Source organism: Pleurodeles waltl, chromosome 5 (assembly GCF_031143425.1).
Source record: "Pleurodeles waltl isolate 20211129_DDA chromosome 5, aPleWal1.hap1.20221129, whole genome shotgun sequence".
Lineage (NCBI taxonomy): Eukaryota > Metazoa > Chordata > Amphibia > Caudata > Salamandridae > Pleurodeles > Pleurodeles waltl.
Window position 1 is genome coordinate 241203970 of NC_090444.1, and position 288358 is coordinate 241492327.

Here is a 288358-nt window from a genome sequence, read left to right on the forward strand (position 1 = left end):
AAAATGAATAAACAATTAATATAGGAATACAGAACATAATAACTAGGTAAAAGGGCACAGGCCACAAGCCTGAGCTAAGCTATAACTGTGCCTAAGTGACTAACTAAAATGGACCCATGACATAACTATTTTAGACGTCTGCTGATATTGCTTATATTTTAGAACTCTAGTTATATTGTTTAATCATCCTACTCAACCTCTCAGCCACTTTCTACATCATCGCTCACCCCGTCCCCATCCAACATGTCTGCAAGACCGGAATCAGCAGCCCAGCACTCCAATGGATCAGCTCCTTCACCTCAACATGTACCTAAACAGTCTGCTTAGCCCCATGCTCGTCCTCTGCCTCCAACCTGATCTGCAGTATCCCCCAAGGGTCCTCGTTCAGTCCTACACAATTTAATATCTACATGACCCCTCTCAACAACATCATCCACGCTCATGGGCTCAGTATCATTTGTTGAAGCAACAACACCTAGTCCATCCTCTTCCCTTCTAAAGACACCTCAAACAACTAGGAAAATTTCATCAGCTGCATGTCTAAAGTTGTGAACTAGGTGAAAACCAACTACCTAAAACTTAACTCCAACAAGATGGAAGTGGTCCTATTCAGAAAAGATACCTCTCTCTGGTCCTTGGCCTGGTGGACTTCGGAGGGAGGATATATGCCAATCCCACCCAACTCAGCCAGGAACCTATCAAATCTCGATGTCAAACCAGATCAACACAGTTGCCTCCACCTGCTTCCACACCCTCAATCCCCTCAGAAAGGTCTAAAGATGGCTCCCGTTGGACACCTAAAGTTCTGTCACACAAGCCTTGATCACCAGCAGACTGGACTACGGTATTGACCTTTACTTTTGCTTCACCTCTCAACTCACCAAGAGACTACATGTCATAAAGAATGCAGAAGCCAGACTTTTACGCTCAAACTAACACTTCACTCACACATATCCAAACACACCAAGGACCTCCACTGGCTCACAACTGACAAATGTGCCATCTTCAAGTTCTTCACACAGACCTACAAGGCACTATATGAGAGCAATGCGCAGCATACCTCAACCTCCACATCTAGTTCCACACCACAAGCAGGTAGCTCCACTTGGCTAAACTTCTCCTCACCCACATCCCCCTCATCGGCTGAGCCAGGGCCGGGGAGGCTGTGCCTTTTCCTACCTGGCCATCAAATCCTGGATCGATCTCCTCTTCCTCATCAGAGCTGCCAGTTTCACTACAAATTTCCACAAGAGCATAAACATTTTTTATGCTATTGTGGTGCTTTGCTACACTAGCATCAAAAAGCACAGGGAGGCCCTTTGAACCTAATAGGTGCATAATTTTAACACCTGCTCTGAGCAGTGTAGGAGGCTGGACTGGCTTGTAGTGAGTACCAAGGGGTACTTGCACCTTGCACCAGGCCCAGTTATCCCTTATTAGTGTATAGGGTGTCTAGCAGCATAGGCTGATAGATAATGGTAGCTTAGCAGAGCAGCTTAGGCTGAACTAGGAGACGAGTACCTACAGTACCACTTAGTGTCATATGCACAATATTATAAGAAAACACAATACACAGGTATACTAAAAATAAAGGTACTTTATTTTTATGACAATATGCCAAAGTATCTCAGAGTGTACCCTCAGTGAGAGGATAGGAAATATACACAAGATATATATACACAATACCAAAATATGCAGTAATAGTCTTAGAAAACAGTGCAAACAATGTATAGTTACAATAGGATGCAATGGGGACACATAGGGATAGGGGCAACACAAACCATATACTCCAAAAGTGGAATGCGAACCACGAATGGACCCCAAACATATGTGACCTTGTAGAGGGTCGCTGGGACTATTAGAAAATAGTGAGGGTTAGAAAAATAGCCCACCCCAAGACCCTGAAAAGTGAGTGCAAAGTGCACTAAAGTTCCCCAAAGGACAAAGAAGTCGTGATAGGGGAATAAGGCAGGAAAGACACAAACCAACAATGCAACAACGATGGATTTCCAGTCGAGGGTACCTGTGGAACAAGGGGACCAAGTCCAAAAGTCATAAGCAAGTTGGAGATGGGCAGATGCCCAGGAAATGCCAGCTGCGGGTGCAAAGAAGCTTCTACTGGACAGAAGAAGCTGAGGTTTCTGCAGGAACGAAAAAGGCTAGAGACTTCCCCTTTGGTGGATGGTTTCCTCTCGCCGTGGAGAGTTGTGCAGAAGTGTTTTCCCGCCGAAAGACCACCAACAAGCCTTGCTAGCTGCAAATCATGCGGTAAGCGTTTTTGGATGCTGCTGTGGCCCAGGAAGGACCAGGATGTCGCAAATTGCGTCAGGAAAGAGAGGGGACATCAGGCAAGACAAAGAGCCCTCTCAGCAGCAGGTAGCACCCGGAGAAGTGCCAGAAACAGGCACTATGAGGATGCGTGAAACAGTGCTCACCCGAAGTCGCACAAAGAAGTCCCACGTCGCCGGAGAAAAACTTAGGAGGTCGTGCAATGCAGGTTAGAGTGCTGTGGACCCAGGCTGGACTGTGCACAAAGGATTTCCGCCGGAAGTGCACGGAGGCCGGAGTAGCTGCAAAAGTCGCGGTTCCCAGCAATGCAGTCTGGCGTGGGGAGGCAAGGACTTACCTCCACCAAACTTGGACTGAAGAGTCACTGGACTGTGGGAGTCACTTGGACAGAGTTGCTGGATTCGAGGGACCTCGCTCGTCGTGCTGAGAGGAGACCCAAGGGACCTGTAATGCAGCTTTTTGGTGCCTGCGGTTGCAGGGGGAAGATTCCGTCGACCCACAGGAGATTTCTTCGGAGCTTCTAGTGCAGTGAGGAGGCAGACTACCCCCACAGCATGCACCACCAGGAAAACAGTCGAGAAGGCGGCAGGATCAGCGTTACAGAGTTGCAGTAGTCGTCTTTGCTACTATGTTGCAGTTTTGCAGGCTTCCAGCGCGGTCATCAGTCGATTCCTTGGCAGAAGGTGAAGAGAGAGATGCAGAGGAACTCGGATGAGCTCTTGCATTCGTTATCTAAAGTTTCCCCAGAGACAGAGACCCTAAATAGCCAGAAAAGAGGGTTTGGCTACCTAGGAGAGAGGATTGGCCAGCAACACCTGAAGGAGCCTATCAGAAGGAGTCTCTGACGTCACCTGGTGGCACTGGCCACTCAGAGCAGTCCAGTGTGCCAGCAGCACCTCTGTTTCCAAGATGGCAGAGGTCTGGAGCACACTGGAGGAGCTCTGGACACCTCCCAGGGGAGGTGCAGGTCAGGGGAGTGGTCACTCCCCTTTCCTTTGTCCAGTTTCGCGCCAGAGCAGGGCTAAGGGGTCCCCTGAACCGGTGTAGACTGGCTTATGCAGAATTGGGCACATCTGTGCCCAAGAAAGCATTTCCAGAGGCTGGGGGAGGCTACTCCTCCCATGCCTTCACACCATTTTCCAAAGGGAGAGGGTGTAACACCCTCTCTCAGAGGAAGTTCTTTGTTCTGCCATCCTGGGCCAGGCCTGGCTGGACCCCAGGAGGGCAGATGCCTGTCTGAGGGGTTGGCAGCAGCAGCAGCTGCAGTGAAACCCCGGGAAAGGCAGTTTGGCAGTACCAGGGTCTGTGCTACAGGCCACTGGGATCATGGGATTGTGCCAACTATGCCAGGATGGTATAGAGGGGGCAATTCCATGATCATAGACATATTACATGGCCATATTCGGAGTTACCATTGTGAAGCTACATATAGGTAGTGACCTATATGTAGTGCACGCATGTAATGGTGTCCCCGCACTCACAAAGTCCGGGGAATTGGCCCTGAACAATGTGGGGGCACCTTGGCTAGTGCCAGGGTGCCCACACACTAAGTAACTTAGCACCCAACCTTTACCAGGTAAAGGTTAGACATATAGGTGACTTATAAGTTACTTAAGTGCAGTGTAAAATGGCTGTGAAATAACATGGACGTTATTTCACTCAGGCTGCAGTGGCAGGCCTGTGTAAGAATTGTCAGAGCTCCCTATGGGTGGCAAAAGAAATGCTGCAGCCCATAGGGATCTCCTGGAACCCCAATACCCTGGGTACCTCAGTACCATATACTAGGGAATTATAAGGGTGTTCCAGTAAGCCAATGTAAATTGGTAAAATTGGTCACTAGCCTGTTAGTGACAATTTGAAAGAAATGAGAGAGCATAACCACTGAGGTTCTGATTAGCAGAGCCTCAGTGAGACAGTTAGTCACTACACAGGTAACACATTCAGGCACACTTATGAGCACTGGGACCCTGGGTGACAGGGTCCCAGTGACACATACAACTAAAACAACATATATACAGTGAAAAATGGGGGTAACATGCCAGGCAAGATGGTACTTTCCTACAAGCAGGAGTTAAAAATGGCACAAAAAATGGTGCAGTGAAATCTTGTAAATTTCACTGTACCATTTGTTTAGGTCTCCCAGTGCCAGAACACCCCCTTGCATACATTATGCCCTGCGCAGGCATAATGTGGCACAAGGGGTTACAAAGTGGCGCATTGTGTCACTTTGTAAATATGGCATGTCTGAAATGCCTACCTAATGCCACATTAGCGTAAAAAAAATACACTAATGTGGTGCAAGGAGGCACAAGGGGCTGGAAATATGCTCCTAGTTCTTTTAGTTGGCTCCCTTAGGGCTGCTCTAGCCTCCTCAGAGGCGGGTGATATGTGTGCCATATAAATAAAACATAATATTAATGATGCACATTGAATCTACCATAATTTTCAGCTGTTGTTTGTTATTAGCACCTGCTGGGTCTTGTGAGGAGTAGCAACTTGGAGCTATAGCAACCATCTTCATGAACGAGACACCACAGCCAGACCACGATCATGATGTCTTTCTGTTAAACTGGTCTGGACAGTAGAGGCTCCCTGTTGTGAGGAACTCACCTGAACTCCAGGTGGTTCCGATAGGGCGAAGATAATCCCCAAATCCCAATGAGACCTGACAGGGCAGCAATGAAGAACACACTGCAACCCCTGAAGTTTACAAAGGAAAGGGGTTTAGGATGAGAGAGAAAGAGAGAAATACCAGGAGTTCTCCGTACTCTGATTTCTCTACTCCGGGCACTGCTGGGCTCAAGGATATCTGGATCCTGGTTCTGGATTCAGGACAATGGCAATCAGGATTAATCAGATACAGGGGTCTGGACTCTGATTTCCCTGTAGTGAAACCATACTTCAAAACAGGAAAAACTAAACAGATCTTTGGCATTAACTTATGTCAAATCAACATACCAAAAATTCAAACTAGAAATACTCCCCAGTGTGATTCAAGAATTATCCAGGAATTGTCATGAACTGGAATTCTCATGTACAAGGATTTCACTGAGAGAAAATAACTGGGTTAATCACAACAAAACTACTTCAAATTCTTCAGTAGTTCAAGAGTCTGCAGAGAAGATTGGAAATACTAGGTCGGAATATCAGGAAGCATGTCACTGCAAGGAGAAACCTGTCGCTGTGAAGGTATGGATGGCAGTGAGAAGAGAGGAATGCTACTGCAAAAGGAAGGTGGCCGAAGACAGGAGACAGGTAAGCGTCACTTTAATGTTAAACAAGGCTAAGCAGGGTTTAGTCTGAAAGGCCGCCTTTTGTAGCCGGCCTGAACCAGGTGCAAGGAAACACATGAGAAAAATAGAGGCACTCGTTTGTCATTATTGCAATTGCACATGTTTCTCAACTGCCTTTTTTCCATCATGAGGATCAATAATAATCTTGTTAGCCATTATCGTAATTGCACATATTTCTCAACTGTCATTTTTCCATTAGAAAGATCAATTAAAGAACCAGCAGTTGTAGACAGTTGACATATTCTTCCAGAATTACCTGGGTGGGTCCCAGGTGTTCAGAAGTTATCTTGGTAGCAAGCATTGGTCTAGAACTTCTTTAAACATTGCCATTATGTTAATAACTGAGTTTGCAACTTGCACAAGGTTTCAAAAGCACAACATGATTCAAACTGGTACTGTGTTTGAAAAGAAAATAACATCTCTGATATCACTTATAAGTGAGGAATAAGGCATGACTAAGGCATGACTAACCCTGCTCACAGCCAGGACCATGACACTCCCTATGTACTATGTTTTAAACAGTGTGGCATATGAGCCATTCTCCCAGATTGAGGAGGACTGAATGACAACTAGACCTCAGTAGCAAACTCTACTGGGACTACAATAGAGTCCCAAGTAAAGCAGCAACTCCTGCTTCCCCCTTCTGCCAACATCCTAGGGAAGTAGGAAATAGGGTCAGGAAAGATCCTAAACAGACAATTTCATGATCACATTGGATACACTGACATACTGTGCATGATTTATCTGGAAATAAGGCACTGACACCCAGCGTAGCCTACAGAGCATGTATTATGGAAATGCATAGTTGAAAGAGGGCAAGGATGCCCACAATAGTACATGTAGTGCTATTGACTTTGTCCTGTAATGAGGATTGTACCAGATATAAAAGAAAACAGTGAAGTAATGTGAAAAAAAGAATGTCTGCAATAGGCCAAGAATGGGGGCCATTGCGCTATGACCACCACTATCATGTGGATGTGCTAATACCGTCAATTAACTGCACAGGTTTACAGGGATGTCCAGAATCATACCAAGGGTAGTCTCTGTCATTGCTAATTGGTTATTTGGAAACTTCCTCTTGACATGGCTGTGCAGTGAAATGCCTGGTAGCAGAGGATCACAAAACATAGCACTGCGAACGGTGCACTCCAGTTAACAGCAGAAGCAGCCCAGCTAGGGTGGGTGCGGCTTGCGGGGTCTGTTGAGCCTCACATGCAAGGCATCATCATAAGCGACATCCCCACCTTCTCTCGGCGCAGCAGCAGCCCCAGTGGTAGCCAGGAGACTGCCATTGGAGCAACTGGAGAATTACAGCAAAGCTGGAAAGAGGAGACTTAAAGCTCTGGACAGCCACTGACAGCATCACCTCTCATTGAGATTGAGTCAGAGGTGGATCAGGAAGCAGATAGACCTAGAGTCAGACACAAACTTGTACAAGCAAAAAAAAAACACTGTACTACAGACTGTCAACCAAAAATCTACATCAAGTTCTCCTTTCTAAAAAATGACAGATCCACCTTCTTCTCAAGCAGCAGCAACATACAAGGCTACAGCCACCGTTGCAACCCTCAACCATCACAAAAACAATGGAAGGCAGCCCATCTCGAGATGGTCCCCACCACAATGGGGAACATTCCAAGTTCAACTCCAGCCAGTTTGCCAACATTAGCACAACCCCACCACCATTGGGGCAGCCTGTCCAATCTATCAGGGCGGAGGTCCACGCGGAACCCCAGCAGGCCCTTGAAAAACAATGGTGGGCCACCCCCCAACAGAGCGCAACTTTCCAAAATGACTCAGTGCTTTGTAGAATGGAAGTGGCAAAGTTTGCGCTCCCCAAAGAGCAGGGCCAGCCATCTACTGACAGCCAGGTCATGACTCTAGCCTCCGACCTATCCCCTCAAGGAAGCTTAGCCTGCCAACCCCCCCAGCAAGCTCGCAAACAGAGGGTGTCAGACTCGCAGCGGATGAAGAAACTCTATCCTATCTAAACATGCAAGAATGGGAGGACATGCTGATTGCATATTCTCAAGTCTCTCCCCCAGGACCCAGAAGTACCCCTGATCCTGCTCTCAGTCAACTGTCACACAAGGGTGGCGAAAGGACCAAAGCGAGTATGGACACGGGTGCAGCAACATCAACTGACCCGGATCCCAGCAGGAACTCTCGCAATCTACACATGAATGGCACATGGGCCTCTCTCCTTAAAACCATGCAGCTCTTAGTCGAAGCTCTTCCCTACCAGTCAGACAAAATGGATGTTCAACTAACCCTACTCAACACATTGGCAGTGTTTGTAGCAGGAATAGACGGGAAACTAAGTGACCTGAAATCCCTCCTCAGACAACCTCAAGCAAATTCCGTGAGCGCTCTGACCAACTGTCCATGTGGGCCGATAATAGATAAACTTGGCAATGTGAGTGCGTCTCTAAAATCAGGTCCTCTCAGCAACCCCATATCCCTCCTTCCAAATCCCCCCTTAGCTTACGATTCACAAAAAATCCACCTGAGTTCAGCCGAGAGCAGAGCCCATGGGCTAGGAATAAGGAGCCAGGCATTGACAAAGGGGCCCAACCAGATGCCACCCGCAACAGTAGCTCTAACCACTACAGCCCTAACAACACCTACTACCCAACCACCAGGGAACAAGCAACCATCTGGTAGTCCTGTGGACGGTAACCTCATCAAGAAACCCAATGCTAAGCATAGGCGGGCCCAAAAGGCGAAAAGGTCACAAGAAGAACTTTACAGGGAATGATAAGGCCAGCGTCTTGGCATTTAAACTAGCAACTGACCCCCAAACCGGGAACACCCGCATTTGGTCTCCTAATGATGTCATATCTCCCTGGTCCCCTGGGTCGAAGCTAACCTTAGAGCACCCACGCTCAGATACAGTCATCCATCAGGGGAGTTCGACCACAACCGCTCCCTCCAACCATCGGCACAACCACCAAATCGTTTGCACCTATCCACCGTCCTTTAAGTCAGAGAAAGGAGAGGTCATCAACCCAGAATCCGACTCTCTGCAGTATGTGGAAATTGAAGCAATTTCAACGCATGGAAACCACAACCACCCAAAACGATCGACCTTACTGTATCATACCATCGTACCATCAAAGGACCTTCCACTACAGGACCACTGGAAATGTCAGAGTGTAACTTGAATACCAACCAGACCCACACAAGACGCTCAAGCTTATGAACACTAACACATTGATTTTTCATCCTCACTACAAATCCAAGGGCATGGGTGACATCCTGAACAGGGGAAACATACTCCGGCTCTTATCGCACATTCCATCTACCAGCGGTCTGAGTACAACGGACCTCCTGATAGTAGAATTCGTCCTCCCCAACACATCATCAGCCCTCGATGCAACCAAGTATACATGGAAGACATGCCAAATTTCCCAATCAATCTTCGCTGAAAGAGCAACCTTTGAACGCTGGGGCATCAGTATCACCACGTGCTGTGAGGTGGGTTACCCGACCCCTCTATTAACGACGGGTCCAGCGAAAAAAAACAGAAACTCGCTCCATACTTAAGAGCCTCCAGGGCTTTTCATTAACATCCTCAAGTTCCTTCATTACCACTATGGGTGAGTACTGGAGCCACTCACTGCACACTCCAACAGACTCTTTGCAACCTAACAACGATTTAAGGTGGATCTCAAGAACGATTAATAACTGGAACGGGTCCCGGTGACATACGTTAGACACAAGGAGGGCAGTCACACCAACAAAGGAAGTTCTATGCCTTTGCTCTTGGAATGTGAATGGACTACTCACCAAAACCCTAGATCATGGCTTCATCCAATATATCAGCACCTTTGACATTATGCTAATGCAGGACACATGGCTGGGAAAACCATTCAACCTAAAGGGCCATATGTGTTTCCTTTGAATACCAACCAGACCCACACAAGACGCGCAAGCTTATGAACACTAACACATTGATTTTTCATCCTCACTACAAATCCAAGGGCATGGGTGACATCCTGAACAGGGGAAACATACTCCGGCTCTTATCGCACATTCCATCTACCAGCGGTCTGAGTACAACGGACCTCCTGATAGTAGAATTCGTCCTCCCCAACACATCATCAGCCCTCGATGCAACCAAGTATACATGGAAGACATGCCAAATTTCCCAATCAATCTTCGCTGAAAGAGCAACCTTTGAACGCTGGGGCATCAGTATCACCACGTGCTGTGAGGTGGGTTACCCGACCCCTCTATTAACGACGGGTCCAGCGAAAAAAAACAGAAACTCGCTCCATACTTAAGAGCCTCCAGGGCTTTTCATTAACATCCTCAAGTTCCTTCATTACCACTATGGGTGAGTACTGGAGCCACTCACTGCACACTCCAACAGACTCTTTGCAACCTAACAACGATTTAAGGTGGATCTCAAGAACGATTAATAACTGGAACGGGTCCCGGTGACATACGTTAGACACAAGGAGGGCAGTCACACCAACAAAGGAAGTTCTATGCCTTTGCTCTTGGAATGTGAATGGACTACTCACCAAAACCCTAGATCATGGCTTCATCCAATATATCAGCACCTTTGACATTATGCTAATGCAGGACACATGGCTTGGAAAACCATTCAACCTAAAGGGCCATATGTGTTTCCTTATGCCAGCAATCAGGAAAGCTATATATGGTCACCTGCTGGGTGACCTAACCACCTACATCTCTCTTGCACTGTCAGTCAGAGCCACTCCTCTGGTCTCCACCCTTTCATTTACCAAAACCATGATAATTACCACCACTATGGTCGTGCCTACAGCCAAGATAGAATTAATAAATACTTATCTTCACCTCAAGCTCAAATCTAATGAAGCTACTAGGCTGGTGGAACAACTTGAGAGCTATATAAATGGTGGAGAAATAGCTGAAACAGCTGACATCATTGTCTCAGGTGACTTCAACTTGCACTTACTTGGTGCTTGTACAGATGAGGTCGCAATGGCTCTTTCCAGTGCCTGGGATCTTCCAACATAGGGGGCCAATAACCACAGGCGAACCACGAGGACAAGCAGGACACTACTCAAAGACCTAGAACAACTACAGTTAAGAGCCCTGAATGGTAAATTCCTGGAGGACTCACCACCTGCACAACATACTTCTCAACAAAAGCCTCTACAACAATCGACTATACCTTTGTCACTTTGCCACTGTTTGACCAAGTAGTCACTTACCAACTAGGAGACAGGAGCAAGAGAAATCACTGTCCACAAGAACTAGCCATTAACATGATGATTCCTAAAATGGATAAAGCAAGCATCCCGCGCATTACCTCCTACGCTACAAATTACAAACGGGTTAAAAGTGCACAATCAAACATAGAGCTTGTATCAAACACAGCAATAGACCTGGCAGTTGAACTGCAAGCGAACAACAGCAGTGAGGTACTAATGAGGGAAGTACTAATCACCAAACTAAGCAATACATTTGCGGAGCCGTCCATTATCTGGTGACTCACAGCCCTTCAGCAACAATACACTTGCCCCAGGTCCACAGAGTCGCACTGCGAGATGCAAAATGGAAAATGAATTCCATCATAAGGCACCGTTGCAGCAGGCCAGGGAATCCAGACCTGCTTGAAGCGCTAAAACATAAAAAACAGTCACTAAAAAAGCTGAAGGACTCGCAGCGAAGACCTATGGACCAAGCTATACTCTGTCACCAAGAGTAACAACAGCGCGTGCTTCTGGCATACAATATGCAGTCTTACAGCTCCCTTAAACAGTGGTATTACTATCTGGGCGCAACATCTCAGAGTCCACTTCAACCGCCAGTACTCTATCCAGGCACCACCCAGCATGCCTGCACTAAGCCCACTAAGTGTAGTAAATCCTCTTCCACATCAGCCTCCATAGGAGGCTCCATTTTCAATATTTACTGAATCTGTCATGGTAAAGGACCTGAGAGCCAATGGCAGGAAAGAAGGTGCTCCGGGCCCCAATGGACTTCCCCCGCGGTCTTCAAGTACAATAGGTCCTCCTGGGGTATGATATTAGAACCTCTCTACCAGGACATAGGCCACACAGGCATCATCCCACAGTCCTGGAAAGGGTCCATAATTTCACCCATCTTTAGAAAGGGGGACAGATCGCTCCCAAACAACTATCGCTTAACCCCTTAGCTGCTGGGCCGTTTCCCCCCCAAGTGCTGAGCTATTTTTTGGCTATTTGGGGTAGTTCGCGCTTAGGCCTTCATACCTTTTTGTCCACGTAAGCTATCCACGCCAAATTTGCGTCCTTTTTTTCCAACATCCTAGGGATTCTAATGGTACCCAGAGTTTCTGGGTTCTCCTGGAGAAGACCAAGAAATTAGCCAAAATACAGTGAAACTTTTGTTTTTTCCCCAAAAAATGGGAGAAAAGGGCTGCCGAAGAAGGCTTGTGGTTTTTTCCCTGAAAATGGCATCAACAAAGGGTTTCTGGTGGTAAAATCACCCTCTTCCCACCTTTCAGGAATGGGCAGACGTGAATCTGAAAACCACATTTTTCAACACAAATTTGGTGCTTTCAGCCTCCTTCCAGTTAGTGACAGGAATGGGCGTGAAACCAATGCTGGATCCCGGAAAGCTAATCATTTCTGAATTCAGCAAGGGGTCATTTGTGTAGATCCTACAAGGTTTTCCTACAGAAAATAACAGCTGAAATAAAAAAATATTGACATTGAGCTGAAAACAACAGCCATTTTTCTTTATGTTTTACTATGTAACGTTTTCCGGCGATGTCAGATTTTTTAAAGCAATATACCGTTATGTCTGCTGGACTCTTCTGGTTGCAGGGATATAAAGGGCTTGTAGGTTCATCAAGAACCCTAGGTACCCAGAGCCAATAAATGAGCTGCACCCTGCAGTTGGTTTTCATTCTATACTGGGTATACGGCAATTCATTTGCTGAAATATGAAGAGTGAAAAAGAGGTATCAAGAAAACCTTTACATTTCCAAAATGGGCTCAAGATAAGGTTTTGAGGAGCAGTGGTTATTTGCACATCTCTGAATTCCGGGGTGCCCATACTAGCATGTGAATTGCAGGGCATTTCTCAAATAGACGTCTTTTTTACACACTCTCTTATATTTGGAAGGAAAAAATGTAGAGAAAGATAAGGGGCAATAACACTTGTTTTGCTATTCTATGTTCCCCCAAGTCTCCCGATATAAATGATACCTCACTTGTGTGGGTAGGCCTAGCGCCCGCAACAGGAAGTGCCCCAAAACACAACATGGACACGTCCCATTTTTTGACAGAAAACAGAGCTGTTTTTTGCAAAGTGCCTACCTGTAGATTTTGGCCTCTAGCTCAGCCGGCACCTAGGGAAACCTACCAAACCTGTGCATTTTTGAAAACTAGAAACCCAGGGGAATCCAAGATGGGGTGACTTTTGGGGCTCTGACCAGGTTCTGTTACCCAGAATCCTTTGCAAACATCAAAATTTAGCCAAAAAAACACTTTTCCCTCTCATTTCGGTGACAGAAAGTTCTGGAATCTGAGAGGAGCCACAAATTTCCTTCCACCCAGCATTCCCCCAAGTCTCCCGATAAAAATGGTACCTCACTTGTGTGGGTAGGCCTGGTGCCCGCGACAGGAATAGATCACACAACGGTCAATGTTGGTCCTTACATGAGACAGCTGTTGACCCTGGGGTGATCCATTCCTGACGCAGGCACTAGGTGTAGGCTCTCAAGTGGGGTAGTGTTTTTATCAGGACATGTGAGGAATCACTGGGTGGTAGGAATTTTGTGGATCCCAGCATATTCCTGTAGTTTGTGTGACAGAAATGCGAGAAAAATTGAGTTTTTATTCAACATTTCAGCTTTGCAGGGTATTCTGGGTAAGAAAACTTTGGGGAATCTACACAAGTCACACCTCTGTGGACTCCCCTGAATGTCTAGTTTCCAGAAATGTTTGGGTTTAGTGTGTTTCTCTATATGGCCACCGAACCCAGGACCAAAAACACAGGTGCCTGCCTTACAAAACCAGTTTGTTTTGTGATAGATCATTTTGATGTCTCCACAATACGATATGGGCGGTGGAATTTGGGGCTGAACTAAATTGGGGAGCTCCCAAGAGAGCACTCTCTCTCTCACTCTGCTTGCCGCCACATTCACCTGCTCTCTGGGTTGGGCTAACCCACTATTACCCAGTTGCACAGACTGCTTGCGAAGGGACAGCAGGACTGTCCTCATCACCTCCCTCATAATGTACTGGAAGAGGAGTTATCGAATGGGACTCCTCGACTGAAAAATCACTCCCAGAGTCTGCGCCATTGTCCTATCCCTCAGATGCTGTCCCAGTATCTGATGTCTCAGTCTCTGATCCTCTGTCAGAGCTGTCCTCTATAACCTGAGTGACAGCAGCAGTCATCCATCAAGATGCCATCTCTGCTATTGGCTAAACTGTTGCTCTAAAACACTAGCCTACGTAGACAGTCACAAAATCGATGGTGTGTGTGAGATACGTGCAACAGTAGAGGCCACCTTACCTGTGCTTCTTCCCTCAATCAGCACGTTCTTTCAAGACACTCAAAAAACACCTTGTCACATACCATTCGTCACAGTCTTTTAGCACCTCCTGCGCCCAGTCCAACAATCATTATTGGTGCTCCCACTCCCTCCTCCTCGGATTCCCTCATTACCACCCAGCAAAAGTGCCCTTCATCTCTCCATAGCCGCCCTCCACCCCGCACATACATTTCATTTGTATTATAGCGTAGAGGTAATGGCTGACTTTACTAATGTACTCAGCTATTTACATAAAATACAGATTAGCTCTTTGCAGTAGGCATATAAACCTTCTGTGCTTCTTCATGGCACTAAAACTGCCACTAGACAAGTCTAACCCTTTTGTAGCAGAAACATAATCACAATACTTACTTGACTTTTTTTTATTGCTGCCTAAAAGCTACAGTTAAAAACCGTCAGTTGAAGTATGTGCATTGCTTTGAAGACGCAAGCTGCAACTGCAAGACAACTTGTGGCAAATATATATATATATATATATATATATATATATATATATATATATATATATATATCACTTTTATATGTGGGTCTGGTTTTCCTGGGGGCCGATCGCAGCCCCCAGGGAAACCACACACGTATTGACAAAAGTGATATATATATATATATATATATATATATATAGATCTATCTCTATATATATATCTATCTACATACTGTAGATATATCTATAGATAAATCTATATATATATACTGTATATATATATATATACATATATCTATAGATCTATGTATAGATATATCTATATAGATCTATATAGATATATCTATATAGATCTATATATATATATATATATATAATTTTTTTTTTTAGTTGTTGTATGGTTTCACTGAGGGCCAAAATGGTCCCCAGGGAAACCCTACAACAACTAAAAAAAAAAATTGCCCCCACAGGGGGTCGCCCCTGGAGGGGGGGGCGGCCCGTTTTCCGAGGGGACCGATCCCCCCCAAGTGAAATCCCTGGCATCTAGTGGTGTTTCCTGGCCCTCTATCACAGCTGTGCTGCGATCGGGGGCCAGGAAACACTTTCAGAGCCTCGTAAGAAAGGAGAGACTCTCCCCTTTCTTACGAGGCCTTCCTGAAACTGTTTCCTGGCCCCCGATAGGAAACACTTTCAGAAGGCCTCGTAAGAAAGCACAGCTGCAATCGGGGGCCAGGAAACACTTTCAGGAAGGCGTCGTAAGAAAGGGGAGACTCTCCCCTTTCTTACGAGGCCTTCCCGAACGTGGGGAATGCCGTTTGTGGCCGATTTCCCCATCGGAGCAGGAAGCGGCCGCAAGGCGGCTTCCTGCTCAGATGGGGAAATAAACATTGTAACGTCAGCGCACCTCGCGGCGCGCTGACGTCACAAAGGGGCGGGTTGGGGCGGGGGGAGACACGGAAGAGCTTCCGTGTCTCCCAGGGAAAAAAAAAAAATTTTTAAATCCTCGGGTGCGGATTTATTAACCCCCTCCCTGGTGTCGGCCACTGGTCGTAACCCGCACCAGGGTGGTAGTGTGGGCGTCGGCCAGTGACCGACGCCCGCACTAAAGCAGTTAATAGCCCTAATAGACAATGAAGCAAAGTACTTTGCAGGCCTGTTCTTGGAGTATCTGTCCACCTGGATTCATGAAAAGGGAATAATCCCCAAGTTCTAAACAGGGTTCTCTAAACTAACTTGTACTTTAAAGAATATTATGGCCATCGGACTCCTCATCGACAAAGTAAAAAAAACACAGAAACGGCATTCCACCTATGCTTTGACGACTTTAAAGCACTTTTTTTTAACACGTAGATAGGAATCTGCTGTGGAAGAAGCTCTCAAGCTGGGGACTCCCCCATCTGCTTCTTCACCTGATTATAGCCCTCCATACGGACACATGGGTCCAGATAAAACTGGGAACGGGTTGTCACCTCTCGAGGAGGATACAAACTACCAAAGGTCTTAAACAGGGCTGCGTTCTGGCCCCCACACTTTTTAACCTATTCTTAGCAGACCTGGCGGGTTCGCTTGCTCTTACAAACCCGCACGCCCCAAAACTTGGAGACATGGAATTACCATGTCTAATGTATGCGGATGGTCTTGTGTTGACTAACCACACAAAAATAGGGCTCAAGAGATTAATAAATGCCACGCAACAATACTCGGCTGCCAACTCCCTGATCGTGAACTTTGAAAAAACACTCACACTGTCAATCAGAGCCAAGACCTCCTCTAGCAAGTGGTTTTGGGGAAAGACACAGCTTTTGCAAACAGAAGAGTACAAATACCTTGGCATCACCATTGACAAATCAGGGAGTTTTGGGCATCAAAGAGGGTGCATTATGGGAAAAGGCTTAGCCATAGCACTATCCTTAAAAAAACTAAAAGCAGACTTGAATGGTCCCTCATTCACCCCACCCCCTACAGGTACTAAAAGCCAAACTATTCCCCACAATAACTTATGGAAGTGAGGTACAAAGAGGCAGAGACTCAGAAACCCTAAATCATACAGTGAGCAAAGCCTATCGGATCATCTTCAACCTTCCTAAATTTACTTCCCCAGCTCAACAGAGATTGGAGTTCGGCCTACTGGATCAGTCCCTGACCAGAGGAGGTGCATATATAAACTTCTGGAGCATAGTCCAAGGTGCTACCTCAGACTCTCTTAACTACCACCTATGGCAGGAGCTTGAACGTAAAAACGCCTCCCCATCCAGAGCTTACCTAGTGGACTCACTTAGGATGACTGAGCTTACTGATCTCTAGAGGGCCTCAATCTCGCACAGCGCTTTCAAAAAAGCTGTATGGAAATCAATGAGACTTCAATCCCTGCTGGAGGACAAAGCAGCCTTCTCAGAGATCTCATGCATGGATGACTCTGAATACTTACACAACTCTGGTCCCACAAGCATATCTTGGCTACGGCTTTTTGAGGCAAACTAAAGAGCAATTTGTAAGGTATGGACTAGGGCTTCTACCATGTGCTCTAAAGTGGCCCTTTGGCTGAAAAACGCGATAAGCACTACCTGTTGTTTATGCAGAGAAGGCACAGAAGATCTTTCACACATCCTCAGATAAAGTAAATATCTTGCATCAAAAAGAAAAGAATTACTAAAGAACAAGTTAAATGATAATGGCCTACGAACAAGGAGGCAAGCCGTGCTGGCATGTTTTGCACCTGGGGATCTGCAACTGAACTGCGCCCTAGTAAAATTTCTATCCCACGTAACACAGATACAGCGCCTAACACAGCAAGCCATCGACTCTACCCATCAACTTTCTCCAATCCTTAACACGGACTGTAAGGCACAAGAACTCTGTTATAATGACAAACTGGGCTCATAGCCACCTCATGCGCCCAAGCAACCAACCAGTGAAAAATCTATGACCCAATGACTGCTTAAAGTTTAAGATTTTAAACAATAAGTGTGTACATTTATGCTAATTGTTTTACGTAACAGCTGTGCTAGCGTTTTATGCAATGGTTTTAGTTAACTATGCAAATAAAGTAGCTAAGTAAGTAAGGTCCCGAAACAATGATACAAATAAATCTGTCTATGCAAGTCCACACTGGAGGATTAAATGTCTTTGGGAGGTAATCTAAAATATGCACCTATGCGGCTCCTATGAAGCACTAGAGATCTCTACGTGGCTGGCAAAGGTCTTAAATATAGTGGGAGTTAATGACCTCTGCCACCCTTAAGGGCAATGGGCTACCATCAAACTCTAAATTAGGAACATAGGGGGTGATTCTAAGTATGGAGGGCGGCGGAGGCCGCCCGCCAGACTTCCCCCTCCAAAATACCGCTCCGCGGTCGGAAGACCGCTGAGGGTATTCTGGGTTTTGCACTGGGCTGGCGGGCGACCGCCAAAAGGCCGCCCGCCAGCCCAGTGCAAAACTACCTTCCCACGAGGATGCCGGCTCTGAATGGAGCCGGCGGAGTGGGAAGGTGCGACGGGTGCAGTGGCACCCGTCGCGAATTTCACTGTCTGCAATGTAGACAGTGAAATTCTTTGTGGGGCCCTCTTACGGGGGCCCCTGCAGTGCCCATGCCATTGGCATGGGCACTGCAGGGGCCCCCAGGGGCCCCACGACAACCCATACCGCCATCCTGTTCCTGGCGGGCGAACCGCCAGGAACAGGATGGCGGTATGGGCTGTCAGAATCCCCATGGCGGCGCAGCGAGCTGCGCCGCCATGGAGGATTCAAATGGGCAGCGGAAAACCGGCGGGAGACCGCCGGTTTTCCACTTCTGACCGCGGTCAAACCGCTGCGGTCAGAATGCCCAGCGGGGCACCGCCAGCCTGTTGGCGGTGCCCGAGCGCCAGGGTTAGAATGACCCCCATAGTTTGCATGTAAGAGTGTGGCTTCCTTCTTGTTTCATCAGGGTGGCTTTGTCTGGTTTGGATTATGAGACTCTCCCTATCCAATATGGTGGAAGCGCAGTACTTCTGGCTGAAGCGTGACCGAGACAGTATATAACCGCCTCATACTAATACGCCATTGATTGGCAAATGTGTGTCTTTTTGAGTTCCTTCAGTGCTGTACCAGTTCATAACTGACTTCCCTTTGTGTGCATGTTTGTTGTTTTTGTCTACTCTCTTCAGTTCCCCTGGTACTTACTTCCTAACAGACCCACCATTGTTGCATTACAAGCTACTTTCCAAATTAAATATACTATGCTTTACAATAGGTGGTGGACCTACTACATAGGGAATATTGCAGTCTTCCCAAATCAGAGTTCTGCTCCTATGTTTCTCCCTTCCATATCCTTTCTTCCATGTTTCCCCAGAGTCTTATACTTAGTACTAGTTCCTTTGCTAAATGCTTGTATTTAGGCACCTGGGGAGGCATATGGTCATCATCCATTCAAAGAAAACCTGATAGTTTGAGTATTGGCTACACACTATACAACTTAATACATTCTCCCCATTCTTGTAAGGCATGCCAAACCTCCAGGTCTATAAACGATCCAGGCTCTCATTCAGGGAAAATGTACTTAAAAATTCCCAATTATTGTTGCATCAGATGAATCTCCTGCAAAGCAAACACACACACACACACATACTGTTCAACTGTGCAAGCCCTCTTCCTCCCTCCCATCAATGGAAGTGACCCCTCAAAGTCACCCTCCCCTGTGCTGCAAGGCTGAGTACTGGGCAATGCAAATATGATCAAATTACTGAAGCACTCAGATAGCTCCAGTTGCTTCCTCGCAAAGGCTGCATCAACTTTAAATCCATATGCATCATTTACAAAACATGACAAGCCACAAAATCCAACTATCTAGTTGAAAAACTCACTTAAATAAGGCAAGCTTGTACCACAGGTAGCAAGAACCTACTTCCTAAAATTCTACGAACAAAGACTGACAAGGTAGGCTGCCTTGCCCTTTTCATCTTCACTGTGTAATGATTGTCCCTCTTCTTTTGTTTAGGAGAGACCAAAATATCCTCTACTTCTCCATTCACCTTATTCTGTATTAATATTGTCCTCGACCTTCTACACTAAATGCTATACCTGGCTGATGAGCCCTTATCAGGTCAAAACCAGTCCTAAGTTGCTTGCGTTCTGGTTAGGTGAAGGCCTGGTCTGGCAATGTTCTCATAAGGAGCAGAGTTAAGGCTGATTTGCAAGTGTTTGGGTCCAAACTGAGGTGGCATGGGGAGCAGAAGAGCAATGGGTTGGGATGCTACCCTGAGCAATTGTCAGTGGTTAGACAAATTGCAAGCATTCTTCCCATCAACTTTTGTGTGTTCGATATACTGCACATAGTCCCAAGAATACGTCCACAGCTATTTGTGGCTAATGAGCCCTTATCAGGACGAAACCAGATCTGGGTTACTTGTGTTGTGGGTTCCCTTTAAGTTACTTGTGTTGTGGGTTCCCTTTAAGTGCCCAGATTGGGCACCCATATTTTAGCGTTTAGGCCCATAGCCTGTGCCCATTTACTTATATAAACATTTTATTCATTTTTTTATACTTTAGCGCAGCTTGCTTTTCAGCAGGGTTGTTTTTATTTTCTAAACAGCTACCTTTCTGTAAAAGTATTGTTGTCGGTTCCTTTGCACCATATTTCATTCTGTGCCCTGCTCAAGGCTGTACACAATATTTTACCTCAATCCAAGAGTTGCCTAGTCACCCTTCTAACCATAGACACATTATCACTCCAGGCCTATTCTCAGAACACAGGACATTTTATTATATAAACACCACACAGGCCGAATAAGGGCAGAGGGGACATGACAGCCATCCATCTTACACTATGCACCAATTCGTCAACAGCTTTGCTGATCCTGTCCTTACCATTTCAGCTGACTGGGAGAATCGCCAGCAGACCAACAGGCAGATCCTCTCTTTTGACTCAGGTATGTGTTTGGGGTTCCTTGCATAAACCTGGGTTGGGCAGAAGGGCTAATGTTGGTATGCTCTAATGTTAGATGCTAGAAGCGTAGGTAAGAATTCTTAGACTCATGATTATGTCAAGATTTGGTCACTTTTTATATATTTTACTCTAATGGTCACAATCATCATTGCATTATGTTTCATCCTCCTAATAGTTGCAGCTCAAGCCTTTTATCACAGAATGCAGTTTCTTCAATAAAAGCATTGATATTTATCCTGCATTTCTTTGTTTGCCTTCACATGTGTGAGACTTGTGCAACTGAGAGAAAGGGGTAAGATCTGTTCCACCACGACTTCCCTAAGGAGTCAAAATGTCATGTTTTTAGAATGCCACAAATTACATTTACTTTCTAGATTTGGGTGTGGTGCTACTAGCTAGCCGACAAGGTCAGGCTGACAGCTTCCAGTCGGTGCGTGACTGAATCAGTCATCCCACAAGCAATAATGCTGCCACCCTAAACTCAGCAGTCTTACTCCCCTGGTAAGAAAACTATGACACTTGTGTTCTAATTCAGGGAGGACCTTGTCTGGCATGAGGAACAGGGTCAAGGCTGACTTGCATATGGCTGGCTCCAAACTGAGGTGACATGGGGACCAAAAGAACAATGGTTTGAAATGCTACCCCAAGTGGTTGCCAGTGCTTAAACAAATTACAAGCATTCCTCCCATCATCTTTTGTGTGTTTGGTGTCCCACATTAAGCCACACCTGCAATTTACCATTGTCTTTGCCCCTATAAACTTCTCTATTCTAAAGTCAGTGTTCCACATATTCTATTTGTATGATGTATGTAGAAACATATATTCCTCCATTCCATGTTTCTTTTATATGTTATTTTAAATTATTTTCCTTCAAATACCTTCCCAATGATCGTTAAGACCTTAAGGGATTAATCATGGCTTTGGTCTCTGATCTAGGCATGCCCTATACCACCACCCAGATAAAAAAAACTAAATAAACATTTATAAACCAATCCTTATCAATTCATATGAGTTGTGTTTCAAGCCATGTAAATGTATCTGAACTGAAATGATGTCTTTTTCCAAACCAAATCAAATTATTGGTTGTTTCTTTAAGTGCCAATATGCAAAACAGATGAGTATTTTGACACCATTGTCTCTCCTCATGCCGGTCTTTAAAAAAAAAAAAAATTATGCTTGTAAAATAAACAAGGCAACAAACAACAAATGGATGAAGGAATTCTCTAATTCGTTTCAGCTAATGGCAAAGGTCAAATTACAGTTCATCACTGTGCCAAATAGGATTTGCGGAGGGAGACCTTCAGCCTTTCAGGCCCAAGCCTCCACCACAATACAGCTTTCCCAGGCTGCCAAGCCGACTGCTGACACCTGGCCAGCCCTGCCTAACAGCCTGCTGCATAACTTTAATAGATGTCTTTCAATCTTCACGCATTCCATCAGTGTAGGCTATTGATTCAATTGCTGAACAACAAAAACATCAAATCAAAATTATCGTACGAATGAATGAATAGTTGTATATAGCGCACGGCTACTCAGAGAGTGTCCCAGCACTAAGGCAAATGATCGAGCAGGGTGCTAGTCTTGTAAGCTAAACAGGCACGTTTTTAGGTATTTTCAGAAAGTGGCCTCATCTGGAAGAGATCTCAGTTGAAAAGGACTCTTGTTCCAAATCTTGGCAACTAGCACAGTGAAGGAGGCCCCCCCTTTTTCTTCTAAAGCGGGGACTGTTATCATCTGTGCATTCTTCAAGCGCAGGACCCTGGCAAGGCAGTATTCAAGAATCCTATCATTAAGATACTTGGGACCTGTTTTGTGGAAGGCTCCTGTGCGATAGTTAAGCCCTTAAATGTCACTCTGTTGTTGACTGGTAGCCGGTGCAATTGTTTTTGGAAATGGGACATGGAGGATCATAATGTCTGTTTAAACAAAAGGCAGATTTCAGAGTTCTATACCACCTGGAGTTGGTGAATAAAGTATTCTGGAATCCCAAAATAGAGGACATTACAGTAGTCGAATCTGGATAAAATAAATGTCCAGAACATTGAAATCCACTTTTCCTATGGAAACAAATCCAGGAATTGTTTTGCATTCTTAATATCTAGAAACAGGAATATCACAAGTACAGCTATCTGGGCTTTGAATGAAAGCTGAGCATCAAAAAGCACTCCCAGGTTCCTTGCCACCTCCGTAGGAGGGGGGCAGCATACCACTGATCGGCCACGCATCAGTCTAACCTGGTAGTAGGTGAAGGCCAAAAAAGCAAAATTTATGTCTTGCCTGGGTTACACTGTAGGCAATTAATTCTAAGCCAATCCATCACTGCTTCTACACGCATGATGTAAAAGTTTGCTTGGTGCAGGCAGAATCACCCTCAAAAGACAGCAACAACTGCATTGCATCCACATTTTAATGTTTTCATACCTGAATAAAGGGCTTCATCCACAAAGCTTGTTTGCTGTGATCTAGAAAAGAGCTGAGCCAGCTCAGTGCTTCTCCTCCCACCAGTAGTTTCCAGCCATTGGAGCAGGATCTCATGTGAAACAGTGTGAAAAGCCGCTGATTGATCAAACACAATCAACGCAACATTATTACCAGGATCTAAACTCATCTTGATGGGCTCTGTGATTTTCCACCAAGGCTATTTCTATACTATGCAGTGCCCGGAAACTCGACTGGGATGGCTGCAGAAGGTTAAAGGTGACTAAAAACTCTGAGATTTGAGAATTCACAATCTTTTCGAGAATTCTTGAGATGGCTGGTAGCAAAGAGGTCAATTTAAAATCAGGAAGGATTTAAGGTCAGCACTTGTTGTTTTTTAAGAGGGGAATCACATTAGCCCTTTTACTGGATTCCAGCACTGTCTCCAACTGCAGCAAAGCTGTGAATAACTCCAAAGACGTGGGGCCTATAGGCTCGGCTATTTGTATAAAAATGTGAGGAGGGTACGGATCTAAAGGAGAACAGGACCTACACCTCCTAAGGTGGTCCTTCAGCTCTTCTTCATTGGGTGGCAAGAATTCTACCAGCTTCCTATTAGCAGTGGGCAGAGCTGGACTATCTGCTAATTTTATAGGCTCTGTGGAATTGAGCCTCAATAAATTTGTCTGCAACCTTGTGATTTTATCATAAACAAAATCACTCAACTTCATACATATGTCCATGTTGACATCACAAGGTGGGCCCATCATCTTAGGGTCTGTGAATTTTGATACAATCTTAAAGGACTGCTTACAGCTATTGTTCACATCCTCAATGCTTTGGGGATAAAATGTACAGAGAGCAAGCTTTATGTTCTTATGATAAGTATTAAGGGCTTGTTGTCTTCCTCTCTGTAATGTTGTTGCCAGGATATTTCTAGTTTTATACAAGCTTTCCTTTCTAAGGCAAGATCATGTGAAAACAAGCGAGTTGAATTTGATAGTACACTCTGTCAGGTAATCAATTCTGGTGCCACCACTTTGTCTGCATCCATGAGCCATTTGCTTACTGAGATGTTGTCAGCAGCGACCTTCCTTGTGAGCCGTTCTAGAAGGGATTAGAGCCTCCTGGAGGTCCGAAATTACTACTTTTTTCCCAAGGCCAGGCTGTGGAGACCTGAATGTCTAGTTTACTCTCCTTAGGTGAAAGTAGGGGGCAAGAGAAGGGAATTAAGAAATGGTCAGACCAGACTATTTGCCCGGGGCATACCATCAGACCAAAACATTGGACAGTACCCCATCAATGGCGTGACTAGCCCTGTGCATCAGGCCCATAGGTATCACAGAGAGCTTGAAAGCTGCTAATTTTTCTATAAAGCACTTAACCAAGTGGTCCTCCATATTGTCCATCTGAATATTAAAGACACCTAACAACATGAAATTGGCATAGTTAATAATCAATAAATATTGTTAATGATCAATCAATATTATGTTGAAAATATTGTCTCTACAAAAATATCTAGGGAATAAATATAGAAGGTAAGACTATCTTTTTTTTTTAGATGTAATATTGTTTTTAAAATTATTGTTATATATAATATTCTTTACTTTAACATAGTTCTATTAAATAATTGTTTATAATTAATTTAATACATATTATCCCCTTTGCGGCCAGGCCTTTTCCCCTCAGGTGCCAGGCCTTTTTTTGGCTATTTGGAGCAGTTTGTGCTTAGGCCCTCATAACCTTTTGTCCACGTAAGCTACCCACAACACCTTTGTGTCCTTTTTTACCAACATCCTAGGAATTCTAGAGGTACCCAGACTTTGTGGGTTCCCCTGAAGGAGACCACAAAATTAGCCAAAATACAGTGAGAATTTCATTTTTTTAAACAAAATGAGAAAAAAGGGCTGCAGAAGAAGGCTTGTTGTTTTTTCCCTGAAAATGGCATCAACAACGGGTTTGTGGTGCTAACATCACCAGCTCCTTAGCTCTCAGGAACAGGTGGACGTGTATCAGAAAACCCAATTTTTCAATAAAAATTTGGCATTTTACTGAGGCATACCCCATTTTTTCCATTTTTTGTGCTTTCAGCCTCCTTCCAGTTAGTGACAGAAATGGGTGTGAAACCAATGCTGGATCCCAGAAAGCTAAGCATTTCTGAAAAGGAGACAAAAGTCTGAATTTAGCAGGGGGTAATTTGTGTAGATCCTACAAGGGTTTCCTACAGAAAATAACAGCTGAAATGAAAAAATATTGAAATTTAGGTGAAGGGGGCAGATATGGCCAACAGTAATGTGCCCCACATGGAGAGTGACCCTTGCCCAAGGGGCTGCCCCCAAACAAAACACACACAAACACACACACCAATCCCTGGTGCCTAAGTGGTTCCTGCCCCCCCCCCGGGGCAGATCGGCCTAATAGAAATAGGACAATCTGCCCCCAAGGGGAGCAGAAATGGTCTAAAATAAATTTTCCCCCCATGGGAGCGACCCTTGTCTAAGGAGTTGCTCCCCTTGTGTGAAATTGGTGCAAAAAAAAAAATCCCTGGTGCCTAGTGGTTTCTGCCCTCTTGAGGGCAGACTTGCCTAACAAAAATAGGCCGATCTGCCCCCAAGGGGGTAGTAATGGCATAAAGACAATTTGCTCCCCCAGGGGTACGACCCTTGCCTAAGGGGTTGCCCCCCCCCCCCACATGGAATTGACGCAAAAAAAAATAAAATCCTGGTGTCTAGGGGTTTCTGCCCCCCTTGGTGGCAGACTGGCCTAACAAAAATAGGCCAATCAGCCCCAAGGTGGGCAGTAATGGCCTAAAGACAATTTGTCCCCTCCAGGGGAGCGACCCTTGCCTAAGGGGTCACTCCCCATATATAAAAAAAAAAGTAAACTTAAAAAAATATGTATCCCTGGTGTCTAGGGGTTTCTGCCCCCGAGGGCAGATCGGCCTAATTATAATAGGCCAATTTGCCCCCTGGGGGGGGCAGAAAAGGCCTAAAAAATTTTTGCCTCCCTGGGGAGCGACCCTTGCTCAAGGGGGCTGCTCCCCTTATGTATAAACATAAATAAAAAACAAAACTCCCTGGTGTCTAGTGGTTTCTGCCCCCCTTGGGGGTAGATCGGCCTAATAGAAATAGACCTATCTGCCCCCAAGGGGAGCAGAAATGGCCTAAAATAAATTCCCCCTCCCAGGGGAGCAACCCTTGCATAAGGGGTCGCTCCCCTTGCGTGAAATTGGCACAAAAAAAATCCCTGGTGCCTAATGGTTTCTGCCCCCCTTGGGGGCATATCGGCCTAATAAAAATAGGTCGATAAAATGGCCTTAAATAAATTTGCCCCCAGGAGAGTGACCCTTGCCTAAGGGGTCGCCCCCCCTCCTTGCGTGTAATTGACGCAAAAAAATAAAAATCCCTGGTGCCTAGGGGTTTCTGCACCCCCTGGGGGCAGATCGGCCTTATTATAATAGGCTGATCTGCCCCCAAGGGGGGGCTGAAAAGACCTAAAAATATGTTGCCCCCCTGGGGAGTGGCCCTTGCCCAAGGGGCCGCTCCCCATATGCACAAGTATAAAAAAAAAAAATCCTTGGGGGCAGATTGGCATAATAAAAACAGGCCAATCTGCTGTAGGAGGGGGGCAGAAATGGCCTAAAGGTAAAATTGCCCCCAAGGGAGCGACCCTTGCCTAAGGGGTCGCTCCCCATATACATAAAACAAAAAACAAAAATGATTCCTCTGTCTAGCGGTTTCTTCTCCCCCTAGGGGCAGATCATCCTAATTATAATAGGCCGATATGCCCCGGTTGGGGGGGGGGCAGAAATGGCCTAAAAATAAATTGCCCCCCCGGGGAGTGGCCCTTGCCCAACGGGCCTCTCCCCTTAAGCGCAAGTATAAAAAAAAATGCCTGGTGTCTAGTGGTTTCTGCCCCCCTTGGGGGCAGACTGGCCTAATAAAAATAGACTGATCTGCCCACAAGGGGGGCAGAAATAACCTAAAAGTAAAATTGTCCCCAAGGGAGCGACCCTTGCCTAAGGGGTTGCTCCCCACATACATAAAACAAAAAAAAACAAAAAAAAATGATCACTGGTGTCTAGCTGTTTCTGCCCCCCTGGAGGCCTTTCCTCTCCTTTCATGCCTCTCTTGCCCCCTCCATGTGAGGTTAGTGGGGCTGGGGATGGAAGGGGAAGCGATTCCCCTTCCACCCATGCCCAGTTGAGTGGGGTGCCAGCCCAATGGGGGGAGCGCTAGCGCTTCCCCCGTGGGCCTCTGTCTGGACGTAACGGTTACGTCATGAGCACCGGAGCTGTGCTGCCCAGGACGTAACCATTACGTCCACGCCACCCGAGGGATTAGGTATTATGGTAATTTTGGGTATAAATATTACTACTATCAATACTGTATTGTTTTACATTTATTTAGGTATAGTAATTTAATTTTTATGTGCAATTCATTTTTTTACATTTAATTATTTATTTACAATTTTCTACCATGTTTTTGAATTTGTAGGGGGATATGGTGGGACTTTATTTAGATTATAAAAAAATGTTTTTTTTAATTGTCAATTTTTATTAATCGATTAATTGGTATTTTATTTAGTTAAGTGTATTTTGTGATTCGTAATGTATCTTTTATACTTGTATAGTTAAATTAATAATTTATGTTTCAGTTGTGGGTCATTGGGCCTGTAAGGGAATAGGGTGGGATGTTATTGAAATTATTTTTTCTTTCAAAATATTTTTATGTTAATTTATTATTTAATAGGTAAATAATTATATTACCTACTTTGTCATGTAGATTTGTTCTTGCATATAAATTAATTGTTAATTGATTGATATGCGTATTACATAATAATATTTGTAAAATGTACTTCATATTTATTATTGGTTTTAATGTTGTTTTATTTAAATCTTTTCTAATGCTATGGTATTATTTAAATGAATTGTAATTATTTGAGTATTGTGCTTTCTTTAGTAGGGAGAGTAGTACATTCATTTTAATGTATTTATTTTGTATTTGTTAAATTCTTTTTATACTGATTTGTGTACATTAAAGTTCATTTATTTATATAGCATACCTTTTTATTTGAATTTTTAGATTTGAAATGGAATAGGTAACCCTTCCTAAATCCAATACTTTCTATGTTTTCGTTTTCTTGGCGTGGGAATAGTAATTGTGATCCTTCCAAAGCCCAACAGTTTCTCTAGTGTTGCTTAGTTTAGAGTAGAAATAGTATATTTAACCCCTTCAAAGGGTAACCCTTTCCTTACTGTTATTTAGATTGGAGTGTAATATAAGCCCTCCAAAGTCCAAAGTGTAATTTTAATGTATTATTGACATTCTATTTTTCATTAATCTTCAATATTTATATTAATTTTAATACATTTTTTATATTAATTTTATTTTGCAATCAACTGTGATATGTTATTGCTAATATATATTTGTTAATTGTAATGTTTATGTTAGTGTTAATATTATTAATATAATTTACATATATATGTGCGTGTTTCAAAGTATTAACTAGTTACATTAATTTTAATATTTAAATTCAGCTACCTATATGTTGTGGTTATGTATAACTTAGTTAATGTTTACTTTAAAAAAAGTGCTTATTGTGTTTCTATTTGTGATAAAAAAAATTATACATGTATATCCTTTATTTGCATTACTTTTTGAAACTATTTATTTTTTTATTATATCAGTACTTTCTAGTTTAATATTTGTAATACATTACCATATATATGAATACTTTCAATATACCTAACCTTTCTTTTTGATGAAATTCTGTTCCATATATTCATGACACAATCAAATAAAAAAAAAACATTTATAAAGCGCGCTACTCACCCGTGAGGGTCACAAGGCGCTAGGGGGAGGGGGTTACTTCTGCTCGAAGAGCCAGGTCTTGAGCTGCCTCCGGAATGCAAGGTGGTCCTGGGTGGTCCTGAGGTTGGTGGGGAGGGAATTCCATGTCTTGGCCGCCAGGTAGGAGAAGGATTTCCCACCTGCCGTGGTGCGGCGGATCCGAGGGACGGCGGCGAGTGTGAGGTTGGCGGAGCGAAGTTGACGGGTGGGCGTGTAGAAACTGAGGTGACGGTTGAGGTATTCAGGTCCCTTGTTGTGGAGGGCTTTGTGTGCGTGGGTGAGGAGCCGGAAGGTGATCCTTTTGTTGACGGGAAGCCAGTGCAGGTGTCTCAGGTGGGCGGAGATGTGGCTGTTGCGGGGTATGTCGAGGACGAGGCGGGCGGAGGCATTTTGTATTCGCTGCAGACGTTTCTGGAGTTTAGCGGTGGTTCCTGCGTATAGGGTGTTTCCGTAGTTTCCGTAGTCCAGGCGGCTCGTGACGAGGGCGTGGGTCACAGTTGTTCTGCTGGGGATCCAGCGGAAGATCTTTCGGAGCATGCGGAGGGTGAGGAAGCAGGAAGATGATACGGTGTTGACTTGTTTGGTCATGGTGAGAAGCGGGTCCAGGATGAATCTGAGGTTGCGTGCGTGGTCTGAGGGGGTTGGTGCGGGGCCTAGGGCCGTGGGCCACCAAGAGTCGTCCCAGGCGGACGGGGTGTTTCCGAGGATGAGGACTTCCGTTTTTTCTGAGTTCAGTTTCAGATGGCTGAGTTTCATCCATTCTACAACATCTTTCATTCCATCTTGTAGGTTGGTCCAGCGACCCTTTACCCTAGGGTAGGTCGCTCCCCCTGCCGCTGTAGCTCCACCAGCCCAGGCTCCTGACACCTCCCAGCAAGACCTGCTAAAACCGTAAGTACTCCCCTCGCCCAGCCCCGCACTACTCACCTCTCTTTCCCTGAACTTCTGTCTTCTACCTTCCGCTCTCTCCTCCAACCTTTCTCCACACCTCTGCTATCCATTTCCCTTTGCTTTCTGCTCCTTCTTCTGGTAGCCATCTTCCTCCGCTCTCTGCTTCTCTTCTCCAGCCCACTTGCTGCGTGTTCTGCTCTTCCTCTGTGCCCCGCTCCTCTTCCTCACCTCGTTCTCTTCCTGCTTTGCTCTTCATCTGTGTTCTTCTTTTCTCCTCTGCAGCCCGCCCTGCGTGTTCTTTCTTCATCTGTGTTCTTCTTTTCTCCTCTGCACCCCGTCCTGCGTGTTCTTTCTTCATCTGTGTTCTTCTTCTTTTCTCCTCTTCCTCACCGCGTTCTCTTCCTGCTTTGCTCTTCATCTGTGTTCTTCTTTTCTCCTCTGCACCCCGTCCTGCGTGTTCTTTCTTCATCTGTGTTCTACTTTTCTCCTCTGCACCCCGTCCTGCGTGTTCTTTCTTCATCTGTGTTCTTCTTCTTTTCTCCTCTTCCTCACCGCGTTCTCTTCCTGCTTTGCTCTTCATCTGTGTTCTTCTTTTCTCCTCTGCACCCCGTCCTGCGTGTTCTTTCTTCATCTGTGTTCTTCTTTTCTCCTCTGCACCCCGTCCTGCGTGTTCTTTCTTCATCTGTGTTCTTCTTCTTTTCTCCTCTTCCTCACCGCGTTCTCTTCCTGCTTTGCTCTTCATCTGTGTTCTTCTTTTCTCCTCTGCACCCCGTCCTGCGTGTTCTTTCTTCATCTGTGTTCTTCTTTTCTCCTCTGCACCCCGTCCTGCGTGTTCTTTCTTCATCTGTGTTCTTCTTCTTTTCTCCTCTTCCTCACCGCGTTCTCTTCCTGCTTAACTCTTCATCTGTGTTCTTCTTCTTTTCTCCTCTTCCTCACCGCGTTCTCTTCCTGCTTTGCTCTTCATCTGTGTTCTTCTTTTCTCCTCTGCGCCCATCCTGCGTGTTCTCTTCTTCTTCTGTACTCTTCTCTGCGTGTTCCTTTTCTTCCTCTGTGGCCTTCTCCTCATCCTCTGGACGCTTCCCACCTCTGATTCTCTGGTCTCTCCTCTTCTGCTTGACTCTTCTCTCCTCTTATTCTTGACTCTTCTTCTTGACTCTTCTCTCCTCTTCTTCTTGACTCTTCTTCTTGACTCTTCTCTCTTCTCTCTTGACTCTTCTCTCTTCTCTCTTGACTCTTCTCTCTCCTCCTCTTCTGTTCTTCCTGACTCATCTCCTCCTCTGTAATCCCCCCTTCCCTATCTATTCTCCCTTCCCCTCTACCTGAACCCCCCAGCCTCCGCTTTCCCGCCTCCACCTCCTGCTCGCCCGCCCCCCCTGCTCCCATTCGTCGCCCCCCTCCCACCTCCCGCCCCCAGCTGACCCATCCTCCCCCCTCCTCCCTCTTATGGCGGCCGCTGCACGGCAGAGTCAGCGACCCTTGACCCTAGGGTAGGTCGCTCCCCCTGCCGCTGCAGCTCCACCAGCCCAGGCTCCTGACACCTCCCAGCAAGACCTGCTAAAACCGTAAGTACTCCCCCCGCCCAGCCCCTCGCCCAGCCCCGCGCTACTCACCTCTCTTTCCCTGAACTTCTGTCTTCTGCCTTCCGCTCTCTCCTCCAACCTTTCTCCGCACCTCTGCTGTCCATTTCCCTTCGCTTTCTGCTCCTTCTTCTGGTAGCCATCTTCCTCCGCTCTCTGCTTCTCTTCTGCAGCCCACTTGCTGCGTGTTCTGCTCTTCCTCTGTGCCCCGCTCCTCTTCCTCACCGCGTTCTCTTCCTGCTTTGCTCTTCATCTGTGTTCTTCTTTTCTCCTCTGCACCCCATCCTGCGTGTTCTTTCTTCATCTGTGTTCTTTTCTCCTCTGCACCCCGTCTTGCGTGTTCTTTCTTCATCTGTGTTCTTCTTCTTTTCTCCTCTTCCTCACCGCGTTCTCTTCCTGCTTTGCTCTTCATCTGTGTTCTTCTTTTCTCCTCTGCACCCCGTCCTGCGTGTTCTTTCTTCATCTGTGTTCTTCTTTTCTCATCTGCACCCCGTCCTGCATGTTCTTTCTTCATCTGTGTTCTTCTTCTTTTCTCCTCTTCCTCACCGCGTTCTCTTCCTGCTTAAGTCTTCATCTGTGTTCTTCTTCTTTTCTCCTCTTCCTCACCGCGTTCTCTTCCTCCTTTGCTCTTCATCTGTGTTCTTCTTTTCTCCTCTGCGCCCCGTCCTGCGTGTTCTCTTCTTCTTCTGTACTCTTCTCTGCGTGTTCCTTTTCTTCCTCTGTGGCCTTCTCCTCATCTTCTGGACGCTTCCCTCCTCTGCTTCTCTGGTCTCTCCTCTTCTGCTTGACTCTTCTCTCCTTTTCTTCTTGACTCTTCTTCTTGACTCTTCTCTCCTCTTCTTCTTGACTCTTCTCTCTTGACTCTTCTCTCTTCTCTCTTGACTCTTCTCTCTCCTCCTCTTCTGTTCTTCCTGACTCCTCTCCTCCTCTGTTATCCCCCCTTCCCTATCTTTTCGCCCTTCCCCTCTACCTGACCCCCCCACCCTCCGCTTTCCCGCCGCCACCTCCTGCTCGGCCCCGCCCCCCTGCTCCCATTGGGCTTCCCACCTCCCGCCCCCAGCTCACCTCTCCTCCCCCCTCCTCCCTCTTATGGCGGCCGCTGCGCGGCAGAGTCAGCGACCCTTGTCCCTAGGGTAGGTCGCTCCCCCTGCTGCTGCAGCTCCACCAGCCCAGGCTCCTGACACCTCCCAGCAAGACCTGCTAAAACCGTAAGTACTCCCCCCGTCCAGCCCCTCGCCCAGCCCCGCGCTACTCACCTCTCTTTCCCTGAACTTCTGTCTTCTGCCTTCCGCTCTCTCCTCCAACCTTTCTCCGCACCTCTGCTGTCCATTTCCCTTCGCTTTCTGCTCCTTCTTCTGGTAGCCATCTTCCTTCACTCTCTGCTCCTCTTCTGCAGCCCACTTGCTGCGTGTTCTGCTCTTCCTCTGTGCCCCGCTCCTCCTTCTCACCGCGTTCTCTTCCTGCTTTGCTCTTCCTCTGTGTTCTTCTTTTCTCCTCTGCACCCCGTCCTGCGTGTTCTTTCTTCATCTGTGTTCTTCTTTTCTCCTCTGCACCCCGTCCTGCGTGGTCTTTCTTCATCTGTGTTCTTCTTCTTTTCTCCTCTTCCTCACCGCGTTCTCTTCCTGCTTTGCTCTTCATCTGTGTTCTTCTTTTCTCCTCTGCACCCCGTCCTGCGTGTTCTTTCTTCATCTGTGTTCTTCTTTTCTCCTCTGCGCCCCGTCCTGCGTGTTCTTTCTTCATCTGTGTTCTTCTTCTTTTCTCCTCTTCCTCACCGCGTTCTCTTCCTGCTTTGCTCTTCATCTGTGTTCTTCTTTTCTCCTCTGCACCCCGTCCTGCGTGTTCTTTCTTCATCTGTGTTCTTCTTTTCTGCTCTGCACCCCGTCCTGCATGTTCTTTCTTCATCTGTGTTCTTCTTCTTTTCTCCTCTTCCTCACCGCGTTCTCTTCCTTCCTTGCTCTTCATCAGTGTTCTTCTTTTCTCCTCTGCGCCCCGTCCTGCGTGTTCTCTTCTTCCTCTGTACTCTTCTCTGCGTGTTCCTTTTCTTCCTCTGTGGCCTTCTCCTCATCTTCTGGACGCTTCCCTCCTCTGCTTCTCTGGTCTCTCCTCTTCTGCTTGACTCTTCTCTCCTCTTCTTCTCTCCTCTTCTTCTTGACTCTTCTCTTCTCTTCTTCTTGACTCTTCTTCTTGACTCTTCTCTCTTCTCTCTTCTCTCTTGACTCTTCTGTTCTTCCTGACTCCTCTTCTCCTCTGTAATCCCCCCTTCCCTATCTTTTCTCCCTTCCCCTCTACCTGATGCCCCCACCGTCCGCTTTCCCGCCGCCACCTCCTGCTCGGCCCGCCCCCCCCCCTGCTCCCATTCGTCGCCCGCCTTTGCCTCCCGCCCCCAGCTGACCCCTCCTCCCTCTTATGGCGGGCGCTGTGCGGCCGCGCCGCTGACGCGCTGAAGGTGCGATAAAGGCAAGCCCGTCTGCGCCCGGACCGCGCCCAGCGCCACGACCCCTGGCCCCCAGCACTCCCAAACCCCACAGCACTGCTACGACCCCAACTCCCTCCACGCTCTCAACCCAGGGCGCTCCAGAACCTGCTTCCAAGCCAACCCTAAATGCACCCATGGACCCTTCGCATGCCTCACCTGCAAACTCACCTTCCACCGCAACTCCACCCCGCCCGCCAGCCCACGCGCCAACAACCACCTCAAATGCATCCTGATCAACGCACTCTCCGTCCACAAGCATGCCATTGAACTCTGAGACCTCCTGGACTCCACCGCACCGGACGTCGCCTTAATCACTGAGACCTGGATGAACGACTCCTCGTCCCCCGACATCGCCATTGCCATCCCCGACAGCTACAAGATCACCAGGAGAGGCCGCACCAACCAAGTCGGTGGAGGAATCGCCATCATCTTCAAGGACTCCATCAACGTCACCACCTCCACCGAAGACACCCCCCTCGCCGCCGAACACTTGCAAATCCAGATCCACACCGACCCGAGGACCACCCTCAGAAGAACTCTCATCTACAGACCCCCTGGACCACGCGCCCTCTTCAGCGAATCTATCGCTGACTTCATCTCCCCGCACGCCCTTGCCTCGCCGGACTACATCCTCCTCGGTGACCTCAACTTCCACCTGGAACAGAACAACGACCCCAACACCACCGCCCTGTTCGCCAACCTCGCCAACCTCGGTCTCAAGCAACTGGTGAACACCCCCACCCACATCGCCAGACACACGCTCGACCCCATCTTCTCCGCCAGCAACCACGTATCCTTCAGCCACTCCTCCGTAATACACTGGACCGACCACAGATGTGTCCATTCACCTTCAGACGCGAGACTCTCCACCTCCGCACACAACCCATCCCACGCAAACATTGGAACAAAATCCCCACGGAACAGCTTCTCTCCACTCTCAGCGACAACCAACCCACCTTCTCCACCGACCCCGACGACACTGCCCTCAGCCTCACGCATTGGATCACCAACTGCGCGGACAACCTCGCACCCCTCAGACGCCTCCCAAGACAGACCAGCACCAGGAAACCTCAATGGTTCACAGACACCCTCAAGGAATCCAAAAAAACCTGCCGTACCCTTGAGAAAGCCTGGCGCAAGGACCACACCGCAGAAAACATGTCTGCCCTCAAAAACGCCACTCGCGAACACCACCAACTGATCTGCACCACCAAAAGAACTTCCTTCACAGACAGACTGGACAAGAACACTCACAACAGCAAAGAACTCTTCAACATTGTCAAAGAGCTCTCCAATCCTAACGCCAACTCCAACGCCATCACGCCCTCACAAGACCTCTGCAACTCCCTCGCCACCTTCTTCCATCGTAAGATCACCGACCTACACGACAGCTTCGGACACCAGACCCAGCCAACCCCCACAGAACCTACAACCCCAGCCATCACCCTCAATGCCTGGACTCACATCAGCACGGAGGAGACCAAAGCTACAATGAACTCCATCCACTCCGGTGCCCCCTCGGACCCCTGCCCACACTTCATCTTCAACAAAGCCGACGACATCATCGCCCCACATCTCCAGACCATCATCAACTGCTCGTTTGCTTCTGCCACCTTCCCCGAGAGCTGGAAACACGCAGAAGTCAACGCCCTACTGAAGAAACCTACGGCGGACCCCAGCGACCTGAAGAACTTCCGCCCCATCTCGCTCTTCCCCTTCCCTGCCAAAGTCATAGAGAAGACCGTCAACAAGCAACTTACCAACTTCCTTGAAGACAACAACCTACTCGACCCCTCTCAGTCCGGATTCCGAGCCAATCACAGCACAGAAACCGCCCTCATCTCACAGACGACATCAGAACTCTGATGGACAATGGAGAAACAGTCGCCCTCATCCTCCTCGACCTATCGGCTGCCTACGACACCGTCTGCCACCGAACCCTAACATCCCGCCTGCTCCACCGGTATCCAAGGACTGGCCCTGGACTGGATCTCCTCTTACCTCTCTAACCGCTCCCAAAGAGTCTACCTCCCTCTGTTCCGCTCAGACCCCACTTTGATCATCTGCGGCGTCCCACAAAGCTCCTCGCTCAGCCCGACTCTCTTCAATGTCTACATGAGCCCCCTCGTCGACATCGTACGCAAACACAACATCAACATCACCTCCTACGCCGACGACACTCAGCTGATACTTTCCCTCACCAAGGACCCCATTGGCGCCAAGACCAACCTACAAGATACAATACGTTTGTAGTTTAATTACAAGTATGTAAACTCAAAATTATTTAAATTATGTTTTATACAAATCCTCACATCACAATATTCTATCATGCAACCAGTGAACCATGCTCTGTGTGTTTTCCAGGCCCTACTCACTCCATCATGACCAGGCCTCTTGTGAATCTTGCAGCAAGTATCTTCCATACCACAATCAAAAGGTCATACAGGACATTATGGGGGTCATTATGACCCTGGCGGAAGGCGGAAGGCGGAGAAGCGGCGGCAAAACCGCCAACAGGCTGGCGGTCTTTTTTTTTGTATTATGACCATGGCGGTTACCGCCATGGTCATCCGCCGCTTCTCCGTTCCGCCCCGCCAGGGCGGAGACGACCGCTGGGCTGGAGACCAGGGTCTCCAGCCCAGCGGCCGTCACTATACCGCCGGCGGTATTTGGACCCGGATGACCGCCATGGATTTGATACAGTTTGAAACCGCCATGAAATCCATGGCGGTAAGCACTATCAGTGCCAGGGAATTCCTTCCCTGGCACTGATAGGGGTCTCCTCCACTCCCCACCCCCACCCTGACTCCCTCCCCTACCCCCCCACCACCCCTGCCACCCCCCAAAGGTGGCAGGACCCCCCTCCCCACCCCGACCCCCAACATAACATCACTCATACACACACGACAGGCACGCAGGCACCATCAACACACATACACGCACACACACCGACATACATGCCAAAATCCACACACACAGTCAGACACGCACACCCACATTCAAACATACACGCACACATCCATACAGACATACTTACAGACATACACGCACTCATTCCCAAACACACAACACCCCCGCAAGCATACACACACTCACACACCCCCTCTACATACACACACGCACACCCCCATGCACGCACACAACACACAACACCCTCCCGCCCCCCTCCCCTCACGGACGATCGACTTACCTGGTCCGACGATCCTCCGGGAGGGGACGGGAGCCATGGGGGCTGCTCCGCCGACACCACACCGTCAACAGAACACCGCCACACCGAATCACAGGACGTGATTCGCTGGGCGGTGTTCTGTTGGCGTGGCGGTGGAGGTGGAGCAACCTCCACTTCCTTGCCGCCCGCCAGTATGGCTGTTGGCGGCTCTCCGTCCGTAAAAGGACGGAGAGCTGCCAACGGTCATAATAGGCCGAGCGGCAAACCGCCACCACTGGCGGTCTTCCGCACGGCGGTCCCTCGCGGTCTTGGAAAAAGACCGCAGAGGTCAAAATGACCCCCTATGTGAAGCTGAAATTACTCGTCAACATATTCTAGCATACCACAGAAGTCAGTGTTTTATCCTACTTGACAGTGCATCTTCGCTGTCCTCTACTTCTACATGCACTCCAATGAGGTCTGTGCTCCAATGTACGTCACAGCTCGCCAGATGCTGCACTTCACATACTCTCACAGCCCAGCAATATCTATGTTCCAACGCACACAACAGTTAAACTGCTGCTTTAAAGTACCTACAAACCCAGTGTGCTCATTTCTCTAGGACAAACAACAGAGCATCTGCTGTTCTTCTTACCAAAATACATATATGCATCCACTGCCCAGGATTGACAAGAACAATTCTGAGATGCTCAGTCACAGGAGTATTCCTCAAGCACATAAAAAAGGAGAAAAGCATAAAGCAAATTGGATTTTGCCAACACAACAAGGCCATGCTTAACACCCTACATGCTACACCCCTCATCATTCATGCAACAGCCCTAACACGGTATTTGTGCACAACTCAAAACTTATTGGAATAATGTGCCTCATCATCTGCGCACATAGTCATAATACTACCCAGAGTTTGTCAATGACATTGAGTCCAGACAAAAAGGATATAAACCAGTCAAGATATATAAAAAAGAACAAAGCCACAGAAATGATTGCCACTCATATTGGTGCCTGACATCAGACATCAACCTCAAACATCCTTTCCTGTTCCATTGGACTACCTCTGAACTAAAGTTTCATATTTACTCTTCCCTGTCGAATTGCTTGCCCCATACACCAAAGCAGGACAATCAACATGTGCACATTTCTGTTCAATTACAATACTCACCACAGCATTACCTAACATTACTCATAAATGATCACAACAGGTCATGTATTTATACCTTACTTTTCTACCATAATAACCTTTTATACCGCACTTCATAATGTATGTTACATTAAAACACCTTTCTAAGATAGTGCACTTTATAAAGATGGTAGGGATTCCACCTAAAGCATCCAAAATGGAAATACTCAGGAAATATTTATATACAGTTAGCACAGACAGTAAAGGTTGTGCCCTCTTTTCACTTTTACAAATAAGGAGTTGGACATTTTGGGGCCAATTCACACAAAAGCATTTATGATTGGGTGGAGTAGTACTCCTATTCACAAAAGCATTTATGAGTATGTGACATAGTGCTATTGATGTACTAATTAAAATATTCATAAATGGTTCTGTAAATTATCCATGTTGAGTCAGTCAGTCAGTAAAGTGTGAACTCATAGCAATCGTATTACAGTGGAGAATTCATAGGCCTGTTTTACAGTTTCCGTGTACCTGAAACAGACACACACATACAAACCACATTTGCAAGTCTGTCAAAGATTGGAAACCTAGAAATACCTTTTTCAAGAGTGTGGTAAAATCAATTTACACAATAATACAGAATATCTGTCTATGATGTTATTATTGAAATAATTAGTTGTTCGGAAATGGCGTCAGGTATAAATTGAGAAAATTAGATCTACCAGAAAACAAGAATAACTAAAGAATAAATCTGAATTGGTTTTGCCTTGAGGGGTTCACACAACGAAAACAGCATTTATTTTAGCTTGCTTGTTTTCACCTAACTAGAAATGAATGAATACATAAATGAATGGATGATCTTTATTGTTCAGTTAATTAAAGCTCACAATTATAAAATCACAATTTTAAAACATCATAAGATAAAATCCAGCACTTTACATGTGCTGCCAGCCATCATAACATAACAAGCTTTTATTAGGCTTAGGCACCAGTGTGTGAGTATGATTTTCTTTTTGTCTTCCAAATACTCTATATCAATTTTATCAGCAGGAAAAGACTGATTTACAGGTGGACCATAAGAAGGCACAAACCATAACAACTCTGAGGGAGTAAAGACTCTGGGGAAAGTGCTTAGTGCCTTGTCATTAAAGTGCATACTGCTTGCTCTTAGATTGATTGGTGCCCAACAAATTAGGTGGTGAACAACAAGGACCTCTCAATCCTGGCACAATACTTACTAAATTGAAATCTCATACAATTTGCAGGAAACCAGATCATAATCTAGAAAAAGTTCCTTTATAATTCTGCCTTTGCTAGTTTTGAGTCTACAATGCCACACATTGCATCATCTTTTTGAAGATGAGCTATAAGCGCCTGCCGTATACCGTTACTAATAAAGAACTGTCTCAGCAGACCGTTCAGTTCTGTCACTAAAGCTGGACAAGTACAGACAATGTGGCAAATGTCTTCTTTTGAGTAGTTGCAAAATAGACAAGTAGCTTCAATGGAGGATCACTTCCAGAAGGGAGAGTTACAGAGTTACAGAGTTCACCTAGCCGGAGATTCAGCAGTTTGAGCTTGGCCTTTAACCCAAACAGTTCCCCTAGGTATGAATGGGGTTTTAAAAGGTCATACAAGCCTATCATTATCGAAGCATGGGATCTCTTAGACAGTACAGCTTTATCATTGATGAATGAGATCTTTTGTCAATTTAATGTATGCCAATTTAATGTATGACTGTGTTAAAGGCTGATTGCAAGACGGTTTAGGCCCAGAGTTCCTCTGTTTTAAAAGTAGTTAGAGCTAGGACCTGGGGGATTCTTGGCTCCAATCCATATGTGACAGATGGAACATGCTGAGCAGCCATAACTTGAAGGAGCGACTGGAGGAACATTCTTTTTAAGGAGTTTCGTAAACCACACAAGGCGGGTGTCAAAGTGTTTGTATTGCACAGCACTGTTAGGTGAAGGCACCTCTTGAGTCAAAGATTACACAACATTTTAACATTAGAAAGCAGTGTACTTCATTTCTGTTAACAATGCTAGATGGATATTTTAAAATCTTTGTAAACTTTTGAAAAACAGATAGCAAATATTTTTAAGTCTGTGAGTGTCACTAACCTTTACCAAAAATACATCCTTTAACTACTGTTCCCAGCAGGCTAGAAAAGGCATTTGAGACAAACAGATGCAAACATGGAACAGAATCATAAAAAAAGTAATTAACCTTTTCCCTTGATCTGCTAAGATATTGAAACATACTTCAACAGGTCTCATTATGGCAAGGATGTCTGGAGATGCCGAAGCATCTGACTCACCCCTAGTTTCAACACCACCACTGAACTCTGTCCTAAAACACGCACAACATATACCTCATGGAACACTAAAAAATGTAATTTTGCAACTTTATCGCCAGTCTGACAAAGTTAAAGTGTCACCCACAGTTCTAACCGAGTCTGTGTGAGAGCCAATAACATGCCTACTTTGGCAGAGCTATGGCATACGAATTTTGTAGCAAGACAGGAAGTGGGGGAACAACACATGTTTAAGGTGGTGTCTGGTCTATTGTGCTTACGGCAATAAATTCTTATATCCAATATGAGGCACTCTAGAGATAGGAATTGCTCTTCAGCGTGTACATGACATGTTTCCTCAAATTCTTAATTGCAGACATCAGGCATGAGCAAGGTGGTGGAGTAAATACTTGGGCATCCAGTTGTAGGTCACTATGATTTCTGAGTCTTATGAAATTGGCACGCTCTCACAGAACTCAGAAATCTCAGTGGCTATTCTGAGTTCACTCTCCTGGGTTCTCGATGCTTCCCATTGAGAACCCTCAAGGAGGTGCCAGTGATGTGGAGTCTTGCGGCTTTATTCTTCAGTCCATTTCAGTTTGGATTTGTGCATTGTGGTCATCAGCAGAGTACATTTGCAAAGTTAACCTCACTCAATAACATTGTTACAAGAAGACAAATGTTGTCAGTATACTCTTTTTTTTGTGAGGTGCAGCAGACCACACAATTGGACTTACAGCAAGTCACTATCCTAAAAGTCAATTGATATACATGCACACCAGGACATAGGACTTGAATCATATTAAAAATCTGTGTTCAAGCTTTAAATTTGAGATGAAGTGTACCTCTCAATCCTTGATGAGCAGACTAAAACCCAATACTATTTGCCATACCCTCGGATAAACCACAAACCGCATTCTGCCTTGAAAAAGCCTTAGGCTTAGCTGTCCCAAGGTGAAAACATGTGTTGGCTGATTTACAATGCAACAAAATACTGTAACCCTAGTAATCTGAGAAGGAGTAGAAACACCGTAAGCTACGCAACCTGTGAAAGAAAAGATGTCTTCGTAACACTGACAAAGAAGACTAAAAAACAACTTTTTCAAAAGGATTTAAACTGCCAGTAATTAACTCTATAAATACTGGCATTCCACGCTCTCCTTCTCTAAATGTTTATAATCCGGTAGACTTCAATTTAGTGCTACATGTACCACCGACTATCCTTTTCATTGTAGAACAAGCTAATTCTTGTCAGGGTCTGGATACTTGGGGCCCTACTCTCCATATAGTTGAGTTTGGACGTTTGTTTAAGTTTTTGTTCTCAGTACAAACCTAAAGACTAATGTTTAGTCATCCGCACATCTAGCAGTCTGCTGTCAAGACCCTCAGCATATATATATGAACAAAAACTCAGACCTGTTGGTAATCAGGTGAGAACAGAGTTACTGGGGGTTTAGGATTTGAAAACAGGGTTAATGAAAGTCAGATATCTAAAGTTGGACTTTAATTTCATCACAGGTTATCTGTTGTGAATATAAGGCATATGAAGCTGGCACATGCCCACATAAAGGTGCCACATAGGGCCTTGTTACAGCTTTGGCGGCCTTTTGGCAAGACCGCCGTGGTGGCGGACACCTAAAGAGTGCTATGTTGGCGGTCATCCAACCGCCGTATTACGACTCACACCGTGAAGACTGCTAAAAAACAGCCAAAATTCTGAAATCGCCAGGATACTGGAGGGAGGGAAAGAGGCGGTTCCACCACCTGCACTGCCAGCCCGACACAAATCCGTCCACAAAATTACAACTCACAAATCAAAATAGCCATCCTTCTATGGTCGGATAACCATTGGCGGTGGGAGCCGTCACAGTCAGAACCCACTACTGCCAGAACACAACACCACATTGGACAGTTAGAATAACCTGTACCTGACACACATCTACACACCCGACACACCTACATAGTGCACTACATAACACCACCCCCCCCCCCACTGTTAGACTTGGCATCCTTGGCATGGTCTCCCCTAACTTTTTGCCTCTGTTTCCCAAGTTGTTGATGTGTACTGGTTTTTGCTGTTTTTGTTACTCTGGGCACTTTACACTGCTATCCAGTGTTAAAGTGCAAGTGCTCCGGTGTAAATTGTATGTGCATTTGGCTTTCCATGATTGGCATATTTGATTTACTGGTAAGTCCCTAGTACAGTACACTAGAGGTGCCCAGGACATGTAAATCAAATGCTACTAGTGGGCCTGCAGCACTGGTTGTGCCACCCACATTAGTAGCTCTGTAAACATGGCTCAGATGTGCCACTGCAGTGTCTGTGAGTACAGTTTTAACTGCCAATTCGACTGGCAAGTGTACCCACTTGCCAGGCCTAAACTTTCCCTTTTCTTATATTTAAGATACCCCAAAAGTAGGCCCTAGCTAGCCCCATGGGCAGGGTGCAGTGTATGTTTAAGTTAGGGCATCTACTAATGTGTTTTATATGTCCTGACAGTGAGATACTGCTAAATTCGGTTTTCACTGTTGCAAGGCCTATCTCACTCATAGGTTAACATGGGGGCTGCCTTTAAATATGATTATATGATTAAAGTGTAGATTCCCTTAGGCAGCAGATAGACATGTGGAGTTTGGGGTCTCTGAACTCACAATTTGAAAAGTTGGTTTTGAGATTGTGTGTCATCAAAGACTTCCCCTGCCAGCACCTGGACTCTGCTGAGACTCCTGCCCTGTCAAGTGGTGCCCTATCCAGTTCCTGGGCCCTTGAAAGGTGAAGACTGAAAATTCACGCACAGACCGCCGTGCGGGGACATTTTCAATGCATCTTCCGTGACACGGCTGATAAATGACGCGCTACCGGTTTCGTGGCTGAAATCAATGCTCCACCTGCATCGCGGCTGGAAGATTGACGCACCGCGGCTGGAAAAACGACTTGCAACACCCGTTAACAGAGGCTGATAACGCCGCAAAACCCCACGCAGCATGGTTTTGTGATACCGTGCAACCAGATTTTCAACGCAACATCGCTGGGCACGGAAAAACAATGCAAAGCCTGCCCAGACCTGAGGTGCCTGTCTGGATCAACGCATTGCTCTCTTGCAGGAAAGAAGAAACAGTGCACGCCGACCTGACCGGAGGAGGAACAACGGACGGTCTCCCTTGCGAGTGAGAAATCGATGCATCGCTGGCCTTTTCCAACGCACTCACCCATGCTGTGTTATTTTGGTGCTACCCAGGTACTTTTGTACACTAACAATGTTCCCATTGTTTTCTAAAGGATTTAAGAGTCTTATTCTTTGAAAGTTCATAACTTGATTTGTGTATGTTGAATTTTTATTGTTTTGGTCTTGTTTTGTTTACACAAATATTCCCTGTTTTTCTAAACCTGTGCTGTGTTTTTTTATAGTGTTTTTACTGAATTATTGTGTGTGTTGGTACAAATACTTTATACATTGCTTCTGAAGTTAAGCCTGCCTGCTTGTGCCAAGCTACTAAAGGGGTGAACAGGGGTTAACTGAGGGTGATTCTCCTTTACCCTGACTAGAGTGTGGGCCCTTGCTTGGACAGAGGGCAAACTGACTGCCAACCAAAGACCTCATTTCTAACACCCACACAACCCACAATCCTTTGCTACAAAAATGCCAATCTGAGACACCGACAGCAGGCAATTACGCAGAGAGAGCACCTTCACACTGTAGTCACGCACACATGACACGCATCACGCACCACATACCAGCACAACTAACACATAACACACAGAACAAACACACATATTTCATGACAAGCATCCATCCCTCACAACGCACCATCCACACCCCATCAATCACCCAACACTGCACCCTTACACACACAACACCCCCCACACTATCAACACAGCCACTACCATGTCCCTACAAAAGCACCCACTTTTCACTGACAACTAGTTGAGAGTCATGGTGGATGACATTGTCAGGGTAGAGCCACAACTGTTTGGAGCACAGGTCCAGCAAACTTCAATTGCCAGGAAAATTGAGTTGTGGCAAAGAATAGTCAACAGGGTCAACCCAGTTGCATCCATCCACCCACAGGGGAGAACATCAGGAAGAGGTGGAACGACCTGAGGGGGAGGATGCGTTCCATGGTATCACAACACCAGATCGCTGTGCACAAGACTGGTGGTGGACCCCCACTTCCTCCACCACAGTTCACATCATGGGAGGAGAAGGTCTTGGACATACTACATCCTGAGGGCCTGACTGGAATACATGGGCGACTGGAGTCCGGTAAGTACCCACAACATCCATGTCACACTATTGTTGTGCCCTGCATGCTTCCTCCCCCCCAAATACTCCCTAATTAACTGAATATCCCACTATACCTACTTGCCAATCACCTAATGCCCCTCCCCTGCATGCCACCGCCCCACACAGTCCAACTACCCACAAGTCATTGGCAAAGGCACAGATACTATTGGCTAATCCAATCACTACGACTCCCAGAATGCACTAACCCATCAATGTGAAAACCTGAAATGTGCATATCACATCACATTTCATGCATGTATGACTATTGTACTAGCTACACAAACTCGATTGTAGGACTGGGGACCAGTACATGGCAATGACAGCAATGAAATGGCACACCACAATGGCAACCAAGGCTAAACACAGCTACAGCTCTGTGACTAATCCAATTGGCCACTGATCCATATCCCCAAGCCTCAACTGGACTGACCATGGTTTGGAAAGTAAGATGGCAGACTCCATGCACATGCACAACATCCGGAGACAGGAATATTACCCTTGCATACTCACATACTCTGTTCCCACTAGGACACCATGCTGCAATGTGCTAGCATATTGTGTGACATCTAGCAAGCCTTCCTATTTACTAGGTAACAGAGCTGAACAGTCATGTGAAGTATCAGATAGATACAGAGCCCATATGCAGTGCTATATGTACCAAACCTGAATGACAGCTCCCAACATGGAGTATGGAACTCATATCACAGACTTGTATGTACCACCAAGGTATGCTGTGCAGCATCTGTAATTGTCATTGCAGGGAAACATGTTAAGCCACTGTATGCATCTGACAAAGAGGAAACCAAACTCACTTTCTAAACTGAACTCTGTGTCTCACTCCATCCACAGGTAACCCTGCCAGTGCCACCATGGAGAGTATGCCAGACACTGCCAGTCATCCTCAGGATGAAGACCCAAGTGAGGACAACAAGCTTGGATCTCTGGACAGTGACAATCTACCTGGCCCATCTGGGACACCTGGTCAGTCTAAGGCTCCCTGCCTCACCCTGCCCACCTCAATCCCCCCACCCTGTTGCATCAACATCACAGCCAACCATTCACCCCAAGCCTGAGTCCAAAGGGCTGTTAAAACTATTGTGTGTCCCAGGGTACAGGAACCTGAGTCTAACCTTCACACCCCAAACAATGATGGTCCTGCTAACACTGGGAGTGGGAACACTGTACCAGTGGCAAAGGCACCTGGGGCAGGGTGCATGGGAGGGGTTCCAAGGGACTCCACTGACCAGGAAACCATTTCCCAAGTTTTGGGAGCATACCAAACTTCCCAGGACAGGATGGGCCAGATAATCACCAGGTTGGAGGAAAATCAAAGGCAGCAGAGGGAATACCACCAAGAGGTCATGCAGCAGTGGCAGGCACACAATGCCACCATTGCCTTCATTGCAGGGGTGCTGAGGGACATCAACACCACCCTGCGTGGTTTTTTAATCCACCATCAGGCCCCTTCCACTAGCGACATTGCATCTGCCCCAGCTACATCAGCAGCAGCTAGTGGAAGGGAGGCCCTGCCAAGGGAACCAAATGCTTCAGACACCTCCCTCTGTAGCTGAAAAAACCCCCACGAACATGGACATCCACCCAGATATCCAGCTGGAGCAGATGCTAAGACAAATCCCACTGCCAGGAAGTGACCCTCTTCTGATTTGTCACCCTTGTGTGCTACTGAGATACCCTGTTGACTGTTCTAAGACAGAACTCCCTTATTGCAAGGACACAGGACCTGTGTAACCAACAGTTGTAGCAGCTACTCTGAGTAATCCATCTACCATGTCACCACTCATCACTTTTTAGTTATTTTATTCACATTTCTTTTGACTGTTAAAAATCTGAAATACACAATAAATCACATTTGAACACAGCTACTGTATATGTGTCTTAATTGATACAACAACAAATGTAATGCTTCCCAACTGTGGTCTGGTAATGCCCCCCGATTCGAACCGGAAATGTAATGGCCATAAGACGGAGGCTTCCTTAGCAGGACACACATGACAACAGTGATGTCACTGGACAGATGTCAGAGAGTGAGGTTGAAACCCAAAGCAACACCAGGGCATAGTTTGCATACTGATCTGCAATTAGAGCATTACAGATGGAAGGAAGGCATGGTGCAACACAAAGCACATATGCAGGTCATAGATGTTGTACCCATTGTAGAATACCTCCAAAGTAGGGGCACGCAGATTGGACCTATACATCACCAGTCACAGGCACTTCACAAACTCAATTTTTCCAGCTATCTGTCATGTACACCGTCTGTAGTCAGTTACCATTGGCTACTGACAATGAATACCTCAAGCCATACGTAGCAGAGCCACAGAATAAATTCCACAATCAGTGGGTGGGAGGAATTAAAAATAGGAGAATGCAGGAAACATAGCTCCATACGGGTCAGTCCATTAAAGAAGTTTATGTTGGAATCTGTTGTAATAACAGATGTTAGAGCTGAACCACTATTATTGTACACCTTACATTCTATTTGTCTGCTTCCACAACTCACAAATGGGCATTGGACCTCATTACACCCCCACTGATGATTCAAGTCAGGAGGCAATCCACTTCTGAATGTGCACATTCAAGACTTGAAAAGGCCCACTCAACATACCTGTATGTCACTGGAAGTACTGATTGATGGGGTCTGTCCGAGATTCAGCTGCTCCTTCTTCCTCTGGCTCTTCAACACTTGCCATATCAGCATTACCCGCCACTGGTCCACCTACCTCACTCTCATCAGCTAACAATGATATCTGACTTCTCAGGGCTAGATTGTGGAGCATGCAGCAGGCCACGCTGATTTGGCAAACCTTGTGGGGTGAGTACAGGAGGGCACCTCCAGATAGGCATGCAACTGAATCTTGCCTTCAGGAGGCCCAAAGTTTGCTCAATTACACACCTTGTCCTCCTGTGGGCCTCATTGAAACAGAGTTCCCCTGACGTGTCTGTGTACCTCACTGGTGTCAAAACTGAGGAAGGTTTAGATAGCCAGAGTCACCTGTGAACACAATGGTGGGACAATTGAAATAAGAGATTCAGCGACTTGCCAGAATGAAAGATGACATAACACTGAAACATATAAAATTGCATACTTACCAAGCAGCCAGGCCCTCTCTGTGTGTAGTCCTGCCATCATGTGTGGTTCAATGCTGTTCCCCAATATGTTGGAGACATCCACTGATCCAAGAAACTTGGCTGTCACTTGTGAGATGTACTGGTCTGCCAGACACACCACCTGCACGTTGATAGAGTGGTAGTACTTCCTGTTCCTGTACATCTGTTCATTGGTACTGGGAGGGCCATCAATGGCCCCTACCACATGAGGAATGTGTCCCATCTCATAAACGTCGGCCTTCAAATAGGCCAAATTGCTCTTTGTGGGAACCTGATGTAGCTGTCCTGGTGTTTCAACAATGCACACAGTACATCATTCAACACTAGACTGAACATGGGCTGATACATCCCTGCTGTTAAGGCGACAGTATTCTGAAATGAGCATGTGGCCGGGTAGTGTAGCACTGACAATACTTGTACTATGGGAGGCATGAAAAAGGGATTGCGAATGGCTGGCATCAGATCTGGCTCCAACTGCCTACGTAGATCCATGATTGTCTGACAATTCAGGCGCTATGTCTGGATGACATGCATGTCCTCCATTGTTGCCAGGTTTACTAGTGGACAGTACACTGTTGGTTACCTCACTCTCCTCATGGCAGGATATCTAAGTTGAGAGGAGAGAATGTACAATGAGTCATGCAGTAGGCACACATGAGCATCACATGGTATATTAGATCACACCTCACATCTGTAGGGGATGTGTAGTACTGCTGACACATACAATACAGACCATGGATATGCACATGTTACACCCTTATTGCTGCACATTGGCTAACATGTAAGTCAGATAGGACATATGTAACATATGTAATTGAACATGTGTGGGTGTGTAGGAGGCTGGCCTGGCTTGTAGTGGGTACCAGAGATACTTACACCTTGTGCCAGGTCCAGTTATCCCTTATTAGTGTAGAATGGGTGTTTCTAGCAGCTTAGGCTGATAGAAGGTAGCTTTGGCAAAGCAGCTTAGGCTGAACTAGGAGACATGTAAAGCTCCTACTATACCACTGGTGTCATATGCACAATATCATACAAAACACAATACACAGATATACTAAAAATAAAGGTACTTTATTTTTATGACAATATGCCAAAAGTATCTCAGTGAGTACCCTCAGTAAGAGGATAAGATATATACACAAGATATGTGTACACAAACCAAAATTATGCAGATAATAGCAAAAGGAAGTAATGCAAGCAATGTAAAGTTACAGTAGATTGCAATAGGAGCACATAGGTATAGGGGCAACACAAACCATATACTCCAAAAGTGGAATGCGAACCACGAATGGACCCCAAACCTATGTGAGATTGTAGAGGGTCGCTGGGACTGTAAGAAAACAGTGAGGGTTAGAAAAATAGCCCACCCCAAGACCCAGAAAAGTAGCTGTAAATTGCACCTACAACCCCCAGAGAGCACAGAAGTCGTGATAGTGGGATTCTGCAGGAAGAACAAATACCAGCAATGCAACAACAGTGGATTTCCGGACCTGAGTACCTGGAAGACAAGGGGACCAAGTCCAAGAGTTGCGCCAGTGTCGAGAGTGGGCAGGAGCCCAGGAAATGCCAGCTGAGGGTGCAAGGAAGCTGCCACCTGTTGGAAGAAGCTTGGTGTTCTCCAAGAACGAAGAGGACTAGGAACTTCCCCTTTGGAGGATGGATGTCCCACGTCGTGAAGAAGCTTGCAGAGGTGCTCCCACGCAGAAAGACCGCTAACAAGCCTTGCTAGCTGCAAGGGTTGCGGGTAGGTTTTTTGGATGCTGCTGTGGCCCAGGAGGGACCAGGATGTCGCCACTTGGACGAGGAGGCAGAGGGGGCACCCAGCAACGTAGGGGGCCCTAACAGAAGCAGGCAGCACCAACAGGCACTTAGAAGAAAAGTGAACCGGAGTCCACCCGAAGTCACAAAAGGGAGTCCCACGACGCCGGAGGACAACTCAGAAGGTTGTGCACTGCAGGTTAGAGTGTCGGGGACCCAGGCTTGGCTGTGCACGAAGGAAATCCTAGACGAGTGCACAGGAGCCGGAGCAGCTGCAAATCATGCGGTACCCAGCAATGCAGTCTAGCGTGGGGAGGCAAGGACTTACCTCCACCAAACTTGGACTGAAGAGTCACTGGACTGTGGAAGTCACTTGGACAGAGTTGCTGAGTTCCAGGGACCACGCTCGTCATGCTGAGAGTGGACCCAGAGGACCGGTGATGCAGTCTTTTGTTGCCTGCGGTTGCAGGTGGAAGATTCCGTTGACCCACGGGAGATTTCTTCAGAGCTCCTGGTGCAGAGAGGAGGCAGGCTACCCCCAGAGCATGCACCACCTGGAAACAGTCGAGAAAGCCGGCAGGATGAAGTTATACAAGGTTGCTAGTAGTCATCTTGCTACTTTGTTGCGGTTTTGCAGGCGTCCTGAGCAGTCAGCGGTCGATCCTTTGGCAGAAGGTGAAGAGGGAGATGCAGAGGAACTCTGATGAGCTCTTGCATTCGTTATCTGGTGAGATCCCCAAAGCAGAGACTCTAAATAGCCAGAAAAGGGGGTTTGGCTACCTAGGACGGAGGATTGGCTACCAAGAGAGGTAAGAGCCTATCAGAAGGAGCCTCTGACGTCACATGCTGGCACTGGTCACTCAGAGCTGTCCAGTGTGCCACAAACACCTCTGTTTCCAAGATGGCAGAGGTCTGGGACACACTGGAGGAGATCTGGGCACCTCCCCTGGGAGGTGCATGTCATGGGAGTGGTCACTCCGCTTTCCTTTGTCCAGTTTTGCACCAGAGCAGGGCTGGGGGATCCCTAAACCGGTGTAGACTGGCTTATGCAGAGATGGGCACCATCTGTGCCCATCAAAGCATTTCCAGAGGCTGGAGGAGGCTACTCCTCCCCAGCCCTCACACCTATTTCCAAAGGGAGAGGGTGTTACACCCTCTCTCAGAGGAAGTCCTTTGTTCTGCCTTCCTGGGCCAGGGCTGCCTGGACCCCAGGAGGGCAGAAACCTGTCTGAGGGGTTGGCAGCAGCTGCAGTGGAGACCCCGGAAAGGAAGTTTGGCAGTACCCGGGTTCTGTGCTAGAGACCCTGGGGATCATGGAATTGTCCCCCCAATGCCAGAACGGCATTGGGGTGACAATTCCATGATCTTAGACATGTTACATGGCCATGTTCGGAGTTACCATTGTGATGCTGTACAGAGGTAGTGACCTATGTACAGTGCACGCGTGTAATGGTGTCCCCGCACTCACAAAGTCTGGGGAATTTGCCCTGAACGATGTGGGGGCACCTTGGCTATTGCCAGGGTGCCCTCACACTAAGTAACTTTGCACCCAACCTTCACCAGGTGAAGGTTAGACATATAGGTGACTTATAAGTTACTTAAGTGCAGTGGTAAATGGCTGTGAAATAACGTGGATGTTATTTCACTTAGGCTGCACTGGCAGGCCTGTGTAAGAGTTGTCAGAGCTCCCTATGGGTGGCACAAGAAATGCTGCAGCCCATAGGGATCTCCTGGAACCCCAATACCCTGGGTACCTCAGTACCATATACTAGGGAATTATATGGGTGTACCAGTATGCCAATGCGAATTGGTAAATTTAGTCACTAGCATGCTAGTGACAAATTTGGAAAGCAGAGAGAGCATAACCACTGAGGTTCTGGTTAGCAGAGCCTCAGTGAGACAGTTAGGCATCACGCAGGGAACACATACAGGGCACATACTTATGAGCACTGGGGCCCTGCCTGGCAGGGTCCCAGTGACACATGGACTAAAACAACATATATACAGTGAAATATGGGGGTAACATGCCAGGCAAGATGGTACTTTCCTACAGGGTGACTGAGCAGTCCTGCACTGATCACACACATTTATGGAATCTACTTATATATATCCATCGCCTATGTATATCCGAATAGTTTAACAACTATCAACATATATACAGCCTCAACACATCAATGTGTCAATATTGTCACAGTATGTTGCAAAACCATGGTGGTACAACTTAGGGTTACACAGATATTTGGGTGAGCAAGTGTCTGATGCACTTAATTAAGCACATCCATAGATTACATGTGCACAAAAGGGCAGGTGCCTGACCTACTGTAGTGGACAGATGGAAGTGGCCTAAGTCCAATGGCGGAAGTTGTCATGGCTGTAGGCGGTCGCAACCGCCGTGCAACTTGTCATTGGTTAACATTGCTGCCTTTGGTGGACTGGGGCCAATGGCGATGACCGCCGGCGGTGACAGTCCCATGCGCAGCGGCCGTGACCACCATTTTCTGCAACCTTGCTCACTTGACTCCTGACACTGTTGCTAGCAAGACCTCTGACCTCCACAACGTGAGCTGCGGTGTACTGCCTCTGGGAGCCATCATGCCACATCCTGCAGGTGATAAGACCCCTGCCTTCACCCTGAAACAGCTGAGGATGCTGATGGAGGAGGTCCTACCCCTGTATGAACAGCTTTATGGGGCACCAGAGGAGCAGGTGAATCCAGTGCCCCAGCCATGTGTGATAGGGGTTGTGAGTGACGTTGAATTGGGCATGTGTATTGGTAAGGGAGTAGATGCATGTAGATATCACATAGTGAAGGCGTGTGAGCAAAGAGGATGGGTATGTGTGGGCACTTGCTCTGACAGATGTGTAGTGACCACTCATGTTGGTTTGGTGCATATGTACATGACGTTCTCCTTTTGTGTGTGTCATCCATGCAGGTTAACGCCCATCAAAAGAAGGAGATCTGGTGTGCCATCACCAAACAAGTGCAGACCCTGGGGGTCCACAGCGGGCGAAGCACCCCTTGTCGTGAGCGGTGGGAGGACAAGAGGTGCTGGGCCCAGAAGACCATGGAGGCCCAGCTGGGGATGCCCTCCCAACAAGGGAGGGGTGCCCGTTGGACCCTAACCCCCCTAATGGCCTGCATTTTGACAGTGGCCTTCCCAGAGTTGGATGGGCATTTGAGGGCAGCAAAGCAGCCACAAGGGGGTAAGTACTGACTGTATCGTGGTACTTGGCTATGGTTATATGGTGTTTGCTGTCTCAATGTAGCTTCTGTGACAATGTAGTAGGTGCTACATGTATGTAGACTAGTGGAAATCAGTAGTTCCCACCTTGCCTGAGTATTAGATGTAGATGTGGCATCATGGTTTGCTATGTGTACGTTTTGATTATCTGTATCAAGACAACTCTATGACTGCATGTGGAGATGCTCAAATGAAAATTTCACATGTGTGACACCATCCTGCCATTACGATGGATGTGAGCTGGTGTATCACCCTACCCATTGAAGATAATCTGGTCCATCCATCAGCACATGAGCGATAGTGGCTCTAAGGTGTCTGTCCACTCCCATCTGTGTTGATCACCTGTATTTGCAACTGGCTGACTCACTTTTTTGGCACAGGAACTATTTATATCTGGTACTGGTACAGGCATAGACTCCATGTGAGGCAGCCATCTCATTTACACCACAGATATGGCATATATAGGACAGTACATATGGGTTTGTAGTTATATCTCCATTGACCTTTCATCTTCATTCTATGGGGAATGTGAAGGTAGCAACGGAAGGACATTCTAATTTGCGTAACTGATATGGTATAGTTTGACTCATCATGCATTTCCTTGAGGTTGACATGTGGGCATTTCACCTTTAACCCAATGTCTTAGTTCTGTAGGTGGTAATTGCCTAGGCAGAGCCAGCCTTTGACAATATGTAATGTCAATGCTATGTGGCCAATGCCCTACCAATTACAGTGCGACATTGGTTAGTTGCTGCCTATGTAATGTCTGAATGGTTACTTGGGGGCACATCTTATGTGGGACATTAATTGCTACCCTTGGCCTAGCTGATGTGGGCACTTTGGACAGGATTGGGTTTTGAATGACTTATGAAATGGTTTACGTGTACCACTATTTCTAAAGCAGCTTTTGTTATAGTGGGATATGTCGTCAGTACAATGACAGTCTTGTAGGTCCATGTGAGCATCATGTGTACATGTCATTTCTCTGTCACATGTGTGTTGTCAGGACTTAGCGACAGGTAATCACATGTCAGGAATGGTGTGAGTGATGTTAATTTACTCATGTTGTCAAGTCGTCCAACTGTATCTGCATGACAGGTAGAATGGTAGGTGCTCTATGATGTATTTTGTGGCTGCCTAAAATGTATTTGTTGTGACACTGCACTCAGTGATTGACTATGGATGTATCACGTGTGCTATGTAGGCACTGGAGCTGTACATGCATGTATGAAGTGATGCGATGTATCTGTGTTTAGCGTATTCAGATATTCCTCTGTGATTGTGATTGTGTAACAGTAATGACATGCCTGTTTTCCAGACATGTATTCTACACATCAGATGTCACCTATATGGGAGTCCCAATTGTTGTGGCTACATAAGTTAATGTATCCATGTTGGCATATGTGTACAGACTGTTTGGTCAGCCATGTGATGGCTGGTGCTGTGTGGTCTGTGAATTTGGTAGTCTTCACTATCAAGGGACATTACTAATGGACATGTACTGGTCAGGTGTAGTTTCAAAAAATGTTTGCTCTGTTGTGATCAGTCACCTGCTCTTTCTATGGGCAATAGGAGTATGGAGAGGTATGATCAGGATTATGCTAGATATTTCAACTTCATCCAGGGCATGATGAGCATGCTGGCATGGCTTTACTGGTCATCATTTGGATTACTCCAGTTGTGCTAACTTACTTGGATTTTGATGTAGGTGTGAGGGATGACATAAAGGGGTGGATAGTAGTAATATGTTGTGACATGATGTAGGAAATGTGTATTGCCAACAGAAGTAGCATAGCCAGGAGATGCTTACTTACAGTTGTGCATGTTTACATGTGTGTATGTAAGGAATATCTTACCCCTCTCTCTTCCTCTCTGTCTCTCCCTCACTATTTGTGTACATCAGCATCAGCAGGTGAAGGTGACGGGACACAAGCAAATCAGGATGCTGCTTGCCACGGGACCCTGCGTGCTGCGACCACTGACAGTGAGGGACCGAGTGGCCCAGGATGCGAGGGGAGTGCCACACGGAAGACTAGATCTTCCACTTTATCATCTGCAGAATCCTCCGTCAGTGGACACTCCCTGACAGTGACGGACCCTTCTGGGACTGCACCAGCACCATCTTTGTCCACCAACCCCCTTACTACACCGCCCTCCATGTAGCTCCCCACCCAGTTGTCTGTGCCCACTCTGCGGGTTGGTGTGTGTTTTGGAAGTGTTTGTTGCCCGTGGTGGGTGTACTATGTCTGTGCAAGTGTGTATGTGGCTGTGTGTGAATGTGCGTGTCAGTGTGGGAGTATGCGTGTGTGTCACCATCACAACCCATTCAGGATGCGCATGTTGTGTGTGCGTTGATACCTTGGCATTATGGACAGTGACAGGTAAGTGTGTTTACTCATGGTTCCTCTCGTCATCGCTTGTTCTGGATTTGTTGTACGAGTAGGAGCAGCAGCAAGATGTGTAGTTCAGGCTCCATGGCGGCTCCAGACAGGTATGTGTTCCTGAAGGTGAGTGTCTCCTTTTAGAGTTGGTTTTCTCCAGGGTTTCTGTAGTATTCTGTGCGTTGACCGGCTCGCGACATCGGCGCTCTGCACGTTTATTTTATCGCACACCAATCTCGTGAACCGAGTTGACAGGGGACGTTCAATTGAGAACGTCGTGGGTGAAAAATGGCCATGGGAAAAGATGGACGGAGTTTACGGAGGGCACGCACTTATCTGCATGTCTGGGTGGTTTCTTTATTCACCAATAAACTTTGTTAAATATACTTATCTGTCAGGTGTGCCTCCATTCTTACAGTTTCCATGGTGGTGCAACCGCAGCGGAAACCTTGGCTGTGTGCAGCCTCGTAATCTGTCCGGTGGAAACATGGTCTCCGCTGGCCTGAAAGTGCCCACTTCCGCCTTGGTGGCCTGACTGCACTGGCAGTGCTGGCAGTGATTTGGGTGTATTATGTTGTGAATACCGCCATGGTCATAATTTGGTGGTCTTATCCACCAGCCTGCTGGCGGTCGGCCCACCACCGCCAACATGTTGATCATGAGACTGCCAAACTCATAATGACCCCCATAGTATAAAGCAGTAATTCACATCTGCTGGTAGGTTTCTAACAACTTGGCAAAAGAGGGGCTGTACTCAAGTGGAGCCCAGGATCAGTAGGTCCAAACTCTACTCTGCCTTTTCTCTGGCACATGAGCATGCAACTAGTTCATTTGTTATTTTTGAGTTAATGTTTTGCTGTATTTGCTCCCAAACACCCTCCCTAGGAGTTATCCTTCCTCCACTGTGTTATTAATGTTGCAGTAGGGGATTCATTATCATTGGGGATCATGGGTTTATGTTGCCTCTGTGTCCTTTTAGCAAAAAGAACAAGTTATGAAGGAACTTGACAGAATGTAAAGCCTTTAATCCTTATATCGGCGCCCAGAATCATGGCAATAAGGTTTTTCTTGCTTTCTTTGGTCTTGAAATTGAGGGGACAACTTGAACCATTATGGGCAGAGACTTAGACAAGGCAGAATCATATGATGGGATTAACATACATGCATAGATCATTTACAGGGTTTGGGTAGGTGTAATCCCATGCCATAAATCATTCTTGTAGGATTCCCCAAATCACCATCTTCTCAAGTGTCTCAGAGGTCTTCAGTTGGGTTACCCTTATTTTTTGCATCATAGTTAGCACAGTTAGATCAGGTGGTGCTCAACCAGCTAGCAATGCCCTTTGATGCCAAACAGAGGTCATCGGGGTACTTTTAAAAACTCAATGTTTTTTGATGCAGTGTAGGTTCCATATCTTGTGCTGACCTGCAGCTTATCTCAGATTCCGAAGTAGCATTTGTCTTGTCATACTAATCTGAAAACACAGCTACATGGTGATTTTCCTCAGTTACACAAGACGGTTCTGTTCTATAATTCTCTCCTACAAAATGTTGGCCTATTTGTTAATGAACTAGATCACTTTTTTGACCATTGAACCATCACATAAACAGTACATAACAAGTTATTGCAGCTACAACAAAGCACTCGTCACCTTTTGCAATATTTGGTGCAGTTTAACTGTTTGGTGATTGAGGCATATTGTCAAGAGGACAATCGGGACTTCCTTTTTTAAAGGGGATTCAAAGATCAGTTAAAGGATATGTCACATAGGTGGATAGAAGCACTGAGTGTGATGCTCTGCTAAATCTTGTGTTGCAGCTTGATCATCGCCTTGCTGAATGTAAAAGTGTGAAAAAATGATTGGATGTTCTAGTAACACAGAAATTGGAGCGTGGAACCATACAGTGTCAGACAATATTGTGGAAAACATGCAAAGTGGGGTGGTTTGACCACAATTATTAAGATACCTGTTGGAAGATTCACAAGAGGCCTGGTAATGATGGAACGAGTAGGGGGTTGGAAGATACCTAGAGCATGATTCATGGCTGTATGACTGAATATTGTGAAAACAAATACGCTGATGCCAGAATAGTCTATAAAAAGATGACTAAAAAACATTCAAGTTTACATGCTTTATATGTAAACTACCAAAATAGTGTGCCAAATATAGTAGAACTGAATTTCACCCTAGTGAAAGATAAATGTATAGATTTTTTTAAATATGTATAGCATTATAAGTGATAAAGTAAAATTTCAGACTAGAAAATAATAGGATAATTAAAAAAAAGAAAAAAAAGTAGTGTAAATAGGTAAATGTAAAAATAATGTAAATAAAATATATACTTTTGTAATTTTTTAGAAATATTATACATTTTAATATGTATATTCTTTCTTAAAAAATATCAAAACAATTGAGGTCCCGACAGACCCACACTGAGGGGTCCACACTAACGAGAAAGCACAGGATATACCTAACATGACACATCTGCAACACATGACGATATTAACCTAGAGCGTCAATGGCCTCGGGAATAAGATTGAGAGGAGCTTGGTCCAAAGAGCGCTAAATAGACAAAAACCAGACGTAGTGTTTCTACATGAGAACCATCTCATAGGTCAGCAACACAATAGCATGAACCAAGGGAGACACAGGCTGGGAAACTGGGCAAAATACACTTCAGGTTGCAAAGGAGTCGCAATTCTGATAAAGAATTTCTTTCTTTCAATGAAAAATACACTAAGGTAGACACACAGGGGAGATACACGGCCATAAGGGGGTATTTAGAGGGATAAGATCTTCTGCTGGTGAATGTGTATGCTCCACCAGGGTTCCAAAATGGTGCACTTAGAAAGCTGAGTGATATTTTGCTGAACGCACCCCAGGCTTTGGTAGTGTTGGGCGGGGACTTCAGCCTGGTGCTTGACACCAACAGGGGCAGAGGGGTACTCGTACAGAGGGAATGGGGACCAGATGTCAGGTAGAAGGTTTCATACAGATGTTGGGATTATGGGACATATGGAGAAGCTTGCACCCTGCTGAGATAAGATACTCATTCTATTCTGGAGCCCACGTAATGCATTCCTGTTTGGATTACTTCTTCACACCCAGGGAATCAATTGAGAGATTTACTGAGGTGCAATACTTAGCTACGGGATTGGGTGATCACTCTCCACTCCTGATACTGCTAAATCTCCTGACCCACAAACCCAAGCACACGTGGAGTATGGAAACATGGTGTTCACAAATAAACAAGAGGTGGAACGCCTCCAAAATGCCTCTAAAACCTACTTTGCTGAAAAGAATAATACGGTGCAGAGCACAAGGACATTGCGGGAGGCGTACAAAGCCACAATCAGAGGAGTGATAGCTCCAGGGGAGATACAGGACAGACAAGGCAGGCATGCAACCTTAGCCAAGGATGCAAGGATGAGGGGCCAGAATAGCAAGAGAGTGGTAGAACTGAAGAGGGCTTAGTAATTAACAGTAACCACGAATTAGGTGAAAACGTCTTACCTAGCGAAGCAAAAAAGAGCATATGAAGGAGGAAACAAAACAGGCAAATTGTTGGCATGGTTGGGAAGGAGAGAGAAAGATAAAAAAACGATCAGAGAGCTAGTGCAACCTTGGGGAAGTAAGACCCGGATAAGTGAGGAAATGGCAGAGACACTTGCCATATACTTGGAAAACCTTTATGACTCTCACATAACTACCCCCGACATAGAGGTGCAGGCTTTCATTCATGACTGTCCAATAGGGAGACCTAACGAAGATCAAAGAACATTTCTCAACACAGAAATCACGGTAGAGGAGGGCGGGACCACCTTGGCATGGATGCAATCGGGAAAAACTCCTGGCCCTAATGGATTCCCAGTCAAGCTATTTAAATGGCTACGTAAACAGACAATTGCCCCACGACACGAGGCCCTAGCAGAAGCATGCCAGATACCTTATCAGACAACATGCGCACCGCAGTAGTGATAATGATCCCAAAGGCAGGGAAACTACCGGATCAGTGGGACTCCTATAGGCCCATTTCACTGATAAACGCAGAAATTGAAAGACTATCGAAAGTACTGGCAAATAGGTTTAAAAACAGCAATCACACATTTGGTACATCCGGACCAGAATGGATTCATGCCGGGTCGTTTGACTAGGCTGAATCTTCAGCGCCTACACAACATTCTGGCCATCACTCGAGACTCACCGGATGGGAAACCAATAGTCTTGTTGGATGCGAACAAGGCGTTCAACTCATTGGGATGGACATACCTTTTTGGGATATTGTAAGGGATGGGATTTGGCCCCAAGTACATACAGTGGGCCAGACTCTTCTATGACCGCCCAATAGCCAGGCTGAAGGTCAATGGATGCATCTCGTGGGTATTCAGCATCCGGGGGGGCACCAGGCAGGGCTGCCCACTTTCTCCAATGCTATTTGCGTTGGCTATTGAAGTGTTGGCAGCATGGATAAGAGTTGACACACAAGTATGGCGCTGGGCGGGCAGTGAGGGGGAGAGGGACAGTTTCTTACTATACGTAGATTATATTTTCCTCTACTTAACCAACACTACGCACATACTAGACAGGCTCCGACATATATTTGACACATTCGGGGCACATTTGGGCTTCGCTATAAATTGGAACAAATCATTATTGTTCCCATTGGACGACAGACAGATACTCAACTCCCACTTCCACTCCGAATAGAGTGGCAAGTTTAAATATCTGGGGGTCTGGTTAACCCACTCCCCGGATGAATATTATGGGGCTAATATGGGCCCCACTGATGCAGCGCCTTGAACAAGAGGTGGGGTACTGACAATCACTGGCGCTTTCCTTGCAAGGGAAGGCAGCAATGTTTAAAATGATAGCACTCCCCAAAAAATACACCATACAGAGTACCAGAGAAATTCTTCACCAAGTTAGATAACCTGACACGAAACATGATATGGGAGGTAGGTCAGCAACGTATTTTTCTGAAAGCTCAGGCAAGCGTGGTGAATGAATGAGCATACACAAAGGGTGACCATGCAGCTTTTTGGAGGGACAGAGCAGGGATAGAGATGCATAGTTATATCCATGCACTGTGCGGAGGCCATCTCCACCCAGCCACCTGCCTGGCGACACTCAGGGTGATAGAAAGCTGGAGGAAACTCACAAGAGAAATGGGCTGGCACAACAGACTAAGACTGAGGACCCCACTATGAGAGGGCACTAGACTAAAAGAGGTTTCCTAACTGCGGAGTTTAGGGGATGGGGCGCCATAGGATTATTCACATTGGCGGATATGTGGGATGCTAACCGGGTGGTCCCCTTTTCACACCTGTGGAAAGAATACCAGATGTCCAACACACAATGGCCTAAATATGGCCAACTATCTCATTGCTAGATGGAAAAGTTGAGACAAAACTAGTATCCCAGACATAAGGCATTGAAATGGGAAATATGCAAAGCCCACTTCAAAAACTACAGGACAGATGGTCAATAGATGTAGGGGACCTGGATGAAGAACAGGAGGGAAGCCCTCGTATTTCAATGCAAGGGGCTATAAAAAGAACTTTTTGTCTGATCCAGCTAAAAATACTATATTGAATATACTATACACCCACTCTACTGTATAAAGTAGGTCAGATACCAGATGCGGGTTGTAGAAGACATTGCACATAACAGGCTCCTTTATTCATGTCCTATGGAACTGCCCTCACATACAAACGTTCTGGGGAAGAGTGGAAAAATCATTAGCTAGAGCAACTGGAATGCCTCAACTCTGACACCACAACTGGCATTGCTGGGCATATGGGAAAATATAGATCAAACTCACTATCAAACACTACTTATTTATATGGGCTGTATGGTGGCAAAAAGAGACATAGCCCAGAAATGGGAGTCAAGGTCAATCCCTACCCACCTGAGTTGGGAGACAAGATTGGAGTACTGCAGAATTATTGAAAAAGAAGTATACAAGGGCAAAGGCTGTTTGAAAAAATACAAGAAATATATGGGGAGGATGGGACATGGAAACAGACATGGAAGTGGACTATTGAATGATAGGCCTATTTAATAAATGAACAGTGTATAAGCAGACAAACATGAGAATTGCATAACTCACACAGAGGAATAATTCAGCTCCACAATTGGTTGGTTAATCTGGGCGGGAGGAACCTGGAAGATACAGAAGGTGTGACTGGATGTTATCAGTTTAAGTTTCTCAGTTATGGATATGTTGGGACTTATAGAATGATATGTGATGTATCACTGTAAGAGATGACAAAAAATCAATAAAACTATATTGCAAAAAACAAACAAAAATATCATAACAATAATTTAGCATTTTTCTAAATACAATAAATTAAATATATTAACAATAAATTAAAATCAAACATTAACTAGCAAAAGAAGATAACCAACTTTTGTTTGTAACAAAATAGGTTGGGGAAATCTTCCTTGTGATACAAATCTTTTGGTGGTACTGAGGGCAGTTCTAAGGCTGCTGCAGCAGTAACAGCTGCATATGTAATAATTAAGGTTATGTGTATGTTATGTGTATGTATAAAGCGCACTATCACCCAGGCAGATATCTAGTACTGAGCAGATAATGTTCTAGTCTCACCTAGGACAGGTGAGTGGAACTAACTTAAAAGCCAGGTCTTTAGCATCTTGCGGAACTGGAGAAGTGAGATAGAGGATCTAATGTGTAGTGGAAGGTTGTTGCAATGTTTACGGTTGATGGATGAGAAGGCGTGACCTACGGATCTGGTGCTGTGTATGTGTGGGATCTGTAAGTAGGAGCTCTGCTGAGTGGAGGTGCCTGGAAGGTTTGCTGAGATAGGCTGAGCCAATGCTAGTGTAGTGCTTTGAATGTGTGATTAAGGAGTTTGAACTGTGCACACCTATGTATTGGATGCCACTGGAGCTCCTTGAGCTGCACTGTAATGTGAGTGTTCTGTTGGAGGTTGACGGTGATGCTGGTTGCTGAGTTCTGAAGTTTTTTGTGGTCATTAGGTGAGTTGCTTTCTGATTCCAGAGTAGAGGGTGGTCACATAATCCAGCTGGCCGGCACAAGGGTGTATGTCATGGTTTTGCAGGTGTTGTCAAGAGCACATTAAAGAATTTCCCCCACTATCCTCAGGGTGTGGAAACAGGATGCTGTGAAGGCGTTGGCTTGCAAGGTCATGTCCAGTGTGCTGTTGATGATGATCCTGATGTCCTTCACTTTTTGTACTCAAAATAGGGTATCAATTTTGGACTTTCATCAACTGCAAGCATTGAATCAAATTTCCATAAACTATCCCTACCCCCTGCCTGTCATCCTCGTCACTAAGTACACTACTGTGCTTTCTTTGGTAGCACTAGGGCATAAGAGGTTTGTAGAAAGACTAGAGGTGGTGGATCCAGAGTTGAGACTCATTTGAGGTGGGGTCAGTTCTATTGTGCATATGGGAATGATTCTTCATACCCCCAAACCAAGGCACTTTAGTGGTGTAAGTCGGTCCCAATTTTGTACGTGACTATGAGCATCATTATGAGTCTCATGGTGAGGAGAACATCTCGGTGCTGGCAGTCTCCCCAACAACCCATTACGAGTTTTCCACTGGGCTAACCAGTGGAAACCAAGGTTTTCACTGGTCAGCCCAGTGGAAAATATGCAGTGGCATTGGTCTTGGCTCCACATGAAGCGAGTCCAATGCCGTCACACAGGGGGGCCGGCCAGCACCCTTGAAATGACACTGACAGTGCGCATTCTGACAGTGTTGGGCAGAGGGGCCACTGCACTGCCCATGCCTTAGGCATGAGCAATGCTGGGGCCCCCCTGTGGCCCCCAGCACTGGCTTTCTGCCAGCCTTTTTATGGCAGTCAGACGGCCATAAAAGGGATGGCACAAAGAGGGGTTGTGTTCAGCCAGGTGGCACTAACTTCAGCGCAGCTGTGGCTGTTCACAATCCTAACTCCCATCAGCCCACCGGGATCTTGGATCCTGGCGGAGACGGTGGTCTGCTGGCAGGTCCGCCCACCAACCCTGTAATGTGGTGGTCGGACCGCCACAGCCTCAGCAGTCAGTCGGGCTGTCACAGCTGCAGCAGTCCGACCGCCACCGCGGGTCTGGCTGTCTTGTGACCACCAGGCACATAATCAGGCCCTAAGTCTTCTTAAATACTTAATTGCAGACATCAGACATCAGACAGGGGTTGTAGTGATTAAGTTGCTCTTGCAGACGTACCCTCAATCCAGAACATTATAGTGAGAATAGAAAAGGTATATCTGTATATTTTATTTGTAACATAATGTGGGAGATTCCCCAATGGTTTTTACTAACTGTAGTCCTACCAAACACTAGTATAGTGATTAGTGGCCCCCACATGCATTACTGCTGTGGACATCACATCAAGCCTTTAATTGGTTTGTTAATTTACTGCATCCGTCCCTGTGCAGCATTTGCTGTTTAAAACTTGCTACGATTTATATTTATGCAGATCAGAACATGCAATGATACCCAGCTGATCATCTCACAGACCAAAAATCCCACTACTGCCAAGAAGAATTTCCACAATGGCATGCAAGGAGTCGCTGCCTGGATGAAGGACTGCTGCCTCAAGCTCAACTATGACAAGACCGAGATCCTCATCCTGGGACCATCCACCTCAGCCTTGGATGAGTCCTGGTGGCCATCGACCCTCGGCACACCCGCACCACAACAAACCACGCACGAAACCTCAGCGTCATCCTGGGGTCATCCCTCACCATGACTTCTCAAGTCAACTCAGTCACATCCTCCTGCTTTCACATGTTCCGACTTCTCCGGAAGATCTACAAATGGATCCCAAAGGACTGCCATAAAACCGTAACCCAGGCCCTGGTTACCAGAAGACTCAACTATGGCAACACCCTCTAAACCGGTACCCAGGAGAACCTCAAGAAATTACAGCACATCCAAAACACCTCTGCCAGACTCATCCTGGACATTTCCTGCTGCACACATATCTCTGATTACCTAAGAGATCTCCACTAGCTCCCTACCAAGAAGAGAATTAAGAAGACAAGCTCCTTGTCCACGCTTACAAGGCCCTCCACAAACTAGGACCCACCTACCTAAGCCACTGCATCACCTTCTACTCACCCATCAGACCTCTCCACTCTGCTCAACATGCACTAGCCACAGTACCCCGCAAATGGAAGACCTCGGCTGGTGGGAGATCCTTTGCCTACCTCGTGGCAAAGAGCTGGAACACCCTGCACCTCAGACAGTAACCATTGCTACCTCATTTCAGGAAGGACCTTAAAACCTGGCTCTTCGACTGAAGCTCAGAGGGCAAACCCCCTTAGCACCTTGAGACGCTTACGGGTGAGTAGTTGAGCTTTTTAAACACCGATTTGATATTTATTTTGATTTGAGAGACAGTGTGCATGCTCTCCTCAGTTACGTATGTCTGACAAACGTGTACAGTTTGTACGAAAAAGGTGGAAATATACACATAAAGACTCAATGATAGGATGAATCTGTTAGCAATGTTATTCCTCAGAATCAGTGCAATGTTCAAGAGATCCACCCCCTGTCACCATCAAATCTGTTTACCATAGTGGCACAGACATTTGATGTGGCTAGGCGAGGGAAAGAGTGTTGGGAGGGGAACAGGAGGGAGGGAGATCTGAAAGATAAGGAGAAAACCATTATTCTTTCTGTTGGCTAGCTCAAGAGGTGAAATACTGATTACATGTCTTTTTTATGTTTTTCCTTTCAACTGAAAAGAAGGTTATCTCTTATGTTCTCTCCGAATCAAAACTCTCAGCAGTAAAACCTCTTGAGAAACTCGAGTTATGCCCTGTAAAAGATGAGAACACCTGGGCCCATATTTTAATTGTGTTCCAGGGGTACAGCTGGCGTGTGTACCTGCTTTGTGCACCCCTGGGCACAATGGTATTACGGAGAGGACTACAGATGCTGTGCATCCCCTTGTGTAATACTGAAAGCACTGGCACACATGTTGTAACAGCACTGCCATAATAAGGCGTTCTCTCATTTGCATGAGAGTGTTGTCCCATAAAAATGAGGGAATTATTTGCCTCTGTGCCTGCGCTGTATTACTGGTGAGGGTGAAGAGACAAACATGTCCTTAGGAGGTGCAATGGAAGTGTGCCACAAAAAGGTGGAACACTTTCTGTGAGCCTCCTAAAGGCAGCACACTAGAGGGGAGAAAGGTAGTCTCATGGACCACCAGACAGTCTCCTGCAGGCGGGTGCAGTGACTCATTGCACCTGCCTGCAAGATGATCTCTAATTCCTCTTGCAAGTGCAGGTGGGTTACCGCCTGCACTGTGAAACAAGGAGTGTCTTGGAGGCAGCTGCTCTGTATTTTACTTGAATGTACTGACTAGAGGCAGAGTGAGTCTGTGGCTACCCCGGGGGCAGCACATTCTTTGTAATAAGGCGTACTCTCCCTTTTTGATTCCAACCTACCTTTTGATGGCGTGATGTGGCGCAAACAGGGAGAGTATGCCATATGCATAATACAGCCCCTGGTTACTTTAAGCCTCCTCCCTTCTCTTTGAGTTAAGTTTTCTCAAAATCAAACATTCATTATAAATTTGATAATCTCAACATACCACAATTGTGTCTGTGAGAGAGAACCTTTCTAGGTATTGTACACAAAGGGCCAGATTTACCAGTTTTTCATGCAGTGCAATGCAGCAGGCGCAAATGCTGTACTGAGTGAAAAAAAGAGAGCAAGAGAGCACCATATTTACAGAAATATGGCACTCTCCCTCCTCTCCATTACGCCAGTACAGAAATGTGCGGCCATGCCCCACGGACACACCTGTGCACCATAGTGCAAGTGTGTCTCCGTGAGTCCAGCATAGGCTTTTTACTGAAGCATACCCTTCCAGTACAAAATACTATGCATAGACTAACTCTAAACATTTTTCCACATGGTATGTGTGTTGTACAGTGCATCACACATGCAAGGTTGTGCTACTTTTGAGTGAATTGCCAACACTAAACAAGTTTAGCGCTGGAAAGTAAATTAGAGAAAAAAGATTTAGCATTGTTTTGTGTCACAGCACTAAAACTTAGTAAATAGACACCAAACTCTTCTTGTTGACAGGATGATGCTTCTCAGCCTGGAACTTTACCAGAACAAATATAATCTTGCCTTGAATCTTGACTTAGGGCCTGATTCAGGACTTGGCAGACGTGTTACTCTATCACTGTTATGATGGAGTAACCCGTCCACCAAGTTCTTAATGTTCCATCTTCCGAAATCTAAATCCAATTCAATATTATAGGATTTAGATTTCTGCGGACGGGATATTTGTCACTTTTGTGATGGAGTAACCTGTCTGCCAAGTTCTAAATCAAGCCCTTAATCCCTTTAAGTCTTTGTTGAAAGCTTGGTCTTAAAATCTTTAAAATAGTATTTGTTGCATTTCTATGAACACTTTTTAAACAACTTTCACTAAACTTGAAATCTCAGGGAGTAGTTTCTCTCCCCTGAAACTTTGCACTCATACACTCAAAATTGGATTTTGTGATGCCAACAAACATTAAAGCAGTGATAAGTGAAAGGTATGATTGATGCTTGAGGAAAGGACTTCAAGCAAAGCCTTCTTACAGGACTGCCACCCTTTCCCACTGTCACCTTACATTCTGCAATATGTACTTCTACTGCCCTGCTATGCTCAATGTGCAAAGCTAGAAGGTCCAAGGCTGTGGCTTCCAGCTGTTGGGTGAACCATTGACAGGAAAGGTATTTTCTTTCTGTATTTTACTTTAGTGTTTCAAACTGAAATAACTGGATAAAAGCCAATGTAATTTCTCATTGAACCCAATGAAATCATTTTAATGGAGTATGCTAACACTGATAAACTGATAATAAAAGTAGGTAGACATTGTGAAGAACGTTATTCATCCTGGGATCTTTAGTACACAAAAACACCCCAAAATAAAATAATAATAGTAATGTAATAGCAGTGCACCAGAGTGATCAAGTTACTGTTTAACTTAGGAATAGGAAAACATTTTATTTTGATTCGATAGTACACCACAAACTATGTTTATATCATTTACAGAATTACTATAAACACTTCAAAACAAAAGAAATAGGGAACACGTACTTTGCCAGCATAAACCAACACACAGAAAGAATTACAGCTAAGAGAGAAAAAATGCACAAAAGAGAAAACAGGCCCCAGCATGCGGTTAATTAGAAGATACAGTTTGACGGTCACCCCATACCACCCCAGTACACACTAACAAACACACGTGCATGCTGTTGCTATTTTAATGTTTGAGCTCTTAATGTGATGCAGTCTGCTCAATTTGCCAAAGTTCTTACTTCATCACTTTATAAAAATGTTGGAGATAGCAAATGTCTGTGCTGAAATGTAACACATGATTAAATATACACCTTACCGTGAAAAACACTGTAGCTGTGATGTCTAAACTCTAAATCAGTAGAACTATTGCAAATACTTAAAATGTAACTCATATCCATTGCTGTGGGTGTGTCACAGCGCAGAAAGACTATTTAAATGTAATTAATCATTGTGAATAAATATATACGCTAAGGATTTGATTACAATTTAATGCCCATGACTTTGTAATATTTTCCAATACTTTGTACAATAACCTAAAAAATATTTTTAAACATATTCAGTACAAGGATCAGTTAGTTTAATCACTGTCACAATCACAAATTAACTGAATGGGATCTTCCATTACAAAAACAAATTTTAATAAATGAGTGAGAGATAGATGCCTCTTGCATACTCTAAACATCAAATATATCAGCACTACCTTTTATAAACAATATCAAATGTAGAAGCAGTTTATGCAACCCACGTTAAGTACGGCAAAATGTTATGGCATAGCTAATTGACCAATGCTCTTTGATCACAAGTCAAGTTAAGATGGGAGCAATGGGCTAGGAATTTGCTTCTAGATACAACTTTTCCGTTTGTAATTCAAGTATTTTAACAGAACACAACAAGAAAAAACACAGCAGAAATAATGTATTCGTATCTAATGGATACTAGGTAGTACAATGGACTCTTCACCAAACCCCTCATGCACTTTTTCCCAATCTGGCAGGGGTGCAGCCCCTATCAGATAATGAAAAGAAATAGAAACTACCACTCTGCCTAATATCAATTACATTTCTACATTCCAAGTGATCACATTGTTTGCATTGTTCATGGAAGAAAAATGTTTTGACAAAGGAACATCTTGTCATTAGCCGCTGTGTTTTTCCCTCCACATCATTCACCAATGAGCTTTATGAAGGCTAGTCATTCAAATAAGGAAGTCTATTAGCATACAACATGTAAAATGTTTATATGGTACACGTTTTCTGGTGTAGATGGCAGTAACCAGGCTATTAGTGCGTGTGTCAAATTTCAGCTCAATAATAAGATACGATGGGTCAAATAGTGTGTTAAAGTTAAATGTAGCAATAGGATTCGCAATTAGCTCATACTGAGACTTCCTCCTCACCAGCATAATTCAGTTCGATTCTACAGTAGGTTGTTATTGTACTCTAAATATGCTTTTTGCATTATTAGAGACTTATGGAAAGCATTATTAGAGACCAGGAGAAAGTGAATCAACAGTTTATTTCTTTTTCTAGCAACTTGCTATTGTCTGCTTGCAATATGTCAACAGTGTTCTCTTGGTGCATGGAGTAAAATTCTCAAACCACACGGTGCTAAAAAGGTTTTGGAGAAGCAGACCACAATAATTATCAAAAATTGGCACAGTTGTGCATTATGAAATGAACCAACACACTCAGGGAAATTCTAAAAATAATTTAGAGACTGTATATTGTCATGAAAAGCACAAGTGACAAAAGAATCGAGAAGATTACAGAATGTTCAGTGAGTGACAGTTTGGAACAGACGATTGTGTGTCTATGCTAGAACTAAAGGACTTTACAAACCTGAAAAGTTTCATGCCACTACTTTTTTTCAGTCAAATTAAATTGTCTTCAACTTGAAACCATGAGGATTTGTGACCAATTGCCCATCAGATATCCAAGCTGGTGCAAGAAGAACCTCCTGACAAGTCCTTGTTGCATACAGCCTTGTCCACTATCAGGTACGTAGAACAGGTCAAGAAATGAACAGTAAATTGATATTTTTCTACCAGCATATGTATGCATGGCATTTCTTCTGTACTTTTTATCCAATTAGAAATGTTTCTATTTAAGCTGAATCATATTCATTTGTAATGCACTGTCGGTTGTGCTGGATTTCTTAAAATATGATGGTATGTAAATACTAATGCTCACCAACATGGTGGACAATATTTTCATTATTTACATTGCAATAATAGATATACTCTTAAGTACCTAAAATAGTTGTGCCTTGTTTAATTTGTTTTGCATCTAGTGCTACATATGCTTGAGACGGATAGAAGGAAAATGCAAATCAGTAAAGTGCATAGTCCCTAATCCTGTAGTTATTGGTTATTGTTGGTTATTGGGGTTAGTGTAATGCTTTCAAAGAGACCATTCCATGTATTTACTCCAGCATCTTTGTGATGGATAAAATTAGGAGTCAGGTGTGATTATTAGTGGGCGGAGAGGAGATTATGTGAGTTAATGCAGATTGTTGGTGGGATTAGTAGAAGAGCAAGGGGAGATTAGCTATTGCTAGGTTGCATGGTATGACTTTAAAGTAAGGACAGGTTGTGATCTTTTAGATGAAGTGTGGGCAATTTTCAGAACTGTAATAATAAAGATTAGGGCAACAATGCATGCAACTTAGGGAAGGCTGCATTCAGGTAGAGGAATAATGCAGAGGATGGAAAGTCAGAAAGGGTCAGTCACAGAAAAAGGGGGGTCGGCAATTGGAATTTTTAAATCAAGGTAAAATATTCATGCAGGGTATAAAGGCACATAGATTAGATTTTTTTAAAACAGCATGCACTCTGAGGATGCAAGACTGTAGAAAGAAACATTATTATTTGCATGTGAGACAGCGCTACATTAAGTACTTCCAATAGGTTTTTCTTTGTATTTGTTCTATCTCTGTATATGAAGCATGGTACATGAAATAGTTCTCCCTCCTCCATTGTCACCTTCTCCTCAACACATCAAGTTCAGTGAAACTCCTTGGACTCTTATTTTCCTTTAGGAGACTAATTAAGTGGACTATATGCACATTTTGTTGCAAGACTCAAGGAGATGCCACTTGAAGAACAGCCACAGCAGGGAGATAGGATGGGCTGGATTGGGACGCAGTCTTACGACCTGACTTTCTCACTATCACTTGTAGACTAGTAAATTACAGCAAGGGGTTGGCCTTTTGGGGGAGGATTGCAGAGTTTGGATTTGTCCCTGCCACTACTCCAAGCTTACCATAAAGCAACAGGAAGAGTATTTTGTAAATGTGTTTGGTATCAGATAGTCAAAGTGCCGGTTATTGACTGAAGGTTTTCTAAGATTAGGTTGCCCTGGTACTTGTATTTTTTGACTAGTAGTCCTTAGGTATCAGTGACCTTGCTTCTTACATTTTCATGTTGTATTTCTAGACTGAGAAGGTTCTGCTAAGACAAGCAGTTATTTCCACTGTCCTATGCTTTACTGCTAATGAAAAAATGCATTTTTGATGTTTGCAAAGGTGAGTGACAACTGGGCCCAATTTAAGCAAGTGTTCTGGATCCTGCTATTCGCAATTATCACTGAACCACTGTTTCTTATCTCTATTGTGGGGCTTCTACCTTTTGTTATGAAATATACCCAAAGTTATGTTGGACATATACATTTTATTATATGGTGATACCACAATCGCAAATCTGTTCCTGTTTTGCATTGTGCCAGATTTTAAATACCAGCGTCAGCATTGTGTAGCTTTGTGTTGGACAGAACGTTATCTGGTTCAGTGGTTTCTTGGGATTTTGGCTAGTAACTGCTACAGCTACATCTTTAGCGGTAACAGACAGCAGTGATCCAAGAGTCTGACAAAAATGTATTCTCCTGTGGGGACCTACTCACATCATCAACCTGGGTGCCTAGAGCGCCCTCAGACAAAACAACTGACTAAAATATTTTACAGACTGTGCTTCCCACATCAGTATTGAAGCAATTTGGCCCACCCAAATAACTCCAAATTACAATCTCCCAAAAGAATGTCCTACCTATTTTAGATTTCCACTATCAGTGCTGCCAAGGCTCTTATCTGCATGTCTTCTCTTTTTTATTTCATACTTTCTTGTACTCTTTCATTTGTACCCTGAGGGCCATTTTGCCAACCAGAATCATCAATCATGAGTTGACAATTGGGGTGGTGATGGTCAATTTATATGTACCTGTATGCTAGCCTGCAAATCCTAAATCCTCCACTCCGTGGTACTTCCAAGAGCCTGCCAACAGTCAAAGATCAATCCACCAACAGGAAAAGAAATGGTGTAAATACCTACTCGCTGACAACTTAACAACCTAAAAGACCCACATTCACCAACAGAGAACATTAATCTGTATAGTCAAAGCCTGAGTTGGGGCGTGGCCTGTGGTGGCTCCTCAGTCTTGTCAGTGCTCTAGCTGAGACCCATGTCATGGATGCTGAGGCACAGATTCCTTAACATCCTCCCTGAATATTTTCTTGACTCAAATAGAAATACTGGCCACTTTAATTCCTTCATACAACCAGAGAGATGCTTGAACCTCACCACCTGTATGTTTTTTAGGTACCCTTTCCGTTATTTTAATTTATTTTCCCTGTACCCATACAGGGTGTCTGGCCTCTTTTAGATTGCTTTTTCTTATTTTAATTGTATTGATTAAGCAGTTGACTTTGTTTGCCCACTTTTTGCCTGGCTTGCCTAACTTGTGATGGGGCTAGTAGGTTCACTTCCAGCTTTGGCCAGGGTCTCGCAGAGGACAATATAGTGGAGGTTGTGGCAAGGAAGTTCTAAATTCTTCCCTCAATACTTGCCTGACCATTACAAGACCCTGGCCATATTGACCCAAGGGGGTGCTAGGACTTCAGGCTTAGCTCAATTGTTTTTTTTTATTTTAGCTACCTTTGCCTTTCTTTTAATTTAATATCCTTTTACTCAAAGAGGGTGCCTGGTCTCTTTTGGATTGTCTTTTTTCCTATTTTAAATCTATAGGTTTGGAAGTTTACTGAGCTGCCCTCTTTTCACTTGGCATGCCTAATGCGGAGCATGGACATAGATGTCACTTCTCTGCTTGTGAAAGCTCTTGCTCATGGTTACATAACAGAGACTGCAGTTATGAGGACTTGGATTCCTCTTCGATATTTGCCTTACTATTACATGTTTATGGGCAAATTGATTTCCTCTTACAACCTGATTAAGTGCTTGAACCTCACCTCCAGTTTTTAAGTTTTACCTAAACAGTGCATACACTGTCTTTGTGAGACATGTTGTTTGTATACAGTGTACCTACAGCCCACCCATAGCTTACAGTTTGTTAGCTTTAGCCCCTGTTTGTCACGGCATGCGGGGACATGACCTCTTCTTATGTTTGGCTCATCCTAGGAGCATTGACAAAATACTTGTGCCCATCCACTGCTCCTAGTTTTGGAGCTAATACATTTTCATTGTGTTCAAACACTCCATATGAGTGCTTGTGATTTCAGTCTGTCTCCCGTATTCCTGTCATGTAGCTTCTATTCCCTCTCACCTGTCCCTCTTCCATGTTGCTTCTTTTTCCTCCTACCCCTTATCCTATACTCTACGCCACTGCACTCTACACTACTGCACGCTACTCTATGCCACTGCATTCTACTCTACACCACCCTACTCCATTGCACTCTAGGCCACACTGCTCTTTAATGCACCACTCTACTCTATGTCACTGAACTCTGCACCACTACACTCTACTGTGCAGCACTCTATGCTGCCACACTTTATACCACTGCTCCCTATGACATTCTACTCTTCACCACTCTACTCTGTGCCACTACACTCTGTCGCTGCACTCTACTAGCCACCTCTCCACTGTGCTGTATGCCACTCTAATACACTCAACTCTATACTGCTGTACTCTAAGCCACTGCACTCTACGCCACTGCATTCTATGCCACACCACTCTACTCTAAATTACTACACTCTATGCAAAGCTACTCTGTGTAAATGCACTCTATGCTACTCTACTCTGCACCACTCTATTCTGCACCACTGCATTCTATGCCAATGCACTCTCCACCACTGCACTTTATGCCACTCTACTCTACTCTGCAAGGCTACACTCTATGCCACTGTATTAAATGCCACTGCACTCACCGCCACTGCACTCTATGCTGCACTAGTCTATGCCTCTGCACTCTATACCACTGCACTATACTCTGTACCACTCTACACCACTGCACTCTATGCCACTCTATTCAGCAGTACTACACTCTACCACATTCTACTCTGCACTACTCTATTCTACACCACAGCACTCTGTGCCACTGTACATTACTCTGCCCCACTCTACTCTATGCCAGTCTACTCTATGCCACTGCCATTTACGCCACTGCACTCTATGGAAATGCACTCTACACCACTCCACTCTGCACCACTACACTCTATGCCACTGCACTCAAGGCCACTGTATTCTACTCTGCACCACTCTATGCTACAGCACTCTATGCCACTCCACTCTACTGTGCATTACTACTCGATGCCACTGCACTCTATGCCACTGCACTCTATGACTCGTGTGCTGTACTCTAGACCATTGCACTCTCCACCACTCTACTCCAATTTGCACCACTCTATTCCACCGCACTCTATGCCAATGCACTGTACACAACTGTACTCAATTCCACTGCACTCAAAGATTTGCATTATGTGCCTTCAGCACATCCAAATGTTAATTATCAGACTCTTATTTATCCCCATGAGATCTGACTGAGTTTCAAAATTTAAACAGCAGGTTCACTGCGTTCCTGTATCCAATTAAATTTTAAACTGTAGGCATATTTCACAAAATCTATAATGAAATTGGCCCCGTCTTTATCTCCTAGAAACTATGAAAGTACAACTCTGAGCGATCACTTAGACCCAGCCCAAAAACATTAGCATGAAAAATGGAGAGCCTTATCCATCCTAATTCAGAAAACAACTGAAAACGTGGCTGTTCATGCAATAATTCTGCTGGTGAAGTAGTGAATCAAATCTATTGCGTTTAGTGACTCTAATGATGATTGATGGCGCTCGCCATAAATGCCATAATTAACAAATAAATAAAATAAACTACCATCAAAGAAAGCTTCGGTATCGCTTGAGCCCACAGCCACCTCAGATGCACTCATTAAAAAATTACCTAGTAAAAATCAATTCTATGTGAGAAAATGAGAAAACACACAGAGAGCACCATACAAGTACCCACCCTGCCACCATAACCCAGTTCAACATGAATCAGTAAGCAGCAGTGAACTAGATTCAAGACACTTATCATTATTGATCTGTCTGGCTTCCTCACTGCCTTCAGTGCTACCTATATAAAAATACAGCTTCGTCTCATCCAGTATCAAGAAGTCTGTCCCAGAAGATGTATACAAGCCCTCCTCAGCCTAATTAAAACATTCCTCTTACATGGTATTTTCTTTAATAAACTCAAAACGACAGATTTTCCCACTAATAAAGCCAGAAAGCACAAGACTCCCAATCCTCAAGAAGAGTAATGAGAAAGCTGTAGCCATCCAACTGCAAAAATACATCAACAACCGTCCAGTTTCAGTCCACACGGGAGTTCCAAAGTTAATACCATACAAGGGTGGATGGCGCACTTCAAATCAAGATCTATTATGATCTCTGCTTCTAAGTAGTTCTGGATTTCTCTGCACCCTTCAACTCTGATGAACACAGTGTGATAACAAACATTCTTTGTGATTCAAATCTACTGTTTGCTTCTACGGTGCACCATCTATCTCCTGCTTCTGCTCCATTAATCGACATGGGCATCTTCACTTCTCAAATAATTTCACTAACTTTTGGCATATGCCAAGGATACATGTCTTACCTGGGGATGTTCAATTTGTACATAGAGTAAACCAGAAGCCTCTGCACCAACCATGAAGTTAAAATACATCAATCGGACAACAGTATTAAACTTTCTCTCATAGATTTGTGAGTCAACATCGTTTATCTAAAAGAATGCCTCACCCTCATGCAAACATCAATGCAACTTCCTCCTGCAAGCTTAGTTGTTCCTATCCTATAGCTAGACAAACCAAAGTCCAGGACAGGCTCACAGACATGATCCTTGATAATTTCACAGTGAACCTTTCCAGTAATGCCGAACCACTTGGCATCTTTAAATCATGTACCAGCAGATGACCCAGACTATCAGCTATGACTCCTACTGAAAACTCAGCTTTATCTAAAACTGTCAGCTGTTGGTCTGTGGTTGCTTTGATCCTGTTCAAATAGGACTTGGCCCAGCAGTTTGGGCCTGGCTACCCTCTTTGGTGTAAGGCCAAGGCTGGTTTACCTATGGTTGGGTCATATCTGTAATGGCAAAGATGAGCTAAACACGACAACTGCAGTGTGATCCAGAGTGGCTGAAATTAATTTAAGTACTCCATTCATTCATCACCTGCTGTGCTGACAAGGTGCTGACAAGCATCACAGTAACCAGCAAGAGGCACAACTAGAACTGACAATCTTATGTTTCTAGGGAACACACAGAAGGCACATGGTTGTCAGAAGCCAGCATTTACAGTCCTGAAGCAGAGGGAAATCTGTTGATAGATGTACATAGCATGGCATGGTCAGGACAGGCAGAGGAGACAGTAGCTTGTAAATATAGGTAGTGAGACTTAGATTATTTCAGGCACCAGTGTCCATAATGTTAATAAACTTGCCCTACCTGCGGTTTTATGCTACTCAGTGGTCAACCTATTAACTTTTCAATACCAAAAAGGATGAGGAAGCAAGAGAAAGTGATACTGGGGGTAGAAGGAAATTATCTCAAACAGAAGCAAGCTTTTATAACATAAACTCAGCAAAAACTCATGGAGTCCAATGGCACACTATAGCCAGTATGTTGCCTCGTCAAAAAAGCGCTACATAATCTCAGTCAAAAGAGCAGCAGGGTATGGAGTTTATAAAAATGGAAGGAAGTGAAAAATGTTTAAATGCAATGCTGCACTACAGCGTGTTGGTTACTACTGCTTCAATTATATCCATGGCTTCCATGGGTTGTCCTAGGTAATGTGTTGAGTAATTCACTGGTGTTGTGGTGGAAACAGATATTTACATCCTAGTAGAGGCCAACCTCAAAGTGTGCAGTGTCCATAATCTCGACTTCTGTACTGACCGATAAACACCCAAAGACTGCAGGGGACAGGCGAGAGGAAGGACTTTAAAAGTCATGTACTGGAGGGACTCAGACCCACAAGAGTGGCAAAAGGAAAGCCAAAGGGCAAAAATGTAACAGTACTTCAAATTTCAGTATCTTTGAAACTCTTCAAAACTGGAACGCACAAATGATGAAGATCAAGTGATACAGCAGAACCAACTGTGCCTGCTGACTAGCCAAAACTGACCGTCAAATAATCCTTCTAGATTATTGACTCATCTATGCCATCAATCACAACCAAGAGAGGCGATAGATGGGAACTCAGCTATGTGTTTGAGCAAAGACATATGACATGTGGGATATTTCTTAGGGCTAGGGGATAGTGATAGCTGTAGAACAACCAGGAAAATCATTTGGGTGGCAGAAAAGAGACACAAAAGCAAGATATAAGCTCTCTGTCTGACCCATATTTGTGTAGGTGTTCCTGCACAGTGTGGTGGGGAAGCATTTGTCACTTTTTGTAGGATCACTTCTTGTATAGTTTTTAACTTTTTGCAGACAGTATTTGACCTGCTTTATGGTATTCATGATAGTTGCCATTTCCCTTGCAGCAGGTATAGTGGTACCAGAAGGGATCTTGAGCAGTAACATACAAAGGTGTTGTTTGTAGATGCACATGAAACAATAAATGCACTTGGGGGTCTCCGCAGATAAATTTAGAGACATGTAACAGAGACACCTAAACCTCTAGCAACAGACAAAAAATATCATATATACTGCCCGAGAATCGATTGCTGCATTCTGTTTGCCATCCATTTGATGACGAAAGGCCATGGAGAAATGGAGTTGAATACTTCATTGGGAGCTTGCCAGAAGTGTTCTGTGAAAATGATATTGGTTTTCTCAAACAGATGTAAGAGTGTAATAGAATGCATGGATAGAACATGCCAAAAATCCTAGGGGGCATAAGCAGGGGGTAGCAAGTCAGTGGGCTTTTCATGCAGTTCTATATGTGCTTCAGATGATGACACTGAAACCTACACAGTAGAGGGCATATGTCTTGAGTAAATCAGGATGTCCATCCATTGTTGATTACCAAACCATGTTAGCAAGATGAGTCATACAATGTTAAGAGATAGTCTTAATGGTATGAAAACTCATCTGAATGTACATGCAGAACAGGTATTTCCATTTGTTATTGCTTGTGGTTATTTTGAGTATTGCTTACTGCATGAGCTGGACCAATAATCTTAAAAGCTGGTTGCTATGATGCAAATAGGAGTAAAGATGTGGTGATGATCAGGTGGTAAGTCTTCCATACCATTTGGGCATTAAATAGTTTCCACTTTTCTACACTTAGCACTGCATTTGCGTCATTTTTTTATGCCAAAGCGGTGTAAACTTACAAAATATAATTGTCTTTTGTAAGTTTGCAATGTTTTTGTGTAAAAAAATGGAGCAAATACAGCGCAAAAAAAAAAAGTATAAATATGAGCCTTAGTCTATATTTAGAACGTATTTCTAAATTAAAGATTCTGTTTTTGGAATCCTACAGTCAACATTTCAGGAACGTATGGAGCGCTCTAAATTGTGAAAACTACAAATATGCAGTAATGTAGGTGGGTCCACTTTGCACAACATTAAAGAAAATAGCACAGTATTCCTACACATGTGCTCTCAGGTGTGTGCACATGCGTTCATGTGTAAATAGTCCAGTTCTAGGTGTGCAGCAGCAGCCTTATCTTAAAAAGGCAGACACTGCTGGTTAACAAGCTTAGTACAATTATCAAGGATTTACCTTCAGTGATGCTTAGGGAGCAAGACTCACTCACAGTAAAAGTCCAAAAATAGAGATTGAGAAACATCCTGGGGAACTAAATAGGTGGAACCCATTTATTATATGTACCATCTACCAAATGAGAGCTCTCAGGAAGAACTACTCAGCAACTTTTTGATAACAAGACTCTCATGAAATTTCTAAAGGTAGCCATGGCCCTTTCACTGGAATGTATCAGTCTCCACTATTCAGCCAGTGGAATGCAGCCAATATACCACTGTCTAGGGAAGCTATCCTCACTCTATATCTTGTGCCATGTTAAACCAGGGACATCCATGATATGTCCCAATATCCCACTCAGACAAAATACACAGCATCCTACATCCATAAATGTACTACATACGCACTGCACACAGACACACACTCATCATACAAATGGTATGTTAGCACATGGTTCTGGGTTTCACATAACTTTATACAAGCTGGCTCAGTTGCCCGTGTTCTCACAGACACAGAGAAAAAGGTCTGGTCTTAGAATTCACAAGCTACCTAATGCTGTCACTACTACTATAGGTGTGATAAAAGGGAGGACCTTATTTAAAGTTCGGAGAACAGAATACTTCTTCACAAGTGCAATTACCCTTAACCACGCTGTGTGTATGGAGACAGGAGGTGGGCTCTAGATGATGGGATCAAAATTCATCAGTAAATTGAACTTCCTGCAGACAAAAGGAGGTAGGGAGGGATATCCTGCAGAGATGTTCCAGTACCTAGACTAGATGGTCATGAGGGTGCCCTTTGAAGACCCCCTATTTTGCAACACATTATAACATTCAGAGGATAGAAGTTAGCAATATGGCTGAGGTCCTTCTGACCTGCCTATCTGCCTTGAGGTCTTGTTTTTAGTTATCTGGGTTCCATCAGTGTACCGCAAAAACACACTGTGTATCAATGGCCCTGTAAGTTTGATGGTGCAACTTTGACACACAGCAAGTTCATAGTTAATGGTTCTTTAGGTTATGATGATACATTTGATGTCCATGATGGTAAAGTTAACAAGTGTGGAATGAGAGTATGAGGTAACATACAGGACCAGTTTCTTTATAAAGTCATGGCACTCCAAGATGACTTGCAATATGCTTTTAAAGTAAGACAGAGAATATTTTATTCCTTAAAATACATAGATTACTTTTTACCAACCACTAAAACCCTTAGTGCCCTGCTCTTTTATATGAGATGGATAGTATGGTTACAGACAAGTACAGTAAAAGCAGAATCTGTAGTGCAAAATTAAACATACTAACACGTATTCAGTAGTGTGTTGCAAAAAAGATATTAAGAGTCAGTTTAATGTAAGATTTAAGTCATGATGTATCTTAGAATGTGTAGAAACATGAAGAGAGATTCTTTCCTGAAGTTACCTATCGAGTTAGAAAACATCTTGTCATAAATACCTCCTTTCTGCTTATTACTGATCATTTACAAAAAACAGATCAGAAGAAAGAAAAGTGAGTTCTTATTAGTTCTGTCTGGACAGTGCAGCTGTCACAAGACCTAATGTAATCAACATGGCTTTCAGAAGTATGTATTAAAGGCAATAGGCCTTTGAGGGTAGATTGTTATTACACTGTGCCACAGCCTGTAGACATATTTTTGGTCACATAGAATCTCACAGATGCTCTGCGACCTGCTTTTCACCTTGGCTTCTGGCTCTCTCAGAAGATATTATGATCTCACAATTCATCTGTAATAATTTATTAACTAAATACAGTTTAGCACATGTTATTTTGTTATTACAGGTAACAAGAGACGTCACAACATAACTGTAATAAGAAAATTAGAGATGAGCTTTTATTTAATGATTGCAAGCACAGACCTTGCATCTTTCAGAGCCGCCACTGCCACCCATCACCAATGCATCAAGAACGCAAAAAAAGCCACACTCTGTGAATGCATCAACACCTCCTGAAACAACACGAGAGAACTCTTCACAGTAATCAACAAATTCAGCAATACTCCCTCCGAATCCACCAACATCCCCCCAACGCAAGACCTCTGCGACAAACTGGCCAATTTCTTCCACCGCAAGATTAAGGACATCTATGACAACTTCTTCCCGCTGAACCCACCCAGCGTCAGAACCTACAACCAACCCAGCCCCCCAGAACCCACCCAAACCATCCACAGCTGGTCCACGCTCACCACAGAAGAGACTAAAATCATCATGAACAGCAGTCAATCCAGAGCTCCAACAGACCCCTCTCCTCACTACATCTACAACAGAGCCAGTGCATCCATCGCACCCGAACTCCACAAGATGCTGAACTGCTCCATCACAACAGCCACCTTCCCCAAAGATTGGAAACACACCAAAGTCCTACCCCTCCTGACAAAACCCACAGCCAAGCCATCAGAGCTCAAGAACATCCAACCCATCTCGCTGCTATCCTACCCAGCCAAAGTTCCGGGAAAAGCCATAATCTTGCAACTGCAACAGTTCCTCGAGGACAACAACTCTCTGGATACCTCTCAGTCTGGATTCAGCAGCAACCACAGCACAGAGACAGCTCTCTTGCAGCCACAGATGACATCCGCACACTCCTCGACCGCGGACACACTGCAGCACTCATACTACTCGACCTCTCAGCAGCCTTCGACATGGTCTCCCACAGCACCTTGTGCACCAGACTCCATGATGCAGGAATCTGCAGAAAAGTCTTGCAATGGCTCCACTCCTTCCTCACTGGAAGAACACAGAGAGTCAGGCTCCCATTCTTCATATCTTCATATCCAAACCGCCAGAAGTCAGCTGTGGAGTCCCCCAGGGATCCTCCCTAAGCCCAACGCCCATCAACATATACATGGCCCCACTGGCAGCCATCGTCAAAGACCACAAAATGAACATTGTGTCATATGCAGATGACACACAACTCATCATATCCCTCACTGAAGACATGGACAAAGCTAAGAGGAACTTTCACACTGGGATGAAAGCCGTCGCCGCCTGGATGAGGGAGAGCTGCCTCAAGCTCAACTGGGACAAGACCAAACTCATCATCTTTGGTGGCCCACATCGCTCAGCGCACCACCTACTCTGACTGACCACGTCTGCAACCTAGGAATCATCCTCGACTCCTTCCTATCAATGACCTGACAGGTAAAAGCAGTCACCTCCTCCTGCTGACACACCCTCCGCAACTCTGCAAAATCTTATAATGGATCCCGGTCGACTGCAGCAAAACAACCACCCATACCCTAGTCACTAGCAAGCTCGACTACGACAACACACTCTATGCCGACACCACAACAAAGAACATCAGGAAACTACAACTCATCCAAAACGCTGCCGCAAGACTTGTCTTGCACATCCCCTGCTAAGAACACATCACCCACATACTACAAGGCCCTGCACAACATTGGACTAGCCTACATGAACCATTGCATCTCCTTCCATAACCCCGCCAGACCCCTCTGCTCTGCCCAGCAGGCGCTAGCTACCGTCCCATGCATCCAGAGAACCACCACCATTGGAAGATCTTTTGCATACTTCGCAGCCAAGAGCTGGAACAACCTGCCCACTCACCTCATCTTCAGGAAGAACTTCAAAACATGGCTCTTCAAATGAAGTCCAGACACACCACCATTGCCTTTTGACCCTCACGGGTGAGTAGTTGCGCTTTACAAAAACTGCTTGATTTACAAAAACTGATTGCAAGCTTCAATGTAATCAAATAAATAATGGATTTGAGCAAAATAAATTGTTGGTGATGAAATGAAACAATTATCAACAGCAGAGAGTAAGGCACTATCAATAATATGACTAAGCTGAAAGGACTCTGTATCTTGGAAGAAGCACATCAAATGAAAGCTCCAAAAGATGAAGAATTGTATGTACCTAGAAAACAACTAAAAGAAAACAGGTGAATAATCTAAGTAGAAAATACATATTAAGGGCTGTTACTAGCTAGCATGGTAAGTAGAACACTGAAGAATGACTAACCGGACGTGAGTGAGGTTAGCAACTAACAAGGAGGCAGAGCTTTGGGATAGGGCTATGGCAAGCAGAAAATCTCAAAACAAACATTCCACTTTAGTTTACATTTTGCTTGAAGTGGAGATTCCAAGGCCCTGGCAGCCATATCGAAGTTCAGATGTTGGTGCATAAGATGAAGACAAAGAATGTGATAAAGGATACTCGGCATACAGGCAGCATACTAATGGGCTCCAGTAGTTTTATATGGCTCCATTAATGGATCGTTCCCTTACAGTGCTGACATGGAACGTGAACAGGCTGGGAAACCTAATTAAGCACACAGTGGTCCTACAGTATCTAAATAGGAAAGCCCCCAATGTGATTCTCCTGCAGGAGACGCACCTGAAGGGAAACCAGTATAAGGCACTGGACAGATTTGGATATTCCCTACCTGCGTATGCGGGCTGTACCACTGATTCTAGGGCAGTAGGTGTCCTTATCAGAAAATCAGTATCCTTTATCCTGACTCAGACTTGGAGGGATCCCCTGGGCCAGTACGTGGCAATATTAGGGACCTTGGAAGGCCAAATGCTGAATGTATGTTCTGTATATGTACCCCCAAAATAGCAGGCACAGACACTCACTGATGTTGGGGCCTTGCTGCTGGACATGCCGCCTGGCTTAATGATATTGGAAGGGGACCTAAACCTGGTAGTAGACCCCGCTGTAGACAGGGAAACAACAGCCATAACATAGGGGGACTCTGGGTCACTGCAGGCCTTTCTAGACGCCGGGTAACTGGTGGATATGAGGCGGGAACATAAGCCGAGGTGAGGAAATACACCGATTATTCTACAGCTCATAATAGCTACTCTTGCTTAGATTATTTTCTCACTCTCTGGACACACATAGGGAACTTCAGGGGCATTGTACATAGGTTGTGAGGGATTTCAGACCACTCCCCGATGGCCATGACACTCCTAGGCCTAGCCCGGACGTATGTGCTACCCACTGGCACTTAAAAGATAAGGGCTTCAGAGCAAGTTGAGGGAAAGGGCCGACCAGTTCTTTAAGGAAAATAAAGGCTCAGTGTAATCAGCTAGGGCCTTATGGGAGGCCTTTAAAACAGTGCTTAGAGGCCATGTGCGGTACCTCATAAGGGGAAAAAGAAGGAATACAGAGTGTGAGGCGCTAGAACGTGACATAAAAGTCTTGGAGAATCAGAATTTAGCCGGGGGGTCACTAAATCTCCAGCGCCAGCTATGCCTTAGGCGGCAGGAGCTGAGGCAGGTGTCGGAATAGCACGCTCAGGCCTATGCCTCACCTACACAAAGACAGCTATAAGGGCCACTAAACCAATGGTGTGGTTTAATAAAATGGGATCAGAAGAGGTCTTGGGTTAGAGATATTGTAGACACTGAGGGGTCACTGTTAGTGTGGAATGACAACACAGCGGAGGCCTTTGCAACATATTATGAAAGTGTATCTGTGTCGGGACAAGGAGTTGGGTTGTACAGACGTCCTGCAGGATATCAAGCTGTCTCAACTGTCAGAGGATGATAGAGAGGCCAGAGACACCGAAATAATGGAAGAGGAAGTTGCTCTGGCCTTCAGAAGTCATGAGTCAGGCAAGGCGGTAGGACCAAATGGGTTGCCCACAGAGCTGTTTAAATGCATGAAGAAGGTGGCAAAACTTATGCTGGCCATGTTTCTGGAGGCGAGGGGTCTGCTGCCAGATCAGAGAGTTGCAACCATCGTAGTGCTTCCAAAAAAAGGGAAAAGCCCCGCGCAGTGTGGCTCATATGGGCCGATCTCCTTATTAAACACAGAAGTCAAGGTGTTGCGAAGGCCTTGGTGATAAGACTACAGAAGGTCGTCACTAAATTAATACGTCTGAACCAATCCGGAGACATGCTGACCAGGAACACACGTCTTAATCTGAGGCTCCTTTACAGAGTCTTACACATGACTAACTCGCCAGACACAGAACAGGTGGCTCTCATGTCTCTTAACGCTAAAATGTCATTTGATAGCATTGAGTGGCCCTATCTACTCGCACTCCTTGAGAGACTGGGACTCAGACATCGGTTTTATAGCTGGATCCATCTCCTTTATCAGAAGCCAATGGCCCAAGTGCAGGTTAACGCTACAATCTCCAAAGCCTTTGTCCTACACAGGGGCACTCATCAAGGATGCCCACTCTCACCTATGTTATTTGCGCTTGCAATTGAACCCCTGGAGACATGGATTTGCAGGATCCCTTGATATGGGGCATCAGGACATGTGGGCCATGGAAGGAAAGTATTTCTCTTCATGCAGATGATGTATTGCTATATGTCGTTAATCCACGCAGGTCCATAGATCAATCAATCATAATTTGTAGAGCGCAACACTATCACCCCTAGGGGTACCTGGGTGTTGAGTCTGCATCATAGAGCCAGGTCTTTAGTTGCATTCTGAAGTCTGCCAGGGAGGGAAACATTCTGATGTGGAAGGGAGGTCATTCCAGGCTTTGGCAGTGATGTAGAAGAATGAGTGGCCTCCACTGTGGGTGAAATGGATGCAGGGGACTTGTGCGAGGGCGAGTGATGAGGAGCGCAGGTGTCTCAAGGGAAGATGGAAGTTCAGCCAGTGGCTGATGTAGGATGGTCCTAGTTTGTGGAGGGCTTTGTCGGCATGTGTGAGCATCTTGAACTGAGATCTTTTCTGGACAGGGAGCCAGTGGAGTTTCCTGAAGTGAGGAGTGATGTGGGTACACTTAGGGACGTCCAGGATGAGTCTGGCTGTCACGTTCTGTATTGTCTGGAGTCTCCTGGTGAGCTGGGAGGGGATACCAGTGTAGAGTGCATTGACGTAGTTCAGGTGGCTGGTAACAAGGGCTTGTGCAATGATCGTTCTGGTATTAACTGGGATCCGGCTGACGTTTTGTCAGAGTTTAGTTTGAGGAAGTTGTCTCTCATCCAGTCAGCTACGTCGGTCATTGTGTTGCAGAAGTTGCTTTTAGTGTTGGAGGGGTCCTTGGTGAGCAAGAGGTCGAGCTGGGTGTCAGAGTAGGAGATGATGTTGAGTACATTTGCTCTGACGATGTCCATGAAGGGGGTCATGTAGATGTTGAACAGTGTGGGGCTGAGCGAGGATCCTTGGGGCAGGCTGCATATGATGTTCTTTGAACAGAATCCTGCAGAATTTTCATATCTCTAGGGACCATTTTTGATACCAAATGAATTGGGCTAAATCCCTTATACTCTGACTGGCCGGGGACCCCTTTGTGGTGCCACCGGAATGTTCTGCACCAATTGTCCGGGCTGGATTCACATTTTTGGGTATCTACATCGGCAGGAGCCCGGAGCGCTTCTTTGTGACTAACTTGTTCCCACAACTGAATAGGTTATACAGGGATGTGAATTTGTGGCACGCTTTGCCATTGTCACTAATGGGGAGGGCGGCTCTGTATAAAATTATGTCACTACCGTGATTCCTGTATGTCTTACAAAACATCCTATAGAGGGTTCCAATGGAAGTGTTCCGGTGAATTGAGCAGCAAGTTAGATTGTTGTTGTGGGGTGGAGGTGGCTCTCGCATAGCACTGCATTAAACTACAACAAGGGGTGTACGTAGGAGGCCTGGCTGCCACAGACATTACTAGTTATTATTGTGTGGCACAATTGGTGACCGTTTATGATTGGGTATTTGCAGAACAGGGGGACCCAGCATTCCGGATAGGCAGAGAAGCATTTGGGCAGTGCCTACGAAGCAACATGGTATAGGCGATCCAAAGGGTGGACTTTACTGCCACACACTGAGACCGTTGTGTGGGTTTGGAGAGAGACAATACGATACCTGGGGTGCAGGATCATCCTTACTGCCTGCACGCCCTTGTGGCACAGCGATCTACTGAGGGAGGTTGGGGAGCTGAACGGTTTCCAGAAATGGGCATTGCTGGGAATAGACCATCTAGGGAATGTCTGAAGGGTGTGTCATTTGAAGATCTTAGACGGGGCAGAGTCCAAGTGCTATAGAAATCTACTACTGGGGCTTACCTTATGCCGTCACATACAGGAATGTGAGCAGCTGCCAGACTCCGCCCTGCTGGAAGATCGCCCTCTGTCGGAACCACTGGAGACCAAGGTGATTTCGATGATCTATAGAAAACTGATGAATAATTCCCCTGACCCACTGATTCCCCTATGGATGGCCTGGGAGGTGGACCTGGGAGGGCTGGAGGAGGAAGACTGGGTGGAGGTGCTACAAAACCCCCGGGAGGTAGCCATACAACCTTGTTTCAGATTGATTCAACTGCAAATCCTCCACAGGGCATACTACTCCGGGCACTCCTTAATCAGATGAGCCAGGGGGACTCTCTGCTGTGTCTGCGACAATGCGGGCAAGAGGGAACCTTCTATCATATACTATTGCCCTGAAAGCAGACATTTCTGGGAAACTGTTACCAGGATTATGACCAGGGTGTTTGGGTGGGAGGTCCCTCTGGACCCTAAATTACTCCTCCATAATATCAGTGGTGAAGAAAGCTGGCTGAAATACCTAAGAATTTGGTTGACTATCACAGCAATAGTAGCAAAAGGCAATATAGCAAGAGCCTGGGGATCGGGGCAGCCTCACAGTGTTGGAGAGTGGAAGTCTGACCTGGACTTGTGCCAGGGGACAGAGAGAGTGGGTTATCAGAGTAGGTGGTGCTCCAAGAAGTGGGACAAGATGTGAGGCTGCTGGAGCACATATAGATGGGATGACTGGGAGGAAGACTGAGTGAAAGGGGGTCAGCATGCGGACAGAAGCAAGATATTCTCTAGGCCCTTCACCATCTTTCATACTCGAAATGATGCTATATGCCTATTGTATAACTGATCCTGTTATCAGAAACTACTCTTGCAGGACTAAGGGATATTATACCAATTGCTGTCAGTTGTCAAGTGTGAGCAACAATTGTTTTGTGTTTACTAATAAAAATATATATTTTTAAAAAGAATGAGACTAAGGGGCATATTTATAATCCTCTAGAGCCACCTTGCGCTACATTAGCATCATTATTTTTTACGTTAATGTGGCCCAACGAGGCCGAAATCCCCGCGCCTTATTTACAGGGTGGTGCAATGCACGCATTCTGGCACTCGGTAACCTTGTGCGCTACATTATGCGTGCTCCAGGCATATTGTATGGAAAGGGGGCATTCCCCCTTTAGGGGAGCCGGATAAAATATTTTGGCACTACTCCTGCAGAGCAAATCAATAGCGCATTGAAACATGACGCTATTGCCCCCTACCCTGCACCATGGTGTGCCCTATTTTAAATAGGGCGCACATGTGGTGGTGATAGGGGGGTGCTAAGGGGCACAGGAAAAGTGCTGCTGCATTCGGTGTAGCGCCGCTTTCCATAAATCTGCCCCTAAAGGCCTTATTTCGAGTTTGGCGGCTGGAATACTCTTTCAAAATATGATAGACACCCCATCCGCCATATAATATGTGCCATCGAATTTAATGCACTTGTAATGCCGCCGATAGGATAACAACTAAGTGTGTGACAGAGTATCCCGTCTGCTAAACTCTAAATAAGGCCGCAGATTTATCTATGATTAGACACTGAGCACACTGGTAGAATAAAATAATGAATCTCTGGCACAGTGACATTCTGTCTCTCCTAAAATCCAGTTCCCCATTTCAACTAAGCTTATCAGATTCTTAAAACAGGCCCGGGCTGCTTTAGAAACACGTGAAACAAAAGAAATATTGTTACTATACAATCAAAACTGATTTGTGATTACGTCTAAGGAACTCCCAATATAACAGAATACTTCTACCCCCACCTCAATATATTTATAGTCTTGAGCTCTGAACAGGGGTTTTACAGTAGACTCTCGTTTAATTCATATCCTGAAACACTTTACCATTCAGTAAATGCATCTTTAGTTTTACAGTGAAGCAGAACATCTGCAATAGTTTTGCTGCAGTAAAAGAAACAAATCAAACTATGCTGAGATCAGAGCCAACCAACATAGCTGTTTGCTCTGAACTTTTAATTTTCTTGAAAAAGGACCAATAACTACAAAATCAGGAGACAACCTCAAAACTGCCATACGCTCCTTTTGATTAGGGCAAGAAGGAAGATGAAATGTCTATGGTCACTCTCGGCATTCAGGCGGTAATTCAAATTCTTTGGCATAATCCAACTTGAAAAAACAAGTATTTTGTGCCAGAGCGTCGGCTTGATGTAAACTAAACACAGCTTTAGAGTGAAGCGATCTCTTTTACTATATCATTTTGAAAACAAAATAAATCAAATGCAGTTAAACATGAAAAATGCGCCAGGAGGCAGCGCCACCTTCTTGGGTGGTTCAATAAAAGTGTGCTATGTTGCAGTGCAATAGTCAGAGCAGAAAGAGTCTGGCTACTTGGATCAACAGTATTATGCTTGCTGTTGTAAGATATTCGGGACGCAATAGTTAAAGGGACAGTTCGCAGGGTAAGAGTGACTTGCTCAGTGCAGGCTAGCATTGACTGATTTTACCTTCCATATTCCAAATGATATTTTTCAAAGGCTTTCACTGGATTCGGGTGGTAACATACCAGTGTATGGACATCTTCTGAACAGCTTGAGTGTAGCTGGTGAAGTAGAATATACACTAGGAATGAAAAGCCAGTAGCCATTCACGCATCTTGGAAGGAATTTTCTTGAAGAATAGGAAAAATCATCCCAAGAGGACTGCTGCACATGTGCATACACGGGCAGCCACCATAGAATGGTTTAAAAACCATTTAAAGATGAGTGCTCTACACTGTGTGGAGAATGGCTTTCAAAAAAGAAAAAAAGTTCATGGCGCAAACAGGTGCGTGATTTTGTAGGTGCACGTGCCAAGCGTGTGCACTCTACAAAATGACATAAGAACTTTTTTCTTATTATTGTTTGTGAATATGAGTGAGATCAATAAACGAAAAGAAAACAAATAGTGTGGTGGGGAAGCAACATAGAGGGAGGGTGACAAATCATGGAGGGCTAGGGAAGCATCAGAAGGGTGGGGGGTGATGCATCATGAGGGGCGCAGGTGGGTGAAAAGAACACATGGGTGTGGGTGGGGTGAATAAACAGGGAGAGTGAAGTTGGGGGAAGCAAATGGAGAGAAAGGAATGAGGGGGAGAAAATGGGCAAGACAGTGCAACATGAAGTGGGGTAAAAGCGCAAGCAAATAGCAGAGCATGGGGATACCCACACAAGGGCATCATGGAGGAATGCAGGAGCGACACATACAGGCAGCGAAAGAGCAACATGAGTGAGCGAGGCAGAGGAGGAAAGGTACATGAGGAACACAGCTGGAGAACACACATACTCTTGTAGAGTGCTGGATCAAAAAATAAAGTAGTACCTGAAAACGGAGCGCTGGAAGGACACGCGTAATGCGTACATGTTACAAGGGACGGACAAACACAAGTAGAGAAAGAAAAGTCCACACAGGCCAAAGAATAAGAAGCAAGCAAATACAATTGACAGTGAGGTCAACTAATGGTAGTGTCAGAACCCCTTTTAGAGGCCTACCAGTCATGCAGGTGCTATTAGGCTCAACCATGGTGGTTAAAGCCTTTTACCCCTGATGTCTCAGGGCCTGACCTACTATAGATCCTGAACAACTGGGTCTAGTACTCCCTCTACTCTTGTCTCTCAGTGGTAGCTGTGGTTCAGCAGTTAAGGCATCCTGGGGTGGGGAAATAGCTACAGGTCAGCAAGCATGACTCATAACTCAAAGTGCAAACAGTATGAGCAAAACATCATTGTCCAGTCCGATACTTGTTTTTATAGAAAAGGAAGTATTTTTATTTCTAGCTCTACATATGCAAACGTATACGACATTCAGAAGCAATTATACAAACCTCCTTAAGGTTGGGGCTTTAGAAGTTATTGGGCAAATCCCTTTCAAACCCTCCTTCATTTAACGTGTATAGGGTTATTCCCCATTCATTGCTGACCGTATCCAGGGAATGCAACTATTAGACCGTACTCAAGAGTTATCCCTTTGACTCAATAGAAATGAATCAAAAGTCTCTATGGTGCCGCACCACCAATAGCAGCAAGTACCCCAGGGCCCCCAGGGCCTAGTTTCAGTCTTACCCGCTCCAGCAGTATGGCAGTGTTCAGCCCTCTCTTCAGCTGCTCATGTGTTTGGATCCTGAACGGTGTGAGGTGGCTCGCAAAGGATGCAGCAGCAGCAGCCAGCAGCACAGTCTCATCTGTCGAGCAGTGCTGCCACTCCGTTCCAGTGATCAGAGGGGCTCCCACTCGGTGGCCACAAAGGTAAGCTGCTCTGCTCTTTCCCCTAGAAGGAGTGGGGGTACTGGTGTGATCCAGCGGCTGACAACTGGGCCTGAAACAAGGGTATGCTGTCCTCGGAGGTGCCGTGGTAAAGCTTGTACACTTCATCAGGTGCAGATCACTGAGTGGGGCTCGACCCTCTGGTTACAGTAGTTTTTCTCTGGTCCAACAACCCAAACATTAGGCCAAAGTGGTCCTGGCAGCCCCGCCTGGCATATGGGGTAGCCACCATAATAACCACCTGGACACAGATTCTTCCTCTTGGCATATGGCGTTGCTGCAGTATTAACCACCTGGGCGCAAATCCTCCTGATACCATTTCCCTTACTATGGAGTCCTCTCCAGGCATACAGGGTCACAGAATTTTAGCAGTCACAAGTCCTGTACTACTGGCCCATAATCAGTTCACCAGTGACCCCCTCTGGCATACAGGATTACTGTGATGCGGCGGTGTGGCCTACTGCTTTCTGCACAGAGCTTTCAATAAGTCTCAGAATAAGACAGCCCTCTCCTGGTATACAAGGGTTGCAAAGCTGATACTGCACACAGCAACAGCCTGGTCAGTACACAGCCTCACACCTCACTCAGGAAATCCTTGTGCAGGGCTTCCACCTGGTCCTCACTCCCTTCAACATTCTCCTGTCCCTCACGGAGCACACTGGTAGGCAGGCAATGGTGCTCCAGGGTCTTAGGCAGGTTTTTTTGGTGTCCTAAGTGATGTCCCTCACCCAAGAGGGAGATCAGCAGGTCTTTGCCCCCAGGCCTAGTCACAGGCTGAAGGCTTGCAGAGCTTTCCCTTCTCAGTCAGCCTGTCTAGTAAATGGGCAGATGACACATTTTTGGGGACTTAACCTCCCCTTCTTATAGTCCTTTTACAGACACCAAAAGTGATTTAGGGTCTAAGTCTTTGAAGCTTTATGTTGGGGTTCCGCTTCTTGTAAAGTGAACACATCTCTCTTTCTTCTTTTCCTCAGAAAAGATGTATGTCACTGCAAGCACAACTCTGAGGCTGATTGTCCCACAACACAGTCCATGGGAGTGACTAGATTTAACACTTGGATGTCAGTCACCCTTCATGTACTGTATTTCACGCAAAGCACATGCATTAATTGCACATGCACTGCACAGCACTACATCTATCATGTCATGTATTCCTCACAGGCATACACACAGTCGGCACATGCACTAATCTCCCATGTAGTACACAGTACTGCTTCACCCCAGTATTGTACCTATCACAGGCACACATACAACTGTGCACTCACTAATACTGCGCTATGCAGCACTCAACATCTACCTGATGTAGGCCAAAGGTGAGTTATGCACACAGTAGCTTGTGCTGCTTAACCCTTGGTGAAGGTGGTAGCCTTTCGCCAATATGATGGTAGCACTTTTGGTGTCCCTTCCATTCAAACAGGACCACAATCTGTGAGACAGGTATATATCATGACACACATGCCTGATTCATGTTCACCTATTACCAAAAATTCAGCATTAGGAATCCAGTAAACAGTAAAGCTGAGACACAGTGTACAGGTATACGTCTTTATCATTCAGAGGACTTTCCGTCCCAACAGAGCAATGGGCAGAGTCTAAGTCTACTGTAAGCAAATAAGTCTTGCAACAGACCACGTATGTGCTGTCTGGCAGACAAGACTTAAACAATGCCACATGACTCAAAGCCTAAAGATCATGTAGTTATAAAGTAACCAAGTCCAGGGCAAATGTTACATGACACTAAGCAACAATGCTCCAGAGAAGGGAAGAACTTTGAGCTATTATGAGTTCCACTGAAAACAATAGAAAGGAGGTAGGTTGTACACCTTGGTATAGGCATGTTGTTACTACATACCTATCCTCCAATCTACAGACCCTTTATCAATCCGTTTCAGGAGAGTGAGAGGCAGAGGTTCCTTTTTGGAAAGGGAGAGGAGGCTTCTCCTTCTCTCCATCGATGGACTCCTCCAATTAGTAACAGCATTGCCTGTACAGGGCACCAGGGGCCAGATGTATGACCTTTTGTTTTGCGACTCACAATTGGCAATTCGTTTGGGAATCACAAATTGCGAGTCACAAAACAAAATATGCAACAGTTTTAAGTACACTGTTTGTGATTCCCAATGGGGTTGCAAATGCCCTACCTCATCAATATTCATGAGGTGGGTCGCAATTTGTGACCCCATCAGGAATGGCCACATTCACAGCGACGGTGGCCTGCTGGGGACAGAAGACCACCATGTCTGTGACTGCTTTTTAAATAAAGCAGTTTTTTTTTTAAATGCAGCTCGTTTTCCTTAAAGGAAAACAGGATGCATTTCAAACAGAAAAATGAAAAGTTTTCTTTTTGTTTTTGAGAGCAGGCAGTGGTCCATGCCTCTGAAAACATTTATTTGCTACCATTCACAAAGGAGAAGGGGTTAACTGCAATTGTTTAGCGACCGCATTCACAGTCACAAAATAATCATACATACCATTCAGATTCGGTATTAGGAAGGAGCGCCCCTTCCTAATACCCAAACGCAAAACCCAAATTGCAATTCGGTAACAAGTTACAGAATCTCAATGTGGGCTTTGTTTATCCCCCAAAAACATTTTTCTAGTCGCAAATGGGCCAATTCTGCGAATTGGCCCGTTTGCAACTAGAAAAATGGGTTGTACATGTGGCCCCAGAATCTTAAATCTCCGGTAATCTGCCAATGGTCAGAATGTTCACAAGACACTGCACAACATAGAACCAGCATACCTCAACCACCGCCTCACCTTCTACGTACCCAAAAGACATCTCCGTTCCTCCCAGCTCACTCTTACAGCCAGCCCCAAGATCTGGAAAAGTACAACAGGAGAAAGATCCTTCTCCTACCTAGCGGCCCGGACATGGAATGCACTACCTCTCAATCTCAGGCGGACCACATCACTGAAGCAGTTCAGGAAGGACGTCAAGACCTGGCTCTTCGACTGAGCAGCACAACCACATACAGTGCCTTGAGACCCTATGGGTAATTAGCTGTGCTCTACAAATCCTTGATTGATTGATTGAATGTGTTCTAGCAAACACAAATGTACCTCATTAAGGATAGACATGCAGGCATGAGATGCTCAGTCTAGGGGCGAAGGCTAATGCACAGTCCATTATCCCTATATTGAGCAATTATAAAATAGGTTAAAAACCTTTTAGAGCCGTTTATCAAGTCCCAAAATTAATTTGATAACTTGAAGATACACAAAAAGCAAGAAACTCAGCTTTACCCTCTTAAAATGCCACCTAGACTGCTGGATAAAAGGCTTTCCAGTAGGCATGTGTCCCAAGCCAATCAGGTATTCCTCATTCATGTAGGAGTTTCAAGAATCAGGGAATATCATTGGAAACTGTGGTGTACAAGAACACTTAGGTATAACATCAAATCTGTTTGGAGGTGCATGCCAAGAGAGGAAACAAAATATCTACGACTCGATTGCTGACTTGAAGTGGCCATTTGACTCAGTAAACTCCCCAAATCAGTGGGATGCACCCCTATCTAGCAAATATATCATCACTAAAATTAACATGGTAGAGAACAAAATATATCTATAATGAGGAGACATTATTGCATGAAAACGTTCATACAAACACTCACCTAAACCCCAAGTCAATGGACGTTTTCCAACAAAGAAAGTAAATATAAATGTGTCAAGTAAATCGAGATGAGGCTGCTTATCTTGTTGAGTATCAATAGAAATAAAGTACTGAAAAAAGTCACACAAATGAAATCGTGAAACTCTTTAAACACAAAGAAGAGGAGGGTGAAATCCTAATGGTGAAAAAAATAGTCCAAGGATGGGTTCAGGGCCATGACTAGTGCACTAATCTAGAAATTAGAATAGGTCAAGATCCAGAACCTTTTCATTATGCTTTGATGAGGAATATTATAACATCGCAAAAGAGATGTAAAATACCTCGAACATTGGCAATGTATTGCCCCTTTAACCACCAATAGTAAAGTCAGCTGTGGTAGGAACATACATAAAAGATTGGGAGGAGACAGGGAAAGAAAAGGGCTGTATGGTCTGCAAAGCTGACAAACAAGAGGCGTTTCTAGCTTCCATATTTATCTACGGTATTAAATATCAGAACTAAGAATATTTGAAAACACTTAGGGGCATATTTAAGAGCCCCTAGCGCCACCTTAGAACCGCTATAGTGTCATTTGTGTGACACGAAGGTCAGGCTAAAGTGGCATTTTCCCTATGCCATATTTACAAATTGGCGCAATGCATGCATTGCGCCACTTTGTAAACCCTTGCGCCACATTATACCAGTGGCAGGTATAATGTATGCTTGGGGGGCGTTCACCCATTAGGGGGGCCGAAAAAATGGCACAACGAATTCTTAGAGATTTCCTTGCGCTGTTTTGTTTTGGCACTTTTAACACCTGCTCACAGCAGGCGTTAAAGGGGGGCATACCATTATCTATAATGGGCCTCTATGTACTCTGGAGGAGTAGCACCAAAATGTTGGCGCTACTCCTGCAGAGTACATCAATAACATCATAAAAAAATGACACTATTGCCCCCTACCCTTCACCATGGTGCGCCGTCTTTGAAAAATGGCGCACATATGGTCGCGGTAGGGGGGGCGCTAAGGAGAGCAAGGAAGGTGGCGCTGCACTAGGTGCAGCACCACTTTCCTTAAATCTGCCCCTTAGGGGCAGATTGAAGAGCCCCTAGCGCCATTCCAAAGCCAAATTAGCATCATTTTTTTACGCTAATGTGGTGCTAGAAGGCCAAAAACGCTGTGCTATATTTACAAAGTGGCGCAATGCATGCATTGCGCCTCTTTGTAACCCTTTGCGCTCCATTATGCCCGCGCCAGGTATAATGTATGCAAAGGAGGTGTTCCCCCATCAGAGGGGCCCAAAAAATGGTGCAAGGAAATCTAAGCGATTTCCCTGCTCCATTTTTTTGTCTGCACTTTTAACACCTGCTCAAAGCAGGTTTTAAAAGGAGGCTTCCATTTGTTACAATGGGCCTCTGGGTGCTTTGCAGGATTAGCGTCAACATTTTTTACGCTAATCCTGCAAAGTGCAGAACTAGCGTCAACTACCGCCATGGTGCACCGTATTTTAAATTCGGCGCACACATGGTGGTGTTAGGGGTGCACTAAGGGGCACAAGAAAAGTGGCGCTGCACTGTGTGCAAAGCCACTTTTCTTAAAAATGCCCCTTAAGGAGATGTTTTGAGCAATATGTATGTAGGAAGATGGTGGAGCCATAGCCACGAGCTGGGACTGAAACAGAAGATGTATATGCCCCCAAAAATGGAATAATAATGTAAAAAGAAAAAGGTGAAAGAAAAAAAAAAGGATCCAAGGAGACAAGAAGAATACAGGGTAGGCAATAGCCACTTAACTTCCTGATGCACCAAATTAATTAGCATCAAGACCAAATCGATTGGTTACAAAAAGACTGGGCTAAAATGTTCCATTATCAGTCTTAAACAGTCAGAGTTACCGTTTTCATACTGTTTCAGCAAATTTAGGTATGATAGAATTAGGGCAGATGGTGCTTCAAAGATTGTGATAAACGTGTGGACAGAGGGATAGATTTTCTGTCTGGGACTAGTGCCTCTGGGATTTGTGTGACTCGAGGATAGCACTGTTGTTTGAAACCTGAGCATATGGGTTCTGTCTCACGTTTGCTCTGATTGAAGCAAGGTCCTGTAAGTTCAGAGTCTCCCATGGAAAGACTCTCTTTTCGAAGGGCTGGCTCTGTATAACCAGTGGAAAGATTCCCCTTTGAAGCCTGAATCTGTAAGGGTTGTGTTATAATCATACAAGAAAGCTGTCTGGTGTGGACTTCTCTCAATGCTCTCTTTCACTGATCTCACATCCAACAGACACACCCTCCTAGCCCCTAAAATGTTGCTAATGATGAACTGTCCACATCCTCTTCAGGACAAATGGGTGCTCTCCAATACCTTTTTAGTCAAAAAAGCAAAATACGAAATGTACTCAGTCTCCTGCCTCTGTCTGTGCCTGGCACTTTTCTTGTGCTTGATCCCTGTGGGATAATCTCACTAAGGGCTCAAATGTGTTGCTCCTTGTTCCTGCGCACTACTTCTTGGCCATGCCTGGCTCAATATAGTTGGTCTTCCTGTAAAACTTAGCATTCCATGACAAAAGCCACTTTTTTCTCTTGGTTGCTCCTGTTCTGGTGAGTAGAAAGGCACTGGTGAGAGAATAGTATGCCCTTGCCTTTATCAATGTCCTGGTCCATGCATAGCAGACCTCCTCTAGGCTAGGTATTAAAACAAAAACATCTGTAATGCCACTGAAGAGTTTGTAAACTATGTTTGAGTTCATGCAGGTGAGGGTCCTGCAGGAGTTTGACTCATGTTGCTTGTGTGAAAAGCTAAGGCCTCCTGTTGGGAACCATGCAACCACATGGGTGGGTTGTCTGGCAGCTCTGTTGGGGCTTATGCAGCGACAAGGCCTGCATTCTGGGGAACACAGTCCCTGTCTTTCACTCTGGCCTAACTATGTGCTTGGTAACATCCATTATTGAGGATCCCATATATCTCCCTTCTACCTATCCAACTTCTTCTACCACGTAGGCTCCCCCTCAAATGCCTCCTCTCCCCCATGCAAGTAACACCAAAGAACCATGTGCTTTCCAACACAGTCTGTGGATGCCAGTTCAACCACTGATGTTACACTTCATTGCATGAAACCTGTAGAGTGCTTGTACAGATACAACTTAGAATATGATCACCTTCCTGTGCCTAACCTTGTCTTATCTGCCGTCTCCTCATGTGAAAAAGCATTTTGCTTATTTTAATCAACTGATAGCTAAATGGGTGCTGCATGATCTATTAATCAACATGCTGTAAGAGTTATGTCGTCAATGCACTGTTTGCTTTGTTTCTGCATTACAGATTAATATCCCTCAGAACACATTAAACAGAACATAATACATACATTGAACACTACACATTATGCCTTTAGTTGGCTACTAATTATGTACTATCTTTACAAGCCACTAACAACCAAGAAACAAAAATATAAACTAATCCAGATTACACAGAACAACTTTTAAAGAAACAACAAATTCTAGATATGCAATTATTCCACCTCATTTGGAATCAGGGAAACATCAGAGAGTCTGATGGCAAAGCCTCAGCAGACTGCCACCGCAAACCACTGATCTGACATCCATCCACCAGTGACCACTAAGAACAGGGCAACATCAGTGACATTCCTTTTCTAGGTCAGCCATCAAATGCCAACCGTGCACGGAAAGCTAACAACCAGGCAAGGAAAACTAACCGGGCACAAGTCCTAAAAAAAGAAGTGAGGGAACTAAGCAAGTTAGGCAGTATGCAAATACAACACAGTGCGTGAAATAGCATGTGGCATCACTGGAAATGACATAAGAGGAAGTGGCATCAAAAGCCATGACTTTACAGGAAATTAGTTCACAAGAAGTGACATCAGAAAGCAAGCTGGGAAAGTAAGTGTGCCTGCCTCAAGAGGACTGTGTATATTATAAAAAATAAAAAAAATACATGGGTAGGTATAAGGTAATGCACATAAACCACCTATGTTATGCCTACCCAAACGCTCGGTAATGCAAGACAGCAGAATGCGCTGCTTTGCATTTGTACATTTTGTGTAAAGCCACACAAAAACTTTCCTTTGAGGCTATTTCTTGTTTCTATGTGTGCTACAGAATGCAGCATACACAGTGCTTTAAATGAGCAGGCACTGTCCGGTATTGAGCACCTGCACTTTTTTCATTTAAAAATGAAAGTACCTGCTTTTTTCACCACTGCTGCAATATATTTAATAGGAGAGTGCCAGCACTTCTCAAGAGCAAACAGGTGCTTTAGAGGGCGAGTACCTGCACTTCTATAGTTCCATTGAAAGCGCTGAGCATACATGCAAAGAGGAAAGAACAAGGAAAAATAAAGATATTTCTCCTTGTTATGCCAGCTTGGATAGACTCGCCAGTGTGGTGCAAACTTATGTTTGCAAGTCTTTATAAATATGGGTTTGCGTCAAAAAACATGGGTCGATGCACAGGAACGCCCACCTAATGTCAGGTAACTCAAGGCAGGGCAATGTGCTGCCTTATGTTAGTTTTTGTTGTTGTGTTTTTTATTAAGAAAGCCAAGCAAAGTAGCTTTGTGGAACACCTTAAATCCTAAAATATATTTTGTGTCAGGATTGTGCCAGAAAAGTGACAGTTCCTACACAAAATCTGGGCCTCCATTTGTAAATTTATGTTTTAAAAACTATGCCACAAAGAAATCTGCAACAAAGAGAAACACAACAGTGAATCTGTTCTGCTTAATTGGTTGCAAAGTCTGAATTTTAAAGTACCTTATGATGTTAAGGCACCTGCTGCAGAGATGTTTGTGTGCCCAGTAAATCTGAGGAAATAATAATAAAGGTGAGATAATGCTGATGTTTAACACATTTACTGGAAAGATCTTTGTTCTGTATAGTCTTAGTTAAACTCAAACTGGCACCCAGGGTTAATGTATCTCTTGCAAAGCACATCATTTAACATGCTGATAACACATTTTAGTTTATGTAGATAGGTAAGTAGGTTACTGCTTTTAACACAGAGATTCTTTTGTTACTTCCAATTGCATTTTAATCAATTTAATATAGCACAGTGAGCTCTGAAGAATATGTGACTTACACCTTGTAGCCCTCACGTTCTTATGTAACATATCCTGTACATTGATTTACAAACGTGTATAATTTATTGTCAATATAATCTGTATGTGTTGTGTAAAGCGCTCTGATGACCTGCATTACCATGAATAGCGCTTTAAAAGAAGTCAAAGATTATGATATTTTAATTGTTAATTACTGGGACAGAGCAATTCTCACAGTGCATGCTTAGCTCTTATATACATCATCAGAACAAAGTAAACAAGCATTTGCAATGCAACGGGTCTCGGCCTTTTCTGTGGCGCAGCTGGCTCCTAAAATAAGAAAGTCACCCCGCTGCCTGCACGTTGTTGTTAGGATAGAAAGCAGACAGCGCTCAGGCGCTGCTGAATGTGTCCCGGTATTTAAAATTACACCGGGACAAACTCGTCATATTTTACAATGGGGCCCAACGTTTTGATAGTGGGTGGACGCCGTTCACCCGCGAGTACCCCCGACTTGTGCCCTGAGACTAACAGCCCTTACATGCAGGGAGAGAAGTCCCTGCGTTAGGACCATTGTGTTTTGTTTTCCTAAAAAAAAAACTCCTTCTTTGGGAGCTTATTTCACTAAAACAAAAAAATAATGACGTGTGGGTAAAGAAAGCAGGGCAGATGCTCAGCACTCATCTGAGGCTTCTGTCCATTTGTCACACTAGCGAATACAGCAAAGGTATGTGAAGCAGGATGGGATCTCTAAATGTGGCTGCCAGAACCATGCTGGAGACAGAAAGGGTTGGGGCGTTCCGGAGACCAGAATCTCTGCCACCATGTCAGGGTGATGGGCTGATCACCACATCTCAATTTAAGCATTTGAAAGAAGCTACTTGATAATTTATGAGTTAGAAGGGTCAAAGGCGTATGTCTCACTGTAGCTTGCAAGAGGTCAAAAAGCACACGTAAGAGAAAGAGATGCTAAATGTCCAGCTATTAACTCCATGGATACTTTGACACTCCCATGTTATGCAGACAGCCAGATCGAACTGTGACATCATGGGATATAACACAAAGGAAGGACCAAAAATGACAAGAACATGTGAAGATAAAAGGAGAGGTGAGAAAACTGAATCTCAAGCAGTGGTGGAGAGTGTGTTGTACAATCACCCTCTGACTCTCTCCTCTTAGGATGTACTTACTCTCAGTGCTGCCTTTATGTTTTTACTCCTTTTTTACTGTAACACAAACACCTGTTTGGCCCTTTTCAAACGATTTTCAAGATTCTCTATGCCTTAGTGATAGTTCGGGAGAAAAACTTTGTGGCCCTCATTATATTAAAGAACTCCTACACTACCACTATTCTTTCACAACGCCTAGATATGGAATTCGGCTGTAAAATAATTTGTAATTGAAACACCATAAAATCAAAAATTATAAATGTGTTTTCTGCAAAATCTGAGAAGCATATCCCGTGTAATTTGGGTTAAGCAATTTTGTTCTCGCTAGGTTTAGACAGGAAAACGCTATTAATGCCAATACAATGCAATAAAGTCTCTGGGAGAGGAAATGCACGCAAAGGCGAAGTTTATGAGGAAGTAATTAGAAATGACAGAAATTGCCCTTTAAAACAGTTGACATCTCCTTGCTGCAGACTTGGGGTGGTGTTTAGGCCCATCAGACAAAAGACTAGCAACTAGAACGCTCTCCAATTAAGCTGGAGCTGGACGCCAGCTGTGGCTGACAGCTTTCTTTAAAGTCAACAACCCGCAGCAGGAGGCCATGCGGCAAGGCAACTCGTCTCTCCAGGCACTTCCGCTTCCCGGCGATACACTGCTTGGTTCTGTGGCAAATGAATGGGCGGTCTGTTCAAACCTTCTATATATTTACACTGAATGCAAGAAAAAGAGACAAAAGCTGGCTCTATCTTTCATGGATGAATCATTTACAAATTGGGAGATTAATGATCGTTCCATTCTTTTTTTCGGTGAAGACTACCATTCTTCTGGTGTGCCCTTTTAATACACCGTAGAAGTTGCATATGTGATGCATTTTCTGCCATATTCTAAACTTTTGGCTTTTAGTGAAGTTAAGTTTGCGATACTTGCAATACGAAGGATATATTAATTGTAGGGAAAGAAATGTGCAGAAAAATATATAGCCAATAGAAAAATGTTGACTCTCCTCCCTCTAACACAAGGGTGCTGGAGATTCTTACACTGAAATTTCAATTGTAAGGTTACTACTAGTAATTTGAAACTGGATTTCTGGAGTATGGCTGCTGCTGGAAAACTTTGCATTGGAGGTGGAGAGCTCCACCTGTGCTGTAAAAAACTAGAAATGGAAAAGAATATGAAACAGCATTCCCCTGACCTAATTACACACACTTGACAAACATTAAAACTGCAAGCACATAAATGCAGCAGCTAAGGTACAGGCTCAGGCATTCTAGGTATTGCTGTTTAGGTACGCTCAAACTGAACTAATGAGTCTAACACACCAGCAGTAATGATGTGTAGGCTAAAAGCCCAGAGCTAGAAATAGTGGTAGTAACAATGTCGCATGAGGTGGCACCCCTACTTACACCCCACACAAGTTATTCTCTGGAACTTCACTCAGGAGGGGATAGATCTTGGAGTTAATTATGTTGTAGACCACTACAGGGAACTACATGGCCTGCATTCAAAACCCTGTGAGGAGCAGGAAAGGTGGTAATGTGGCAGTTGCTGATGTGCATTGGTGGAGACCTCAAAAAGGAGTAGCAAGATGATTAGAGCTGGATGAAAGAGATGTTTCCACGATGTTGGTGGCAACAGCTCTTCCTGAGGCAGACTTGGATCCCATCTCTGACTAACTCTTCTTGATGACCATATCCTCTCCACCGTGCATCATGTTCTCCTAAAAGGCCTCCATGTTCCAGCAAATTTCAGCAAAAGGATCTGTAGGAACTAGACAGTTCTTTCTGTTACAGTAATAAGACCCAACAAACGTCATTCTGTCCTAACTCCTCACTGATAGGCATACATCTCACACAGGTCACTCACACACAACTTTACCCTATCCCAAGCTTTAGAGGGTTGATTTAATTCAATATCAAAGAGCAACTTCAAAATCAAAAATTCTTCTGTAACTTTAGGCTGAAATATTTTTTGCTCATAACTCATATAGACGATTTTGTGACAATACTGATTCACAATCTCCTTCAACCTTTAGTCTACCATAACACGTTACAAGGTTAGAGATTCTTTTGTGCGAGAAGGTAGAAACTAGAGACACAGGATCACTTAGCCAGAAAAGGACATTCAATCAATAACAATATTTCCAGAGACTAAAATGATGACACTATAGCTGTAAAAACAATGCCAAAATTGTTATTTAACCGGTACGGTGCCTTGGACGAGATGATCTCGTCCAAGGCACTGGTTCCTGGGTGCCTTGGACGAGATCACCTTGTCCTACACCCGGCACACGGGGGGAGCGCTAGCGCTCCCCGTGGGCCCCCACTCACACCCCCGGTCGTGGATGGAAGGGGAATCCCTTCCCCTTCCACCCCTGATCCCCCCTCGGCAATCCGATGACATCAGCGCGCTCAAAGCGCGCCAACGTCATCATCATATTGCTGAGGGACACGCTGGAAGCCATTTGCTTCCAGCGGGTCGCCGAGAGAGGACTCGCAGGTGAGTCCTTCCTTCTTTGGGTGTTTGGGGGGGAAACAGACACGGGGGAAAGGAAAGGGTTTTTCCTTTCCACCTGTGCCTGTTTTCAGTGGATTCCTGCTCCACGATCGCGGGCCCTAGCAGGAATCCCCACTAGGCACCAGGGATTTCTTTTTAGTGTTAGTTTTGGGAGCGACCCCTTGGGCAAGGGTCCCTCCCATTGGGGGCTATTATTTTCCTATTTCGGCCCCCCCTGGGAGCAGATCGGACTATTTTTCGCCCAATCTGCCTCCGGGGGGGCCGTAAACCACTAGACACCAGGGAAATTATTTTCTTTGTTTTTGGGCAGTGACCCCTTAGGCAAGGGTTGCTGCCCCGGGGGCAATCATTTTTGTATATGTTTCGGCCCCCTCTGGGGCTAGTTCGGCCATGTTTTTGGACGATCTGGCACCCGGGGGGGTCAAAACCCACTAGGCGCCAGGGGTTGTGTGGTGTGTGTGTTTGGGGGCACCCCTTGGGCAAGGGTCGCCCCCCCAAAGGGGGGAAATTTTATATTGGCCATCTCTGCCCCCCTTGGAGGAAGATGGGCCTATTTTTGTAGGCCCATCTGCCCCCAAGGAGGGCAGAAACCACCAATATGGCAGGGATTTTGTTTTTGGTTCCCCTTTTTTTGTTTAGTGCTGGGGGTGCCCCCTTTTGCCCCCTTTGGCAAGGGTCGCCCCCTAAAGTGGGCACAGAGCTGTTGGCCATTTCTGCCACTCCCCCCCACCCCCCTGGGGGCAGATCGGCCAATTTTTTTTGTGCCCATCTGCCCCCAACGGGGGCAGAATACACTTAGGCATCTGGGATCCTGTGTGTGTGTGTTTTGTGTGGGGGGGCGGCACCTTTGGCAAGGGTCGCCCCCCAAAGGGGGCATGTTAGTGATGGCTATTTCTGCCCACCTTGGAGGCAGATCAGCCTATTCTTTTTTAGGCCCATCTGCCCCCAAGGGGGGCAGAAGGCACCAAGATGTCAGAGATTTTTGTTTTTGTTTTTTTGGTTCTCTTTGTTTTTTTTGTGCTGGGGGCACCCCCATTTGCCCCCTTTGGCAAGGGCCACCCCCCCCCCCAACAGGGTACATAGCTGTTGGCCATTTCTGCCCCACATGGGGGCAGATCAGCCTATTTTTTTTTTTGGCCCATCTGCTTCCTAGTGGGGCAGAAGCCACTTAGGCACCAGGGACAATTTCTAAGTTCTTGGTGGCGGGGTGTTTGTCAACTGGCGAAGTATTTGTATTTGTGATTAGATCAGTTTATTTCTTCTTTTTGTTCTAGTTCAAAGCTTTTGCTTCCTTTGCTGTGGATCCTTGCGGTTTTGGCAGTGTTTGTCCTGCGGTTTGCATAGTTGCATGTTTTAGGAAAGGGAAAGCAATTTACTCCAAAGGAGTATTGTTGACATGCATGAATGACATGTTTGTAGGTGGTGTACTAAATGCAGTATTGTGTGTGAAATTGTCCTTAGATTTAAGCACAATGATATTTGTGTTGTCATATGTCTAATTTTCTTTTTTCTTTTTTCGTTTTAGTGGGATATCTTTGGTGATTGCTGTGTCTGTGCAGAGTAGTTGCTGGTGAGTAGCTTTTTCAGGCAAGTGAGTGGTATAGTTGTTTAGTGCATAACTCTTTGTGATAAAGCTACACTTTGTTTATTACTTATTTTAGTGATTGTTGTTGTTGGCAATCCATTTGTTGTTAGTGAAGATCATGGCTAGCCACAGAGTGACCGCTCACCAGGTTGTTGGCATGCTCTTTGAGTCATCTTCAGACCATGATTATGAGACTGACTCTGCATCTGAGGCAGAGGAGGAAGTGAGAGATTCTGGCAGTGAGGTTTCTGTCCGAGAGTATTCTTCTGATGAGGAAGCTACTCTCAGTGCAGATGAAGGGCCTGTTTTAGAGGAGGGCATTGATGTGCCAAGAGTGCAGCAGCCTGGGGCTGAAGGGTTTCCCATTAGAAGAGCTGACACCTGGATTGCCCCCAAACATGGAGCAGCCACAGTTACCTGCATTTACTGGTCTCACAGGGTGTAGAGTCAATACCGAAAACTTTTTGCCTGTCCATTTCTTTCACTTGTTTATGGACGATGTATTTTTGGAAGAGATTGTGGAGCAGACTAATTTGTATGCAGAGCAATATTTGAGGGACAACGCTGCCAGACTTAGGCCTCAGTCTAGAGCTACTCAGTGGGTTCCCACATATCTGGAAGAGATGAAAAAGGTTTTAGGTTTGACTTTTTTGATGGGGTTGATCAGGAAGCCATCACCGGCTTCTTATTGGTCTACTAGTCCCTTGATGGCAACGGCTATATTTCCTGCAACTATGACATGTAATCGCTATTTGCTTCTTCTTTGTATGCTGCATTTTGTAGACAATGCTTTAGCCTTGCCACGAGATCACCCTGATTGTGACCGTCTTTTTAAGATTAGGCCTGTCCTTGATCATTTTGTAGATCGTTTTTCAAAGGTCTATGTTCCAGGCAAAGAGATAAGTGTGGACGAGAGTTTGGTCCTTTTCAAGGGGTGTCTAGTTTTTAAGCAGTACATTCCTAGTAAGAGGGCACGCTATAGGTTTAAATTGTATATGCAGTCAGAAAGCAGTACAGGATATGTGTATAATTTCCGGGTCTACACTGGTAGGGATTCCAGTATTGACCCTCCTTGTTGTCCGGCCACTTTTTGAGTTAGCGAAAAAATTGTGTGGGAACTTGGTAGACGACTGTTTAACCGAGGTCACCATTTGTACGTAGATAATTTCTACATTGGAGTGCAGTTGTCCAAGGAGTTGTTTAGAGTGGACACTGTTGCTTGTGGCACAATCCGTTCTAACCGGAAAGGCTATCCAAGGGAGCTTGTCTGTAAAAAACTTGAGAGGGGACAGTGCAGTGCCTTGTGGAATAATGAGCTGCTAGCTCTGAAATTTTCAGACAGGAGGGATGTGTACATGCTATCTATTATCCATGATGAGAGTAGTTCCCCTGTGACTGTTTGAGGTCAGGTTGCGGAAGTGCGCAAACCTGCGTGGATTTTGGACTACAATAGGCACATGGGTGGTGTTGATAGAGTATATCAGAGGTTGGAACCTTATACTGCTCTTCGTAAGTCTTACATGTGGTATAAAAAGTTGGCCATACATTTATTTCATTTGGCAACTTTTAATGCTTTTATTGTGTTCAAGGATTGTTCCCCTGAGTCAAGGATGACATTTGTTAAATTTAATGTACTGCCCCAAATGCCCTTCAAAGCCTGGGCTGTGTGTGCCCGGCTGTTTTAGAAGTTACCACACTAGGAAACATTTTTGGGAAATACTGTGAGCGTAAACTGCCTGTTTTATATTTTCATATGTTCAGTTTCACAGTTGGCATTACTGTCATGTATTTGATTAGAGCTTTTGTGTTTGTAGTTTTGTACTTATTTTATAATTAGTTAGTGGTTTCTTTGTTGATTACAACAAAAAAAAAGTGATGGCGGTGTGCGTGGGGTGGCGTTTGGCTGGCAGTGTGCGTGGGGTGGCACTTGGCTGGCTGTATGGGTAGTGTGGTGCTTGGCTGGCGGTGTGCGTGGGGTGGCGCTTGGCTGGCGGTGTGCTTGGGGTGGCGCTTGGCTGGCGGTGTGCTTGGGGTGGCGCTTGGCTGGCGGTGTGCTTGGGGTGGCGCTTGGCTGGCGGTATGGGTGGTGTGGCGCTTGGCTGGCGGTGTGTTTGGGGTGGCGCTTGGCTGGCGGTGTGCGTGGGGTGGCGCTTGGCTGGCGGTATGGGTGGGGTGGCGCTTGGCTAGCGGTGCCAGCCAAACGCCAGTCCACACACTCATCAGCTGGTGTGATTGCTGTGTCAGGCATGTGGGCGTATGAAAGTGATGGTCCCTTGACTGGCGCTGTCTGTCGATGCGAGTGTTGTAATGTGCTGGGCCCGTGGCTGGCGGCGTGAATGGTCTTGTGCATGTCATGTATGAAAGGTGTGTGAATGGACTGTAAAGCGGTTGGTGCCTTGCCGTGGCTGTGAGTCATTGGTTCAGTTTTTTGGCCTTTCAGTTATGACCAGTGCATTTCACTTTTGTGAAATCTCTTGTTAATAAAATTTTATCTACTGAACCATCACTCACCCTTGTGCCAAATCCAACCAGTATGTGTGGTAGAAATTAAAAAACCTGCTCCGCTGTAATCAGGCGTCGCAGCACACTTGTGACACGCCAGGTGTCTCAGGTGGGGCCCTGATGATGAAGCATGCCACCAACTTGGTTGGTGGGTGAGGGGTCTTTTTCATATAACCTAAGTGCATTTCTTTTCACAATTTTAGTGTTTGGCACATCACAGACGTATGTAAACACATCAAAATGATATATTACAAAACTACCTGTGTTTGGGGGGGAGGGGCACCTATGTTTTTGATCCTGGGAGCGGCCTTCATCTAGGGAAACCTACCAAGCCCAGACATTGTTTAAAACTAGACACCCCAAGGAGTCCAGGGAGGTGTGGCTTGTGTGGATCCCCCAACATTTTCTTACGCAGAATCCTCTGCAAACCTCAAAATTTGCTTAAAAAAGCATATTTTCCTGACTTTCGTTTGTACGATCACTGCTCTAGCACAACATTCCTACTCCCCAGCGTTCCCCTCAGTCTCCCAAGTAAAATGACACCTCACTTGTGTGTGTCCCCAAAGCAGAGTCAGCCTAAAGAATATAAAATAAGAATATGTGTTTATCAACTCGCAGTGCTATCCCCATAATCTCTACAAGTTTGTGGCCTTTTTCTGTTGCAGGCACCTGGCCCATCCACACAAGTGAGATATCATTTTTATCGGGAGACTTGGGGGAACGCTGGGTGGAAGGAAATTTGTGGCTCCTCTCAGATTCCAGAACTTTCTGTCACCGAAATGTGAAGAAAACGTGTTTTTTTAGCCAAATTTTGAGGTTTGTAAAGGATTCTGGGTAACAGAGCCTGGTGAGAGTCCCACAAGTCACCCATCTTGGATTCCCCTAGGTCTCTAGTTTTCAAGAATGCACAGGTTTGGTAGGTTTCCCGAGGTGCCGGCTGAGCTAGAGGCCACAATCTACAGGTAGGCACTTTGCAAAAAACACCTCTGCTTTCTGTAAAAAAATGGGATGTGTCCACTTTGTGTTTTGGGGCATTTCCTGTCACGGGCGGTAGGCCTACCCACACAAGTGAGGTATCATTTTTATCGGGAGACTTGGGGGAACGCTGGGTGTAAGGAAATTTGTCGCTCCTCTCAGATTCCAGAACTTTCTGTCACCGAAATGTGAGGAAAACGTGTTTTTTTAGCCAAACGATGTCTATTTGAGAAATTCCCTGTAATTCACATGCTAGTATGGGCACCCCAGAATTCAGAGATGTGCAAATAACTACTGCTCCTCAACACCTTATCTTGTGCCCTTTTTGGAAATACAAAGGTTTTCTTGATAGCTATTTTTCACTCTTTATATTTCAGCAAATGAATTGCTGTATACCCGGTATAGAATGAAAACCCACTTTTCAGTTCATTCATTGGCTCTGGGTACCTAGGGTTCTTGATGAACCTACAAGCCCTATATATCCCCACAACCAGAAGAGTCCAGCAGACGTAACGGTATATTGCTTTCAAAAATCTGACATTGCAGGAAAAAGTTACAGAGTAAAACGTAGAGAAAAATTCCAGTTTTTTTCACCTCAATTTCAATATTTTTTTTTTCAGTTGTTATTTTCTGTAGGAAACCCTTGTAGCATCTACACAAATTACCCCTTGCTGAATTCAGAATGTTGTCTACTTTTCAGAAATGTTTAGGTGTCTGGGATCCAGCATTGGTTTCACACCCATTTCTGTCACTGACTGGAAGGAGGCTGAAAGCACAATAAATCGTAAAAATGGGGTATGTCCCAGTAAAATGCCTAAATTGTGTTGAAAAATTGGGTTTTCTGATTCAAGTCTTCCTGTTCCTGAAAGCTGGGAAGCTGGAGATTTTAGCACTGCAAACGCTTTGTTTATGCCATTTTCAGGGGAAAAACCACAAGCCTTCTTCTGCAGCCCCTTTTTACAATTCTTTTGAAAAAAACAAAATGTTCACTCTATTTTGGCTAATTTCTTGGCCTCCTTCAGGGGAACCTCTAGAATCCATAGGATGTTGGTAAAAAAGGATGCAAATTTGGCGTGGGTAGCTTATGTGGACAAAAAGTTATGAGGGCCTAAACGAGAACTATTCCAAATAGGCAAAAAAAGGCCTGGCACAGGAGGGGGAAAACGCCTGGCAGCGAAGGGGTTAACCAGCAGATAAGGACGTGGGGTGGTGGTACAGGCAGTATACAGTCCCTCTATACAAAAATACCTCCTCATGAGGCTTTGAGAGTGATTGGTGGGACACTTGCCAGCGAGAACATGAATTCCCAGTACCCACACACTTCAATGTGATGCGCACTGAAATAGTACTTATCAGAAAATATTTTCAATCCCAAAAAGACTTTTACTATCAGAACAAAGGGGTCACAGTGGAATGTGGCTTTGCTCCCTATCCCGTGAACTGTTTCATTAATAGTTTTGCGAAACTATGTATATACTCTAACCATAGTCCACACTAGTCCAATACTGATACTTGGTTGAGGTATAATAATGATGACTTTCTGATTGGAGAAGATGATAGGTCATCACTTAGCTTTTTCCATTCCTGGCTAAATTCTCTCTCTAATGACATCCAATTCACTCTGTCAACTGGCAGATACAAGATAACAATTTTGGATCTTACATTAACCCCTTCGCTGCCAGGCCTTTTCCCCCTCCTGTGCCGGGCCTTTTTTTGCCTATTTGGGGCAGTTCGCGCTTAGGCCCTCATAACTTTTTGTCCACATAAGCTAACCAAGCCAAATTTGCGTCCTTTTTTTCCAACATCCTAGGGATTCTAGAGGTACCCAGACTTTGTGGGTTCCCTTGAAGGAGGCCAAGAAATTGGCCAAAATACAGTGAAAATTTCGTTTTTTTCAAAAAAATTGGAAAAAGTGGCTGCAGAAGAAGGCTTGTGGTTTTTCCCCTGAAAATGGCAACAACAAAGGGTTTGCGGTGCTAAACTCAGCAGCTTCCCAGCTTTCAGGAACAGGCAGACTTGAATCAGAAAACCCAATTTTTCAACACAATTTTGGCATTTTACTGGGGCATACCCCATTTGTGCAATTTTTTGTGCTTTCAGCCTCCTTCCAGTCAGTGACAGGAATGGTCATGAAACCAATGCTGGATCCCAGAAACCTAAACATTTCTGAAAAGTAGACAAAATTCTGAATTCAGCAAGGGGTCATTTGTGTAGATCCTACAAGGGTTTCCTACAGAAAATAACAGCTGAAAAAGAAAAATATTGAAATTGAGGTGAAAAAACCATCAATTTTTCTCTACGTTTTACTCTGTAACTTTTCCCTGCAATGTCAGATTATCGAAAGCAATATACCGTTACGTCTGCTGGACTCCTCTGGTTGCGGGGATATATAGGGCTTGTAGGTTCATCAAGAACCCGAGGAACCCAGAGCCAATAAATGAGCTGCACCCTGCAGTGCGTTTTCATTCTATACCGGGTATACAGCAATTCATTTGCTGAAATATAAGGAGTAAAAAATTGCTATCAAGAAAACCTTTGCATTTCCAAAAAGGGCACAAGATAAGGTGTTGAGGAGCAGTGGTTATTTGCACATCTCTGAATTCCGGGGTGACCATAGTAGCACGTGAATTACAGGGAATTTCTCAAATAGATGTCTTTTTTACACACACTCCTATATTTGGAAGGAAAAAATGTAGAGAAAGACAAGGGGCAATAGTACTTGTTTTGCTAATCTATGTTCCCCCAAGTCTCCCGATAAAAATGGTACCTCAATTGTGTGGGTAGGCCTAGCACCCGCGACAGGATATGCCCCAAAACACAACGTGGACACATCACAGAAAACAGAGCTGTTTTTAGCAAAGTGACTACCTGTAGATTTTGGCCTCTAGCTCAGCCGCCACCTAAGGAAACCTACCAAACCTGTGCATTTCTGAAAACTAGAGATCTAGGGGAATCCAAGGAGGGGTGACTTGTGTGGCTCGGACCAGGTTCTGTTACCCAGAATCCTTTGCAAACCTCAAAATTTGGCTAAAAAAACACATGTTCCTCACATTTCTGTGGCAGAAAGTTCTGGAATCTGAGAGGAGCCACAAATTTCCTTCCACCCAGCGTTCCCCCACGTCTCCCGATAAAAATGATACCTCACTTGTGTGGGTAGGCCTAGCACCCGCGACAGGATATGCCCCAAAACACAACGTGGACACATCACAGAAAACAGAGCTGTTTTTAGCAAAGTGACTACCTGTAGATTTTGGCCTCTAGCTCAGCCGCCACCTAGGGAAACCTACCAAACCTGTGCATTTCTGAAAACTAGAGACCTAGGGGAATCCAAGGAGGGGTGACTTGTGTGGCTCGGACCAGGTTCTGTTACCCAGAATCCTTTGCAAACCTCAAAATTTGGCTAAAAAAACACATGTTCCTCACATTTCTGTGGCAGAAAGTTCTGGAATCTGAGAGGAGCCACAAATTTCCTTCCACCCAGCGTTCCCCCACGTCTCCCGATAAAAATGATACCTCACTTGTGTGGGTAGGCCTAGCACCAGCGACAGGATATACCCCAAAACACAACGTGGACATATCACAGAAAACAGAGCTGTTTTTAGCAAAGTGACTACCTGTAGATTTTGGCCTCTAGCTCAGCCGCCACCTAGGGAAACCTACCAAACCTGTGCATTTCTGAAAACTAGAGACCTAGGGGAATCCAAGGAGGGGTGACTTGCGGGGCTCGGACCAGGTTCTGTTACCCAGAATCCTTTGCAAACCTCAAAATTTGGCTAAAAAAAACACATGTTCCTCACATTTCTGTGGCAGAAAGTTCTGGAATCTGAGAGGAGCCACAAATTTCCTTCTACCCAGCGTTCCCCCACGTCTCCCGATAAAAATGATACCTCACTTGTGTGGGTAGGCCTAGCGCCCGCGACAGGATATGCCCCAAAACACAACGTGGACATATCACAGAAAACAGAGCTGTTTTTAGCAAAGTGACTACCTGTAGATTTTGGCCTCTAGCTCAGCCGCCACCTAGGGAAACCTACCAAACCTGTGCATTTCTGAAAACTAGAGACCTAGGGGAATCCAAGGAGGGGTGACTTGCGGGGCTCGGACCAGGTTCTGTTACCCAGAATCCTTTGCAAACCTCAAAATTTGGCTAAAAAAACACATGTTCCTCACATTTCTGTGGCAGAAAGTTCTGGAATCTGAGAGGAGCCACAAATTTCCTTCCACCCAGCGTTCCCCCACGTCTCCCGATAAAAATGATACCTCACTTGTGTGGGTAGGCCTAGCGCCCGCGACAGGATATGCCCCAAAACACAACGTGGACATATCACAGAAAACAGAGCTGTTTTTAGCAAAGTGACTACCTGTTGATTTTGGCCTCTAGCTCAGCCGGCACCTAGGGAAACCTACCAAACCTGTACATTTCTGAAAACTAGAGACCTAGGGGAATCCAAGGAGGGGTGACTTGTGTGGCTCGGACCAGGTTCTGTTACCCAGAATCCTTTGCAAACCTCAAAATTTGGCTAAAAAAACACATGTTCCTCACATTTCTGTGGCAGAAAGTTCTGGAATCTGAGAGGAGCCACAAATTTCCTTCCACCCAGCGTTCCCCCACGTCTCCCGATAAAAATGATACCTCACTTGTGTGGGTAGGCCTAGCGCCCGCGACAGGATATGCCCCAAAACACAACGTGGACATATCACAGAAAACAGAGCTGTTTTTAGCAAAGTGACTACCTGTAGATTTTGGCCTCTAGCTCAGCCGGCACCTAGGGAAACCTACCAAACCTGTACATTTCTGAAAACTAGAGACCTAGGGGAATCCAAGGAGGGGTGACTTGTGTGGCTCGGACCAGGTTCTGTTACCCAGAATCCTTTGCAAACCTCAAAATTTGGCTAAAAAAACACATGTTCCTCACATTTCTGTGGCAGAAAGTTCTGTAATCTGAGAGGAGCCACAAATTTCCTTCCACCCAGCGTTCCCCCACGTCTCCCGATAAAAATGATACCTCACTTGTGTGGGTAGGCCTAGCGCCCGCGACAGGATATGCCCCAAAACACAACGTGGACATATCACAAAAAACAGAGCTGTTTTTAGCAAAGTGACTACCTGTAGATTTTGGCCTCTAGCTCAGCCGCCACCTAGGGAAACCTACCAAACCTGTGCATTTCTGAAAACTAGAGACCTAGGGGAATCCAAGGAGGGGTGACTTGCGGGGCTCAGACCAGGTTCTGTTACCCAGAATCCTTTGCAAACCTCAAAATTTGGCTAAAAAAACACATGTTCCTCACATTTCTGTGGCAGAAAGTTCTGGAATCTGAGAGGAGCCACAAATTTCCTTCTACCCAGCGTTCCCCCACGTCTCCCGATAAAAATGATACCTCACTTGTGTGGGTAGGCCTAGCGCCCGCGACAGGATATGCCCCAAAACACAACGTGGACATATCACAGAAAACAGAGCTGTTTTTAGCAAAGTGACTACCTGTAGATTTTGGCCTCTAGCTCAGCCGCCACCTAGGGAAACCTACCAAACCTGTGCATTTCTGAAAACTAGAGACCTAGGGGAATCCAAGGAGGGGTGACTTGCGGGGCTCGGACCAGGTTCTGTTACCCAGAATCCTTTGCAAACCTCAAAATTTGGCTAAAAAAACACATGTTCCTCACATTTCTGTGGCAGAAAGTTCTGGAATCTGAGAGGAGCCACAAATTTCCTTCCACCCAGCGTTCCCCCATGTCTCCCGATAAAAATGATACCTCACTTGTGTGGGTAGGCCTAGCGCCCGCGACAGGATATGCCCCAAAACACAACGTGGACATATCACAAAAAACAGAGCTGTTTTTAGCAAAGTGACTACCTGTAGATTTTGGCCTCTAGCTCAGCCGCCACCTAGGGAAACCTACCAAACCTGTGCATTTCTGAAAACTAGAGACCTAGGGGAATCCAAGGAGGGGTGACTTGCGGGGCTCAGACCAGGTTCTGTTACCCAGAATCCTTTGCAAACCTCAAAATTTGGCTAAAAAAACACATGTTCCTCACATTTCTGTGGCAGAAAGTTCTGGAATCTGAGAGGAGCCACAAATTTCCTTCTACCCAGCGTTCCCCCACGTCTCCCGATAAAAATGATACCTCACTTGTGTGGGTAGGCCTAGCGCCCGCGACAGGATATGCCCCAAAACACAACGTGGACATATCACAGAAAACAGAGCTGTTTTTAGCAAAGTGACTACCTGTAGATTTTGGCCTCTAGCTCAGCCGCCACCTAGGGAAACCTACCAAACCTGTGCATTTCTGAAAACTAGAGACCTAGGGGAATCCAAGGAGGGGTGACTTGCGGGGCTCGGACCAGGTTCTGTTACCCAGAATCCTTTGCAAACCTCAAAATTTGGCTAAAAAAACACATGTTCCTCACATTTCTGTGGCAGAAAGTTCTGGAATCTGAGAGGAGCCACAAATTTCCTTCCACCCAGCGTTCCCCCATGTCTCCCGATAAAAATGATACCTCACTTGTGTGGGTAGGCCTAGCGCCCGCGACAGGATATGCCCCAAAACACAACGTGGACATATCACAGAAAACAGAGCTGTTTTTAGCAAAGTGACTACCTGTAGATTTTGGCCTCTAGCTCAGCCGGCACCTAGGGAAACCTACCAAACCTGTACATTTCTGAAAACTAGAGACCTAGGGGAATCCATGGAGGGGTGACTTGTGTGGCTCGGACCAGGTTCTGTTACCCAGAATCCTTTGCAAACCTCAAAATTTGGCTAAAAAAACACATGTTCCTCACATTTCTGTGGCAGAAAGTTCTGGAATCTGAGAGGAGCCACAAATTTCCTTCCACCCAGCGTTCCCCCACGTCTTCCGATAAAAATGATACCTCACTTGTGTGGGTAGGCCTAGCGCCCGCGACAGGATATGCCCCAAAACACAACGTGGACATATCACAGAAAACAGAGCTGTTTTTAGCAAAGTGACTACCTGTAGATTTTGGCCTCTAGCTCAGCCGGCACCTAGGGAAACCTACCAAACCTGTACATTTCTGAAAACTAGAGACCTAGGGGAATCCAAGGAGGGGTGACTTGTGTGGCTCGGACCAGGTTCTGTTACCCAGAATCCTTTGCAAACCTCAAAATTTGGCTAAAAAAACACATGTTCCTCACATTTCTGTGGCAGAAAGTTCTGTAATCTGAGAGGAGCCACAAATTTCCTTCCACCCAGCGTTCCCCCACGTCTCCCGATAAAAATGATACCTCACTTGTGTGGGTAGGCCTAGCGCCCGCGACAGGATATGCCCCAAAACACAACGTGGACATATCACAAAAAACAGAGCTGTTTTTAGCAAAGTGACTACCTGTAGATTTTGGCCTCTAGCTCAGCCGCCACCTAGGGAAACCTACCAAACCTGTGCATTTCTGAAAACTAGAGACCTAGGGGAATCCAAGGAGGGGTGACTTGCGGGGCTCGGACCAGGTTCTGTTACCCAGAATCCTTTGCAAACCTCAAAATTTGGCTAAAAAAACACATGTTCCTCACATTTCTGTGGCAGAAAGTTCTGGAATCTGAGAGGAGCCACAAATTTCCTTCCACCCAGCGTTCCCCCACGTCTCCCGATAAAAATGATACCTCACTTGTGTGGGTAGGCCTAGCGCCCGCGACAGGATATGCCCCAAAACACAACGTGGACATATCACAGAAAACAGAGCTGTTTTTAGCAAAGTGACTACCTGTAGATTTTGGCCTCTAGCTCAGCCGCCACCTAGGGAAACCTACCAAACCTGTGCATTTCTGAAAACTAGAGACCTAGGGGAATCCAAGGAGGGGTGACTTGCGGGGCTCGGACCAGGTTCTGTTACCCAGAATCCTTTGCAAACCTCAAAATTTGGCTAAAAAAACACATGTTCCTCACATTTCTGTGGCAGAAACTTCTGGAATCTGAGAGGAGCCACAAATTTCCTTCCACCCAGCGTTCCCCCACGTCTCCCGATAAAAATGATACCTCACTTGTGTGGGTAGGCCTAGCGCCCGCGACAGGATATGCCCCAAAACACAACGTGGACATATCACAGAAAACAGAGCTGTTTTTAGCAAAGTGACTACCTGTAGATTTTGGCCTCTAGCTCAGCCGGCACCTAGGGAAACCTACCAAACCTGTACATTTCTGAAAACTAGAGACCTAGGGGAATCCAAGGAGGGGTGACTTGTGTGGCTCGGACCAGGTTCTGTTACCCAGAATCCTTTGCAAACCTCAAAATTTGGCTAAAAAAACACATGTTCCTCACATTTCTGTGGCAGAAAGTTCTGGAATCTGAGAGGGGCCACAAATTTCCTTCCACCCAGCGTTCCCCCACGTCTCCCGATAAAAATGATACCTCACTTGTGTGGGTAAGCCTAGCGCCCGCGACAGGATATGCCCCAAAACACAACCTGGACATATCACAGAAAACAGAGCTGTTTTTAGCAAAGTGACTACCTGTAGATTTTGGCCTCTAGCTCAGCCGGCACCTAGGGAAACCTACCAAACCTGTACATTTCTGAAAACTAGAGACCTAGGGGAATCCAAGGAGGGGTGACTTGTGTGGCTCGGACCAGGTTCTGTTACCCAGAATCCTTTGCAAACCTCAAAATTTGGCTAAAAAAACACATGTTCCTCACATTTCTGTGGCAGAAAGTTCTGTAATCTGAGAGGAGCCACAAATTTCCTTCCACCCAGCGTTCCCCCACGTCTCCCGATAAAAATGATACCTCACTTGTGTGGGTAGGCCTAGCGCCCGCGACAGGATATGCCCCAAAACACAACGTGGACACATCACAGAAAACAGAGCTGTTTTTAGCAAAGTGACTACCTGTAGATTTTGGCCTCTAGCTCAGCCGCCACCTAGGGAAACCTACCAAACCTGTACATTTCTGAAAACTAGAGACCTAGGGGAATCCAAGGAGGGGTGACTTGTGTGGCTCGGACCAGGTTCTGTTACCCAGAATCCTTTGCAAACCTCAAAATTTGGCTAAAAAAACACATGTCCCTCACATTTCGGTGGCAGAAAGTTCTGGAATCTGAGAGGAGCTACAAATTTCCTTCCACCCAGCGTTCCCCCAAGTCTCCCGATAAAAATGATACCTCACTTGCGTGGGTAGGCCTAGCGCCGGCGACAGGAAACACCCCAAAGCGCAACGTGGACACATCCTAAATTTTGGAAAAAAACAGAGGTGTTTTTTGCAAAGTGCCTACCTGTAGATTTTGGCCTCTTGCTCAGCCAGCACCTAGGGAAACCTACCAAACCTGTGCATTTCTGAAAACTAGAGACCTAGGGGAATCCAAGGAGGGGTGACTTGCGGGGCTCGGACCAGGTTCTGTTACCCAGAATCCTTTGCAAACCTCAAAATTTGGCTAAAAATACACATGTTACTCACATTTCTGTGGCAGAAAGTTCTGGAATCTGAGAGGAGCCACAAATTTCCTTCTACCCAGCGTTCCCCCAAGTCTCCCGATTAAAAATGATACCTCACTTGCGTGGGTAGGCCTAGCGCCGGCGACAGGAAACACCCCAAAGCGCAACGTGGACACATCCTAAATTTTGGAAAAAAACAGAGGTGTTTTTTGCGAAGTGCCTACCTGTAGATTTTGGCCTCTAGCTCAGCCGGCACCTAGGGAAACCTACCAAACCTGTGCATTTCTGAAAACTAGAGACCTAGGGGAATCTAAGGAGGGGTGACTTGCGGGGCTCGGACCAGGTTCTGTTACCCAGAATCCTTTGCAAACCTCAAAATTTGGCTAAAAATACACATGTTACTCACATTTCTGTGGCAGAAAGTTCTGGAATCTGAGAGGAGCCACAAATTTCCTTCTACCCAGCGTTCCCCCAAGTCTCCCGATAAAAATGATACCTCACTTGTGTGGGTAGGACTAGCGCCCACGAAAGGAAAGGGCCCAAAACACAACGTGGACACATCACATTTTTTTATAAAAAGCAGTGCCTACCTGTGGATTTTGGCCTGTAGCTCAGCCGACACCTGAGGAAACCTAGCAAACTAGTGCATTTTTGAAAACTAGAAACCCAGGGGAATCCAAGATGGGGTGACTTGCGGGGCTCTGACCAGGTTATGTTACCCAGAATCCTTTGCAAACATCAAAATGTGGCCCAAAAAACACTTTTTCCTCTCATTTCGGTGACAGAAAGTTCTGGAATCTGAGAGGAGCCACAAATTTCCTTCCACCCAGCGTTCCCCTAAGTCTCTCGATAAAAATGGTACATCACTTCTGTGGGTAGGCCTAGCGCCCACAAAAGGAAATGGCCCAAAACACAACGTGGACACAACATAATTTTTCACAGAAAACAGAGGTGTTTTTTGCAAGGTGCCTACCTGTGGTGTTTGGCCTGTAGCTCAGCGGGCCCCAGGGGGGGGGGGGCAGAAATGCCCTAAAATAAATTTGCCCCCCCAACCCCCACCCTCCCCCGCCGGGAGCGACCCTTGCCTACGGGGTCGCTCCCCCTGCATGACATTGGCACCAAAAAACAAATCCCCGGTGCCTAGTGGTTTCTGCCCCCTTGGGGGCAGGTTGACCTAAACTCAGCCAATCTGCCCCCAAGGTGGGCAGAAATGGCCTAAATACAATTTGTCCCCCAGGGGAGCGACTTTTGCCTGATGGGTCGCTCCCCATCTCTAAAAAAAAAAAACAAAGAAAAAAAAGAAAAATTCCCCTGGCGCCTAGAGGTTTCTGCCCCCCCCCCCGGGGGCAGTTCGGCCTAATAATAGGCCGATCTGTCCCCCGGGGGGGCAGAAATGGCCTAAAATAAATTTGCCCCCCCAACCCCCACACCCCCCCCCCGGGAGCGACCCTTGCCTACGGGGTCGCTCCCCCTGCGTGACATTGGCGCCAAAAAACAAATCCCCGGTGCCTAGTGGTTTCTGCCCCCTTGGGGGCAGATTGACCTAAAATTGGCCAATCTGCCCCCAGGGGGGCAGAAATGGTCTAAATACAATTTGCCCCCCCAGGGGAGCGACCCTTGCCTGATGGGTCGCTCCCCATCTCTAAAAAAAGAAACAACAAAAAAAAAAACACAAAAAAAAAATTGCCCTGGCGCCTAGAGTGTTCTGCCCCCCCCCGGGGGCAGTTCGGCCTAATAATAGGCCGATCTGTCCCCCGGGGGGGCAGAAATGGCCTAAAATAAATTTGCCCCCCCAACCAATCCCCCCGGGAGCAACCCTTGCCTACGGGGTCGCTCCCCCTGCGTGACATTGGCGCCAAAAAACAAATCCCCGGTGCCTAGTGGTTTCTGCCCCCTTGGGGGCAGATTGACCTAAAATTGGCCAATCTGCCCCCAGGGGGGCAGAAATGGTCTAAATACAATTTGCCCCCCCCAGGGGAGCGACCCTTGCCTGATTGGTCGCTCCCCATCTCTAAAAAAAGAAACAACAAAAAAAAAAAAACACAAAAAAAAAATTGCCCTGGCGCCTAGAGTGTTCTGCCCCCCCCCCCGGGGGCAGTTCGGCCTAATAATAGGCCGATCTGTCCCCCGGGGGGGCAGAAATGGCCTAAAATAAATTTGCTCCCCCAACCCCCACCCCCCCCCCCCCGGGAGCGACCCTTGCCTACGGGGTCGCTCCCCCTGCGTGACATTGGCGCCAAAAAACAAATCCCCGGTGCCTAGTGGTTTCTGCCCCCTTGGGGGCAGATTGACCTAAAATTGGCCAATCTGCCCCCAGGGGGGCAGAAATGGTCTAAATACAATTTGCCCCCCCAGGGGAGCGACCCTTGCCTGATGGGTCGCTCCCCATCTCTAAAAAAAGAAACAACAAAAAAAAAAAAACACAAAAAAAAAATTGCGCTGGCGCCTAGAGTGTTCTGCCCCCCCCCCCCCCCGGGGGCAGTTCGGCCTAATAATAGGCCGATCTGTCCCCCGTGGGGGCAGAAATGGCCTAAAATAAATTTGCCCCCCCAACCTCCACCCACCCCCGGGAGCGACCCTTGCCTACGGGGTCGCTCCCCCTGCGTGACATTGGCGCCAAAAAACAAATCCCCGGTGCCTAGTGGTTTCTGCCCCCTAGGGGGCAGATTGACCTAAAATTGGCCAATCTGCCCCCAGGGGGGCAGAAATGGTCTAAATACAATTTGCCCCCCCAGGGGAGCGACCCTTGCCTGATGGGTCGCTCCCCATCTCTAAAAAAAGAAACAACAAAAAAAAAAAACACAAAAAAAAATTGCCCTGGCGCCTAGAGTGTTCTGCCCCCCCCCCCCCCCGGGGGCAGTTCGGCCTAAAAATAGGCCGATCTGTCCCCCGGGGGGACAGAAAAGACCTAAAATAAATTTGCCCCCCCAACCCCCCCCCCCCCCCCCCCCCGGGAGCGACCCTTGCCTACGGGGTCGCTCCCCCTGCGTGACATTGGCGCCAAAAAACAAATCCCCGGTGCCTTGTGGTTTCTGCCCCCTTGGGGGCAGATTGACCTAAAATTGGCCAATCTGCCCCCAGGGGGGCAGAAATGGTCTAAATACAATTTGCCCCCTCAGGGGAGCGACCCTTGCCCGATGGGTCGCTCCCCATCTCTAAAAAAAGAAACAACAAAAAAAAAAAACACACACAAAAAAAATTGCCCTGGTGCCTAGAGTGTTCTGCCCCCCCCCCGGGGGGCAGTTCGGCCTAATAATAGGCCGATCTGTCCCCCGGGGGGGCAGAAATGGCCTAAAATAAATGTGCCCCCCCCAACCCCCACCCCCCCCCCCGGGAGCGACCCTTGCCTACGGGTTCGCTCCCCCTGCGTGACATTGGCGCTAAAAAACAAATCCCCGGTGCCTAGTGGTTTCTGCCCCCTTGGGGGCAGATTGACCTAAAATTGGCCAATCTGCCCCCAGGGGGGCAGAAATGGTCTAAATACAATTTGCCCCCCCAGGGGAGCGACCCTTGCCTGATGGGTCGCTCCCCATCTCTAAAAAAAGAAACAACAAAAAAAAAAACACAAAAAAAAAATTGCCCTGGCACCTAGAGTGTTCTGCCCCCCCCCCCCGGGGGCAGTTCGGCCTAATAATAGGCCGATCTGTCCCCCGGGGGGGCAGAAATGGCCTAAAATAAATTTGCCCCCCCAACCCCCACCCCCCCCCCCGGGAGCGACCCTTGCCTACGGGGTCGCTCCCCCTGCGTGACATTGGCGCCAAAAAACAAATCCCCAGTGCCTAGTGGTTTCTGCCCCCTTGGGGGCAGATTGACCTAAAATTGGCCAATCTGCCCCCAGGGGGGCAGAAATGGTCTAAATACAATTTGCCCCCCCAGGGGAGCGACCCTTGCCTGATGGGTCGCTCCCCATCTCTAAAAAAAGAAACAACAAAAAAAAAACACAAAAAAAAAATTGCCCTGGCGCCTAGAGTGTTCTGCCCCCCCCCCCCCCCCGGGGGCAGTTCGGCCTAATAATAGGCCGATCTGTCCCCCGGGGGGGCAGAAATGGCCTAAAATAAATTTGCCCCCCCAACCTCCACCCCCCCCCCGGGAGCGACCCTTGCCTATGGGGTCGCTCCCCCTGCGTGACATTGGCGCCAAAAAACAAATCCCCGGTGCCTAGTGGTTTCTGCCCCCTAGGGGGCAGATTGACCTAAAATTGGCCAATCTGCCCCCAGGGGGGCAGAAATGGTCTAAATACAATTTGCCCCCCCAGGGGAGCGACCCTTGCCTGATGGGTCGCTCCCCATCTCTAAAAAAAGAAACAACAAAAAATAAAAACACAAAAAAAAAATTGCCCTGGCGCCTAGAGTGTTCTGCCCCCCCCCGGGGGCAGTTCGGCCTAAAAATAGGCCGATCTGTCCCCCGGGGGGGCAGAAATGGCCTAAAATAAATTTGCCCCCCCAACCCCCACACCCCCCCCGGGAGCGACCCTTGCCTACGGGGTCGCTCCCCCTGCGTGGCATTGGCGCCAAAAAACAAATCCCCAGTGCCTTGTGGTTTCTGCCCCCTTGGGGGCAGATTGACCTAAAATTGGCCAATCTGCCCCCAGGGGGGCAGAAATGGTCTAAATACAATTTGCCCCCCCAGGGGAGCGACCCTTGCCTGATGGTTCGCTCCCCATCTCTAAAAAAAAAAAAAAAAGAACACAAAAAAAAAACACAAAAAAAAAATTGGCCCTGGCGCCTAGAGGTTTCTTCCCCCCCTGGGGGCAGATCGGCCTAATAATAGGCCGATCTGCCCCCAGGGGGGGCAGAAAAGGCCTTCCCAAAAAATTGCCCCCCCTGGGAGCGACCCTTGCCAAAGGGGTCGCTTTGTTGCGTGACATTTGCGCGCAAAAACAAACTCCCTGGTGTCTAATGGTTTCTGCCCCCCTTGGGGGCAGATTGGCCTTATCAAAATAGGCCAATCTGCCCCCAAGGGGGGCAGAAATGGCCTAAATATATATTGCCCCGTAGGGGAGCGACCCTTGCCTAAGGGATCGCTCCCCACCTAAAAAAAAAGAATTCATCACAAAAAAAAACACAAAAAAAAAATTGGCCCTGGCGCCTAGAGGTTTCTTCCCCCCCTGGGGGCAGATCGGCCTAATAATAGGCCAATATGCCCCCAGGGGGGGCAGAAAAGGCCTTCCTAAAAAAATGCCCCCCTGGGAGCGACCCTTGCCCAAGGGGTCGCTCCCTTTTGCCAATTTCAAGAAGAAAAAAAAAAATCCCTGGTGTCTAGTGGGGTTTCAAAAGCCGGATTGCAAGCAATCCGGCTTTTGAAACCTGTGAGAGACTTCAAAGGGAAGGAAATACATTTCCTTCCCTTTGAAGCCTCTCGGGGCCTCCCCCATGGGATTGAAAAAGAAATGCAAAAGCATTTCTTTTTCAATCGCGCTGGAAGCTCTGCTTCCAGCGCGATGGGGGAGACCCTGTGACTAAGCAGCGCGCGCTCGCGCACTGACGTCACAGGGGGGGTTGGGGGGGGGTCGGGGGTGGGAGGGGAAGGGCTTCCCCTTCCATCTCTGACTTGGGGAGGTGGGGGGGAACCCCACAGAGGGAGCGAGAGCGCTCCCTCTGGGCTGTGTGCCGAGGACGTAGTGGTTACGTCCTCGGCACAGCAGCACTGTGCCGCAGGACGTAACCACTACGTCCGCGGCACAGAAGGGGTTAATAGTCTCTAGCAGTAAACTATATACATAATATTCTGTAAACCCACAGAGAGAACACATCAAATTGAGATACAGTAGTCACAACCAATGCAGCCTAAGGGATAAGGGATGATCAATCCTTCAGCCAATTTTTACAAGCCAGCCATATCTTTACCCCAAAATATACTTCTGTGAATCTGACATCTTTATCAACAGATGTTTTGTGCAGGGTTAGCCTAACAGATTAATGATGCAAGCTAGGACAAGAGCTCAATAACTGGGACAGCTAAGGACCTGATGGAGAGTCTGGGCCACTTTACTGAAATCCATAATGGGACAGACCTTTTTAAACGACTCAAAAAATGTTGGAAGTTAGCATTAATCACAGCAATTTCCATTTAACAGTGTACCACATTAGGCTACACAATTAGGACCAAAAATCAGGAAAAAAGTTAAGGATTTTATCACACGTTAACAGTCAGGTTAATATAAATGAATGTCAAAAACATGCTGTAAAGATACAACATCACAACAGGATAACCAAATCTTCTGAAGAATTTTAGGCACATTTACATGAGGCATACAAGAAGAGCAGTTACAGCAATACTGAAAATTAGAAGCAGAATTTGGTGTTCAGAGAACGATGTTTGATTATCTCTCCTAAACAGGAGTAATATCTGAAGCAATCTAGCTCCAGACCTAAATTAGTCAAATTCTAAGTCCAGGGAAAAATCTCAAAAAGTCAGAAAAATGTTGGGATAAAAAGGAAAATATGTTTGTGGGTATATGGAAGGGGGCGGTGTTTCAAATCAGAAAGTAAGTGTTAGCCAAAGCCACACTTAGCAAAAGGGGACAGAATGAAGGGGAAAGGATAGAGGTCTGTACCTCTCAGAGTCCAAAGGAGATCTTGTGTCCCACTAACTATAGGAGTAACTAGTTAATATCACACGTATCCTTCTAAGCAACACCCCTTGTTCACACCATCAGGGCTCCATTGTCTTTTTGCACTCTCACGTTGCAAGCTGCAACATCTATGGTTTTTCCCAGAACAGTACTGAGAATGATATCTTCATTGAACATCAGCAGCAGCGACTGTCACCTCACATTCTGTTTCTCCATGTTCCTCCATCAATGTCTTTTTTCCCAGAATCACTATTGCTAAGACAAGGTAACATCTATTCTCAAGGTAACATTTCATGTGAACATTCCTGCAAAGAAAAAGACACGCAAGCAGAAGTGGAAACAGCATTTCATATCGAAGGAAATGCAGGCCTAGTCAGGGCAACTTAAGCATACATTGCAATTCTACACATCTAAAATGTGTGTGATTGAGCACATTGAACTTCAAGTAAATGAACTATCAGTACATAAGTTCAAATTAATTTCATGTTACATCTTTAAATAAATGTAATATAATTCGAAATATACGAGCATAAATTCAGCTGAGAATTACAATTGAAATTCAAAGTGACAACACGGTTACATGATTTCTCCTCGTTTAAAATGTTAATGCAATTCAATAATGTGAGGATAGTTTTTAATACCATCTCAAAAGAATACATTACGTTTAGCAAGGTTAAGGCACACAGTATATATGAATTTCTATTTCTGCAGTGAATGCACCTCAATATAGTGTTCAAGTGCAAAACTTTACATTAATATGTTAGATCACACAGACTATGTAGTGCTAAATACACATATATATTGCGTCTTGTGACATGTAGTGGTGGAGGCAAATTTACACATCTCCAATCCCCCCCTCTGACGGTGAATCAAGACATCACATTAATCTCTAGCTCTCTACCTCTCTAGATCTCTTATCATATACACCAGTCAAAGCCTGATAGTTGTATTCAAAAATCTTTGCCTGGATTCCTCCAGATGCTTCATGTCTTCATAATATCAGTACTGTCTGTCTTCTAATTCCATGTCTCCTCTTTTCCTCCTTTCTGCCTTCTTCACCTATGCACTTTTGTATCCCTTATAAAGTCCAAATAAGATCAATCTACAAAGACCAACAATCAACAGAAGTCTCAAGATATTTCAAACTATTCTAATCCCTACATTCCCAAACCATCTGCCAACAGCAGAAAATGTGTTCCCTATTGCTTCACAAGCACTTATTGCTTCTAAGCCCTTCACATCCTTTTTCAAGTCAGTAATGTTATTAATGTATTTCATCAAGTTAATACTATTATTGGGGATTTAAGCACAACATTGTTGATCCTTTAACATCAGACAAACTCCACCCTCTTTTGCAAGAAGAACATATAATGCAAGTCTGTTTTGCCAAACCATTGATTTAATCGCTACCATCTCAGTATCTATAACTAAGAATGCTCCAGATTTATTCGTAGACAGCTTGCCAATTACTGTGGACAACTTTCTAATATTGTGAGAATTTAGTACCACCCCTACAGATGGAATAATTACACCAAAAAGATCTTCCACAACTTCACCAGGACTGGCTCCTCCTTTCAGTCTGGTATGCTCTCTCCCTGCTAGATCACCAGAGACAGATCAAAGAAAAACTACTACCATGTAACATGTTCCATACCATATCCTGGGTAACTTATAATAAGCATTTTTCCTACAAACATAGTAAACTCCAGGAAAAACAGGATCCCCACCATCTAAATATTATCCCCAATTTCCTCACATCTCAAAAGTATGATCACATTCACTCTCACCTACAAAATGTGTATCTAATCCAGATTTTCTAGTGAATGTACACAGTTTCCCATGATGTTGCCAATTGAATGCTAAAACTGCTGTGCCTCAGGCTACCTTGCATTCAAAGTCCTCTTTAGCCCAAATTGGTGCATGTGCATGATTTATAGCTTTTGCTAGTATGTTTCTTCTCCTATCTTCTACCGAATCTATACATTTCTTCTCTACATCTGACAATTTTACAGGTCAAAGTTTGTCTATGTGCTAAAGCTGTGTCTAATGTCATAGTAGGTTTAAAGAAATGTCCCACTATTTCTAGTGTTTTAGTATCAGGCTCTCTATTCAAGCGTTTCAGTAAAGGAATTTCTGAGAAAACGAAATAAAAGTTTGAAAAGTAATATTGTCACTATCCTCTACCATAGAATAGGCTTAGCAACAAAATACATGACACGTCATAAGTCAAAGGAATATGGTGATATGTTATTCCCTCTACCGTAGATGCGAGTTACTGCATACACTTGTAGCAATCCCTAGCATCCATAGTGTCAACATATTCATAAAGCAATTTGGAATAAGCATTTAGTGAATAATCTTTAGATTAATCTACATGTACGTCTTTCTCCTCAAATAAAGGCAAACTATCATCAGTAGGATGTGGTTTTTTAGGGATACTCATATGTTTACTGTTCTCTATACTAGAAGGTGTAGGTAGGCTCAATCTTTCAAGCATAGTAATCAGTACTATAAATGTTACACCGAACACTCCTGCAAATATGCACCTACACCTACCACTATGGTTAGTAATAGGCTCCTTGACGTCTCTGACTTCAAACTGTTTAATAAAATGCAGCAGCAAACGTCTTCTAGTTGATTCTCACTTGTGCAGTGGTGGCAAAGCAGTGTCCATACAATGAAAATCACTTGTATTTGCAAGGTCTTCATTAATCTTCTTTAGCCCTACTCTGTTTTCTTCTAAATGACAACCCCACTTTTCTACTGCAGACTCAGGCCTAGGTACTCTTTTTTTATTCCCTACAAAGTGTATTTAATGTATCTAATAAATGCACCGTTCAAATTCACTAATAATCACATCCAGGATAAAATGTCTCACGCTGTACAGTAGCAATATAATTTCAAAGTTCAGTTCAGCCATAAAGTTCAGTTCAAGGAGGCTCAGATAGAATCAAATTGTTATAACAAAATTTCCAAAATTCTCTCACCCAGTAATTGGCAGCAAAGTATGTCCATTCAGGCGAAGAGTACCTTCAACAGGGTACTCTGGCTCTCTTTAATCGCCGCACTACTGGCCCTTCTTCATCACTGCCACTTTTGCCAGATTAATCAGCTTCTTCTGGGATAGTGTGTAGAACTCATACATCATGTAAGCTCTGTTCTCTTGCCCACTGGTTTTCAGGCACCACTCACTTTGTTGTAGCACTAGGCCTTTCACCAGGATCTGTATTGTGCACAGTAAACACTCCAGGACCCTTCTGTACCAACTTCAAATGTTGACTCACTCAAACCCCTCCCAGGCCGAAGATGTGCTGTCCCAGACTCTTGTCTGTCCCCAACAGCTTGACTAGCCTCCTCCCTTTGTCTCAATGTAACCGCTGGCACTCCAGGGAGAGGTTCTGTTGTGTAATGGAGGGGAAAAGGGTCTCTGCTAATATGCACTGCATGCTCCCAGTTGGGGAGACCTCCACACTTCACAGCTGTTGTAGTGACCAAGATAACCTGGTACAGTCCTCTCCAGCGAGGCTCCAAACACGTTTTGTGGATGTGTTTTTTTTACCATAGCCCGGTCGCCGGGACTAAGATCATGGCACTGATCTTGTTGAGGCGGAGGTGTAGCCTCTCCAACCTGGTGAGGTACAGAATGCACCATGTCAGCCAGTCCTTTGCAGTAATTAAGAACCATGTCCTGTGTAATGTGCACAAGTGCATTTGCAGGCACAGCTGGCAATCTCATAGTTCTACCCATGATGGTTTCATGCAGAGATAATCCTGTTCTCTTATATGGAGTACTGCAAAGACTCTTCAACACAAGTGACAAAGCATCAGTCCATTTCAAAGAAGTGGAAGCACACACTTTTGCCAGTCTGGATTTCAGTGTTCCATTGACTTCTTCCACAAGACCTGAAGCCTCAGGTCAGTGTCTGCAATGTAGCCTCTGTTCCACCTGCAGTGCTGCACACAATAGTCTCAGGACCTCATTGTTAAAATGTGTCCCTCGGTCTGACTCCAAAGAAGTCGGGAACCTAAATTGGAGAATACATTCCCTTAATAACGGCTTAGCTACTGAGAGGCAATTATTTCTTCTGGTCAGGTAAGCTTCAATTCAACTCAGCGCAAGCAGATGCATATAATCACCAAGACATATCTCAGCCCAGTGCACTCAGGCATTTCAGTGCAGTCCAACTGCATTCTGTTGAAGGGACCTCCAGCTCTTCCTATGTGACTCAGTGTTACTGCAATTCTTTTACCTGCATTAATCTGCTGACATGTAACACACCTGTGACACAAAGCTTCTGCCATCTTTTTGAACCTAGGGTTAAACCATGTCCGTCAAAACATTTGCACAATAGCATCCCTTCCTACAAGAGCCGGTACAACTGTGCAATAAAACAGAGAGGTAATGGTAATATATGTCCAGTTTTATGTAATTCAGAAAGTCTAAACATCAGTGTTTCATGATGCTCCCAGCTGAAGTGAATTAAGAAGAATTTGTATTCATTTTTTCTTCATATTAAAACAGTTAAAACAGCCAATGTGTTTTGCTCATGCAAGAGCCTCATTAGCACTGTAATATCCAAAATTACAAAACATTAAAAACCTTTAATCATCAAATTAAAAACATTATCTACATTTTTAATTGCATTGATACAATACAAAATGCAAAGTAATGGCATAGGAACTTTAGGCACAAGCAATAATGTTATTTCAGTAGATGCAAATTACATAGGAAAAATACCAAAATCAAAAAACATGTTTAGCTTTCATGTGTGCAGAAATTCTATCAGAACAAAGTATTTATAATATTGATACAACCAACATAGAGACAAAATACAGAACAGTACTACAAATCGAATAGTTTCAGGCTAGGAAGTGTGAAAGGTTGACAAAAGTGGGACATACACGTGGGCATTAGGGAGGACTGATCTCACAGAATTTCTCACAACCAACATGATTTAATTGCAAAGTAACCGAAAGGCACCACATATTTTCATATCAGTTACTCCTTCAAAACCTAGCACCAAACTAGACTTATTCTATTGCGTACCTATAATTACACTGATGTTTACTTTATGTAGTATCAGCAACGGCTGGTATCGGGACAAAGTGGTGAGGGCACAAAACAATACCACAAAAAACCCTTACCTGCTGAATCGGCTCTTCATCCTTCACTGTCAACTTTAGGCATAGGCTCCCAGCTTGGCAACACAGCTCGGGTTGGAGACAGCTCAGTGCGCATGTGGGTTTGGCCGACCTGAGACAACTGGCCAAACCCACATGTTCACTAAGGGGAGTGCACACCACTCCCCCTCCATGGCTGTCACCCCTTATAGTCCACCCCCTTGAACAATAAAACTTTAATAAGCATGGTTTATTAGCATTTTATTTTTCAAGTTTTGTAGGTGCTGCTGCTGGCGGGGAGAGGGGGCGATGCTGGTCCGCCATGCGTAGTATGTGGGTTGCATTGTGACAAATCTGTAATCATTCATTCTTCCATAAAGAAAAATAATCAGACGTGCCCTCTTAGTTAAATGTCCTCAGTGCATGATATCCAACATGTGCATGTAAACCCAGGAAGCGAGGGAGAAACTGATATTTAGCCTTGTAATTGGAATTGGACACCTGTTGGTTGTAACATCCATGGTGCTATCTACAATATTCTTTTATCTATCCGGTCAATTATATTACAGACCAATTCACAAACTAGAGTCTTTAGATGTAACACCTATTCAAAGTAAGACTTACTAATCATTGATTGTAAGCACAGTAAGGTGACATTCAATCAATCAATGATTGATTGAAATTACTGATTGATTGATTGATTGATTGATTGATTGATTGATTAAGGTGACATTGACCACCGCCTTCATTACAACCTTTAGAAAAGTTCTTAATTCATTAAAATCACAATTACTAAATCTATATTTTAAAAAGACAAAATCATAATCACTAAATTTATAATTTCCAAAGACAGTTCCTGAACAACATTTAATTTTAAAACATAGGCAATCCAAGATAAACCAATAATAATCAGCACCATAAACAAACTAAAGCTCCCCAGAACTAGAATTTGTGCATATGTGTGACGACATTTGCCACTCTCATTCCACTAGACAGTGTCAGGAAACTACCATTTTAAAACATGGTGATATCATCCTATATTTATGATATAACGAATCGCTCTCAACACACAGCCTTCAATTAGCACTCAATGCTCAACAAAAGAGCCATCGATGAACAAATTGTAAATACTTGTGTGCGGTAATCGGCCCATGCATCCTAACTTCAACCTGCCAAAGAAGTACATGGTAGTCCTTTACCTCTTTTTATACACCACTCATCAAATGTCAGGCACTTTAAAATGTGCCTTCAACTGCCATCTTAGAGCAGATCTTGTAGATTGGAACTACATATATTTCCAGTCCTCCCTGCCCTCCTAATTCAAGAATTAGATTTTATCCATGTTCAAACCAAAAAGAGATGACAGTTCACAAGTGACCAATATAAATATCCATTGCAGATAACAGCCTACAAATCCAAAATCCAAAACAGATGCCATCATGAAATGGTTATAGCCTCATAGTAACGTTGATTATAAAGTTGGGTTAGCTCTGCCATCCTTATATGTGTGGTCCACTTAATTTAATTATAGTAAGCATTACAATCAATAATGGATCTCTTTTGCTACATAACATCTATAATGTAAAGTACAATATATGTGTGTATATATATATATATATATATATATATATATATATATATATATATATATACAAAAAACTAGTGTTGTCCTGAACAAGCAGCATTGAGTCAATATACTAGAAGTAATACCATTGTATAATCACAATGTTCACATACTACATAGTGGAGTCGACTGAAATGGAACAAACCAACATGGAGCGTTACGAAATCCAACAATTCATATAAGAAAGGGTATGAACTTAAGTAAATACACAGGTCAATTAATATGGAACCTCGTGGTGGCATTTTGCATCGCCATACCCTAAATGAGTGCCAGTTTTGGTTTAAATAAAAATCATGTAAAATTATTTTACTAACATTCTAACATTCACAAATTACACTGAGGGCCATGTAGTAATGTATAATGGAGTAAATTGCAATAATGTAGTGTATAATGGATTAGGATAAAAAACATCACACTGACATTAAATACTCAAGGACGGCACATGTTTGTTCATAATTAAGGTATTTTTGTCTGATTCACGATAGAACATCACATCTTCAACATGACTCACATAACATCACTATATATTTTAGTTTTCATTCTGAAGCTTTTCTCTAAGCATGTTATGACACTTTAAGGGACATAAAAAGATGCAGTCAAAGGGGTGTAAAATTATATAAGATGCAGTCAAAATTAAAACAAAATGATGGTCTTTTTCTAAAACATAATGTAATTCCATATCTGAGGTGGGACGCAACTCAACTGTTCTCAATTTACAGATCCATTTTGCTTCAAGTAGTTTCAGGCGGAGACTCCTATCTCCGTCTCTAGGGTCTACTTTGACAAAATCAATTCCATAGAATCTAAAACCTCCCTTGTTAGTGTTATGTATACATGTACGTGTAGCCATTTGATATGTCACATCATTATTAAGGCAGGCTCTCCAATGTTCTTGTAGCCTTACCCGTAACTGTTGTGTGGTACTTCCCACATAGATCTTATCACATTTAAATGTAATCACATATACAACAAAACTGCTTTGGCAATTCATAAAGTGTCTGGTTGCATACTTCTTTGATGAGTTGTAACTAACTCTTTCACCTTATTTAATCACAGAGGATACATAGGTAAATTACAATACACAAAAAACCTTGAGGCCGAGTCAATCAAGAGGTCGATGAAATGGGGCAGGGCAGTATATAGCTGGGGGAAACAATTTCTCTAATGGTTTGACTACATCGGTACATCACAGATGGTTTATCAGTGATCATTGAACCCAGACCAGGCACTTCCTTAAACAGATACCAATGTTTCCTTAAAGTTTTATGGACTTCTTGGCTATTGTTATTATAAGTGGTTATAAAAGATATTTTTTAACATTCTTCCTCTGATTATTTATTTGCAAATACTAGCTCGACCAACTGTTTTAACCCTCCTGGAAGCTTCTTGTAGCACCTGTTTTTGTAACCTCTCGCCTTGAATCTAGACATCATATGTTTTACTTTGAGATCAAGTTTCAAGTTTATTTATTCATGATTTGGAACTGGTAGGAGGTCCACATAAACAATACAAAATATCTAAAATAAAAAATGCATACTCAATAGAATAAGATCTACATTATAGTCCATATTATTTACAAATAAAGTGCATCCTTATTACAGTACATTTCCTATACAGTGCACCAATACATAAAACTTCATGAATCCATTTGAATAAAGTACATTCTTTGTATAAAACCACCAATACCATAAAACAACCAACATAAATTTAGAAAAGCCTTAAAAAATTTAAAAAATCCTAAAAATGAATATTCCATTATGAGAGTTAAACAATAATTTGAGAGCTTCACCTGCTGAGCGTATCCTAAAATGCAAAAAGGGGGGTTTCAGCCAATTTTTCCTCAGTAAAAATAAAGAGGGACAAACAGATATAACATGCTTGAGGTCCTGAACATCTGCATAACACAAATCACACACGTTCGAAGTACCAAACCATTTATAGGTTAAGTATGTTCAGTTTCAGCAGAATACAAAAAGCACCTCACCCCCTGCAGAAGGTTCCAAAATATATAGGGCTGTGGTTTTGTCAGAATCGCTGAATTAATCAAAACATCAAATCTTCTCTTTTGGCTACAAAGCTCAATTTCTAACTGAAAACATTTACGCATTGTAATCTCCTTTAAACTCCTTTTGAATAGGAGAGGTGATTGAGCCAAAGTTAAATCAGAGTCAAGCTCTAACATTTGTAAGGCATATTAATAGTTTCTAAAAAATCTGAGATTTCTCCCACAGTGTACAAAGAATGTCTTTATAAACAAGATGCCTTAGGGAAAATTAATCACTATGAAATAGGCAAAAAGCCCTCCAAACCACCCCTGCTAAACCTTGCACAAAAGAACTCCTAATGCTAAATTCCATCCTTAGAGAAGCAGTAGATGCCAAGGTATTGCAGGGAACCAAGCGTATTAAAGTGTTCCCTTCCGTTCAGTCTAAAAAATCTCAATCTGCTATCTTTGTACATTCTATTGCATACAATAAAGTGGCAGGGATATTTACTTGCTAAACTGACAATAGATGAGCAATATGTCGCTGACCGACTGCCTTATAAAATGCACTTAATCCTTGTGCTTAAGAAATGGCCTTTCCCACCTTATTACATATATGTTCCTGGTCGTTGAGTGATCTAGACATAATTTTCCACAGAAAACTATAGGCCTTCACCCGCTCGAGCTTTTGATGGACCACAAACCAAGAAAAATGTATTTCCTTACGTGATTATTTCCTAGAAAGCATACTAGTTATGATTTCAATACATTCATTTTTAAATATTGCTGATCAGCATAGCAATTAAGGGGTGCCAGGCGATTATTTAATCCTTTGGGAGTGAGGTCAATAACCACTTTGAGATTAAATGTTTTATCCACGCTGCAGTTGTGTCTCATGTGTATCATTTTCAAGAAGGGGTGCTGGGGTGATATGCACTGTCATAATGAAGTATGCTATTCACCTCTGTTTTTGAGCAGGACAAGGTAAGGTAGAGTTTATCTCCCACAACATACAATTCTATGTCTATGAATTATGTCCTTTCTTTTGACATGTTAAGGGTCAGTTTGACATTATGTACATTCCAAATGATATATGTGTGATAAGACTTCATTTGTTCTTCAGTGCCTGTCCAAATAATTATATCATCGATGTATCCCCCCCAGTAGTATACTTTTTACCCACACTCTGGCCTCATTGGCCCAAGCCTGTACTTCTCGTACCACCCCATAAAGGGGTTCACATATGAGGGGGGTGAGTTAAGACCCCATCTCAATCCCCTGCAGCTGCTGAAACCAATCCTGATTGTACATTAAAACAAATATTCAATAGAATAAGGTCAAACACTTCTAAGAGCATCTCATTATGTTCCATATAGTTAGCTTTTCATGATGGGGATGCTTACCTGAAAGGGGACTACCTGGCCCAGAATCCCTGGGGCCCTTTGGAGGAAGAGGCCCCTGATCCCACTGTGCGACGCTGCTTTTGGAGCTATAAAGTCCACTGACACCACCCACAGCGTGGGGGCACATACCTGGAAGGGGACTACTTGGCCCAGAATCCCGGGGGGCCTTTGGAGGAGGGAGCCCATTACCCTGATGTGCAATGCTGTTTTTGGCGCTATAAAGTTCACTGACACTACCCGCAGTGCAGGATGCTTACCTGGAAGGGGACTACCTGGCCCAAAGTCCCAGTGGGCCTTTGGAGGAGGAGGCCCGTGATCCCGCTGTGCAACTCTGCTTTTGGCACTATAAAGTGCACTGACACCACCAGCAGTGCGGGTCTCTTACCTGGAAGGGACTACCTGGCCCTGAATCGCTGGAGGCCTTTGGTGGAGGAGGCCCATGATCCCACTGCTTTGATGCTGCTTTTAGCACTATAAAGTGCACTGACACCACCCACAGTGTGGGTGGGATGCTTACCTGGAAGGGGTCTACCTGGCCCAGAATCCCTAGGGCCCTTTGGAGGAGAAGGCCCATGATCCTGCTGTGCGATGCTGCTCTTGGCTCTATGAAGCACAGTGACACCACCAACAGTACAGGACATGCCTGGGAAAAGCCCGGGGCAAGGGCAGGCCTGTTCTGTGTCTGTCAGTGGCAGGAAGAGGCAGAGCAGGTTCACCCCCCTTGGTTTTGCCTTTTCACCTACAGGACAATTTCTGGGAAGCCCTTCATTCTTGTTCCCTGAGGGACTTGATTGACTTTGCACTCTCGCTCTTAAGCTGAGTGCTTCATATGGTGCACACCTGTATTTGTATTTGTATTTGTATTTGTGTGGGCATCTTTCACAGTCGGTGGCCACGTGAGAGTGAAACTAGGGAATTTTCTGGGTCCTCAACCACAGCTACAGATGGAATTGAAGGTAGGCTCATCTGGACTTGTAATTGGTTGTGTCGAGTATCCTATGTCGCTGTAAAAAACGAGAACTTTCACGTATGAGCATTGCATACAGACTTTTTTTGGACTTTAGGACAGTGTCGCTTGGAACTGTTTGCGCCACGGGGAGATAAACTTTAACTGCTAATAGCTGTTTGCACCATCTTGACTTCTTTTCTTCCGTGGTATTACTTGCTTTCCCGTCCTACGCTGAATCTTGCGATAGAGTATGTGGCAGTACAGCGCAACTGAGTGGGCTGAGCGGGGGGACACCACAGACAGTCCTCTGTTTGGCAATGGACAAGAGGAAGGCTTCAGATGCTGGGCCAGGTAAGGGGAAAACTCTGAAGATAAGAAGAAGAGAAGCGGAGAACTGCATTTTACCTGAGACGATGATCTAATTGAAGAGTTGGAGACAATATTAAGTGACAAATGCAAATCTGCTAGTACATAGAATTTGAAGATTACTACCGTCTATAAAAAGTGCAAAGGAGCATTCTAGTTAGGGGAAACTGTAGGCAGCATTATAACGTGTACCTCACAGCAAGAGGTAGGCACTACACAGCTAATACTCTCCCCACCCTACTTTGAAGGACAGTGGTGGGTCCCAATTAGTTGGTCCCTTGTTATCAGGGGATAGCATAAACAATATGGAAGGGGAAGGGGTTGTCCACTATTCTGCCCTCAAAAAGATTTGAACCTCTAGCTCCTCTGATAACAGTGGATGATGTGGAAGTTGCACCTTTGGCATGCAATCCCAATACACCTTCACAGAATAGAAATCAGCTCACCCCCCAAAACGCATTCCTCCCCTGCCCTGTACATGAACCTATAGGACTGGACAATCCGATGCCATGCTACCTCGGTAGCCCTGTGGTGATAGAGCTTTTCCGCAAAGTGGACTTATTGACAAGAGAGGCAACCAATCTAAAAAAAATGATAATGAGTTTAGAAACTCAAAATAATGTCTACGGGATGAGCCAGGAAAGCAAAGCTGGAGAAGGTAGTAACATGCAAAAAAGTAATCCTCAAACAAATAGTCGCCAGGCAACAATTATATTTAGTCAGTCAAAGCAAGTATATTCAACTATATGTAGATCGACACCTAACAGTACCACCAACGTATGGTAGTCTGTCATGATCTGAGTAGAGGGACGCAGAAGTGCATTTGTAATTTAGGAGCAAGACCTCAATGTGACACTATGCTTTACAGAGGGGGGCTGAAGTGGTAGGTCAAATTGAAAATAGGATGCTCCAGTCTGATCACCATTTGGATGATGCCCGGCATTGGGTAGGCATAAAGAAAAATCAAGGTTGTAGACCTGTGGAGCTGAAACCACGTGATACACAGTTATACCCTAGTCATAGACTGTCAGACCATAAACAACATCTAATTAGCCATAGAGGTAAGTTTCAATCTAATACGAGGGACTTTGAAGTGTTTATGACTAATGTTCCCATGTTAAAACCAGCAGATATAGAAGATGAAGATTACCTTAAAAATTAGACATTGTTGCCAATGCTTGTCAATCATTTGTTCCAAAATAACCAGGGCCAAAAGCTTGCCACTTTGAGAGCCAAGAAACTAGTTGATGGTTTGATTACACTAGACGTGAGAACTAGTCCACCTTACAATTCTTTGATAAGATTTACGTTGAACAAACCCATTATAGAAGTAAGCAGCAAACAATTTGTTTAATCAAAGACTTTCAATTCCCCTGACCCTGATAATTCCCTATTTAGTGTGCCAAAGGGGAAGCAATTAACCATCAAATCCACAGTCCCTTGGAAGATAGCAGGGCTCAAGCAGAGACTAAGGGATCCCGATTGACAAGAATACATGGACCAATTTGGCTTCTGTTTGCTCCAGGAATCTTGTCTGGTAGAATCACTGCATAGGCCAGGTTACAGATCGTTTGGTGTCAGTGCAATACCTTCTAAAAGAGGTAGATCTTCGGGGGGGTTGGTTATATGGGCGAAATTGTCTTTAAATGTTACTGTAGAAACATTGAGCATTCTGTCACAAAACTGTATAGGTTTAAAGATAAAAGAACATAATAGAGCCAAAGTGTATATATTTAACATTTACATCGGGCCAAGATCAGCTGGCATAGAGTCTCCCGTGGTAGGGATACTTGATAGGTTTCTTGACTCCTAACTCGTGGCTGCAGTCATTTCAGGTGGTGATTTGAACTGTAAATTTGAGCCAATTGTGGGGTTGGAATCTATTCTAGAGAAAGAGGACATGGTGAGAGGCATCATGTTACCAGATGCAGGTGTTTCTGTACCAAGCACAGCAGTTACCATGCAGTTAATTTGTTTTATTTTAGGGCATGGGTTGCAAGCCTGTAAGGGAAGGATGAAATCTGATAGCTCAAGGACCTATACCTTTAAAAGGGGTGCTGCTAAATCAAGAATTGATTATATACTGGCAAACGCCAAAATTTGGGGCTGCCCAGTTGGCTTTAAAATGGGTAAAAGGAAAGATAGTGATCGTTACCCATTCTGTTTAGAAGTACTCTTTGAGAATTGGGCATTGGACACGATTAGAAATCTACTCCAACCAATATTTGTCAACAATCAGAGGTCGCTTAAGTGACCATCTATTGTGAACAGGCCTGAAAGTATGATATAGATTTATAACACATTTTCCAACTCCCTATCCCCTTTTGTGTATAGCTTTCCTGGTGATATCCCTATCTTACAAATACATTGCCCCCTGGTCAAAACAATAAACCTGTTTTTGACTAAGTTTGCTCTGAACAATGAGGCAACAGGCTTAGTTAAGTGCCCCCTTATCAACCCTTGGTATACAAAGAGTTGTAGTGCGGCAAAGGGGCGATTATTGAAGTCCCTGAATACTGGCAGTATACAGCCAGTAAGAGGTGCAAGGACAGAGTATAAGAAAATATTAGCCTTAGCTAAAAAGGATTGGGAAGACACAAACTTGAATGAACTGACTGTCACAGCCAAAAGTAAGGGCCATGAGTTTTTGGGGAAAATAATGGCCCATTGTAGCAAAACTGCAATTCCAGTTTAGACCATCATTTGGATCCCGGCACTTGGTGTAGGCATTTTACCAATTTGTTTTCCGACAGAACCACACCTTTTAAATCTACCCGAGGTTGAGCTACAGCAAAATAGATGGCACAACATCATATGCCCCTCATTTTAGCATAGATGAAACTAGAGCAGCAATAGAAACAATCATGCCAGGTAAATCTCCAGGCCCCGATAAAATACCAGGTGATCTTTTGAGACACAATAAGTCTGTGTGGATACCGTATGCAAATTTGCTTTGCAACGCAGTGGCCTTAGGGGTACTAGTACCCAATACTTGGAGTGGAATCAAAATTGTTCCTATTTTTAAAAAGGGCACCGACAAGATACCGCCAATTACAGGCTCATTAATTTAATTGACACTGTACAAAACGTATGTGCCAGGCAACTCCTAAGTAAACTTGGGGGCATGTTTATACTCTGTTTGTGCCAGATTTGCCTCATTTTTGTTTTACGCAAATCCTTAGCAAACCTAACTCCGTATTTATATTTTGGCGCTAGACATTGTGCAGCAAAAAAAGTGACGCCTGTCAGGTTAGGGTAATTTTTTGACCCTATCCTGACTAGCGCCATTCTTTCCCGCACAACCTCCAGTTTTCCCTATGCCTCCCCAATCCGGTTAGCGTCATGTATTTTGACGCGCACCAGCTTGCGCCATTCCTTAAATATGGTGCCCGGCTATCGTCCTCTAATTTTTGCGTCAAAAAGTATAAATATGGGCCTTAGTACCTGGATAAATTAAAATAATATTCTTTCCCCTTATCAAGCAGGATTTACAGTGAAATTCAGCACGATTGACCAGGTATGCATAGCATAGAAGTACACCAAATTGAGGGGAGTGCACCTATATAAAGCGTTTATTGCCCTAAAAGCAGCCTTTGACCTTGTTCCAAGAGATCTCTTGTGGGAATCGTTGAAAGGGCAGGGTGTACCAGAAGATCTTTTGATGCAAATAATCAGAATCCATCTAGATAACTATGCCAGGGCTCGATGGGGACCTGGGGGCAAACTCACGGACACAATACCTATAGGAAGAGGAGTAAGACGGGGATGTGTGTTAGCGCATACCCTTGTTACATGTCAACTACGAGTAGCATCTCCAACACTGCAATCATGATTCCCTGAAATTGGGAGGGGCCCAGTACTTGGTTTACTATTCACAGATGATACCATTCTCCTATCCCAGACACCAAAGGGGCTACAAAGTCTGCTAGACAGCTTAAATGATTATTGTACTGTAAAGAGTCTAGAAATAAATTCCAGGAAGACAAAATATATGGCTATATGCCTACATTAGTCCTTCAGATAAAACATTATTATCCAAAACCAGCAACTGGATTATGAAGCAAACTTGAACTACCTTTTTATTATAATAAACTCAAAACTGTCTTGGACCCCCAACAAAATAAATCCAAAGCTGCCTTGTTACAAAACACTTGGGCCATTTCTAAAAAAACATCAGTCTACTAAATCCAAAGCAGTGTGGCCATCCTTGAAGGTTTAAAAATACAGGGCTCACTCATCATAAATGAAAACAAATTCGAGAGAATGTTTCTTAGTTTGTTTACCTAATTGTTCACACATGACACCAGTATATTACAACATTGACATTTGGAGGATAGTGCATCAGACAGCATTGAGACCCCTAATATTTTGGGTTCATTTATGGGTTACATGCAAACTCACTTGTTACGAAGAGGGATTAAAGGAAATTATGCAGATTGATAACCATCCTACATTTCCCTGGCTGTGAGATTCTTCTGAGATGCTCCCAATCAACTGACAGTACAGTCAAAGAAAATTTTAAAACACCTATTTTAAGAATATACACTTAGTAGTGGCCACTGTAACCCTAGTGTAGGGAGGCTAACTACACAATATTTGAGTGTCAAACCACTTCCAGCTTTTGAACCTAACTTGGACTATATACAACTTTAGCTAGCAAGCTTGGACTTTAGCTAGCAAAATCTCTATACATGAAGTGCCGCTTCAATATTCTTCACATCAAATCAAACACATCAAGAAGGTCATCAGGGCCTACTGGTAAGGGGAAGTACCATTGTGTATTATGCACTTTACACGTGAAAGAAAACCATGCACACATTCTGTTCTTTTGCTCAGCACACACCATTCCAAGAAAGAAGAGGATCAAGCCATTCTGTTGTAACATGGGGAAACAGGAAATGTTTCGACGCACTAAGAAGTTTAAAAAAAATACATCCCTGTAGATGGGGGCCGTCCCCCTCGTCTACAGATACCTGCGAGGGACGCCGACCGCGCGCCTGGTCCGGTTCCGTTCCGCGTCTCCATGGAGACGCGTGGAGGCAGGACGCTGTTTCGGCCCCGGATGTCCGGGTCGCCGCAAGAGAAGAGAAAAAGAAGACCGACTACGGGGAGGAGGAGGAGAAAGCCGGAAGAGAAACGCAAGACGGAGAGACGCGCCGGGAGGAGGACGCCGACCGGAGGAACAACGAAGAAGAGGAAACCAGCCCGAGCCACGGAGCCGGGAAAGACCATAAGGACGACAACAAACCCCGCCACGACCCAGGAGGGTCGTGGCTCTGCAAGGTACAGTCCCTGTTAAAGGGACATCGGGAAAGGGGAACAAGAGGACGCGAGGGCACAGAGGGAGGGTTGAGAGAGAAAAGGAACACCGGGGAGGGACTAGTGGAAGAGGGCAGATTGAGTTAAGCACCGGAGCCTGGGCAAGACACCGGCCGTACCACCTCCCTACCACCAGCCTTACCTAAAGAGTACTGCACCCTCCCCTATGCCTGCACTAACCTGACACACCAAACCTAGTGTTTCCTTCCTTCACCCTCCCGCTCGTATACTAACTAAAGAGTAAAACCCCATACCTTACCACTTACCTGGTCTTATCTTCTTGTTTTCCAAGACCCCTGCTGGAAGGAGCCAAGAAGACGTAGCCCAAAGACCCTCACCACCTAGGAAAGACAGAACATTAAGGATTCGCAAGGACAGCAAGATCGTACCCGAAGCACCACCAATAAACAAAGGACACGTACAGACGAAAGCTATATTGCTATCATAAATTATCACCCTGCCATGACTATGTAAATAAATTAAATTTTTCCCTTTGGGGACTTACTTAAATTACGGGTCAGAGTCCTCTGTATCGCCGAGTCTTCCACAGTGGTGTCAGAAGTGGGATAGACTCCCCAGGCGGTACAGAAGCATCCGGATCATGGAAGAGAAACCCACATTGGAGGACATGATAAAACAATTAGCGAAGGGCCAACGCCACCTACAATTGGTATGGGAGGCACAACAGAGGGAGGCCAAGGAAGATCGAGAGGCCCTCCAAGCCGCTCTAAAAAGTCAAGCCACCATAATGGCTAATAACCAACTGGTGCACGAAACCGCCCTTCAGAAATTGACAGATACCATTGCCACCAGCAAGGCACATCCTAACGTGCCCAGTTCGGTACTCCAAAAATATCAAGAGGGTGAGGATCCCGACTCATTCTTTACCAACTTTGAAAGAGTGGCCTCGTCCGCCCAATGGCCTGAAGACCGTTGGGGTCAATATATTGCCCCCCTCTTGACAGGCACCCTCCAAACCGCCTATCAGGCTGCAAACCCTGGTGGCTCTAACCCTTATTCCGATATTAAGAAGAGTATCCTCGAGAGAGTGGGTCATGATACCGAATACTATCGGATGAGGTTCCGAAAAGTTAAATGGGGACAGAATGAGGATCCGCAAACATTTTATTTCAAGGTTAAGGACTTAGGACTGAAGTGGTTGGGTCCCTTAGGAACTAACCGCGAAGACGTTATAAAAGCCATCATTTTGGAGCAGTACCTGGACTCCCTTCCTGGGAGCACCCGTAATTAGATAAGACAGCATCCCAAGATCGATACTGAACTGGCAGTCGACTTAGCTTGTGCCTACCATCGGTCTGTGGATATTAAAAGCCAAGCTCCCAGACCTCTGAGTAGAATACCCATGGACCCCCCCCCAGTATCCCGCCAGACAAGCCCTTGAGGAACCTGGTCCCTCCAGGACTGGGGAACGGAGCCCCATGCAACAACCACAATGTTTCAGTTGCGGTGAATGGGGCCACATAGCCAGAGGATGCCCAAAGAAACACGAGGGGGTTGAACCTATGGAAATAGGAGTCACTTGAGGGAGGGTTTTGTGTATTGGTAAGGGAGATAAAACATTCAAACACACCCTCAAAATAAACGGGCAAACAGTAACGGCCCTGACCATTCCGGGTGTAGTCAATAGGTAATACGCAAGGACATGATAAAATCTGTAGATCCGACTACAAATCAGTGGGTTACGATATGCTGCATCCATGGAGACAGGGCCAACTACCCCCTAGAGCTGGTAGAAATAGAATGGGGCACCTACCGAGACTTCCTTCCCATGGGCATAATGGACAATCTAATAGAAGAATGCGTTATTGGCACTGATTATTTGAGATTTACTGAACTCTTAGAACAAACGCGGAAGTCCAAACCTACCGCTGATTGGTGGATGGATGCCCCATTTGTTACCACACCCATTGATGGCCCCCCAGAACGGAGGAAACTAACCCGAAAAGAAAAAAGAGTAGAAAAAAGAAAATATGCCCTATACAGGACACAAGGGAACCCAGAGAAAACAGTAGCCAGTATAGACAGTGCCCCGGTTTCTTTTAGAGTGAGTCAACGAGAGGATCCCACCCTTGTGTATGCCTGGAGGAACGCCAAAAGTGACTCCACCGGGGAGGTAGGTCCACATTTCCTAGTCCAGAAGAATCTTCTATATAGGGTTACCATAACGGCACATGGAGAAAAAAAGCAATTAGTGGTCCCAGAGGCTTACCGAACTCAGGTGCTGTTCCTAGCACATAATCAACCAGGAGGAGGCCATTATGGCCGAGAAAAAACTGAATAATATTTACTAAGACTTTTTTATTGGCCTGGAGTCTATGCCCATATCAGAAAATATTGTGCACAGTGTCCTAGATGTCAGTTAGTTGAACCAGGAGCAGTGAGGAGAGCCCCTCTACATCCCCTACCTATTATAGACACTCCTTTTAGACGCGTGGGCATGGATTTGGTCGGTCCTCTTTTAGCGTCTTCTAGGGGCCATACACATATCCTCGTCGTTGTAGATTATGCTAGCAGATATCCTGAGGCGATCCCTCTTACCAGTACCACCACAAAAACAGTAGCACAAGCCATGATTACTTTTTTTTCCCGTGTTGGTTTTCCCCAAGAAATTCTCACGGATCAAGGCACGCCCTTTGTATCAGGTCTCATGAAACAGATATGTAAAACACTAGGCATTACCCAAATCAAAACTGCAGTATATCATCCACAGACAGACGGTTTAGTGGAACGATATAATCGTACCATTAAAACACTGCTGCGGAAAATAGTAGACGACTCGGGAAAAGATTGGGACCAGAAATTACCCCTAGTCCTTTACGCAATACGGACACATGAACAGTCCTCCACTGGACATAGTCTGTTCGAGTTAGTATTCGGGAGGCAACCCCGTAACTTGCTTGACATGGCAGCAGAAATGTGGGAGGAAGAGGATAATGGGGAGAAACCCCTATTGGAATATATCCATAAACTAAAAATGCAACTACAAACAGTTTGGGAAGATGTGCGACATCATCTAGAAAAAGCGCAAGAAACACAAAAGACCTATTATGATCAAGGCGCCAAGTTACGGGTTCTTCAACCCAATGACCAGGTGCTAATAATGAGACCTACATCTGAACATAAACTATTGGCTAAGTGGCAAGGCCCTTACCGGGTAATAAAAGCAGTCTCGCCAGTTACTTACCTTATTGAAATAAACAATCATCCCAAACGAACCCAAATCTATCATATTAATTTATTTAAAAAATGGGAAGACCCTGAGAATAACACTGGCCTGCCTGCTATTGGCTACCTTGTAACACCCACCAATGAATTAAGCCTTAACCTCTATCCCACGCCACAACCAGAAAAACCAACAAGTCCCAGTATCAATGAATGTCTTTCTGAGATGGAAAAAACCCAATTATTTGAGTTGATACAACAACACTCCGCATTTTTCTCAGAGGTTCCAGGTCGGACCTCTCTGGTTCAGCATCATATCCGAACACCGGAGGGCCAGACCATACGCCTACGGCCCTACCGCATTCCTGAGGCAAGGAAGCAACTTATAGAAGAAGAGATAACGAAAATGTTATTGTTAAAAGTTATTGAACCCTCCACTAGTCCTTGGTGCTCCCCAGTTGTTCTGGTTCCAAAACCGGATGGCTCCGTCCGGTTTTGTATTGATTTCAGAAAGCTGAATGACGTATCCCTATTCGACACATATCCTATTCCCAGGGTAGACGAGGTACTAGAAAGAATAGGGAATGCCCGTTTTATGTCTACCATTGATCTAACGAAAGGCTATTGGCAGATCCCCTTAGCCCCGAATGACAAAGAAAAAACAGCCTTTGCAACCCCTTCCGGGTTATACCATTTTACTGTTCTTCCTTTTGGACTTCATGGAGCACCTGCTACATTCCAACGCTTAATGGATCGGCTCTTACGACCGTTCCAAGCGTTCACCGCAGCATATCTCAACGACATTGTCATCTTCAGTGCTTCTTGGTCAGAACACTTACAACATCTAGAAAGGGTGTTTTCTACATTAGCAAGGGCCGGCCTTACAGCTAATCCCAAGAAGTGTACATTAGGACAAAACCAAATTGCCTATCTTGGGTACGTCATTGGTAAGGGGGTTCTACGTCCTCAGAAAGATAAGGTGGAGGCAATCCGACAGATACCTATCCCCAAAACCAAAAAGGAACTCCGCTCTTTTTTAGGGTTGGTTGGGTATTATCGTAGATTCATCCCGCAGTATTCCACTATTACGGCCCCCCTCACCGATCTGTTGAAAAAACAGTACCCCACCAGCCTTCCTTCTTTTTCCACCTCTCAGCTTCAGAGGTTCCAATATCTAAAAGTGGCTCTTACGACCAAACCCGTCTTACGGTGTCCAGATTTTACCAAACCTTTTCACCTCTTCACCGACGCTTCCAACGTCGGCCTTGGGGCCGTCCTCGCCCAGCCCGACGACCTAGGTCATGACCATACTATCGTCTACATCAGTCGCAAACTGCTTCCGAGGGAAATTCATTACCCTACTATTGAGAAAGAATGCCTGGCCATAAAATGGGCCATTGAATGTTTACAGTATTATCTCCTAGGCAGGCCGTTTGTCCTCTACACTGATCATTCCCCCTTAACATGGTTAGCCTCCCATAAGGACACTAATTCCAGGATTTTACGCTAGTTTCTTGAGCTCCAGCCGTTTACCTTTCAGGTCCGCCACATTCCCGGTTCCCGGCAATGCCCCGCTGATTTCCTCTCCCGCTGTCCAGACTCTACGGTCCTCTACCAGTCCCGATCTTGGGATGGGGTATGTAGACGGGGGCCGTCCCCCTCGTCTCCACATACCTGCGAGGGACGCCGACCGCGCCTGGTCTGATTCCGTTCCGCGTCTACATGGAGACGCGTGGAGGCGGGACGCTGTTTCGGCCCCGGATGTCCGGGTCGCCGCAAGTGAAGAGAAAAAGAAGACGGACTACCGGGAGGAGGAGGAGAAAGCCGGAAGAGAAACGCAAGACGGAGAGACGCGCCGGGAGGAGGACGCCGACCGGAGGAACAGCGAAGAAGAGGAAACCAGCCCGAGCCACGGAGCCGGGAAAGACCATAAGGACGACAACAAACCCCGCCACGACCCAGGAGGGTCGTGGCTCTGTAAGGTACGGTACCTGTTAAAGGGACATCGGGAAAGAGGAACAAGAGGACGCGAGGGCACAGAGGGAGGGTTGAGAGAGAAAAGGAACACCAGGGAGGGACTAGGGGAGGAGGGCAGATTGAGTTAAGCACCGCAGCCTGGGCAAGACACCGGCCGTACCACCTCCCTACCACCAGCCTTACCTAAAGAGTACTGCACCCTCCCCTATGCCTGCACTAACCTGATACACCAAACCTAGTGTTTCCTTCCTTCACCCTCCCGCTCGTATACTAACTAAAGAGTAAAACCCCATACCTTACCACTTACCTGGTCTTATCTTCTTGTTTTCCGAGACCCCTGCTGGAAGGAGCCAAGAAGACGTAGCCCAAAGACCCTCTCCACCTAGGAAAGACAGAACATTAAGGATTCGCAAGGACAGCAAGATCATACCCGAAGCACCACCAATAAACAAAGGACACGTACAGACGAAAGCTATATTGCTATCATAAATTATCACCCTTCCATGACTATATAAATACATTTAATTTTTCCCTTTGGGGACTTACTTAAATTACGGGTCAGAGTCCTCTGTATCGCCGAGTCTTCCACAATCCCATATAGTTGTTGGTCTTAGTAGATGTCTCTTTGCTGTAAACCTAATACACAAGGGAAAGGGTTTGAAATGTTAACTAATAGGCTGAGTATACTGATCATTTTGATTTCAACTTTTTATCTGGTTTGTTTCCTTTTAAAGAATTTAAAACAAATTGAAATTGGTTGTGATCGATGCTACTTTTCATGTTGTACTGATTTTTTGTTGTTTGCTTTTTATGGTTTTTAACAAAATAAAGGCTATGATGATGATGATAAAAAGTAGTCAACAGCTATGTGGTCAAATTAATTCTTACTACAGGTAAAGAGTAACTCCAATCACATTGATTCCCGGTTGCAGGATATTTAAGATGTCAGTGATACCTCAAATAAATGATGGAAGGTTGATGACTAAGGGTTTAGGAAACAGACAGTGACCAAATTCTATGCTGCTCATTAGAAAAACAAGACAACTAATTCAGTCTTAAGTGATGCTCAACAAGGACACTTATTAAAAGCAGACATTAAATGAAAGAGGGAACTATAATAATGAAAAGGAAAAGGAAAATTAAGCTTTTTGTAATCCCGTTGATCTCAGTGACGAAGCAATTCTTGATAACATGGGACTAGATGTATATGTAGACACACCCACAAATATCAAACCTAAGTCTAGATTTCTACCAACAGTGCAGAGGGAAGCAATAGATATCTACTCAGATCTTGTCATCCAAGATGTAAAGTGGTCATACATGAAAACATACAAAAGGAAACATGAGGTGGTGAATCAACAAAAGGATTTCAATACTATGATAAACAAATTAAAAAGATATTGGACTGCATTATAAGGAACTTAGACAAGGAAAGACATGAATAAGAAAGAGGTATACAGCCAGTTAAATGAAGAGGCATGTTATATAAAATCTCCTTAAAATATCTGTAGTTTATTTTATCCCCAAATCCACAAAAATCAGACTGATTCTCTGGGACGCCACCTAATTTCTGCTATTTACTTTATGTTTGAACATACCTCAAACCAGGTACAGGTGGATTACTTTTTAAGGTGCTTTGTAAAAATGTTGCCATCATATATACAAGACACTGAAGATTTTTGGAAAAAAAGTATTTGATATACGATGGGAAAGTGATTATGTGTAATTGACACTTGATGTAACAGCACTGTACACCACCATACAGCACGCTGATGGGATAAGGGCCATAACACAGTTTTTAAGTGGTTCACTGATATCTGAACAATAGTTTCTTCATATTTGACAAACAATATTACAAACAAATATGATATACAGCTATGGGCACCTGCTTTGCCCCCAGCTATGCTAATTTGTGTATGGGGTGGTGGGACGAGCAGGTGCAGTAGGGTTAACACTTGAATAGGTAGGAAAATCATTTTGTAATGTAATCCATATATACTGACACATTCTTACATTTTTGGACTTAACAGTATACATAAAGGTCAACAAACTGGAAGCACAAATATGAGGACATAAACAGTAGAAAACATAGGGCCAGATGTAGGAAAGGTTTAGCGACTCGCAAACAGCGAAAAACGCCGTTTGCGAGTCGCTAAACCCCATCTGGTATGTAGAAATGCATTTTGCGAGTCGGAACCGACTCGCAAAATGCATTTCCGAGTCGCAAATAGGAAGGGGTGTTCCCTTCCTATTTGCGAGTTGCAGTGGTATGCAATTCCATTTGCGACCGCATAAGCGGTCGCAAATGGACTCGCAGTTACCATCCACTTGAAGTGGATGGTAACCCACTCGCAAACGGGAAGGGGTCCCCATGGGACCCCTTCCCCTTTGTGACTGGACCCAAAAATAATATTTCAGAGCAGGCAGTGGTCCAATGGACCACTACCTGCCCTGAAAAATACCGAAACTAAAGGTTTCGGTTTATTTTTCAAGGTGCAGCTCGTTTTCCTTTAAGGAAAACAGGTTGCACTTTGAAAAAAAAAAATGCTTTATTTAAAAGCAGTCACGGACATGGAGGTCTGCTGTTCCCAGCAGGCCCCCATCCCCGTGAGTGCCCTGAGTCGCTATGGGGTCGCAAATTGCGACCCACCTCATTAATATTAATGAGGTGGGTCTTTGCGACCCCATAGCGACTCGCAGAAGGTGTCTGAGACACCTTTCTGCATCCCAAATTGCGACTTGCAATTTGCGAGTCGCAGGGACTCGCAAATTGCAAGTCGCAATTTGGGAGTTTCCTACATCTGGCCCATAGTTCTACATGCCAGTACATTTCACCCACTGAGTTAGACAACAGTATACCCTATGGGGAAAACTTAATGGTGTTGAGGAACTATAGTGAAGCAGATAAGCAGTCATAGCCCAAGACAGTCTGACAGTAAGATTCAGTGATAGGGGGTCCTCAGCACATGTCATTACTTCAGCCAGACGGAAGTCGAATAAAAACAGGTGTGAGAACTTACAGGCTAATTACCACATTGTGTTCATGCTGGCGGTCTTCTCCGTGACCTCCAGCGCCCCCAGAACCCCGCTGGCAGTATAATGAACATTCCTCTGGGCCGGCAGGCGGAAACATTGAATCCACCGCTGGCCCAGAGGAATGCCTGGCCGGGATTTGGAGCCGCTGTCAATGCCTCTGTGTGGCGGGTGTAGCTGCACTCGTCGCGCAGATCACTAAATCGGGCAGTGACCTGCGTGATGGGGCACTGCACAGGGGCCCCTGCACTGCCCATGCCAGGTGCATGGGCAGTGCAGGGGCCCCCAGGGATGCCCCGGTGCACCCCTTCTGCCAGCCTTTCTCACCAGGGAAAGGTTGGAGGCTAAGGGATCATTATCCGAGTGGCAGCACCGCTGCCCTGTCGGATAATGATGCCGACCACCGCCAGGCTGCCTGACGGAGGCAGCCTGGCAGTGAGTGAGGGCCACCTATGGCGGCCCTCCATGGGTTCATTATGTGGCAGTGTGTGCCGCCATGCCGGCATGGCGGCCCACCCCGCCGTGTTCATAATGACCGCCATAGTCCCATGTCTTGAGTTATTTAAATTAAATAATATAAGGGGGATGGGTAGGGATACCCTGGTCCCTTAGGCCCTGTATATTGGTGGGGGGTCTCAGAGGGCCCCCAGCAGGCCAAAATAGTTTTTTTTAAATAAAAAAGTGTTGTTCCAGTGGGATTACGTGGGAGTCACTTGACGCCCAGGATCGCAATTAATTGACAAAAAAGTTAATCAACATCAAAATGTATATGTTCTGTAGGGGAGGGGAGCATATGGCCCCCTCTCTAAGCCTAAAGAGGCACTGGGCACCCCATCCTCATGTATTAAGAAGTGAGGGGGCCTAGCACACTGGGTTAAGGTGAGGGCCATGCGGCCCTCCTCTTTGAGTCTATCCCCTACGGCCTAACAATAATTAGAGGGGAAGGGGAATGAGGCTCCTTTCCCCAAGCCTTACAAGGCCATGGGGACCCAACTCCCCAGGGCTGGCTCTTTCCCTGTGTACCACTGAGCCCTCGACCCCCAAGACACAGAACTTTTTCCTGTCTGTGTGACTGCGGCAGGGAAAGAAGTGTGCTCCCAACCTGCGGGTGCTTTGTAAATGGTCATGCTTGGTGGGAGCACCTTTCTGTTTCCCTGCATGCGCTCTTACGGGCAGGGAAACGGATTGCTTCCGCCTGGTAGGAGCAAGCAGAAATAGTCATATGGGTCCCCCCTCCCCTAATGTAAATGTTTCTGGCACTGGGAAATGGGGTCCGAGGGGCCTCCACAGGACTGCTGGGGCATGTGCCCCCCTCCCCTAATAATATATTTTTGGGCTTGGGTGGTGCGGTCCTCAGGGCCAGTAGTGGCTTGGGGAGGGGGACTCTAGAATTAATAACTACAGATCACCACAAAAGCCAGAACTACCAAACAATGTACCATTTTAAGTGGTTTCTGGTGCCAGAAAGTCCACTCTTCCAGAGCACATCACCACACTCCAATAACAAACAACTACAACTGTTCCATAGCAATATTTCTAACTGTTTCTTGGAGGTAAGATTACGCTACTTCAGAATTACATAGGAATATGTATAGTTTCTGGTAGCTCAGATTCTGCTGCTTCATATTCTAGCAACAAAAACTGGAGCTGACCCCTGACAAAGAATATAATTGATCGTAGTAACAAAACTGTATCTGCTTAAGAAATTAACTAATACAACTCAATTAAAAAACTGTTTCCACCTCTAGACCTATTGGCAGAAGTGTTTATATATGACACCTTAACCAAAACATGTCCTACACAGAAAAGTTTGACTACCAGAACAACAGCCCTCATTCCTCATGCCAGAGACTAGCACTGCCTCAGATCTCAACATGCAAACTTGTTTGTTTGTTTCCCCAGGAAGATTGTTCGTTTATAAATACCCACCACTCTAATTACCCCCACACTTCCACTCAGCCCCCGATATCCTTCTCTTTCTCTTTTCTAACTTTCCTTGTTCATCTCGTCATTTGGCCACACAATCACTCCTAATCCCCCACTCTCGCCTGATACATCTTCCCCTTACTCTGCACCTATACTCTGTCTGACCTATGTGAGGTAACTATCCTCACCTGTCTAACCCCTCTGCCTCATGCTACTCTTTACACCTTCACATAACAAACCTTTTTCTTACTTCAATAACCTTTCAAAATTCCTCTAACTACTCTGTCTCAGTCTTACACTCTCCAGTCTTCTCTACTTTCTTTAAAACCCCAAACACCCTTTCTATTCTGCCAACACTCCCATACTTTAGTTTCTCTTTATCCCTTTCTTTTTATTTTGTCTTAGCCATTCTTGCGCCACACTGCCTAACCCAGTTCTCATGCTCTCTTTAAACTCCTAACTAGCCTTCAGCTTTGATGACGCAGAAAAAGAAGGACCAACATATACTCATATATCACGTAACCAAAATCGTATAAGGTAGTGTGATTTAGCAAAGAAAAATAATGTACGTGGGAAATTGTGCCCACGGAGTAGTTCGCCATTATTATAAACGGGCTTAATTAATCATGAAAAATTAACAAATGTAGTAATCCGTCATAATTACAAATGTATTCTATGATTTTCCTGTTGAAACTGTTTTATGCTTAGCTTAAATTTAGTAGAGGCTTTGGCCTAGTCACCTGGTCTCCAATTTTAGCTGCGTGGTTTTCACTTTTTACTAACAAAGACGTTATTCTGTATTTTTCCAGTAGAGATGACTAATGCACTTATCTCCAAGGTTTCGTGCTAGGCCGGTTTCTTCCCCTTTGATACAAGGTCAGCTCCTGCAGGTGTGGACAATAAAGACCTTAAGATAAAATTAATTGGCAAACTTTGTTGCAACTTGTGTTCCAAGGCTCCAAGGACAATGTATGCAAAAATGAGTACTAGGAGAAAGACACTATTCATTGGTCAAATCAAAGCCATCCTATGAACCCTCCAATGGAAGACCCTGAAGTATTTGGAATGTTTCTTACTTAAACTCACCGGACAAAGAGAAGTCAGCCATTTTCTTTGATGCCATCTTTGAAGCCAAACGCCATCTTCGACGACATCCTGATGCCCTTTTCTCTATTCCAGAGAAAGAGACTTTGAGAATTCTCACCCTAGAGACTTTAACTTTAATTTGCCCCGCCTTGCCTATGCAGTAACTTTGCCCATTTTCCTTGCTGCCGCAAGGAAACTTACCCTTAACTCTGCCCCTTTGAAATCTGCCCCATACTGATCGAACCGGTACCTGAAGGACGAAGACTTTTCTTGAATGCTGATTGTATTTGGTAAATATGAAAGGATAATTGTATTATGCATTGTGTTTCCTTCTTAGGTACCAACTGCTTATTTTGATAGGGCCCAAGCTAGAAGTTTTCCAAATTTGTGTTGACTAAATTTGTTTTGCATGAAGCCCCACATGCCAATGCTAATTAGAGGCTAGTCGAGGTATTCATCTAATGCAGCATGCTACATTGAAATCTTGTTATGCTGACCGATGTATGAAATTAGTCAAATTCAATTGCTTATATTAGTGATTTGCATTGCTGTAACCGAGTGCATTATAATCCAGATATTGTGTAGATTGCATCTCTTCTGCCGCTATGGACACCTAGTAATGTTCGAATACATATACCATTTGATTTTGAGACTTACTTATATTGTGCTAGCTTTGTTAATATAGGGAAATAAACTCATTTTAATAAACTGGTGTGGATATTCATGACCAAAAGGGTATGGTGTGTCAAATTACTGATTGTTATTGATTTCAAATGTATCACGGGATCTATTGATTAAGTATTGGGTATTGATTACATTGGTTATTGATTTGAGTGATCCAACTATTCTAGGATGAGGAGAGTCCAACTCGGCTAAAAGGTTCACCGACCTCCAACGTGTCCAGGTACAAGTAATTTAGAAAGGTTGGACGCGTTATCAGTAGATGGTAGCAGAGGATGGTTTCGCCCTTTGGGATCCGAACAATAGACGGACTCAAGTTAGAATTTTCTTTGATAAAACAAGTTGGAGAGATGATGATCTCGGAGCTTGCGAATGGAGGAAATGGAGGTGTGAGAATGTTTCCGGCGTTTCTAGTGACGGTATGAGAGAAGTTAGGGTTCTGCGCTTGCACAGCTTATTGCCGCAGATTAATTGAGAAGTTTGTGAGGATTTTAAGGGGTTACGAACTCCAATTAAAAGATTTTAGAGAAGTGTTACTCCAAAGTGTGAGAGTAGGGAAGTCGTCGAACTTCACATGTGTGTAGCGCTTTGTGCAGGAAAAATTGTCCACGTGGTTGTTGATGTTGAGATGGGCCCTGCGAGGTCAAGAGACTCCGGAGTATGTTGAAAAGTGTATGAGACACTTGATTGATGTTGTAATCTGTTTGGTTTAATAGGTTGATCAGGGGTGGTCAACGAGTCAGTGTGAATATCGAGGAATGAAAGAAATTTTCGACTTTGAGATTTGACGAATTCTAAGGTGCACTAGAATAGTTCATTGATCAGTTGAGAGTAAAGTTTGCGGGTCAAATTTTGCTTGCGAGAGCGGGAAGCCAAGAAAGATGGAATAACTGCTGAGGCTAGTGAAAAATCCCTAAGGTTTCTGAAGCGATTCTATTATCCTTCCTGTAGTAAACTGACAGATTTGTTTTCTTCTTTTTGGTTAGTGCTTGCGATATATTACGGAAATTAGTTTTGAGTGAAGCTGAATAAAGGAGGACAAGCCGCGGGACTTTGTCAGCCGCAGTGTGTGAGTGTGACGTCACTAGGAGCCGCGCTGGGATAGGTTGGTTGGTGAGGAGGGTCGCGCACGGATTGGACGCAGTCTGTGAAGCGCAATTGGTGGGGAAAGGCAAGCAAAGAGTATTCCGGGAATTAAAGTCACTTATTGATTAGATATTTTAGAAAAATAAAAGACGGGAAGATGAAATTCTTCAAAGCATTTAAGAGTGCCTTGAGGGGAGATGTATATATTAAAGCAAATGTAGGAGAAGAAACACCGCCTGAGGGTACACCAGCTTATATCGTGTTTGAAGAAAAGTGTGTCGCCCCATGTCTTTGGTTAAAGCAATGGTGCAAATTAATAGAAAAACATGGAAGTGTAGCGTTCCCTATCCATGGGTCGTTTAATCTAAGAGTCTTGGAGAATTTAAGATTCGCGCTATACGACATGAAAGTACCTCCAAGACCAGCACAGTTTCAGGCATTAGCAACTTGGAAGCTAATGGCTAGAAACCAACAACAAAAGAAATTTGAGACAAGAGTGAGAAAAGTAGAAAAGACATTAGCGGATGCTAGATGGGATAGCACACAAAAGGTTTAGAGATCAGACGTGTTGCAGGGAATTAAATTGTTTCCAGCAATTACTGACGAAGCAGAGACGGAAGGAAGGAAAGCTACCTATAAAACAAACAGGAGTCAGTCCAGAGATAGAGAAAACAACAGAAATTCAAAAAGGTCAGACGAGTCAGATGATGAGGAGTTCATTATGCAATTGCTAAGCGATCGCCTGCCACCATATGTGGAAAGTGAAAATGGCTCAAGCACTAGTACTGCCCCTCCAGAACCAATACAAGGTAATGTGACACCGAATTTGAGAATATCCCAGAGGCAGAGCAGTTCTGATATGCCCTTTTCACCACAAATACCACAAATTCAGAGAATATATCCTGACGTGCCTAAATTGAAACCTGTCAATAATTATCAGCCGCAGGTTCAAAGGCGCTGCTGTGATGAGCATAATCTGGGAATTAATTCTGATTTAATGGCGCAGGGAGGACAGAATTATCAAAGACCGACATTGATTCAAGCAGAATCAACACAAAATTAGATGCCTCAAAAGCAGGCACAAGAAGTGCTGAGGTACACTCGAGTAACAGAGAGCCAGTTAGGTATGCCAGCAATGATGAACCATAATGTGGGGATTAACATGCCACAGAATTTGGGGAACAGACAGAATCCGGATGCAATATCTCTGCCTATCACTGTAGGTCCGCCAGTGCCATTGTATATACAGGCAAAGCCGAATGTATGCGACCAAGGGGTAATGACACAAAATGAGACAGGGAGAAGATGCATAGAAAACACTCCAGAAACGACTCCGGTAGGAACACTGCCAAATGGATCTGGGTCTTTGTCGGAATTTAGTCCAATTCCAATTTGCGCTCCGTCAACTGTGGTAAGGTCAAATCCACCACTAATAGTACCGCTAACTTCAAAAACTGAAGTGTTACAGCAGCCATCAGTAGCAGTTGATGTAAGTGCTACATTGATGGGACTGAACGCACAACAGCTAACACAATGGTTCAACAGTTTGAACTCCCCACAGAGTACACCCAGCGGGAAGGGAGAAGAATACCTGAATAAAATAAGATTGGGCATGGAAGCAGATGAACTAGTAGAGGGAACGATGGGTCTGAACAGGTTAGAATAATACACAGAAGAAGAGCTGAGATACATGTGCCCTAGGATTACAAGAGAAGTAAGCAAGGTACATAAGAAGTTACAAGAAATTGCAGACAGAAACGAGATCGATATAGGTTAGACTAAACACTTGAGCAGAAGTTACAGGCTAGACTTTGAGACAAAAGACTTTGAACACGAGATCTACAGAGATGAAAACAAACCTCAAGGAGATACTGCAGAGAGAGCGCGCAGGTCTGGAGATGCTTAGACAAGTGGGAAAGTAGATGGGTTAAGAAAAAGGACAAAAAGAAAGAAAGTACCCCAGATCGGAATGAAAAAGCACAACAGAATGACGACCTGATAACCATGTTGACGATGAGAGAAACAGCAGGGGGAAAACTTGTACATGTACCTTGGCACAGGTGCGATATTCAATCCTTTACGGATGATTTCCCTAAATTAAGAGAGAAACCGATTGAATGGTATCAACAAACAGATAGGTTTGTGAAACTCCCAAAATGTCTTTGGGAAGACCTTATTTGAAATTGAGGTTCCGGCAGATTTGTGAGAAGATTGTAAGAGGGCTGTAGGTTGGCCGACAAGTGAACCAGAAAGAGATAGGGACACAGGTGCACCATCACCTACGGTAATGAGTTTAAACCATAAGGTGATCGAGCACTTGAAAACAAAGGTTGCGTCGAAAAATGTGTATTGGCAGAGGATTGACAGAACAGCACAAGAGGTTAAAGAATCGATACATGCATACTATGAGAGATTGTTGAAAGCGTTTAAAAATTACAGTGGTACGGAAACGATTGAGGCAAAGGACATGCTCCACTTTGTGTTTAGATTTGTGGAAGGATTGAGACCCGAAATCAGCCAGATGATTAAAATGCATTTGATTTGTTAGCAGTCAAAGTCGATTGATGAGGTGTTGAATTATGCCAAATACTGCAGTGATGAGATTGAGACAAAGCAGAAAAGGTTGAAGGAAAAAGTGATGGTGATGCAGCTTAGAGCAGCTCAGACAGGTTTGCAAGGTTTACAAGGTTTTCAACAACAGTTGCCGCAGCAGCAACAGCAGGGAAATGCTATATATCAGCCACAAATGCGAGGCAGAGGCCGAGGAGGTTTTGTGAATAATGGTCCTGATTTAAATACTGTTATGATTCCGAATAGTATACAGGCAATGAAAAAGGTGATGCCATGTCACAAGTGTGGAATCGTCGGGCATTGGAAACGGGAGTGCCCAATGATGGTGCAGGAAGGTGAAGGTCAGCAAAACAATGATGTCAATACATTTCAGAATATGAGAGGACTGAAATTGAGAGGTCCAAATCCAAATTTTCAAAATAATGTAAATCCGGTGCAGGGTTTACAACCCATACAACCGCAGCAGGTGCAAATGCCCTGTGCTCAAATGGCACAGTTGCAGCCGATGCAACAGCAGTTTCCTATAGTACCTAATCAGCAAATGCAAATACCCTTAGCACCAGTGAATCAGCAACAAGTAACACTTCCTCAACAGGTCACGAGTCAAGGGATGAACCAAAATGACACAGTACACCAATTCCCGTTACACAGTGAGAATGGAATAAACGATGCGTGGGAGAGTGAAAGTTCAGATGAGGAGGGAAATTGTATGCTTGCAGCATCCTTGGAAGTTGATCAAAAGGGTCCGTATGTGGAAGGAAGAGTAGGGGGAAAACTTGTACATGTACCGTGGCACAGGTGCGATATTCAATCCTTTACGGATAATTTCCCTAAATTAAGAGAGAAACCGATTGAATGGTATCAACAAACAGATAGGTTTCTGAAACTTGCAAAATGTCTTTGGGAAGACCTGAACACCTTATTTGAAATTGTGGTTCCGGCAGATTTGTGGGAAGATTGTAAGAGGGCTGTAGGTTGGCCGACAAGTGAACCAGAAAGAGATAGGGACACAGGTGCACCATTACCTACGGTAATGAGTTTAAACCATAAGGTGATCGAGCACTTGAAAACAAAGGTTGCGTCGAAAAATGTGGATTGGCAGAGGATTGACAGAACAACACAAGAGGTTAAAGAATCGATACATGCATACTATGAGAGATTGTTGAAAGCGTTTAAAAATTACAGTGGTACGGAAACGATTGAGGCAAAGGACATGCTCCACTTTGTGTTTAGATTTGTGGAAGGATTGAGACCCGATATCAGCCAGATGATTAAAATGCACTTGATTTGTTGGCAGTCAAAGTCGAGTGATGAGGTGTTGAATTACGCTAAATACTGCAGTGATGAGATTGAGACAAAGCAGAAAAGGTTGAAGGAAAAAGTGATGGTGATGCAGCTTAGAGCAGCTCAGACAGGTTTGCAAGGTTTACAAGGTTTTCAACAACAGTTGCCGCAGCAGCAACAGCAGGGAAATGCTATATATCAGCCACAAATGAGAGGCAGAGGCCGAGGAGGTTTTGTGAATAATGTTCCTGATTTAAATACTGTTATGATTCCAAATAGTATACAGGCAATGAAAAAGGTGATGCCATGTCACAAGTGTGGAATCGTCGGGCATTGGAAACAGGAGTGCCCAATGATGGTGCAGGAAGGTGTAGGTCAGCAAAACAATGATGTCAATACATTTCAGAATATGAGAGGACTGAAATTGAGTGGTCCAAATCCAAATTTTCAAAATAATGTAAATCCGGTGCAGGGTTTACAACCCATACAACCGCAGCAGGCGCAAATGCCCCGTGCACAAATGGCACAGTTGCAGCCGATGAAACAGCAGTTTCCTATGGTACCTAATCTGCAAATGCAAATACCCTTAGCACCAATGAATCAGCAACAAGTAATACTTCCTTAACAGGTCACGGGTCAAGGGATGAACCAAAATGACACAGTACACCAATTCCCGTTACACAGTGAGAATGGAATAAACGATGCGTGGGAGAGTGAAAGTTCAGATGAGGAGGGAAATTGTATGCTTGCAGCATCCTTGGAAGTTGATCAAAAGGGTCCGTATGTGGAAGGAAGAGTTATGGGTCACCGTGTTTCGTTCTTGGTTGACACCGGAGCTACACGCTCTACAGTTAGAAGCATCGAAGTACCAAATTTGCCACTTTCAGGGAGAACAGTTCAAGTAGTGGGAGTAGCAAATAGGTACCTCACAAACCCAATCACAAATCCAGTGCAAGTCAGAATTGGTAACTATCAAGGGTCACATAAATTTGTGGTGTGTGACTCAAGCCAGATATCATTATTAGGGAGAGATTTATTGTGTAAATTGGGATGTTCAATTATGTGTTCAAATGATGGAATTAAAATTCAGACAAACAGTGATGAGGAAGAATAGGACAGTTTAGGAGGAGACGAAGTGGAAACTGTCGATGAAGAGTATCCCCTGATTACTCTTTATCCAATTCTCACTGAAGCAGATATTCCTGCTGAGTTACAGGAGACAGTTGAAAGGGAAGTGTGGGATATGACAGGGAAAGAAGTAGGATTGGTCAAAGGAGTAGAACCAGTGAAAGTGACCGTAAAAACCCAATGTAAATTTTCCCCAGACACCACAATACCATATGCCGCAAGACACCCTCATGAAAGTCGCCCAACTCATTGATGAGTTTGTGAAACAGGGAGTACTGAAAGAAGTGCTAAGTAGCCCATGTAATTCACCAATCATGGGACTAATACAACCGAGTGGAATGGTCCGGATTGTTCAGGATTTGAGGAAAATAAACGACATTATAGTCAAGTGTTGTCCCGTAGTACCAAATCCAGCTGTGATAATGTTCCAAATTCCTTGTGATGCTGAGTGGTTCTCAGTCATCGACTTATCACAAGCTTTCTTTTCTGTGCCTCTTCATGAGGACAGCCAATTTCTCTTTTGTTTCAAATTTTTGGACAGAGTCTACAGTTGGTGTTGAATTCCTCAAGGGTTTTCGGAGTCACCATCAATTTTCAATCAGATTCTAAAGAAAGATTTGGAATCATTGGAATTACCATTTGAATCAACCTTAGTACAGTATATTGACGATTTGCTGATCGCGTCCAAGACAGAAAATGACTGTACAGCTGACACCATTGCCCTATTGAACCATCTGGGAAGGAACAGACACAAAGTGTCCCCTTCAAAATTACAGTTCTGCCAGAAGAAAGTGAAATATTTGGGTCACCAAATGAGTCCACCGAAGACGAGAAGGGAGGTGGGAAATTTTTTGGGAATGGTGAGCTACTGTCACCAATGGATCCCCAATTTCTCAACTCTAGCAAAACCTTTACTGAAACTGACCCAAAAAGATGCGCTGGACGAAATAGTGCTGAAAAGGGATGAGATGGATGCTTTTATTGAATTAAAGGAATGCATGTACAGGGCACCAGCTTTAGGTATGCCTGATTACACAAAGCCTTTTACATTGTTTTGTCTTGAACGTGATGCATGTTCCTTGTCTGTCTTGACTCAAGCCCATGGTGGCGTAAACAGACCGGTAGCATATTTTTCAGCTACCTTGGATCCGGTCGCAGCAGCACTGCCAGGGTGCTTGCGTGCCGTAGCAGCAGTTGGTATCAGCCTAAATCAAAGTGAAGGAATAGTGATGGGACATCCTTTAACAGTCATGGTCCCTCACTCAGTCGAGATACTTTTGACACGTTCCCGAACACAACACATGACCGGTGCTAGGCTTACAAGGTACGAGACAATAATTTTGGGTTCACCTAATGTGCAGCTGAAAAGGTGCACTACGTTGAATCCAGCAACCTTGTTTCCCAGTGAAAATGTCGAAATTGAGAACGCTGAAGACATCGAGCACGACTGTCTTCAGGTGACTGAATTTTGTACAAAACCAAGACCTGATATCAAAGACACCCGATTGGAAGAAAACGATCAAGTTATTTTTGTTGATGGTTCATGTTTAGGGATGCACTAGGAATATTGAAAGCAGGATATGCTGTATGTACAATAACAGGTGTTCTGGAAGCATCTTGGCTTCAAGGAGTTTACTCTGCACAAGTAGCGGAACTGGTAGCACTTACTAGAGCTTGCCAACTTTCCGCATTAATGAAAGTCACCATTTACACCGACAGTCAGTACGGATTTGGAATAGTGCATGACTTTGGACAGTTGTGGTCACAAAGAGGCTTCATGACCTCTTCAGGATCACCAGTGAAAAATGGTGAAAGAATAAGAGAATTGTTACATGCCATCCAGTTACCAGGAGAAGTAGCAGTGGTAAAACGCAGTGCACACTCAAAATCACAAGACTATGGGGGTCATTCCGACCCTGGCGGTAAATACCGCCAGGGCCGGGGTCGGCGGTAGCACCGCCAACAGGCTGGCGGTGCTCCGCCGGGCATTCTGACCGCGGCGGTACAGCCGCGGCCAGAAGCGGAAAGCCGGCGGTGTACCGCCGACTTTCCGCTGCCCATGGGGATTCTGACACCCCATACCGCCATCCTGTTCCTGGCGGGTCGCCCGCCAGGAACAGGGTGGCGGTATGGGGTGTCGGGGGGGCCCTGGGGGCCCCTGCAGTGCCCATGCCAATGGCATTGGCACTGCAGGGGCCCCCGTAAGAGGGCCCCACAAAGAATTTCAGTGTCTGCTTTGCAGACACTGAAATTCACGACGGGTGCAACTGCACCCGTTGCACCTTCCCACTCCTCGTGAGAAGGGTGTTTCCCACTGGGCTGGCGGGCGGACTTTTGGCGGTTGCCCGCCAGCCCAGTGGGAAACCCAGAATGACCGCCGCAGTCTTTTGACCGGGGTACGGTCTTCTGGCGGTTCCCGCTTGGCGGGCGGCTCCCGCCGCCCGCCAAGCTTAGAATCAGGCCCTATGTTTCTTTGGGAAATGGGTATGCAGATCAAGTCGCAAGGTTTTGCGCATTGAACTGTATATTGCTCAGAGACGAATGGAACTTGATAAACGAGCCAGAACTTAAACCAAGTGAAGCTTTTGCTCTAAAGGTTGTAGATACAATCGATGAATTGAAATCCCTACAGAACGATGTTAGTGAAGATGAGAAACTCCCATGGAGCAAATTGCAATGCGTAAAGAAACCAGATGATTTGTGGGTTTCAAGTGAAGGGAGATTGGTTCTGCCAAACAGTCTTTTGACGCAGTTAGCCAGACTGTATCATGGACAAGCCCATCTTGGAAGGGATGCCATGATTAGACTATTTAAAATTGATTGGTTTAATCCCAAATTCTGTCAAGTTGCTGAGGCAGTTTGCCATCGTTGCGTCATTTGCCAACAAATGAACGCAGGGAAAGGAACAGTAGTAAATTTGAGCCACATTGGAAGAGCAGGTGGTCCATTCAGCAGGATGCAAATGGATTTTATTGAAATGCCTGTGCATGGAGGTTTGAAATATGTGTTGGTGATTGTGTGTATTTTTAGTCACTGGATTAAAGCATACCCCACACGTAGAAATGACAGCCTTACAGTTGCAAACCTACTCTTGAGAGAACTAATACCACGTTTCAGGTTCCCGATCTCCTTAGAATCAGATAGGGGAAGTCACTTCAATAACGAAGTCATAAAATTACTGTGTGCAGCGCTGAACATTGAGCAGAAATTGCATTGTAGCTACCGCCCTGAAGCATCAGGACTAGTGGAGCAAATGAATGGCACGTTGAAATCGAGGATGGCGAAAATATGTGCATCAACAAACTTGAAATGGCCTGACACATTGCCCTTGGTGTTAATGTCAATGAGAAACACCCCTGATAGAAAGACTGGACTGTCACCGCATGAAATCCTCATGGGCAGAGCCATGAGGCTTCCAGCAGTTCCTGCAAATGCTCTTTTGAACATTCCAGATGATATGGTGTTGGACTACTGCAAAGGTCTAGCTGATGTGGTGCGCTCTTTTTCTCACCAGGTGGAGGCAACCACCTTGCCACCGATCCAAGGTCCAGGACACGCCCTGAAAGCAGGTGACTGGGTCGTGATAAAGAAGCATGTGATGAAGTCGTGCCTGGAACATCGTTGGAAAGGACCTTTCCAAGTGATTCTGACAACTACCACCGCTGTGAAGTGTGCGGGAGTTCCCAACTGGATTCACGCCAGCCGCACGAAAAGGGTGACGTGCCCCACAGAAGGGGAAGTCGAAGCGCTGAAATCGCCAGTAACTGACAAGAGAGCACCAGGCACCGAGACAGAACAAAGAGAACCTGGAGGTGAACAAGCAGAAATAGAGGAAGGAGAGATATTTTCTGAGGAAGAAGCAACTGATCCATTTGAGGAGAACCGAGGAGGAGCCTCGGGAAGTGACGAAGATTCTGAAGGTGACGAAGAACTTGCGATAGGTGAAGAAGCAGGAGAGCCTGAGCAGATGAGGACTTTCCCAGAAACAGACGATACAGGAAAAGAAAAGGAAAACCTGATTGACCTCCTAGGGGGAGAAAACGAGGCGGGACAGAGTGAAACAACCTCTTCCAGAACCGGTTGCAGGTCCATCAGGCGAAAACAGTGCAAAACGGAGGCAAAGCATATCACCAGTGAAATTAAGAACTAGGGAAATATTAAATGAAAGTGAAGGGCCAAAGCTGAAAGAGAAAAGAAAAGAAGTGTCCGTCGCAATAACAACGCCAAGTGAAGAGAAAGACCCGGCCAAAGATGAAAGTACCAGCGAGAAAGAATCAAGGAGAGATGCAAAATTGAAAAGGAAAAGAATACCGAGCAGAAGATACTCTGGTCCAGAGTGGGCATACGTAGCCACTAATGATTGGTCAGACGAATTTCTATCTCTCAGTCTTGAGAACGAAGAAGCAGAACGTCACTTTGGTACCTGAAAAGTGAGATTCCATGAACCTTACCGAATAAGACATTGATAACCTGATTGACCTTTGAACCGGATGAGACATTGCTAACTTGATAGACTTTGAAACCGATTTGAGACAAAGCTGCTAAACCGATAAGAGACTAAGCTGCTAAAAGAACCGTGTGAACATTGAACTCGTTCAGCTTTATATATATATCCGCAAATCTGATTTGATAAAGTGCCTTCAACTTTCTGATTCTGTATAGAGCATGGCAGGCTACACTACACAGGGACATAAGATTAAGCGGGTCATTACAACCTCAGCGGTCTTTTTTGAAGACCGCCGAGGTACTGTCGTGCGGAAGACCGCCAGTGGTGGCGGTTTTCCGCTTGGCCTATTATGACCGTTGGCAGCTCTCCATCCTTTTACCGACGGTGAGCCGCCAACAGCCATACAGGCGGGGAAGTGGGGGTTGCTCCACCTCCACCGCCGCGGCAACAGAACACCGCCCAGCGAATCACGTCCTGTGATTCGCCGTGGCGGTGTTCTGTTGGCGGTGTGGTGTCGGCGGAGCTGCTCCCATGGCTCCCGTCCCCTCCCGGAGGATCGACAGAACAGGTAAGTCGATCGTCTGTTAGGAGAGGGGGGTGAGGAGGTGTTGTGTGGGTGCATGGGGGTGTGCGTGTGTGTATGTAGAGGGGGTGTGTGAGTGCGTGTATGCTTGCGGGGGTGTTGTGTGTATGGGAATGAGTGCATGTATGTCTGTATGGATGTGTGCGTGTATGTCTGAATGTCGGTGTGCGTGTCTGACTGTGTGTGTGGATGTTGGCATGTATGTTGGAGTGTGTGCGTGTAAGGGTGTAGGTGGTGCCTGCGTGCATGTCGTGTGGGTATGGGTGATCTGATGTTGGGGGTCGGGGCGGGGATGGGGGCCCTGCCACCTTTGGGGGGTGGCAGGGGTGGTGGGGGGTGTAGGGGAGGGAGTCGGGGTGGGGGTTGGAGGTGGGGGAGACCCCTATCAGTGCCAGGGAAGGAATTCCCTGGCACTGATAGTGCTTACCGCCGTGGATTTCATGGCGGTTCAAACCGCTGGATGTCCACAGCGGTAAGCCAGGTCCAAATACCGCCTGCAGTATAGTGACGGCCGCCGGGCTGGAGACCCAGGTCTCCAGCCCAGCGGGCGGAACGGAAAACCGGCGGATGCCGGTCGTAATTCCCCAAAGTAAGACTGCCAGCCTGTTGGCGGTCTTAGCGCCGGTTTAACACCGACCGCAAGGGTTGTAATGACCCCCTAAGTGTTGTAAATACATGTGTATAGGTCTAATAACTGCATGTGTACTAATACTTATAGCAATAGTTTTTGGATTGCATGGAAAGAATGAGAGAGACGCGAATTATGCTTCTACTTCTAAACCTATTACTGAACAAACTCCTTTGAAGAAACTCGAACAAGACGAAAGACATTTGCATGATAAGAAGGAACTTTCGTCCAACGTTTTCTATTGCTTGTTGAGTGAGTATGTTGAGACAATGGATGCGAAAGATTGTTATGTGTGCACACAAATACCTACCTCAGTAATGGAAGGGGTGACATATCATAGCATGCCTCTTACGTATGGAATTACATGTAGTTTAATGATGACCAGATTTTATAGTCAGGAGTATATTCACTATTTTTATTCCAATCAAGATGTTATATTCGCATATATCCCTATAATAGAGTACCTGAGTAAAGAAGCAAGAGATTATTATATAAAATTAATGAGGGGTTTCTTTAAGCCACTGTCACCTTTTCATACAGCTTACGCTCACAGAGAGAACCTTACATGCTTGCTTTCACCGATGGAGAAAAGCTTTTTAGATCACACTGACGATAGGAGGAAAGCGGGGAAGGAGAAATTAGAAAGGGAATTACACAAGAGGACATCTGTAGATAATTATGCTTTTGCCGCGATAAAGACACAAGGAAAAATAGCTTTAGATGCATTACACGTAGGGAGGTTCTGTGTACATAGACATAAATCATATTATGACACAGTCTTTGTGGGAACGAGTGAATGTAAACATACGTTTTTGTTTCAACCCAAATGGACGTTCATGCTGAATGGACAAGACTCAGTTATTCCAGGGGTATATCATATTTGTGGACTTAACGCCTATTATCGTCTTCCTAAAGGATGGTATGGGAGATGTTTTTTGGGAATAGTGTTCCCAAAGGTTTATCAATTGGATGACTTAAAGAAATTCCAAAAGCTGTCTGAATCACCTCGCGTTCAGAAAAGGGAGACAGCTTCTGTTGTGGAAGGAGATATATTTGGAGCAATGATTCCTTCAGTGGGAGTCATATTGAATTCGATTAAAATACGAAAGTTGTCTACTATTGTGGATAACATGCTGACAAAATTCTCAGGAGCTATAATCCTGATGGATGCTGAACTTGCTGCAGAAAGAGCTATGACTCTTCAAAATCGGCTTGCCTTAGACATTCTTTAGCAAAGGATGGCGGCGTTTGCAAAATGCTTGGTACACGTCACTGTTGTACTTATATTCCGGACAACAGCGGGCAAATTAGAAAAATGCTTACAAATTTAACTTATGAAAGTACAGATTTGAAGGAATTGAAAGAACCGGGAGTATGGGAGAAGGTTGGAAAGGGATTTGCTTCTGTGGGAAATTGGCTCAGCAACATTTGGAATGGATTGTTCCTGAAAATAGTAAAAGGAATATTAATAGTATTCATTTGTTTATTAGGTATTTGGGGAATATGGAAAGCTATTAAAATATTGAAAACGAGAAACAAGAGGAGAAGAGAAGAGAAAGAACAAACCAAAATGGTAGAAATATACAGAGAAAAATCTAAAGGAATCAAAAGAAAGAGGGAATTGACTGACGTGCCAAATTACTAAAACAGAATTTTAATGGAATAAAATTTGTGGGAAGATTTGATGTGATGACATAATTAGTCATCAGAGGAGGGATTGATGACGCAGAAAAAGAAGGACCAACATATACTCATATATCACGTAACCAAAATCATATAAGGTAGTGTGATTTAGCAAAGAAAAATAATGTACGTGCGAAATTGTGCCCACGGAGTAGTTCGCTATTATTATAAACGGGCTCAATTAATCATGAAGAATCGACAAATGTAGTAATCCGTCATAATTACAAATGTATTCTATGATTTTCCTGTTGAAACTGTTTTATGCTTAGCTTAAATTTAGTAGAGGCTTTGGCCTAGTCACCTAGTCTCCAATTTTAGCTGCGTGGTTTTCACTTTATACTAACAAAGACGTTATTCTGCATTTTTCCAGTAGAGATGACTAATGCACTTATCTCCAAGGTTTCGTGCTAGGCCGGTTTCATCCCCTTTGATACAAGGTCAGCTCCTGCAGGTGCGGACAATAAAGACCTTAAGATAAAATTAATTGGCAAACTTTGTTGCAACTTGTGTTCCAAGGCTCCAAGGACAATGTATGCAAAAATGAGTACTAGGAGAAAGACACTATTCATTGGTCAAATTGAAGCCATCCTATGAACCCTCCAATGGAAGAGCCTGAAGTATTTGGAATGTTTCTTACTTAAACCCACCGGACAAAGAGAAGTCAGCCATTTTCTTTGATGCCATCTTTGAAGCCAAACGCCATCTTAGAAGACATCCTGATGCCCTTTTCTCTATTCCAGAGAAAGAGACTTTGAGAATTCTCACCCTAGAGACTTTAACTTTAATTTGCCCCGCCTTGCCTATGCAGTAACTTTGCCCATTTTCCTTGCTGCCGCAAGGAAACTTGCCCTTAACTCTGCCCCTTTGAAATCTGCCCCATACTGATCGAGCCGGTACCTGAAGGACGAAGACTTTTCTTGAATGCTGATTGTATTTGGTAAATATGAAAGGATAATTGTATTATGCATTGTGTTTCCTTCCTAGGTACCAACTGCTTATTTTGATAGGGCCCAAGCCAGAAGTTTTCCAAATTTGTGTTGACTAAATTCGTTTTGCATGAAGCCCCACATGCCAATGCTAATTAGAGGCTAGTCGAGGTATTCATCTAATGCACCATGCTACATTGAAATCTTGTTATGCTGACCGATGTATGAAATTAGTCAAATTTAATTGCTGATATTAGTGATTTGCATTGCTGTAACCAAGTGCATTATAATCCAGATATTGCGTAGATTGCGTTTCTTCCGCCGCTATGGACAGCTAGTAATGTTCGTATACATATACCATTTGATTTTGAGACTTACTTATATTGTGCTAGCTTTGTTAATATAGGGAAATAAACTCATTAACTTTTAATAAACTGGTGTGGTTATTCATGACCGAAAGGTCATGGTGTGTCAAATTACTGATTGTTATTGATTTCAAATGTATCGCGGGATCTATTGATTAAGTATTGGGTATTGATTACAATGGTTATTGATTATTGATTTGAGTGATCCAACTATTCTAGGATGTGGAGAGTCCAACTCGGCTAAAAGGTTCACCGACCTCCAACGTGTCCAGGTACAAGAAATTTAGAAAGGCAGGACGCGTTATCAGCTTCCTATCTCCTTCTCAAGCCCTTCACTTAATGCTTCTCTACCAAAAATCCAATTCAACTTGTACATATTTCTCCTCTCAAGCAATTACCTAACACTTTTCCACCTATTCATCACTCACACCTTCTACAGCACATCCTCCCAAGATATCCTACTTTTCTCCTAAACTCCTTCCTCCAATAATCCAACTGAGCTTTTCTTACATCACCCTCTTCCACTTCTACCTGCCCTTCCTCCTCTTACCTTATTTAATAATCTGCATACAATCTTTTAGTTTACATTTTTCCTGCTTAGCTCCTCTTCATCATCCTTGTTTATCATTTCTATTACCTCCTTTAGGAACTACTGCCTCTATAAAACCCTATTCCACCACAACATATACTTAACAGCCCTATAAGTGAACTAACCGTATAAAGCATCACTGTCTCTCTCTCTTGCACTCTACCATTATTCAAACCAGAATATACCCTGTTTCTTCCACACCCAACAGCTCTCATCTGTATCTCTCCAGTCACATTCCTCTACTCTCCTGTTCTCGTACTTCCCTCAACCAAGAGAAAGCCCTCCACTACCTACTGAAGACTGACTGCAATCCTTCCACTTCTGCCTCAACTACCATCTCCCTTTCTCCTCCTCTCCTCCTTATCCCTATGTTACTACTAATCATCTCCAGTGTCACCTGACTATATAACCATGCTGATCTGTTTCCTCAACAACACAAGATAAAAAAAATAAGAACAGCTTAACATCTACAAGCTTTCATCTATTTACAAGAGTACTCTTTACCATTTACCCCTGTTGGTGTATCAAATAAAATGCATTATGAATTAGTTAATGCCCCCTCGAGGTAGCCGAATCCACCAAGAGAGGACCACTAGCCAAACGTTGGCCTAATTACACGTTATAAAATGAGCACTGTATGACTGTGCTTTCTTTAGTGCAGCTTGAATATATTACACATCCAATACAGCCTGCCCTCATAATGTTTCTCGAGTTTGTTACCTTTACTTTGCAGGCTCTACATTGGGACTAATTACAGTTCATGAGTTTGTTTGGGAGTCCTTACATTGCAAATAAGTTTTAAGTCTTTTAATTTGTAAGTTTTCTTTTTGTAGGAGAGGTATTTTCACAGCTTTTTAGTCACTTAATTTTAACAAACGGGTCCCAGATAGGCGACGATCAGCTTACTCCCTAGTGCACGCCTGTAAAAGGATTAACAAAGGAGAAAATATGCAGCACTTGGGATAGAAAATGCCCAAGTCGCTATTATATTAAAATAAAGTGCAGGAAAGTCCTACTGCGTTTACACCTGGGGTCTTGTTCAAGAATAGAAGCTCTAGTAAAGGTGGTTTTTAGTGTTTCGGAAACTTCTTACTGAGCTTCCCCCAATGAAATGGAACTACTTTTCTGGTTAGTTGTACAGTATGGTTCCCCACAGTGGAGAAGAATCCAATGAAGTGTTCATAAAAATTAGCAAAACCCAGGAATCTCTGCTTCTCCTTCACAATGAAAGATATAGGCCACTCTGCGACTGCAGCACTTTCTTAGGATCCATAGTAATACCTTCTTTTGAGAGGATGAATACCAAAATACGTACTATTTGGACTTTAAAAATGTATTTCTCTAATTTAGCATGTAAATGATGAACTCGTATGCATCATAAGTATTTATCATACATGCTGTCAATGTAGATGCAGATCCCAAGAAAAAATTGTTGTCCAAGTAGATGATTACATAAGTGTCCAAAGTGAATTTAACCATCTTGCTCGCTACATGATAAAAAGAAGCACTGCATAAACCAAACGGCATAACCGAATACTCAAAGTGACAGTAATATGTACTGAGTGTGGCCTTCCATTCATCTTCTGATTTAATTCTGGTAAGTTTGTCAACTCTCCTTAAAATTGGTTTTGGGAACATCATGGGTGTGGAGCCTGGCTCCAACAAAACTGAAATCAATGGCAGCAATTCTTCAATGTAATATTATTTAATTCTCGATATTCCACACAGTCTCAGCTCCCCTTTGGAAAATGTTGGAGCCCTTACAGGTGATGTAGCATGCCTAATGGAGCCTTTTGCTAAGTTCTCTTCCATAAATCTGTGTAAATTGTATTTCTTTAATGTTCAGAGAATATATATAACCATTTGGAATTCTAGGCTTATTCCATATGCAGAAATAAGAAATCGGCACCCTTGAAGCTCTGCATGAGCTTTGGGAATGTTATTTACCTCTTTAATTGTACTTAACTTTTACAATGAATTGCTGGATTGTTTTGTTGTAACCAACAGGTACTCAAAATAATATGAACATTGGAGGTGGCTCTTAAAGCAGGATAAATCTTCTGCCAATATCCTTGTTCGGTGGACATTACTGGCTCAAAGGTCTCTTCACATACAGCCCATTAAGTCAGAGGACTTCCATGTGTGTCTTTAATTGACTCCGAAGTTTCCTTTCTTCTTATGGGACCGCTATGTAGACAAACAACTTGAAGATCCATAAAACAGCCTTCAGCTCCTGAATCCTTAAAATGCTTTATGCTTCCTTGGACCAGAAGAAACAGCCAATTTCATCTTCAGCAAAAAAAAATGACACTTGAAAATTTAAATCACTTAACCTTGGGCTGCTCTTTAAGGTTGATTGTTCTCTTTTTCTCTGCAGGTGAGGGCATTTGTAGGCCATTTCTTTTTCTATAACCTTTTCCGCTACAGAAAAAGGTTTATGTAAATTCCCAATGTGCAGATAGAGCACATGGAGTATTTCGATGCAAGTTTCTGCATCTATTAGAATTTTGGGCTTTTCTGCTGATGACGAATCTAAAGTATACAAAAAATGATGAATGAAATGCTTAAATGAAATTCAGCCGCTGGTAATTACTCGGGCCACATCCCAGTCCATTGTTATTTTGCCGACCTTGACACCTCAGTTTGGACCAACTATATGCAAATCAGTCTTGACCCTGCTCCAAATGGAACATTTCAGCCCGACCTATTGTGCTACCCTGAGTGTGACAAAGTCAAATATGTCTCCCAGCCTGCCACTGCAGACGAATACAGCAGTTTTAGGGGGTCATTCTGACTTTGGCGGGCGGCGGAAAAGACCGCCGCGGTAATTCTGAGTTTTCCGCTGGGCTGGCGGGCGACCGCCAGAAGGCCGCCCGCCAGCCCAGCGGGAAACCCCCTTCCATGAGGATGCCGGCTCCGAATGGAGCCGGCAGAGTGGAAGGGGTACGACGGGTGCAGTTGCACCCGTCGCGATTTTCAGTGTCTGCTTGGCAGACACTGAAAATCTTGGTGGGGCCCTGTTAGGGGGCCCCTGCAGTGCCCATGCCAGTGGCATGGGCACTGCAGTGGCCCCCAGGGACCCCACGACACCCGTTACCGCCAGCCAGGTTCTGGCGGTCAAAACCGCCAGAGCCAGGCTGGCGGTAAGGGGGTCGGAATCCCCATGACGGCGCTGCCTGCAGCGCTGCCATGGAGGATTCCCCAGGGCAGCGGGAAACCGGCGGGACACCGCTGGTTTTCCGTTTCTGACCGCAGCGGTACCGCCGCGGTCAGAATGCCCATGGATGCACCGCCAGCCTGTTGGCGGTGCATCCGCGGTCGTTGGCCTGGCGGTAGTCTACCGCCAGGGTCAGAATGACCCCCTTAGACTGCAAACTCGACTTTGACATGTACATTAATGAAAAACTCCAGATCTCCCTTTTTACTATCTAAAAGTCACCCCTACAGCAAGTCTATTGAGTCCTAAGACAGAGTGTTGTACATTTAAAGCTATGGCATATATTTTTACATGCCCTAACAGTAAAACACCCAAATTGTTGTTTTTACAGTGGGAAGGCTAGTAGCCGATTGGCGAGTACAGGGTTACATGCTGACACCTCAGGTGTGCTAACTTCTGAATCGAACTACTAAAGTTGGAACTTCAAGATACCAAGATAATTATTACATTATTCCTGACACAATACCCAAGTTGAATTTAATGTAACTTTTAAATAAAAGCAACTTCTAGAAATTTGCCACTCTGCTGCCCAGGTTTCCTAGTGGCCATTCGCAGATGCTAGCCACAGGACAACCTTTTGCCCTCCAGGGGAGAGGATGGCTCCCAGGAAAGCACACAATATAGGACTACCGTTGGAAGGGGTGTTGCCTCTTCCTGACAGGAAGCCACACAGTGTGTGAGTCCAAAAGATGAGCTTCAAAAGGGAAGCCGCCTTTGAAGGGGAAACACACATGAGAGGGGCTACTCTTTTGTCCTGGTAGACAGGTTTGTATTAGGGACAGAGAGGGGAAAGCAGTTGCCAAGCAGGATTTCCCAGGGGCCTCTAGTCCACAGGTAGCCACACCTCTATGGGGGCTACCAAGCTTCCCACACCGATAGAGGGCTCCTGCCATCTTGGGAGTGAGCAGAACATTGCATTCAAGGATAGGTGTTGCCACACATTACAGGAAGCTGTCATTTGGCATGAGGGGAACTGGTAGCCCATTGGCTAGTAACTGCCACATCCCAGAGAGCCCTTACTGGGCATAAATATAGCACCCTTGGCACCCAGATTTCAGATCACACCTGTACTGGAAAACAGACCAAAGAGGGACTGCCCTACTCTTCTCAGGACCTGGAAAAGATAGACTTTACCAAAGAAGGACTGCATCTGCGGCTCCTGGACACTTAAAGACTGTGGCCCTGCTCATGGGAACAGTCAACACCTCGCCCCAGAAAGAAGGGGTGAACTATAAGAGTCATTTGGCTGACTTCCTGCTGTAGCACCAGGGTCACAAAAGCTGAAAAAACCTGCCTTAGCACATCTATAGCCACAATCACTTGACCGCTACTGACCGCCAACATACAGCCTGGGGGACCATGTCCCTATGCTCCAAAGATGCACCTGAGTCTGCTGGACCCGAGATTCGTCAGAGATGAGTTTGGTCACCCAAGGAGGAAACTAAACTTTACCAAAGGGAACCACTGGTTTCATTGTGACCGGAGACCAGTAGTCCAGTGGCAACTGGACTTCAGTTGGACCCACCAGGACTTGTAGGGACACTAACCCCTGGGACCAAAGTTGCCCCACCAAGACTGTGGAACAAGGAGAATCCCCTGCAAGCGCCGTCAACCGCACAGCATTCTCACCATCTTACAGTGTCTTCAGCATCCTGCATCCCTTGTATCAGGACTACTCCATTTATGTATTTGGCTGAAGCTGTACTGGAGACTGCTTTGGTGACAAGGTAACTAATCTACAAAATCTTACTGGTCGCCCTAACCTGCTCCATGCTGGAGTTGGTCTCCCAAAGAGGGCCGGAGTACCTAAACACAACTTTATAAAAAAGTTTTAAAAAGTTCCAGCTAACTGCGGTACATACCAGTGCTTGTTTACATTTTGAATGAAAACTGTGATCTACATTTTACTTGAAAATCTATAACTTTGGAAACCTCCAGTAAATATTATTTGTTGTGATTAAAATTTCATAAAAAAAGATCTATTTTCATGAATTGGTGTGAGATTCCTTTTGTGTTGTGTGACTTTATTATTCAGTTGTTTTGGTAGTTCTAAGTGTATTACACTTGTCCCTTTATTTAAGCCTGACTGCTCGAAGCCACAGCTATCCAGGTTTGAGCTAAAGCTTGGTAAATGAGCCCAACCGGACCCACAGTGAGATTTGACAAACACAATATAATACACCACTGTTCTCACATTGACCATATTCTGTACTAGTCCCAGAGAGGAATCTCAGAGTATATACAACTCCCTTGTTCCTGACACTGCACTATATCCAGTACCTTGAAAGTGTTCATAAATTTGCCGAGGCCTGCAAGTGCAAATAGAGATGAAAGAATGTAGCCTTCTATATTGTACCTGTTTCTGCCATGGCCAACTTACTCAGCTTGTGGCAATTCTTAGTAGGAGGAAGTAACTGCCTTTCACAGAAATGAATTATTATTTCCCAACAGGCAAATTGCTTATTTCGCCCAACCTGGAACCACACCTGGGTTAACAGTAGCTCTCACCTTCTTGACCGCAAGAGCCAAGCACAAGATCCTGGTGAGGAAGTCAAAAATGTGGTTTCCACAAGGCTTTGTCTTGACAAGTTCACCAAGACTGGTCAATCCCTTACTTAGGGTCATGCACAAAAAGTTAGAACTTAAACGTGAAAATCTCATAGTCAATATTTGTCACTCAGGCTAAATTGCCCTTCATGGAGGGCATGGGAAATTCTGCCTCAAATCAATTTTGAATTTCCCTGTCAAAATGCTTCCGTGAAACAATCTTGGAGTAGGCTGCTGCCCACACTGCAAAGGTCCACTCAAGAAGACTAATGATCCTCTGGATTAAACATGTCCCTATAAGCAGCAACACAGTCACAATTTTGGAGGCTGAAAGATCCCTCATTCCCATCCACTTCTCACTTTCTTTTAATGCTAGGGTAAGACTGCTAAAGTTGGAGAGCAGACTACAGACACAGTTCGGTCATGTGCCCAAACCATTGGATGAACGTTGTCCAAGATCTGGAATTATTTCAAGAAATCCATTTAAAGAGTCTAAGAGGCATCTTGAAGTGTGAGGGCACCATGTCTGAAGTGTGAGATTGCACCTGAATTTTTAATGGGGGGGAGATCCCATTATTCTGCCTAGGAGCAAGAGACTTTTCAGTTGGTCCCCAAGCGGGAATAGGGTCTCAAATGTCACCCGCTTAACAGAATGATGGACCATCAGTTCAAAAACAGATGACAGGTCTGGGTGGAGAGTGAAAGAGGGATCATCCTAATCATACTATGTGCCCTAAGGGTACGAGGGCTCCGTAGAGGCTATTGAATTCAATAAGAATACCAACAGTGGAATGAACTGGGAAACCCAATGATGAGGGACCTTGCACACATGGGCCCAAACTTATACTCTGTTTTCCCTGGATTTGTGTCATTTCTTTTACGCAAATCCGATGCAAACTTAACTCCATATTTATATTTTGGCACTAGACATATCTACCGCCAAAATATTGGAATTAACAACATTTTTTGCCTGCGGAAAACTACCTTGCTTCAATGAGATGCAAGGTAGGCATTCCAGGGCAAAAAATGACTCAAAGGCCATAGTGCCTTATTAATCCTCCCGTGCAAAAATCATGCACGGGAGGAGGAGGGCCTTAAATAATGGCGCTAAGTCTGCTAAGCACCATTATTTAATGCCTGGGTATGGCCAACAGGTGTCCTTCCCAGTCCCCAGGGACACCCACACCAGGAGGTCACCTATGGATGGGGTACCCATCCGAAGGTAAGTCCGGGTGAGTATTTTTGTTTTGTCCAACGCTGCTCGGGCCCTGACTTGGGGCCCCCTGCATGACGCCGGCCCCAATGGCCATGCCCAGGGGACATTTGTCCCTGGGCATGGCCATTGGGGTGGTGGGCATGGCTCCTGTCTTACCTGAGAGAGGAGCCATGTCCATGGGACTTGTGCACCAGAAAATGGCGCTACACTGCTAAGATGTAATTTTTTGTGCCTCTAAACAGTGTAGTGCCATAATTTGGCACACAAGCCCCGGTTCCCCCTACGCCTCCCTGGCCTTGTTAGCGTCCTTTACAAGGACGCTAACAGGGCCTTAGCGCTGGCTAGCGACATTCCATAAATATGGCGCCTGGCCAGCATCATGGAATGGCGCTAGCCGGCACTATACTTTTGGCCGCAAATCTGCACTAACGCAGGTTTGCAGCAAAAAGTATAAATCTGCCCTATAGTACATAGATGTTATTGATATCTCATAAATATCATTAATAACAGATGACAGTGGTAATGCACACTCTGTAAGTCTTTTTTTAAGTGCTTTCTCACAAATTCCCTATTCAATGTCGCTAATTTTACGAAAGGGGTCATCTCGTCTGGTATAGGTTGTTGCCCCTGGTCCAATTGGAAGGCTGTTATCGAAAGTTGATGCATCCAGTACTCTGTCCTCCATTTCAGTGGTAGTTTTCTTGTGGCTTTCCTCTTTTCCTCGGCTATGTTTCCCTTGTTTAGACCCCAGGCAGCACCTCTGCCACCCCGTGCTTTTTTCCTTAGGAGAATAATTCTCAGAATCGGGAAGAAAGCTTGGAATAAGGGTTACCTCCTTGTATTGGCACCAGATTAGCCAGGGAATCTACACACTATTTGTTTCTGGTACTGATCTTCCCTAGCTTGCAGTCACTGAAGGTAACCAGCCCCAATGTAGCCAACACTAAAACCTTTAAAAGCTTGACTTCTTGCTACACTCTTGCCTCCTCCCTCTGCACCCTCACCACCATCTGCTGTCCTGTGCTGTCCTCTAGTATGCTCGGCTTCAGAGAGATTTACACCTACTATAGCGTAGTCTGATGGAGTCTGTGGCCTGGGTGTCACAGGGGCCTGCTATGGTAAGCATTCTCCAGACAGACTTGCTCTCACTGCCTCACCACAGCACTCCCTACAGCCTTTTCAATATGGCCCACCACTGCCGCACGCCTGCCCTCCCATGCTCCCCAGGGGATCTCACTCAGTGGCGGGCCGATCTAAATAGCTCGCGGGGGCAAGGTATCCACTATCCAGAATAGAAGTACCCCCTTGAACAGCACAGTCAACCAGAGGAAACCCAAAACTGCTTGTCGACTGAAATGTGCTGCATCGGGTAAATCCTTCTCCTGGACTAAACCAATGACGAAGAGTAATAGGCCCACTAACAACGATTAAGCTCTGTCATGGGGAGAAGTAAATCTATTCCAAGGATGGACATGGTAACAGGGACACCCCCAAAAAAGTGGTGGTCTAGGGAAGGGAACTTTTCCACGGAGAAAAATACTTTTCTAAACAGAGGAAATGAGTCTACATGAACGCTGTAAGGTATTTTGCATATGTATTTGTACTGTGTCCAATTACGAAAATGCACACGAAAGCCTGTATGGGAAAGTAAATGGGAATTCTCAAAGGTTTTACAAGAGTGCCCATGTTGAAGCTTTCCAGGAGTACTCTTAAAATCCTTTGCGAATTCCAAAAATTTGTAAATCTAAAACCAGGTGAAGGAGGAAACGCGCAGGTGTAGATTTACAATAGTTTTTAAAAACTCAGGCCCCCCCCCGCACAAGCATATGCATCACACCCTAAAACCGAGAGCAATTACTTATTTGTTCTCATGAATAGTCTCGTGGAGGGAGAAAGTGCACAGCTAGACCGAAATAAAAAAGTATACACGTTAGAAGAAATGTGTACGAAATGGTGTCCTGCCATAAGCTTCTCTCTAAGGAAGCCTGGCCATAACATACACTACCCTGACACGCTTTCACTTGCTGTCTAAACCAGATCTGGTGACAAAAATTACTACTGGCCTCGCTCAATCTATAGCTCTTAAATAAATGTTACTTCTGGCACAGATCTTTTCCCTCACCCACACTTCACCCTTGCTTTCGAGAACTGCTTTGCGGTTTTTATTCTCACTTTTTTTGCTATTCATTACTTTTTTCCATTTGGCTAACTTGGGTTTCAGTTATTTGCTGGCATAATGTCATTTGGAAAAATATCTATATTTTACTTCTTTTCTTCGTCACTGTTCTAGGTTCAAGTAGAGGATAAGAAACATTTATCTCTTTATTTGGCAGATCTGCAAGTAAAGTCCCAGAGCTCTCTAAATTCAAGTGAATATTTTATGCATTGTATCTTTCAAAAATAAGCACTGGCAGAGCCAATAGGTCTGAAGTTATCTGACAGCCTTTTGGCGTTGTCAATAATATTATTGTTTTGTCAATGTTTTTTTTTGGGGCAAAATTGCATTTTTCCGGGGATCTGCTGGACCCTCGCCAATATTAATTAAAAACACTGACTGAAAGAAAAATAATTTGGTCTCAAAAGCTCACGTTCACATAGTAGTCCTAGCACTGAAGGTAACTGCTTTGAGTGAGGATGAGCTCCTTGTGGGAGAGCAGAATGCTATCGCCCAGAGTGAAGTCTGCCAATGCTGGATGCTGAAATGGGTGGAGGAAAAACAAGCATTTTCAATGCAACGGGGCTCGCATTTGCTTGAGTTGGAGCTATTTGCGTTGTAAACACCTAATCTAACTTTTCTTGCCACACAAATTAAAAGAAAATGTAATCACGCTGCAATTGAAAACGGAAAAACTGAGCACGATCTCGCCATCTAAACCCCAGCGCGATCTCGCTGTGGGGAAAATTAACAGATAAAGTAGTCCGGACCCCAGGCTCAAAACATCGAGCCAGTGCTGTGTAGGCGCGCTAAACACCGGAAAAGGCATGATGTATGCATGCCTTTCACAAATGAAAGCAAGCAGATTTTAAAGAGCAAGCCCAGGAACCAACGAAAGAGACTGACGTCTCCTGTGCGTGGTTTGAAGCCCAAAGAGAGATTACTTTATGGACAGAGCGCTTTGCGCTCGCCCATAAAAAGGAAGTGACACAACAAACCATTTGAGGAAGAGCACAGGCAGAAAGACCACATAAGTAAGTATGTTATAGTTATATTTTACGTAATTTTATTAACATAAATTAATGTTTCCTACATTGAAAGGGGGGGGTGTAAATAAATTAACAACTCTTAAAATGCCAGCACAGTGTACAATGGTTGACGTGTAACCATAATGGACCATTTTGCAACTGATTTCGATCTATTTTATTGAATTTTCAGCAAGGAACAGAACAAACAACACATTGTTCACAACGCACCTCAATGTTGTGGCAAATAGAAGATGCAAAGAAATGAACCACTGGTGTAGGACACCCATAAAAATGACTGTGCGAGGGTGAATTACATGATAGGACAAAAGCAAACAAATGAATTGTCATATCTTACACACTTCAGTATTGCTAACACGTTTCACGATACTCTCCTTAAGCAGACACTCAAGGCAAAAAATACTTTTTCAAGGATCTAGAAGATAAATCTATATACACTATAGATTTTAAGACATTAAACGTGCCCTTATACTTACATATTAATGCCTGGCATACTTCTCAAGGAAGATAGGGCCTGCTTACGATTTTGGCGGTCTCAAGACTACCAGACTTGGGATAGAGGTCAGGCCGCCGCAGCTGTGGCGGTCTCACCGTCACATTACAATCCTGGCGGTCCGACCGACAGGGGACCACACTCTCCCCCTGAATCTCTGATTCCGACGGGATGATGGCCATTTTGTTTGAGATCAGCCAGGTCGCGCTGAAGTCAGCGCCGCCCTGCTGATTACAACCTTGTTCTCCGCCAGCCTTTTCATGGCAGTCTGACTGCCATGAGAAAGCTGGCGGAAAACATGTGTAGGGGGTCTCAGGTGTGCCCTGTGCCCTGTGGCATGGGCAGTGAAGCCGTCCCCTTTCCCAGCACCCTTGAAATGCGCACTATCTGCTGTGCACACAGGGCGCATTCCATGGGTGCTCATGCACCCTGCGTGCAGCAACGTTGCCGCCGGCTCAATTATGAGCCCGGAACAATGCTGCTGCAACTTTCCTACTGGATTGATGAGCTTGGTTCCCACCCGCCAGCCCAGTGTGAAAGTTGTAATGGGGCCGGTAGGGAGACAGCCAGCACAGTGGCGGTCTCTGTGTCAGGAGTTTGGCAGTTGGATGTTTCAGACTGCCAAACTCCTAATGACCCCCTAAATATGAGACTTATAAAAGAGTAAATGTATCAAACAAAAACATAAATTGACCACACAAATCACTGCCCCCCATAGTTGGGGTGTTGCGAAACCCTAACACTATAGGACCCCACTGCAACTACACCTGCAGCCCTAATCATAGCTAAGGACCAAGTAGCAAACTGTCTCCTCTGCCTCTTTCATCCCTTGCCGCCTTAGCTTGACCATCACTCCAATCTTCAAACAGGCTCCATGTCCCTTTCATAAAAACTTAACTCTGACTTGTTGCCCCTTCTTTGCAGTGAGAGTGCCTTTGGCCCTAATGCTAGCAAAGCAAATTAGCTTCCATACCCATTTTGTAACGTAGGACAACCATAATTGTGATGCAGTGGCTCCCGGTAGCAATACACCTACTGCACTAATGATAGCTACTTGTTGAGAAGAGAGCTGCCTCCTCTGCTCTTTGTTAAAAACATAAGTCCCCTTCTTGCCCTCCCCACCATCTGCCTCAGGCCCAAAGTAACATGTACTTCTGCTTCAATTATCCTCTGTTGTGGCCCTTGCTCCGAGGCCCAAAGCTAGGCTGGCATAGCAAGGGTGCACTGGGCCCTAATCAGTGGCAGCTCCTCCACTATTGCGGAGGAGCATCACCCCCCCCCCCCAGTAGCAAGTGCGGCAAATCTTTTAACAATGAAAGGATAATAACTATGTTTATTATCATTTCACTGTTAAAGGGGCGGGGCATTGGGGATGATGAGCACTGAGGGCAGTGTACTGTGCACTCCCCTCAGTGTGAATGTATTTTTGCGGGCAAACACACTGTGCATGTTACTGCTTTTAAGTAAAGCAATCTTTTTTTTTTGTTTGTCATGTAGCCCGTTTCCTTTAAAGGAAAATGGGATGCATTACAAAAAGAAAACTGAAAAGATTTCTATACAGTTTTCAAGAGCAGGCAGTGATCTGTGAGACCGCTGCCTGCTATTAAAAAATGTTTGCAACCCCATTCGCAAAAGTACCCCTTCCCGTTAGTGGTAACTGTGATTATTTTGCCACCGCATTTACGGTTGCAAAATAATCATACATTTCACCTCAGACTCACAATCAGGAGGGGACGCCATTGGCACACCCTTTTCTAATTGTGACCCCCAAACCTATTTTGTGATTCAGTAAAGAGGTTACAGAATCGCACAATAGCATTTGTACATACCAAACTGCTTTTTTCTGTGCTCAAACAGCCCGATTCTGCAAATTGGGTCGTTTGCACACAGAAAAAACCCTTGTACATCTGGCCCTCAGTGTCTATTGGGGACTGCACCTTTACATTGGGTACTCTATACGCCCCTAATAAAGGCCAGGAGCCCTTGTTCCACGGTGCTGTAGCAGAAGTCATGGCTACCTGGAATCGCTTGATGCTTTTGGGAGAGGACCTGTATCTAGTTTTTAATAATGGCCTAGACAGATCTTCCCAGCAGCAGGGCCACAACAGGGCTTTCTCGGGAGGGAGCGCTCTAGTTGGGGGAAATGGATTTGCAGGACGTCTGGCATTCTTCACACACACAAGACCATGGCCCTCATTATGACGTTGGTGGTAAATCTCACTTACGGCCATGCTGACTGCAGCCAATATACCGCTGCCACAGCAGATATCCGTTCCTCATATTATGACACACAAACACCAATCTGTCACTATTCAGCCACATACACAATTCCGCCACACCAAAGGTCAGTGATAAACTGGCGGTATCAAAACCCACACCGTTACGCCAACAGAACAACGCCCATCACGTTATGACCCACAAATCACCACTGTGGACATTCAACAGCGGCAAACCATTGGCTGTTCATACTGCCGCGCTCAAAATACACACACATACAAAACAATACCACATTGGACAATTCAAACAACACACACCTGACATCCATACACACACCACACCCACACGATTATAAAACACACACCCACATTACCCACAACCCTTTATGACTACAAACCATTGGCACAAGACAGACACCACGACCACAGACAAGACCAGAACCACACACTACCTACACCTATACACCACTCATGTACCCTACATCACACACCCCAACACATTACCCAACACACCCTCACCTACACATCTCACACAACACCCGGGGCACCACAAAGACAACCCCAATTCTCAGAGGAGGAGCTAAGGGTCATGGTGGAGGAAATTATCAGGGTAGAGCTACAGCTATTTGGAGCACAGGTGCAGCAAATATCAATAGCTAGGAATATGGAGCTATGGCAGAGGATCGTGGACAGGATCAACACGTGGGACAGCACCCAAGAACAAGGGATGATATCAGGAAGAGGTGGAACAACCTACGGGGGAAGATGTGTTCCATTGCAGCAAGACACCAACTCGCTGTAAAGAGGACTGGCAGTGGACCCCCAACTCCTCCCCCACAACTAACAACATGGGAGGAGCAAGTGTTGGCAATCATGCATCCTGAGGGCCTGGCTGGAGTAGTAGGAGGACTAGACTGTATACTACTATCACCCCCCTACCTCCATGCCATCACATACCCCCACCCTCACCTTCCCCCTCACTCCCATCACTCTACCACCTCCCACACACCCCACAATCACATCCCACTCTTCCAATACCAAGCCCTGCATGGATTACTAATGCATGGACATCTCTCACAGCCCTGCATGGACACCTATCACGAAAACATTCACACTAGAGAGAATCAGCTAGCCCACCACATACCAACTTACACAAGTGAAAGCTGCCAGGGTAAATACAACCAAATAGGGCAACCCACCGATGCACAAGATGTCACACACAAAAACAATAACACATCATTTACATCACCACAGGTATTCCAGCCAATGTCACCAGAGAGGAGGTGCCAGCAATATCCAGTCCCCCAATTGAAGAGGCCCACAGTGATGACAGCAACTCTGGTCGCCTGGATCTGGATGACCAACTTGGCCCATCAGGGTCCTCTGGACAGTCGGTTACCCAAGCCCAGTCACACACCACCATAGAGCCTCTCCCATTTGGAAACAACACCACAGCACCCACCTAGCATGCCCATACCTCTGTCCCCAGGACACATCAATCAGCAGTGTGTCCACCTCTACAGGGACCCCAGGCCACACCTCATACCCAAGGCAATCAGGGACCTGGGGTTAGTGGCAGTGGGCACACGGTTCAGGGGACAGAGGACAGAGGCACAGGACAACAGGGAAACTGGGAGGACTGCTATGCACTAGTGGGAGGACAGGCCCAGGGAACCGACTCTCCAGGAGGCACTCACCGAGATCCTGTGAGTCTACCAACATTCCCAGGACATGATGGGCCAGATCCTGGACAATTCACAGGAGAACAGGCAGCTGCAGGAGGGACAGTACCAGGGGATCAGGGAGGACATGCAGGCCATCAACACCACCCTGGTCTCGGCAGAAGGGATGCTGGCAGACATGGCCAATATTATGAGGGAGGCAGTCAGACAACAGCGTGCCCCTGCGCCTAGCCAGACATCTGAACTGCCTTCCACCTCCGCTGCCGCTAGTGGACAGGAGGCAACGCCACAGGACTCACAGGCCACTAGCACCCCTCCCCTTGCAGAAGGAGAACCACCCTGCAATCATTCCCTGTAATCCAGGCAGAAGCCAGAGACTATTGCCAAGACCCCCCCAGGAAATTAGACTCTCCTGATTGTCACCCTTGTGTCCCACTCTGTCACCCTGTCCACCTTGAACTGCCATTGCTCCCCTTCCTATGCCCCTTTGGACAATGCATCTGTGCTACAAATAGACTGGAACAATACCCTGACCTTTCCTCCATCATCACTCCATCCCATTGCACTTGCCCCTCTTTTTTTTAGCACTTCAATAAACACCCTGAGTATGGAGTTTTCACATTTTTCAAGTATGTATACGTTTAACCCATTATAAACATTGCAATTCAACTGTACAGTAAATGAGCACATAGGAAAGACCTGTAGTTGGCTGCAGTGATCACAGCTATAATGGGGCACCAACAATTGTAAAATGAATTGCCAACGGGTACAGTAAGTGGGCATAGAAGTGGGCAATAACAGCATGCCATTGCCAAAGAATTTCAAAATAATGACAATGAAATGTGTATTAACACTGTCTTACCTGTGTGTCAGTGGAAGTATTGTTGTATCACTGCTGTTCTGTTATCCTCATCCTCTACCTCCTCATCCTCACTGTCCACAGGGTCCACTGCTGCCACACGGGCAGCTCCAGCCTCCTCCTCCTGCAGAAAAGGCACATGGCGTCTCAGGGCAAGGTTGTGCATCATGCAGCATGCCACTATTATCTGGCAGACCTTCTAACACCTGCTAAATGGAGGCACCGAAATCTGGCCTTCAGGAGGCCAAAGTTTCTTTCTATTATCCTTCTGGTTCACCCATGTGCCTCATTGTAACGTTCTTCTTCCCTCGTCCTGGTAAACCTCACAGGGGTCAGTAGCCATGATAGGTTGGGGTAACCAGAGTCACCTGCAAATATCAAGGGACAGTATTTAGCCACACACTATCCCATATGGCCCACAACATACCCTCATACTAGATGAATCTCTCAAGAAGACTGGACTATCAGAATTGTGGAGGACCTCAATTCCACACAATGCCTTTAAGAAAGCAGCTAGGAAATCACTTAAGTTCCAGTCACTACTGGAGGACAAAGCAGCCTTCTCACGGAGGTCTCATGCCTGGATGACCCTGCACACCTACACGTCTTCAACAATCAGCCATACCTATGCCAGGGCTTCTCGAAATGAACAAAGGACGACTTCTTAAAGTACCGACTTAGTCTCCTACCAGTTTGCTTATATGCGCCCCCCTGGTTGAGGGACGTAACCAACTCTATCTGCCGCCTGTGCGGTGAGGACACAGAAGATCTTCTCCACGTCCTTTGTTCATGCAATCATTTCGCACTAGAACAAAAAGCCCTACTGAAGAGCAAATTTAATGAAAAAGGCATACGGACATGGAGACAAGCAGTAATGGCGTACTTTGCACCTGGTGACCTACAGTTGAATTGTGCCTTGGTACAGTTTCTACTGCAGATGTCACAAACGCAGGAGTTAAACGAGCAGCACTACCCCCCAGTCGATCTAAAGGAGGCCAACAGGCTTAATGCCTGACAATGGACTACAATGGCATTAAGCGCTGCTCTACTCACACTGGAGCAATGCAAAAATGTTAAATAGCAACACTTAACCATCATTTAAAGTGAGCTCCTATGGAGCCAAACTGAAATGACTGAACAATGATTTTCTTTTTTACCTTTTTTATTTATTTTTAATTTTTTGTGTTATGGTTTTAAGTAACTAAACAATAAAAATAAAAAAATACCCATACACAAACATATACTGGATGGGGAACAGGCCTCACCTATTAACCACACCCTGTGCCTATGTAGTTGGGCCAACACATTTGGGATGCAGCGCTTCCTCAGAATAAAGGCATCATGCGCTGACCCAGGATACTTAGCATTGACATGGGAGATGTACTGGTCCGCCAAGCACACCATCTGCACATTCATCGAGTGGAAACTCTTACGATTTCTGAACACTTGTTCATTTTGAAGGGGGGGACAAATGCAATATCCATAAATCGCCCCAATTATGTTGGGGATATGTCCCATTGCATAGAAGTCAGCCTTCACTGTGGCCAAATCCTCCAAAACAATGTAGCTGCACATGTGTTTAATCAGGGCAGACAATGCTCTGGTCAGCACTATTGAGAACATTGGCTGTGACATTCCTGCTGCCAAGCCCGCTATCACTTGGAACAAACCACTTGCCAGAAAATGGAGCACTGATAGAACTGATAGAACTTGCACAAGAGGGGGGTTAAGCTCCAATTGGGCACACAGCTCTGTGATTGTGGCCCTGTCAAGTCTATAGGTGAGGATGAAGTGCCTGTCCTCCATTGTTGCCAAGTCCTCCAGGGGTCTGTACATGGGAGTATGTCTCCATCTCCTATTCATTCCCAATGGTAGCAATCTAAGGGACAAAAGAGTGAGGAGTTGGTCACAAACTGAACAATGGGGATACAACAGTACAATGCATGCTGTCAATTTGTAATGGGTCAGTGAGAATTGTCCTGTATGTCCACATTTTAACAAAGACTCAGTTATTATCCAGGGCCTGCCCCCCCCCACCTGAAATGGCATCCGCCTGTCCTGTGTGGAGGACAGGTGGAAGTGAGGTAATTCTGCTGACATTGTGCGCCACTGTGGGAGGCGGATGGGGACCGCCGTGCAACTCCTCATTGGTTAACATTGGGCCCTATGGGGTACAGTGGCCAATGGTGATGTACGCCGGCGGTGACGGTATGCACCGCCGCGGACGTGACCACCATTTTCTATCTGATCACTCACTTGCCACCTGACCTTCAACCTACACTGCATGTGCTGCTGTGACCTGTGTCTGGAGCCTACCATGGCCCATGTGACCGGGGAAAGGGCCCCTGCCTTCACCTCAGCAGAGTTGCAGTGACTGGTGGATAGGGTCCTACCCCAGTACGGACTGCTGTATGGGCCACCAGACCAACAGGTGAGTACACTGTGGACACGATGCATGTGGCATGAATGCATGGAGAGGTGTGTGCGAAGGCCTCATGTAGGGAGGTGGGTGGACATCCCCTGGACAGCGTATTGGTTGTGTGCAGGGCTTTGTGTGTAAAGGGTGATGTGAAGGGTTATGGTGAGCCAAAAGTGTAACAGGCAGGACTCTCTGACTGATACTATATTCCTGTGTGTATTTCCTCTGCAGGTCAGTGCTCATCAAAAGAAGGGTATTTGGCATGCCATTTCCAAGGAGGTGCGGCCCTGGGGGTCTACGGCAGGAGGAGCACCCACTGGCGGAAACGTTAGGAGGACCTGAGATGTTGGGCACGGAAGATGGCAGAGGCCCAGCTGGGGTTGGCCCCCTGATGGTCCGCATGCTGGCAGTGGCCTATCCTGAGCGTGATGGGCGCATGAGGGCATCAATCAATCAATGCATTTATAGAGCGCGCTACTCACCTGTGAGGGTCTCAAGGTGCTGGAGAGGGGGGGGAGGGTTACTGCTGCTCGAAGAGCCAAGTCTTGAGGCGCTTCCTGAAGGTGAGATGGTCCTGGGTAGTTCTTAGGTGTGCAGGGAGGGAGGGAGTTCCATGCTCTGGCTGCCAGGTAGGTGAACGATCTTCCTCCGGCTGTGGTTCTGCGGATGTGTGGTACGGTGGCGAGGGCGAGGCTAGCTGAGCGGAGCTGACGGGTGGGCGTGTAGAACGAGAGGCGGCTGTTGAGGTATTCGGGGCCCATGTTGTGGAGTGCTTTGTGTGCGTGGGTGAGGAGCCTGAAGGTGATCCTCTTGTTGACGGGGAGCCAGTGTAGGTGTTTCAGGTGGGCGGATTTGTCGCGGTGGCGAGGGATGTCGAGGATGAGGCGTGCGGAGGTGTTCTGCATGCGTTGTAGACGTTTCTGAAGCTTTGCGGTGGTACCTGCATAAAGGGTGTTTCCGTAGTCCAGACGGCTTGTGACGAGGGCGTGGGTAACTGTCTTTCTGGTTTCGGCCAGGATCCATCAGAAGATTTTTCGGAGCATGCGTAGGGTGTTGAAGCATGATGACGAGACGGCGTTGACTTGGTCATTGTGAGGAGGGGGTCCAGGATGAATCCGAGGTTGCGTGCCCGATCCGAGGGGGGTTGGTGCTGTGCCCAGAGCCGGGGGCCACCAGGAGTCGTCCCAGGCGGAAGGGAATTGTCCGAGGATGAGGACCTCCGTCTTGTCTGAGTTCAGTTTTAGGCGGCTGAGCTTCATCCATTCTGCCCTCATTCTGCGATGTCTTGCATTCCTTCCTGTAGGTTGGTTTTGGCAGTGGTTGGGTCTTTGGTGAGGGAGAGTATCAGCTGGGTGTCGTCGGCGTAGGAGATGATGTTGTGTTTGCGTGCGATGGCGGCGAGCGGGCTCATGTAGATATTGAAGAGGGTTGGAATGAGCGAGAAACCTTGGGGTACGCCGCAGATGATTTCGGTGGGTTCTGAGCGGAAGGGGGGGAGGTGGACTCTCTGTGTTCTGCCGGAGAGGAGCGAGATGATCCAGTCAAGGGCCTGCCCTAGGATACCAGTGGTGAGGAGGCAGGTTGTTAGGGTGCGATGGCAGCCGAGAGGTCCAGGAGGATGAGGGCGGATGTTTCTCCGTTGTCCATCAGGGTTCTGATGTCGTCGGTGACTGCGATGAGGGCGGTTTCAGTGCTGTGGTTGGCCCGAAATCCAGATTGGGAAGGGTCAAGCGAGTTGTTAGCTTCAAGAAAAGCAGTCAGTTGCTTGTTGACGGTCTTCTCAATGACCTTGGCCGGGAAGGGGAGAAGAGAGATGGGGCGGAAGTTCTTCAGGTCATTGGGGTCAGCCGTGGGTTTTTTCAGGAGGGCGTTGACTTCCGCGTGTTTCCAGCTCTCGGGGAAGGTGGCTGAAGAGAAAGATCTGTTGATGATGTTCCGGAGATGGGGGGCGATGACGGAGTCGGCTTTGTTGAAGATGTGATGGGGACAAGGGTCCGAGGGGGAGCCGGAGTGGATGGTGTTCATGATGCTTCTGGTCTCTTCTGAGCTGATGGGGGTCCAGGCGTTGAGAGTAGTGGTGGGGACTGTAGGTTCGGTGGTGGGGAGCGGGGTCTGGGGTCCGAAGCTGTCGTGTAGGTCTACGATCTTTCGGTGGAAGAATGTAGCGAGGGAGTTGCAGAGTTCTTGTGATGGTGTGATGATGTTGGAGCTGGGGTTGGAGAGCTCTTTGACGATGTTGAAGAGTTCTTTGCTGTTGTGGGTGTTGTTGTCTAGTCGCTCTTTGAATGATGTCCTTTTGGTGGAGCGGATCAGCTGGTGGTGTTTACGGATGGCGATCTTGAGGGCTGTCATGTTTTCGGTGGTGCGTTCCCTGCGCCAGGTTTTTTCGAGGGAATGGCAGGATATCTTGGATTCTTTGAGGGCGTCCGTGAACCATGGGGGTTTCCTGATGCTGGATCCGCTTGGGTGGTTTTTGAGTGGTGCGAGGTTTTCGGCACAGTTGGTGATCCACTGTGTGAGGCTGTGGGCTGCGTTGTTGGCATCGGTAACTATAGCTGGTGGGTTTTGGTTCAGTGTAGAGAGGAGCTGTTCTGTGGCGATTTTGCTCCAGCGTCTGCGGGGGGTTTGTTGTGTGCGATGGTGGTGAATCTCTCATTTGAAGGTGAAGTGGACGCATCTGTGGTCGGTCCAGTGTAGTTCGGAGGAGTGGCTGAAGGAGATGTGGTTGCTGGCGGAGAAGATGGGGTCGAGCGTGTGACCGGAGGTGTGGTTGGGGTGCTCACCAGTTGCTTGAGTCCGAGGTTGGCGAGGTTGGCGAGCAGGGTGGTGGTATTGTTGTCGTTGTTTTTCTCCAGGTGGAAGTTCAGGTCCCCGAGGAGGATGTAGTCAGGTGAGGCTAGGGCGTGCGGGCTGATGAAGTCTGTGATGGTTTTGCTGAATTGGGTGAGTGGGCCCGGGGGTCTGTAGACGAGTGTTCCTCTGAGGGTGGTTTTGGGGTCGGTGTGGATCTGGAAGTGTATGTGTTCGGCGGCGAGGGGGGTGTCTTCGGTGGTGGTCATGATGTTGAGGGTGTTCCTGTAGATGATGGCGATTTCTCCTCCTGTTTGGTTGACGCGGTCCTTCCGGGCGATCCTGTAGCTGTCGGGGATGGCTATGGCGATGTCTGGAGCCTAAGAGCCGTTCATCCAGGTTTCTGTGATGAAGGCGACGTCTGGTGCTGTTGTGTCCAGGAGGTCCAATAGTTAAATGGCGTGCTTGTGGACGGAGCGTGTGTTGAGGAGGATGCACTTCGAGGTGGTTGTTGTTGCGAGGGCCGGTGGGAGGTCTGCAGGTACGGTGGAATGTGTATTTGCAGACTTGGCAGGTGAAGGGTCCATGGGTTCGTTTAGGATTGGCTTGGTAGCAGGAGGCTGTTCGTCCGGTGTTGAGGGCGTAGAGGGAGGTGGCGTCGTATCTTAGTCGTGTGCTTTGAGTGCGGTGGGGGCCAGTGGCGCAGATGGCGCAGCGTCCGCCATAAGAAGGGAGGGGGGAGGAGGGGTCAGCTGGCAGGCGGGAGGCGGGCGGGAAGGAGAGCAAATGGGAGCAGGGGGGGCGGGGCCGCAAGGGTGGCAGTGGCGGGAAACACAGGAAGCGGGCAGCAGGAAGCGCTAGGAAGGAACAGAGGACCAAATACAGACAAAGAGCCAAAAAATGGACAAGAGCCAAATGCAAACAGAGAGCCAAATGCAGACAGAGACAGACAGACAGAGAAACGCTATAAACAGAGAGACAGAGAGGCAAAACAAATACAAACAGGGAGACAAAGGAAGGACCGACAAAGGAGGAAAGGAAAGGCAAGAAGGCAAAAACTACCTGGCAGGGGCCTGGGCAGGCGGAGCTGCAGCGGTGGGGAAGCGACCTACCCGAGGGTCAAGGGTCGCTGTCTCTGCCACGCAGCGGCCGCCATAAGAAGGGAGGAAGGGAGGGGTCAGCTGGGAGGCGGGTGGGAAGGAGACCAAATGGGAGCAGGGGGGGTGGGGCCGCAAGGGTGGCAGCGGCGGGAAACACGGGAAACGGGCGACGGGAAGCGCTAGGAAGGAACAGAGGACCAAATACAGACAAAGAGCCAAAAAACAGACAAGAGCCAAAAAGAAAGAGACAAATGCAAACAGAGAGCCAAATGCAGACAGAGACAGACAGACAGAGAAACGCTATAAACAGAGAGACAGAGAGACAAAACAAATACAAACAGGGAGACAAAGGAAGGACCAACAAAGGAGGAAAGGAAAGGCAAGAAGGCAAAAACTATCTGGCAGGGGCCTGGGCAGGCGGAGCTGCAGCGGTGGGGAAGCGACCTACCCGAGGATCAAGGGACCTACACAGCAGCCACAAGGGGATGAGTACAGTTCCCATCATTACAACTTGCACATGGTAGGTGGTATCCAGGTAGGGGATGTGTGTCAGTGGGTGCCACTAGGCCAGGCCTGACATTGCAGAGTAGGTCCCCTGGTAGCAAGGGTCCTGAAGGGTTAATCCTGTTACCTAGCTCGTAGGCATCCACAACTAGTCAGGGCTGCGTGGGTCCCAGGTGTGCTGCATTTGGCGGTGTGTGCCCCTCCCCATGCCTTGGTGGCTAGCAATATAACTGGTAGTGCAATGCATAGTGCATAGGGCTGTTCCCTGTGTGTGAGGGTGGTGTGTACGCCAACGGTGGTGTGGGTGCAGCCATTGACCAAGTGTATCCTTTGTCTCTTCCCCCCTCCTTATTGTTTTGTCACCCTGTCCTTATGTGCATTAGCATCATCTGGCGGAGGAGCAGGGGCACCGGCGACGGAGGGAGCTGCATCCCACAGGACCCAGGAGACAGAGGGGGTCATTCTGACCCTGGCAGTCATTGACCGCCAGGGCCAACGACCACGGAAGCACCGCCAACAGGCTGGCGGTGCTTCCTGGCCAATTCTGACCGCGGCGGTAAAGCCGCGGTCAGAAAAGGGAAACCGTTGGTTTCCCGCCAGTTTTCCCCTGGCCAAAGGAATCCTCCATGGCGGCGCTGCAAGCAGCGCCGCTATGGGGATTCCGACCCCCTTCCCGCCAGCCTGTTCAGGCTGGCGGGAACGGGTGTTGTGGGGCCCCTGGGGGGCCACTGGCATGGGCAGTGCAGGGGCCCCCTAACAGGGCCCCAGCAAGATTTTCAGTGTCTGCTTGGCAGACACTGAAAATCGCCACGGGTGCCACTGCACCCGTCGCACCCCAGCAACTCCGCCGGCTCCTTTCGGAGCCGGCTTCATCGTTGCTGGGTCTTTCCCGCTGGGCCGTCGGGCGGCCTTTTGCCGGTCGCCCGCCAGCCCAGCGGGAAAGTCAGAATGACCGCCGCGGTCATTTGACCGCGGTGCGGTCTTCTGGCGGTCTCCGCCCGGCGGGCGGTGCCCGCCGCCCGCCGGGGTCGGAATGACCCCCAGAGTCTACCGACTGTGAGGGCACCAGTGGGACGGAGGGTGAGGGGAGCACCACAACGGAGACTGGAGGGGACAGTTCAGACACAGATACCTCCTCCGATGGAAGCTCCCTGGTGGTGGGGGACACTTCTGTGACCACCCCAGCTACAGGTACAGTCGCCACCCCCCATACCAGCACCGCCCTCCCAGCAGCCCCTCAGCAAGTTGCCCATGCCCGCTCACCCAGGAGGGTGGGCATCTCCTTCGCCCCAGATACCTCAGGCCCTGCCCCTGTTAGCCCTGATGCCCTGAGTGAGGAGGCTATTGACCTCCTGAGATCCATCTCTGTAGGGCAGTCCACCATTGTGAATGCCATCCAGGGGCTGGCAGCCCAGATGCAAAAGACAAATGTATTTCTGGAGGGCATTCACACTGGCTTGGCGGCCCAACAGAGATGGATCCAGGCTCTGGCTTCTTCTCTGATGCAGCCATTGTCCCTGTTTCCCCCCTACCCCCTCTAACTTCCTCTTCCCAATCCCATTCCCCTCAACCACAACCTATCCCAAGCACACAGACAAACGAGTATGCACACAAGACAACACACAAGAGTGGCACAGGCAAACACAAGCACCACACATCATCCCGCAGGCACTCACACAAACACCATCCAGATGCAGACATACCAACATCCACAATTTCCACTTCCTCCTCCTCCTCCTCCACCTCCCCCCAGTTCTGTCTACACTCACACATGCATGCACTACATCCTCATCCACTACCAGCATCACCACCACACCTAGCAGAACACACACCTCACTTGCAGACACCTCTACAACAGCCATGCACACGTCCCCTGTGTCCTCTCCCACTGTGTCTGTCCTCCCCTCCTAAAGTACACAAACACAAGCAATCAGACACCCAACAGCCATCCACCTCACAACAGCATCCAGCCCATGCACCCAAAATCAGCCGACAGACACCTCCTACAACCACTCCCTCTTCCTCCGCTCCCAAACCCTCTCCCTCTTCCCACCCCAATGTCCCTAAAAAGCTTTTCCGGCAGGAAGAGCAAGGAGCCAGCACCAGCTGCTGTCAGGAAGGGCAAGGAGCCTGGGGCAGGGACTCTGATGAGCCCCCCCACCACCAACCATGGTTGTGCAGCCATCCAAGGCTGCAGGGGATGGGCTGGAGCCTTCCCCCACCAGCAGTAGCAGCAGCAGCCCCACCACCACCAATGAGCAGCCGTCTGAGGCTGCAGGGGATGGGCTGGAGTCGTCACCCCCCACCAGCAGCAGCACCACCACCACTAAGCAGCCGTGACCGCTGGCCGACGGTATGTAGTCCTGCCTCCATGGGCTGCTGTGCGGCCTGCCCCCTGCAAATCCAGTGGGTATGAGACCCACCTGAGAGACTGTGACCTTGCTCTCCCCAGGATCAAGAGCACAGGACACAATGCTCCCTCCAGAACCAGCAGGTAAGACACCCACCAACCCCAGCCTCCGCAGGATCAAGAGCAATGGGCACAATGCCCCCTCCAGAGCATGTGGGCAATTCACCCACTTGAGAGACTGTGGTCTTACACTCCCCAGGATCAAGCACAGGGCATGTTGCCCCCTCCAGACCATGTGGGCAAGTCACCCACTTGAGAGACGGTGGCCCTGCACTCCCCAGGGCCAAGCACAGGGCATGTTGCCCCCTCCAGAACCAGTGGCCTTGTACCATCTCCCGGCTGAGGTGCCACCATCCCCCATCCCCCTGAGGTGCCTGCCAATTTTCCAAACGATGCCCCTGCAGTGTTCTCTCCGTGTTGATGCAGGTGACAAGTGGGGCCTTGGATTTTGGCCTGTGGCCCACGCACACTGAGGACTGGGCAGTGTCCCTTGAACTGTACAATTGTATATATATGTTACAGTGCATATTTCCTATTTATACTGTGTTGATCTTATTACACTCACTTTAGTAAATTCCTGCATTATTCATCGGAGGTGTGCTAGGCAGCTGTACTCACTGTCGTCGTCTTCGCCCGTAGTTGGTGTTCGTGGTGGAGCAGGATGTAGAAGAGCACGGGGAAGACATGCAGCTTGGGCTCCATGGTGGCGTGGGTGTTCCCTGTGTCTCCAATGGTGAGTCCTTTCCCTTCTGTGCAGTGTTTCCACCAGGCTTTTGATGTCGTTGGTACCGCCCCAGAAAAGGTGACGGATATGGTATGCAGGACATTGACTTCTGTCTGGCGGTAGGCGGCTACTGCCGTGGTGGCTGTTGTTTCTGCCCTGGTGGTCAGTGTGGTAAAGTGGCTGTCTATCTGAGCTCTCACTGCCAAGGTCATAATTTGGTGGTAATCACCGCCAGCCTGTTGGCGGTATTACCGCCACTTTTACACCAACCGCCAGGGTTGTAATGAGGGCCTATATGTTCTTCTCCCATGCCCATAAAACCTACCGCCGTATAGAGTGCTTCCTGGGCTCTTCAGGCCTTCAATCCTTAGTTACAGCCTCCGAGATTCAACCACGTTCGCTATCAGATCATGCAGGAGTGTCCCTCAACTTATCTTTCCAACCACAATGGCCCGCCAACAAGCCATGGAGGCTACGGGAAACCCTTCTTCATCGTCCTAAGAATATCGCCCAAATTAATAAAACACTGGTAGATTTCCTTGCACTAAATGACACCCCTGAGGTCTCACCATCTACCCTGTGGGAAACCTTTAAAGTGATAGTTAGAGGTGAACCAATCACGATATCCACAGCTGACAATAAACTTCCGCGAAACAAAAGAGAACAACTGTCTCGCCAAGCCCTGAAACTTGAACGCATCCACAAATGTATAGGGACTACTCAGATATGGCGTCAGCTGGAGACAGCCCGCAAACAACTGGAGGGCTTCGACTTAGACATAGCAGATTATGCAGACCTTCGCCTATGCCATTCCTCTCACGTTGGCAGAGACAGATGCGACCACCTCTTGGCCACTAAGCTACATGCAGAATGCCAGGCTGCATGTGTATCGTCTATCCTAACTGCAAATGGCTCAGAATCTGCAGGCGATGCCCAGATAGCTTTGGTCTTCTGTGACTTCTAAAAAGATCTCAATGCTAAGCAGGTACTTACCTGCAGACAGAGCTGGCTCTTATCTCCAGGGAGCCCAAACATCTAAACTAACACCAGGAGAGGCATCTTTTCTGGACCACCCTGTTTGAATTGAGGAGGTGATCTCCATCATTGCCAAACAGAAACTACCTAAATCACCAGGCCCTGATGGTTTTCCCACCCTGTTTTACAAAACTTTTTATACGGCTCCTGCTCCCCTCCTCACCTGCCTTTTTAATTCAATTGCAAATCTGGCCTCAATTCCACCTTCTATATTCAAGGCCTCTGGGGTTGTTACCCCAAAACGGCCACCTCTGTGCTTTATACAGGCCGATATAACGTTTATTGACGTCAAGCTTTTCACATGTATCTTAGCAGGTCGATTGGGTCCTCTCCTCCCATCCCTTATTGCTCCAGATCAGGTGACTTTGTTCCCCATCAACAATGAAGCAATAACACAAAAGGATCATGCACTTGATTGATAAGGGTCAACGCTCAAACCAAGAGCTTATGTTGTTGCCTCTGGATGTGGAGAAACCTCTTGATTGATACCCTTAAGCATTTTGGACTTGGCAAATGATTTTGCTCATTGGTCTTGAGTAATTATGGTCAGCCTGCTGCAAAGGTCAAAGTGAACGGGCAAACGTCAGCCTTGTTTCCTATCTGTAGAATCACATGCCAAGGGTGCTGTCTCTCACCTTTGCTTTTTGTCCTCTATATGGAGCCATTAGCCCAGAGAATCTGCGACTACCCAGGAATTATGGGGATCCCTTTCGGCAGGGAGGAGCATACCACCAGTATGTATGCCCATGACATCCTGGTGGCTTTAGAGGACCCTCTCACCTCACTCCCACCCTTTCTTCAGGAGGTGGAGGTTTTTAGACGGGTAGCAGGATTCTGTGTCAATGTACACAAATACCAAGTTCTTAACCTTTCCCTTCTATCTGATACGCAACTGGTCTTGTCCCAAACTACCCGTTACAATGGGGGTCCACCTCTGTTCCCTACCTCAGTGTAAAACTTGCCCCCACTGCTGCGGCGACTGCCTCCCTCAACTACAAAATTCAGCAGCAACGGTCAAAGCTGACTTGGCCAGATGGAGGCCTTACCACCTAACCTGGCCGAGTATCTGCCCTCAAAATGACAATTCTACCTAGAATCTTGTTCCTATTCCAGGCTTTGCCCATTGTGCCCCAAGCAGGCACTCTACAAGCCATGGAACGTGACCTGACCCATTTTGTACGGGCTGAGGGCCACCTCCGCATGAAACAAAAGCTAAGTTACAGACCTCCAAGTTAGGGTAGTTTGTGCATTCCGAACCTTTTACAGTTCTACCAGGCAGCCTAATTCTGGTTCCTACTTGAGCGGTCTCGTGAAGAGTTAAAAAAGCATTGGCTCTTTATGGATAGAGCGGTGGCGGGACAGCATCTGTGGAAGATCCCGTTCCTACAGAGAACTGCCCGTCCGAACTTTAGAGTTCCCCCATCACCAAGGCCACCCTGGATGTCTGGGATGGGGTGAGTGAAAAGGCAAGCTTGACTTCATATCCTTCCCCACTGACAATAGTCGGTAGTTGGACTTTACTCCTGGATTACACCCAATGGCCTTTAAACACTGGCAACAAACTGGAGGCAGATCCATAGGCCAGCTGTTCAATGAAGAGGGGCCCCTCCCTTCAGATCAACTCTGTTCTGAACGTGCAATGCCCAAGGTGGAGAGACTGTGGTATCTCTAAATCAGGCATTGGATCATGCACCCAAACGTCCGCCCCAGAAAACAACGTTGTCTCACCCCATTTGAGAGATGGTTGCTCACGAAGACATCAGACAAATGCCTCATTACTGAACTCTACAGGCTCCTTCGCCCACCCATCCGACAGGCTAAATCGACCAGTCAGAGACAATGGGAATTGGAACCTGGCCACTCACTAGCTCAGAAGGAGTGCTGGGATATATACTGTCATGCAAGGCACACGGCCTGCAACATGGACAGTAGTGAAACAGCCACCAATATCACCACACATTGGTACCTTACCCAAGTCCATCTTCACCAAAGTAGTGCTACACGTAGCCTTGGGCACTGGCAAGGCGGTGGCTCCCCAGGTACCCTGCTGCACCTTCTATGGGTCTGTCCACAACTAACCACTTACTGGACCCGTCTGTTAAATTAAATAGGCACATGTTTTGACAGTCAGCTCCCCCGATTCCCAATCTACACTGTCTTGGGTTTGCCCAACGCCTTTACCTTTCCACTCAAGTCCCGAAGGGGGCACCAGATAGGGCTGGCTTTAGAGGCAGCATTAAAAAACATCCTGTCCCATTGGGGAAGGGTCAGGTCCCTACCTACCAGGGCTGGATTCATCTGTGGCACATCTTAGGAATGTGACGGCTATCTCTCAGCCTTTCATCGAAGTGCACCACCTACGCAGACCTCTGGCATCCCTTTCTCAACCTTCTGTCCTCAGAATTCCTAGAACTCACTTGCCCCAGATACCTCTGTCTTCTCCGATTAATGGAGACCTCCTCCAATCACAGTTAGGGGGACACCCACTGGGACGATTAGGCATACTTCCACCTCACCATACACGTGATGCTAAGGTTCCATGGGGGGAACGTGGAGTTTGGGGACTGTTTATTTCCTATTGCACTATAACTTGAGAGCGATTTGAGCTCACTATGTGTCGCTATATCCTTGTGCATGAAAATTAATAATGAGATTTGAACCACAAAAGTGGCATTTTCAAACTTACAATTAAAAAACCAACTTCACCAAAAAATGTATTTTTAAATTGTGAGTTCAGAGACCCCCAAACTCCATATCTCTATCTGCTCCCAATGAGAAATTACACTTAAAACATATTTCAAGGCAATCCCCATGTCACCCTATGGGAGACATAGGCCTTGCAATAGTGAAACCCAAATTTAGCAGTATTTCACTGTCAGGACATGTAGAACACACTGGTACATGTCCTGCTTTCTAAATACACTGCACCCTGCACATGGGGCTGCCTTGGGCCTACCTTAAGGGTGACTTACATGTAGTAAAAAGGGAAGGTTTTGCCAGATCAAAATGGCAGCTTAAAATTGCACGCAGGCACTGCAAAAGCAGGCCTTGGACATGTTTGCAGGGTTACTTATGTGGATGGCACAATCAGTGCTGCAGGCCCAGTAGTAGCATTTGATTTATAAGCCCTGTGCACTCCTGGTGCACTATACTTACTGGTAAATCAAATATGCCAATCCTGGATAAACCAATCACCAATACCATTTAGACAGAGAGCACTTTAGCAATGGTCAGCAGTAGCAAAGCGCCCAGAGTCCTAAAGCCAGCAAAAACAAAATTCAGCACAGGATCAAAAACAGGATGCCAGAAGCAAAACGTTTGGGGATAACCTTGCAAAAAGGGCCAATTTCAACTGTGCCCCATAGTCCATTAGAGATCCTCGTCAGCACACTCCCTTCCTCTTTTTTTGCTGCTCCTCGCAGCTGTCAGATAAGTACATTTAGCGTACTATCCTGCCATGCTTTTTGCGTCTTGTGTTCTTGTAAAGGCTGTTTTGGTGTTACTAATCCTTTCCTCCTTTACAGGAGTGTGTATTTTCCATCAAGCAGAGGCGTGTTTGCTTCTACATGGTGATCTTGTCCCTAAGACGCCGGGACTCCAACCGCCTTAGGGCGCCCACACGTCTCTGCGAGGTTTTCTTGCTACCTCGGTGGCTGCAGTCTCCATGCGCTGTTGGAGCTGACTTGCGGTGCAGGGTGCAAAGAGATGCCCGCGGCCTGCCATGCCTGCCCTCCTAGCCTGGAGTGTGATGCCCCTTGCAGAGGTCGGTAGTAGTCCGCGAGGGCTTCCCCGATCGCTTGTTTTTGCACATGTGCGCAGCTGTGATGCCCCAATCGTGGTCAGAATTAGAGGTAGTGACCTCAAGTGCTTGCACTCTACACCCCAGTTGGGGCCTGGATTTGAGGTTTTGGACCTCATATTTGATGTGCGTTAGAACTGCATTGAGGAACACGACCCAGGCTTCCCATTTGGGGCCCAGGTGCTTGGTTTCCCTGCCTCACAGCTGCACATTTGAGCCCTTGACTTAGGGCAGCAGTGTTCCCCCGCTGAACAGGTGACATCTGGCCCTTCCCCAATATTGTGGTTCTGACCTTCTATAACCCCCACTATGCAGGAAGTCCATAATTCCTAATCTGAGGAGGAGGCCATTACCTGCCTCCCCCATTGATGAGCACTTTTTTGACAAGGCTGTCTCAGAAGCCATGGTGCCACTGGAGTGGAAACTCATGAACCTTGCAGCACAGTGCCTTAAACTCCTCGACCCGAGGGCAGACTCAAAGGGGGTTATCCTCCTTCAGCCTTCGGGCATACTCAAGACCTTTATCCTCAAGGAAGCGCGCTTGCGTCGATCTGGAGATCTGGACACCTTTACTTGGCTTAAATGTGCTTTTCTGGATCAGGCTGCCATTGAACCGGCAGGCCTTGCCAATCCCCCTCCTCAATTACCCAACCCCTCCTCCCATTTCACGAGGTGTGAACGATTCCCCACCGTCTGACTGCGACCTCAACTCAGACAGTCCCTGCCATCCTCGTTCGGACCCACCCCCTTCCGATGGTACTACACCCTTGACACCCTGTGAGTCGGTTATGTTGGACCCAGATCAACTCCTCCACCCACGCTCCTCAGATTGGGTCCCTGCTGACAAGGTGTCTACCCATGTCGCTGAAAGACTGAGAAAGCCTCTTGATAAAGAGGTCTGGAACTGCCTCAGAGTCGAGTGTCCCGACCTATCGTTGGCTGACAAGGTTGCCCTAACCCCAGACATCAATCCACACATGGCAACCTTTCTTGCAAAATATATCTACAAAAAGGCCAAATTGTTGAACTTAGAGGGATTCTCTCGGGATGGGTGCAAAGGGCTATTATTTTCCTTGGCAATGCACAAAACGGAGGTGACCACATTGAAATAAAATAGACCCTCAGCTGGGGGACTTGGCTACTTCTGAAGTGGGTGTGGTGGCACAGAGGGGCCTTTTTGGCAAGACTTTTATTAAGGAGCTCAGTAGGTTTGTAGCCACACTTACCTCGCTGGACAAGGCCCAGTCCTCAATTGAGAAGATTTTTACCCCTCAGGTATTCACCGGGGCCGGCCATTGTAGGGGATGCTCGGCTGGCCATGGGTAGTAATAGGCCTCCTACGAGGCTCAGACCCTCGACTCGGGCTGTATCAGGATCAGTCCAGATTTGGAGTCTTCTTTTCAACCTCCGGATATCCCAGACACAGGTTCCAGGGGTGGTTTCAGAGGTGGACATCAGCAAGGTGAGTGTGATCCCCTTTTCTGCAGTGCAGCTGGGGGCAGGCCGGCGCAGTTCTTTCACAGTTGGTAATCCCTAACGTCAGATGCCTGGGTCTTGCATAGAGTGCAGTTGTATCAGATAGAATTTTACAACTGCCCGATCTAATACATGGCTCCTCCCCTGTTTCAGTTTTCACTGAGGAATCCTCTTTGGTCGACATCTAAGTTCAGGAACTGCTGGCCAAATGGGTCATCATCCTCACATCACCTCACCCCCATGGTTTCCTTAGCAACTTGTTTTTGGTGGACAAGTAAGATGGCAGGAAGCGCCCAGTCATCAATCTCAAGCAGTTCAACGAGTAGGTGGTTTACCACCACTTCAAAATGAAGGGCATTTGCCTTCTCTGCAATCTGCTTCTCCCCAATGATTGGTTGGTGTGCCTAAAACTAAAGGAGACCTATCTTACAGTCCCTATTTTTCCCCCTCATCACCACTTCCTCCAATTTCAATGGCATCATGCCACCTATGAGTTCACAACTCTTCCGTTTGGGCTGGTTTCGGCTCTGTAGTATTTCACCTAACTCCTCTACTCAGTGGTGTAACTCCTCAGGACCAGGAGCATCCATCTAATTGTCCATCTGGATGACCTCCTGTTGATGAACCAAGACCAGCAGACCCTATGGCTACGTCTTCAAAGGACGGTCTCCCTGTTCCAATCCTTAGGTTTTCTCATCAACGAGCAGAAGTTGGTGCTAGTCCGAACACAGTCCCTTGTGTTCTTAGAGTTTGTCATTGACTGAGTTCAGGCCACCCTCGGTCTCCCTTCCAGGAACATGTCCAAGATATGGCACAAGGTGATTTCTTGGGTGGATGGTCTTCTCTCATCCTCCATCCAGGCCATTTTTCCCGGCCCACTGCATTAATGTGTTCTTCAACTGCTCAAGATGTCTCATCTGCAGAAGGGTCTCACACATTCTCAGTGTGTCCCGCTTTCGGAAGAGGCTCTGGCTGAGATTCGCTGACGGCTAGCAAACATGGAGGCGTGGAACGGTTGTGCTGTTTTCAGGTGCCAACCGAACCGTGTGATAGAGTCAGATGCCAGCGGCACAGGCTGGGGCTCCCGCTGAGGGGACTTGTCCACAGGTGGAAAATGGTCAGAACAAGAGACTTCTCGTCACATTGATTGCTTGGAGCTGCTGGCCAGCTCTTTTGCAGTCAAATGTTTCACAAAAGATCGGGTCCAAAGTAATATCCTCCTCAAGATGGACAATGTGGCGACTGTCCGCTAGACCAATCACCTCAAGGGGCGTGTCCCAAAACGCTTGCGAATCTGGCTAGGCGTTTTGGGAATATTGGGGGTTATTCTAACTTTGGAGGAGTGTTAATCCGTCCCAAAAGTGACGGTAAAGTGACGGATATACCACCAGCCGTATTACGAGTTCCATAGGATATAATGGACTCGTAATACGGCTGGTGGTAAATCCGTCACTTTTCCGTCACTTTTGGGACGGATTAACACCTCCTCCAAAGTTAGAATAACCCCCATTGTCTGCAGAACAACATTTCGGTCGTGACAGAGCATCTCATGGGCTCGGACAATATAGTGGCGGACTGGCATTCCTGGTATCTGAGGGATCTCAGTCTCTGGAAACTGGATCCCATGGTCTTTCACTTCTTGAATTCTCAATGAGATCCTTTTTCGATCTACCTCTTTGCATCTAGTTCATTAGCTGGACAGGTAGTTCAGCTGGAGGCCAGATTCTCTGGCCCTAGCGATGGACGACTTTCAGCAGAATTGGGAGAAGGAGAAAGGTTATGCTTTTTCCCCCTTCTCGATGATCATTTGGTTGTCAACCCAGGTGCGTCATCAGTGGGTGGAGTTACCCCTCTTTGGAGGTCTCTAGTGTGGTTTCCAGTTCTGATGGAACTTTCTTGGGATTCTCCAATCTGTCTACCCCTGTTTCCACATCCCCTCTATGATCCGTCCGGAAATCTCCATCATCTAGTCCTAGAAGGTTCCCTGAGCCTCATGGCATGGAGGATTACCGGGGACACTGCATTGCCCTGGGCCTTTTGCGGTAGGCTACAGACCTCCTCTCCAAGGCATGGACAGGTTGCACAGTTAAATTATATCGATCAGCCTGGACCAGATGGATGCGTTGGTTTCGTAAATGAAGCTTGGATCCCATGTGAGCTTCCATTCTGCACATTCTGAACTTTCTGGCTTCCCTAGCAGCCGTGGGTATGACTTATAGGATTAATATTTCTTTTTGCTCTGCATTATCGGCGGGTAATGCCCTAATAGATGGTCACTTGGGGGGGAGCCTCTGCTGATGTGAAAACTTATTTTGGGGGTTCACCTTTCTACTCCCCATGCTCCCCGTTATTCGGTCCTGTGGGATGTAAACGTATTGCTTAATCTTTTCCCCTCTTGACCAAGCATCAGACACCTTTCCCGAAAACGGTTGTCGGCCAACTCATCATCTCTTTTATGCTTGATCTCATGGAGATCGGTCTCGTATGTCAGAGCGCAGGACATCACTGGCCTGGTTTTTACTCTAGAAGGAGTGACTTTTTACATTTCTCGGATGGCGAGCCAAACTGACATGCACACTTAGAAATGCGCCACTACTCCTCCAACACTTGTTGACGTGGAGGAGGCTGGCCCAGCACTGCCCTACGAAATCGGAAAAATAAAGGGATAATAAAGTACTTGTTGAATCAAAGCAAGTCCAAAGACAAATGTAGAGATTTAACTAGTTTAATTCAAATTAAGAAGAGACTTCAGATACAACGTCCCAGGCTCCTCTCTCCAGCTCCAACCTCCTTCTGTCTCAAGACTAACGTCTGACTCACACGCCCCAGTTCTCTCACGCTCCCACTTCCCGAACTCCCCCAGGTTCTGATTCTAGTGCTAACTAGAATATAACAGTACTTTTATTATCCCTTTATTTTTCTGCTTTCAGCAGGGGGGCGATGCTCATCTGCCATAGCAGAGGGCCCCTCCCTGACTGGATCTCTTGCTGCTGGGGGATAAAATGATTAACTTTGAGTTGAACAGTAAAGCATAGACAATTCAGTTTGTGTTGTATGCTATACTCATGACAATTAATAAAATAATGGTGTGCCTAAACCAACCTTAAATTATATACACTGCGCATTCATCAGTCATGGTATTTTCCTTGAATAGTCTGAAGAAATGATACATCATGTGTTGTAGAATTTTCTCTTGCTATATCACGTTATATCATTTGATTGTGGCACCATCCAGCAGTGCGATGATAATTTGTCTTTCTACACGTACTGAGCTTTGAAACTTAATGAATGACACAAAATGCAACTGCCAGGGGGTGTTACTCTCTGTCATCAAGTAAATGGGATAAAGTGGGCTGGGCTCTGTCCTTTCGAGCACAGTTTACTTTGCAGTGCTGTCGCCTCCCGCACTATCACTCCCAATCCTTGCTCTGCCAGTTTGCAGTTTGCTACTGCTCCCTCTTTGCCTGGACACAGAGGAAACACCAAGAGATATGGCCTGACTGCTTAGCGCCCTCTCAGTTTAAAATGGGCTTCTTCCCACCTTTTATGCAGCTTTCCATGTTGCGACTTGACTAAAACTGTATTGAGTCACCCAGTGTCAGAGAGCACACATTGGCGAGCCCTCTGATGTCAGGAATGGCAGATAAGCAAAAACAAGGGTCCTCGTGTGCCAGTCTCGAGCATAATGTTGAGCCAGTGTGTATGTCGCCCTACCACCTTGCACCCCATGTGCTGTACTAAACTGATGACGAAGGACCCTATGCGGCACATCACATCCGTGGTGGTATTACTAGGCAGAATAAAGTGCTGGCCTAATGTCTGGTGGAGAAAAATCAGACCGATTTGCCCTCAGGCATTGAAGTGGCCCAACAGCAGCCCGGGCGGGCAGTCGGCATAGTGATGAAGCATATAGCATGAGGCACCTGCACAAAGAATAAGAGGGGGCCTACCTGCATGCACTACGCCACTGATTCAGGCAGGAATAGCACGAAAGGTAGATGCGAGCAGAAACTGACCTAACAAGAAAATAAACAAAACAAAGTTTGCAGACTATCTGGACCACCCTGTGACTGTGGAATACTAAATTGGTCTGGCACAGTAGTCACTCTGAAGACATACAAAGAGGAAAACAAGCTGACTAACACCTGATATAAGAAAAATACAAGTAAAGGGCTTCTAGCAAACCAGTGAGAAATAATAATGAGTGCAAAGGACAAAGCAATCATCCCTGTAGCTGCTAACCCACCAGGCAAAGGGAGTCAGACTGGAACATGAGCAGGCAGCTGGTGGTGTTAGCACCAGAACCTGGGATCAGCATTTGGTAAGGACCATAAGCAACGTTCTAGCACTATTCAGCAAACCAGTGGACTTAACATGAAAATATTGATGGTTTCTGCGCCATTCTAGGTAAGCTGGTTAGCGTGTGCAAAGAGGACCATGCAACTAATGAAGTGAATGCAAAAATCACGCAAAGTCGCAGGTCTGCAGCATTGTGGAGGCTACTATTAAGGGAACTATGTATGATGCCAGATATTTATACGTATCCTAGGGATGTGGCACAAACTCTCAAATGTCAGAGCATAAAAAAGAAAAAGTCAGCCCTTGCTGAAATGTCAGTAAAGAGAGAACCAGCAGACACATGCCCCCTTAAAGCTGAAACTGTGAAAGCAACCAGGGGCAAAAGACCACTGAGAGGTGGATCCGCTACTATGAAAAACTGTGGGGCAGCTTCACACCCACAACCATACCAGTAACTCCTTGAAACCACCCTGCATGGTATACATCCAAGGTCTAATAGTGATCACTCTCATCAGAACATGAGCATCCATGGATGTCATGGACATTAACCAATTTGAGAAACTGAAATCACCCCCAAACTTGGCTCCTAGAAGCACACATTTATGCCTATGTCAAAGATGTGCCAGTCCCCCTGATTAGCACCCTCAAGATGCAACTATCACACAGACAATCATCAACAAATACCACATTCTTTGAAACCATAACAGTCTAAAGCATGTTGTTCAGTGGTATAACAGCAGAAGAACTAAAATTATTTTTCTTAACTTGTAAGGTTATCACACACAGGGTTATCGCCCTGCTGGATGAATACATTTCTTCAATGGCATTGAGTGTCGAAAAGCAAATCCGGTATATCTGCAAATTGATTAAACAGACAAATGCATAGCCTTGAGAAACCAAAGGATTGCCTTTGATCTATTACCACTAGTAGACAAGTTGGGGAGTCTAGACATTGTTAAGAAAGGCTCTAGGCAAGCCAGTGGAGAGTATATATGCATATATGTGTGGTTACCAAATAAAGCTGTCAGAAGGAAGCTTGAACAAGGCCACGTGGTTTCCAAAAGTGGACTTGAATGCAGAGTACAACCTGCTCCTGCTAGCATAGAAAAGTGGATATATCAGGAAGTTCTATACACACACACATGGGCCAGCATCTTAGCTTTGGGATTTTGTCTAATAAGGATTCCAATGTAAAACCCGAAGAAAGTGAGAGCACCAGTGGAGGCGTAGATTCGAGATGCGATTCCTTTAGCACCTTCAGAACATTTCTTTGGAGTGTCAGCTGGGTTGCTACTACCTTAAAACAGTGGCAATTGCATTTTATTTGCAGACCTGCCTATTATTATAATGAACTGCTTTGTAGTTTTACTTGTAAGAGATGACCCCCCTTTTGTATAATTATACAGATTTTAGGACAGAAATTAAGAAACACTTTGGCAAACATACATTTATGCAGTCCATGGATATGGAGTTGTAAAATTTAAAACAAGGTGGATATTACCTTATAAGCTACTTAACTACCTTTAGTTGGTTATTTGCCGCATCTGTATGGCTTGGACAGAAAAAAAAGTCACTCTTTATCGGGAATTACGTGATGACCTAAAGGATTTATTGGCCCAAACTGTCATACTTCCTGAAGATTGTGAGGAATTAATAGATTTGGTGGTCAAATTGGATCATTGTTTGAATGCAAGTCAGTTCATGGCAGAAGTTGTTAATAGGAGAAAAGAAGTGTGTTCATGGGCCGCTTTTCAAGAGGAAAAACAGAGACGGCGAGATCAAAAACTCTCTCTTTACTACGACAAGGCTTGACACTTCCTAAAAGATTGCACAACCAAGGATAAGGGAAAACCTAAGGCAGTCTCTGCCACAACTGAGGAAGAAGGAAATGCCAGATTCCAATTGTAGGCAGGTAGCCTCTTTCTAGCCTTGTTACCACCACTTTTGGACTGTTTGTGAGTATATGTCAGGGTGTTTTTACTGTCTCACTGGGATGCTGCTAGCCAGGGCCCAGTGCTCATAGTGAAAACCCTATGATGTCAGTATGTTTGATATGTGTCACTGGGATCCTGCTAGCCAGGACCCCAGTGCTCATATTTTTGTGGCCTGTATGTGTTCCCTGTATGGTGCCTAACTGTATCACTGAGGCTCTGCTAACCAGAACCTATGTGTTTATGCTCTCTCTGCTTTTAAAATTGTCACTGCAGGCTAGTGACTAATTTTACCAATTCTCATTGGCACACTGGAACACCCTTATAATTCCCTAGTATATGGTACCTAGGTACCCAGGGTCTTGGGGTTCCAGGAGATCCCTATGGGCTGCAGCATTTCTTTTGCCACCCATAGGGAGCTCAGACAATTCTTACAAAGGACTGCCACTGCAGCCTGAGTGAAATAATGTCCACATTATTTCACAGCCATTTTACACTGCACTTAAGTAACTTATAAGTCACTTATATGTCTAACCCTCACTTGGTGAAGGTTAGGTGCAAAGTTACTTAATGTGTGGGCACCCTGGCACTAGCCAAGGTGCCCCCACATTGTTCAGGGCAAATTCCCCGGACTTTGTGAGTGCGGGGACACCATTACACGTGTGCACTACATATAGGTCACTACCTATATGTAGCGTCACAATGGTAACTCCGAACATGTCCATGTAGCATGTCTAGGAGCATGGAATTATCACCCCAATACCATTCTGGTATTGGGGGGACAATTCTATGCATCCCCGGGTCTCCAGCACAGAGCTCGGGTACTGCCAAACTAGCTTTCCGGGGTCTACACTGCAGCTACTGCTGCTGCCAACCTCTCAGACAGGTTTCTGCCCCCCTGGGGCCTGGGCAGCCGGGTCCCAGGAAGGCAGAACAAAGGATTTCCTCTGAGAGAGGGTGTTACACCCTCTCCCTTTGGAAATAGGTGTGAAGGGCCTGGGAGGGGTAGCCTCTCCTGGCCTCTGGAAATGCTTTGAAGGGCACAGATGGTGCCCTCCTTGCATAAGCCAGTCTACAATGGTTCAGGGATTCCCCCAGCCCTGCTCTGGTGCGAAACTGGACAAAGGAAAGGGGGGTGACAACTCCCCTGACCAGCACCTCCCAGGGGAGGTGCCCAGAGCTCCTCCAGTGTGTCCCAGACCTCTGCCATCTTGGATGCAGAGGTGTGAGGGCACAATGGACAGCTCTGAGTGGCCAGTGCCAGCAGGTGACGTCAGAGCCCCTCCTGATAGGTGCTTACCTTTCTCAGTAGCCAATCCTCCTCTGTGGGCGATTTAGGGTCTCTCCTGTGGGCATCTCACCAGATAACAAATGCAAGAGCTCACCAGAGTTCCTCTGCACTTCCCTCTTTGACTTCTGCCAAGGATCGACCGCTGACTGCTCCAGGACGCCTGCATAACCACAACAAAGTAGCAAGAAGACTACCAGCAACATTGTAGCGCCTCATCCTGCCGGCTTTCTCAACTGTTTCCTGGTGGTGCATGCTCTGAGGGCTGTCTGCCTTCACCCTGCACTGGAAGCCAAGAAGAAATCTCCAGTGGGTCGACAGAATCTTCCCCCTGCCAACGCAGGCACCAAACATTTGCATCACCGGTCCTCTGGGTCCCCTCTCATCCTGACGAGTGTGGTCCCTGGAACACAGGAGCTGGGTCTAAGTGTCTTCGACAGTCCAGTGGCCCTTCTGTCCAAATTTGGTGGAGGTAAGTCCTTGCCTCCCCACGCCAGACAGTAATCCTGTGTACTGCGTGAACTGCAGCTGCTCGGGCTTCTGTGCACTTTTGCAAGACTTCCTTCATGCACAGCCTAGCCCAGGTCCCCAGCACTCTGTCCTGCATTGCCCAACTCGCTGAGTTGGACTCTGACGTTGTGGGACCCTCCTTTGTGACTCTGAGTCGATCATTGTCCTCAGATCTTCTAAGTGCCTGTTCAGGTGCTCCTGTGGGTGCTGCCCGCGTCTGCGTGGGCTCTCCGTGTTGCTGAGCGCCCCCTCTGTCTCCTCCTCCAAGGGGCAAACTCCTGGTCCTTCCTGGGCCCTGGCAGCACCCAAAATCCTCAACCGCGACTCTTGCAGCTAGCAAGGCTTGTTTGTGTTTTTTCTCCATGGAAACAACTCTGCGTCCTCCAGCATGCCTTCTGGCCAAAGGAGAAGTTCCTGGCACCTTCCGTTGTTGCAGAATCTTTGGCTTCTTCCACCCAGAGGCAGTCCTACTGCACCTTCATCCTGGGTTTAGTGGGCTCCTGCCCCGCCCGGACACCTGCGTGACTCTTGGACTTGGTCCCCTTCCTTTATAGGTCCTCAGGTCCAGGAATCCATCTTCAGTGTTTTGCAGTCAGTTGTTGTCCTTGCAGAATCCCCTATCTCGACTTTACTGTCTTTCTGGGATAGTAGGGTAACTTTACTCCGACATTTCAGGGTCTTGGGGTGGGGTATCTTGGACACCCTTAGTGTTTTCTTACACTCCCAGCGACCCTCTACACACTACACTAGGCCTGGGGTCCATTCGTGGTTCGCATTCCACTTTTTGAATATATGGTTTGTGTTGCCCCTAGGCCTTTTTCTCCCTATTGCATTCTATTGTGTTCTACATTGTTGGCACTACTTTTCTAACTGTTACTTACCTGATTTTGGTTTGTGTCTATATATTTTGTGTATATTACTTACCTCCTAAGGGAGTATATCCTCTGAGATACTTTTGGCATATTGTCACTAAAATGAAGTACCTTTATTTTTAGTAGCTCTGAGTATTGTGTTTTTTTATAATATAGTGCTATATGATATATGTGGTATAGTAGGAGCTTTGCATGTCTCCTAGTTCAGCCTAAGCTGCTCTGTTATAGCTACCTTTATCAGCCTAAGCTGCTAGAACACTTCTATTCTACTAATAAGGGATAACTGGACCTGGCACAGGGTGTAAGTACCACAAGTGACCCACTATAAGCCAGGCCAGCCTCCTACACCAGTAATTAAAGACAATGACTTCTGGGTGGGCACATTTTAAATCTCTACAAACAACCTGCTAACGCCAGTCATGATGATTCAATGTGTCATTTCCATTCCTGCAAAACTAGAGTGGTCATCTGCTAAAAGGATTTCAGTAGACACGTTGGTAGATTCTGGCGCTACTGAAAATGTTATGAATTTTTCTTTGGCCAAAAAACTAGAGTCCTTCTCATCAAAAGAACCAAGGTAGAAATGATCTGTACTATTGACAGCAGAGAAATGTTGTCAGGTCCTGTAGTTCCCCAGACTACTATTCTGGCAAGACAATGTTTAGGGATCAAAAAGAACAGACCTAATTTGATTTGATTACTGCACCACAATTCCCAGCTATACTCAGAATTCCTTGGTTATATTGTTAACCGTAGCAAAGACTGGACTTCTAGAAGCCTAGCTTTTCCATCTCCTTATTGTCAAAAGCTGTACTTTTGTCAGTGTCACTGTTCAACAGAGACTCAGCCAGGGCACTTTAGGAGACAGAGATTCTGTTTTACCAGAAGCCTAGCAAGATTTTTCTGATGTCTTTGACAAAGTAAAAGCTAGTATTTTGCCACTGTTTTGCCCATTTGATTGGAGAATAGATTTGCTACCTGGAGCTTAAATCCCCTGTAGTACGATCTACTCTCTCATTAAGCACAAAAACCTATATATATTATAGGCTATCTGGAAGAACCTTTTGAGATAGGTTTTACTCATCAATCTCAATTCCCAATCTCATCTCTGTAGAAGGAGAGTGAGTTCTGGATGTGTATTGATTACAGGGCTCTTAATCAAATTATCATCAAAAACAGGTACACTTTACGCTTACCCCCCTCTCTTTGCTTGATCAGGTTATAAAGGCAACCATATAATAAACTGGATGTTTGAGGGGTATATCACCTGGTACACATCTGGGAGGTCAAAAAATGGAAGACCGCCTTTGGGACCAAATTTACTTTGAATTAATACTTTGTCATGCCCCTTGGATGGTGTAACGCCGTAGCCACTTTTCAGTACTTCATTAATAAAGTGTTGCATGAATCATGGTTGTCTGTGCAGTACATTGACAACACTTTGATCTACTCAATTTCAATTACAGAACACGTAGATGATGTCAGATCCATCCTACAAAAGCTGTGAGACAATCAGCTCTCTGCAAAGCTACAGAAGTGTATATTTCATGTTACCAGTATGAATGTTATTGGGGTTCATTATTTCACCAACAGGATTCCAAATGGATACAAAAGATCCCAAGCCATTGAAAGTTGAAAAGCCCCACAACCAGTAAAGGAAGAGCAACGTTTTTTAGGTTTAGCTATTTTTTATAGGCCTTTCTACCAGGTGCGGCTCCTCCGCAATGGTGGAGGAGCGTCATCCCACTGGCTAAGAGCCAACAGCAGTAAAATAAAACAATACTTAAATATCGTTTTATTTTTCTGCTGCTGGCTCAGCCAGCAGGTGCAGGGAGGGGTGGGGCTGGGCCTTGGGAGGTGAGGGGGTGGGGAGAGAGTGTAAGGAGAGAGTGCACTGAGTGCACATGTGTGTTTGGACAGCCTAAGACGGCCGTCCAAACACACCTGCGCACTTAGGTGTCTCCAGCCTGGCTGTGTACACAGCTGATTTGGAGAAAGTGCACAGGCCCCAGGGTTGTGTCTGAGCAGCAGTAGCCAGGTAAGCAGTGCCAGTATTGTTGGGGAACCTGTTGTGGTGTCCCAGCAAATGCTGGGACACCAGAACAGGCAAGGAGGATGAACAAGGCGGCAGGAAAGGACGGTGGTGGCGATGACGAGAGGTAAGTATTTTTTTTTTGCATTTATCCCCCCCTCGATCCCTTGACCCCACTTCTTCCCTTGATATTTGCGGCAGCTGCTGCTGCTTTATAAACACATTTTCTGCAAAGCATTGCCCTATTACACGGTTATTTAAAAGGGAATAACATTTTAAGGGGACACTGAAGCTGAAAAAGCTTTTCAAACCTCAAAGACGTTTTTTTACCGCTCCTGTCCTCTGTCACCCAGCTCAAACTCCAGCTTTTATGGTTGAAGCTGACACACCACAAAACGCTATTGAAAGAGCCCTGTTACAAGTAACCCGACTACTAGGCAACTGTATCTAATTGGTAATTTTTCTCACAAGTCAAGTTCAGCAGATATTAATTACTCCGTTGTTGACAGAGAAAAGTTAGCCTTTAATGTGGCATTTGAAGAGGCATTATCTTTTGGTGTTCCCAAATCACCGTAACTATTTTAACAGCTAATCCCCAGCTTTTCTGTCACAGTTACGTTGGGCACAATTCTTCAGTGATTATTACTTTGTGATCACCTTTCAGCCAGGTTAAAAATGGTAAAAAAGGCCTTATTCCATCGCACTACGCAGGATTAGAACATTCCATTGACCCTCTTTCTATAATACCTATGGATCAACTGGTGGGGGCCATGTATGTCATCAAGTTCATGAATCAATTACAAAAGGAGTAAGACTCTCATGAAACTAAGAAAATGATGTCAACACACAGGAATTAAGAATAATGATTTATACTACATAAAATAGGTCATAAATATTCCCACAAGTGCCTTGCGTGAACAAGCATTACTCTGGATTCATTCAAGTCAATTAGCAGGACATCCAGATGAAAAGAAGACATTAGACCTGTTGAGGCATCATTTTTTGATGGCCCATTACAGCCAAAGATGGCAAGAGATGTGTGGATACTTGTGCTTTTTGGGCCTAAGGAAAGGCATCTCGTGAAGCACCTACAGGTTTGCTGCAACCTATTCCAGTTCTCCAACGACCATGACACACAGTATCTCTTGATTTTATAGATAAATTGCACTGTACTTCAGTTAAATACAACACAATTTTAGTAAAAGAGGATCATTCATTTAACAAAGAAGGCACATAGCAGACCTCTAAAGGGTTACATTTTGCTAAATTTGAAGTATTTGTACCGGCAGAGGTCCACTCAGATGAGGTTCTCAGAGGACTAATCTCTGACAGGGGCACAGTTTATTTCCATTTTTGGACATCTCTCTGTAAACCGTATGGGAAAGGAGGTTAGATTGTCTTCTAGTAACCATACTAAAACTGACGGACAGGCAGAAAGAATGAATTAAAGCCTTGAGCAATATCTGCTTTGCCAGACACTACAAGATGGTGCAAATCAGGGAGATTCTTTATGTAAAGCAGAGTTTGCATCTAATAATTCTATCAGCGAATCACTAGGATTTTCTCCATTTTACTGCACATATGGTCTAAACCCAAGAATGATGAACTAGAAAATTCCTATAGTTAATTTAGTTGCCACAGCGCAAAAATGTCATGAGTATCTCATTAACTTTCAGAAAACTGCTCAAAACAATTTAGCACGGGCTAAGCTAAGATATAAAATGTACACAGATAGATACAGAAAACTAGAAGACATACAACATTGGGGAATGTCTTAAAGGTTGCAACAAATTCCAAGCCAAGTTTGTTGGGCCTTTTAAGGTTCTCAAGATGGTCAGCCCAGTAGTCCTCAAATTTAAATGACCTATTTCCTTACCAATACACCTGGTATTTTGTGTTTCATTAGTTAAATCAGTGACTGAAGGAATACGCTTCTCACCTTTAACACCCCCTATCCAAGTAGATCATGCTATATATTAGGTGAAAGCTATCCTAGATTCAAAAAGTCAAAGGAGGCGTCCTTACTATCTGACTGACTTGAAAGGATATGGGCCTGAACATAGGTCTTGGGAACCTGTAGGTCATGTGCACACCCCAAGATTGCTAAAACAATTTAATTTGCTGCAACCAACAACACACAAACCTGTACAAAAGCTCTGGAAGGGGTGTACTGTCATGGCTGCACACTCACAGTACTGACGCGCCGAGCCCTGTGTAGGTCATTTTAACATACAGAGGCAGATCCCAGCTTACTTGCTAGGACGCAACCGATGCAATAATACATTTATCCCAGAGATCTCATTCTCATGAGAGATCACAAATTATCAAGTTCGTGCTCACTGTGACAGTGCATGGCTCAGAATAGGAGCAGCAGGGCTGACTTCGAACCATGATGATGGTGTGGGAACAAAGCAGCGCCTTTTTCACAACATTGAGCTTAAAACGATTGCTGCGTAGGCTCCTGGACCAGACTCCAGTTGTGTTTTGCTTTCTTTCTGCAGCCCGTCGTGATTGAAATCCAAACTCAGTCTGTATTCCTGCCTTCGCCCACGTTTCTCAGTCATGTGAGGAAGATAAGCAAAGGTTATATGGTGACAATATAATAGTTCAAATGTAGGCACAAAGTCAGGATTTGTGAGTGATGGTGCAAAGCTAGGCAAGCTCCCAATAGTTCTAAGCATTTGTGCAGTTATCGGCAGACATTGTTTTGTTATGTTATGCTAATTAGGCTTACAATGCGCACAAATCACGCGGGGAGGGATATCTCTGCGCACCTCTAGACCTAAGGCTTTCAACAAAGCAGCTAGACCATAAACAACTCCATCTTCAGAAGTTTCTGAATTTGAGGTGATCAGAACATTTGTGCAAATGCAAAGATAAATGATTCCAGTACAGGGGGGGGGAGGCAGATAAGAAAAGGAAGGATCTACCACCAAAACAAGCTTTTCTAATCCCTGGTACAGTAAACAAAGCTTTATCTGTAGGTTTTCAGAGACTGCCTGGCTGGTAAGGTATGAGCTTCAAAGAAAGGTAGCATGGACCTATGCCATTTAGCAATTTGTGCATTAGACAACAGATTTTAAAAATAATTATTTTGAGAACGGGAAGCCATTGCAGTGTGCACAGAAGAGGATAGGAGGCCGACCCAGATGGGCTGCTGTATTTTGAACCACCTAAAGTTTCCTTAGTAGAGTCTCACTGATGAAAACCATAAGGGCATTACAATAGTCCAAGCGTCTAATGACCATGCTTGGACTAGAGTTTTCCTCACATCGAGTGACAGGAGAGAGAAAACTCTACACAACAGCATTTAGCGGCTGGCAACAATGGCGATGGGAGGGTTGGGGAAAATGAGTAAATACAAAACAAAATACATTAAATGCATAAATTAAAGATATAAAAGGGTACGCACCATGCTTTTGCCGATGCCGACACGTCCTCTTCGTTCCAATCCTCTTCTCCTGACCTCACGTCCAGGGCCCCAGCTAACTCACTTAACTAATCATGACAAAGCTCTCATGCTGTTACCAAGATTGGAGGGAGAGGCCTCTCTTGTCGCTCCCAAGGACACTGGAGGCCCGGGCAGGCTCTTAACCCAGCTGTCTAATACAGCTCGATGGAGAGGTTTATAGTGCGCATGGCAGGCTGACAGTCACAAGAGGCAGCCCAAAGGGACATGCGCACCATAAACTAGTGCTCAGGCAGGCAGCTCTCCACTGCTGCCTCTCACCAGGCCCTGCCCCATCCCGACAGGATGGGTTGACAAAAAATAAAATGGTAATGAATTACCATCATTACCATTTTATTTTTCATCTCTTGGGCATTTCTGGGAGAGGAATTAATGTGGGGCAATGCTCCTCCACTCTAAAGGAGGAGCCGCCCCTGTGCAACAGTTGCATAACAGGAAAACAGGTGCATGTGGTTGCAAAAACCTGTTCTTTCATGGTTAGCGATTGAGCAAGGCGAACATCAGGGTTTTTTTGCCTCCATTTTGGGAACGGCGCTAGACCTAATTCAGTAGGCTATCAGTCAGGGGTCTAGAGTTGTTCAGCACTGCCAAATAGCATAATCTCTGTTTTACTGGTGTTTAGCTCAAGACAGTTTTCTATCATCCAGACCACAATTCCTTACATCCCAGTTGCAAAACGTAGTTTTGCTTTGTCCAGCTCATTATCATTGAGTATTACAGAGTGAAGGTGCAAATATGGTTATGTACTGGGGATTTTGGGTGCTAGTTCAAATCTGAAGTGTGAATGCAAACATACATTTGGGATTACTGAGTGACTGTACAAATCTTATTATGCAGCAAGGATTACAGAGTGATAGGTAAATCTATATATGAACCATGACAAGCTGAGTGATGCTGCACATATGAAAATGAGCCAAGGCTAACTGAGAGTTGGGGCAAATCTAACCTTGCTGGGTAACAGTGCAAATCTGGACAGGCAATCATGATTTCTGAGAGTTTGTGCAAATGTCAACATGCAACAAGTATTAGTTAGTAGGCATTGAGGATTAGTGATTGATGGTACAAATGTGGAAATGCAGTAATATTTATTGATAAGGCAAACCTAAACAGTCATTAGGATTGAAGAGCCATGAGGCAAATGTGACCATGCAAACATAACTTCGAAGTGAGGGTGTAAATCTTGGTCAGCATGTAATAATTCTATGTGCAAATGTGAGCATGCATTCATGATTAATGTGTGATGGTGAAAGTCTGAAAATGAACCAAGTCTTACAGAGTGATGGAGCAAGTATATACATGTATTGAGTACCATTGAGTAAAAAGGCAAATCTAAACATGCAGATGGGCTTAATGAGTGATGGCATGAAGTTGAATATGCCTGGCTTACTAGGCAATGGGGCAAAATGTAATATTTATAATGTTGGTAATTACTGACATTTTGTGGTGTTCTTAGCACAAAGGGTCATAGCCATGCACAATTTGTTCTCGGGCATGTGGCAATTCTCAACATATTCACAATATTATCAACCACTGTTGTAATTATGTATATATTGTGGATATGTATGGCTAAATGTTATCCAACTCTGGTGTAATGCTTTCACTGGTGTAATATATTAGTACTTCAAAACATTTTTAGAATGTTATCACTACTACTCTCTGAGGTCTAAGCCCATCAAATTAGTACTGTAGCATGTCTGCATTCATGCACTGTCTGCATGTCATGCACTCACTCACTGAACGTTCTTCACTGTTTCTCTTCCTACCTATCCAATCAACACCTGTTGGTTAACATTGGACATCTCTAGGTCCCAGAAGATCCATATCACCTATAAAACACACATTAAAAGGGAACAACCCTAACCCATGTCTACAGTTTCAGGCAGTGAATACACATCACCTGTCTGGTCTAGGTGGATAAAAGTAGGGCCCTACTACCCTACTCGTTGTTCCGGTTATAAGTCCTTTATGGGCAAGAAAGGGAATGCTCTGGAGAGTATTCAGAGGACTGCTGTGCTCCCAGGAGTGGGAAGGTGAAGTTCAATTTTGGAGTGGGAGATCATTGGATCAGAAAAGGGATGGCTTTGCATACATGACCTAAGGCTTGGATAGAAATGACCAGGGTGTACCTTGAGAAGCTTTACATATATACTATATTAGAAATTGGGTCTCTAGTTGGCAGAGGTATGCACCCTGTCCAAATAAGGACGACAATCCTAGTCAGGGTAAGTAGGTTAGAGGCCATAAGTTAACTTGTGCTCACCCTCTGGTAGCTTCGCACAGAGCAGGCAGGCTTTAATTAAGAGGAAATGTGTAAAGTATTTGTGCAAAGAATGTTTCTGGTCCAGGGAGGACCTGGCCTAGCAGTTCGAGCTGGACTGTTCCCATGGGGTACAGGGTCAAGACTGATTTGCATATGTTTGGGTCCAAACTGAGGTGGCATGGTGAGCAAAAGAATTGATGGATTAAACCTAGATCTGTGACTGGGGGTGAATGTTTGATTGGTTCCACATTTCGTCCATCATTTGCGTTTGTTTGCTTTTGTCACCATAAGTGTGCCGGGTATGCCCAGACGTGGGCCCCGGGCTCACTATGCCACTGGATTCAAACTAGCCTGGCTGATGAAGGGTGATACCCTGAAACCGGTCCAAGGATGCTTGTTTCCAATCCAGGGAGGATCTGGCCTGGTAGTTTGGGCTGGGTTGTTCCCATGAGGAACATGGTTGAGACTGATTTACATATGGCTTGGCCCAATGTGAGGTGGCATGGTGAGCAAATGAATTCATGGATTAAACCCAGATCTGTGACTGGGGGTGAATGTTTGATTGGTTCCACATTCTGTCCATCATTTGTGTTTGTTTGCTTGCGTTGCCATAAGTGTGCCGGGTTTGCCCAGACGTGGGTCCCGGGCTCACTATGCCACTGGATTCAAGCTAGCCTGGCTGATGAAGGGTGATATCCTGCAACCGGTCCCATGATGCTTGTTTCCGGTCCAGGAAGGACCTGGCCTGGCAGTACGGGCTGGACTGTTCCCATCGGGAAAAGAGTAAAGACTGATTTGCATATGGCTGGGTCCAAACTGGGGTGGCATGGTGAGCAAAAGAATTGATGGATTAAACCCAGATCTGTGACTGGGGTGAATGTTTGATTGGTTCCACATTCCGTTCATCATTTGTGTTTGTTTGCTTTTGTCGCCATAAGTGCGGCGGGTATGCCCAGATGTGAGTCCCAGGCTCACTATGCTACTGGGTTTAACCTAGTCTGGCTGATGAAGGGTGATACCCTGAAACTGGTAACAGGATGCTTGTTTCCGGTCCAGGGATGACCTGGCCTGGCAGTTCTGGCTGGACTGTTCCCGTGGGGAACAGGGTCAACACTGATTTGCATATGGCTGGGTACAAACTGGGGTGACATGGTGAGCAAAAGAATTGATGGATTAAACTCAGATCCGTGACTGGGTGTTAATGTTTGATTGGTTCCACATTCCGTCCATCGTTTGTTTAGTTTTCTAAAAGTGGCATTTTAAAAATTGCAAAAATAAAGGGGATTAGTCATTTCAGTTCCATAGGTACTAAACATGACATGCCTCCTCCTTCTCAATTAGGAATTACAGCGTATTAGAAGTAATAAGGAGGTTCCTCATTTTCGGTTTTGGCAGCTAAAGCTTGGAATCAATTACCTATGCATCTAAGGCTGATCTGCTCTCATGCTCGGTTTAGGAAAAAACTGATGACCTTTCTGTTCAGGCAGGCTTGTTCAGTCTATGGTGGCTGCATGTTTTTCTCGGTCTTACCTGGAGCGCCAGTACACTCTTTGAGTAGCCATGCACTTTATAAGTTCGTGTCATTCATTCGTTCATAAAGAATCACCAATGTTGATCTATGAGAGAGGTAGGCCTCACAGTAGTGGAAAAAGACTTTGGGAGTTTCTCACTACCAGGACATGTAAAACTTGAAAGTACATGTTCTACCATTTGGTTACATGGTACACTGCTCTATGGGCTACCTAGTGCCTAACTTAGGGGTGACTAATATGTAAGTATATGGAGTTTAAGGCTTGGCAAGGTGTTTTAAATGTGAAGTTGACATGGCAGTCAAACTGCACACACAGGCTCTGCAGTGGCATGACTGAGATGTTTAAAGGGCTACTTAAGTGGGTGGCACGATCAGTGCTGGAGGTCCACTAGAAGCATTTGACTTACAGGCCCTGGGCACATATAGTGAACTTTATTGGAGACTTATAAGTAAATTAAATATGCCAATTGTCAATACACCGATGTTCCATGCATTTAGGGAGAGAGCACACACACTTTAGCACTGGTCAGCAATGCCAAAGTTCCCAGAGTCCTAATGTCAACAAAAAGAATAGGCAAATATGAGGCAAGCAGGAAAACACTTTGGGGAAAGAGCAACCTAAGGCTGACAGGTCTTACATATGGGCACTAGACATAGGACTTTTGATATCCATCCTCCTTTTCGTTTTGACGATATTGGTCATGGACATGAGACAATCAGAAAAGATAACAGGTATGCTTTTCAAAGGATACAAATAAATGACATCTCTCTTTCACTGACAATGTCATTAATTAAATCTGTTATATCTCTATTGCCCTGCTGCGGGGGTTTGGTAAGGCATCAGGCTATAAAACAAATTCAGATAAACGAATGTGCCTGACAACTGGGCTTCATGGGGGGGCTATAGCAGCAGTAACAGTTTCCATGCTTTTTATAAAAGGTGAGTACACAATAAAATGCCTAGGATCCAACTAACACTGAACTAAAGAGCCGTACAGAGGAAAACTGTTTCTCTTGATGAAGGCTTTTAAAAGTGGTCAGCAAAGGTATGACACGTTATGTGTCTCCTCAGTGTGCAGGATCTCTGCTATTAAAATGACAATGGTGCAGAAACATCTTTGTCTTCTGGGCACTCCTAATCAGAACTGAAAATGTAAGTTTTCATGCTAGATAGAGGCTCTTGTTAGACTTTGGCAAGGGAAACCCCCCAGACTGTTGCAGAAGGTTACAAAAGCACCAGATGTAGGGAAGGGCTTGGTTCCCCTTATGTAAAAAAGATTATTATACTGCAGCAGAAGTCTGAATAATAGGAATGTGGTCTTTGAGGAACTGAGACAAACATCAGATGCACGTGGATGGGGCTTTACCAGAAAGGACACTGTGGGACATAATCTCATTGCTCAAAGGTAACAGACTGCTAAGACTATACTACAGCCAGATACCTAGTACTGTACTGGAGGTGTGGGATGACCACTTCCCCTAACCATTGCTGATATTTGTGGCAATCCTGGCTTTGGAACTGAGATAATCTTAGGGCATCAAAGGAAGGGGTAGCGTCCTAGTAGAGTTATACAATAAAAACATCATAACATCATAACATTTGGGAATTGCAATCATACCTTTCGATTGTGGAAATAGTAAAGGTTTTGGTACCTTCTGCTGGGCATTGCATTACATCCTTCAGATAGGACAGTGGCACCACTCAAGATAAGGCAGGGCATGATGTTGGGTACAGAAATAGACTACTTGACATGAGAACAACTTTGGAGGATTGTGACATCAAATAACAAGTCCATTGCACATACAGAATCCTCCTTGATAATCATGACAGAGAGGTATATGATCTCCGAAAAATTACAAATGATGTACCCTTGGAGTTTAAGCAACTGCTGTAGGAGCTTTGGTGGATTTGGGGACCACCCTATACATAAATGTTGAGGCTGTCAAAGGCTGGAGATTTATTGGAAGTGTTGACTCATTTCTTCCTTCACAGTAATCAATGCCTGACAAGGTGAATGAATCTTTGTAACCAGCATAAGGCTTTGGAGAACAAGTCATTAAATTTCAACACAAACCAGTTCAACTACACAGTGTGACCAATGTGGCCACACAAGTAAAAATCCAGTTGGGAACAATGTTAAGGGGCTTTATTATAAACTCAGGCCCTGGTTTATACTTTTTTACGCAAACCTGCTCTAGCGCAGGTTTGCGTCAAAAAGTTTACCTCCGGCTAGCACCATTCCTGGACGCCAGACGGGCATCATATTTAAGGAATGACGCTAGCCGATGGTAAGGCCTGGTTTGCGTCAAAGTAAATGATGCTAACCGGGTGGGGAGGCATAGGGGAAACAGGAGGTTGTGCGTCAAAGAATGCCGCTAATCAGGTTAGAGTCAGAAAAATTACACTAACCTGACTAGCATCATTTTTTGACGCACAGCCCCCATGGACGTGACTCCTGTCTTAGTAAAGACAGGAGTCCTGCCCTTCTGCCCAATTGCCATTGGGCACAGTGCCATGTAGGGGGGCCCAAGTTAAGCCCCCCTATGGCACTTTTAAAAATAAAATTTACCTGGACTTCCCTGGGATGGGTCCCCCATCTTTAGGAGTCCTCCAGGTGTGGGTGGGGGTGTTTCTGGTGGCAGGGAAGGACACTTGTGGGCTGCTTCCATGGTCTCTGAGCATACAGGTCCCCTAATGCCTGCCCTGACCCAGGCGTTAAATAATGATGCTGAGCAAGCTTAGCACCATTATTTAAGGCCCTCCTCCTCCCATGCGTGATTTTTGCACTGGAAGATAAATAAGGCGCAAAGTCCTTAGAGTAATTTTTTGCCCGGGAACGCGTACCTTGCATCTCATTGATTTAAGGTAGTTTTCCGCAGGCAAAAAATGGTGTTAACTGCAATACTTTGATGCTAAATGGGTCTAGCATCAAAATATAAATATGGAGTTAAGTTTGCGCCGGATTTGCATTAAACAAAAATTACTCAAATACGGCGCAAACAGAGTATAAAAATGCCCCAGAGTATTTTGGGCTTGCTACTCTATTTCTCTTTGGTCTTTATTTACTTGACCCTCAGCATCACTGTCACTTTGGCTTGACTCATCAGTCCCCTCAGCAATTGTCATGGGCACTTGCAAAAGTGGCGCTGTTTGTTTACTTGGCCAGTTGTCTCCTGGTATAGCTCTTTTATCTACAGCAGCTGGTCCTTCGTCAGCATCTGAAATTGCACCAGTGAACTGATTCTGTCTCGACCCTTCTGTCCCAACCCCTATGATGTCTCGCGCAGACTCCCTTCAGACCACACTTGTGCTGTGGCAGCCACTTGTACATCCCCAAGGGCTTGACTAACCTTGACCCCTCTTGCTCACCCTGACCTGGAACAGGTGCTGAATCATCCAGGGGACCTGGAACCTCACGAGTGTGGCTAGAATGCCACAAGTTAGGGAGACCAGAGCACTTCACAGCTGTGGTAGTAATCAAAACTTCCTGATGGGGACCTTTCCAACGCAGTTCCAAGCATGATTTGCTTACATACTTTTTCACCATGACCCAATTGCCTGGACATAGCTCATAGCAAAACTCCTGCTGCAGCTGTACTGTAGCTGCTTCAACCTTTTGAGATGGAGAATGAACCACGTCAGCCATTGCTTTGCAATAATCCAGCACCAAGTCATCTGTAATGTTCACAAGCACAATACAGCTCTTTCATCACTTGCATCATTGAAACCCAAATATCCATCATTCTCATTTCTCTTGACACATACTGCTCTAACCCATCTCTGCTGTTCCTCTTCTGTCACTTCTTCCTGCAATCTTGTAACTTCCTCCCAAGTATCGACAGCAATTAATAGGAATTTTTGACTTGTCTCATCATTTGTATTATTGTTTCACTCCCTGTTAAAGGAGGTGCAATTCAGGGTGCAATATCTCACCACTTCATCTGCATATGAATTTCCCAAAGTCACATAGTAGATTTTTTATGAGCAGCACACTTAACAACAGCAAATTTTGCATGAAACTGTAATGCATTCAACAAATTATAAATGTTGTCACTGTTGCAGATTGGTGATCTAGAGGAGGTCATATAACCCCCGCTGAGACCAAAACTGTCAAACCATCTGACTCTCAGTGAAGATTGCCACTTTCAGCTGTTCAGAAACACAGCCTGGTCTAGTCTTAGCAACCAATCCAGCTACTTGGGCAGAAAAGACTCCTCAAAGCCAGGAAGCTTCAGTCACACCTGAGACTGTGCAAACTGCAAAACCATCTCTCAGTGTACCATATTTGTCTCTTAAACAGGAGTCATCAACAAACATGACAGTCATTTTCAGTTAGGGGACTGTCTTGATTGTCAGATCTTGGTTTGGTGCACAATTCAGTAACTTAGAGACAGTCATGCTCAACCTCATCCATAAATTAATTGGCATTTTCAGCAGGGCTAGGCAACAAAGTAACAGGATTCAGAACTGTGAGTCTCTCGAGACTGACATTAGGTGCAGCAAAGATGATCCTTTCACAATGGGTCAAACGCGCACTGGTGGGATACTGTGCCTTGGTTCGGGTTAACAATATTTCCACTGAGTGGGTACAAAAACATTCAGAGGGTGACCCATAACAAAGCCTATGCACTGTTCTATGCTGGAAGCTGTAACCGCCTTCAAACAACCAAGCAGTGCAGAGACCATAGGATCACATGTGGGCAAAAAATTAGCCCCAGGTTTTTATGCATTGACATAAAACTGAGTCATTTTTAAAATTGCTGAAATTCTTTCTTGCAATACTTTTCCCACACCTTTCTCAATGTGGTGACATAGGTACAGGACTTCTTTCTTGCTATACTGTAGTTTTGCTGGGGAACCTTTAGGTCCATTTTCTCCTAAATGACTCAAGAGAGCGTTTGTGTCTCTCCTAGATGCTTCTCAAGTATTTGATCCCAAAAGCATGTCATCAATTTACTGAACTAAGACTGAGGCCCTCATTACGCGTTTGGCGGTCAGTGGACCACCACGGTGGAGATGGCGGTCACACCGCTGCGGGCCTGGTGGTATAGACCACCATATTACGAGTACAGGGAAGGAGCCTGCAGAACAAGTCAGGTTTCGATCTGGACCGCCATTGTGGATGGACCGCTGTTGCCGGTGGAAGGCCCCTTCAGATTGGCAGTCAGACAGTTTCCACCCACCGTATTACGAGCTTGCACAATGCCAGGACTTCCGGGGCAGTCTAACCGCCGTGAAAACCATGGCAGAAACGAACAACATAAAGAAAGCACCCACCTTCTGGAACACAGGCACGTCCATAGGCACCATGGCACGCGAATTGCAAGTCTTTCCAATGCTCCTGCTGGCCATCGACATCCAGGACCAGTGACACTGACATAGACACCAGCCGTAAGTACCCCAGCCTAGCACAGACTGGAGGAAAGGACATTAGTACACACACAAACTCACAGTCACCACACATACACGCTCAAGGAAAGCCAGGACAAGCTATGTAGCATCAACACCAACGGATAAATATAAAATAAAATATAAAATACGTAAATAAAACAACTATTTACAAAATGCCAAAAGGGACAAGGCATGAATTGCAAAATGGACCGGACACATTGGCATATGAGGAGTGCCCAACTTGACTCCTGACGGCACCTCAGGGATAGAGGTTGGGGGGAGGGGATCAGAGTTTGTATTGGGGGTCCCTACTCTTCTTTTTAGGCTTCCCCTTTTTACTGTCCTGCTTTTGGGTCGACGCCTTAGCCTTGCCCCACTTTCATGCCTTATTTGGTGGGATGGCGTGGAGGCCACGACAGCAGGGGACCCCGATGGAGTGCTACCAGGCTGGAGGTGTGAGGGGCAGGTGTGCCTGTTGTGGCAGCACTGCAGACTGCTGCCTGTGGGGCATGGCTCAGCCCAGAGGAGGACAGGGAGGTCAAAGGCAGGGATCTGGCAAGGGTAGAAGTGCATCTGGGGGAAACAGGGACTGGACCAGGGGATGGGAAAAGGGAAATCTCATGGAGGAATCTTTTTTTAGGGGCAGCAGGTAGGTCATGGGTAAGGCGTTTGGGAGTGGAGGGAGAGGGGATGATTGACAGGTGTGTACGTGGATGTGGTTTGGGTGCTGGTGCGTGGGTGTATGATATTTGTGTGCTTGGTGTGTGTTAGATGGATGAGTGTGGGCGTATAGGTGTACTGGGAGGAGGAGTGGAGGAGAAACAGGGAGATGGCATGGGTCTGTATGAGTGAAATTTGAGGTGGTGTGTGCAGGTAGGGTGGATCTGCTGCATGTGGTTGTGTTGACTGTTGTGGTGCGTGCGGATGTGGTGTATGGGGTGATTGTATGGGGTCTACTGTTGTGGTGATGGTGGCAGTGACGGCACATGTGGCTGGACCTGGGACTAATGATGTGGTGTCTGCATGTGTGAGTGGCAATGTGACTGTGAGGGGGAGGAGGTGGGGGAGGAGGTGGGGTAGTCAGTGTAGGGAGTGGATGTTGTTGTGTGTGCTTCTGAATGGTGGGTGTGTGAATGGCGGTGGTGGCGTTTGTGGTGCATGTCATTGTCCTTGTGCTCTGAGTCTGTTGGAGGGGATGCATGCTGGAATGAAAGTGTGCTTTGGATGGAAAGTGGGAGAGGAATGTGGGAGTGGGGACAGGTACTTGGAGGGGGATGGAAGAAGAAGGAACACTGGCTGGCGTCAAGGAGAAGGCCAGAGCCTGAAATGATCCCTGAAGGGCAGACAGGGCACTGTGAATGCCTTCCAGGAATGTTTTTGACTGTCGCATCTGGGATGCCAGTCCCTGGATGGCATTCACAATAGTTGTCTGCCCAACAGAGATGGACCTCAGGAAGTCAATAGCCTCCTCATTGAGAGCAGCAGGGCTGACTGGGGCAGGGGCAGAGGTGCCTGCGGTGAAGGAGATGCCCATCCTCCTGGGTGAGCAGGCATAGGCAACTTGGTGGGGAGCTACAGGGAGGGCGGTGCTGGTAAGGGGGGTCGCGGCAAGGATGGTACAGGCATGGGGTCGGAAGGTTCCGCCACCACCAGGGAGTCGCCATCGGCGGAAGAATGTGATGGTGGTGTAGATGTTCCTGTCTCCCCTGTGGTGCTCCACTCTCCCTCCGTACCACTGGTCCCCTCTGCTCCGCTGGTATCAGCCTCCTGAGTCCCGTGGGATGCAGCTTCCCCACTCGCCGGTGCATCTTCTCCTTCGCCAGATGATGTTGATGCACACAAAGACAGAGGAGGACAGGGAGTGAGGGTGGTACAGTGAGAGACAGGGTGAGAGAAAGAGAGACAGGGAGCAATTGGTCAATGCTGTCACAACAGCCACACACAAGTCACTACAACATACTCTAAAGCCATGTCATTACATGCCATGCCTTCACTCACACATGCCACTCCAAAAACAGCCCATGCGTGCCACCTCAGTCATGCACATGAGTTTCACTTATGCTGACACACATTCAATCCTGTACAGGATGAAATCCATACCCTCAACACGCGGATGAATCTGCCTATTGGGTCATGGCTCTTGACGATCACAAGACCCAAACAAAATACTCTAAGGGTGTTTGGAGGCATAATTGCACAGCCACATAACCCATGCACATATAGCTGTGTGATGTATAACCTCAGACTTCTCAGACTACACATACATCACATGCCAGCAGATAGGGATATGGCCCCAGCAACACTGTTTGGATAGTTGGGAGTACAATGTGTGTGAACTCCAGAAGCAGGAACCCTGTCCACAACAAATAGCCTGCTCATCTGCTACACAGTTGCCATGTCATGGATAGTACTTAGCAGTTAAGTTAACCTCAACTCACATCCTGCATGACGTTTTAACAAATGGATGTAGCACATCTGGCCTATATGTGTCCCAAGCCTAGTCCGACAGTAGCTACCTTGCACACTTTCCACAGCCTACCCACACTGCACAGACTGCACCTATCACTCACCACATAACCTAAGTATGAATGTTAACTCACCCTCTCGTGGCTGCTGTGCTGCTATCAAGCGCCCATCTACCTCAGGGCATGCCACTGCCAAAATTCAGGACATAAGGGGGGGCAGGGTCCGATGGGCATCCCTCCCTCATTGGGAAGACGTCCCCCACTGGGCCTCACCGGTCTTCCTCGCCAAGGGTCTCAGGTCCTCCCACCGCATCTTGCAGTGGGTGTCCTGCTGGGCATGGGCCCCCAGTGTCCGCACTTGCTTGGCGATGGCACACCAAATCCCCTTCTTCTGATGGGCGCTCACCTGTATGGATGACACAGAGAAAAGGATACAGTCATGTAGCGTGGCATCTTAGGGACTGCATTTGACACAACACATCTCCTGAACATATGCACATTTCAACATTTCCGTTGTCCTCACAGCCTTCAGCCAGGTCCTTCCACAAGTCACTCATCTTGGTTCCAAGGCCCCTGTCCACATTCGTACCATTCACAGACAGTACAATCATAGTGGACTCCTCTGCTGCCCTGGTGCCCTATACAACTGGGCATACAGGGGTAGGACACCCTCCACAAGCTTCTCTAGTTCTTCCTGTGAGAAGGCTGGGGCCCTATCCCCTACAGCACGTGGCATCTTGGCTACCAGTGGCAGAACACGGCAGCACACGCAGTGGAGGTCTTCTCAGCATGACTGCGAGGAGTCCAGTGAACATGAGCACATGAAATGGAGGTCACGGCCGCCGCAGACTTCACCGCCGCCGGTGATTGCCATTGGCTCATGTCTCACATAGGCAACCATGTTAACCAATGAGGAGTTGCACTGCGATTGCAACTGCCTACCGCCATGATGTCTTACGCTGGCGGGATTCGTTCACTTCCATCTGTCCTGTGCATGCAGGACAGGCAGCTGCCATTTTACTTCTACAATATGTACAGAGGGGGTTTATGAGGTGCGTCATGGATGTTTTACAGTGACCTGTGCACCTTGCGTCCCCACAGTCCTTTATGCACATAATGCTTGTTACTCCCTCTTATTCCCAGGTACAGTGGAAGAATGATAGTGAGGAATGCTCCTGTCTACAGGTCCCTGGTCGATCTTGCCACCCTTGAAGAGCGGCACATCATCCAGTGCTATCGGCTAAACCGTCAGACCATCATGCAGCTTGTGAGGCTGTTGGAGCCAGAACTGCGGCTTGGTATTCGTCATCCCAGTGCCATCACACCCAGAGTACAGGTGTTGACAGTCCTCCACTTCCTTGCTTCAGGGTCCTTCCGAATTATAGTGGGCTGGGCTGCCAGAAGTTCCCAGCCCATGTTCAGCCAGGACTTGAAGTATGCCCTATGTGCCCTACTCTAACATATAGGCAGCTATATCAGGTTCCCCCAAAGTGACAATCTGCCCACTGTGAAAGCAGTCTTCTATGCTATAGCACATGTGCCACATGTGATCGGGTTATTGGTGGGACCCACATTGCCCTGGTGTTACCCAGTAGGAGTGAACAGGTGTTTAGGAACCGTAAAAGCTTCTACTGAACCAATGTTCAGGTGTTATGTCTTGCAGATCTCTACATCACACAAGTGACTGCCCGGTTCCCAGGTTCAGTGCATGATGCCTACATTCTGTTGAACAGCAACATCCCACACCTGATGGCACCACTGCAAAGGGATTGTGGGTGGCTCCTCGGTATGTAACGTGTCATATGTGTGCCTCTGTATTCTGAACACTCTACACCACCTTCCAGATTTACCTACAGATTTCAATATGCCTATTACTTCTGTGCACACAGGTGACTCTGGTTATCCCAACCTGCCATGGCTACTGATACCTCTCAGCATCCGACTACAGCAGCAGAAAACCTCCTCAGCTGCAGGGGAAGGGGTGCTGGTGTCCTGTGTGTCCTGTGGCAGGGCCTCCATTCCAATAACTGAGGCTGACGTGGAGGGCTCAGATATGATCTGGCTAATGGTAGGGGCCTGCTGGTGGGAGGTGGACTGACGCAGGATGGTGGTAGGTTCTGTCAGCACTCCTGCTATGAAGGCCATGGTGGCATTGTGGGTCTGCCACTGCTGCATTGCCTCCTTATGTACTCCCTCTGAAGCCTCTGGGTCTCCTGCAGGGTAGTGAGGATCTGGGCCATGGTGTCTTGGGTTTGGTGGTATGCACCAAGAACATGGGTGATGGCCTCCTCGCCAGTCTCATGTTGTTGCTGCCCCCTCCCTTGGACCACAGATCCCCTCCCACTAACCCTGGACCCCTGTACCCCTGGCACAGTGTGCCCACTCCCAGTAGCACCAGGGCCTTCATTCCCTGGGGCGCCCTTGACTCAGGCCCCTTTACTGTGGGGCACACCTCTAATTGAGTGGTCCCTGAGGCACAGGTTTGGAGAGGAGGGGCTGGCTGAGGTATTGTAGCCACACAGGAGGGTGAGTCCGGCGTGTCCAGGTTCGGGCTGCTGGGGGTGGACTGGCCAGTCGCCCAAGATGGCCCTGGCAATTCATCCAGACATCCACTGGGCCCTTCATCCTGGGGAGGGCTGTCTGACCCTGGCATCCTCTGCTTGGTAGCAGTAGCAGGGTTAGCTGTGGATAGAAAGGGTGAGAGTTAGTACGTGGATATGTCATTGTAGTGTCAGGGTGTACTGCTTTCAGTGGGTGAATTAGTTACCCAGGGAGGGGCATGTCATTTGCAGGAATGCAGACACTGCATGGTGAATGGGCTTTGGGCCATGCTTGTCATATCATATGTAGTCGTGGGTTTGCTGTTTGACATTGCTGTAATTGCCATAGGTAGTGAGGCGGTGTTGGCTTGCAGTTGGGTGGGGTATGGGATGATTGTCCATGCAGATGCTCCATTGTGAGGTGAGAGCATGACTCGGATCCGGCGTGTGTAGTGATGGATTGTGGGAGTGGTAGTTGAGGAGATAGTGACAGTTTAGCGTGCATTGTGCAAGGTGGGTGTGTGGATGGTGTGAGAGGGTTGGTGTGCCATGCAGAGTAGGAAGGTGGGGTGATAGTGGGGGTGTATTCTTGTGGTTTGTGATAGAATGGGGAGTGGTGAAGGCTTGGGAGGCATGCAGGACTGGAGTGGTTAGTGCTCAGGGGGGGTGCTGCTTCCTTACCAGAGTCAATCCCTCTGACGATTCCAGTCAGGCCCTCCTCCCAGGATGTCAAGTCAAGGGGAGTAGGTGGGGGTCCACCGCCAGTCTTGTTGAGGGAGATCTTGTGCCTGGATTCCATTGAACGGACCTTCCCCCTGAGGTCGTTCCACCTCTTTCTGATGTCCTCCCTTGTGCGTGGGTAGCTGCCGACTGCGTTCACCATGTCGACGATCCTCTGTCATAGCTCTGTTTTCCTGGCCATAGATGTTTGCTGGACTTGTACTCCCATCAGTTGTGGCTCTACTCTGACGATCTCGTCCACCATGACCAGCAAATCATTGTCGGTGAAGCATAGGTGCTTGTTGCGTGACATGTTGTGGGGGTGCGTGCACCGTGTGAAATCAATGCTCAATGTGCAGTGGTTCATGGGTCTTGTATCTCTGGGTTGTGGTAGTATTCACAAAGGTTTGAGGGTGTGTGTATTATGCTGCAGTGTACAGATGTGTGTAGAGTGTGTATGTGTTTCAGGTGTGGTGTATTCGAAATGTCCAATCTGGTATTGTCTTTGATTTTCTAGCCCACCACGGTGCACACCACCAATGGTTTCATGCTGTGCATGTTCCTCTGTGCTGAAATGTGACTCATAATATGGTAGCCGGAATGGTGTCAGCGTGGCGAGCCCAGCGGGCGGATAGTCGCTCTTTTGCGGTCAGTGGCTTTGGTGGTGTTGGATTTCTGGCTGTGTTTCGTCAGCTTGGTGATTGTGACTCGTAATACGGCGGACACTGTACCGCCAACACTGGCGGGATGGTGGTGGGATTTTCCATGGCGGTCTTGCCGAAAGACGCCAAACTCGTAATGAGGGTCTGAATGATAAGGCATTTTAAGTGACTCCAGATTATTTTCAAGATCTGGTTAAAGGGGGACAAGGGAGAGAGTCTAATTTCCTGGTGGGGGTCTTAGCAAGTGTCTCTGGCTTCTGTCTGGATCGCAGGGAACGTTTGCGGAGTGGTTCACCTTCTGCAGGGGAGGGGTGCTGGTGGCCTGTGAGTCCTGTGGCGGGGCCTCCTGGCCACTAGCGGCAGTGGAAGTGGAAGGCTGTTCAGATGACTGGCTAGTGGCAGGGGCCCCTGGTGTGACACTGCTTCCCTCATAATGTTGTCCATGTCTGCCAGTACCCCTGCTATGGAGATCAGGGTGTTGTTGATGGTCCGAAAGTCCTCCCTGATCCCCTGGTACTGTCCCTCCTGCAGCGGCCTGTTCTCCTGCACCTTGTCCAGGATCTGGCCCATCGTGTCCTAGGAATGTTGATAGGATCCCCGGATCTCGGAGAGTGCCTCCTGGAGAGTCGTTTCCTTGGTCCTGGTGCGCAGCAGTCCTCCCAGTGTCCCTGTTGGCCTGTGCCTCTGTCCCCTGAACCATGTGCCCACTGACCCCAGGTCCCTGATTGTCTTGGGTGTGATAGCCTGGGGACCCTGTAGAGGTGGGCACACTGCTGATTGACGTGTCCTGGAGACAGAGGTTTGGAAACGCTGGGTGGGTGCTGTGGTGGTGTTTCCTGATGAGGGAGGCACTGTGGTGGTCTGTGACTGGGTCTGGGCAACCGGCTGTCCAGTGGTCCCTGATGGGCCAGGTAGATCGTCCAGAGTTACTGTCATCACTGTCGGCCTCTTCTGTTGGGGGACTGGATAGTGCTAGCACCTCCTCTCCAGTGACATTGGCTGGGGAACCTGTGGGGATTTAAGTGATGTATTATGCTTCATGTCTGTTAGATTTCTTCATCCCTGGCTTCCCCTCTATGGTTGTTGTTCCCCTGCCAGCTTTTACTTGTGTATGTTGGTGTGTTAGTTCTCTATGCTGTGCATGCTTTAGTGATGAGTGTCCATGAAGGGCTGTGAGAGGTGTCCATGCATTGGTATGGCATGCATGGCTTGGCATTGGGATTAGTGAGATGTGATGTGAGGTGTGTGGGATGTAGTGGAATGATGGGAGTAAGGGTGAGAGTGAGTGTATGCGAGGGCATGCAGGTAGGGGGGTGATAATAGTAGAGAGTTGACTTATCAAAGTCTAGTCCTCCTCCGACTCCGGCCAGGCCCTCAGGATGCAGTATTGCCAAGACTTGCTCCTCCCATTCTGTTAGTTGTGGGGGAGAAGGTGGGGATCCACCGCCAGTCCTCTGCATAGCGAGCTGGTGTCTTGCTGCTACGGAACTTACCTTCCCCCGTAGTTCATTCCACCTCTTCCTGATGTGCTCCCTTGTTCTGGAGTTCTGTCCCACGGCGTTGACCCTATCCATGATTCTCTGCAATATCTCCAGCTTCCTGGCTATTGATATCTGCTGCATCTGTGCTCCAAACAGCTGTGGCTCTACCCTGACGATTTCCTCCACCATGACCCTTAACTCCTCCTCAGTGAAACAGGGGTGCCTTTGTGGTGCCATGGGTGTTATGTGATGTGTGTTGGGTAATGAGTTGGGGTGTGTGAAGTAGGGTGTGTGAGGGATGTATGAGTGTAAGTGGTGTGTGTATGTAGTTGTGGCAGTGGTCTTGGTATCAGTATGGTGGTGTTTATTGGTATTCACAAAGGGTACTGTTGGTGTGTGTTTTATAGTGGTGTGGGTGTGGTGTGTGTATGGGTGTCAGATGTGTGTTGTTTGAATTGTACAATGTGGTGTTGCTTTGTCTGTGGGTGTCCATTGTGAGCGCGGCGGTATGTACCGCCTATGGTTTACCGTTGTTGAATGTCCACCGTGGTGATTCATGGGTCATAATGTAATGGCCGTTGTTCTGTTGGTGTGAGGGTGTGGGTTTTGGTACCGGCACTTTATCACTGACCTTTGGGCTGGCGGATTTGTGTCTGTGGCTGTATTCTGCCTGATTGGTGTGTGTGTGTCATGATATAGTGAACGGATATCTGCCACCGCAGCGGTAAGTTGGTGGCAGTCAGCGTGGCGGTAAGAGGGATTTACCGCCAGGGTCATAATGAGGGCCTAAGTTCTTTAAAGTGTTAAAAAGTGTATTAATGGGAGATGTGTTTGTACCAGTTACAGAAATAGTGGAAACCTCACCGAAGGTACTCCAGGTCATTATGCAGCATCTGAAAAAGGTTTTCATGCATCTGTTTGGCTTGAGCAGTGGTGCAAGATTACGGAGAAAGAAAGTGTATTAGCATTTCTCCGTTATGGAACTTTTAATCTACAGATTCTGGATATTCTGAGAAGAGTGCTTCATGAGATGAAATCACCTCCTAGACCTGTACTATTTGAAGCACTTAATATTTGGGAACATGTAGCGTGACAGAAACTGAAAACCAAGTATGAGAATAGAGTACAGAAAACCTTAAAGACAATTGCTGAGGCAAGATGGGATGAAAAGAAGAAAGCTTGGAGAGCAGAAACAAATTGAAGGAACTAGACTGTATCCAAATATTTCTAGTGAAGATGGAGAAAACCCTAAAACTAAGTCTAAGAGAAAGGCAGGAAAAGCAGAGCAGACAACAGATACTGGGGATAAAAAAACTATGACGTACAACAGATTCAGATGATGAGTTTATGTTAAATTATCTGCCTCCGTATTATTCTGTTGAAGTAGAAGCAAGAAGTGAAGCTGCACAAAATGTAACCCTGAATGTGCCCATTACTCCAGTTGCACAACCCTCAAGTCAGATAGAACCAGACACACCTGCAAATTCAGTGACACAAATTCCTGAAGTGAATCAACCAGTTCAGAGCTTTAGCACAGTTCAGCCTATACCTAGTCCTCCTGTAAATCAGATTGTGCCGAACTCTAATGTGACCCCGTCGGTGTAGACAACTTATGTGAATCCGCTAGTAGCAAATATTATTCTGAATCAACCTGTGCAAACGTTCAGCCCAGGTCAGTCAATATCCATTGTTTCCCTGACTCAAACAGGACCAAGTTTCAGTACTATCTTGTCAGGACAGAGTGTGGAAATGTCAATTCCTCTGAGTCAGACAAATCATATTGGTCCAGATGTCTTAACAGCTCCTGTGACTATAGGTCCAATTGTTCCTTCGTATGTCTGAAAGTAATGCTCATTCATTAAATGGCCTGACAGTTCCTGAAACATCAGCTACATCTCATGAGATGTCCCCGCACAGTGTACAGCGATCATAATATTCTAACAACTCAGAGATGGAGAGAACAGGTTTTCTTCTGATACCATTAACCCCTACACAAATTGCAGACCCAACCCTAATGAAAAGTCAGATGGGATTTACCCCTGATGTGAGGTTTTCAGAGATATCCTCCCCTTATTTCATGCCCAGACCAGAGCAAATCATGAATGCAAATTGCAGTACCCCACAAGGAGGCATACCTTTTAATTTTTCAGAGAATATACCTATTTTTACTACCTCGACTCATCAGACTGTAGGTCCTTTAAGAGCAAAAGTGTTGCAGAATAATCCTGTCAGTTTGAGGTTTTTCAATGCACAGCAATTAAATGATTGCGTAAATAATCTGAGTCCTGAAGGTGTGACAGGTATGATGAACTGCAGTGCGAGAACAGAAGAGACCCCAGAGGAGATAGATCTTTAAATGCATCCAGACTGAAATTGGAATTAAATTAAATGACATTAGGAAAGTTAGACACAGCCCAATTGGAAACTTACAAAGAAGATGAACTGCGGCTTGTGTGCAAAGACATTACTCAACATACAGGACAGGCTTATGAAAGATTAGCCGAAGTAGCCGAAACATATGATGTGGATTTGGAGAAATCAAATCTCTTAAGGAGAAGTTACAGATTGGAGTTCAGCATAAAAGGAATAGCTAACATGAGATCTCCTGGAATAAAATTGCACATTAAAGAATGAATTACGTCCATTCACAAATGGGGAGCTACAGATAAGTGGGTAAGTAGATGGGCAAAGAAAAGAGATCAGAAGAAAGCAAAGCCAAATGTGCCTGTGGCAGGAGCATATCTCCCATGAGAGATATTCCAGGTGGAGGTTATGTTCATGTACCTTGCAGTAGGAGTGATATTTTGTCACTCACAAATGACTTCCTGAGACTGAGAGAGAAACCGGTGGAAAGGATCAAGCAGACAGAAAGATTTGTGAAACTTTCAAAATGCCTGTGGGAAGATTTGAATACGTTGATTGGCATTGTGGTTCTGAATGATTTGTGGACTGAATGTAAAGTTAATGTTGATTGGCCGGACAGTGAACCCCCAAGAGACCCGGTAACCAGTGCTCCACCTGAAGAAGTGATAAAAAGATATTACAAGGTAATTGAGATCTTGAAATACAAGGTGTCTCTAAAGAACATTGACTAGCAAACTACTGACAGGATGACACAGGAATCAAAGGAGTCGCTTCATGCCTATTATGAGAGATTGTTGTAGACACAAAATCAACAAGGGTTGCCCACGGCAATAAAATAGATTCTGGCAAACTAACATTAACAAAGCTAAACACTCCAAAAATACCATATAGAACATCAGAAGAATTGCCTAATTCAGAGAAAACAAGCATTGTTTAGTTCTAATAAGCATTAAGGCAAATTTATATCATCTAAGTTCACCCAGTTTGGCCAAGGGAAAACCATACAGATTAGCCAATGAAGTATTAACATGTGGTAGGTGGAACATATGCAGACAAACGACAAAAAGGACAAAAGGGTAAAAAGAATTTGGAAAATGGAAATCATGGACAATAAGTCACTAACTAAAGTGGGCAAAAAGGAAGGCATCTGCATTCCTGAAGTTTGATCAAGAGTCTTCTCTGGTCCAGGGGTAAAATCTCTGAGTCTCGGCAAGGCATTTCAAAGGGGCAAGAGCAAAGAGGATTACACCTCTCAGATTCCAAAGGATTCAGCAAGCCACGGGATGGTCAAAGGGCTCTTCTTCTTCGGGTTCTGATTCTGATCTTGACCAAAGTCCAGATGAGTACGGTATATTAAAGTTTATAGGGCAAGATGATTTGTAAGTCCATCGTTCCACAACATCCAATAGAAATTAATCATCCAATTCAGACTGAAATCTCAGGTTTGTCATGAGAACGGTGTCCATCTGTACTCTTCCATGAAAAATTGTAACATTTGTATAAGTTACAGTTCTGGATATTCTGTACTCAAGGACAACCTCCCAGACTCTCAATGTGTAAACAATAGACATCTATCACCAAGCTAGCATTGTCATGAGAATGAAATCTAGAAGAAAGATCCACATTAGCAAGATGACTAAACATTTTCTGCACAGTCGCAAACACGAGGCCTAACAGTCCTCACTTGAGTTAATGCAAGTGGATTAAAACATCTCTGTACATAATTCAAATAAAAACACCTTTTGATACACAAATTATGAATTAAACTCTAATAAACTCCCATTAGCATTCATGTTACAGAAACTTTAAGTGAAATAACTCTGTCAATACATTTCTGTTAATACAGCTCAGAGCTACATTTCTCTATTTTTGCATACAAATTTAAAACATTTCCCATTAAAAATCTAGTATTGTTTTAATGCAAGGTATTGGCTTTCACTGTAAAATATAACACAATGACAAAATAATTCTTGAAACATGAACCTTTACAACAAGACCACATGGCATAGCACACCATATCAGTTAGACTAGGGTTTATGCACACTAATATGGCTTCTCAGTGCATTTCTTTACAACCAAACTATTAGTACTTTGATTAACATAATGCATAAAATGTCAAGTATAGATGACCAGTGTGATATGAGGGACAGTACTAAAATTTCTGCTACATCAGAAGGAAGTGCTAGTTACCATAAAAGATATTATGGGTTTCCTTTTATCGGATGACATATCAGTTAAAGTGTTGGGTCTGAGACCTGGGTCCTCGATGCACTGTCTTGGGAGCTGATTTTTCATTGTTAATATGTGGTAAAATGATGATAACAAGTTTTAGAAAGCAAATGACTTGACCAGCGACTCATACGGAGTATTCTGAGAATTGGGAAACAATGGCAAGGGGAAAACACTCAAATGATCTGACTGAAGGCGGATCGCTGCTCGGTTATTTGTCAACTGGCACTGTTCTACATGAGAAGATATTGCAGGGGTTAATGTGTCCACTAAGAATGTGTGTGTTAAAATTCTTTTGAAAATCAGCACTGACTGGCAAGCTGGGCAAATTAGGAGTCCCAAAATGTGCCATAAGTATGCCATTTTGTCAAAGTCTAGCCACTTAGCAACTTGCATACACTGGAGTACAGATGGGTGAAGGAGGAAGTGGTGTTGATTGTATAGAGTTAACCCTTTTTTTTTTACTTCATTTATGCAATATCCAATTTTATGCATTGAGAGAATGGCTGCAGTTGGGGAAGTATCTCACAAGTGTGCCCGTGGAAGATGTAATAATAAATCAAATCGCAAATACCAAGAAACCTTAGTTACATAAAAAAATCTTAATTGATCTTTCATGGAAACCACTGCTTCAAGAACACTGTGATGCAAAACCAAGAACAATGCCATATGAAAAGGAAAACTATGACATCAGTTCAATATTAAGGTGGTCATTCCGACCGTGGCGGTCGGCGGTGAAGCGGCGGTAAGACCGCCAACAGGCTGGCGGTCTTTTTTCATGTATTCTGACCATGGCGGTTACCGCCATGGCCAGCCGCCGCTTCACCGTTCCGACCGCCACGGCGGTAACGACCGCCGGGCTGGAGACCTGGGTCTCCAGCCCGGCGGTCATCACATACCGCCGGCGGTATTCCAACCCGCCTGACCCCGGCTTACCGCCATGGATTTCATGCGGTTTGGGACCGCCATGAAATCCATGGCGGTAAGCACTATCAGTGCCAGGGAATCCCTTCCCTGGCACTGATAGGGGTCTCCCCCACCCCCAACCCCCACCCCGACTCTCTCCCCTACCCCCCCCACCACCCCTGCCACCCCCAGAAGGTTGCAGGACCCCCCTCCCCAACCCGATCCCCAACATATACACACACCCCCCGCCTTCATGCACACACTCATGCACATACACACCCCCCCCGCCTTCATGCACGCACTCATGCACATACACACACCCCCCGCATTCATGCACGCACTCATGCACATACACACACCCCCACATTCATGCACGCACTCATGCACATACACACACCCCCGCATTCATGCACGCACTCACACGCCCCCTCAACATACACACACGCACACCCCCATGCACGCACACAACTCACAACACCCCACCACCCCCTTCCCTAACGGACGATCACCTTAACCGTTCCGGTGATCCTCCGGGAGGGAACGGGACCCATGGGGGCAGCTCCGCCGACACCGCCACGCCAACAGAACACCGCCACAGCGAATCACAGGTCGTGATTCGCTGGGCGGTGTTCTGTTGGCGTGACGGTGGAGGTGGAGCTACCTCCACTTCCCCGCCTGCTGCCAGTATGGCTGTTGGCGGCTCTTCGTCCGGAAATGGGCAGAAGCGCTGCCAACGGTCATAATGGCCCGTGCGGAAGACCGCCAGCACTGGCGGTCTTCCGTACGGCGGTCCCTCGGCGGTCTATTGAAAAGACCGCCGAGGTCGGAATGACCACCTCTATCTTAACAAAGTCACCATTGTGTACGCTCACCTAGGAAGAAAAAAGTGTATTAAGCCAATATACTTCTTTTTAAATTTCTTGTCTTATTTTTTATCTCAGTGTTGAAACCCAACTGAAATGTATAAATCACAGCCTGGTAGACTTAGAACTTTATCCTTTTGTGGTCAATCCAATGAATACAAATTGAGAGTAATTATGACTAATTGCACACTGCTGCTGAGTGGCCATATGTTATATCTGGCACTTTGAGACACTCCTTTCTATTTTGCGTAAAGTTGTATTCTGGAACAAGTAGCTTCATAGTAACAAAGATCTATAAACATCCAAGCATGGAGAGCTGTTGGGTGAGAGTCCAGAACTGACTGAGGATGGTCTGCATTGTGTGGGACCACTTGACATCTGTTGTTGTACACATAACTGTTTTAGGTAGCGGATTGTGAAAAAAAACGCTCCATAAAGAAAAAGAGAGATATATTAAAATACTAAGATGTTTTCATTTACTGCTAGAATTTGATCCACAAGACACAATGAAAACAGCCACCCTTTCCCAGTAATACAAGTAATGCTGCTCACGGAGTGTGGCTTGTTCTAAATCGCCAAACATTAAAAAAAAAACGTAAGTGCAAGGTAGTGAAGGATCAGGCCATCCCCACTCCCATAGTCCATGATGTACTGAAAAGTTGTAAATACATTCTCTCATCATCAATATAACTTTCACAACCTCTGTGTGGCTCTCCAAGTCACTGTCCTATGAAGCCCTACAATCTGATGTCTGAATCAGACCCCATAGGTTATTTCTCCTTTATTGTATTTCTGGGAGGAGATATTTCAGCATCCGGTGGAGGGGGCCTGGTGAAAAGTCACGAATATTCTTTGTTTTAAGGGCTATCAAGTTGCCAGAAGTGAGGTGTGAGACAAGCAGGTCTTAACACCTATTAGTTGTTTGTAATCCAGTATTTATAATGTGGAAACCAGGAATACAAGTACCAACATGGAGTGACTTCAGGACTGTGCATCCCAAGCTCTCTCAAATTAGTCTCGGTCTGGGTCCGCTTATCAGGTGAGGTCTCAGATTGACTCATGATGGGTCCCATTGTGGTGGCACAGAGGCATAACATCAGAGTGGACGAAGAATAGAACAGATAAGCCACCAGGGGGGGCTGGACAGTGTGAGAGCAGAGATTTTACTGATTCAATTTATGATTAATAATGTACTTATCTTGATGAATTCATGTGTGACTTCTCTAATAAATGCCAACAAAACGGGTGACCTTTTGTAAATGGCCACCATAAATCATTTTGTTTTCTATTTAGGCTAAATGTAGATAATAATCCATTTGTTTTTAATTGCTTAATGCTTAGTCGAAAAGATATGTTTAATAGTTTATAGACGTGTAAACAGCTACCCCTAGTGGAATTTTGTGTTATGTCTTACAAGGTCAGATTTATTAGGCCATTACCAGAGTTTGATTGTCCTATTGTTTAGAAAATGTTACTAACGTGTAGTTTCTTCCTCCAGGATGGAAGTAGAGGCAACATTGCTTGACGTTTCTTCCTGAACCTGAGATTTTGACAAGATGGAAAAATTGAGCCACAGACAAGACGGAAGAATTGTTATAAATTGTGTTTAGATAATGCCATGGAAAATTAAAACTTAGTGTACTATGAATGTGTAACTTTTAGTTATCTAACAGTAGTTGTATTGGCTGAATGTGCAACACCCCTAGTACTGACCAATCATGAGCTTTGTAAAAATTAATATAATGTTATGTCACTTATTCTTATAGAGAGAGCTATTGTCAGACTTTTCAGAGATATTTTTAGATTTAGATTAATGAGTGAGTTTTCCAGTCATGTAGACATAGGGGTGATTGTCAGATTGTTCCTATTGATGGTGTCCCCTTGCTGAAAAGACTCCTGTTGTTATTCATAGACCTTATGGGTAATGTATAAATTGCGAATTGTTATGTGTCTTTTGTTTTGCAGGTACCAGCTGCAACTCGTGAATTAATTGCTGCATATTAACCCCTTCGCTGCCAGGCCTTTTCCCTCTCCTGTGCCGAGCCTTTTTTGGCTATTTGGGCAGTTCGCGCTTAGGCCCTCATAACTTTTTGTTCACATAAGCTACCCACGCCAAATTTGTGTCCTTTTTTTCCAACATCCTAGGTATTCTAGAGATACCCAGACTTTGTGGGTTCCCCTGAAGGAGACCAAGAAATTAGCCAAAATACAGTGAAAAGTTTATTTTTTTTTAAAAAATTGGAAAAAAGGGCTGCAGAAGGCAGCTCGTGGTTTTTTCCCTGAAAATGGCATCAACAAAGGGTTTGCGGTGGCAAGATCACCATCTTCCCAGCTTTCAGGAACAGGCAGACTTGAATTGGAAAACGAAATTATTCAATACAATTTTGACATTTTACTGGGACATACCCCATTTTTACTATTTTCTGTGCTTTCAGCCTCCTTCCAGTTAGTGACCAAAATGAGTGAGAAACCAGTGCTGGATCCCAGAAAGCTAAACATTTCTGAAAAGTAGACAAAATGTTGAATTCAGCAAGGGGTCATTTGTGTAGATCCTACAAGTGTTTCCTACAGAACATAACAGCTGAAATAAAAACATATTGAAATTGAGGTGAAAAACACTGCCATTTTTCTCCACGTTTTACTCTGTAACTTTTTCCTGCGATGTCAGATTTCTGAAAGCAATATACGTCAGCTGGACTCTTCTGGTTGCGTGGATATATAGGGCTTGTAGGTTCATCAAGAACTGTGGTTCTAAAAATTCTGGACCCATGTAATTTACTTTGCCACAGCAGTACGATTTTAGTATCAAAAGACCGATAATGACTAGTACACTAAGCATGAGCATTTTCGCTCAATTCCAGCAGCGTTTTCACCTCGAAATCGCCATTTTCGTCCTGCACTCGTGGCTCCTATTTTATACACGGCAGCCATTTTAAAAGTTGCCCTCACATAGGCTTATAATACAGTCAGATTTGATTCCAAGGACATGTACACCTTGATTGACTTTTCTCTGACCTGGGCAAGCTGGAACCATTGCCTCAGGCCAAACCTGTTTGGTCAGTCCCTCTCCCAGTGGCCGAATCAGATAGCATCAAGGCACACCATGCCATAAAACCCTTATTATCGCTCACACACCCTGCCTAATCTTGCTCACACCTGCACCTGCTCTTTTCTTCTTCTTACTTTACGAGGGGGAGGTGCCCGTTTTTATTGGGGGTCCACACTTATCTGATGTAAAATACTAGGCCTTGCCGGGTAATTTATTATGGGTTGGATGACATGAAATATGAGGTTTCATCATGACACTGTTTTTTCTTTTGTAGTGAAAACATGTGAATGACCAACCAAAATGTCAAGAATGTTTGCCTGAAGCTTAAAAAACTGTATATAAGGAAACCTGACTTTGCATTGAAACACAGTCTCCTGAGAACATACAAACCGTGCTGTTGTACTTCTAGGACGCTTGTTACTTGGCTGCAGCCAATAAATTCGATCTTTGACTTCACCTAGAAGACTCTGAGTTTCTGTGGTCTGAATCAGGAAAGTACCCGAGGTCTTTGGGTGTACCCTGGCACCGCTGGGTTACCGGATCAGTACCGGTTCTGAAAAACCCAGTACCTCAGAACTCTAGGTACCCAGAGCCAATAAATGAGCTGCACCTTGCAATGGGTTTTTATTCTATACCGGGTATACAGCAATTCATTTGCTGAAATATAAACAGTGAAAAATAGGTATCAAGAAAACCTTTGTATTTCCAAAATGGCCACAAGATAAGGTGTTGAGAAGCAGTGGTTATTTGCACATCTCTGAATTCCGGGGTGCCCATACTAGCATGTGAATTACAGGGCATTTCTCAAATAGACGTCTTTTTTACACACTGCCTTACATTTGGAAGGAAAAAATTTAGAGAAAGACAAGGGGCAATAACACTTGTTTTGCTATTCTGTGCTCCCCCAAGTCTCCCGACAAAAATGGTGCCTCACTTGTGTGGGTAGGCCTAGTGCCCACGAAAGGAAATGGCTCAAAACACAACGTGGACACATCACATAATTTCACAGAAAACAGAGGTGTTTTTTGCAAAGTGCCAACCTGTGGATTTTGGCCTCTAGCTCAGTCGGCACCTGGGGAAACCTAGCAAACCAGCGCATTTCTGAAAACTAGACACCTAGGGGAATCCATGATGGGGTGACTTGTGGGGATCTGACCAGGTTCTGTTACCCAGAATCCTTTGCAAACCTCAAACTTTGACCAAAAAAACAATTTTCCTTTCATTTCGGTGACAGAAAGTTCTGGAATCTGAGAGGAGCCACAAATTTCCTTCCTCCCAGCGTTCCCCCAAGTCTCCCAATAAAAATGGCACCTCACTTGTGTGGGTAGGCTTAGCGCCCACGAAAGGAAATGGCTCCAAACAAAACGTGGACACATCACATTTTTTCACAGAAAACAGAGGTGTTCTTTACAAAGTGCCTACCTGTGGATTTTGGCCTCTACCTCAGCCAGCACCTCGGGAAACTTAGCAAACCAGAGCAGTTTTGAAAACTATACACCTAGGGGAATCCAAGATGGGGTGACGTGTGGGGCTCTGACCAGGTTCTGTTACCCAGAATCCTTTGCAAACCTCAAAATTTGACCAAAAAACACCTTTTCCTCTCATTTTGGTGACAGAAAGTTCTGGAATCTGAGAGGAGCCACAAATTTCCTTCCACCCAGCGTTTCCCCAAGTTTCCCCATAAAAATGGTACCTCACGTGTGTGGGTAGGCCTAGCGCCCACGAAAGGAAATGGCCTAAAACACAACGTGGACACATCAAATTTTTTCACAGAAAATAGATGTGTTTTTTACAAAGTGCCTACCTGTGGATTTTGGCCTCTAGCTCAGCCGGCACCTGGGGAAACCTAGCAAAAAAGGCACATTTTTGAAAACTAGACACCTAGGGGAATCCAAGATGGGGAGACTTGTGGGGCTCTGACCAGGTTCTGTTACCCAGAATCCTTTGCAAACCTCAAAATTTGGCCAAAAAAAACACTTTTTCCTCTCATTTCGGTGACAGAAGGTTCTGGAATCTGAGAGGAGCCACAAATTTCCTTCCATCCAGTGTTCCCCCAAGTCTCCCGATAAAAATGGTAGCTCACTTGTGTGGGTAGGCCTAGCGCTCACGAAAGGAAATGCCCCAAAACAGTATCTGGACACATCAAAATTATCAAATACAAAACTACCTGTTTTTGCAGGGGGGCACCTGCGTTTTTGGTCCTGGGCTCAGCAGCCTTCTAGGGAAACCTACCAAACCCAGACATTTCTGAAAACTAGACACCCGAGGGAGTCAAGTGAGGTGTGACTTGCGTGGATCCCCCAATGTTTTCTTACCCAGAATCCTCAGCAAACCTCAAATGTAGCTAATAAATCACATTGTTCCCACATTTCTGTGTGGGATCACCGCACTGGGACACATTTCATACCACCCAATGTTCCCCTCAGTTTCCCAGTAAAAATGATACCTCATTTGTGTAGTTGGGCCAAGTGCTTGTGAAAGGGAAGAGGCAAAAACATGTCGATATTGAGGGGGAACAAAGAGGGTCCAAAAGGGCAGTTTGCAAAAACACATTTTTAGGCTGACAAGTACAGCAGAATATTTATTGGTATAGATGAGACAATGCTGGGTGGTAGGAATTTTGTGGATTCCTGCAGATTCCGGAAGGTTCCATCACAAAAACGTGGGAAAAATGTGTGATTTCCAGAAAAGTTGGAGGTTTGCAGGGGATTGTGGGTACAAAAATGATGCGGGTGCATGTGAAACACACCACCCTGGAATCACCCAGATGTTTAGTTTTCAGATGTGTCTAGGTCTTGTGGATTTTTCTACATGGCAGCGTCCCAAAGTCCATAAAGTGCAGCTCTCACCATTCCAAGTGGGACGATTTTGAGAGTAAGCCAAGTTCTCATGGCCCAAATGTAAAACTAAAACCCAAAATAATCAAATGTCTTCTTGCTTGCTGTGGGATTAGATGTTTTAGAGTGTGGGGGAGAGCTGAAAGACTGTTACCCCCTTCAGTTGAGGTGGGGGCGTAACCAGGCCCATACTGGTTGGTAGCCACCACCCAAATATATATATATTTTTTAATTCCCTGGCATCTAGTAGACGTTCTGCCCCCCGGGTGTGGATCAGGGGTAATTGCCCCATCTGCCCACTAGTGGACAGAACAATTTTGGCCCCATTTATTTGGGGTGGGGGTATGGCCATACCTCCACCCTCTTATTTTTGGGAAAAAAACTTCCCTGGCCTCTGGTGGGCTTTCTGCCCCCCCTTGGGGCAGATAGGCCTTCCAAAAATAGGCTCATCTGCCCCCAACGGAGGGCAGATATGGCCAACAGTAATGTGCCCCCATGGGGAGCGACCCTTACCCAAGGGGCTGCCTCCCTAAAGAAAACACATGCATACACACACACCAATTCCTGGTGCCTAAGTGGTTTCTGCCCCCATGGGGGCAGATTGGCCTAACAAAAATTGGTCGATCTGCCCCCAAGGGGGGCAGAAATGGTCTAAATACAATTTGCCCCCAGGGGAGCGACCTTTGCCTAATGGGTCACTCCCCATCTCTAAAAAAACAAACAAACAAAAAATAAAACACAAAAAATAAATTAGCCCTGGCGCCTAGAGGTTTCTGCCCTCCCTGGGGGCAGATCGGCCTAATAACAATAGGCCAATCTGCCCCCAGGGGGGACAGAAAAAGCATAAAATAAATTTGCCTCTCCGGCCTCCTCCACGTGATCGGAAGAGAAATGCTTTGCCTTTCTCTTCCGATCGCGCTGAAAGCTGGGCTTTCAGTGCAATGGGAGGAGGCCTCTGTGATTGTCAGCGCACGATCGAGCGCTGACGTCACAGGGGGGTGGGGGGGTCAGGGTGGAAGGGCTTCCCCTTCCATCCCTGCCTTGGGGGCGTGGGGGGAACCCCACAGAGAGAGCGCTAGTACTCCCTCTGGACTCTGTACCCAGGACGTAATGGTTACGTCCTGGGCACACAAGCACTGTGCCTCAGGACGTAACCATTACGTCCTGGGCACAGAAGGGGTTAATAATATTATTTTTGTTATAACCCGAGTTAGTATGTTTTTCTAAATTTGTGTTTCTAAAGTTTTTCCATGAAGCCCAACATATTAATGCTAATTAATGGTTAGTGAGGGAGTTTGTCTTTACGTGCTCATGATTCATATTGACGTTCTTTGATCTATTGCTTCAATGTATATTATCTCACTGGAGCAGATTTTGGCGCTATTAAGTTGTGTTATAACTCTTGAGTTAATTTGTTTACTTGCTTTGATTAAACTTAGATATATAAAGGCGTTCCAATCAGTCATTGATTATTTTTTTATATGTATCATTTGTGTTTGAGAATTATTTTTGTTACTTTAGCATTGTTAATATAGGGAAATAAATATACAAACCTTCTTAATAAACTGGTGTGGACATTGCAGTGCAATCAGATTGTCGATTTCTTGTTTATTGATGTTTAATGTGTTGATTATGACATGTACTATTGACATCCTCTATATTCAATGTTATGTCGGTCCATCTGCCTAAGGCGTGAGATCCACTATTTTGGTCTGAGATAATAGCTAGGATTTCTCGGCGCTGCAGCAGTTTTTGGTAGCAGAAGATGGTTACCTCATTATTACATTATGTCATGGTGATGTCATAATTTGTGAAAGAATTTTCTCGAAATTGTTTTACTAATTTTTTTTTAATGTTTTAGGGATTGGTTAAAATGAGTTGCTAGTTGCCTTAAGTGACTTTCCCCAGTCCTTGGAGACCCTCTAGTTAAAAGGGTATGTTCTTAGCGGTGATTGATTGAATTGAGTGAGATGAGATTATTTTGCGCTTACACAGCTTGAGCTAATTTGCAGATGACTGAGGTGTTTATCAGCTTAGAAGGAGTGAGTGTACTCCAATAGAGTTTATAGGGAGTGTGCGTACTCCAATAGGTATGAGAGTACGGAAGCGGCGCTCTTCATTTGAATGGTGCTTAGTGCAGAAAAATTGTCCACATGGTTGTTGATAAGACGGACCTAATGAGAGAGGTCTAAGACTCTGGAATATATTGACAAGTGTAGTGAGACACTTGGTGCAAGAGTAGTGAGACACTTGGTATATGTTGTAGTTTGTCTATTTAGTAGACTGATCCGGCGTGGTTGGTAAATCGAGCTCGTGAGATCATTTGTGCAGTTGAGATTATAACTGGGATTTGGTGAGTATTAAATGCACTAGGACAATAATCCAATTGACCAGTTGAGAAGTGAAATTTGCAGGTCAAATTTTTCTTACGAACGTGGGGAAGTGTGAAAAAGAGTAACTGTAGATGGGGAAAGCTGAAGGCAAAATTTGGAAGGTTCCTGGAGCAAATGTATTACCCTACCTGTAGTAAATAGACCAATCTGTTTTCCTTTTTTTTTTGGTTTAAGGTTTTGCTCGCGAACTAATATTGCATTGGTTTGGTGTGTTAGTTGTGTGAAAATTGAAAGATAGTTTGTGCCAAGCTCCAGCTTTAGGTAAGCCTAATTACACAGAAGGCTTTCTGTTGTTTTGTCATTAATGGGATGGATGTTCTTTATCTGTTTTAACACAGAGAGATGGTGGTCTCAATCAACCAGTAGCATATTTTTCAGCTACTTTAGATCCAGTTGCAGCAGCCTTACTGGGATGTTTGCGAGCAGTTGCAGCAGTGGAGCATAGTATGACCCAGAGCGAGAATATTGTGATGGGCTTTCCTCTGACAGCAATGGTACCTCATTCAATAGAGATTCTGTCGACACGATCAAAGACACAATACTTGACCAATGCAAGACTGACATGTTATGAAACAGTGATTCTGGGAGCACCCAATGTAACAATTAAGAGATGTGCAGTGCTTAACTCGTCAATTTTATTACCAGTTGAAAGAATGAGTCAGATAAAATGGATGATACTGAACATGATTGTTTGGAGGTTACAGAATTATGCACAAAACCAAGGGCAGATATTAAAGACACGTGCCTAGAAGACAATGATCGAATTATCTTTGTTGATGGTTCCTGCTTGAGAGATAACGTGGGTACACTGAGAGCAGGATATGCAGTATGCACAATTACTGACATACTAGAAGCTTCATAGCTTCGAAGAGTGTTTTCTGCTCAGATAGCAGAATTGGTGGCTCTTACTAGAGCATGCCAAATTTCAGACCAGATGAAAGTGACGATCTATACAGATAGCCAATATGGATTCGGCATTGTGCATGATTTTGAACACATTTGGCCACAGAAAGGTTTTTTAACTTTGTCTGGCTCACCTGTAAGAAATGGTGAGAGAATACTTGATTGTTACAAGCTGTTCACAAACCTGAGAAATTGTTGTGGTTAAATGCAGTGCACATCAAAGATGACAGGATTATGTGACTTTGGGAAATGCTTATTCAGATCAAATTGCAAACGTCTGTGCCTTAAATGGTATCTCATTCAAGGGAGAGTGGAAACTGATGCCTGAAAATGATGAAGTGTATACGAATTTTACTATGCAAATTGTTGAGACTTTGGAAAAGTTGAAAACTTTACAAAACAATGTTCCAGAAGAGGAGCACAGAGATTGTGTGAAACAACATTGTATACAAAGGGAAGATGACATTTGGGTGACAGTGGAAGGAAAGGTAGTTCTGCCAAAAAGTTTACTGACTCAGATGGCCAGATACTATCATGGTCAAGCACAGATTAGAAGTTTTAAATAGTTTTGGTTCAATCCAAAATTTAGACAAGCTGCCGAAATAGTTTGCCACAGATGCATTTTCTGCCAGCAGATGAATGTTAGTAAAGGAACAGTGGTCAACATGGGGCACATAGGCATGGCGGGAGGTCCATTCAGCAGGATGAAAATGGAATTTATTTAGATGCCTGTGTGTGCTGGTTTGAAATATGTGTTGGTGATTGTGTGCATTTTTCGTCACTGGATTGGGGCTTACCCTACAAGGAGAAACAAGAGCATTACAGTAGCTAAGCTACTTCTCAGAGAGTTGATTCCATGTTTCAGTTTCCTGGTCTCTTTAGAAACAGATAGAGGAAGTCACTTCAACAATGAGGTGATAAAGTTATTATTTTCAGCTTTAAACATTCGGCAGAAGCTACATTGTAGTTACCACCCAGAAGCTTCAGGGCTTGTAGAGCAGGTGAATGGAACTGTAAAGTCCCAACTGGAAAAGGTGTGTGCATCAACTAATTTGAAGTGGCCAGATGCTTTGCCTTTGGTTCTAATGTCAATGAGAAATACTCCTGACAAGCAGACTGGCTTGTCTCCTCATGAGATTCTGATGGGGAGAGCAATGAGATTGCCAGCAATACCTGCAAATGCACTTGTAAATATTACAGATGACATGGCATTAGATTATTGCAAAGGCTTGGCTGATGTGGTCCGATCCTTTTCTCATCAGGTAGAAGCCACAACAGTTCAACAAACTCAAGGTCAAGGTCATACCTTGAGAGCTGGTGATTGGGTCATTATACGAAAGCACGTGAGGAAGTCGTTTTGGAACCACGGTGGAAGGGACCTTATCAGATTATCCTCGTAACAATGACAGCTGTGAAGTGTGTAGGTTTGCTGAACTGATTGCATGCCAGCCATACGAGGAAGGTGAATAATCCAACAGAAGAAGAAGAGGAGCAGTTGAGATTACCAACAGCTAACAGCATTCCAGGTCAAGGAAGAGGAGAACTGAAGAAAATTCCTGAGAATGTTCAAGATGTACCTGCTCCTATGAGAGATGAAAAAGAGAGTTGGATAAACTGATCATTCACTCCTTTCTCTCAATAATGAGATTTCCTGTTTACGTTTAAGCAGTTGCTTACTAATTTACCCTGTATCCTGGCAGTGTGCTCTTTCTCCACTTTCTGATCAGCTAATACCTATTACTATTGTAATACAGGGTTTGCTTCCCACAATATGTGAAGATCCAGTCTTCTAATGCTTCCCACAATGTGTTTCATCTTTTCCTTCCCATCTCTATCTATACCTGATTTATTAAACTGTAATTGAGAATATGATATTGTAACGTTCTATAAAAGTATTTTGGCGCAGCTGTGTTACACAAAACTGTTAAATGAAAATGAAGAATAAATTGACCTCACCTCTCTCCGTTGTTCCTGAGTGCAAGTTGCACGGTACTAGGGCCACCGTAAAACTGAATGCAGTCTTACCATTGCCACTCCGAAAAATCGGCCTGCTACTGTGAAATTATGTGTTGAAACTCATGGAGTTTGGAATTACAACTTGGGACCAATCATAAAACCAAAGGGCATCAGCATTCATTGGAGTTTTACTGCATACATTTACCACTTACTCTGAGGAGGTGGTAAATGTGTGTGAAGGCCTGTCGGTGGGATCGAGGGTAAGGGAAAGGAGAGAGGGACCTTCTATAAAAAAAACACATAACAAGGTTTGGCCGCTACTTCATGCTAATTTCCACGCAGCAATCAGAGAGTAGAAAAATCGGGTCAGGGTCTCCCATAGTCAGTAAAACCAGGTGAAGCAAAATCTAACAACTCATATTGAGGCAGAGCAAATTCATGTGTGAAAACCTGTTAATTGTGCTCCATCTGGCTTCTAATCAGGTCCATTCCAGGGACCATTTTCTCTTTTTCCACTATCCGATTGCTTTCAAAGTTTTGTTCCAGTACTGTGACGTCACATACATTTACCAACACGTATCCTTAAACTCTTTGAAAACTATGATTCCTTTGCTAGGACCTGCAAACTGCTCTACTTTTGCATGCCATTCTTTTATCGCCATCTTCTCTTTCAGTAAGTGAATTCACACACAGTTCATCACGTGCATATCAATCGTACTTTTCTTTGCTATTTCAGTATTGAAAAACAAACACAGCACTGCACCTCAGTTCTGCCTTGTAACATCTGGTTTGCACTGCTACCCAAGCAGCTGTACCAATCCATTTCAGTACTGACTTGCATAACTCCATGCTATTCTTGCACAAAACTACCACAGGTCTGTAGAAATACCTCAGCCATAGCCACAGTGCTTCATTTCTACAGAAAATAAGTGCCAGGGCCCTTGTTAGGAAGCCACTGAAGTTTGCATCACCCATTGGTATTATTATAATTGGCAATGGAGGGTATTAGTCATTTTGATGTATACTGAATTAATAAACAATTGTTGTTGTGCTCATCTCTAAATAAACATTGCCACCATGTGGCAGACTGTCATAAGTGCCTATGTTGCCAATTAGGTGCCAGGACCAAGCACCAAAAACCACCAGCTCAAATTAAGCACTGTATAGCCAGCAGTAAAAGCTGATTCTCTTTCAGTATTGTGGCCCACACTTGAGTATTTTACCTCTAGCCTGACCTGAAATACCCCTGCTGCTCTGCAATGCACCAACAATGCACTTCAGTATTGATTCTACTACAGAATATCAATATGGAGAATATTGTGCTACAACAACATCAAGGACAGAATATTGAGGAACAAAATATCAAATGGCAAATGCATATAAGGAAGTATAGATTTACTTTTTCTAATTAATCATCTGTAGACCTTGGAAATATATGTACTATGTAGGTACATATATGTGGAGTTAGGGTTAGAAAATCTAGACTTACTCACTTGTCAATATTTTTTTAAATATTTTGTCCTTGATATTTGGTATGCACAACTTCAACCCTGCCTTGAAGCATGTTATTTTTCAGCACAGCTTTTTTTCCTGTCATAACTATCCAGGATCTGTCACATATGACCACATATGACCACACAGTCACAGTATAGTAAATCATACTTACAAGTAAAAAAAAATAGAGAAAAGGAGAGAGAAATGCCTGACAGGAAGCACTGTGGCCACTCTTCTGCTGTTTTGATCAAAGGGCAGTGGGGCTGGCTACCCCTACTCAGATACCTCCAGCTGCATGGGCACTGGTTAGCACTCTTTATTTATTTATAACAAGTACACCCACTCAAATGGAGTTTCCTAGACATAACTAAAAAGTACAACATCTACCAAACTCCACTGGATGGTCAGTTTACAAGGAAACTGGTCCTGACTATATATTCTCAACAGTATTGAGAGAATGGCCTAGTTTTCATCTTTTTCTTGAACCTAAGAATTGCAGGCTCATGAACAGGATACTGTTCTACAATTCGGCTGTCTTTATACTACAGGCTCTACATTACAACTTTATTTCTAATCATCAGGCTGGCAAATGGGGTGTGATTATGTGCTCTTGGAACACTCCCATCCATACTTTTGTAAGTTTCTTGCTAAACAAAGATGGGCCTAAATTACTATAGGTGCTCTACACATACTTACAAACTTAACTCTGGCTGTTGGCTCTAGGACTCTGAGCACTTTATCATTGCCGATCAGTGCTATAGTGCAGGTGCTCTCCCTACTAAAGTTGGTATGATTAGCTTATACCTAATTGGCATATTTAATTTACCTGTAAGTCCCTTGTACAGTGGTATCCTGAAACCCAGGGCCTGTAAATTAAATGCTACTAGTGGGCCTGCAGCGCTGCTTGCACCACCCACTGAAGTAGCCTTTCAAACCTGCCTCAGGCCTGCTAGCGCAGGGCCTACATGCGCAGTTTGCTGCCACTGGGACCTGGCATCTAAATTTACTTGACAGGCCCAGAACCCCCCTTTTACTACATGTAAGTCACCCCTACGGTAGGCCATAGCTAGCCCTATGGGCAGGGTGTTATGTATGTAGAAGGCAGGACATGTGCCTAGTAGCATGGCCTTTCCTGGTAGTGACAAATAGCCTATTTGGTTTCTCACTGCTGTGAGTGCTGCCTTTTCATAAGGTTGCATTGGAAATGCCCTGCCTTATGTCTATAGGGTATTGTCTGATTTGTGAGGGGTAGCATAGGCATGTTTGGTATGGTTATAATGGTGGTGAGAAATGCTGCTTACTGGTGTAGGTGGATTTTTTATTATCATTATAGAAATGCCACTTCTAGAAAGTGAGCATTTCTCTGTGCTTATGACTGGTGTTTTGCAGCTTGGCTCCAATCCATGTCTGGGCAGAGTGACAGTTGGGCTTTGTGCATACTTTTCAGACAGCCTGTACGAAGGGGCGGTGGAGGTGTCACAGAGGTGTATCTGCATTTTGAATGGTCTTCCTGGGCAGAGAGAAGGGGGAGGCAGGGCACACCTGCATCTGTTAAGGCTGCGTCCTGGCCTCACACAAAAGGGTCGTTTACCCCCAACTGATGTTTGGAGCCTGTGCTGGAGGGGAGAGGGAGCACTCCCAGACCCAGTTGTAACTAGTTGGAACCTCCTCTCCCCTTCTTTGTTAAACCCACTGCAAAACTGAGTATAAGTACAGGGGATTTTTCCTCACAATTTGGAACACTTTGGAAGCACTCTGAACTTACTTGTAACTGGACACAGAATGCTGCTGGAGGGACTCATCAGGAACTGCTTTAGTCTGCTGCTGCTGTGCTGACCTGTGACATGCTAGGTCACTAGGAAGAACTGCAAACTGCTACATCCATCTTGTGCTGGCCTGCTGCTGGGCCCTGCCACCCTGTGCTCCATTTTGTTGTGTCCCCTAGGGCCTGTGTGTTGTGGCCCCTGACCTCTGCCATTAGCACTTCACCCTGATTACATTACGCCTGGGAAGGGCTCCGTTTAATTATCTTGAAGCGCCTTGGAAGCGCTTTTCTTTTTGATTTGCTTTGCTCTCTGAAAGCACATTGCTGTACCAATTTCACTACTGTGACCCAGGCTCTTCAAAACTACCCCCCAGCGCTTTGAGAAGCATGTTGCCGTGAAGGAGATCACCGCCATGACCTGGGCTCTCCAAAAGTCTGAACGTGTCGGAGACGCGCTGTATCTGGTGCCCCCGGGGCACGACGGGGCGACGACTGGAGCCGGTGTGCTCCCAGGAGTGCCCCTGGGGTGAAGTGCGCCACAAGAGGTACTCCAGGGGCACAAGCAGGCACCTACTTCAGTGCATCACCACCCCCGGCTCCCGGCACAGGCAAGGGGAGAGCCAGGACCCTTGGGCAGGCGTCCTGCCCCCGGAAGATTGTGGATGGGGGAGATCTCAACGGAGGCCCTCCACTCCTCTCCTGGGAACCTTCTAATTTTTTAAGGACACCCGGCGGGGAGGAAGCCTCAATGGAGGTTTCCCTGCCCCACCTGGCCCCTTTTTGGTTTCAGGAGGTTGCGGGCGGGGAGGGAGCCTCATCGGAGGTCCCCAGTACCATTTAGCCTTCCCTGCTTGTTTACTCTGCTTTCCCTCCCGGGAGGGTTGGTTTTGGCCCCGGAGAAGGGGCCGGCACAGATCGTAATCACCCAGAGAGGGCGTGGACCCCATGAGGGGCATAGATATAAAAACCAGAAGGGGTGCATGCCGGCCCGCTGCACCCAATCACCAGAGCGGCATCCATTTAGTGCCGGGGCCCCCAGTTACTTCATGGAACTAGAGGTGCCTTTTCATCATAAGAAGACAGGTATTCTTTTACCGGCAACGTGACGTTTTGGGCATTTTAATAATGGGCCAAATGCTTGCATATGTTCCTTGTTATGGGCATCCATGCTAACCTGTTTTCTTCATGATGTGCCATATATGTGCTGATGTTTCTTTTATGGGCATGACATGCTGCTATGTTTTTTTTATCACTTGCCATATGTTTTCTAATGTTCTGGGTGTGGCATTTATTATATTTTTATGACAAGTAGATTTCTGTGGTAATGGTTTCCTGACTACTGCTTATGTTGCAGAATAATAAGCAAACTGTGTGTTATGTGTGACTACTGCTGGTTTCTGCAGACTAACATTATTGTGTAATGTTCTGACAACTGCTTGGGTTGCAGGGTATTACTGACATGTTGTGTTTGGTCTAATAATGTTAAGTACAATACAGTTTATTTTTATATAACTAGGTGTTGTGTGTCCTTTGTGGTGGGGATAGTGCGTCACATGTGTTGTGTGTGTTCTGCAAACGCTTTACACATTGCCTCTGGGATAAGCCTCACTGCTCATGCCAAGCTACCAAAGGGGTGAGCAGGGGTTATCTTGGATGTGTAACTCCCTTGCCCTGACTAGAGTGGGTGGGCCTTGCCTGGCTTAGGTGCATATCCAAGCCAACCGGAAACCCCATTTCTAATAATTTTCCTTATTTCGTCTGTTACAGACGTCACTGTTAGCTCTAAACTGAAACCAGGGCAGAGCCCTACCTGCACCTCATCCAGAATGTTGTCATATTCTACATATTGGTGAAGTTAGGCAGTGATCACTCCTTAATGGAATAGCTAAGTTAGGCAATAGAGATAGACCTAAAATTAGCTGCTTCCTCTGGGTTTAGCCTGGATTTCTTGAGAAACAGGCAGACTACTGCTCTCTCAAGGTCTCTAGGACCAGCCCTGTACATAAACATTATCTAAGGATTCTGGGTTATTTACTTTCCTAATAATGCAGAAAATGTCCTTAGAGGTCTTAGCTCGTAGAATTCTAAAAGTGCTCCTGCTTAGCAGGTCTAATCATATGCTAGTATTTGCACATAGCTTGGACAATTTAGTTTTATCCAACTGAATATAATTTATTTTACAAATGACTTCTAGATTTTTATTAGAATTGTCTGCTGTTTTCGTTCAGGTGGAAATCACTGGCAGTTGCAAACGTAATGGTTGTGAGTGACCGTTCTTAATGGTGCTATGACATCTGAAGTAGAAAAAACTAAATATTTGAAACAATTAAGTTTAAGTTCTAAGTTCAGGCCTTCTTCCAATGTTCCAGCTGGGTTCCCGGAAGTTATCACTAAAGACCTGTGGAGTGTCTAGTCTACAATTGAATTTAGTTACTTGGGCCCATATGCACAAAGCCATTTTGCATTTCCGAACTGTGTGAATTGCTATTTCTCACTGTTAGGAAATGCAAAATGCTGTTCTGATATGTATGAAAGGCACTTGCCATGTTGCAAAATACAATTTCTATCTAGTATAAATCACATTTTGGAAATCGCAAAATACGAAATCCCAAATACGAATTTCCTAATTGCAAATCGCTAGCCCCATGTACAAAGGATTTCCTAATTGTGACTGGTCACAAAATGGGCCTTTAGGAAATGTGATTTCCATTGATTCAGATGTGGTGGTAACCAGGTGCAAACTATAAAAAGGCACCCAAAATGCATCAGGTTCTTTCACAATGGTGGCATTGTACGTTCTGTTAAGGATGATGAGGATTTTGGCAATGAGACAGAAAAGGAAGAGGTGACAGGAGAGGATATTTAGGGCGAGGGTCACCCTGTTTGAACAGAGGAAGAGATTCATGAGAGTTACAAACTCAGCTACAGGCCCCAACACGCAGAAGCAAAACAATCCCACCACATGTGCAGGTATTTTGTTGCTTGCACCTCTGAGCCTCTGGCAATTACCAGGGGGTTATAGCAGTTGCGGGGAATGTCACAAAGTGCCCTCTCAAGGTCCTTATGCAGGTTTCTAGACATCATGGTGAACAAAATCATCCAATATATATCATTTCCCAATAGCCCTCATTCATTGCAACAAACCAAACTGATGTTCTACAGGGTAGCACAGTTCTCAAATGTCATTGGCTGTGTTGATGGCACACATATTACCATATGGTCTCCCTCTCCAAATTAATACATATACAAGAACAGAATAAGGTCACACTGACTCCATGTGCAAGTGATGTGTTGTGCCTCCTGTATCATAACAGACCTAATGGCCAGATTCTCAGGCTGCACCCACAGCTCATTCATGTTCCACCGCAGTTGAATACATAGCCAACTGGCACGGGGTGAATTTGGCAATTGATTCCTACTTGGTGAGAGAATCGCAGATACAATGCATACAATGGCCAAGACGGTGTGTGTAATGTGACCTAACGCTGTACATTCTTATGCCCTTAAGGTGACAGTGCATATATCTTACATCCCTGGATTCTCATCGTACCTGACTCCATGAAGAAGAAGGGAAAGATAGTATAACAGGGTACACAGGACAAGGCACTCCATCATAGATAAGCCCTTTGAGATTCTGAAGTACTGCTTACGGTACACAAGTCTGGTGGGGCACTGCTGTACAGACTGGGTACATGCTGCAAGATGAAGGAGGCTGGCCTGGTTTGTAGTGAGCACCACAGTTACTTACACCTTACACCAGGTCCAGTTATCCCTTATTAGTGTATGAAGACAGTGTCTAGAAGCCAGGCTCTCTAGTGGCGGTGTGGATGAGCAGCCAAGTCCTAACTAGGAGACATGAAAAGCTCATGCAATATCACTACAGTCATACAGTACTTACACACATGAAAGAAAATACTCAGTGGTACAAAAATAAAGGTACTTTATTTTGGTGTCACACTTGCCAAATATACCTTAGAGACTATACTCCTTTAGGAGGTAACTAATATACAAAATACATGTCCAAAAACAGGTAAGTAAACAGATAGAAAACAGTGCAAATAGTGAAAATAACAATAGAAATGCACGTAGGGGCAACACAAACCATATACTAAAATAGTGGAATGCGAATGTCGGTTTCCCACCTAGGCAAGTGTAGTGTGTAGGGGAGCACTGGGAGTATTTGAAAATACTAAAGGTAAGTAATAGAATACACCCCAGAGCCCAGGAATGTAGGAGTAAATCACAGGAACGTTCCTAGAACAAACAAGAATTTGTGATAGAAGATAATGCAAGAACCAGAAGAAACTGCAAGACACCAACAATGGATTCCTGGACCAGAAGACCTATGGGTGAAGGGGACCAAGTCCAAGAAGCACTGAAGAGTCCAGGGAGAACAGGAGCCCCTGCTAACCCGGATGAAGGTGCAAAAGAAGAACCACCGGTGAAGAACAACAGTCAGTACTGCATCCAAGAAGACAGATGTAGGTTCCTGGATGGTGGAGATGATGTCCCACGCCAGGTGGATAATTGCAGGCTGGTTTGCGTCGCTGGATTCTGCCAAAAAGCCTTAGCACACGCAAAGTTCGTTGTTAGCGGAAATTGGCGCTGCCCGGGACCAGGAGGAAACTGGTGGCCTCTTCCCAGGAGGGAGGCAGAGGGGGCTCTCAGCAACTCGGAGAGCCCTCAGAAGACCAGGCAGCAAGCACAGGAGTCCCGCAGCCTGGGGACAAAGAAGGTGCAAATGGAGGCCCACACAGCACGACATAAAAGGATCCTATGCCGTCAGAGAACCACTAAGGAAGCTGTGCATCACAGGAAGGAGTGCTGGGGTCTGGAGCTGTGCTATGCTGTGCATGAAGAACTTTGTGGAAGGTTGCACACAAGCCTTGGCAACTGCAAATCACGCAGTGCATGGGGGCACTGTCTTGCGTGGTGAGGCAAGCACTTACCTCCACCAAAGTTGGACAGCTGGACCTTTGGACAGTCGGGGTCACTTCAGACTACCACCTGTGTTGCTAGAGCCACACTCGTCGTCAGAAGAGGGGACCCACACCACCGGTCATTACTGCAGAGGGGTGCCTGCTGAAGCAGGGAAGTGACTCCTTCGCTTCAAGGGAGATTCCTTCACTTCTTTTGGTGCAGGCTGAAGACAGGCAGTACTCGGAAGATGCACGACCTGGAAAGAGTTGCAGTTGCTGGCAGGAGCTGAAGATACAATGTTGCAGAAGTCGTCGTTGCTTCTTTGTTGCAGTGTGTAGAGTTCCTAGAGGGTCAAGATGCAGTTTCCTCTGTAGAAGATGAAGTAAAGGATGCAGAGGATTACTGCTAGAGTCTTGCAATCCAAATCTGAGGAAACACCTGGAGGAAAGAACCTAAATAGCCCTGAAAGGGGGATTGGTCAGCTACACAGGAGATCGCCTATCAGAGGAGGGCTCTGACGTCACCTGATGGCACTGGCCACTCAGATGCTCCCAGAGTACCCCGCCACCTTGGAATCCAAGATGGCAAAACTCAGGGGCACTCTGAAAGAGCTCTGGGCACCACCCCTGGGTTTGTGATGGACAGGGGAGTGGTCACTCCCCTTTCCTTCATCCAGTTTCACGCCAGAGCAGGGACAGGGGATTATGCAAGGAGGGCACCATCTGTGCCCTTCAAAGCATTTTCAGAAACTCTGGGAGGCTACCCCTCCCATGCCTGTAGCACCTATTTCCAAAGGGAGAGGGTGTAACACACCTCTCCCAGAGGAAATGCTTTGTTCTGGCTTCCTGAGCTTTAGCTGCTCAAGCAACAGGAGGGCAGACACCTGTCTGTGAGGTGGCAGCAGCTGGGGCTGCCTGGAACACCTGAGAAGGCAGGTATGGCAGTACTGGAGGGTCCACTGTGGAGCCCCCAAAGTGCATGGAATTGTGCAACCAACACTAGAAGTTGTTAGACACCTTACATGGCCATATTTGGAGTTACCATTATGCAGCTGGACATAGGTATTGAACTATGTCCAGTGTACGCTTCCCCGCACTCACAAAGTTTAGGAAAATGGTCCTGGATGACATGGGGCAACTCTGCTAGTGCAGGAGTGCCCTCACACACAAGTACTTTGCACCTAGCCTTCAGGGTTGGAAGGCCTGACATATAGGTGACTTATAAGTGACCTGGTGGGGTGTAAAAGGCTGTAAAATGGTGCACACACTATTTCACATGGGCTGCAATGGCAGTCCTGTAGAAGCCTTTGCATGGGCTCCCTATGGGTGGCAAAAGTAATGCTTCAGCCCATAGGGATCCCCTAGAACTCCAATGCACTGGGTACCTAAGTACCACATACTAGGGACTTATAAGGGGTGACCAGTATGCCAGGTTGGGATGAAATACTGGGTTACCAGTATGTAGTGACAAATTTGGGAAAAGGGAGAGCATAAGCACTTGGGTCCTGGTTAGCAGGATCCATTGACACAGTTAAACACACTGACAAACAGGCCAAAAACCATAAGCACTGGGGCCCTGGCTAGCAGGATCCCAGTGACACAGTCAAACACACTGACAAAAAGGCCAATATTGGGGGTTCCCATGCTAGAAAAAGGCTACTTTCTCACACAAGATCATTGCCACATGCGGCATACGGCACAATATCACAACGAGGACGGGTCTGTGTGACATCCCCATAGAGCCTGAATCCAACTCTGATGATGACTTACCACCACTACAGTTACAGTAGGAGGGTACAAGTGCAGCAGAGGGACATGCATGAAGCACAGAGATAACCAATGTTTTTCTAAGGTAAGTAATGTGAAAACCTCCTAACAATGAGATATCACAAATGATGGTAGTGCGTGGTGCACAACTGAGCGACCACTTTTATTCAGGTGTCTACAACATTGTTGCAAGCAATGATCAACTACATCTTTGTGGTTGACACATTGTTAACATAAGAGCAACAAAGTAAATCAGGTGAAAAAAACAAAGGCAACTCATCCCACTGAGTGTCTAGAGAGTCACTTCTTTTGGCCCATTGAGTTGGGTGCTTTGTCATCAGCACTGGGGTGTGGGACCGATGAGTCATTGCCAGTTGTGTGGCAGTGTGAACACTTGGTACCACATAGCTCAGGAACGGATATGCCACTGAGGCTAGAGCCCTCCTCGCTCTCAGATGGGGCTGGGATGTTTGGGATGCAGAGGTTGTAGGTCTGAGTTTTCTCCAGTGCAGTGATGACTTGCACCAGCCCACGTGCGACGTCCTGGCAGCAGTGCACAATGTCCATCAGGATATTGACAGTCCGTCTTGCCAGTTTTGATGATGCAGATGCCAGCCGGCTGATGGAACGGGTGAATGTGTCAATACGTGCAAGGTACTACCTGGTCCTCTGACTCTGCACCCGGTGCTTCCTCTACATTGCTGCTACCCACCACTTCTGCCCTTTCTCCATATTGTGCGGCAATTTGACATGTGTTGCAGTTGCCTACTGACTGTGACAATTTGTCTTGTCTGCAGGCACTGTGTGGAGATGATTGACCTCTCCAGGCCACCATATGCCGGATGTGAATCTGACATGTCATCTGACACAGTGTTTGGACAGCCTGCTGAGGTTTGGCCTCTGTGCCTTCACTGTAACCTGGTCTTGGATGCTCTGGGGTCCCTGCTTCACAATTGTCCCTCACCGATGTCCTGAAACTCTGGCAATGGTGAGATGGTGACTCTCCTGCCAGCTGGAGTTGGGTGAGGGCTGAGGGGATGTCGGTACTGTGACCTCAAGGACCACCTCACTGTAAGCAGCCCTTTCAGCTGCCACAGGTCCTGTCACGTGTGGGCTGTGCAAATGCATGTATATAGTAAGTGTTAACAAATGTTTAATGTTTGGCCACAATATTGTTATGACTTTGTTACATGTGTTTGTGAGATGTTTCTGTTGTACAGATATGTTTTGTGCGGTCATCGGCACTCAGTACATTATGGTAAAGATGTGTACTACAGCTCCCATGATGCATTGCCTGGGTTGGCGAAGCACCTTAATGGAGTAAATCATGCTGTGACAAATTATATATGGATTTGCTAACATTATGTTATGTATGGTACATTAAGGGAAGATGATTTACCCTGGCTGGTGCCTGCTGGATTGCAAGTGTCTTGGGTTCAAGGGTCCCCTCTATGAACCTCTCCATGGGAGTCGAAGGGGGGTGTTGTGACAGTCCTCCACCAGTACCACATCCCTCTGCCATGTTGCTGGCCACCTTGTCCTTTGTACGGCCCTCAGTTTGGACCAACTTTTGCAGATCTCTGGGCTGGTCCTCTGGGTGACTCCTAGGGAGTTAACCTTCTCCAGGATGGCTGTCCAGATCTGCATTTATTGTGCCTTAGGTACTGTGAAGAAGACCTTCCTGAAGAGTTGGTCCATGTGGGAGACACATTCCTCAGTCAGGAGGTCAAGCTCCCTCTCAGAGAACGGCCCCTTTCTCTTCCTGTTCCCTGAGTCCTTGTTCCCCTCTTCAGCAACCATGGTCTTCTTTGGAGATGTGTAATGAACTGGCAGCAGTGTACGGGGCACTCCTTGCTTGTATTTGTAGAATCACTGGTTTAACAAATACCGATTTGTGATTCCCAAATAGCGATTTGTATGGATTCGCAATTTGAAAATCGTAAATCAGGGATTTTATACATATGGGCCTTGCTCTTTTATTGGCCTGCTATACACAAATGGTGAGAGCTTTTCCATGGCAATATCAAAATAGATACAGAAATATTATCTCTAGGTCATTTTCAGTCCTTGCATAAACTCTAAAGATTAACTCAATGGTATCAGCCACTCAGTGCAATGAACCTTTTACAGTTTTTTCACATCCAAGCGTGTGAAGCACTTGAATGGGGTTGGAAGACTCAGTATCTGTGACTGAATTAACCCACACATTAAAATCCCCAAGAGATAAAAAGTTAATTGCCAGCTATTAATGTGTCGGTAACAAACTCTTCAAGCCATTCATAGAAATAGTGCTGAATGGCGCTAATGGACGGAAGCCGATGTACAAGATACAGCCCACCAAACACTGTTTTTCACCTCAATCAATGAGCAGAAAATCTGTCCCCTTGTTTTTGCTCTTCTAATTGAAGGTGTTTTAAAAAGTAACTGCAACTCCACCTCCACATTTGGTTTTGTGATCACACCTTAGAATATGTTATTGTGGCAAAACCAATTCCTCTATCAAAGGGCTGCAATTGTCCCTTACCCAAGTTTGAGTTAAAAATAAAACTTGCAATTTGCCATTTCTATATAGTGTGTTTATTATAACATGTTTTTTAACAGCAAGTCTCATGTTCCATAGACCAGTTTTTATTTGATGGCTCTTGAACTATCATTGGCCTTTGCTTTTGAATGCAAGTTGACCATAGTAGGAGAAATGACATTAAAAATGTGCCCTTTCTGCAAGGTCACTGCAGATTTTTCAAAATTTGCTGGACCATATATTTTTTCTGGTTGTAGAACTGTGTTCCTTTTGTACCCCTGCTAACAAGTGACAAATTGCCTGTACCCCCCTCCCTCATCATGGTGAAATTTGCATACCCTATTTGGCATTAACTTACCTATAAGTCCCTAGTATATGGTACAAAGTGCAGTGTGGCCCTAGAAGTTAAATGTCACTAGTGGACTGCAGCAGCCATTATGTCCCCACTACAGTGACAGTGCAAACATGACTAGAGGCCTACCATTTGTACCCTGGCTATTGCAGTTTTAAACTACGAATCAGACCTGTCAAAATACCCCCTTTTGACAAATCAAAATCTTCCTTTTAAATGTTAATAAATCCCCCGATGTTTGCCTTATTGCCAATAAGGCAGGTTGTATGGTATTTAAAAATAGGAAATGTAGGAATTTATTGTTGAACATGTCCTTACATTTTCACTCTAGCAAGCCTGACTGTTCCAATAGGTTACATTATTGCATTTAAAAATGCTAATGTTGATTAAGAAGCACCTAACACAATAATTAAACAACTGTTTTAATGGTTATCAAAAATCTGATTCAATGGTGAAGTCAGTTTTTTGGTAAACATTAAGGAAAATATACTTTTAGAGAGTTACCTTCTCCCTGCCTTAAGCCTCTGGAGGCCCATTTGCATTTGTTCCCCCACTTTTTTCAGACAATAATTAGTATTTGAAGAGGTGTGAAAACTTCTCCCAGATCAAAGAACAAAGGATGGGGTGTAGGGAGGTGTTGTTGATTCCTTATCAGAACCTGGATTAAATTCAGAGAGTCCGCCACCTCTGTCACAGACAAAAGTATTTTGTACCGAGGCCTAGGTGAGTAGAAAAAGTGGTACTATACCAGGACTTTCTGTCTAGCAATATTTGGTGATAGCTTGACTGGAGGTCAATCTTTGGAAACCAGCAAGCACCTGTTACCTCATTCACCAAGACATCCTCTGTTGCAGTGATGTTTCTCTCCCTCTTGATTGATTTGGAGGCGCATGTCTAGGCTACGTCTCATCTTTCTGAGTCATTTTGGATCCACCTTAGCCAGTAGATGGAATGCCACTCGACAATGTCTCAGGGCCATGGGTGCAGAGACTGATCAATGTGAAGTTCCACTATTTTCCCCTCCAGACACCGACCCCTTGGAAGAGTTCTTTGAAGTCCCCTAGGAGGCTGTCTAGTGCTGTGATATAAATGTTGAGTGTGTATTGGACCAGCTGCAGCTTTGGAGCTGTACTGCAGCTTAGCTAGGCACCTACCCCTCCTTTTGTCACATTTACTTGGGCTGAGTTGTTCATATCGTTGTGTGTAAAGTGTGCAACAAACTTGATGGCCAGCGGGAGGAGGTTTATGTTCCCACGGGCATATACTTGCATGTTGGTGTCGCGCCGCACCACGCGGCGCGAGCCGAACATTCGGCTCGCGCCGCGCAGCGCGTCCCCAGGACGCGGCGCGCCCCGAGCCTTCTGTGTACCGCGTGAGGCCCCAGATTTTACTTGGGGCCTCGCTCTGCTTTCTGTTGCGTCCCTGTTTCCCTCTGACCCCTCCTTACCTGTTCTTTTTCTTCTTTTTCTTCTTTGCCTTCTGAGGCATTTTTCTTGTCCTTTCTTTATGTCTTTCCCCCCTTCCCATGTTACCTTTTTCTTCCCAGCATTCCTTGTTCCCTATTTTCTATGGTTTCTGTTCTATTCTGTCCTATGTACTTCTTCCCTATCTAAGATGGTGTATTTTTACTTCCTGTTGGTCATTTCCTGTTTCTTGGTATATAAGGGCTCTGTTTTCTCCCTTTCCTTGCGCTGCAACACTATCTGCTCTGATTGTGTCTTCGCTCCTGATTCTTAGCCTTCGGTTCTGAATCTTGTCTGACTCGTGTTTACCTGCATTTTTGTTTCTTTTTGATTCCTGGTTTTTTGTTCTTGTTTCAGGAATCCACTGTTTGGAGGTTTTTTCCCCTTTAGGGGTTTTTTCCCTCTGGCACTATTTCTAAAGGGCACGGTCTGTTCTTGGCAGTTCCATTGCCTACAGCACCGTGGCTACTAGAAAGAGTCACCCCTTTCTGGGCCAAAGCCGAACCTTCAAGACCCACGCCACAAGATCTGCGGTTTCCAGGGGCAAGCAGCACGTGAGTCGTGACAGTTGGTGGGTTTGAGGGATGGTTGACTATTATAGTCTTATGGGTTTCTTGGGACATGAAGTTGATGGAGACCCCAGTGTCAATAATGGAAGTCACCCCCGACTCCCCTATGAGTAGTTGACATTTGGGTGGATACTTTGCTGAAGTCTGGATTTGATTGACAGTCTATACCATGTGCATGGTGTCTTTGCCCTTATTATTGTACATGTCATCTTCATTTGGTTCCTCCTTCAAGGGCGCAACGGCATTCACCACTTTCTTCTGGGAGTTTCGCTGTCTCCAGGATGACGGCACACATTTGTGAAGTTGTTCATTTTTCCACATACTGAGCATTCATTGTACAGGCTGAGCAATCACCTGCACTTGGAAACAATATGCCAGGATGGTTTCTGGAGTCCTTCTCTCTTCGGCGAGGTGTCTGCTCTGGTGATCTGGTCTATGGGTTCTTGCTGAATGGGCTTATGGAGGGCCACTACAATGTGTGAAGACCTTGCCTTTGAGTGTTCCTTCCAGCGTCTGAGGATTAAGATATCCTGCACTGAGACTTGCCTGGCTGCTGCAATAGTTGTTCTTGTAATTTGACTGATGCACACCCCTGCATAGATTGCACCTGGATTTTTTCTGTGTCATCATATAGGGTGTACATACTGGTGAACTCCTTCAATTAGATGTAGAAGGCATCCAAGTAGTATTCTGGGCCTTGTTGAACTTGGCACAGGAAAAATCACTCATATTCTGGCTTGGCCATGGGTTCAAAATTGTTGTTGATGACTGCTACGATGGTGTTGTATGTGAATGGGGGTCCTGTTTCTGGTAAGTCCATTACAGTTTGTATATGCCCTCTCCTGACAGGTGTAAGTGCAAGGTGCTTCATTTTGTCTTCAAATGTGGTGACTACAAAGTATGTTTGAATCTCTCAATCCACTGTTACCACTTTGGTGCATGTGCCAATTGTGGTCCATAACAAAAACACTGTTCACAGGCCCAGACTGCGCACCCAAAGCAGCCCTGGCAACTTTGTCAGACTAGCCTCCCAGGGGCAGGGTTGCAAGTGTGAAGCACTGCTGCCTTTGTTACTGAGGGCTGATATTGCAGCAAAACCAGCCCCTACCCTTCCAGCCTCCTATGAAAACACCTGATGCCTGATACGGATAGTCTGGTCCTTACTGTTCAGTGGCTGGAATGGAGGCCATGGTAACTGCATGTCAGGCACTCTGCTCTTGTCCTGTGATGTGGCATAGGGACAGCTCACTCCTCACCTCTCTCACCATCTGCTTGTTGTGGTATTGTCCTGTACACACCCCTCTTACCTAGGCAGCAGCCCCTGCAGTCAGTAGAATGTGCTGGGGTATCCAGCGTGGGCTTGTAAGTCTTGGATCTTTGTGCACTTGTGTCCTTTTAGTTCATATCTCTATATGCAGTTGTTCCACTTTTATTCCACAGAGTACCACACCGCGGTGGAAGGCTGCTACTTCACCCCATGCCTCCTTGTGCTTGGAGGGTGTGTGTCCTCAGCTCCATGGGTGTTAGGAGTAGGCAGCTGCCACACCCTTGAACATGGTGTGGATCACTGACCACCGTTGTGGGCAGCAAGAGATAGGCACCATCCACAGTTTACTACGTGCATGCTGTTCTTGCAGGCTCTGAGGTGCCATGTGCATTTGGATCCAGCTCAGTGGCATAACAAAGGCCTTGTGGTGCCAGGGGAGCGAGCTCCAGGGGCCCCCCTCGGCACAGCACACTTTTCATGGGCGGCAGGCCCTTCACTGGGTCCAGGGGGGAGGGGCCTCCTACAGGTACTTTGTAGGGGGACCCTTAGCTTTCTTTACACCACTGATCCAGTCAGCTACTGCTGAACCACTTGTCAGACATTGAATCCTAACTGGTTGTTCTGCTCCTGCTTGGGTCGTGGGCTATCAGCTGGTTCTTGTCGCCATTTATGTGTTGTCTGGGAGACAGTGGAGACAAGCACAACCACAACACAGCAGTGCCAGTAACTAACTTGCTTAGCCACCAACCATGAAGCACAGTTTATTATGACCAAACACCTCATCATGAATCAACCCGTGTTTTATGTTGTGAGGGAGAATGTTATGCCCCTGAAGTAAGGGGCGAGTTAATAAAGTGACAGGCGGCCTGGCACCAAAGGGCGGTAAGCACCGCCATGCTTGAGTGTCTGTGTCCTTTTATTTCCTACTCTGGGGGATCCAACAAACTGGTGACGAGGGAGGAAGTCAGCCCATGTTTACCTGGGCACTTGTAGAGGCTACATGGCACTCTGCTCTGACAGCACAAGTCCCGGAGGCTGCAGCCTACATTCATAAGAGGGGAGTGTCGCCTCCCTGAATGTGCAGCCTCGCGTGACACTCCATTCCTGCTGTTGCCTAGCCGCTTGTGGACCCCTTGTCAGTGAGGGACGAGGAGCGCTGCACCTCGGCACGGGCACTGCCTCTCCACATGTGATGGCTTCCTGCAACCTTCCGCCCCTGCCCTGGTGACTCCGCCCCCTGCAGTTCTTCTCAGACTCGGAAGGAGCGTTGTGTTCTGGGGTACCCGGCTGTTAGTTCTTGGCCTCCCAGGCCCATTCTTGCAAGGTGAGGTGATGAGGTGTCCCCGTCCATTGCCTCTCGTTACCCATGCATCTCTCAAAGGGAAGGAGCACCCCCTTTAAAGCTGCAGCAGACTGGACTGGCACAGTGTAGCACCCTGCCTGGCCTATGTTTTTGGTGCAACCTGAGTTTCTCCTCTTTCCCCTGTTATTGCCACATACCTGGGGGCCCAGTGTGACTACACAGACAGGAGGAGTCAATACTGAGTGGACGTGTGCCCTGTCATTCACGGACCAGAGGCCCTGGTACCACTCTACAACTGCACACATTCTGAACTGTCCCCAGATCTACTCAGTGCATGACCTTACCCTGTCAAGTCTTCTGACAAATGCAGGCGAACAGCTCACCATTTGCCATCTGTCCTACACCATCAACAAAGCACATGTCCACATCAGACACTTGTCACTGCCACACCATGGCATCCATACCTAACCTGGAGCCATTTGTGGCGGATGGACCACCCTCAGCGCAAGCAGCATGGAGGAAGGAATGGGTTGAAAGTCTGGAGACCTACTTCGCTGTAGTGGCGCTAAATGATAACAGACGTCGGCCCATGCTCTTACATCTGGGGTTGTCATGATTCACAAAATCAGCAAATCAGTGGCCGAGGAAGGCTCACCATTCACCTATCAGACCTTAAAGCGGGCTCTCACTGCCTACTTCGAACCTCTCACAAATCCAGACTATGAGAGGTGTCTTCTTTGTCAAGCCTGTCAACTCCCAGAGGAGTCAGTAGACACCTTCTACACGAGGCTAGAGAGATCTAGCCAGCACCTGTAAGTTGCCCGGTGCTGACGATGAAGTGCGAGCCCAGTTCATCCAAGGGTGCCCCTCGGCAGGTTCCAGGCATGTCCAAAGCAGACATGCTCACCATGGGACAATCAAATTAGTTGTCCAGGATGTGCGCATATGGAAGTGGAGTTGCAGAGACAAGAAAAGGCAGAGCCAGTAAATGCTGTTAATGCAGCACCTTCAGAAAAAGAGAAAGCCTGATCCAAACCACCTACAAGCAGTCGGACCTGCTACACGTGTGGAGGATCCTACCCACACTAGGGCACCTGCCCGGCTCATGGTAAACGATGCACCAACTGTAACAAACGTAATAATTTTGCCAAAGTTTGTTGTTCCACACCTGCACCAAGAATAACCAAGGCAGGGACAGTCAATACTGCCCAAACCTCCATCCACCTTGAGAACGAAAGAGACATGGATGATGATGACGACATGGAAGGGGCTGTCCATGTCATTCATGAAATGCAACCTGGGGGACACCCCCGCAAATGGATTCCGAGATGCACCATCCTAGTTGCGGGTCAGCAGGTGTTGGCTCTCACTGACAATGGGGCATCTATTAATATACTGCCCAGTCTGTCCTAAAAACACTACCTATTTGTCCAATTTTCACCCCACAATCAATCAGAAATTTGTAAAGCGCACTACTTACCCGTGAGGGTCTCAAGGCACTGAGGAGGTGTGGGGAAGTGGGGGGAGGGGAGGTGATGCTACTGCTCGAACAGCCAGGTCTTGAGAAGTTTCCTGAAGGTAAGGAGGTCTTTGGTCTAGTGCAGGTGGGTGGGAAGAGTGTTCCACGTTTTGGCAGCAAGGTGCGAGAATGATCTACCACCGGCGGACGAGTGGGACGGTTACAAAGGCGAGGTCAATGGAGCGGAGATGCCGGGTCAGGGTGTAGAAGGAGAGTCGTCTGTTGAGGTATTCTGGTCTGGTGCTGTGCAGTGCTTTGTGAGCATGGGTGAGGAGTTTGAAGGTGATTCTCATGTTGACTGGGAGCCCGTGCAGGTCTCTCAGGTGGTCTGTGATGAGGCAGTGGTGGGAGATGTCCAGGATGAAGCATGCGGAGGCGTTCTGGATGCGTTGCAGCCTCTTCTGGAGTTTGGCCATGGTTCCTGCGTACAGGGCATTGCCATAGTCCAGTTTGCTGCTTACGAGGGCTTGGGTGACTGTTCTTCTGGTTTCGGTGGGTATCCATTTGTACATCTTTCGGAGCATGCAGAGGGTATTGAAGCAGGAGGAGGAGATGGCGTTGACTTGCTGGGTCATGGATAATGAGGAGTCCAAGATGAAACCTAGGTTGCATGTGTGGTCGGTGGGAGTCGGAGCGGCTCCGAGAGTGGCCCCACAGCCATCCAATTCTATGCATTTGGGTCATCAACACCACTTCCTCTGGCTGGAGTTTTCACAACAGACATCATTCATGAGACCAGGACAGCCAAGACAAAAATCTATACCACCAAGGCTGGTCAGGCATGCTGTTGAGCTGCTGCACATCTGTGAAACTCAACCTGGTGTTGTTTGCTTTCTGTGTGCACCTGGGGGCATTGATGAACTGGTGAATGAATACTTGCAGCTATTTGAGGGCATTGGATGTCTCAAGGGAAGGCTCAGAAACCTACACATTGATGATTCCATTCAACCCGTGGCCTTGAAACATCGGCGGATGGCATTACACTTGTGCCACAAGGTTGAAGAAACTAACACTGGCTGATATTATTGAGCAAGTGGATGGACTGACACCCCGTGTCTCACCGATTGTCATCACTCGCAAACCGAAGCAGCCTGGCGAGGTGAGAATTTGTGTAGAAATGTGACCCAACATGGCCAGCCATCGAGAACGCCACTTAACCCCGACAGTAGATGATATAGTGGCAGAGGTGAACGGGTCACCCTGGTTCTCGAAGGTGGATCTTCAGGCAGGAAACCACCAACTACTGCTAGCACCAGAAACAAGAGCCATAACTACCTTCTCAACACATGTCGGACTCCAGAGGTCCAAACGCTTCAGCTTTGGTATATCCAGCACTGCAGAAGTATTCCAGGATACCATAAGGGGAGTGCTGGCTGGGCTGGAAGGAGTCATCAAAGTGAACAATGACATTTTGGTGCCTGCTCCCACCATTGAGGATCACCTAGAAAGACTACAGGCCACCTTCAAGGGTTTGCACAAGAATGGGTTGACACTCCATCGTGAATAATGTGCTTTTCGGCAGCAAGACATTGCATTTTTTGGATACAATTTCTCAGAAAAAGTTGTCATGCCTGACCCGGAAAAGGTCCGAGGCACTCAATCCGCACCTGCTCCCACATCTGTCACAGGAGTCCACAGTTTTCTAGGGATGGTCACGAACTGCGGGGGTTCATTCAAAACCTTCCTCACTGCACCTCTTAGAGAACTGACAAAGGCCAGTGTAACCTGGGAATGGGGGCCTGTCCAAGAGGCCGCTTTTCAAACAACCAAACAGGCCCTGTAAGCCCACACCACTCTACTGTATTTCGACCCCTGCAAGGAGTCGGAGCTGTCAGTGGATGCCAGTCCAGTGGGACATGGAGCACTCCTGTCACAAAAAGGAAACAACAGGAGTGGGCCCCGGTGGCCTATGCCAGTCGGGAATTGACAGACACCGAACAGCAGTATTCACACATTGAAAAGGGGGCCGTACCGGTGCATTGGGGTTGTCGTCACTTCCGCCTCTACCTGTATGGCTAGCTTCTTACAGTACACACTGATTATAAGCCCCTGAGTCCACTGCTTAATGGGTCATCCTCCAAACCACCTCCCAGGATTGAAAAGTGGATCCTCCAACTGCAGGAGTATCAGTTTTCAGTGGTCTGTCTCCCAGGGGCTCAGAATCCCGCTAACTATCTTTACCGGCATGCCAGACCAGCTACTACTCAGGAGGAGGCTGATGCGGACAACGTGGAGGAGTATGTGCGGGTGGTGGTGGAATGATCACAACCTGACCTATATCTCTGGAAGAGATCAGACAGCCATGCAGGCTGATGTGTGTTTGCAGTTAGCCATATCCAGTGTCCTCACCAGGAGATGGCACACCATGATGCACAATGTGTCACAAAGGACAGAGGCAGCACGTCTTGTGTTGCCATCCCTTCACCATGTCCAGAAAGAGCTTGAGGTATCCCCAGATGGGTGCCTTTTGCGAGGTCCGAGACTAGTCATTCCAAGGTCCCTACAACAAAGGGTCATAGACCTTGCTCATGCTGCCCATCAAGGGTTCGTAAAGACCAAAGCAAGGCCACGATGCAAAGTATGGTTTCCTGGGCTGGACCAACATGTGGAATGGGTTGTGCATCACTGTCATATTTGCCAAACTGTTGGCCCGGCCGATCCTCCCGCACCCATCATCACTGAGCCTATTCCCTTGGCTCCTTGTCATCGAGCCAGTGCAGACTTGTAAATACTGCCTGATGGGCGACACATGCTAGTCGTCATTGATGATTTCTCGAAGTTTCCAGAGGTATAAATTCTGGAATTCACCACCACTGAACAAACTATCCCACGGGTAGAAATTATCTTGGCTACCCATGGATTCACTCAGAAACTTTGAACAGAAATTGGCCCGTCTTTCTTGAGCCTGGATTTCACTGCGTATCTGGCCTCTCATGGCATATGCCATTGCAAGATCATGCCTCGCTGGCCTCAGTCGAACGAAGAGGCAGACCGTTTTATGAGAACCATCAACAAAGTTCTGAAAATAGCTGTGGCTCAGAGACAGGACATTGAGTGTGCTCTATATGCCTTTTTGCAGGAGTATTGACTCACACCTCACGCTACCACTAAGGAGGCACCCAGCTCCCTGTGTATGCATCGGATGGTATTGGACACGATTCCTTGAGAACAGCTGTGTTGTCTTCTCCCAAGGAAGTCGGCCCTCAAAGGAATGGGTCTGGGAAGTACCATCTGCGTCCTCATCCTAAATCTTCCATGAGGCTGCGAGATTTTGTATCAATCTGAAGCGCTAAAACTGTGCGTCACCCTAGATTATTTGGCCTTCTTTTCAGGACAAAATATCCACATGTAATTGTAATTGTAATCGTATTTATATAGCGCTTACTACCCCTGACGAGGCGTCGAAGCGCTTTTCGATGAGTAGCACGCTACTCCGGTACCCAACAAGAATTAGTGATGGATTAGTATAATTTAATAAGGAGTACAGTTTTAGTATTATTATGAGTTAATTTGAGTTGCAGATATGAGAGTTTGTTAGTTAGATTGACTGGAGTAATGGAGGGGTGGAGGAGGAAAGAAATCCAGAAGTGTTAATTGGGAGTTTATCCTTCATTTACTCAATCCAAAGGCTTGAGATGAATAATAGGGGAGCGGAGGGAAAAGAGGATGTGGATGGGTTAGGGAGAGCATAGAAGTAGGGTGAGAAGAATGCAGGAGAATTTAGTAGGGTTGTGTGGGAGGTCACAGAGGTAGAGTGAGGTTTGGTGAGTTAGATGTGGAGGTGGAGGGGAAGAGCTTAGGCAGAGATATTTAGGAGATGAAAGTGGTCGAAGGGATTTGGGATGAGTCCGAGTGAGAATGGAGGATAGTTAGATAGAGACATGACATAAGAGTGATGGGTAGATAAGTGTGATAAAAAGAGAGCAGAAATTCATAGATATCAGGAGCCATGCAATGATCCACAAACATGCCAGGCACAGAAACAACATATACACATACATACACATATATATATATATTTATACACACACACACACATGAATAAAACACACATATGCACATACAATACATAATTAGAATCATGGGTAAAAAATACTTAGTCAGACAGGTTTAAAGAGTGTGTGTGTATTTTATTGTTATTGGTTTAATTTCTGTAAAATGAGCATCGTGGCCTACCCAACCGGAGTATTTTCTACGAGTATGTCAGTAAGCGTTACCTAGCATGTTTTATACGCCCCGTTTATATTGTACAGTAAGAGTACGTGATGGGCCATGGGGTAAAAAACGTCTCCAGCAAACCTTGTGTGCCATTGGCAATGTGATTGTTACTAGTGCGTCTTTGTGGATATGTCCTCGTGATTCTGAGCATCAACAACGCACCACCGGAATCGGCGGTAAACGCAGTGGGGTCGTTTGGAAAGCTGTCCATCATCGTGGTAAAAGGCGGGGAATTCCTTTACCTACTTCGAGGGTGGGCGGGGTGTGGCTCAGCGGGCGGAGCTTACAGGTGCTTTATAAAGGGAGAAACCTTCTACTCTGTGTCTCCAGCAGAGGAAGATAGAACCTGCGCGTCACAGTCAGATACAGATTACGCTCTAGTACATCATCAGTTCACCTCCAGGATGGATTCTAGATCTTTTTCTGCTATGGGATCTCTGAGCGCACAGCCTTGCTTTATCTTTGCCAAGCCCAAGAGTTAGGGTGGCTTGTCCTTTCCAGAAGCTGAGCTTCAACTGCGGCACCTGCTACGATTATATTTGTAAGTGCTTCTTTTGAGGTTTAGTTTCTGTAAAAATTGAGCATCGTGGCCTACCCAACCGGAGTATTTTCTACGAGTATGTCAGTAAGCGTAACCTAGCATGTTTTATGCGCCCCGTTTATATTGTACACTAAGGGTACGTGATGGGCCACGGGGTAAAACGTCTCCAGCAACCTTGTGTTCCTTTGGCAATATGATTGTTACTAGTGCGTCTTTGTGGAGATGTCCTCGTGCTTCTGAGCATCAACAACGCACCACCGGAATCGGCGGTAAACGCATTGGGGTCGTTTTGGAAAGCTGTCCATCATCCTGGTAAAAAGGCGGGAGTTCCTTTACCTACTGCGAGGGTGGACGGGGCGTGGCTCAGCGGGCGGAGCTTACAGGTGCTTTATAAAGGGAGAACCTACTACAAAAACGATTTTGTGTTTATATTGTACACTAGGGGTACGTGATGGGCCACGGGGTAAACGTCTCCAGCAACCTTGTGTGCCTTTGGGAATGTTATTGTTACTAGTGCGTCTTTGTGGAGATGTCCTCGTGCTTCTGCGCATCAACAACGCACCACTTGAATCGGCGGTAAAACGCAGTGGGGTCATTTTGGAAAGTTGTCCATCATCCTGGTAAAAAAGGTAAAAAGGCGGGAATTCCTTTACCTACTTCGAGGGTGGACGGGGCGTGGCTCAGCGGGCGGAGCTTACAGGTGCTTTATAAAGGGAGAACCTTCAACTCTGTTTCTCCAGGAGAGGAAGATAGAAACCGCGCATCACAGTCAGATACAGATTACGCTCCAGTACATCATCAGTTCACCTCCAGGAAGGATTCTAGATTGTTTTCTGCTTTGAAATCTCTGAGCGCACAGCCTTGCTTTATCTTTGCCAAGCCCAGGAGTTAGGGTGGTTTGTCCTTTCCAGAAGCTGAGCTTCAACTGGGGCACCTGCTACGTTTATATATTATTTTTTTTATTGTGTGTGTGGTTGCCCATGAGGTTATGTTTCGTTGTATTTTATTTTATAGGTAGAGGACGAATGTTATGTTGTGGGCCGAGCCCACTGAAGGGGGGTGGAGCCCCTGCCATGAAGATCCTTCTCCCCTGGTTGTGAGGGGAGAATGTTATGCCCCTGACGTAAGGGGCAAGTTAATAAAGTGACCGGCGGCCTGGAGCCAAAGGGCAGTAGGCACCACCATGTTTGAATGTCGTGTCCTTTCATTTCATAGTGGATCCTCTACGCCGGGAGACCCAACACCGTAGATCCTCCACAATGGGCGTGCATGTGCCCCATTTGTAATACCCCAGAATTGCGCATGCCCAATACTACAAGGGGTGGGCAGTTGATAGTCAAGTATTAATATGTTTACTGAAGCTACGTGTGTTTGTACGGCTTTAGTCAGGGTTTGTCATTTATTGCGGTACGCATCAGCCACACTAAAAAACCTTTATCATATAGTACATGTCCAATAGGTAACTGAAAGCCGTTTTTCTCAAGCTTCTTTATATCTGTTCAAAAGTTGGCGTCTATGCACTTTTGCTATGTTTATTATAGGCACGGAAATGAGGTGTCTCTGAATGGAAAGACGAACACAGAGAACTGGACATTATAGCATAAAGTTTACGGCTCACGTGCTTCCAAGGAATTGACAAGCTGTCCTCAAGGTGTCACATAAGGCACGTAGGGGTTGTAGGCAGCCGCTGACACTCTGCAAACAGATGTGGCACACGCAGCCACACACATTTAAAACTTGGGAGCTGTGCACTTATCCCGGTGGACCGCCACAAGCAGCGTTTTAGATCAGAGTGTGAATGCTGAGCAGACCGTCTGCAGCAGTGCAAAAAACATACTGTCACTCTTGCAGAGGGTGACCTCGCAGCACCGTAGGATGCACAGTGAAAGGGTACCAAGACGGTCGAACGGTGCACCAGGACCCATCAGATGAGAGCACCCACTTCGAAAGCACAGCCCAGAGACATGGCGAGCAGCGGTGCCTGGACGGGATCTGCGCATGCGTGGGCGCATGCCCCATGCCTTGTGAGGAAACACGCTTACGGAGGTCTGAAAAAAATATATGTATACTAGCAATGGTGAGCGTGTGCAGCCCGAGACGCTGAAGGATTTGCCTGAGACACACGGGACAGCCGGGAGAGCCCCAGTCACACGCCGTACATACAGAGAGCCCCTGTGACCGGCCGCCGGCTCCTGCACCTCCAGGCGGTGCGTGGCTCCTGCCCCGCAGCCGGTGCTGCTTTGGGACCTCCAGCTGATGCACCGCTTCTGTTGCCCGAGCCGAACCGAGGCGGGTTACTGCTCCCACAGGAGGATGGAAGGGTTCGCCGGCAGCTTGGGTAAGAAGCCTGTCCCTTTGTTAGCGGGGCTGCCAGCCTCTGCACCGGCGCTGCAGCCCACACTGACCATCAGTGACATGCACCCACCGCGACGGTCAGGGGAACCTGCCCGGCTTTGTGCGGTGCCCGTCGCCCCCTCGGGGCTGTGCTGGGCTGCCGAGCCTCGGGGGTGGACGCAGCGGCAGGGCATGGCCGTGGTAAGGGTGGCAGGCGTGGACTGCATCGGGGCTGTTGGGGAAGCACCGCTACAGAGTTAAAAGCAATCACAGCAGCAGAGCGGACAGCAAAAGACAACAGAAGCATTAGAAGCGGTGACAGCGGCAGGGCTAAGTGACAGCACCCGTCAAAGAGCACGAGTGGCATGGAGTAGACAGACGGAGTGACTGCAGTGAGCCTGGCAGCAGGCATGACATCAGGACTCGTTGACAGCCGCAGCTCTGGAGCGATGCCGTGGGTGCATCACCGGCCCCCATGAGCTATAGCAGTGCCAGGCAGCGCGTGGACTGACGGAATGCAGGAGTGAGTGGCACTAGCAGGCGCGACTGCACCTAGAGTGGGGACAGCAGGGGTGCAGCATGGCAGCACGGGTGACAGCGCCACGCCCCTGTGCCGCCGCTCCGCGCAGAGGCGGGTTGCAGACTGTGTCGATCTCTGGCGCTGCAGTCACTTGGGAATCCCCAGGCTCTGCTGTTGCTGCTGGTTACCACCACGGGTTAATACGATGTGTGAAACGCCCATTTTCATTGTTTGTAGCGATCCTGCCTTGTAAATTATACTTTAGCACGAGGCATGACGTGCACATATCCATAGCAGTAGATGTATGTGGTACGCGATTCCTTGTGTCTGCGTCTAGCTCGTGCCTTTGGTATTTGTCCAGATGGAGAATGTTTGTATTGGCCTCACGCGGCGTTCAGTGATGGCCGATCATGCTGTCCTTCGCTTGAGGGGACATTATATTGTGTTATTTTTTTCCACTGGCCCTAGATAACTAGTTTTTCCAATCTGGTCATGTCCGGTTGGTTTGTTTCAGCGACAAGAAGAGATAACCGTTTTCCGGCGTGGCTTAAAATTAGACTATGGTAGATCTATGCGCTTATTAATGCAATAGTCTGTCTTTAAGATAAATATCAGCTCAGCTAGAGAGTCGACTAATAAATAAGTCGTGTGGCTTTGGAGTGTTCGTGGGAACTTGCGAACAAGTTCCACCTGTTTAGTAAAAAAAAAAAAAGTAAAATGGTATGTCTACTGCTTCAGCAGAAACTAATATATGAAAATACGTTTTATGTTTCCAGCAATTGCAAAGTATCATTCGAAATCGTCTCTGAAATACCTTTTACATAATTTATTCTCTGTTGACATAACTTTCTCTATTTGTATGTACTCTTCACTTGACATTTGTGAAAGTGGTGTTTCAGGTGCAAATTTGCATTTAAAGGTCAGCATACTACCAAACCCATTTTGAATTGCTTAGCTCTTTTCCTGGTATTAAACCTTTTGGCATATACTGTTCACGTGAATAAAAAATGGTTGATGGGTTAGTGTTCAGCACACCGAGGCAGCCTCGAGGTAGGTGCTGCCCATTGTATGACTTCTACACTGAAAAAATAATCCCTCCTTGCCTCTGTTTTGAAAACAGGATGATATTTGTGGAGTTCCTGATGGGCATTCCTCTAGCCCTTGCGTCTGTTTCTCTCACTTTTGCTCTGGGTTATGACAGGGCAGCTGCCAAACAGACCTATTGCTTACAATATGCTTAAAGCAGGGTTTTGGTCCTCCCCGCTCAACCATTGTTTTTCTTCTACCAGTCTCTTTCCCATTGGCTTGAGATCTTGTCAATCACATCTTGACTCACATCAGTGGAATATTTATCTCTCACCTAATGCTATCAACATTTCGGGTGTGTTCTTTCTACTTCTCTGGAGTACTTGCATTGACCTGCATGTGGGGCTACTTTTACATTATTGTCCTCCCTCTGCTCAGGTTGATTTACTCTCACGTGTCCTGCTCTAATGTGCTAACATTGGATGTGTAGCACATTACTCGCAGACCTGTGTGTTTTTGCTAGTGCTTGTTTTTGCAGTCTTAATCACTAGTGTTGAGTGAGCGAGCGGTCTGTTTGCAAATAGTTTGGTTGCAAGAGTGATCTTTGTATTTCTGTATGAAACGCCAGTGGACTGTCCTCCCTGTCTAACTTGCCTTATCCACTGATGCCATATGTTGGCCAAAGTACAAGTCAAAGCTACATGCAGACTTTAAAAGTATAAAGTCATCCTCCTCTGAAGGTCAAAACAGTATCTGCCAGTAGATGGTTTGTACTTACGCCCCTCATGACTCCAACCATTTGTGATGACACTTTTCCAAGGCCAGTTTGTGGCATCCTGGAGTAATTGTTTTCCATTTCCAGCTTGGGTTCGTCACGCCGTCAAAGGGATGCGCAACACATTGATTTGCTGTTTAAGTGAATGTCTCTTGGTTACAGGAGCATTAAGGTACACGAACGTCGCTTTATTATTTTTTCATTTTTCTTTTTCGGATTAGGTATTGGAAACCGATTCTGAATGTTTACAGTTTTTTTTAACCGCTCTATTTTTAATTTTACAGTAAAGAAAACAAACACATTGCATTAACAATATGTGTTCTCACCAGGAGTAGGCTTTACAGAGCTTCAAAAGAGAGAAAAAGAAAAGCCAAAAAGCAATAATGTAGCAATAGCCCAGATTATGTTGCAAATTTACGTTTTTCGCTGTTTTTTTTTTTTTTCTGTCGTGCTCAACTCGGCACATTTCTAGGGGAGTTTCCAGTATGCACACTTTCCTTCGCTTCTGTTGCTCTGTGGTATAAAGACGTGTGGTTGAAGCAAGACCTCTCATTGATTTCTCGGTGATGTCTGAGAAACAGAAGAATACATTAGCAGCCACAATGCTCGGGCGCCTTCCAAAATATTTGCTGTTATTTGGGAACAGTATGCACTGCACACAGCCTGCTCTAAGTGGCCTGTGCCAAGGTCATTTACTTTCTTGCTTTGATGGCTGTGTGCACAGCTTGTATTTTCACCCCGTTAGCACAGTTTGACAAACAGTACTGTGCAATGCCTATTTGTTGCATAACCTCTTACAGCATTGTTTGGATTCTAAGCTTTAAAAGGCGAGACGGAGCAGCACACAATAGCCCCCTCCACCGAAATCTTGGTAAAATGAGAAGGTCATCCACCCCTGACAGTCTTTGAACATTCTCTCTTCCCTGGTCCAGCTGCCACTGAAACACTACAGGCAGCCTCCTGCTGAAGTGGTTGGTTGTTACCGCATTACATGTGCTGTCTTGTCACTGTTTGTCCCACCCTGATCTTTAGCACAACTGCTTTACTCCCTTTGGCCCTAGGCACAGAATTTCTCTTCATGGCTCCAAATTCATAAACGGGGGATCGTAAATCCTCTGAATCACAGTAGTTCTGTGACCTTAAAGGATGGCGTTTGAGGTATTTCATTTTACTATACATATTATTGTTTTACTAGAACCTTTAACCTCCAGCTTTTCTTTAAACTGTGCAGATGTGCTTTCTTGTTCCCTCTAAAGAACTGTGGTCTAATTAGGAACACTAGAAGTCATGTTGCTTTCTCTTCATTTATGTTATTTATTGTCATAAAACAACTGAAATTTGGCCAACTCCACCGTGTTGTGAGAAAAGCGCCACGTAGATGGACAAGTGGTGTAGTGCAGCATAGTTAGATTTAGACCATCCTCCTGCGTCCCAGTAGTCTTGAGTAAATGCTTCATTTTTTCAACCCTAGCCTGCTGATCTGTTTTTCACCAGTTCGCTACCCCCATTTACTGCAGCGGACCAGCACAAGCAAAGCATCACACCTCCCAGTTTCACCATGCCCAACAACATACCCCAAATAATCTACCTACTCCTTTGCACCAGATATCCTCCATCTCTTCAGCATGTCCAGGTTCCAGCACCCTAAATATGTAAGAGCACCATTTTCATATAAAGAAAAACAGAGCTTTCCAAAAACACCCCATTGCTATCTACCCTTTTTCACCAAAATAAGGTGACAAGGGAACATCAAAGAACTATCAGCCCTGACAAGTTTCCCAGGTCAGTGCTTGACGAGCTGCTCCTGTCTAGGTTTTTTTCCTTAGAATTCTGCGACTTGTAGTCTTGTTTATTCCATTAAAATGACAGAACTACAGGACTGCTCTTATAATGGAATAAACAAGACTACAAGTCCCAGGATTCAAAGAAAAGCCCCGGACTTGAGCAACTCATCACACATGGACCCAGACAACTTGGCAACTATGAATCATAGATACTTGCCTTGTGACTGTCATTCAGGGTTCAGTTCCTCGAGCGGCATCAGAAACACCTACATGCATCACTAAAGATGTTGCCTGCCTTGATAGAGGCAAACCAGCAGCTCTGTTCCCATTCAGAATCTTTGTGGACCTACATTGCAGTTGACGATAATCATTTTCAATGGGTTGAATAAATGGACATGGGTGTTTGAAATGGCCTTGGACGGGATACAACCCTTCCTCTCCAACAACCAACACCTGATTAGATTTCATAGACCCATGTCTGTAGAAGCTCACATCATGTATGGTGTCATCGCTGACCCATCTTTATCAGCGATCTGCTTCAGTATTTCCATATAGCTCTTGGTCAGGGAATTTCTCAGTTCCAGCTCCAAATACTAATTATATTATGGTTCACCGCAAATCAAGTACGACTTGCAGGCTGGACAGACCAGCCAGTAGTGAAGCTTACCAGTAAGTTTCACATTTCTTGAGAAAGAATAGCTGGTAATTGTGGAATCAACAAAATCCACAGTCAAGCTTAAGATCTTCTTCAGCCGAGTTGAGCAAATATAGGAAATTGGGCAGGGGGAGAAGTAATTTGCCTTTGATCACTCAGTTTGGTAAAATGAAGAAAGTAAGAATTTAAATGCTTTAACAGAGCCCAAAGAAAGGACCTGGTATTAGGTGACACAATAAAGAACACCATACTCTTTGATTAGCCTCGAGTCATGGTAGAAGTCTCATCACCCGGACCGAAAGTATAAGTTCCAGAGATTGGGGTTATTCACTAAAGAAACAAACACACCATGAACGTCCACTTAACGAAACCCAGTCACCTGCTCACAATCAATGTGAGGGTTTAAATCATTTTTACTCCCTCTCCAATGGTAATGCGCCCACAGGAAATACTCCCTATTGGTCGTACACTTAAGTGGCTGCCTCGTACTGTCTTCTTTTATACCGGTCTATAATCCCTCCCCTTTAGTCTAATTATTGGTATTGAATGAAAAGACCAGTATTGCTATCCCATCAAGGCAATGGCATTATCTGCTATTGTGTGTTGAGGACATGAAGAGCAGAAACTTCAGAAGATTACGAAACCAACAACAATACTCCTTGGAATCATTCCATTGTTTTTAGCAGAACAGAGACTTGAGGACAAGCTCCGGTAAACATATATAAAACCTTCATCTGCAAAAAGATTGTGTATTGCCCTGGTATCACAGGCAATTCCCTAGACAGAATTTCAGCCACTTTTAAATGCTTCATGATAAATCCATTCAGCATGGTTATACTTCTTTGGAATATTAAGTGTAGTAAGCGTACAGTATGTTTTCTGAATATTTATCAATGCCTAACTTTATACAGACATTTCTTTCCATAAACATTGTTATGGTTTTCTTTACATGGAGGGGAGCTGTAGGGAATACCATATTTAAAGAGTAGACTAGTTCATTGTGGATCTTGACCAGGTGGAGTTTGGCCTTGCAGCTTTACTCTGCAACTGCCTATCCAATCTCTTGTTTTTTCAGTCATATGCTTATTTGAAAAGTTTGGCTTTCAGGAGTTTCCAAAACAGTGGATTGTTATGGCTATGCTTAATGATTTGGATCAGGCAAATTTCATATTGCGGGGTCCTGTACATCTGTGTTTTTTTCCCCCCACATCTTTGATATTTGAATTTATCATGAGAAATGGTTTTCACATAGACTGATTTAAGGTTAGTCAGTTTGGTATTTTTGTTAGGGTTTGGATAAGAAGAGGGGCTGCGCTGTAAGATGTTTTTTCGAAGTTAATGTAGAAGGAGGAACACAAGCATCCAGAGGGCGTTGCAATACAGAAGGAATCCAAGCACTTTGGTGTTAGTTTTAAAGTGTGATGTTAGTCTGCCTTGCTTCATGATGACTATTCAGTCTTTGATCTGATGTTTTTTGTTGCTGTTTGGAAAGATGGGAACATTGATAGAGTTTAGTTTTAGATATACACCAGACATTTAATTTTGAATTGGTGTGAGGCAGATCTGGAGTCATAGGTTATAGTTGTGTCATTGGCATATTGAGGAGTTTTGATCTTGTTTTTTTTTTATTCCAGTGTGTTCAATATAAAGGTTCTCAACTATTTTCTAAGAGCATACCTTAAGTGAAATATAATCTGGTGAGTTATGCCGCCGTAGGCCGGTTTCATTGGCAGTACTTACTATGCAAAGAAAGTGAACACTCCAGGCATCTTGAGCAGCATTTGAAGTTCTATCCATTTGGAAGAATTGCCTCTTTTGGTATTTGCCAACTAGAATATATTTGTAACTGGATTATCTCACTGAACCTGGCCCTATGCCCTTCTTTTGTAATGCGCTGTTCTGCTCTGCAAAAGAAGCAAGCTGAGATCACTGTACTCCAAGGTTTTCTTTTTCTCCCCAAAAGTTTGAACGAAAAATGAGGTTACCATTGTAGTCGGAAGGGAATCTCGAACCTATGAACAGGTTATTTCCATAATTGACAATCATTTTCATACTACATTAAAACCTTTGATTGAACAAAACTCTAAAGCTGTAATATTTGCACATTATTAGTTAGCCTGAACATGGTAGTTGGTGCTAATTCTTGTGAGGTGCGTTATAACCAGAAAATCGTGTACCTTACCCTAAAGAAACAACACTTATGTCACAAAGCAGGTGTTGGGAAATCGGTGGCAAACTTTCAGTTTATACAGGTGAGACTGTGGTATCATTGGGCAGAATATGTCTTAACAAGAAATCATTGAGCATCAGCTGTGACACTACGATAATAAATAATTGAAATGATTTAGCAATTTAAGTGCTTACTGTCTTGAGTTCTTTGTACAACTAGATTAGGTATTTTCACGGAGAGTGACTCTTAAGGGATGAGCAACGCCCTCCTGCCATGTCTAAATTGAATAGGAATTTGAACTGTCCTTGGGAATCAGTTTGTGTTCTAGTCATCCTTAAGAAGATACGTATAAAGAGAGCATGGGAGCTGAAACTGTTGGCATTTAACATTGATTCTTGTGACTTTTGTTTCTTTTTTCCCAACAAAACCAAGTCTGGTAACTTGCTTGTTATTTTCAGTCAATATCAGTCTGAGGTATATATGTTGGTATATGTTTGAATTTTCTAAAGGTCTGGCCTTTGAGCCAGCTTTAGTTACAACCGGTATTTAAAGTTTTATATAAATAATATAAAACACATACTTTGCGTCTAGTGTGTCAATGAAGAGAAAGGAACTATTTTTAGGTAGATGTTAGCGTGCACAGTTATAATCTGAATTTCGGACCTTCAAGTATTTATTTTGCTGTGTACGGATGTAAAGCCCATTGAGTGAAAATGACTGTATTATAGGAACTAAAATACCCTTTTTCCCCACTGAAAGGCTTGTTATTTAAAAACCTAACCAGTAAAGCAGGCACACCAGTGAATGTTTTTTCTTTTTAATACAATAAAGTGTTGACGCTTTAAACAGCAAACACCACGGCTTTGTTACTGTTTCAGGAATACCTTTTTTAAGTAGATTCTCCTTTTGTCAGTTCTGACCGCCTGCAATTATTTGAACTTAAGTAATCTCCACAGCAGGCACACAACCTGCTGAGCCAGTGTAGGCACACATACTGTCTGCTGTGCATTTTCTGGCTCTGGCTAATGCATTTCGCCTGCTTGCTTAGGTGGAGAATTGTTTTCTGTCTTCTTCGGATAGCTGCAGTCATTAAGCCTTTGATTGACATTGTGTGGCCTGGGCAGTCATCCTAATGTGTCCCTGATCTTGAGGGGCGTCTGTTTAGCAAGTGACCTATTATTTGTGATAACTCCTTCCACTTCTATTTTTTATTTTCTGTGGTTACTTTTTAAATTGTGCCTTGCATTTTGCTTTTGTTAATACATATATACTCTCTATTATGCGCATAGGCAAAATATTTTACACTTAATTTATTTAGCCTCTGTCTTTGGGCTTTGCTGCAGTGGTATAGGCCAGGGCATCAACTACCGTCTCATGATTTCACAACTTGTGTTCACATTCTGGCATCGGTTCTTCCTTGACAATTGTGTGCATTGACTGTAAAGACTGTCTTAAGGGAGTCGGGGCCAATACCGTAGCACCATCAGAATGCGCACTGCCTGCAAAGCAGACAGTGCGCATTCTGATGGTGCTGGGCAGGGAGGGCCCCTGCACTGGCTTTCCGCCAGCCTTTCCATGGCAGGGTGACTGCCATGGAAAGGATGGCGGAAAGTGGGGCTGTAATCAGCCAGGTGGCACGAAGTTCAGCCCTACCCTAGCTGGTTACAGCTCCGGCCGCCATCGACCCTTCGGAAACCACATTCCTGGCGGAGACGGCAGTCCCCTGGCGGCTCCGCCTGACAGGGTTGTAATGTGGCAGTCAGACTGCCACAGTTGCGGCGGTTTGTCACCTTGAGGCTAGCGGTCCTTGGACCACCAGCCTCGTAATGAGGCTGTTAGTATTTATAGGGTGCTTTTAAATTTTGTCTGATGTTTTCCTCTACTGTGGTCCAACTTTAGCTTGCTCCCGCGTCCTTTTTTTATTTTTTATTTAATGATTTTTATTACATTTTTTTTTAAGCCTGGCCAAGTGACCGTTTTAAGCTATTGGCCTCATAACAAAAGATAACATTATAAATAAAAAAATGCATGCATAATGCATATAGGGGATTTGGGTCTTTCCTGTTCTTCATTGGTCTGTTCAGCTATCATTCCATTTTTGCCTTCGCCCACCCTAGTATACAGCATTGGACAATGGGTCAGCCAACTTAAGACTTTTTGCACTGTGAGTGACTGCATTTTTTTATGATTGCATGTGCAAATCTGCATTAAAAGAAGTGAACTTGAGTGTCGGCTAGTGGGCCAAAACTTTACTTTTTCTTTCTCCTTTTTGATTGTTTAAGTAATTATTTTGTGTTTAAAGTATAATTTTGTGTTAGGTTGTATGATGGAACCATGCAGAGCCAGAACAAGTCATGCCTTAAGAACACGGTTGGAACCACAACCGATTTGTTTCCACGCATGCCTTTACCACAAATTTAAAAGCATGTGTGGAAACGGCATGCATGGTTCTTTCATGCAAATGACGCCCAAAACTGCCCCACCCCTAATAACTAAACTACCCGACCCCCCCCCCCCACCTGCCTTGAGCCCTAAAAAAAACAACTATCCCAACCCCCACCCCGAAAATCCCCCCATCTGCCCTGAGCCCTAAAACAAAACAAAAAACTACCCAACCCCCTCCTCCCATGCCCCTAAAAACTAATGTACCCAAACAACTCCCACTGTCCTGATGCCTAAAACCTTCCCCCAATCAGTAAACTACCCCACCCCATTCACCTTAAGCCCTAAAAAAAAAATCTATCCTGACCCCCAACCCACCTCTAAAAATTAAACTACCCCAACCTTCCCACCTGCCCTGAGCCCTAAAAAAAACTGCCCTGAGCCCTAAAACCTTCCTACCTAATAAGTAAACTACCTCGCCCCCCCCCCACCCGCCCTAAGAAAAAAAAAAATCTTGACCCCCTACTCAGCCCCTAAAAACTAAATTACACCAACCCCCCCACCCGCCCTGGGCCCTAACCAAAAAAAAAAAAACTATCCCGGACCCCCCAACCCCTAAAAACTAAACTACCCTGGTTCCCTTACCCACCCTGAGCCCTTAAAACAAAACTAATGCCTCTTAAGACTAAACTGCCCTGAGCCCTAAAACCTTCCCCCCTGGTAAGTAAACTATCCTAAGCCCTAAAAAAAATAATATTCCGAACCCGCCCCCCACCCTGTCCGTGAAAACTAAATTACCCTGACCCACCACCCGCCCTGAGCCCTATGAAAAACTACCCTGACCCCTCCACTCCTGCCCCTAAAAAATAAAATACCCCGACAAACCCCCACCCACGCTAAGCCCTAAATCCACCCCACCACTAGAAACTACTCACCGACCCTGCCCCACCCCACTTACCTCACTGTGTCCTCTCCCGATCCCTCCTCCCGCCCTTCCTTAAAAATAAACTACTTAAGCGATAAATAAAAAAAAATAGCTAGCCCCCCTCCACCCTAAGCCCTAAAAAACAATACCCAAACCCCTACTCCTGCCCCTTAAAAAAAAAAATATCCCACTCCACTTACTTCAGCGTGTCTTCTGCATCCTCTCCCAAACAATGCATGACTTTTTCTGTGCCTTAACCATTCATAGGCGTAGTTTAGCACATGCGTGGTTAAGGTACAGGAAAGCCATGCGTTGTTCTGGCAGGCGTGGTTACACTTGCGTGGGAAACATCTGCGTTGTTACGGACGTGTGGTTAAGGACGTTTCCCTTCGTGTTACAGTGATGTAAAGCCAACAGTACCAACGTGGACTTTGCACTCGTACTGTTCTGTTAATATTATGTGCAATAGTGAATTTTTATTTAAAATTATTATTGTAGGCATATTTAGGTGGTGGTATACTTTCTTTTTTTGTTTTACTTTTCATTTTTTATCTATCTATCTATCTATCTATCTATCTATCTATCTATCTATCTATCTATCTATCTATCTATCTATCTGTCTATCGATCTATCTATCTCTCTCAAAACCAATCCCTTTCAGGGTTAGAGTGACACATACATTATGCAAAAAAGAAAAGAGACCTCTGGGTAGTTCCCAAGTTTAGGTGGAGAGCAGCTCCAGTAAGGAGCACCCTGCAACACCAGCAACACTCTAGATTTGCTCACCTCAAATGTCTGTTTATCTAGCAAAGTTTTTTTTAAGCATAGGATCAGCACAGTGCTATCCATGCCGAGCTAGATAAGGACAAAGTATTTTGCCATTTGTACAGCAAAGTCTTTAAGCATGGGTTTGACACAGTGTCAACCTTGCCGAGCTGTACAATGACAAAAGCCAGTATAAGTCAAAACAAATCTCTTTCAGGGTTAGAGTGATGCATAAATAATGCAAAAAAGAAATATAACTCTGGGTAGTTCCCATGTTCAGGTGGAGAGCAGCTCCAGAAACCCTGGTTTTGCGGAAGCTTTTTTCTTTTTTTTAACATAGAATGCTCAAGGTATAAGGTTGACCATGCTGCTAGTTTTGATGTTGTCTTCGTTTGTGACTGAGTTAGTTGTTTTGCAGAAGATAATGGTAAAATATTAAGTTGAATTTTACACGTTTACCATTTGCATATTTATGAAGGAACATGAAACAAACTAATTTGTAGTCTTTCTTATGAATAGTACTTCCCTCATTACTCCTAATGAATAGAGGTGATATTTAATGTTTTGTTCCATTTATTCTGGTAATAAAATGGGCTTAAATGACAATTTTGGGAGGCTGTTTACTCCTTCAATTAACTAATCTAATTGGTACGTAGGACCTGTGTTTATCAATACTGTTTTATACCCTGGGTCTTTGCTCATGCGGTTCACCCTGATATGATTCTCATAATTGTACGTCGAGGTTTTTATCACTTATTTCTATCTGGTAGTGAGTACCATGCAGTTTGTTCATTCTGTTTTGGTACATTTTGGGGATTTCCGGTTATATGCATTCACCTTTCAATTTCAAATTTTGATTGCATTCATTTTCGAGAAGTTTGCGTTCTATGTGTTTTTCACTACTCGGCTGAAAGTAGCTTGGTAATCCGAACGAGGTTGTTGTGCCTGCCAACCATGGGCGCTGTTCTATCACCCATAGTCATACTCGTTGTAGTCTGCTTTTTGAACCCCGCTGCCATGGCTCACACCCTCTTTAACCTTGTTGTGGTTAATGCTCGGGCGACATTAGGACGAAAGACTGTGTCTGCCACGGAGCAGTGTTTTTATTCTGCATAGCTCAGGTTTGTGCAGATGTTACAGACTCGCAGCTCAGCAGTCTGTGGCCTCATGAAGGTCTTGTTAGACATAAACAGCACCATACTGAAGCCATTTTCAAATGACACAGGAGGCTGGTGATTATTTTGCTTACACACGTGTGACACATGTTACCCATTAACATTCCTCCTCTGACATTCTTGATATTTTGGGACCACATTCTCAATCGGTAAAGCTTACTTGAGAATGTTGGGTTGAAACATATTTTGTATACATTTGTGGTCCATGTAATGCTGCAGCCAGTGAATTTTAGTACAGCACTATTTAAGAACAGAAATAATGACTTTCATTTTGTATTGCTCTTCCCGATTATTTTTCTGTGCCTGTAGGACATGATTAAAATACAGAGTCGGCTTATCTTCCAGTTTGCTGCTTTTTCACTATAATTCTGAGTTTAATATGCATGCATTGACTGAATTTTGTCATCCCCCAATCAGGGCAATAGTAACTCAGGAAAGTCGCAAATAGCTTCTATTTTTTGTCTTTTACGTGCATTTGGAAAGGGCATTCATAACATTTGTACTGTCTAGAAACACTATTGAAATCAAGGTACCCTTAATGGTTCTGGGATTCTCATTGACATGTGTTAAGGGTATCTGCTGATATTGTCATGAATCTCTATTTGGCAAGATTGCCATAAAAGCACATGGCTAAGAAAAAAAGAATATCAAAACAAAAAAATATACAAAAAAGACTGTAAAATCAAGTGATTTAAATTGATGAAAACACACAAAACGAATTCAATGGCAAAATATATATAAATAAACATAAATAGTTACATTTATAGTCTAAAAAATGAACAATAAAAATAGTATAAAATGCATGTGATCATACAATTAGCAGCACAGAGGGGATGACGCAAACCGGAAACAGCCCTTAGAGCAACATTGTAGAAGAGGCTAACTATTTTTGTCTAGTCCTCTACATATTTAACAAAGAGCGGGATATAGTGAATACAATTGATTGGTAGGAATTAGTTCTCGAAATCCTGATTGCAGTTCTAATATCTCTAATCCCCAGGTTAGGGCAAAGTGGCAAAATCAACTTCCTCCTATAACCTTGATAACCTGGGCAAAAAATAACAACAATGATCAAATGATTCTGTGACCAGTGGGCAAAAATGGACATGACAAATCTAGAGCATCAGAGATGTGCTGGTATTTAGCTGTAACTGAGTGAATCGGTAAACACCCAAACTGGAATTTCATATAAAAGTTCTTTGGTGAGAGAGGGCTCCATCTCATCCAAATAAGCCTCGAAGGAATAAGCATCTTTAAACTCAAGGAAACTAGTAGAGAAGGACAGCATCTACAAAGCTCTGATGTAAACCCTTGAGGGCAGACTTCAAGATCCCACATGAAATTTCAACGGTGGACCACAGATTCTCACATCCTAGCTCTGTTAGGTGACATTTTATGAACTGCAACCAAGGAATCCTGGCAGCCCCAGGTAGCTTTAAAACCTTCACCAACCCCGGCCGGTATGATGCCAGATCTGCAGATGCCAGACCCTACGCCAATCCAACAGTGGACGAGGACCCACTTTGTTGGTAGGTGAAATATGGCCCAGGTCTAACTGGAAGGGGATGAGAGAGTTACTGACAGGGAGGTTAATAAGGTGACTCAGGACTGTTTTTCAGCTAGCTCCATATCACTAATGCTCACATGGCCCCAAAGCTCCCAACCATACAATGAGTCTCCGATGGCTTGCAGATTATAAATTTAGAGTGCTGGGGAAACCGAGTGAAATGTAGAACCTCGTATTGCCCTCACAATAGCACCATGTAGTGCTCCAACTTGAGTTTGCACTTCTGAATATGTGGGATCCAGTCAAATTGCTCCGTAAGCGTGACCCCCAAATAATCAAAAGTGC

The 288358-nt window shown here is 45.6% G+C and overlaps 1 protein-coding gene across 4 annotated transcripts in view; it reads left to right on the top strand.

The window, feature by feature from the left end:
• The first annotated feature begins 273991 nt into the window (after nucleotides 1-273991).
• The window catches only part of EML4 (EMAP like 4), a 636979-nt gene continuing 622612 nt past the window's right edge, over nucleotides 273992-288358 (top strand). For 2 of the 4 annotated variants that reach the window (XM_069233975.1, XM_069233978.1), the window contains exon 1: nucleotides 274032-274333. In XM_069233975.1, coding sequence (XP_069090076.1) covers nucleotides 274252-274333 — 82 coding nt within the window. In that variant the 5' untranslated portion in view covers nucleotides 274032-274251. Of the gene's footprint in view, nucleotides 274334-288358 lie in introns of all 4 variants that reach the window. The other 2 variants (XM_069233976.1, XM_069233980.1) reach the window with 2 other exon arrangements.